The sequence below is a fragment of the Neolamprologus brichardi genome, chromosome 17 (assembly GCF_056152115.1).
Source record: "Neolamprologus brichardi isolate AB-2024 chromosome 17, ASM5615211v1, whole genome shotgun sequence".
NCBI classification, from domain to species: domain Eukaryota; kingdom Metazoa; phylum Chordata; class Actinopteri; order Cichliformes; family Cichlidae; genus Neolamprologus; species Neolamprologus brichardi.
In genome coordinates this window covers 2,271,180-2,537,415 of record NC_142120.1, presented here as the reverse complement: position 1 = coordinate 2,537,415, position 266,236 = coordinate 2,271,180, and the positions used below count along the sequence as shown (strand labels likewise).

The window sequence follows — 266,236 nt, the reverse complement described above, 5'->3', positions numbered from 1 at the left end:
ATTGTCATCGTCCACTGAGTGTTGAAGTCTCCCAGTAATGACAGAGTCCCAAAGTGGAGTGTCCTCAAGCACTCCACTTAGGGACTCCAAGAAGACCGGGTACTCCGAACTGTTGTTTGGCACATAGGCGTAGATGACAGTCAGGACCCGTTCCCTGACCTGAAGACGCAAGGAACAAATCCTCTCATCTACCGGGGAAAATGTACAGCCAGCAAGCCGAGGGGATATTAAGATACCCAGCCCGCTGTCACCAAGGGGAACTCCAGACTGAGACAGAGGCCAGCCCCTCTACAGGAGACTGATTCCAGAGCCCAAGCTTGGCGGTGAGGCCCAACTATATCTAGCCAGTACCTCTCAACCTCATGCACCAGCTAGATTTCTTCCCCACCAGAGAGGTGACATTCCATGTCCCAACTGCTAGCCTCGGTAGCCGGGGAACAGTCTGCCACGGTCTCTGCCCCTGGTTGCTGCCCAGCACATACACTGTACCAGACCCCTAAGATGCCTCCTGCGGGTGGTGGGCCTACAGGAGGGTGGGCTCATGTCCCTTTAGAAGCTGTGCCCGGCCGGGCCCCGTGTACAGCCACCATGCACTCGCCCTTGGGTATCCTCCCCGCGCGATCCAGGGTGGGCCCCCGTTAACCCTATCCCAGGTAGGGTGAACCGCTCCCTTGAACCCTTCTCATGGAGGTTTTTAAAAATCGCTCTTTGTCTGGTCCCTCACCCAGGACCAATTTTCCATGGGAGACCCTACCAGGGAGCAAAAGGCCCCTGGCAAAATAGGCCCTGGGATCCCTGGGACATACAAACCCCCCACCACAATAAGGTAGCGATTCATGGATGGGGTTAAATTTTACTACTGTAAATTTTTTAATTAAGTACATTTAATTTACAAATACAATAAATTTATTGTTGGTCACATTATATTTTTATTATATTACTAATGTGTGATGGACACCAGTCTTGTGAAGCACATTAATTAACTGCTGTTCACCAGCTAATCTTAAAAATTACTGTTGGCTACAGAAATGCAGCCTAACAAACCAGGTGCAAAGTCTCATTGACATTAAAATGTGTTTTTAAAGAGAGGTCTGGCCAAGAGAGCAGCAGAAAATGAAAGAAATATAACATCTCAGTTTTATAAATATATTTAAGGGACCAGAAGGACTGGATTAATGACAATAAGGGCACAATTATAGAGTCATAAAGATACTTCAGGAACAGGTCTTTTTTTTTTCATTCGTTAAATGAACTTGCTATTAGCATTAGCTACAACTCCCAGCTGAAAACAAAGTGCCGTACGTACACTTGACATGACAAACAAAAAATGGGAAGCGCATTAAATTAAATTAAACAATAAAATATCCCTTCAAAGGATGGCTCCCAAAAGCTGTAAATACAAGGGAAATCCAGGGGCCCTAAAATTGAGTCCGGAAGAGCAGCAGAAAATTACTCATACCCTTAAAAAGTTAACACTAAAAGTTATGTCAGACAAATAAGACTCAAACCAATTCAAAGTAGTACCATGAATGCCTGCAAGATGGTGTAAACGAGACAGTTGAGGTCTACAGTGGCAAAAGCAGCTGCTAGGTCAAGGAGGACAAGAACAACATGATTACCAGAATCACAGGTAACAAAGCTATCACTAAATCTCCAAGATACCATTCTCATTTAAAAAAAAAAATCAATCAATTAGGAATATTTTCTCCATAATTTTAGACAGAAAAGGCAGCTTGGAGATAGGCCTGTAGTTAGCCAATACAGTGTGGTCCAGGGCAGGTTTCTGCATGCTAAAAATTAGCAGGCACCATAGCTGGACTGGCCATCGGGCATACCGGGCATTTGCCCGGTGGGCCGCTGGCGATTTTTTGTTTTTATGGGCCGATCGATTTTTTTTTTTATTTTTTATTTTTTTGGAAGGGTATAAATAATGAAAGGTGTTGGATTGGCCAATTGGTCATGATCGACTCTGGGCTGGACCAATTACAGCCGAGGAGGTCGGATGCACCCGCCCCCTTGTTTCGCAATCTTATAGACGAACTAAAGAAAATGGAGAACAAAAAAAAGGAAAGGAGGTGCAGAAAAAAATAGGGCCAAAAAGAAACAAGCCCTTCAGGCAGACGCTGCCAAATGTGTAAAAATAACTGAATTGTTTGGTGGTAGCTATGGCATAGCTTCCACAGATTTAGCAACATCAGCAAGTGGTGGAGGCCTTTCACTTCTGTCCTGTTTTTCAGGGCCCCATATAATTTCTTCAGAAGTAAGTACTGTATATGATGCCAGTATTTTCCCATATTTTCTAGATACTGTATTAGTACTGTGTGTAAAATGCCATCAAAAACTCAATTAAGTGTTATTCTTATTCTTCTTTCTCACCTTTCTTTCTCTGTCTCCTTTCATATTTAAAGGTTGCTGTGTTAAAAAATATATTGTGCTACCATGCTGTTTTGTATTGTTTTGGTAAATAAATAGTTTATGAAAATATCCCTAAATCTGTCATTTATTAATTTTAATATTAATCAATGATCATGTCTCACCTCTAGTGTTCTTGGTCTTAATTTCAGGTTTCTACCATGTGTTGTAGATAGTTCAGGAGGTTAACTCTACCAAGCAGTCTTCTTTGTTTCCGCTATGTACTGTTTAAAATCCAGAATAGGGAGAATGGTGTAGGTTTAAGTTTATTAGATTGATACATATATACCAACAAGGCAGTGTACATCAAAGCAGTAGTTTTCATGCAAAGGCTTTATGGTTTTGACTTTCGTGACTTTCGCGCATTGCATGCCGGGAACTTGTGGCAAAACAATCCAAGTACCGCATCAAATGCAAGCATTTGCAGCACCGCAAAACGTTCATTCTCCGGTTCCTAACCTGCCCTATGCCAGGCAACATCTCCTTAAAAAAATCGTGAGGGGCAGGATCATTTGGTCTCGGATGGCCAACCACATCCTCTAAATAAGAAAGAGTCACAAGGTCAAACTAGTCAAAAACAGCAGAGCAGGGGATGGAGACAGAGGGGTCAGACTCAGGGGCAGAGATGAGAGCTTTTTCAATAAAAAAGAAAAGAAAAAGAAAAACACATAAAACATTAGGTAGTTTATGAGAGGCCTCCAAACAGCCAATTTGTGGAGCAGGGCATCAATCTGTTCATGAAACGCTCCAGGAGCAACAAACGCACGCGCAGCTCTCCCGTCCAGTCGGTGGCAGTCACGTAGCAACTGAGAAAAAGTAGAAGAAGAAAAGCCGGAAGCGCTGCGGATGTTTTGGAAAACAGTCGGCTCTGGGGTAGGGAAACCGAGCTGTGTAGGAATGTGACGTTTGCTCACATTTGACTTACTTTATGTCCCTGAAACAAAGAAAGCGACCTCTTCAGACAGTAAGGACGACATGTAGCGTGTACGGCTGCGGTTTGCTGCTTCTTCTTCGTGTCCGAGATTAAACGAGCTAACGGTAACATTTAACTTTAGACTGCTGTGAGTTACGAGTTTAACACTCGGCTTATCTCGGCAATATTTTATAGTATTAGGACGCGTTTAAGAGATTAAAATGCGTCTTTTAGTTTAGTTTCGTTTTATGTCAGGGTGACGTGTTGGTTTAAATCAAGCTTGATTTTTGTGTTTATATTCACCGAAAACGTTATTTCCTCTTTAATTGCCTTCACAGGAAAATGCCTAAAAAGGCCAAAAAGAGAAAGCACAAGAAATCGTCTTCGTCCTCAAGTGAAGAAGACGAGAGGGTAAGGTTACAGCGTTTGTGTACTGTTGTTGACTTTGCTGCTACATGACATGAATACTGTCCAGTCACAACAATGATTTATTGAACACACGCGTGGGAGATGTATACAGTGTCATCTTCTGCATAGATCTCAACTAGGAAGCACACAGCATAATGTTTTTGTATATCAGGGTTTAGCCCCTTCATAAGCAGATATCATAACACGCATCAGTTGCAGTTAGTGACAGTTAGATACACTTCTTTTATTGACAAGCTTCTGTAAGACTTAAAGAGCTGTCTCAGCTGTCTTACACTGCAGGTGTTTCTCTTCATACTCATCTGTGGCACATCCCGAGTACATACTGTACTAACCTTTGCTGAGCAGGCACATATGCAAGTTACAAGCAGAACGTTTCTTCTAAGGCCCTAAGCTTTGCACTTCAATGGCTTCTAGGTTAATATGTCACTAATAAAAGCCCTGTTATATAAAAATATATTTTCCACAATACGTGTGTGTTAGTGAGAGGGATGTAAGAGTGAAGCTGGATGAGTTTACATGCCTGGGTTAACCATCCAAATTGAGGGATAACGCACAAGAGAGGTGAAGAGAAAGTGCAGAGAGAGTAAGTTAGGAGAGTAAGTTTGAGTAAGAAATAAGATAAATAAAAGTAGTCCAAACTCATTTTGATTTAAAAGCCAAGGAATAAAAGTGGGTTTTTAAAGCGTTTTGAAAGTATCCAATGTTGGGGAGGTCCTGATGTGAGGGGCAGTTTGTTCCACAGTTCAGGAGCAGTCACAGCAAAGGCTCGATCTCCTCTGTGCTTTAATCTGGACCTTGGGACAGCTAGAGCATTTGATCTAACCCTGATGACAGACGCCAGAGTAAAGACTATTACAAAAGTCAAGGTGAGATGAAATGAAGGCATGAATGGCTCTCTCTCAGTCTCTGAAACAGAGGAATGGCTTCACTTTTGTGAGTGGAGATGAGTGTCAGGGATGATTTTTGACAGAAGTATAGCAACAAGACTGAAAGGGAAGGTTTACAAGATGATGAGAGAACTGCTGTGACGTGTGGTTTGGATACAGTGATTGTTTGATTGAGCCGTTTAATTGTCACTAAGAATGTTACACGTACATGCTGTGAAATAGGACCCCTCCTGACCGTACATGCGTTGCACAAACATTAGGTTGGTAAGACAGGTCACAGAGAGGTAGGATGGAATTCACCCAGACTGAGCTCCTGATGGGAGAGCAGTTTGAGAACATGTCTGAGTACATGTGTATGTGTGTGGATCATGTATTCAACTCGAGAAAGAGAGAGTGCCCTTTCACCTAGTTTTAAGCAAAAGTCAACAATCCTGAAGCAGATGCAGGTGACCTTGAGGAAGTAGGACGATGGGGCAGAGCCATCTTGTAATCTGGGAGAATTTGTTGTTCCAACTTTGGCCCTGGAGCTTCCAGCTGGTGAGGGGAGGCAGCATGAAGATAGTGGGTGTTTGGGTTTGGTTTAGGGCAACAAAAACTGCATCCCAATTCCCAGTGGCATTCGGACAAGACAGGAGGCGTGGCTGGAGGTGCCAGAGTTAAAGGTTCCTAAGATTTTCATCGGAAGGGATAAGAATTGGGAAGAGTATATCAGAGAAACGGCTCAGGTTGAGCAGTTTGGAGACAAAATTGGTTTCGACATGTGCGGCATAACTAAGCACTACCATGACAAAAACGTTCAGAATAGGAGTGACAGGGCACTGGAATATTACAAAGTTTTCCTAAAAACAAGAAGTCCCTCATGTAAAAAATATCAAGAAAAAATGCAGTTTTTTAAATTGCTTTTATTTCAGCTGTAGTCTGCCTTAATTGTTGCATTTCACAAAATGTTTCATGTTTTTTATGTTATCAGATATCCAGAGGACAATATGCAAGCAACAGTTACAAAACCGCCAAGAGGAAAGAAGTTTTAAAGAGTCAGAAAAGGTTTGATGGAATTTACATAACCATTTATTTATTTCTGCATTTTTTAACTTGAAATTAATCGTGTTTTTATATTATTTTAAAAAATGTTCTTACAGCATTGTTTCTTTTTATTCTTCAAAATCTAGCTGTAAAAAGGACAAGGAAAAATCCGTTTCTTCTTCTGTTAAAGATGACTCCCAAAGCACCCGGCAGATCAAAAAACCTGTCTACAGATTGGCAAAAACACAAGCAACAGAGCAGAAACCCGTTAATAAGGACAGACAATATGCAAAATCCAAACCAGACTTTGTGGCATTCCATCGGGATCATTGCTCCAGTAAAGCAAAGAATTATGTTTCAGGGAAAGATAAAACTGTCACTGGAAGCGACATTGTGGAAAGAGGATACTCAAAACTCCGAGCAGGTGCAGTCCCTCAGAGAACAGAAACGAAGTCTAAAGGTGGGTTCGATGAAAGGTCTTCCCAGAGGAGCCAGTCCAAATTAAACAAGCCTCGAGTGGGTCCCAGTTTAGTTTCTGCTGAAGTGAAAGAACCAAGGCAGGATGTGCAGAAGAGGAACTGCAGAACTGAGGACCCACCGAGGACTGGAAATCACAGCAGGTATATCAAGACCAGCAAACCTACCTCCTCCACCTCCGCTATAGAGATGTGTCAAAAGCATGAAAAAAAGGAGTTAAAGCCCCAAAGAAGTTTCTATAAAGATGATGCAAACACATCTTCTGCCTCCATCTTAAAGAAGTCTTCCACTTCAGCCAAACACAGTGCCTCGGAAAGCAGCTCAAAGGTAAATTTCACATCAGTGTCCCGTGGTAAAGTTCAGTCATCATCAACTCCAAAGCAAATAAATCCTGGCACATTATCGAGAACCATTAGCATTTTTTATTAGGCTCAGATATAAATACACCAAGACATCATCTGCATATAGGGCCACTTTGTGGTCTTCTCCACTTATATGAATACCTTTAATACTTTGTCTTAACCATTGTGCAAATGGCTCTATATATAAGAAGAGGAGCAGACATTACAAATGCTTATCACTACACTGTTGATCTTCCCTGAGATTACTATATGCCTCCCTTCTTAATAGGCCTCAGAAATGTACTCAAACTGTACTTTTTGTGATGTTAATATCACAACTCCCCTCATCCGCCCATTTTTAGAAGACGAGTAGTATGCCCTTTTGTAACCCATTCTTTTCAGCTTCTTATGTTCTGATGCTGCACGTTTTATTTGCGATAATATCTTACTTCTTTAACCGGACTTGAGGTCCCTTTTACATTAAATGAGACCATCTTAATGTCCTGCATGATCGTATGGTGAAAATGTGCTAAATACTTTTCTTTAAACTTGTGCATGGACAGTTTCTCTCTCTCAGAAAAAATAATGAACTCAAACATTGAATAAAAACAGAGATTAGGAAAAATAAAATAAAAACAAAAATAGTTCTTCCAAGAAGAAACGAGCCCTGCCTGACCTTGTGTTGGCCAGGTCCCAGTAGGGGGTAAGCCTCCCCCTCTTTGCTGAGGGAGGGCCCTAGTAAATGTCTACACCCTAACAAGTTTGTCTAACATCCTGACTCGGGATCTAATTTTTGAACATAGTTATATATTTAAAAAAAAAACTCCACAGTTATTACAAAGAGAGAGAAAAAAGAGAAGTAAGAAACCGAGTTAACGACTCTACTAAGTAATGTGACCATAACCATGATGTAATATCAGATTTGTAAAACAATCTTAACTCTTCAGTCGTCAGCGCGTTGGATGCGTTGGCTTTCTTGTGTATGATCAGGCGTCACTCCGGCTTGGTGACCGCGCCGTGCGCCAAGCGGACGGCAACTGAATCTCTTCCTGCTGTCGGGTTGCTGTGGGTTTTCGCGCGGTGATATTCGTTGCGTCTTTTGAAGACCTCATTAGGGTAGTAGTGGTCCGCAAAAATCGTACCCTTCATAGAGCACCTCCTTCTTCTGCCATGCGCTCCGAAGAACATCTTCTTTCGTGTGGGAGTCCCCAAACGTCACAATGGATCGGGGCTTTTCGCGGTCAAAGCGCAACGTGCTGTCTGGTCACTGGGAAAGCCCAGCGTGTTTTTCAATTAATTGTCCAAAAATGTAATTATGTCGGCCCTTTCTTAATCTTCACATATTCCATATATCCAAAGGTTGTCTCTGCGCGCTGCTTCTAGGCTAGCTTGACGGTCCGTCTCTTATTTAATGACGATGCCGCCTGTAGCGCCGTCTCAGTCTCTTTGATTCGTCCCTCTTCCACTCAAGCATCAACTCCTCTTAACTCACGTTTAATATCCGCCTGTTGTTGGTTGTTGTCTTTTCTGAAGTCGCGTAGCTCTTTCAGGATATTCGGGAGGGTGGGCTCAGCTGTATCCATGCCCTCCGTGGCTAACCTTAGGTCAGGAGAGTAGCTCCAATCCACGTGGCTTTTCTGTTTCCTCATCTGTCGGAGTTGTGACTCTCTTACTTTTTGTGACTACCCCCGTTTCCATATTTAAAAGCAGTCTGCACTATTATAAGAAGATTAGCCTAGGGGTCGTTTAAACCATGCACGGAAAAAACAAAACAAAACAAAGCCTGCCGTTAAGAACCGGAAGTTCTTAACGATTAATTCTAGCTATGCAACGAACCCGAAGTTGTTCAGATCTTAAACCAAGGTTAAAATTTGATGCCAGGCCTTCTGGGTATGGGCAGCTCCTGCAGACACCTGATACCAACGCTGACCAGGTAACATCACTCATTTAATGTTGATCCATGCTCAGTCATCTGGACCTAGCGTCTTCAATGGGAGAAACGTTTCATCACTCATCCAAGTGACTTCTTCAGTCTCAGCTGACTGCAGGTTTTCCCAACCTTATAAACAGTACATTTCCACAATAAACCAGCCCACTGAATGAACAATCGTTCAGTGGGTGGTTTCAGTTCATATTGTCCAGATGAACAGAATCAACCTTTTGGGATCACTCATTTAAAACCGTAAGAAAGAGCTGAAGTATAGATGTTTGTTTTTAAATGGATGGTTTTTCCACAGATGCAAGTGGTTGAAGAGCTTCATCTTGCCCGCTCTGAGAAGAGATTGGAGGTGAATGTCTTGAAGAGCTATGGGGAACTCACCGCTATGGACATAGATTATCCCGAAGAAGGACCTGCAGGTACGTAAGCGTCGTCTCTTTCCTAAAGACGTCCCAATTTTGTACACTCGTCATGTGTTCAATTTTAAATCACACTTTGAGGAGTTTTTGGTTATTGTTTCAAAATTTCAAGTCAAGTATGTCAACTTTCAACTCACTAATTCAAACATCTGTAAGTGACAAAATTGAAATAATGACCCAAACTTTCAACTTGTGGCAGAAGCAATTTAACACATCTAACCCACTCGTAACTTGATCCATAATTTGACTTTTTTTAATTAATCCTTGTGTGACACAATATAAGCATCTGATATATATTTTTTAACCTCTGACTTATGGTTTTAGTTATTAATCTAACAAAATGGATATCTGATAAGACAACTGAGATGCTCAGCTCAAGTTAGTCTCAAGTAGTTTCTGAAATCGAGTTTCCACAAAACAATTATGTGGAAAGTAATATTATTTTTTGTGTTATTTTATTTATTGTTTTGATCATTTAGAAATAAGCAAGAAATTACTGAATTCAATCCAATGTTTTTTTTCTTCACAGGCAAAAAGTCGTCTCAGCAGGACCTGATCCTTGTTCTCGACACAAACATTCTCCTCAGTCACCTGGATTATGTGAAAAAGATCCGCTGTCACGGCCTCGGAGGTGTTTCACGCTATAATTTGCTATTAAAGCAGTAACTAATATTAACGGTGTTTTGTAGAATGATTTATAACATTTCATGTTGTTAAGGTTTTTTCAGTCATGAGTTAAATGCTTAAGTTATCTTCAAGCAGTGTATTTAGCCTTTTATCTTGAAAATCAATACAGTTACAAGAGAACTGAAGATAAATTTTTAATTTAAAAAACCGTTATGATCACTTCCACATTGTCAGATTGTATTTTTATGGATAAACTAATCAGTACTGTCTGCTTGCTCTGTGTTTACTTCATGTTCTGTTAGGCCTGGGCTTCCCCATTATCGTCATCCCCTGGGTGGTGCTTCAGGAGATGGACTCCCTAAAAATGGGAAGAGGCCTGTCAGGCTCCGTGGCCCACCTGGCGACTCCGGCCATCTCTTACATTTACAAGTGTTTGAAGAGCCGGGAACCTCGCCTGTGGGGCCAATCTATGCAGCAGGCCGCAGAGAGCAGCAGTGAGTGGGAACTTTGTCTCTATTACACAACCATTAGCCCATGTGAGAGCTGCCTGATAGGCTGTTGGGTGAATTGTTGACTTGATAAAAAAATAAATGTCACCGTCACCCTCAATAACAGCGAGCACATGTTCTATCCATTACAAAGGAACGTTACCAGGATGACAAGCAGATCCCACCTGAGATGTTTTCCACATGCCCTAATTTCTTCTTGTTGCGTGATGAAACTCCACTTGGAACCTTGTTAACATCCAACCATGCAAAATAGGATTTTTTGCCATTTTTCAAGTGGTCTGAAACTTTTGGTCGGGACTGTATTTTGTCATTGCTTGACTCCTCTGCACAGACACTAGGTGGCACTAACGCTGAACTCTTTCTCAAGAAATTAGTCACCATAATATACAATAAATATCTCAAGGGCACATTGTATCCGTGCATTCATTGCTGTGTTGATATTTTGTTACATTTTAAACAAGATCTGACAAAGTAGATGAGGAAGAAATATTTTGGGTTTATTTTGGAGCCTCTATGCCTTCAATATCTCTTTTAAAACAGGCATGAAATCTCCATCTTGTGTTTTCATTGTTGAGTCTTCCTGGTCTTTAACAGAGGAAAGACACGCTGTGTTCTTTTGTTTTTTGATGTCATGTTCCTGTCTGTCTCCCCTTGTGTGCAGACGGTCTGACTGCTGAGAATAACGATGACAGAGTGCTGCAGTGCTGCCTGCAGTACCAGAGGCTGTTCCCAGAGTGTGCTCTCACCTTATGCACGTGAGTTATCCCTCCTCCCCCCCTACAGTAAACTGCTGCTGCTGCAGAGTGTGTCCTCTGCTGATAATGCACATGCATGTGACTGTGAGTGGGTCCAGCCAGATAGTTCCAGTTGGGATGAGAGAAAGAAAGCGAGGGCCAGACAGCTATTGGCAAAGAATAGATGCGCTGAGCACGGGAATGTGAGTTTAGTTTAGCAACTTATTGGCTCCGATTTTATGACGCAGCTATTTTGTTTTGTTTTCATCATTTTGACCTATTTCACTGAGCTGTTTCCTGCTGTAGTCATCGGTTGTTTTGCTAAATCAAATTAGCGTGCAGACAGCGTTTCAGTGTCGCACAGTGAATTGATGAGTGTGGATGTCTGTGAAAATAAATCGTCTTAATGCTTTATCACTGCCCCCTGATTAAAAACATGCTTCTATTCTGTCGTCAGCAATGATAAGAATCTGTGCAGTAAAGCCCTCCTGAGTGGGGTGAAGGCACTCTGCAAGACTGACTTGGAGGAAGAGGTTGGGAGATCCAGACATGGCCTTCAGATCACTGGAGACATTCAGGCTTCTGTGCCACCGCGCAATAACCCTCAGGTCTTATCGCCAACGCTGAGCACGAGGTGCCCACCGGTTCAGCCACACGGTCAAAAGAAAGCAGACTTTTATGTGGGAGTCCTACACAAAGGTGAGCTGGAGGTTAATGTGCTGCTTCATCATCATGCAGTAGTTAATGGCACATACCATCTATGCACTAGGAATCCCCCGCAACACATGCACTTCCTGTTTTCCTTCCCTCCCTTCCTATATTAACTGTACACAAGAAGTGCACAGAGTTAGTATTACAGATGTTCATTTCTAGTCATTTACTCGTATGTGCTCTGTATCTACTGCCTGAAATCACTCAAACATTTAAAATACTCGTATGTAACTGATCACAGGCAGCAAGCAGCTCAGTGAAGGAGACGAGGAGAGGACAGTGAGGGACCTCAGCGGATGCATTTCTGCATTAGAAGACTGTCTGAGGGAGGTGCTGTCTGAAGTTTTGCAAGTGGAGATGAAGGCTGCTTACGATGACCTCTGGCTTGAGGTAAAATAAATAAATATGGGGAATTTCACATCACTTTTTTTTTTTTAAACATTTATTTATTGGTTTTAACCGGTTTTACATGGTGCACTGTGAGCAAAAATAAATAAATAAATAAAAACCACAACAACAACAGAAACAACATAATAATAGAAACAAAAACAAAGCAAACCATAACAAAAGGGAAGGACAGATATACAAATCAAGTTAGTTTCAGGCTGTTAAGTCCACAGTGTGCACGTTGCAGTTCTCCAGAAAGTTGTAGAATTTTGACCATATAGCCTAAAACTTGTCCAGTTTATTTCTTAATGTATAAGTTATTTTCTCCATAGATAGTATAGATGTCAGTCCATTAAGCCATTGAGATGGTCCACATATTTTTTGATTTTTCCAGCACATAGCAACACAGCGCTTGGCTTCCAAAAGTCCAATCGTTAACAGAGCTCTATTGTTTGCAGCAGGTACAAAATTATTCGGGTATATATTTAAAATACATATTTTAGGATGAAGTGGAATCACATCACCAATAATTTGACTCAACAGATTTAATACCTTTTCCCAAAAGATTTTCACATGTGGACACTCCCATATACAGTGAAATAAAGCGCCCCTGTCCACTCCACACTTAATACAGGTGTCTGGGATGTTTGAGTTAAAATGATGCATTTTTGATGGAGTAATATATTGTCTTGTTAACCATTTATATTGAAGTAGCCGAGATTGCACATTAATTGAATTTCACATCACTGACACTAAAAACAGGTTCATTAGTTAAATGTTAGGTTGTATCAATATGCTGTTATAATATAAGAAGTTACTTTAGATACAAGAGCATGGGTACGGTGATTGATGAGCTCCTCATAAGTGACATGTTCATTCTGTAAATAAAACTGTAATGTAAGTAATTGGTTCATGATATCATTCTTTGCATTAACAGATCGTTTATTTAAAGCCACCGTGGACACTTCAGGATGTCTTACAGTGTATAAAAAAGCACTGGATTGCTGTTTTTGGCCACCTTATCCATCGGAAGAAGGAGCAAACTGTTTTAAAGCTCATCAAATTTTTCAACTCAGGTAAGCACAAATATAGGAAAATATAGAAAATATACTCTTATGTACTCGGTGGTTACAAATAGCGAGTCTGTTATTAGCCTTATTTTGGAGTCTTTGGTGATTTGAAGATTTAACAGGCAGCATCGTTGTGAAGGACATCACGTCTGTTTCTTGGATCTCGCAGGCTTGATAGAGTCAGACGTTCTAGATGAAAGCATGATGACGACAGTTTCCTAGGAGCTTGTGTCCATATTCCCCTGAGAGTAAACAGCAGAATTTAATGTGTATAAAGGCAAATACTGTATAATTTTTGTAGCTCTGTAGTCATTTCAATGTTATAAACTGAAGCTTCTGATAGTCAGTTATGCAGAAAGTTACATTATTAGGCGATAAAATGTCCAATTTCTGATACGCTGAATTATTTGTATAGAAAACGGTGCTTTCCCTGCACCGTGGCAGAGAGCGTTGGTGAAACACTGAGTCATCCCTCGAATGTAAGCCTTCCACCGTGGGGGTGTGATGTTGTCCGCCCTGCACTGTGCTAGAACCCTAAAGAACTGCGTGCAGAATCAGGTCATTTGCTAAAGTAGGAGACAGAAATGTGGGTCAGGAAGACGCTGAGTCGCCCACTGCAGCACGTCTTACTGCTGGATCCCCTTTGTGTATTCTTACAGTGCTGTGTGTGTGTGTGTGTGTGTGTGTCTGTTTCTCATGCTCTGCGTCCACCTGTGTTTAGCTGCCCAATCATTTTTAATCCAGGCAAGAATGTTAATAGATTAAACAGTGTGGTTTTGTCCTTGCTGCGTGTTTTTGTGCGTGTTTGTGTATCCTTGGTTCACATGCTTGATTTCTTGGTACCACGCAGCCTGGCTCTGTGCCAGGAAGCTGAGAGAAAGGCGAGCAGAAGGAGGAAGGGAAGGCTGGATGGACTGTATCTGAGGCTAAGAACAAATCTGGGAGTGGAAAAGTACTGCGTGTGATTTTCTGGTATCCCCTAAGAAGGCTGTGGGGGTGTGTGTGTGCCTGTGAGCGTGTATTCATATCTTTGTGGGGACCAAAAATTGGAAGTTTAGTATACTTGAGGGGACCAACAGCTGTCATGGGGAACAAAATCCTGGTCCCCAAAATGTGGTTTTAGTGTCAGGGTTACAATTGGGTTGTTGTCAGGTTTAGGGTACGAGTTATGGAAAGCATTATGGTGATTAGATGTTTGTTTTTTAAAAATAGCTGTGTTTGTGAGGACAGACTGTCTTCATAGACATCTGTAAGGTAACAATATTCTCACTGTTACAGCTGGAAATGGGAGGATAAGCATCCTGATAGATGTGTAGCTGTTACTGTAAAGAATGCAAATATATGAAAACATACTCTTCAAGATTCAAAGTGTTTATTGTCATACGTACAGAAGAAATAGCATTTCTGTGTGATTGAATTCTTCCTTTGCTGTCCATACACAAATGCCAAGTTAGGTAAAGGATTTTTAAAAGAACAAGATAAATAAAGATAAAAAATAAGGATAAAAAATAATGGAAGATAAATAAATAAGTACAAAATAAGTCAGGGAAGACAAGTGTGGAGATGTTGATGTAGATGGATGTACAAGGAGCTTAATGTGCAAAGTGTCTGACATGCAAATTGCCGTTGAGGTAGGTCAGCTGTTCAGGAGTCTGACAGCAGGGGGGAAGAAGGAGCTGTTGAGCCGGGACGTTCTGGGTTTCAAACCTTCGTCTGGAGGGCAGAAGTGTGAACAGTCCGTGTTGGGGGTGTGTGGGGTCTTTGAGGATGGAGGCGACGCTCTGCAGAGAGGGCAGCCTAGTCTCTGACCTTCATATTTATAGAAAATAATGTGTTTATTGTGTAAAATGTTGATGTGCTGTAAACCTTCATCTATGTGTGGATGTATGTTTTCTTGCACAGTATGTGCACATGCAAGCTCCCTGTCAGTCTGCGCTTCTATAGGTTTCCACCTGACTATAACAGGAGCGCAGCAGCTCTGCAGCAGAGCTCACTTTCATAATAGTTCAGTTTTTGTTACGTGATGTAAAACAGAGTTCATTCAGCTTCATTCATTTAGCACATTTTAGTTAGGTGAGATTAACCTTTATGTGCAGTCAGCTGATGGGCAGACTGACTGCATGTGTGTGTTTTCTCAGGTGAAACGGTGGAGCGTGAAGCCATCTCAGAGGCCGTTCAAGATGCCAAAGAGCTTGTGGACGCTTTTTCGAGTAGATCAAAGCGCGTTCCACGAGCCGTCGCTGTACTGGACGACATTTTGAACAAGCTACGACCTCAGGTCAGCTCGAGTGCATTTGAAGACTTAATGGGTTTTTGTGTATGTTGTATCGTGGTTGTTGTGTCTGTTTGTGTCACGTATATTGTAAGGGAAATATTTTTAAAGTCTGATAACGAGCTAAACATTACCCATTTTCTTATTAAACTTAGCAATTTGAGTTTTTTTGTTTGTTTTGAAACATATTTTTCGTATTGTTTCTCAGCCAAACCTTCCTACGGGGGGAGAATCTCCCACCGGCGACGTTGTCATGAATGACGATGACGATAGCGGAGACTCTCACCAGGAAGTGTGGGCCGTCTTTGAGAGGATCTGGTCTCACGTGTGTCAACTAAGGTGGGCGTGTTTGTTATTGGAGTGTTGGGATTATACTGCAGGTGCCATATTAGGATTACTTACTAGCACATATGCTTGGATTTATTTAAATAACTATGTCAGCATCAGTTCAGAAGTTAGCGTCTTCTGCTGCAGCACCGTACTATGATGATGGTATAAGAGCCAAGTGGTTCCAGTTGTGGAGGAATTACAAAATAGTGACGTGAAATCATTTGCCAGGACAAAAACACGCTTTGGAGTTTATTTTGAAGCGTGTCTTGTTTTTCTTTCCGTTCCGCTGACCCCCTGAAATCTTTTGCTCTGTTTTGTTTTAGCTTGGAGGTGTTCAAAGCTCTGGGCTTTGACCCTCACACCAGGCAGTGCCTTCAGCCAGAGGGAGCTGCTCCACCACCACAGGACGCCTTGGCCTGCTTGCACAAACTGTCCTCCATGGTCTCGCAGCTGCTCCAAGCTTTCAGCAGGTATGTCATGTCAGTTAAAAAAATACCGCTGGAGGCCTCTTCCTGTTGCTTCATTAGATTTTAGGAGTGTGTGCGTCACAGTCGCCGTTTCACAAATCTCATAGGTACATCTGGATCCGTGTCCTTCAGTAACCTCCACAGAGGAGCGTGATCTTGCTTAACCTGTCACGCTTTCCTTATGCTTTCACAGGCGTGTCTCACCTTCGCCTCAACAAGTAGCTTTTCGAAGAAGTCCTTTAAACGGCCATCCCTCCCCTTTCTGTGCGCGTGTGTTTTATGCTGTCATTGCTCTCGGGCTTCATTCGGCACCGTAGCGCAGGCTGTAATCTCCGTGACCTTGTAGCTTCGCCTTATCACCTTTCCCATGACGCAGCAGTCTGTGCTTCAGTGTAGCGGGAAGTTTCTGGTAGGAAAAATGTCTAGAATGCACTTCTTGTGCCTGCATTGTCAGCGTGTGATACGTTCACATGTAAGAAGCGTGTTGTTATCACACTGGGAAAGACCCGAGTCAGTCTTTGGTTCGTTCTCACGTTTACATAACACGAATCATCACAGTCGTCTGCAGCGATGCGGCTGCAGTCACGTGCTTTTCATTTGTTTTCCATTCACTCGGTTTCACTCGGAAAATTCAACAACAGCGCTTTTTCACGTTGTGCAGTAGGAAGAGCTTGCAGACATAACAAAGTTAAGAATCGCCGATTTCCATTTGACCGCTTCCATTTCCCAGAGTTGTGAATCGTAGCTCGGCGTCGACCTCGTTAATCCCACCTCGCTTCTGTGCGCGGGACACAAAAAGTGACAATTATTTGTTATCTATTTCCCGTACAGCATTCAGTGTGACATTTGGGTGTCTTTAAGGGAAGGTAACAATAAACCGCTGCCATCCAAAGGACGAGGCGTCTCCTGATGTTCAGCCTGGTGTCAGATACACTCTGAGTAGGGATGGGTATTGATAAGATTTTCACAATTCTGATTCCGTTTTCGATTCTTTATCGACTCTTTTTAAAAAAGGAGAACACTAAGGTCGATTAGCTTAGAACTTTGTTTTATATCTTCTCTTCGAACAAGATAGAAATTTAGGAGTAACATGGCCTTACAAACCCAACAGTGAGATCTTAAGAGATCCAGCCTACGGCTCTTCAATGGGGTGTCACAGGGTCCCCAGGAAAAAAAATTGTAAATGTAAAATAATAAAATAAATCTTCTTCTGTAGCAATAACAAAGTGTAACATAAATTATTCTGTAGCAATTACACAAGAATATCCAGTAATGTCCCTGCCTACAATTAAACACATTCACTTACTGAAAATCATCTGCTGTGGCAAACGGCTGCAAGCCTTTGACCACAAACTGAGTCACTGCTCGGTGACATTCGTCTATCCTGCCTGAAAGGAGACGCTAACGGTAGACTGCAGCGAGAACTGCCAGCATCTGAGCCAGACTCTGTCTCTCTCATCATGGTCACCTAAACGCACAGTAATGGCAGGTTTGTAATAAGGCAGATCGCGCTAACATAATCTGCACTGTTAGTTGATTATTTACCTGCCGCATTAACAGGAGAGGACGTGCAAACGTTACCGCTGCTGCTGGGTTGAGATTCACGAGTCCGGAGCGGAATTAAAAACACGACATTCATTTAAGGTCATCGCGTGTTTTGTGAGCAAATGCTTTTGCATATTCGTAGTGTTTCCTCCCTTAAATGAAATATCTAGTTTGCAAGTATTGCAAGTTGCCCTGTTGTCATCCGTTCTCGTGAAGTATAACCAAACTTTTGAGCGTTTGAGCGGCTTAGTCGCCGTGTTTCCTGCCAGGTAAATGACGCTCCGCAACGTGGTGACGTCATTCGGGGCGACTGGAATCGATAAGGGAATCGTTTGCAAAAATGGCAAACAATTCCAAGGAATTGAAACAGTGGGAACCGGTTCTCAACAAGAACCTGTTTTCGATACCCATCCCTAACTCTGAGTTACAAAAACAGTGTAGAAAAGCTTTTGCTCTGGTAGTGACACAGCGTTTGTGGTGACATAAAACAATCTGTTGTTGTTTTAAAGTATGTGAAATTTCTCACAGTGTGATATCCTGAAAGCCCCTCAAACCATTTAACCCTCCGAGCTCGTCTGTTTTTATTGTTTTTGAATGGTGGGACTTTGTTACCAGATATTACATCACATCTAACATATGATCTGGTGAAGCTGCAGATAATATTGTCTGTACAAAAGCCTCCTGACACGTTGCGCCACAGCGGCGTCCTTTTCGAAGACTCTGATAATCCTGCTTTCTCTTGAGTTTGCGGCTGCTGCGTCCGTGCGTACCCGTGGGTGTGTGCGAGGCTAATAAGAGCCACTTTAAATAGATAGTAAAGTAAACACACAGTGAATCCATCAGATGGGATACTGTCTGTAAACATCTAAGAAGGACATACCAGAATATGCATAATGGCCGAAAAACACGAGTGCTTTCAGTCAAGCGAAAAGCTGGAAACAAAAATGGGAACTTGTGTCACACTGAGTGATATTGCTGTGAATGCATTTCCACATTAGTGTGAAGCATGTCGAGTCAGGTCACGATTAAAGACTCTGATGTCTGCCAGCATGACAAATATTATAAATGTGAATCACTGCAGGATTTGCATTCTGGTGGATTATTAGCAGGAATCTGTGTGTTTGTAAATCTGCGCCGGTCCGTACGCATGCATGTGTGTATTGGGCTGCACGAACATGGTTGCCTAGGAGACAGCCGGGCTCATTTTCATGTGTTCGAGCAGAGCTATGAGTCATTCCATGCACGCTATCGCGCGTCTTCCTCTTTTTCATTTTTCTCATTCTGCAGACACTAGATATGGATAATTTAGGACGCTGTCATTTCCTATCATTTTCTCCTATTTCCTATCCTTCCATCCTCGTTGCTCTACTGCCATTCCTTCTTCTTCTTTCTTTTCGTGTTTCTCGCTCTGCATTATCCCCATGCATCAGAGTAATGCACTTAATGACAGTGACACACATTTTATGCAGATGCACGGTTGTGGATGAATGCGCGGATAAAACATGGAACTGCAAACGCATTTTGTCTGGCACAGTTTTAATCTGAGCAAATTAGTGCAATTGCAGAAGAACATTACACACCGGTTAAAACCATCTACCAAATATTTGGTGACGAGCGCTGTGTCCGGGCCTTTGGGTTGCGCACACAGTGTGTCTGGGGGGCTCTTTGTGATGGTTCATGAACCCGAGCGTTTGTTTTTCCTTTTGATATTTAGCCTTTATTCAGATATTATATTGTTGAAATCATGTAACACGCTGTACAGGTCCAGGGACTCACTGCTGAGTTTGCTTTATAGGCTGCCATCGTGAAATAGGGGTGCTGTGGTTTCCTTTCACAGCCATGTGAATGCATGGACGCTTAACTCGTGACACTAAATCGTCTGCATGTGTTGATGTGACAGTGCTGCTGCCTCTGTGTTAGAGGACAGACTCCAGGGCCCCAACCCTGAGCTGGCTAATCAAAGCTGAAATGTATCGATCCCAGTGGGACTTTCTTGTAACGGAGATCAGTTCTAACATCGTGCTTTTCTGTTTTCAGTGTCTTGTTATCAGCTCCCGGCTTAGAAGAAGTCCAGACACTGCTCAGCATCATCAACTCCAACAATGTCAGTGGCGTATGACAAATATTGGTACAAAATTAGATGCACTGGACTTTGCCATGCTAAGCTCTTCTTAATGTGCTGTTTGCTTTTAGCTCAGATGAACTGCTTTCTGTTTCAGATAGTAACTGAGACTTCCAGGTTAACCGCCAAAGGCCTGCTCGACTGTTTTTCACAACCGGACTACAGGTAGGGAATATTCATCTATGTAACATAACTGTATTTTTATTGTTAAATCTAAATGGCTGCTTTGGAGCTTGGTAAAAGCGTGATGTGCGTGATACTCAGAGCGTGCCATTAGCTATAACTTCCTTCTTACCAGGTATCGTATTCAAGCATGTTCTCGAAATTCTTGCGCTCTCTGTTGCAGCGTGTCCAGGCGAGTAGCTGTTACAATGACTGTGTCATGCCAACATTTCCAAACAGTCGTGCAACTCATTGTTAATATATTTCCTGTTAGCCATACCTTAGCAACCACTAAGCTGCTAGCTTATAGGTGCAGTTAGCGTGTCCTTGTCAGTTGCAGAGCCATAACTACACGCGTCTCACAGGGTGAAGCCTAAACAGGAGATCAGTGATTAGTAACCCGGCGGCTTTGTTTGAATCTTGGAGATGTAGCAGTGCTGCTGTACAGTCTCGTAAAGTAAAAGAAGGGTCACAAGTGAATTGAGTTTTGTGTCACCTCATTAAGCTGCCTTTGGATTCAAGAGCTTATTTTAACCTGAGCTCTATCTCACTGTTATCTGTTGAGATGTAAATTTGAAGTAGGTCGGACTTTCAAGGAGCCTGATGAAGCGCTGAGCAAAGGGCTGCGCACAGAGCAACCTCTGCCCTCGTTTTATATCGCGTAACGTGACACATGAGCTTTGCATTTACGCATTCAATCTTAAATACCCGTCATAAACTGTTATAAAGGGAACATATTATAGGATATAAATGTCATCATTACGTCACAGATTTTGGACCGTTTTTGTCTGCTTGTAACCTTCAACGTGGTTGAGAGTGTTTAAGCTGTGAGGCCTGTTTGTGTCTTATACACACGTGCATTATTTTATCACTATGTCAGATGGTTTTATTCAACTTCTGCTTGTATTTTTAAAGTTTTAATAAACAGACTTTAATCTTACGTGAAAACTCAGCCACACACACAGAAACGAGCAGAATCACTACACCCGTCAGTCCATTGTGATGTCAGCTGCCATGGAAACAGCCACAGTTTTATGTATTCAACCGTCAGTTTTTTGTCTAACTCTCAAAAGGTTTCTCAGATCGTGACATCACTCCAGCCGTCACTGTTATTAGGATTGATTTTGTTTGTCTTCAGTCGATTGAACATTCATGGATGACTTCATAGATCAGGGGAGGGCCGGTGTCATTACCAGGCCTCTAGAGAACTTCAAGACATGCTGATGAGGTCATTTAGCCATTTAAATCAGCTGTGTTGGATCAAGGACACATCTAAAAGCTGCAGGACACCGGCACCGAGTCCTGGAGTACCCCTCATATAGATAATAATAATAATAACTTTATTTATAAAGCGCTTTCAAACAGTGCTGTACAACTATTTGAAACTAAAGAGATAAATAAAATAAAAGTGATACATGGCAATACAAGTAAAAAACACAATACAAGTTAAAAACAGTAAAAATTTAAAAACTAAAAGCCATAGAATTAAGACGTAGGATAGGGTGAACGAATGTGTCTTCACCTTAGTTTTAAAAACCTCCACAGAGCATCTTGAGGGAGGTTGTTCCATAGAAACGGGCACGAAAAGAAAAAGCTCTCCAATAGTCTTTTTTTCTGGCTCTAGGAACCTTTAGAAGGCCAGAGATCGGAGAGCGAGAGAGGGAGAGGAAGAAGTTTTTATATATAATATATACTTTAGGGGACTGGATGGCTTGGGGATAGAAGCTCCTCTTGAGTCTCTCTGTCTTTGCCCGGATGATGCAGAACCTTCTACCAGATTGCAGGAGTTGGAACAGTTTGTTGCCAGGATGGGACGGGTCCTTCAGTATCTGCGCTGCTCTAGTCCGGCATCTCCCGGTGTAGGTGTCCTGAAGCGGGGGGAGAGCAATCCTGCAGCAGCGTTCAGCTGTACAGATCACTCTCTGAAGAGCTTTTTGGTCCTTCACACAGCTGTTCCCAAACCAGGATGTGATGTTCTGTGTGAGGATGCTCTCCACAGCGCCTGTATAGAAAATCCTGAGGATCTCTGGAGAGACCCTGAACTTCCTCAGTTGTCGTAGGTGATACAGGCGCTGCCTTTTTGGTCTGGACCTGAATGTGGGCAGACCACGTCAGGTCTGAGGAGATGTGGACACCGAGCTACTTGAAGGATTCGTCTGATTCTGGCTGTGTTCCTCAATCTTTGTTATCTCTTTTACATGAGACTCAAAGGAGAGCACCATGTCGAACCACACGCCCGAGTTTTTTACCTCGTCCCTGCAATTTATGACACTATCATCAATTTTCAAGATGAGATTTTGGGACAAGTGCTAAAATTTTTGTGGCCGAGATGCACAGGGGTTTTTTTGTTTGGGTTTTTTTTGTTTTTTTTTTTGTTTTTTTTTTTGTTTTTTGTTTGGGTTTTTTGTTTGTTTGTTTGTTTGTTTGTTTGGTTTTTTTGTTTTGTTTTTTTGTTTGTTTTTTTTGTTTTTTTGTTTGGTTTTTTGTTTTGTTTGTTTTTTGTTTTTTTGTTTGTTTGTTTGGTTTTTTGTTTTGTTTGTTTGTTTGTTTGTTTTGTTTGTTTTGTTTTGTTTTTTTGTTTGGTTTTTTTTCTGTCCCATTTGGTTCTTTATCTGTCAGAATTGTTGTCTGAAGACCAACAAGGAGACCCAATGGATTTACTTTACCAAATGGATCATCACGGCCTTGCCGTATTGATCCATTTGATCGACCTTTGTTGTTATTATTTATTTTATTTTATTTTCAGTTGTTACAGACGGGACAGACATGACTAGGAGACAGGAAAGGGAGAAAGAAAGATGAAGGAACAGAAAAACAGAGGGACAGTGAGAAAGGGCACTTAAAAAAAGAAAAAAACCTCCTGGATCACCTGTTGAGAGAAAAATGACTCGTTTTGTGCTTGATCTTGCTTATTGTGTCATCAGAGCTGAGAGCATTATCAGATGACTTTCCTGTATTTCAGTGACTTTCTTGCCTGGAATAATCACGTGAAGTCAGATGTTTTATTTAGTGTTTAAAGGCAGCATGTGCCGTGTCACTTCCCAGAAGAGCTCTGCGGTCGCATCGTTCTGGCTTTTGTCGCCACAGATCACCGCTGACAGGCTCTTTGTTTTGATCCTAAATGTTTTATTTGTTACATTCGCCGTGAACCAATCTAGGACTTCACTTAGCGAGCGCGTTGCCGGCAGTGTTAAATATTTGATTTCTTTGCTGAGCGCAGTGGTATTATGTCACGAGTTATATAAGGCCTCGGGAGGCGCTGGTTTCAGCTGATAAGATTTTACTGTGTCAGGTTAAATAAAACGTGTTCTGTGTCGCTTATCGTTCTCGATAACATACTTTTTATAATGCTATAAAACAAATTTAAAAATAATCAGCGATAGGTCTATTACTCTGCACATAGAAGCACCTGGTACTGCTTTCTGTTATTTGATATAGGAACGCCATTGTGTGTTTAGTAAGAAAGGATATTGTGCAAATCGAGCACAGAGCTTGTGGGCAGTCACATGTGCTTCTAAAAGACATCTAGATTTTGAACAAAGAGGCATTTTTTTTGCAGATTTTGAGCTGCTGGTACCGTGGGAGGATGCAATAAGGAAGCATTTGAGTGCTAGTTGACTGATGCAGCTGTCTCAGGGCCTTAACACAAACCAGTGACACTCTGATCAACCCTGGCAGGGCCTCCTTGGATGAGGGTGTCTGGTGATAATGGCCGAAACACCCAATGAATCCAAGGTCCACTACTGACGATGTGTCCCACATTTTAATATGATAATCTAGATCAGATCTCTAATCCCTAAAGCTAACCAAGGAAGGTAAAAATGGCAGATTATTTTGGGTAAAAGACCGAAACACCCTGAATGAATGTGATGTCCTGCGACTCAGCTCAGTTTGCCTTCTGTTAAAATCCACTCAGCTCCAAGAAATATTCAAATCCACACAGCCCTGTTTCTGCTTTTGTTTGAAAACATCTGTTTTGTTTTCATGGAGTCATCAGTCTGATGATGACACCACACCACACTCGCAGACGTGCCGTCAGGTTGATGCCCGATGGCTTTAGTGCAGAGCAGCGTGGCTGTTGGTTACCGCAGCCGATAATCGAATGACTCAGTTATCACCGAGTGCTTGTTCACGCATTAGCCACGTCCATGTTTAACTTTCATATCGTTTTTGGCATAACACGCTGACTCACTCGACAGATTTAGCGGCGACTCCTTCTGCCGTCGTCTCATGTCATGAAATTTACACATTAGTTTTCTGTAACTCGGTCACACGGAGCATCCAGAGGGAAACGCCGCTCTGCCGCTTCGTAAGCCTGTGGGGAACAGCACATCGTTCAGCACAAGAAAGCCTCGGGCGTTACGTTAGTTAATTTTCTGTTCATTATACTCGAGTGCTGCTCTGTGTCTGATAAGGCAGATCGGTCTCCTTCAGTAATAGAAGCTTTTATTTCGCCCTCTCGTGCCTAATGTTAGTGAAATATGAATCTTTGTTTTCATGTGTTGCATTAATTTGAATGCACCGCCTTCGCTTGCTCTTTATGTTCATCGGACACTTTAAAAAATCTTCTTATTGATCAGTAATTAGAATTCTTTGTCCACATCACAGTGACAAAGAAAGATTTCTCTGTGCTTATTGGCAGGACCGGTGAGGGAAAAGGGAAACATGAATATAAATTAGGGCTGCCACGATTAGTCGACTAGTCACGATTACGTCGGCTATCAAAATTGTAGACGACTGATTTAATAGTCGACGCGTCGTTTGAAGCTTTGTAAGATCACAAAAGACGCAGGAATAAGTAGTAGGATTTAAGAGTGTAATAACGGACTGAAACAGAAGATGGCAGCACTGCATGTACAAGGATGCCAGCTGCCGTTAAACCTCGAAGAAGAAGAAGCTGTGTCCCAGAATTCATAGCGCAGCCCAGCTCAGTTTCCAACAATGGCGGCAGCTAGTTAGTTTTAATATTACTCTTATTATTCTTTCTGGGTCACAAAATAAACGTTTAACATATTTTCAGGCGAGAATGTAGCTGTGTAAACCTCAAATATCTGCTCAGTTTATCAAGACACCACATATTTTCAAAAGCGCTCCGACGTTTTCGGAGACGTCTGTTAGCCACTAGCTCGATAGCTAGCCGGGGGCTAGGCTAACTAGAGCCGTGAGAACACCGGACTCCAGGCTAATGTTTTCAAACCCACCGCCTCTTTCGCTACTCGGGTTAAACATATATAAGTCACTTAGATAACTTAAACATGTTATTGTTTGGCTTTTTTTTAGTATTTTATTTGTTCCTGAGTAAATCGGTTTGGCTGAGATTAAAGTTATAGTTTTTACACAGCTGAATAAACGTCAAGCAGACAGCTGATTATCAGAAGTGTGAGATGCTCGAGAATTTACTCCGGTGTCCTGTTATATTTTAGATAGCAAGGAGTTTATTAAACTTCACCGAAACAATCTGCAAATTTCATTAAAATTTAATAAACTATCATCTTGTCTTTATTTTTAGTTGGCACATACCTTAAACACTTAAAGCTGTAAGCTAATAATAGTTATATAAGAGCAGATGCTGCTGGTGCAATAAGCTGTACGTTTTGCGTCCAATGGATGATGATCTGATTAGTCAAATAATCGGTGACTAGTCGACTATCAAAATAATCGTTTGTGGCAGCCCTAATATAAATGCAACCATTTTCGTCTTTATTGTTACTGTTGTGATGCTTTTTGCTCAGATGCAAGATTCTAAATGTTCTTGGCGCCATCAGAGGGGAGGGAATACAATCGGAGGCTTTCTGCTCCTGCTAATCACATGATGCTCTGCTTTAGAACATCTCACCATGCAGCACATCATCACGTGGTCCTATTTTCAGTTGAGTGCAAATCATTAGTGTCTCCCGGGGACATGCATTAACTACCTGTCAAACACATGTAGGCTGTTATGTAACACAGAGCAGCAGCACAGCAGCCCTTCCCCGTGTACACACTGTCGATGTGCGTCACTGACACTTGGACACTCTTTTACGTGACAAATGTGTCGCAGTAGTTTGTCAGTGTAAACACTTTGAGGGAAGCTTGTCTGTCCATGGCGCACTCTGGAATGCAAAACCAGCCCAGTTGCCACCAAGCAGCACATCCTGGGAGCAGCCTGTACCCATTTCCACAGGCTCCAAAAACACACAGCTGCACCCTGGGGTGAGGAACGGGAAGTGGATGGATAGCAGTCAGCAGATTCCTCTCCTTCCTGCAGTTGCACAATCATCCAGTGAAAACAAAGAAAAAAGGCCAACGAGCAACAAGCTCCCTCAGCGTCTCCGCTGCTAAGCAGCTGCTGCCAAGATTTCAGCAGCAAGTTTGCATGTCTGTGCATGCCGAACCCTCGTTACGTGCGTTTGCAACTGCCTGGATGTACTGTACTGTAGTAGCGTTACCAAAAAAATTAGCTCAGCTGAGGGAAACGTGCTTAAATAGCTGCCAGTGAAATCCAGAGCTTCTGGAAGCTGCCGTGTACACAGAAGCAGCATTGTCTGTTGTGAGCGCGATCAGCACATCCAAAGTGCAGTTATCAAACTGTTAGTGTAGAAAAGTCTGGATTCATCCACACGGTGCCATGTTCGGTTTCATTTTCAGGCATCAATTCAAGACGACGTGTTGATTATTTCAGGAAAGACTTTCTAACTTCAACTTTCACAGTTTCAAAATTACAAATAGGAAAAAGCCTTAAGCAAACGTTCGGGCAGCTCATGTGGCGAGTGCACGGCACCACTCTGTTAGGTAACTGTCACAGCTTTTAAAGGTTTTGAGTGCCTTCGGGTTATGTGGGGTTATTTAGGGGTTTTTGGGGGGTGGAGGGCTGCAGTGCAAAGACTGAAACTAACCTACTGAATGAGCAACGTGAATGGTACTCATGGCCATTGATCAATGGTTGCTGATCAATGATCATGACAATTTGCATATTAATAATCAAGGAACTGAGCTCCCAGCCCATTGGTCATTCAGTGGTGCTGGTGTCAGTCATTGTGCAAATGTCCTGTTTATACGGTTGGAAACCTGCAGCTGAGACTGAAGACGTCACCTGATGATGATGAAACGTTCTGCTGGTGGACGGCGAGGACGTGTCTAAACCTTTAGCTTTTGTTTCTAGAGATAACACCTTGTGAATTATCAGGTTTGGTAGGATCATCCGTATTGTTGTCATCAGAAGTGTTAAACTATCGTTGTTTACCTACAAACCATTCTTCATCTCACCGCTGAAATGTTCCCTGTGCCACTTGCTGCAACGTCTTTACTCTTAGAAACTCCTGTTGTTTAGTTCATCAGTCCACAGGCTTGTTTCGATGCTCGTTTGCAGACTTGTAGTGCAGATTTTTATGGGGAGGTCACAGGAACAGACTTTTCCCAATGACTCTTCCATGAAGGTCGTATTTATGCCGCAGATAAGAACGGTGCAACGCCATCCCCGACTGTGCTTCCAGGTCTTTTTAAGTGAAACAGGTTTTCATTTCTTGCTGTCCTGTGAGCAGTTCTCTTGAAAAGTGCTGCGATCTTCCAGATCTCAACTTGACCTCCATTCCCATTGACACGATCAGGCTTAAAACATTTCATTAGCCACAGGCTTTTTGGACATTAGATCGGTGTCCACTCTCAACTCCTTGTCGCACACTAAGAGACATTTCTGGAGCGGGGTTCTCAGGGTTTTATGTTTAAGTCGTTTGTTGCTGGTTTTTAGTTTGTTCTTTTGTCTTTTTGAGAGCTGACGCAGTCTCTAAGGCATAGGTGTCAAACTCTGGCCCGCGGGCCAAATTTGGCCCGCAGCCTAATTACATTTGGCCCGCGAAGCCATACTGAATTACTATTGGAGCTGGCCTACTGGTATTATACAGCTAATATATATATTGTTTAGTATTAAGCTTTGTTTGTTCCATATTCAGTTTTTCAGCAAAACTTGTTTGAGTCCATAAGAAAAGATTCATTATATCTAGAGGAAGATTTTTTTTTTTCAATAAATATTAACGTTAGCCCGCGACTTTGTTCCAGTTTTGAATTTTGGCCCACTGTGTATTTGAGTTTGACACCCCTGCTCTAAGGGGATGGGTTTAGCGGGATAACAGGAGGAGGGAAGCTGCAGAGAGGCATTGAAGATGCAACTCTGCTTCCTGCTCCCAGCTCTGGATAGTCACATTTTGGGGGGTTTTAATAAATTTGGCAAGATTTCTAGAAATGAGAGCTGCTCCATCCAAAGTGGGATGGGTGGCAGCTCTCCTGAGAGACAAAGTGTCACACACAAGCTTCCTTCTGTAAAGCTTAGCCCATCTTAAACACTGTGTAGTGGTGGAGTGTGCATTCCTGTGTGAAGTGCCGTACGTTTGACACTTTCTGTTGAAATGTTCAATTCAATTTTATTTATACAGGCGCTTTATATTATAAGGTAGACCCTACAATAATACATACAGAGAAAAACCCAACAATCATATGACCCTCTATGAGCAGCACTTTGGCGACAGTGGGAAGGAAAAACTCCCTTTTAACAGGAAGAAACCTCCAACCAGGTTCAGGGAGGGGCGGGGCCATCTGCTGTGATTGGTTGGTGTGAGAGAAGGAAGACAGGATAAAGGACAGGCTGTGGAAGAGAGACAGAGGTTAATAACAAGTATGATTCAGTGCAGAGAGGTCTGTTAATACATAGTGAGTGAAGAAGAAACACCCAGTGCATCATGGGAATCCCCCAGCAGCCTCCACCTGTTGCAGCATAACTAAGGGAGGATTCAGGGTCGCCTGATCCTGGTGGATGTTCTGCACATCCTCCAGTTTCACAACACTGAACACAAATTCACTCATCAATCTGTTTTTCCATCCCAGCCTTTCAGTCTCCGTGTACTTTGTGTAAAAGCCAAACGACAGGAAAGTTTAGTTAAAGGGTTCATATCTGTAAGACTTTCTTGTGCCTCTGGATTATAAAGTAAACAAGTCCGCTTTAGTGGCTCTATTAGTGGATCTAATTAAACCATACAGGCAAAGCTGTGTGAGAGAGGTTGATGCCACTCCCTTCTGTGTACTCATGTCTTTCTCTGTTTTCTCGTATTCCCAGGGAGAAGCTCAGGGTGGGAGGGACCAAGTTAATGGAGCTTCAAGAGGCCTTGGAACACTGTGTTCAAGCTGCAGGTCAATACACGACGTTCCCCACGTAGCACCGTCGTACCAGTGTCAGGAAAGTTGCTCATCAACCAAACTGATTCCTCGACGTGACGGATTCTTAACTTGAACTCAAAGCTGTCGAGTTAAAGGCGCATCTGCTCGAGCTGTACCCGTTTCTGCCTTTGTTCTCCATAAAGTTCACGTTACAGAGATAACGCTGTTTTCCGAAGGTTTGTTTAATGCTGTAACAGCTGGTTTGTATAATCCAGCAAGTACAGATTTCATTATTCTCTAATAGCTTTGCATTTGTGTCCTGTGGTGAAATTTAGTTTATACATTTTTAAATTTATTTTAAAAAAGCATATTATTGTTTAATTTTTACTTGAAATATTTTTTTAATAAAAATAAAATATGTACCATTTGTTATTTAAAGGCCTGCATTTATTTAGGTTTGTTTTTAAATCATTTCTGGTTACCTGACAGCTTCTTACAGAATCTGTTGACGTTGTTTAACTCACATCGATGTCGCTCTCATTCAGTATGAAGCTGGAGCCCATAAAACACTATTTTTCTTATGAATGCTGAGATTGGGCTCTAAAAAATGCACTGAACATTTTGACATCTAAACTTGTTGTTGGCTAAATTGACAAGTAAATAACATCTTTTATATGCAGTTTGTTTCCTGTTGCTTGGTTTTGAATCACTAAAGAGACGCGTCACGTTTTCTTTACCGAGGTAGCGTTCGCATGTGCAGAGCGCTGCTGTGATCGTCAGCCCGAGCGTGGTCATGCGTGTGTGTGAAGGGTGACTAAGGGGATTATATGCCTGCGATGCCAGCAGACAGGCTTAGAATACACCTGCTGGTAGCGTGACACAAGGAGAGGCTGAAGCATCAGACACCATGCAGGGAGAGGTGGAAGATGGTGAAAGGACGGGTAATGAGGACCCCAACTTCCTGTCTCAGCTTACTCATTTAGAAAAATGTAGAGAGCATTTTAATATACATTTAAACTCGTGTAGCTGTTTAGGGACCTCGCTGTGACCTACAGTGACATAATTAGAAAATGACTGAAAGAAAAACTTTGTATCAAAGTTATTATTGTAATTTTCAGGTAAGAGTTTAAAATGCTTCAACACATGTCGATGCTCTCAGCTCTTTAGTCATGATCCCACTTTACAATGCAAGAGCAAAGTGTACAGCCACACATACTTATGCTAGCCCATTTACCCCACACTGTCAGGTACGGCCACACAGGTTACCAGTGACCAAGTTGTGAATTGAGTGCAGGGCAGGGATTAAACCAGCTCCAGCAGGCAGTGATATGAGGTCACGCAGTCCTCTTTCAACACTTCCACTATCCAGAATGACTGTCGTCATCCCTTCCTGCTGATGTCTGTTAGCCAGCTTAGCATAATCTCCACTAAAAGACACTTGGGAGGGAAAAAAACTGGCTCAGTGTGGTAGTCACTGTGGAAAACGGTGGCAGTGAAAGCTTAGCAGTGAACAGGACGCAGCAATTACTCAGGAGCAGAACTAGAGGAAGAGGAGGTGGCAGCAAAAGTTAGAGCCGAGTCACGACTTAGAAACGATACGATCTGTTATCGAGCGATACTTTGTGTTAATTAGTTGATTAATGTCAGAATTTGCAAACTGATGATTCATCTCAAATCATGACACCACGCCAAAAGAATCTGGTTTAAATGATTTATTAAGAAATGTTACAAATGTGGTCATTTTCTTGCTCTAACAATCCTTCCAGAAGAATCTGCCAATGCCTGACACTTTAAAACCCAAGACGGAAAAAAAAAAAAGATTTTTAGTAAACTGCATGTCTACATACATCAATTTCTTAAGTCACAAAAACAAAAACGTAGTTAGCAGAAGCATGGTTTGTGCGTGTGTGGTGTGTGCACGTGAATGCAACTAAATCTGGCACTGGTTAGATTCAATGACTGAAGCTCTCTGCTACTACTACTATTTTTTTTATTTATTTTTAAACTGGTAAATCAGCAGTGTATAAAAAAATATAAAAAAAGGCCATCGTTTAAGATCCAAAAAGCAATCCAGCTGGTTTAAAATGACACAAAAAGCCATGATAGGTGTTTATCTACTCGCACTTTTGAGTAAGGCTTCAAACTACTGACCTTTAAATGTGTGAGCAAAATTACATTTCCCCCAACAGAAATATTCTTAAATGAAAACATCACCACTCCATACACCTTTTAAGTAACCAAAAGTCGAACGCTTCTGTGAAACCTCAAAGGTGACGAACCTTTGAAATGTAAGGAGGAAAAAGAAGCACTAAATGTGTTGGCATGTGACAGAAATGAGGAAGAAACTAAATATATACAGCACAAAAACCATTGTATGCAATATGCAAAGGCGTCATGTTGCTTTGGGCAACAACCCCCCCCCACCCCCCTACATATAAGTCGATCTTCACTGAAGACCCCTCGCCCAACGTCCCCCCACCCCCACACGTATCCGCTCATACACACAGATCATCACGAAACACGATTACGTCACTAAGCCTGTTAGTTTGGGGAAAAATAAAAAAATAGGTGAAGCACTGAAACTCCGATCCCTGCTCTCCCTCCTCCCGGTCTTCCCTCTTCAGTCGGAGAGGGGAGACGGGGCTTTGGCGCAGTCGTACCACTCGTCCGTCTCGGGGTTGTATACCTCCACCGTGTTAAGGAACTCGTTTCCGTCGAAGCCGCCCACGGCGTAGATGGTGTCGCCCAGCATGGCCACGCCTGCGTTGCTGCGAGACGATGTCATGCTGCCCAGCATCTTCCAATCGTTGCGGGCGGGGTCGTACATCTCCACGCAGCGGAGAGCGTGGGTGCCGTCGAAGCCGCCGACAACAAACAGTTTGCCTATCGAGAGCCAGAGACGCCAACGTCAGCGAAGTCTGACCAAGAGCGCTTCAGTCTGAAAGGTTTTCGTATCTGTGGACTCACCTGCGTGAACGGCAACGGCGGCCCCTCTGCGAGCCACATTCATGGAACCTATCAGAGTCCAGGTGTTGTTCTCGGGGTTGTAGCGCTCCACGGTGTTCAGGCAATTCCACGACTCCGCCCCTCCGATCGCGTACATGAAGCCGTCCAACTCGCACACTGCTGCCTGGTGCCTCCCTGAAATCATATTCGCTCAATGAATACAGCTTTTCGTCTCACCTTAGGCTGCAAAAAAGTCACAAAATCCACGGTGGGTACACACTGATGTTGAGGGAGGCACAGTTGGTCCAGGTTTTGGCCACAGGGTCAAAAGCGTCACAGTTCTTCAGACCCTTCTGCCCGCAGGGATCCGACCCTCCCACAACATAGAGTTTGTTGTTCAAGGAGCAGACGCCTTTAAGAGACGATAGCGATGAGTCAGACATTTTTTCTAGACGTGGAAAAAAATGACATGCATGCACAGTGGACCGACCTGCGTTGCAGCGATTCGTCCTCAGCTCTGGTACTTGAGTCCACTCATCAGTGCGAGGATCGTATTTCTCCCCACAGCTCAGCTCATCAGAATGTCCGTTTGAACCTCCAATCACGTAAAGCTGACCCTGCAACAGGTCATTAGACCCTTTCACACTTCCAATTTTTGCAACATCAAGTGCCAACGAACAGAAATGTAACAAATATATTTGAACAAGAGGAGCAGAGAAATACTTAAACAGGACTAATCCAGTTTGAACAGGTGCAGCTACGCTAAAATCTCACTGTAATCCAGAACAAATAAAGCTGACAAATAAATGCTAAAACTACCATGAGCACAGCCATCTGGAAACGAGCCCTCGGAGTCCGCATGGGTGCGATGAAAGTCCAGCGGTCCTCCTTGGGGTCGTAACACTCGACAGTCCTCAGACACTCCTCTCTGTTGTAGCCGCCTGCAGGAACACAAAGAGGCACCACAGTCAATATAAACTCAAAACATTAATCAGTGCAAAGCCTACATGTCCAGTGAGAACAACGTCTGTCCGTGCTGCACTATAACCTACAAATACACCCCCACCGAAAGAGAAAGCAGTAAGGCTAATGGATGATTTGCCAACCTGCTGCGATGAATTTTCCATTCAAGGCTGCGGTGCCCAGGCCGGAGCGAGCATAATGCATGGGTGAGAGCGGTTGCTCTTCGAGCTCTTCTGGCTGGGCCTCGAAGCTGAGGCTCTTCATCAAGCAGGGAGTGGCAGAGGGAGACGTCTGAGGGCTGTTGCGACCGTGCAAGAAGATCACACACAGCACGCCGTCCAGCACAGCCAGACACAAGTAGTTGTTGTCTAGGAGGAAGATGAGGGATGGTTAGGCAACAAAAAGTTTGGGTGGAATAAACGCCACAAGCAAAGGGAAGTTCTTTCTGATTGCACACTTACTTGCGGTCTTCTCAGAGGCGATGTATTTCCACTCTCTCCTGGCGGTCTGCTTTGGGGCGTTTGCTGCTTGGTTGGAGGGAGACAGGCTTCCTGAAGAGCTGCAGCTCATCTGTCGCTGGTCGCTCTCCCGTACAGGTTTCTTCTGCAAGAGTATATTGCAGCTACAGAAACCAAGCTTGCACCACAGGCCCCAACAGTGGCCAACGCCAACCAATTCCATCCCAGCCTACTCTGTGATCCAGCTGCTCTAACGTAGACGTAGCGTGATCTTGCCGGAGCAAGTACCGAAATCTCACCTCCCCGTATCTGAAGCCAGCTACAGCAGCTACTACAGCAGCGTCAGACCACGGCACAATTTAAAGGAGGCCGATAAAAACCTGAAACGGCAACTGTCCACACTCAGCTGGCTGAGATTAGCTTAATAAACACAATGCGGTTTTAACATGTGCTCAACAGCACTGCCGGGTCATGTTCTACGTTACATTAGCTCTTACATTGTGGCTAAATTATGGTACAAATGAGCCATATAGACTTTTAGCCAGAAAGGGACCATGTAGTTCTTTGATGCATGGTCAGGCACAAGCTGTATGCCGCACGCTGCCAAGCAAAGTGTGGTAGAGGCGGTGAAGCCAGGCACAAGCTGTTGAGTACCTGCACAAACTGAAGGTGGTCCTCCTCGCCACCAAACACCTCACTGTGCCCCTCAATCACCAGCCCTCCATCCACCAGCTTATGGTCAGGTGAGTAGTACAGCGTTTGCACCTGAAAGACAAACAGGAACAACACACCCATGTGGCTGTCTCCATGGCAACACACTGAGAGCCCCTTATAAGGGGGAGGGGGAAAAAAAAAAAAAAGAAGGGGGAGGAGAGGCAGTGCTGTAAAGAGGAGAGGGGGGGGAGGGACAGAGACCTGGATCTTCTGCTGTTTGAATAGAAAGGCTTCCTTTAAAGACACACATACCACCAGCACCAGAGTGTGTTAGGCGTTCAAGCGCAAGAAGATATCGGCCGAATGTGACAGAGCGTCTCCTTAATTTCCATCTATGAACAGAGTTGGTAAAAAAAAGAAATAATAAAATGCGAAGCTCCATCTGGAAAGATCTTCTGTGAAGAATGAAGAAGAGGAGCTGCGTGTGGCACACTTCCCACATCAGCTGCTTCAAAATTCAGCCTCTAGTTGAAGTCGTTACCGTGACAGCAGCCACAACGGGCAGGCAAATCCAGATGCCTAACAACAGTGCAGGTAAAACAACTTTGCTGGGACATAACAGATTAAATCCACCAGGAGACGCGAGCAGTCAGATGTATTCTGTCGGAGCTGCTGGAGTCACTCAGCTGCCCGTGTTTAGGGCGAATAAAAAATAAAAAAGGCAAAGGATTGATGTGTGTGTGTTTTAGGAAAGTTTAACATGAATTTATGTGCAGGAACGGGGTATTCAACTGCATGTATCGCTTGCAAGGGAGATGATGAACCGTGTGTTCTGATAAATGTGGAAATGGGATTCATGTGCATGTATGCCATGGACAGATGGGGACACAGTGTTGTTTGGCTGCAAAGAGAAGCTGCTGAGGGGCAGTTGTGCTCCTCTCCTCCCTCCCTTTTCTCTGACTCATTACCCTGGTGGCTCAGTCCTGGCTCCTCAGTCTGGTCTCCTGCTGCTGCTAATAAACCTACAGGAGATATAAATCAACGGGGAGGAGCGCCTGTTAGTGCTGCAGCAACAAACGTGCACCTGTTCAGATAGCAAAAAGTGAAAAATCAGAATCAAGGCTCAGACCTTTGAGTGTGTGTGTGTTCATAGGAGGAGAGGAGCACCGTAATACTCAGGTGGGGTTGCATGTAATCCAACCACATACCCAAAAGAGAATATTGGAAAAACAAACAAACCAAAAATATAAAGACAAGAGCAGACAGCAGCTCTTTTGGGCTCACCTCTAATTTGTAGTAGGGTTCAGGGGTACAGAGTTTCTTACTGCAAACACTCCAACAAATCAGAGGGAACAAAAAAAGAACAATGCTGATAGAACAGCATGAAAATGGCATGCCATTTCTACTTCAGCCTCCTAATGACGTCTTAATGTCAAAAACAGGAGGAGTTAAGAGGGAGGGGAAGGGGGGAAGGCAAGAATGCAGATTAGTACGAGAGCTGAGACGGCACGCCCGGATACTGACCTCCTCCATCAGTCGTTCCAGATGGTCACCGTTCTCCCACAGGCTACGCTGCACCCAGTTGAGAACCTTCGAGTAGAGCTTGCCATTGCTGGGCAGTGTGAGGTTGTCTTCTAGCATTACCTCCAACTGTAAACACAGAGCGAGGAGGTGAAACGGGAGGCGTGCACGGCAGAAATGAAGCGAGCACGTTACAGGAAATGAATACCACGACCTGCCTGGGTAGCTGGGAACCTCATCTTACTGAATGATTAGCATTTTGCCATTAGTTTGTTTAAAATGCCAATTTCAGCTCTGCTCTCAGCATAATGCAATCCTACAATAAAGGAAATCACCTGCAGGTTTATATTCCAACCTTACAAAAGTGGAGAGGCTCGTTTTGACTCAACCACGGGGTTAATTCAGTCCAGTATGAACAAAAACGTTAGCCTGCTGTGCTTCACGTCCCCCACACTCAACAGGGTTTGAGTGTAATGATTAAAGGGCACACACTCATACTGTAAGTATCGTTAATCTTGCGTTAGAGTCAGAAAGGCATAAATGTAAACCTTAATCCTGAGTTATTTCACTAACTGTAGCTACAGAGACATAAGACTTACAATGTATCACTTCATCGTTACAGAGTAGGGGTGGGGAAAAAATGGATACTGTGTAGCATGGTGATATTTTGTTTGCTAATAATGTATGGATACAGGGACAGCAGAAATCGATATTTTGTTACAAAAAGGTTTTTGTGCTCTGACTTCAGAGCATGTTGATCCTTTTTCTGAGCAAGAATCCTGACATTCCTTCACTGTCCAAATGTGTTTAACTTGTTTTATGGCAGCAATAAACATGACAGTTTACTTATTTTAATTTAAGACATGTTTTATTTTAATTAAGTTTAAAAAAATTTATTTAATGCAAAATTATATTTTGTTTTAATTTACTTTCAAATTCTTCAGTTGCTGAAGGGGCTGCATAGTTTTCATAAACTGCATAGTTCAGAATAGCTATAATTGTACCAGATGGTTGATTCAGTTAAGTTGGACTAGACTGTAATACAAACCGTTCAGTTTGTCAACAATCAAACTGAAATGAGAGAAAGACTGAGTGTGAGACTTTGATATTAGAGAAAATGAATATTGATAAAGTTTACCTTTATGTACAGAATCTGAATATCGCAAAATATTTTAAAAAATTGCAATAATATCGTATCGTGGGATGTATGGTGACTTCCACCTCTATTACAGAATGGCTCAAATGCACTTAAATAAACAGTCAATAAATACTTAAATATTTAACTACATGTGTGATCCTTTATGCCAGTACCTTAAGGCGGGGAAGTTTAAGGAAGTCCTCCTGTTCAGACACTTCCAGTAGATGGTCTTGGATGAAGGCATCTACCTGGGACAAAAATCTAGCATCTCCCATGGAGCTGGCGAAGTTTCGAAAGGAGATGGCATTCTGGGAATCCAACTTAGACAGCAGGTAGTCGCCACAAATCTGAAGTGAGCGGAACATATTGGGATTAATAACTGAGGAAATAACCTTTAAGGATGATGGGGGAGAAAATTGTGACGAATGGGGCCGATGAGGAAAAACATACCTGTTTGACTCGCTCCATTTTAAACCTTTTGGCTGCAGAGTAAACTTCCTTGACCAGCTCCTTGTCTGCCTTGAGTCTATCACACAGAAAATGCAAAGTCGTTAAGGTTAAGAATCATAAAGAGATGGGCGTAAGGGTCAAAGGTCAGAGTTGCTACTGACTGGGCAGTATAGGCGTAGTTTAGCAAGATCTCCACAGCCTCTGGGTCCAAGTCCTCAAAAGTGACATGCGAGACTCCGTGAGACTCGATGTCACTGTTAAAGATCTCAAACAGGTAGGGACTGCAGCAAGCCAGAACTGCACGGTGGGCCATGAGTTCGTGACCACACACCTGGGCAATAAAGAGAAAGAAGGGTCACTCAATCAGGATCGGGGGGGGGAAATGCATAAAAGATCACTAATAAAGTTAAAATGAAAAGCAATTGAGTTTTTTTACAACATGTATTTAAAGGTTAATCGGTGGAGTAAGTGGTCATTTGTCCTCTAGAGACAGAATAACTCGGTGGCTTTTCTGAGAATGTGCAACGGACCATGCAAGTGTTTCTGCAATAAACCATACCTGCAGCCTAACGTCACAGAACTGCCCGTTTTTCCTCAGGGCGTTCATTTTGGCCACGGTAGAGTCCAGGAAACTTTCATCCTCAAAGATCAAATAACCGTTTTGAATCATCTTGGAAAAATTTTGACAAATTATCTAAAGAAAAAAGAAAAGAGAACAAAAAAAAAATATGCATTTAGTCAAGCACTAATGAATATCTTCTGCAGTGTGAGACATGCTTTCAGGTGCAGGATCATAAACGCTGGCTTATTTCATTGACGACTACACGGGATTAGGATTAGGCGTCTGCAACGTGCACTGTCAATTATAATCCTTGCATTAGTGGTTGTCTTACCTAATAGAGAATAATTCAAATCCAGGGAAGCACCACTGCTGAGAGCAGAACAGGAAACAAACGTAGGCACCAGGCAAAGCAGACTAAGATCGCTGTGAGAACTAAGTCTTCTTCACCCAGGGAGAGGGATGGGAAGTTGTCAGAAGAAATGCCAGCTGACCACTGAGCAGAATGGAGAGGGGAAGCAGCCACAAGGACAAACTATCAGGCTTGAAGCGACTGCAATCGAGTCCTTGGTATCCCGTTGGCTATAGAGTAGTACTTATTCTGTGTTTGTTGCACATTATAACCTGCATGGGGGGAAAAAAGGAGAAGGAAAACAGGGAGTTATGTTCTTGCTTAGTTTTTAAATGGATACTGCATGTTCTTGGCATTCAGGCAATGTGAGCATGAGTCAGTTCCACGTGGTAAGAAAGTGAGCGCTGCAGTCCCTTCTCTTTGGAAACAAACAACCATGTAGCAGAGCTCAGTTTTCCTCAATAGTCACAAGACTGCTTACAAAATTCAATAAAAGATCAATCAGACCAGTCAATCCCATCACGTTTAAGAAACTGTTATGCCAATATCCTGTAAAGCATGGAGCCTGCAGCACTGGTAGCCAAGCACCATATACTCCTCCCTTGCAACACTCCCTTTGGCTCTTTAAATCTCCACACCTGCTGATAAGACCAAGCAAGACCATTTAATCCATCTCATGTCTTCAGCTTCATCTCCCCTTCTCTCCGAGGCAAGGCTCCATCAGCTCTATGTTATATGACAGGCCTACTCAGCTAGCTCCTCCCTATAGGAACCTTTATAATCAGGCACTGACCTATAAGAAAAATGCAGGAGGAAACGACTTGTGACATGTGAAGCTTCATATAATAACAACAATAATAATACATTTTATTTAAAAATAGCGCCCTTCAGAACACCCAAGGACACTGTACAGCAAATACAGCATATACATGTAACCCTAGTGCACAACCCCACCTACAAATCACATCACACCTAGTAAATCTCCAAAAGTTGATTCTGTTCACCTGGACGTAGCGTTTTGTGGGAGAAACGTTTCATCATCATCCAAGTGACTTCTTCAGTCTCAGCTGACTGCAGGTTTCAATCTTATAAACAGTACATTTGCATAACGACTAAAACCAGCCCACTGAAGGAACAATGAGCTGGGAGCTCAGTTCCTTAATCTTAATTATGCAAATTCTCATGACCATTGATCAACAACCACTGACCTAGTAAAGATCCTCCCCCTCAGACATTTCGATCCAATACTAAAAAACAAATTTAGACTTCACCAAAAAGTAAAGCAGAGGGATACCTAAACTGACCCCGAAACACAAGATTATCTCAGTTTAACAAAAAGATTTTCACAGAAGTAAACACAGCTGGTCCAATCCTGTGGCTAACCAACTCACCATTGTACCACCTGCAGACTGAAGCTCAGTAAACATAAATAAATCACATGGGGAGAGAGGACAAGACAGACCACGGCAGGTGCACCAAATGGCAAGGCATTTGGTGCACCCTCAGTTTGTACAAGACTCCAACTTGCATGCAGAATGAACTCATTTAAAAAGGTGTCAACCTAACTAAGTGGTACACATGCAGTGCACCTGTCTCAGTTACTACAAACTCCCATAGCAGATTACTGCAGCCCTACTCTCAAAAAAGACACACTCTAGGAAGCATTTTGACCGTGTGCCCTTTTCAGACACCCAGCTAAAATACAGCTGTTCTACGTTTGACTTCACTGCTAACCCGATAAAGACACAGCAAAAGACCAGACTGACAATGAGGCAGACAAACAGCATGGTCTTTGTAAGCCGCTGCTGAAATAACAACCATGTTATCCGCTGTCAGATAGTTCAGAGGAAACAAACACATTCTTTCCAAGCCAAGGTCACGTGTGAATGACACATTTGTAATAAAGGAACAAAAAGGAGAGAAAACGATTCATTTGTACTCTGCTTTTTAAAAACATGTTTTCCAGCTAACTTTGAATAAAGTGCATGTTTGTTTTTACTGCAACATTAGAAAAGGATCAATAAAAACAGTATGAATACATGAATCTTAAACTTCTATCCGATATCATTTACAATCACACTCGCAGAGCAAGTACACACATGTACTGCGCCAGATCAACAAAGTCAAAGTACTCAAATCCAGTGACCTACTAAACTCATAACCATACTGTTAGCAGTTTTATAACCAAGTAATGGAAGGAGGATCTATTCTAAGAAGGGATTACTGTGCTTCAGGCTGTATCAAACAGTTTCTTTACCTCCACTGCAACCCACAAAGGGACATGAATAAATTGGGACAATTCAAGTCTGAGGGACAAAATGATCATGATTTAAAAAAATAATAATGATTAAAAATTAATGCATTTCCCTGAAAAAGCATTACATTACTTGTCAGTCACTACTGGCTTTATTTTTTTGCAAGTGCTGGAGTGATGCTACTTGCGTGCAGTATAAAAATTAAAGCCAGAAAGCATCAAGATGTGCCATGTTGCGCAACTGTTTTGTTTTTGGGAAAGAGCTCATTGGCAAATATGTGAACCTGCCAATAATGTGTGCCAAAGCACACACTGAAAAAAGCAAAGCTCGGTGGCACATTCTAGAAAATAGGCTTTTTACAATGCAATGAACAGCACGCACAGCGAGACTGGCACAGAAAGCTATAATTCAGCACGTCTGCGTGTGGACGGAGGGTACGCTGACCTATTTTTGAGTCGTTACGCAACATCTGGCAGAAGACTCCCCGAGAAGGAACAAATGCTGTGAACTCCTCCACAGGCCTGGGTCCTCCACACTGGCATATTGCCTCGTTTCCCTTCCCTTTTTCCCACCAAGCACTTTACGCAAAACTCTGGCAGCCAAAAACCACACCTTCAACTTTCCAGATAGTTCTTTAACAGAGTTTCCACCTTAAACCCAGCTTTCCTGACACAAGGACCTGGTGTATTTGGATCATTTTAAACCAATGACACAGTTATTCTGGGAACCAGTAAATGTTTATTGTCTCAGGCTTAACAGAATATGTATGAAATTGTTGCCTGTGGCTGTCCTTTGAATCAAAACTTGTATCACATCAGACACTGAGCAAGCAGTAAAATAAGAAGGGGGGGGTCGGGGCGCATGGTTGATGAGCTTCAAATGCTGTTCTACAGGCAGGCTTGAAAGCCACTAAACAAAGGAGGGAGAACAATAGCCTGGAAGAGAAAGAGTGACACTGTTCACAACTTTGTCACAGAGGACAGCTCTGAATGGATCCTCTCTCCGTTTTTCCATCTGATTAGACAGGCACAAAGAATGCTGGTAGGAAAGCTGAACAATTAATGCTTGTTAGGCAGCCCTCTTGTGGTGAAAAGAGGCACTGCTTAATATTACACCCAGTTTTCACCGTGTGGAAATTTACCGCCTGTAACACGTCGCAAGGGGAATCTAATAAGGGTGAACAACAATAACAAAAAGCACTATACACCCAGCTGCCTCTGTAGCTTATTAAAACAGTCCTTCCTACGCTGGAACATGTCTGTAGTTGAAATCCATTCCAATAAGCTACAAGATGAGGAGGCCGTCAAATGCATGTAAGGAGCCAACCAACCCCCTCCCCAAGTCAACTACTGGCCATCTTATTAAAATAACACGTCTGCAAATAAAAGTACTAATGCCTGTGAGCACAACTGATCAGACTGCATATATACGCACACACTCCATTTACCACATACTGGACATACATTAAGGAACCCGTTAAATGTTTATTTTTAGCCCTTTCATTAAATCAGTGTGTTACTAGGGAATTTTCCACGTGACTGTTAGCTTCAGAAACCGATTAACAGCACAGTAGGTCAAATACTACCATGGCGTTAGGCAGCATGCAGCCAATGAATGCCAAATGATCAAGGGTAATCAATAAGCCCCAGTGGCAAAAATGGGGCATCAGTACTGTGGCAAGACTGGTCACAGCCCACACAATGTGGCTAAACTACATGGAGGGTCAGTAAAGGACAGCGTGTCCCACCCTACCATTTCTCGAAGGGTAAATCTTGCAATTTGATTTAAAGTACGTATGTTTGTCTCGTCGCTATTATGCAGTGCCATTCAATAACCCCCTTTCTTCTTCCCTCTAGCGAGAGGAAACCACCACCAGGGCCATGATGTCTGGCGATGATCCAGAAGTCATATAGCCACTCTAAATACAATCCCGCCACCGGAAACTGAGTCAGGAAAGGGACGACCCTCCCCCCCGCCCTAAAGTACCAGATTAGGTTAAATCGATTTTTTTTCTCCAAAGACTACAAAGGCAGATGATACAAATACCTCTGCATTTACGCGACCTAGGCATGGGCATGCAGGTGGAATGAACAGCTAGGAAGTCACGGAGAGATGGATCCGAGGGAAGCGCATGTTAGCCTTTTTTTAAGCTAGCAACCTGCTTCCTAGCTCGGTAACCACGGGGCAGCTACACCAGCAGTAAATTCAGATTCTGTGTTTTATTCAGTAATTACATCTAAAATAACAATACTCTTATGTTACCGGTCAGTGTTAGCTTATTGCAGTCATCAGTAACGCTAACCTGAAAGCTGCAGCTGGGGTAAATTGTCCGCGACTCTCCGCTACGAGGGAGCATTGCGCGGCATTTTCAGCAGTTGTCGAACAATTCCGATAAATGCGAAAATTACCATTTATCTTAAGCTCCAAAATACACATCTAACAGCTGTTTTACGGCCGTGCTAGTGCCCAATAACCCATACAACGGCTTCCCCACGCGTTAACACGTCGAAGCCATCAAGCAACATCAGTTCATCTCTGAATCGTTTTTAAGAGAGAGAACAGTCTTACCTGAGGCGTTTGATAACAAATGATATGAGACATATTTAATGCGAATTCAGACTTGGTGGAGTCGAGCTGGAGAAAAGACGCAAAGCGGCTACAGGCACGGCGTGTGGAGCAAACGGTAGGTCTTTTCTTCCTCAGTAAAGGACCGTCAACACACAGTCAAACTTCGACTGTCTCTGTGCCAGAATGGCCGGGCAGCGCTAAAATGAGAACGCGCGCTCCCGAGAACCGCCACTCCGCCCCCCGCGTCACCGAGAGTGGGCGGTCCTTAACGCCCACTCTGAAAATGATGAAATCCAGGTTGTAGCGAAGCGCGGTGGATTATTAGAAACACTTTGAGAAAGACGGTTTTATTTATTTTTATTTTATTTATTCGTTATTAATTTATTCATGAAAATTTTTCAGTTTAATATTTCTTTAATAACTAGTCCTAAAAACTCTTTTAAAAAGGCTCATTCCTCGATTATAATTAACTGTTGCGTTTAAGGTGTTTCTAAGCAACTTTTCAGAGTGTGGTTGCTATGGAGATGATGACCTTTGTTAATAAAATTTCCTCAAAATTGAATCACCTTACGGTATATACCACTCCTCGTATGATTATCATGGAAATATGAAAATGTGTTCATTTTATTGATTCGCCTGTGGTTTTTCCTACGTTTATCTAAACCTGTTTCATTCATTCATATCAGCAAAATAGAGAAAGTAGTAAAATATCTACAGTGAAACAAGATTAAATTGGCCTTATAGTGTCCTGTTTGAATAGGATAGTCTTTTATCTTCTCTGTCTTTTGAATGCACCTGCCAAAATGTACTTGCTATTACTCACATACTGATCCTATGAGTCATGACAGCAAGCTCTAACAATTACCACAAGTGATGTCCATTAAAAAGGAACATCCAAACTAAACCGTGGCTGCTACTGTAAGAACGTCATTGTAGAAGAGCCCATTCACCTACTGTGACTGAATGGAGCTTAGTACAAACTCAGTGCGTCAGTAATTAGATTAGAGGATAGGAATCACTTCCATAGCCACGTGTCAGTCAGTCAGTCAGTCAGTCAGTATCTGCACTGTGAGCATGTCTATTTGTCTGCAGCACAAGAGCATGTGTTGGTAACCGCAGCGATAAGAGCCGCAGTCAGAGTTTAGCCATCACATATAAAGTATCAACACAGCATAGTCTATTCATAACAGCTCTTGTGCTGGTATTATTACCACAACACGCGGTACTTCCATCCATGTAGGTTAACATTCCTGACAAGGTGAGATAAGTTATTGCTGGCTAATGTTCAAGAAAATAAATGAGTGAATGACAAAGATGGAGCCTGTATAATATTTGACCTCTGTATGTTTTTGCAGTGATGTGTCTCTGGACTGCAGAGGAAGCTTCTCCACAGACAGCTAAGGAAACTAAGCAATTCCAAAATCAAAGCACCGAGGATCTAACAGAACAACCTGACCTTCATGCATCAGTGCTACATTTCTCCCCGTCACTGTTAAAACACTTGTATGAACATTTAAACATGACAATCAAAGTTAAAGTAGCATAAATGTTTGAATTTCTCCCTAACAAAGAGAGACAGTCAACCATTCACGCCTATGGCCAGTTTTCAGTTTCTCCCACTGAGAACGCTCCAGACAAACACAATCAACTTTTTGGGATTACCTGGATGCATTAAGACACAAGATATGCTCACTGTAAGCTTTCTGTTTGGAAAATCACTTTCATGCCCGTGTGGAATAGGGAATGAAGAGCTCTTGGCAGGCACCACAGTGCCTGGAGCTTCAGAGACAGACACAACGATTATAGCTGGAAAGCAGCCAAACAATCCAAACAATCAGTTGGTTTCTTAAGGTGTTTTTAGCAGTCGGCTTGAAAGAAGAGAAATGAGTAGCCAGAGGGATACATTTCCAAAACATCCCCGATATTAAGAAAAACAGCTCAAAACTTTGTATTTCAAATATTCTGTTTTAGCTTAGTTGTGTACAAAAGCTGTAGTCATTTCTGAAGTGTTACTTTGCAGTGTGACTTATATTTTAATTGTCCACGGCACTTTATTATTATAATGCCTTTTATTGGAATGAGCAGAATCAAATCAACGTTAAATTATAAATGATAAAAGCTACAACATCAACCCAAACAAAGCATGAAATGTTAACCAGATGGAAAGCTTAAAATCCCAGCTGTTAGTAGTGCAGCCTCAGGGGCAGACAAGAAACACAGATAAAAGAACATCTTACGAGCACTGCAGAGCGTCCTGTGAAAAACTAAGGGCACCCTTACAGCTTCCAATTAAGAATAAAAGGTTGTAGGTTGCAGCCGGATGCTGCTAATTAAACCATTGATTAACTGATCCTCAGCACGAGTACATCTCTATAAAGGCAGACGTTCTGGCAGCTTGCTGGTCTGGAGCATTCAAGTGTATATTAGCACAGCTGTTCAGAAATAGCAAAAACAGCTAAGAGCTACATCTCTTGGCTGCAGGCCTCAGTTAGCATGTTAAGAGTTCAAGTTCATGACAGCAAAATTAGATAAACCTGAACAAGTATGAGGTGTTTTGTTTTAGAGAGAGAAGAGGCTGAAAAGGGAAGATGGAGGAGTGATGATCTGAGTTTGCTTTGCAGTCACAGGACTGGAGCACCTTGCAGTCACTGACCATGAACTCCTCTGTTTACCAAAGTATGTTAGAGTCTCATGTGAAGCCGTCTGTCTGACAGCTAAAGCTTGGCCTGAATTGGATCAAGCACCGGGACAATGATCTCAAGCACAGCAGCAAATCTAATGATGTGTGTGGGGGGGGGGACCAAGGTGTCAAAGTCCAGATTTTAACTTCATTGAAATGCTGCGGCGAGACCTAGAGAGCTGTACATAAGAGAGGAACGCTGTAAAGTAAAGCGGGCCAAGAGTCCTCTGCAATAATGTGACAGACCGACAAGGTCACATAGTTTTTCACAGGACAGCAAAGAGTCCTGCAAAAGCTTTTTTACATGACAGTAATTACACCAGTTGCAAATGTGTTTGTTTAAAAAATGATGGTATCTTATACATCGCTATGTCCACACGTACACGGGTATTTTTGAAAACGGAGATTTTCCGTTTTCGTTTTAAAAAATAATCCCGTCCACACATAAACGCAGAAATGAAGGAAAACGCTGCTAGGAACATGCCAAAGCAGCAGGTGGCGCTATATTCCTAACCGTGCAGAAATGTTGGCCAATCAGAAGTCTAGAAGCCTCGGCGGGAAATAGTAAACAAAGCTGGGGCATAGAAGCAGAACCCAGTCGTATGTGTGGAGGGACAGTAACTGTGTGTGTATATGTAAGCATTTAAACACTGCAGAGAGAACAATTAACAGTAACAGTATTGTAGAAATTCATTTCACCGAAACAATAACGTGGCGCACAGTGTGACGTCAAAAAAGGCGCACACCTTTGACGCTGCGTTTTCTCGTCCACACGTAAATGCAAAAACGGAGTTTTTAGAAATCTCCGTTTTCAGTGACCGAAAACGCCGTTTACGTGTGGACGAAAGGTGCAAACGCATAGAAAAATCTGCGTTTTCAAAAATACGACGTAGCCCCACTTTCATGAAAGGTCCTTCTGTGGTTGCTTTACTGTAGCAAGCAAGGGTACATTTTCAAAAACAAAGTGAAACAATGATGACATTTTGTAATCCAAATGTATTTATGTGGTTATCTGTCATTGTTCACTGTAAAGCAGATAAAGCTGCATCTCTGTGCTGTATAATTCCTCTCAGCTAATCTCCACATGTCACTGCTCTTCTCTTTTGCACAGTACTTGTTACTAATAGTATTTCTTATTTTGTGTTACTTTGTCTTGTGTATATAACATTTATAAAAAAAAGATTTTACTTTGTCGTGAAGATGGGTTTTATCTCTGACGTGTTGACATTAATTATTGAACCAAGTCCAAAATAATAATTTTAAGTATTTATTGCCTGTTTTACAATGCCAGCACAATGGACGCAGCCCTTAGTTCGCTGAGTCATCTTGGCGCCCGTTCTTTCTACAGAGATTTGTTCACTGGAGCTGCATAAATGTGTTCTGACAAGGACGCTATGAATATTTTAGGTATCTGAGCCCGGCTGTAACACGTGTCTGATCCTTGCGTGTATGAAGTTGAATACAAGCAGGAGGATGAAGTCCTGTCAGGAGTTTAGAGAGGCTCTGCAGTGTTTGGAAACTTTGAAAATTCCACACATGAAAACGTCTTTTGAAAGCAAACCGCTTCGTGCCAGCTGTGGTCTTACCAACCATTTGCAGCTGTCTTATTTTGCAAAATATGATGCGGACTCATTTATTATGGCGAGCTCTCTATTTTTCTTAGGATACCGACTATATCATTCCCCCGGATTTAATGCGCTTCAGTTCTTCTGTCATTGTGGTAAATTGTAGTTGGAGCATCAAACGCGAGCGTGCCTTTCAGAGTCACTAAACTGTGCAAAATGTAGAGTTTTGTTTCTAACGACATCCTAACCCTTCACCCTCTGGGCACGGGAAAAGGAGAACAGTGCCACGTGAGCTGGAGTCACACAGTCCTCTGATAAGGTAGATAAACTTCAAAACTCAACAGTGTAAATTTGATGACGGGCTGAAGATACTGGCAAAATAAACCCTGGGTTTTCAGTGGGTCAAAGGTTAGATTTGGTTGTGTGCATTCTGTGTCCCTCTGTGTGGAGAATCGCCTGTATTCACTTCCTAAAACTCCGCCCTGTGATCTTGTGTTAACGCAGATATTTTGGTTTTCTTTTTTTAAAGCAGTGTTGTTCTCTCAAAGGAGACACTCAGTGTAATGAAATTAAATCCAGTGCATTATTTCTGTGCTTGCTGGATATGTTGCGCTTTCTCCAAATGAAAGAACAAACCCCTCAGATGCCGACGTTGCAGGTAGGTTTTGCTTTGCTGCAGCTGAGGATTGTTTGCATCAGGAAAATGTGAAGGAGGGTGTTTTATAACTTTTCCTGCTGATAAAAACCTCCCCGATGGCCATTCAAGCTACACCAAGGTAAATAAGTAAAAGTAATTTAATGAGAGAAAAGTTTTTTTCACTACTGTGCAAATTTTAAAGGCGAATTAACAAAAGACTTTCTGGGCAAGAAGCTACCAGAACTATTTCTGTAATTTTACACATTTATTTGTTAAAATGTAAGAATTTAACCTCTATGTTACAATTGAAGCTCATTTCTACAGCAGAATTTCTTTGCCACCTAGAAAAAAAGTAGATGTACTATTGTAATTGCAGTTTTTCTTACATTAATTGTGCAGTTAAACATCTTTACACCGACAGATAGGAGTGTTTCCTTAGTCTGGGCCAGTTTGACATCCCTGACAAACATTATGTTAGATGACAAAGCTGAAATTCATTTTAACCCCTAAATTCACCATGAAGTCCTCCCATACTTTTCATGTAATCACAGTGACTATGTGAGTGCACAACTGACCAAAAGTGACCACATTAGAAATATTTAGACACTTATGTATGACTGTGGTATGTTAGCTATATTACAGCGGTCATGAACCTTGAACCTGAGCGGCATCGTCTCCTGCCCTTTGACCTCTATGTTGAAACAGTGGCAAGTGAATCAGTGAGTGTCTCTTCTGCCTCTCATGAAACTACTTCTTCATAATTATCAACAGAAGCTCACAGTCACCATCCAGCTCTTACTTATTAAACGTATTGTTGACTATGACACACGAAGCATTGTTGTAGTAAACGACTTCTTTTACTTTTAACCACTGAACTAAGCCGCTGTTTAAAGGGGGAGGAGTCTCAGGCTTTTTCACCCACGGATATATACAAAACCACTCACATGCTTCAGTGTAGTAACATGACTCTCACTTTTCCACTTCCAACATTTCCCACACAAGGAAGTGAGTCAGTCTTGTGAAATTAGAACCGCATACAAAAACAAACATCCACAAGGAGGATTTGTTGGAATGAAAGACTGTATGGGTTGTAAATAAATATAAGAAGAGCCCGTATTAAGCCTGAAGCAACCGTTTTAGCCCTTTTTTTCTAATCTACTTCATTAAAATCACTCTTATTTCTCTCTGGAGTCACACAAAACATACGTGTCTATCAGAGAGCAACTTGGCATCTTGCTCAAGGATATTTGGAATTGAGACTGGAGCAGCAACCGTCCAATCAAAAGATATCCTACAGCCGATAGAGATGGGCAAGGCAAAGTAGAAAAATGCATGAAAAGGTGCTTCTGCTCACCTTTTTTGTGTGCTTTGTTTTTAAGCCAAGAGGTCATGAAACCAACTACTCAAAACCATCAGTCAGTGGATCCCTTCAAATAGTCGGTGACTTGGGAGAAAATCACATCAGCATCTGAGGTTCGATCGGTGCAGCTGTGGCAGAAATCGGTGTGCAGAGCAATTTGAATGTTACATAAATGACCGAGTCAACATTTGATTGCTTGTAAGGCTCCTGTGAGCTTATATGGTAGCCGTTTAAAACCATGCAAATCTGTAGACTCACATGTGACAGTTTGTTTTCGATCATTCCAAACACTGCCTGCTCTTTTCCCCTCTGTTCCTCCCTTTTTAAAAATCCTCTCCTCTCTCTCTGTGAACAAAGCTCATGCCCAGAGCACAGACACTTAGATCTTCATTTCTTTGAAACACATAAATAACCTCAGTCATCCTTTCTACTCTGTATTCCTCTAGCCAGTATTTTTAATCGGGTGCCGTCTCTCATGTCTATTCCTTAAAATGGGATTACCTCAGCTGAACTCATAAAACATCGCTATTTTATTAAAAATAAATAAAAAACAGAGCTCGGAGCAAGCATGCTATGATTCAGGGAATTTTACAACACGCATCAGTACTGGAGCCACATCATGAAAACCTGTAGTCAATACTGGAGGAGCCAAAAAAAGAGAATAAAATCTGTCTTTAATGTCTATTTATTATGAAATTCACGAAACAAGGCTGCAGTTCTTTGAAGTCCTACATGCACGGTAGTTTCATCCAGGTTTTGTTGTTATTTAAGGACACACAGCAGAGTGAGGTGAGCACACAAATATATAAACATGACAGCTTCATTATGCATTAAAATACAGCAGTCCTCAAAAGCTTCTAAAATCATAAGAAATGAGTCTTTCTTCTTAACACATCTCACACACACTGACAGTGAGAAGTTGCCAGCAAAAGCCAATTAGTTGCATACCAGTGGTCAGCTCATCACACCGTGGTTTACATAATGAGCTAGTTAGCAGCATATCCCCTCTGAGGATGATACACATTAGAGCAGTGATGCCAGTGATGAAGTGTTTCTGAGGCCAAGGTGAACGTTTGAAAAGCCCCTTCGCCTTAGAGCCCTCCCGCTCCCTTCAGCATCATTTATCAGCAGTGTTGGGGAGTAACGGAATACATGTACCGCCGTTACGTATTTAAAATACAAAATATGAGTAACTTTATTCCGTTACAGTTACCGTTTAAAAAGGTGGTATTTAGAATACAGTTACTTTGTTGAAATAAATGGATTACACGGCGGTACTTCCCTGTTTCATATTGTGGCGGGTCAGGACTGTTTGGGTTTTGTTTGACAGCTACGTTCTGTTGTTCCAGGCGGCAGCGTTACGGTTGCCATGGTTACAGGGTGCCGCTCTCTCTTTGCGTGTTTCCTGGGTGAGAGAGCGCCTGTTGTTGTTGTTGTGCTAAGCTAATAGGCAGAATGCTACAGGTATAGCTCTAAAGAATGTAGCATCATGGGCAGTGTAGTCCGTGCTGCAGGGAGAATGGACCGCCATACCCGTTATGTGTCTGTGAGCGAGGGAGGGAGAAAAAGGAAAAGTACGAGCTGTCATCGAGCAAAAACGGGAGCTGGAAGCATGTAAATATAATAATAACCACTGCAGCCAAGAAGAGAGCCTGACGAGCCCAGTTGTAAGTAAGCTATTAAGACTCGACTGTACACCGTGTTCGTGTTTTCCTCCAAAACAATAAGTTCCGTTGGAGCAGCCTTTCAACGCCTCTCTCTGTCTCTGCTAGCAAAGTGACCCAGACAACAAAGTAAAGCTAGTTTTCGGCTACGAGCCCGACACAAACTCGACGTATTAGCCAGAGGTCCCTTTACTACGGTTCGGAGCCGCGGACCTTCAGTAACAGTAATAAATCACAGCAATAGTACATTCATGTAGTTGTAAACAGCATGATAATATATTAAGTAATCCAAAGTATTCAGAATACGTTACTCTCATTGAGTAACGTAACGGAATACGTTACAGAATACATTTTGGGGCATGTATTCTGTATTCTGTAATGGAATACATTTTAAAAGTAACCTTCCCAACACTGCTTATCACTACTTTCTAATCTTGTTCCCTTCAAACATTTCCATACAAACCAACTGCTTAAGTAGCAACACAGAGATATGTTTACCTTGAATCTGAATAACTATGACGATTGAGGGAACCCCCCCACCCCACCACCACCACCACCACCATCAATCTGGGGGCTTAAAGCAGAGCTGCTGATGCTGCAATAAGACGTCTCTGTGTTAGACCTATTGGGGCAATTAGCACTAAAGCAGGCGGACATAAAACGCGACCTACAAATGTCATCGGTCAAACTTCAGCGAGTGGCGAAAGGCGCCGTGCCATGTGGGCAAACATTGAACAAACGCAGACACATCCGAGTACACACAGACGCGCACAGTGGCCGCAGGCTATCAGTGATAATCTTTGTAATCAATCAACTATTAACCAGTCTGCTTCCAGTCATGAGATCTTACATCATCATCCAGTTATAACCGGAGTTTATTTGGCAGCTCAAACGTCCCGTCTCGCAGCACCTGCAGGACTTATTATTTGCTGAAAGGCCCTCATGAGTCCACAAAGCATCCAGCGCAATAAAAGCTCAAGCCTTGTTTGCACGGTTACATTTTACGATCTAATTGCATTCATAAAGTGCTTTTAAGTGCTGTTGCACTTCAGATTGAACCATATATACGCGAGCCAAGCAGCTTAAAGAACCAATAAATAAATGGTTTGGATTCTGCGCGATTAACGTCGAACGAAGAGTTCAAACACGAGTTCAAAACCAACTAAAGTGAGACAGGAAATCTAGTTAGCTTATGTCTCGGAATGTGGATCAAAGTCTTCATCTCGGTGTTTTGTGCAGATGTTTCACTCGATCAGGAAAATGTTGAGTTTCACGTTAACTGACAGGATGAATGAGACTCAGATGTCAAATGGATTTTTGCAGTAAGTGCTTGTAATCTACTTCTTTCACAGTCGTATCTGTTAATATAAATGGGGGATTAACTGAGCAAGTGGATCATATTGAATTACATATCCAGCTGAGGAGAGCTGTAACAAGAGAGGCCGTGGCACATACAGAGCGCGGGCTCGAAAGGGTGAAGTAATGGAGCGAGACTGCGGTGCTAATGCATGGATGTGTGCTCCTTCTTCTCTTTCTGGCATTCACTAATGTGTGCGTTAAAGTAGAGACACAGTCTGCATTCAGCGCTTTATCATCTAGAGCTTTCAGCATTTTCTTGGAAACCAGTTCCTGACTATTTATAGGTAAAAAAGTACCGTTGATCTTTCATGTAATTCATCCGGCCCACACACAACAAGAGGCACCGGTGGAGGTGGTGCGTTTGCGTTTGTCTTACGCATGGAAAGAATGTCCTCATGTAGAGGGAAATTTGCTTGTCACCTTCCTTGTTGTTATGTTTTATCATTGCTGCACGTGATTTGTTTTGTTATGGCGCCAGCAGCAGATGCAAGCAGGCACGTTCTGCCAGGGCAGACCATAATATTTACGTCGAGAAGTGACTCATCACAGTTGCTGTGGATAACATTAAATGTGAAAATAAATACAAATATTGTAATCAAGGATCAAGTGTGAGGGAGATCTTTATTATTGCCCAGGCGCATTATACAGTCTGCAGAGATGAACCAACCAACGAGTAATAAATACAATAAATAGAAAATACAACAGCAACAAAAAGCAAGAGAATAGTGAGAATAATCACAGCATTTTGGCTTAAATAACTACTAAAAATTATTATTATAATGTAAAAACTTTAATTGTAACACTTTCTAAACAAAAGCTGCCTCTTCTAGTTTAACCTCTGTCAAAACATTTCAACATTACATTTCCTAACATCAGCTCTGACCCTTTGTGCAGGTGTGTTAGTAATGTAGCTCTTTCAGTGCCATACTGTGACCCAGTTCTTTGTTTATTGTTGCCAATGTCACATATTAGAAGAACAGCATTTGTATTTTGTCCACGACTTTGTGTTTTGCCCAAAACTCCCGTCACCCACTTCCTAGAATCCTTCCTAAAGGTGTGACCTTGCTCTTTTCATGCTAAATAAATCACACTGTAAATAAAAACACTTTAAGGTTGAGGACGAGTTTTTCGCCTGAGGTCGTTGCCTTCTTTAGTTCAATAATAGGAGGTTTAACTAAATAGTGTTACAGCAGCTTTTCCTTTGTGACCACTTTAGTTAGTATTGAAGAAATAAAGTCACCCCTTGCATTCACTAAACTGAAGTTTTCCTTCTGACTACACTAGCTCTCCTGATGACTGTAGGCCACAGATTATGGGCCTGTACAGGGTAGGCTGTTTTAATATTTAACCCAATAAACACAAACACAAAGAGATAAGGATTTCACATTGAGACAGGTAAGCTCCTGCCCTGTGCCCTCACCCAGCATGTAGATACACAATCTGCACTGCACACATTCAAATGTTAAGACAGCGGGTTTACTATACAATAAAGATAATATACATTTAAGTAGATAAGTCTTAGCTTCATTATTTATTTATTCATAAGCAAATAAATAATTAACATCTCAAAATATCTTTCACTGTAAAAATATAGCCTGCAGGAAACGCTCCACTGCGAGGAGAAGATAAAGATCTTCTGTTAGAAACGTTTGTTTTGTCAAAGCTGCAAACTGTACTGCAAAACTGGTTAGCGGTTACTATAGCAGCCAACTCAAGCAACTGCTGTTGACAGATAAGGTAATAATAGCTCAGTTTGATGTACACACAGAAGTAACGATGCAGTTAGTGTGTGTTTTGCACAGACTGTACATAAAAGACAGATGTTTTTCTGGGTCTGAACAGTTCAGCCGATACAAAAAGGCCTTAAAATTGCATTATTTTCATTGACCAGCAGTAGGCAGCTGCCTTGGCAGGTTTGCTTATCGTAGGGCCTCCTAATGCCGACTGCAAATGTAACCGGTGTGATTCTGCGTTGTGTCTGATCAAAAAAGGTAAAAGAAAGAAAGGCCTCCAAGTAAATAATTTGCCCACTCCAGCTCCTACGACCAAATACAAACAGTGGGGAAGAGGGTTAGCTCAACCCACCACAACTTCCAAGCTAGCAAGAGGTATATATCCATGCTAGCATTTATGGCGCCTAAAACACATTTATGATACACACATACTACACACTTGTAACATCTAACAAAAAACAGGCTTAATAATGACAATAATTGAACTAAAATCACAATCAGAAACATCCAGGTGGCTAAATATGAATTATATGTATAATTATATACAGTGTTGGGAAAGAAATTATACCAACCTCTCCCACAGGGGAATTGTAGAAAAGGGGAGAAGCAAAAGGGGTACACTGTATTTATAGGGTTGCACCAAAGAAGAAGAAGAAAAGAATGAGGAGGGGCTCTAACTGATAATGAACATAACTACAGGCTTGGAGGTCCTAAAAGTCAGGTATAAAAGGAACAGTTTGGGGGTTTAGGACACATTTTGTGTAATTATAACAATGTGATTTATGACCCTGTTACACAAAATTAGTTGTGCTTTCCAAAAAGACCAGGGTCCTGAGTCCAGGTACCATCATATTTTAGTTAAGTCCAGTCACACAGTCCTAGAGACTCCTTGGTCTTCACCGTTTACTGGGGGAAATATTTATTCCTTCATGCCAAACCAAGCAAAAAAAAAATTGAATCGCAGCTGTTTGGTGGTTGTTAGAGGTTGCAAAGATTTTGAGTTGCCAGGACTTTAGCAACCAGCATCTAGGCCTGTGTGTCTGGCGCCTTAATCCATCCATTTTCTTAACCACTTATCCAATATAGGGTAGTGAGGGGGCTCGAGTCTTTCATACCTCATTTGAGAAAACTTCAACTTCAATCGAATGAACGATTCGGTGGATTTTTCCCGTGTCCATGCTGCACCTCTCAGCTGACTTTCATGAAGATTGTCATGGTCGTTTTTGCATAATCCTGCAGTCAGATAAACTGTGAAAACATCATGTCCTTGGGGAAGGCAAATATGTCCTGATAATGGTGTTATAATGAGGAGACATACCCAAAATGTAAATGAGCATAATACACCTTCAGTGCTTCTTGTGTCACATGTCTTACAACCTCGGACACGTGCGACACGCTCAGACATTTCTGTAGTGCCTGCTTGTCTTTCACTGATCACCAAGGTCACCGAGGCGGCTTTGTTGTCAGCGCTTTGCAGGCGATTACATATCTTAAATAAATGTCTTCATTTAGAAAGCAACAAGAAAAGGTCACCTGCTTCACACCACGCGTACAGCAAACACACACTTTCTCTTATACAGGAAAACCTGCAGTGACCTTGTGACCACCTCTGCCCACAGATAAATCTGCCTCAGAAGCCTTCGCTTGGTGTGTTTGTGTTTCCATGGTGAATTATATTAGTAATCTGAAGCCTGTCCACGTGAGTTTTGTTGGTGCCACAGAGGAAGGCAGGGCTGGAACATAAATTTGTTTTTAAAACAGCATGTAGTGGTGAAGATGTGTCCTGAGTTTGTGTGTGTGTGTGATTATGAGTTGTGTATTTTTTGCCTAGTGTGATGGACCGAGTTTCCATTTATTTAACCCCCAAAAATTATATTTACAAGAGTAATAAATGTTGAGCTCATAAAAGAGGTCAAAGAAACAAAACTGAACTCAGGCAAAGACTGCAAACGTAACAAACCAAATGACTGCTACAAACAAACATAACTGACCTCAAACATATATATATATATATATATATATATATATATATATATATATATATATATATATATATATATATATAATGGCTGATCAGACCATTGTGACACATGAGGGGTAACAAACAAAACACAATCATAAATCACAACCGATGCAGTACAATCTAGTTTGTTAATAAACTAAACACCAAAGAAGAAAATCAAAAACCCCATTAAACCCTAAACTCAAATATTTAATTAAATACAAATACTTTGTTTTTAAAGTAAAGAAAACACACATTCTCCCCTTCAGCAGGAAGTGGTGGTGTGGTCCAATTATCTTCCTTTGCATTTAATGGTTTCAAACCCTGGCTACCATCTTTTGTCCAGCAACTCCCAGGGATGGCGGCAGGTAAGAAAGACAAAGGTTAGTCAGAAAGCAAAGAAATGAAGTAGTATGAATACATAAGTAAACTAAATGTGCGCGCTTACAAATAGAACAAATGTATCCAAATCAATCAATAAAGTTATTGGTAACTAAAATGTATTACTATGTTCAAATGAAGAATGAAAATACAAAAGTTACAGACTTTAGTGTGGCCACGTGTTTGGCCATCACACCTAGAAATGATCCAGTTCCTCTGTAGCTGAACATGCATTAAAGACAACCTAAAGGATGGATGTGAAGCAATTATGGGACCAAGATCCAAGTGCATGTGTGTTATAATACTGATGCAAATACCAGCAAAATGGGAGAGACGATGAGTTGTCACCATCATTTTGTTTAGCACAGAGGATCCTTCTGTTCAGAGGAAGTAGGAAACTATGTAGTGAAAACTCACATGACTGGATTTTTCTCAAAGCCTCTAATACATGTGCAGTTGCTGCACGTCGGTCCGTGTTTTGTGTTTTTCTGCGTTTCAAACATGCAGTCTGAGCATTTCGTCCCGTGTTCTTATAAGGCAAACATCCACAATTCAGCTTCCTCAAGGCTATGGGAAGTGAGACTTTCTGCTTGACTGACGCATCCCTGCGCGAAGACAAAACGTCCCTCTTCGCACAAAACACTGCATGCCTGACACAAATATCGACGCCTTCTGTCAAGCATACGTGGGCCGTGAAAGACTTTATTGTCAGAAAGTCGTTTCGCGGTTATAGCAGACATTCTTTCGAGAAAAGAAGTTCGGGGAAATGTTTTGAGAAAATGCTCGTCTGAGAAAAGATGAGGCCTTCTTTCTCACAATATTCCTGCTTGTGTCTTTTCTATGACACACAGGTTTGCGCGTGAAGAAGGGAGGAAAAGACCAGCTGGTTGTGTCTTCATTGCATAAGACATTCATTTCTTAGCCCACATCCTCCTCCCCGCTTCTCTAACGCAGTGCTTACACTTAATCCTCTTTTTAGTGACACATTTTGTTACTGTTGTCCCACCGTCTCTTCGCTTCCACAAAAAAGGTTGTAAGCATTCACGCTCAGCAAAAAAAAAAAGGACAGAAACGGATTAGCGCAGACGACCGTCGACTGGTCCATTTATCAGAGAAGTAGAGAGAAATTGGCAATTACTCAGATCCGACAAGTCATATGACTGACCCAAATCTACACTGCAAAGGCCTAAATGTTACATTAGCTTTTAACACACAGTTTCATATCCTCCTAACAGCTCTAGTGCTGCTGTGCAAAGATTTTGCGCACAATAAGAATCTGTAAAATCTCCCGTCATGTTAGTCATGTGCTAAAACACCTTGCAACAGTTTCCAAACAGCACGACAGGGTGAGTCCCAACAAACGTGGTTTTTTTAGTCCTTTATTTATCCAGGTAAAAAAATCTCATTTCCAAGAGAGACCTGGCATCATGGCAACAAAAGTCACATACCACATAGGTATATAACATTTAAAACAAATACAATATCCCTTACCAACATGTGTAAAATATACAATAACAGATCAAATTAAGAGTACATTAAAAACAATCACACGGAGTAAAAGAGTTGTTCTCTCGTTCCTTTAACCAACTCTGATAATTTCAGTTCCTTCTGCAGATTATTCCAGGAAGCAGGGGCAGCGTATTTAAAAGCCTTTTTCCCCAATTCTGTTCTGATTTTTGGGACAATCAATTGTATGATTTTGTTCGAATGAAGGCTGTATTGGTTGTTGTTTTTACACATATAAACACATAAATAAGATCCAGCCCAAGGAGAGATTTATAGATGAAGATCAACCAATGGGAGTCTGCGAATATGCAAAGATGGATATTTAGCAGCAGCATACAAAGAACAATGATGTACACGATTTCCATAGCCAGTAATAAAAAGTAAAGCACAATGGTGCACAGTATCCAACCTCTTTAGGTAGTGGGCAGGTGCATTCATAAAAAGCAGGTCACCATAATCCAATAAAGGTAAAAAGGTTGCACGAATCAAATGTTTTCTCACTTGGAGGGAGAAACAGGATTGGTTTCTAAAAAAGTACCTAGTTTTAGTTTTAACTTCGACACAAGCCTTTGAATGTGAGTCTTAAATGATAAATTCTGATCTATAATGATCCCTAGATACTTGTGACCATTTCAATTTCAGTTCCTTGAATTGTTTTAATCTTAGGAGACGTAGCTAACAACTCTTTGCCATTTGAGAATAACATGAACTTGGATTTCTCTGGATTTAACACCAACTTAAGTTGAGTTAAATGGGACTGAACGACATCAAAGGCGTTGAGAAGTTCACAGGAAAAAAAGGCAAAAGTTTTGTGACTCATGATGTCAAGCTTGTGCAAAAAGCTGCAAAACTACTGAGGTTTATAGCTGTACCACTGCGTTTTTTTTCATATTATTGGAGGGCTTCTTTCAATGTCACAACTTGCTTGGCCTGTTTCCGGTCCTTTCTGGGGTCTTCAATTGTGTCCATGACAACACAGCGAGAGCCGCAGTGAATTGGGACAAACGCGCACATCTTCCAGTGTAAATAAGAAGTCACTTGACCTTACTAAGTTACAGCTTGTTCCTTTCTTTTTGTTGTTGTTGTGCTCTCTCTTTCACTTTCCGACACGCCCATTTATTCACATGCACGCGCACACGTACGCACGCTGTTCTCGAAGCGTCGCCGAGTTGGCCTGTGAAAAACAAAGCCGAGCATTTAATTATGTAACCAGCTTTTAATGTGGGGTTTTTGTAAGGGAAGGATGCGCAGATCAAATAGTGCCAGAGCCCAGATTCTTGAACAGGGAACAAATGGGATCCAGTTAGATGTGACAGAGGGAGAAACTTCTTCTTTGCTTGTTTGTCTGTTCCAGCACTGCCTGACTTCCCGGATGAAACAATGCAGTGCAGACTGTCTTAAAACAACTATCAGTGTCTTTTGTACTCATGCGTAAAGTCTGTCGTACCTTTAAAAGTGTAACATTTCAGCTAAATTCCTTTATTGCGTCTCATCTCTCCTCATGATTTGAACTGACTTTAATAAAAAATAGCTAACTAGGAAAGAGGAGGATATATTCTTATCACTGCACACTGTAGCCTGCGGTTAGAACTAGGGAATGAGGACAATTGTTTGTGCTCCCAAATGCTTGTACTCGCATGGTTACCCATGTCTATACTGCACACAGTGTATGTTTATGAAAGGGATGAACCCAGAGTGGGGAAAAGAGATAAAAGAGAGAATAGGGACGGATTACAAAGGGTATGTTGTTGTGTGTGCGCGCAAAACCAGTGAGCCTCATTGGCCAGATGAGTTGTGTTCACTACAAAGGGGGGACTTTAGTGGGATGAGAGGGAGTAAGCCCGGGGATTAGGTCTGTTGGGCGACAGAGCACCAGGCCTCAGGGCGGACTTTCTGGTTGGCTTACTGGAATGATGGAGCGCATGTGTCATGCGGAACATGTTGTCCCAGCAGCACTCAGACACAAGCATGTGCAGAGAGACAGAGGCTCAGCTGGTTGTGCGCGCTGAATTTTTCCAATATTATCTAAACTAACATTTACTCGCTTTGACTGATGTCCTCGCAGAGCAATCACAGTCATCCATTCTAGCACCTTCTAGCAGCGCAGGCAGGTATTAGTTATCAGAGAGAAACTGTACGTGCCTTGGCACTGTGCTTTTTTACTTCCTGTCGTTACCTCAGTGCTCAGCAGAAGTTTGTAGTTACTAACAAAGGACTCCATGTGTTACTGTTACCATCATGACTGTATCTTGCTTTTATATACTTTGTTTCATCTAATATATAATTAACAAGCTCACATTTGTTCAGTTTGTTCAGTGATCTTTAAATTTATTAAAGTAAAAAGACGACAAACTCTAATTTTGCAGGACTGCTCGTGGTAAAACGATACATGTGGTTGACAGAAATGGCTCGTGTCAGATATTTTTCCTTCCCTAATCTGGAAGCAATGAAATCCAGATGTAAGATGAGTTGTTTACTGTTCGTAATCAGTGTTGGTCAAGTTACTTGAAAAAAGTAATCAGTAACTAATTACTGATTACTTCCCCCAAAAAGTAATCCCGTTACTTTACTGATTACTTATTTTCAAAAGTAATTAATTACTTAGTTACTTTTTAAAAACACGATTTACAACCTGAATAGGTGATAAAGTGATAGATCTTTCAGCCCAATTCTACTTTTTCTGCATAATCATCATACAAAATGTGATCAAATGGAAAAGTCTCTTTTTAAAACTTGTTTTATTAGTTTTAATCTTTTAACTTTATGCATCAAGCAAACATTTAATTATCTGCAACATTCTCTGACTGGAAGAAATTAGTTTAACATTTAAACCTATTTTCTGCACATTCCAGCACATAAAATAAAAATATTTTTTGTGTGTTTACACTCAGTCTTTCAAATAGATGCAAGTAAAACACAGCAGAAAATAAATAAAGTCAAAGACTAGCGGTCCTGTTGCTCTATTTTCACCTGTAAAGCAGGAGTGGGGTAGGCGGAGGTTTACCCTGGTGCAGGTGTGCAGCGGTCAGTGGAAGAATCCACGAGTTTCTCTGTGAGTTTCCCATTACGTCGTAGCTACTCGGTGCTTGTTCGGAAGTTTAGGGTTTTTTTTCGCTGTAAAAAGAAGTTTTCTTCCCACGCACAACGGACACTAATGTTTTTGTCACTTTTTATGGAATCAAACTCAAAGTAAGGTCAGTACTTCCACGCTTTAAACGCTGCACGCTCATACTCTCTCTGCACTCGATATATGATCCATTGTTGATCTGCACACAGCTGTTGTCACGAACGTCGCACTCGCTTACGTCACTGTCATGAGACATTCTCGCAAAAAAATCACGGTTTTAGTAACGCAGTAACGCAGCGTTCCTACGGGAAAGTAACGGTAATCTAATTACCGTTTTTGCAATAGCAATCCCTTACTTTACTCGTTACTTTAAAAAAGTAATCAGATTACAGTGCCCATCTCTTCGTAATAGAAGAACATTGTGTCTTGTAATGCTCCAAAGGCCTGCTCTCAGCCAGGAAAACGTGACATTGGTATTGTGTGTCCTCTCCACTTACCTGCATGTATGCACATTTACATACCAGTCATACCTCATTGTTTGTCATAAGAAATCTCTTCCCAGCATCATTCTGAAAACAGAAAGCTAGATTTAAAAAAAGATTTTGTACATAATCGTGGGAAACAACAACACAGCACAGTACAAAAACGCTGCAGCTACAAGGTGACTGCACTTTTCTCACTCCCTTTCCCAGGTCTCACTGCTATATTATTTGGAAAGTGCTGGTAGAGTCATTGAAAGCGGTAATATAAAGTCAGTGCGTCTGTTAGCTTTAGATTTCTTGTGAAACTATAAAGGAAGTTGCACAACTTTAACTCAGAGTCCATTGAACTGTTTGGTTTTGGCACGTTTTGTAAATCTCTGCCTCGGGCGTCTGCACTCCTGCCAAACCTCCAACGCTTGACAGAACCTGAAACAAACAAACTGGTTGCCAGCATGAGTCCTGTTAAATTTTAAACAGTGATAAAAGAAGGTGATGTATTGTTTTTCCACCAACGGCTGACAAAGGAGGGAATGCTTCAGTTTTCAGAAGATGTTTAATCATTCGATGAGAGGGTATCGATAAAAGAAACGTATAAATGTGCCACACTTGTGCGCTGAACCCTGTTCAACACAATAAAATAAGCTTTTGCTATCAAGGTGATGTTTAACTCAAAAACCAAAGACGGGACGTGACTGTGAGGCAGGATGTGTGACTGGTCCAATGACAACACGGGCTCCACGCCTGCTGGTTTACAAAGTAAATCATTAATTCTTTGTATTTAGATCAGAGCTGCGGTGGCTGTGTGCTCGGGACAGTTGTTGTACAAACTGACCTACTTCCACTGTTGTGTTTATGAAGTAAATCTGTGCAGCTGTGTCACCGTTAAAACAACAATCACAGAAACAGTTCAGTTCAATCCAGTTTTCTTTGTAAAGCCCATCCTCACATATAGAGCTTCAAAAAGCTTCACGGCATAAAAACACAAGAAACAAGGTCACCTAAATATTAAGCAGACATTTAAATAACAAACCAACCTCTCGGGAATAGAAACACACAGGAACATACAAATGATACATTAGTAAACACTGATGAAGAAGATCTGCTGTGGTTTCTATCTACCTGATTGCTAAATGTCGTTGAGCTCAGTAGGTGTGGCTGTATGGTCGTTTTATTGTTGAGTGGAAGCAAATGTCAGCTTAAAAATGCTTTTAACAGTTTCTTGAAATTCTCAGTAAGGTTTGCTTTGCTGATTTTTTAAGGGAGGCTCTCTGCGGAGCATTCGGTATCTAACATGTTAGCATAACCCTGCAGCAGAATTGGAGAGAAGCTGCACAGTAATGAGGATTTTTGGGGGAAGTCCAGCAAAAAAGGGCACTGCAGTAATCCAGTCTACTGATGCGTGTTTAATCATCCAGGTAAGGAAATGCCAGGAAGTTCATTCTGTTCATCCGAAACATTTTTGAAGAAGTCACCTGGATCAGTGACGCAATGTTTAATGAACAGACTCAACTTCCTGGAAATGCACGATGGAAGTTTTCAGAGTCACGACGGTTCAGGAAGTTTCGTGTCTTGGCATTTCCAGAGATGGAGCAGGACTTTCTTTCTGATGAATTCTTACTCTGTCAGCTTGTGTCCCCACCTGATGGACGAACAGATCTCGTTTGATTTTAAGGTCCAATAAAAGAATTTCAATTTTGTCTTAACTTTTAAAAGGTTTGCAGTCACGTCATCCGGCTCTATAGAAACACATAGCTGTGTAGCATCTGTGTAACTATGGAAACAAATGTCATGCTGTCTGATAAGGTTGCCAAGTGGCAGCATGCATGAGGAGAAAATTGAGGGGCCCAGACGGCTACCCAGTGGAACCCCACAAGAAAAACAATGAGTGGGTGATACCTGATCTCACAGGTGATGAGGAATTTCCTGTGTATACTCAGGTGAAGTCAAATGAGGACAGCAACCTTATTACAGAGATAAGTTAGTCTGAGGTCATTTCGTATATTGGTGAGGTCCGTCTGTGTGCTGTGATTTGCTCCATGGCCAGTATTGAACCTAATTTAACCTTTAAGAAAGCACTGATTTGCATGAATACAGTTTTTGTTCTTATACTTTACTTAAAAGGTTTTATGTTTATCTGTAATATTAAGATTCATTCTTTTCTAACTGCCCCATCTTTTTTAAACATTTACCCTTTTGCAGTGTCAAGGTCAGAAAGGTTCATTTAAACTTCCGCTCGCTGGACTGGACTGTCATGTGGAAACAAGTGTATCGACTTCTACAGAACTTAAACAACGTTCAGCTGTTTGCCCGATGATGAATCAGCTAACCTAATGTGGTGTTTACCTTAAAAGCAAGTCATAGCACATGTCAGTGCTTGCAACACAGCTCTCGTGTGTTAAATAGTAGATACACTTGTTTCCAGGGAATGAAGGAGTGTAAATTCACAGTGTGCCAACACGTTTACTTCTGCAGATTGTTTTGTGATAGGTCGATCATATTGGTAGAAAGCTGTGAAATTGGAATGTGCTAACGATCCCCTTTAAGCCCGGCAAGATGTGATTTATATATACAGAGAAATGTGTTGTGTAATCACTGCCTCGCAGACTCATTTCTCTGTACTTGGTGCATTTTCAAATAGCTTTAACCTCCCTATTTGTTTGCCATGCAAAATGCTCACAGGCAGCTGCTCTCCTCCTACATCGTTTTAGCAAATCTTGGTTAGAGAGGTTTGGATTCTTATTTGAATTTTTCCATGTAACTTTCCACCCACATCCTCCGCTAAAGACCTTTAAAATTATCCTTGGAAAAGACAGGCGATTAATGTTTCCCATCATTTTAAGAGCTACATTTATTTTTGATATATACTATAAACATGTTGTTGTTTGTAATCACTGACCCTGTTTACAGTACTAATCACCCCCTCCCGCCCTTTTTTTGGTTACATTTACAAAAAAGCAAAAAGAAAGAAAAAAGGCAGGACGTCAGTGGCTGACTAGCTCCACCTAGTGGCCAAACAAGGTCATTATTTACTGTTCCCATTGATAAAAAAGTTTCCACTTTTAAAGACATCGTGATCCTTTTACACCCGATATCTCACACAGTTCTGGCGCTTAATGGGCAAAATGGTTTAAAGGTTGTTGGCCTGGGACTGAAGCTAGAAACTAAAATAAAACTTATGAGCATCGCAGTGCTGAGCTTATAAAACTAAAAAATGTAAACCTGTAATGGAGACTCTCAGAGGTCTTTATTTCCAGATAGTAATATCATGAGTGCACCAACTGAAGTTTGATCCATCTGAAAGTCTCAAGGACTTCAACATCAAGAGTAAACAAATGAATTAGTTTCATTTCGATATAAATCAAAACACATTTGACATGTTAGAAAGAAATCAGGTGTGATATTTATTGCTTAAGAGATTTATTTGATCACTTGTCATAAAAAACACAAACATTATTGAAATCTGCCAAAAACTTTTAAAACTTAAAATTAATTATTTATTTATTAACCTTTATTTAACCAGGAAAATCCCATTGAGATTAAAAGGGAGACCTAGCCAAGATAGGCAGCAGCAGGTGTCTCACAGTTACAGAAATGACTCAAACACAGGCAGCAACAACACACATGCAACAATAAGTGAAAGAATACAAATAAAATAAAATAAAATCCAAATAAAAATAAATAAATAAATCAGTTAAAATGACAATCAATCTAATTTAAACAGTTGCATGTTATGAACTTGGCCTCAAGGATTCGTAGTTTAGATTTAAAAGCACTTAATGAAATAAATTCAGTCATTTTCCTTCTGCAGTTTGTTCCAAGCCGACGGTGCTAAATGGACAAAAGCTCTTTTACCAAGTTCAGTTCAGGCAAATGGAGCAGAAAGCAACAAGTAACCATGCGGACGAAGAGAATACCGACCAGCATGTTTCATTACAAGCAGGGAACATAGATAAGAAGGCAGCAACCCAAGTATCGCCTTATATATAAAACTGTATAAATGAGAGTTCCTCCAACTTACCAAAGCAGGTCCTACCTGAGAGTATAGTCACAGTGGTGAGTCTGAAATTTACGGTTAGTGATGAACCTCAGAGAAGCACGATACACAGAATCAACCATTCGAAGACATTGAGCAGAAGCATTCATATATAGAATATATATGAATGCTTCTGCTACTTATCTGAACGCAGATAAGTCATTTATTACATGACTTATCTGACAACTCAGTAATTAATTGAGGATTTTTTTTCTGTTTAAGAATTCAAGTAAATAACTGATGTTTGGCATCTTAATCCAATAATAATAAGTATTGTAAAGACTCACCTTTCAGCATAAGGACTGCACTCACTTACAGCTCACTTTTTCTTCACTGCCACATGGGGCAGCAGCTGAGGTGAGTGTCTGTTTGAGTTTTCTGCGTTCATGCATTATTTTAACTGACTAACTTAAATCACACTTTGTTTCCTTTCAGAGTTAGCAGTCCATGTGTGTCTTTCCTTTAATGCTGATTATTCAATAAAACGAGAAACCTGCAAGTGATTGATGACTGTTCATTCTCATCCTGACCAGATGAGCCCATGATGGTAACTGTCTCCAGCCTCCTCTGAGCCTTCCTTCATAATAATAATAATAATAATGATAATAATGATGATGATAATAATAATAATAATGATAATAATAATAAAAATAATAATAATAATAATAATAATAATAATAATAATAATAATAATAAAAATAAATAATAATAAATAATAATAATAATAATAAATAAATAAAAATAAAATTACTTGGTGAAAAACTGTAATCATCATCAGTGTTAATTTAGGGGGGCTGTGGCATCAATCTTACATCGGGTGGTGGGCTGAAATCTAAACAGTGTATTAAGAGTAATCGTTCTTATTTCAGGGTCTTGATGTTGTACCTCTGCCTCATTGATTGTTTTAATGATTAGAAATATGTGAGCTTTCCCCACTGTGAACGCTCAAAACTGATTAAAGTTTGCAGTAAGGGTCCTGGCTAGTTATGTTTTTACACTGAAGCGCCAAACTCCTCACATTTGTGTTTTCAGATGTACATGAAGAGATCATCACAGTGGCTGACATGGAGGTAGTCGAGGACTAACGGTACCTGGGAGTACACACTGACTGTAAAGTGGACACAGACGCTGTCTTCAAAAAAGGGCAGAGCCAGCTTTTCCTACTGAGGCGGCTCAGGTCTTTCAATGTTTGTAGGAAAATGCTGACCGTGCTCTATCACTCTGTGGTAGAGAGTGCTATGTTCCTTGCAGCTGTGTGCTGGGGCAGTGGGGTGAAGACAGCTGATGCTGAACAAGCTGGTTAAAAAGGCTGGTTCTGTCCTGGGTGTCCGACTGGAGAACCTGGTGGAGGAGAATATTAAAATAGCTTCTCAGCATCATAGACAATCCCTCTCATCCCAGGAGCCATCGGAGCACAAAGACTCATCGCCTCTAAATGCAGAACTGACCGCCACAGGAAATCCTTCCTACCAGTGGCTATAAGACTGTACTACTCTTCATCGTTCTGTAGGTGACTTGATTATATTAATCCTATAGGATTAATATGAATGCCTTTTATTCTCACAGATTGTGCAATATTATTACTCATCTGTATGTTATTGAATGTTTTTTCATTCCCCCATCATATGCTGCTACTCTTTTATTCATTGCACTAACATGTCACTTATCATAATTACTCGCACTGATAATTATGTTATTTTGTTTTTCTGCACAAATTTTTCCTCTTGCTGCATTGAGCATGTTTACGACAAAAGGATAAATAAAGTTCTTCTCATCTTAAATAAGAGCAAATTAAAATTACTTTTGCAGTCATTTTTCTGCCATTAACGTCACAATAAAAACGTCTGATAAATATTTGATTTTCTTTCCATGCAAAACAATCTTCAGTTTTCTTCTATTGATACTGACAATGAGGGTTTTTTTATTATTACTTTTTTTTTTAATAAAATGGGCCTTTTATTAAAAACCTTTAACACAACTGGGTTTACACTAAATTTGTGTAAAAGCCAAGTTGCAGTCGCTAGATGGCAGTAGTGCTCAATATCTCAATACTGCAGACCTTCATTTATTTCAGCTCGTTTCACTTTAGGTGAGCGTCCTGTTCATGCCTCAGCGTCAAATCTTACACCAGTATTTTTTTTAAAAAAATCTGTCAAAAATGAATTATAGCGACAGCTTTTAAGAAATAATCGCACTGTGGTACTTTTGTGTCGTTGCTGAAGTAAAGGAACTCACCCAAAACATCTTGTCCAATCATAGCGCTGCTATTGTGCATGGGAAGTAGTCTGCGCCCTGGAGACTTTCTGGCCAGCTGAGAGGTGGTCTTTGTATGACAGAGCTGAACAGGGGCTCTGACTCTGCAGATCTGAGGGAACAGGGGCCGCCACAGCTGCTGGGAACAGAAGTTAAGCTTGAGCGTTGAGAGGAAACAACAGACTGCAGGAGAACCAAAAAATAGGCGCTCGAAAACTGCACCGGGAGATTTTTGTTTCTTTCGCTGATGCTGGGAATTTGATCAACTCTTATAAATTTTCAAAACTTTTTGTGAGAGCCAGATGTCTCTGCCTCTATCTCGAGACTCACTCTGAGTTTCCCAATGGCGAAAACAAAACATCGTGAAACAATGACAGAGAAGACTCCTGGATCACTGATGTGGCTTCCGCTCGTCCTCTCAGTGGCGCTGGCCGCAGGGCAAGACGCAAACACGGGGGCCGTAAAGGAGGACATCCCGGAGGGCGCATCCACCCTGGCGTTCGTCTTTGACGTGACCGGCTCCATGTACGACGACTTGGTCCAAGTGATAGAGGGCGCATCCAAGATTTTGGAGACATCCCTGAGCAGACCGAAGAGACCTTTGTATAACTTTGCCCTGGTGCCCTTTCACGACCCAGGTAACGTAACAAGAGACAAAGAGATGGTTTGATTAGGTCAATTCTGCTTCTTTTTTCTTGTTTTTCTTCTCTTTAAATGTGATGATTTGGTGCTTACTCTTTGCAGTCTACACAAAAGCAGACAGAGGTGTGACAAATGTGATAGTTTGCTCACAAGCCGCCCTCTGACTGCCTAAACCTCCTCACACCTCCACGGGAGGCACTTCTGGGGCATTTCATCTCGCACAGATGTTCAGCCTGGCGGTCACTGTATCATTAGCATTCCGCCAGGGTTACTGTGTGGCTTTAGGTTTGCAGAGCAGCTTGATGATTATCATCACTCGTGGGTGCTCTCTCATTCTGAAAAGTAATGCCTAGGCTGTATTTTATTGGGCAGTCAAACAGTATCCCTGGCTAGTATTAGTCTTCAGAGGCGCATGGGGGGGGGGGGTCATACAAGATAAAACATTTCCAAATATTCAACACACACATCTGACAAGAACGGAGTCCCTGTGAAGAGTAATGTGAGACTGAGGACATCAGTCTTATTACTCTTATTGAACAACAGCAGATTAAAGTCATCATTTAGGGTTTGAATATTTGGGAGGTAACGTTGACTCACCTTTGTCTCTTTAATTGGAGATTATGTATCGGAATTTCAGGACCACGCCTCCAAACACGCTCCTTACAGTTGTCATCTATATAGGTTCCTTCAGTTCTGCAAGCAGTTCATTCTCGTTTACGTGCCCCACCCTCCCTCCTTGTTCTCAATTCTTTAACTTCACTTCTATTTAGTGCATGAGGATCTGCTAGACTGTCACCAGTCCCCAAACCGCAGCTCAATTCATGTCCAAGCATCACCTTTACCTACTAGAACGCTGTCAAACCTAAAATGAGGACGTGGGCCCAGCGAGTAGAAGCCCCTTTCGTGATTATTTCATTCAAAACAAGGAGGCTCAATGGTTACTTTTCACCAGCATTTAAGTGTACCACAATTCAATTCAACTTTATTTATACAGCGTCAAATCACAGCAACGGTCGCCTCAAGGCACTTTATATTGTAAGGTAGATGCTACAATAATACACACAGAGAAAAACCCAACAATCATATGACCCCCTATGAGCAAGCACTTTGTCGACAGTGGGAAGGAAAAACTCCCTTTTAACAGGAAGAAACCTCCGACAGAACCAGGCTCAGGGAGGGGCGGGGCTATCTGCTGTGATTGGTTGGGTGTGAGGGAATGAAGACAGGATAAAGGCATGCTGTGGAAGAGAGACAGAGATGAATATTAACTAATGATTAAGTGGAGTAAAACAAACGGAATGAGCAGAGATGAAATGCTGAGTGCATGATGGGTAGGCTCAGGGTTGAAATTGAAATGATTCAATTCAACTCAATTCAAGTTTTATTGATGTAGTGCTACAATAATAGATCAAAACCCCCAACAATCACATGACCCCCTATGAGCAGCACTTTGGCGACAGTGGGAAGGAAAAACTCCCTTTTAACAGGAAGAAACCTCCGTCAGAACCAGGCTCAGGGAGGGGCGGGGCCATCTGCTGTGATTGGTTGGGGTGAGAGAAGGAAGACAGGATGAAGACATGCTGTTGCATGCATTTAATGTTTAGTTTCCATACGTAGCATTCTGCAAAATGTGCTTCGTGAATATTACTTCACAAAGTGCATGAAACACAATGCTTTCATATTTTAATGTTGTATGCAGAGTACCTACATTTTTCCTAAATGCACTCGGAGCAACAAACATTCCAGGATCTGAAGGATGGAAAGAAAGAGATGAATAGACGGAGGTGATCTGTGAGGTGAAGACACAGATTCCTATTCCAGATGTTTTTTTCTCTTTTCAGTTTCAGCATGTCACAAATTCTCATGAAGCACATTTCTTCAATCATCGTTTCAATCTGCTCTGTGCCTAGAATAATAATTATATTCAAGGAGGAAAAAATGCACAGTGTACACAAATCGTACAAATGATGAATTCATTAGTGCGTGCCTCTGTGGGGAAAGTAAATCTTAGGTGATTAGCGATGCTCTTGGACAGAGAGACAGTAGTGAAAGAATGCTGCGGTTTTAACCTGTTTGTGTAACTGAAGGGCTTCATTTAGAGGAAATGTTGACTTCATTGAGAAGCGATTATAAGATTATCCTTTGGTAGTGAAACACAACAGCTCGACTGAGCGCTCCAGCGTCGACTCCTCTCTGTGTTTGTGACGTTTGTCTGCTTCTTAAAGTGTTTACGAGGATGTCAGGATGTGTGCTCCGACACCCCCGGGGGAATAGAGGAATGATTACTGCAGCGCACTGCAAGCAGGGGTAGCTGAGCATTTCGCCAAATGTTCTGACCCCGTCTCTCTCCCACTTTCTGTCCTTTTCCAACAAAATCCCGGCTCCTCGGAGAGAGTCGGTTTTGTTTTATTAAGGGTTTGCTTCATCGTGCCGCGGATCCATTTTCTCTGCTTTGCATCCAACGTGGTGCGGTAACGCAGTCCCTCCTGTTTGACTTGGCTGCTTTTAAATCAGAGCTTCCCTTTTTATTTACACTGCAATCCGACACTGTAAACAAGAGAGTGTGTTTGCAATCTTTGTGTCTGTGCGCGCTTGCCTGAACGTGTGTGAAGCTAAAGAGTCAGGAGGATGCCTGGATATTGGGGTCAGGCCTGTGTGGGAAGATCAGTCAGGAAGCCTCCCCCCTTTCCTCCATCCTGCAGGCAGAGAAAGAAAGAAAGGCACAGGATGCTTCACAAGTCATTTTACCACAGTGCAAGTGTGTGTTTACCGCTGAAGTCTGTCTGTGCTCTTAACAATACAATATGTCATTACTCTTGAAATGGGCATTCGTTTATTCGGGGCGAACGTGTCTCAGGGGGTTGGGAAGCGTATCTGTAACCGGAAGGTCGCCGGTTCGATCCCTGGGCTCTCTGTCCTGGTCGTTGTGTCCTTGGGCAAGACACTTTACCCTACCGCCTACTGGTGTTGGCCAGAGGGGCCAATGGCGCGATATGGCAGCCTCGCTTCTGTCAGTCTGTCCCAGGGCAGCTGTGGCTACAACTGTAGCTGCCTCCACCAGTGTGTGAATGAATAGTGGCATTGTAAAGCGCTTTGAGTGCCTTGAAAAGCGCTATATAAATCCAATCCATTATTATTAATGAAAGAAGTGGCTTTACAGAAGAGTCCTGGACAGCTACAAACACGAACATCTCGCTTCTCTAGCTGCAGTCTGACGATCAATCTGTCAATAAGGACTTCAGGCTCATGCAGAGAAGCCAAAGGTGTGTTGCAAACAGACTCGCTGCACTTCTAAAACATTTATTTGAGAGTTTACAGACAATTAAACTCATTTCACGACACTTCCGTTCTTCCCGAGCTACAAAACGTGGCCTCTAGCCCAAGACTAATGCCAGTTTGTGCATTGTTTCAATTAAAGAAACAAACATTGCATGACAATAACAGGAAATAAAATGGTAGACACTTATCTGTCTGCATGGCCCTGTTGGCATCCTTACACACACACACGTCCATGTAGCTACCTCGCTGTGAGAGGATGTGTTTGTGAGTGTCTGACGCTGCTCGTGTTAATGTTTAACCGTCCAAGGTTAAGATGGATCCAACCCCAGCACCTGGGACCCAACGTGCCCAGGAAAGTCAGAGAGCCTTTAAACCTTGACACTATGTTGTAGTGCACACTCCAGCTTAATGGAGGGTGTCTAAGGCGTTTGGGGGGTAGCACCGTCTTCCACTTTAGAGGACTTAAAATAAACTTGCAAACCCTTTGCAGTCAGTGACGTCTATGATCTGTGGTAATGCTCTACCAGTCCTATCTTGCATTGTTGCTGGTTTTGATGGTGTCGACACACTTCCAGTAGGACTGAGGGTATAGTGAAAATGATTAGACTTCCATCGAGTATGGATGAAACACTGTTATCCTTAAAACCGATAGTTAACACCTAAACGTAACGCTTTTTCTATTTTAAAGATAGATGAGCTAGAGTAGGGTTGCCATTGTGACTCAGGGTTCTTTGATCTACTCTGAAAATATATGATAAAGACTTAAAGATCTATGTTAGGCAGAGAGTATCATTAATCACCGTGATGTCTTTTGTCTCCCTACAATGATTGTGTTTGTGGAAGCTCCAAACAGAGAAAGGATGAAAGATGGAGACATTTTACTGACTCATGCCTGCATGACATCAGCGTGAAGGTTTTGAAAATGGAACAAACCACCGACGTGTTTCTTGGAGTTTTGCTTGTTTTATTCTGCACGTTCTTTGTGTTTCCGCTGCGCGATCTCGGGGTTGGTTCCAGTAAGCTGTTGACCTTCCTTGCTAAAAATTTCCTTCCAAGTTGTCTAAGTTAGAAGGAGATCGACTAAAGGAGTGCGGAGTGATGGGAGGAGATGATGGAATAGCTTCTGCCTTCTCTGCAAGATCAAAGGCCGTTATCACAGAGCCCTCTATGCTGGCGTTCGCGTCCTTTTCTACCCCTCGTCCCTTTGTTTCCTTCCTTCCAGAGTAGCTTTTTTTTGTCTGAACTGCCCCGCCCGTGTGAGATTACGCGCAGCCTGCGTTTAGCTGGACAGAGTCAGTAATGATGCTATTAGGCAGGAATGCCAAAAGAGAGAGGTGGAGGTTCGGGAGAAAATATAGGAGGAGAGAAAAGTGTGGCAGACTGAAACTGTGTCTGTGAGTTTTATGTTTTAATGGATGTGGAGTATTAAAATAGGTATTAACTTTTAGGGCTGCACCTCCTGACGTGGCCCAAGGTGCTCGTAGTTCAGTGGGTTCAACTCACGACACACAAGTGGAAGGTTTCCAGTCGTCACTGAGCGACTTTATGTTTAAAAGTTCGACAGCTTTACAGATCCTAAGGTTCAAGGATCTTCTTGCCTTTTAAAAAACAGTCACATCTAGATGACCGTAGGATCCACTGTCCCACATAACCCCATGCGTAGTAAGTGGCCCATTCGTGAAGTATTTGTCAAACATTTTTCTCTCTGCTGTGTGAGGTTTGTTTCAAAAACTTGTTTTCTAATCTCCACTGGAGGCTCATCAACCCGAGGTTCAATGTGCTTGTGACCTTCTACACTCTTTGACATCACTGTCTGGTCTGCCAGTATCCCTTTGACCTTCTGTAGCTGTGCTCTTGGTTGTGTTTTTTGGAAAAGTGTCTGGCTGTCAAGACATGAACCTGAAACAGAAAGCAGTGGTGAAAAAAAAACAGTGAAACTGAGAAACAATTTCATATAAAAGATTTTCCCCACACGTCGTCATCATCTGGGAAGGAGCGGTGCTGGACAGTGAAAAATGTGTGAGCTTGCACTTCTGTATAATTACATTGTTAAGTAAGTTGATTGACTTAGCTTGTGACTAGGGCTGCCACGATTAGTCAACTAGTCATGATTACGTCGACTATTAAAATCGTCGACGACTGATTTAATAGTCGAAGCGTCGTTTGAAGCTTTGTAAGATCACAAAAGACGCAGGAATAAGTAGTAGGATTTAAGAGTGTAATAACGAACTGAAACAGAAGATGGCAGCACTGCATGTACAAGGATGCCAGCTGTCGTTAAACCCCGAAGAAGAAGAAGAAGTTTTATCCCAGAATTCATAGCGCGGCCCAGCTAAGTTTCCAACAATGGCGGCAGCTAGTTAGTTTTAATATTACTCTTATTATTTTTTCTGGGTCACAAAATAAACGTTTAACATATTTTCAGGCGAGAATGTAGCTGTGTAAACCTCAAATATCTGCTCAGTTTATCAAGACACCACATATTTTCAAAAGCGCTCCGACGTTTTCGGAGACGTCTGTTAGCCACTAGCTCGATAGCTAGCCGGGAGCTAGGCTCACTAGAGCCGTGAGAACACCGGACTCCCGCAAATCGTTTTTAAACCCACCGCCGTCTTTCGCTACTCAGGTTAAACATGATATATAAGTCACTTAGATACCTTAAAATGTTATTGTTTGGCTTTTTTCAGTATTTTATTTGTTCCTGAGTAAATCGGTTTGGCTGAGATTAAAGTTATAGTTTTTACACAGCTGAATAAACGTCAAGCAGACAGCTGATTATCAGAAGTGTGAGATGCTCGAGAATTTACTCTGGTGTCCTGTTATATTTTAGATAGCAAGGAGTTTATTAAACTTCACCGAAACAATCTGCAAATTTCATTAAAATTTAATAAACTATCATCTTGTCTTTATTTTTAGTTAGCACATACCTTAAACACTTAAAGCTGTGAGCTAATGATAGTTATATAAGAGCAGATGCTGCTGGTGCAATAAGCAGTACGTTTTAAGTCCAATGGATGATGATCTGATTAGTCGACTAATCGCAAAAATAATCGGTGACTAGTCGACTATCAAAATAATCGTTTGTGGCAGCCCTAGTTGTGACTATCATGACCAGACGTACAATATTGTGTAAAAGTCTTGAGCCATCACTTTTCGTTTTATTTTTCCAGTAAAATCAGAAATAGGCGTTTTACTGAAATGCTCAAACATACATAGAATTACAGCATATAAGGCAAAAGCAGAGTTTGCACAAGTCTAGAAAGCTTGAAAGTCAATATTTGGTATGATCACGTTTATTCTTAAAGACAGTCTGAACACTCTTAGGAAAGCTTTCTTGTCATTTCTTCAAGTAGTCTTTAGGAAAAGTGCTCCAGGCTTCTTGAAGGACAAAGCTCTTCTTTGGCTGTTGGCTGCCTTTTGTTCTGCTCTGTGTCATGATGATCCCACACTGCTTCAGTAATGTTTCGATCTGGGCTCTGGGGAGGACGGATCAGGGGCCGATCGTGTTCCACTATTTTTCTATCCAGGTGTGTTTTTGATGCTGGTTTTGGGATCATTGTCATGCTGAAATATGAAGGTGCTGTCACTCAGATGATATCCAGATTAAAAATCTCACTGCAACCTTTTGACTAAATCCCCAACAGCATGAATGAAGCAGTGCCAAACATGACAGAGCCTCCACCGTGCCTCCATGGCTGAAGACTCTCACTGCGGTGCCTCTTTCGATGTTTCTTTAGTATTGATTTTCAGTCCAGTTCTTGCCTTGTTCTTGGCACATCCCGGCCTTTTTCCCTTCATTAAGAGCGGCTTCTTAAAAGCTAACCTCCTTACTGAAACCATTTCTGATGATGCCTTGGTGGACTGTACATGGAGGAGCTCGAGGCCGCGTTGCATCTCTCAGGACCCAGCAACACACCCAGATACATCAAGTTTTCAGCAAACAGCTTTTGAGAATCCATATGTTGATGTAAAATACTGTTTTATGCTGTCAAACTGTGTGATCTTTAATATTTTTGTAGATTCAACTAAAGAAATGGGAAACAAATTTGTGTCTTTTGTGCGAGGCTGCTGGTTCATCCCCTGAGTTAAGTGTCTTGTGTATGTTTGAATAATTCATAGGTCAGTGGTAAGTGGCTTAACAAACACAAAAAATATTCCTCTGAGAACAGCCAGGTACAAGGAATGAAAATGATTGAAAAAAGCAGCCAAAGAAAGACCTTCAGAAAACCTGAAGAACTATTGCTCCAGACAGCTTTAATTAGCAGAGCGTATGGCTCCTTGAAAGCAAAGCATTAAAAAATGAGGTGTTTCAAGACTTTTGCACATTACTATATATGGATACTGGTATTGGACCACACATTATACCTACGGGAAAAGTGTGTCGTGAAGCTCCTGGTGCAGAGTTATGGTGCTGATATTAATCCCAGAGGAAGCTTAGAGCTGTGCACCATGTGCCTCTGCACACTCTGTAATTTTACATGGTCTGTCACTTCACTTCAAATCAATTTTATTTATACAGCGCCAAATCACAACAACAGTCGCCTCAAGGCGCTTTATATTGTAAGGTAGACCCTATAATAGTAGATACAGAGAAAACCCAACAATCATATGACCCCCTATGAGCACTTGGCGACAGTGGGAAGGAAAAACTCCCTTTTAACAGGAAGAAACCTCCGGCAGAACCAGGCTCAGGGAGGGGCGGGGCCATCTGCTGTGATTAGTTGGGGTGAGAGAAGGAAGACAGGATGAAGACATGCTGTGGAAGAGAGACAGAGATTAATAACAAGTTATCTATACTTGTGTCCAAGTTGTTGCGGTGCCTAAACTTTTCCTGATTGTGAAATATCTAAAATGTGTGGCCAGTACTTTTGTCCATATAGTGTAGCTGACACTTTACCAGCTTGTGGGGTGGCTGTAGCTCAGGTGGCAGAGCAGGTCAGCCACTAACCAGAAGGTCGGTGGTTCGATCCCTGGCTGCTCCAGTCTGCATGCCAAATATCCTTGGGCAAGATACTAACCCCATGTTGCATCCATCGGAGTGTGAATGTGTACGAATGTTAGATACTCAGCACTTAAACTTAGAAGTGCTTGTGTGAATGGGTGTGATTGGGTGAATGAATTAGCTGTATAAAGCGCTTTGAGTACTCGGACAGAGTAGAAAAGCGCTATATAAGAACCAGTCCATTTACCATTTAAAAAGATTAGCAACTGGCTAGCTGTTAATGTCTCTTTCTGTCTTTGTAGTGCACATAATGTTGGTACACAGAGTGCTTATCAAAGCTGGAAACAATGCTGAGGCTGAGATTAGGGAAAGTGACCCCCCCCCCCCCCCCCCCCCCGCTATTAAAAAATGCAGTGAGCTCACCTTTTCTGCTGTTTCTCTCCTGCGAGTTAGAAATACGTTACTGTTGCAAATTAAACACACGAGCGGTTTGGTTTTAAGGATTCAGAGCTATGTAATCACGTATTAAGCTAAATTATACCACTCGTGTCCCAAACATGTTCTCCTGTGCATGTTTGAGAGAACTGTTCAACTGCAGACAATATGGTAGCCTTGATCACTTTGGAGAAGATGCGCATTGCTCTTGTAATATCTCACTTGGTCCACACTGAAATGTTACACATGTTACACCTAAAATGTACTAACACTCAGTAGTACCGTGTACAATTTACACACTAAAGAATAATAAATCACCGCCTTGGAAGTCACAGCCAACATGAGATCATGCCATTGCAAACCATGGGAATGTTCAACTTTGGCGTCACGTCTATGAGAGTAAATCTAACGTGTTCCAAATGAGTCCTCCAGACTCTAAGTGTATGATGCAAAACAATGAAATCAGATGAATTTGTTAGCTAAAACAATCCTTAGAAAAGTAATTTCCTCAATAATGTAGTCTAGACATCAACTGGTTATGCTGTTTTAAAGACAGCCTCAATGAAAGTGCAGAGGCTGGGCTTATTATTATGAGTAATAAAGCAGTAAAAATGCAGAATGGCAAATACTCAATATACAACATCATACATGTGTGCCTGCAGCTGGTATAGCTGGCAACAAGCAGCTGGAAACTATCCATTTGGACTGTGTAGTGGGGCGTTTGAAAGTGTGGTTTGGACCAAGAAACAAATGTAGTCAGAACACGGTAGCTAAAATGAAAGAAGCCTTTAAAAGCCCCCAACCAAGAAAAGACAGCCAGCGGCAGCTGTTATCAAAATCACCTGATATCCTCAAGGACTCGGCTCTCCTAAATGAAGTTAGATGACTTGCTGCTCAGACCCAGAACACATGGTAAGAGTTAGGGACAGGTCAGATAAATATGTCTGACCCAGAACAGGAAAACAGTAACCTTAGACGTGCAGCAAAACCCTCAGTTTGTGGAGCAGAATGGTCAAATTCCTCTGAGATTTTCTTATGAACCACGTTTTGTGCAGCGTTTCATATCAAATTTAATGTTGCATCCCTCTGATGCAGACAGTATACATACAATTAGGGTATAGTGAGGTCTACTTATTATAATACAGACAATCAGGTTATCAGAATAAGTAAATGTAAAGTAAATAAACTCTTTATTTCACAAATTTTCATTTCAGTCCTTGGGCTTGGCCACTTTGTGTGTTTGTTAAGCCACTTAACGCTGACCTCTGAATCACCCAAGCATGAAAATGATGCCTAACTCAAGAAATGAATCTGTCGTCACCAGACATCTTAGCAAAGAACCGATTTTAAATTGTGTCTTCAGGCACTTTGTTACTAGCAGCCTGGTGCACAATCACATCATTTGTTCCAATTTCTTAGTTGAATCTTTCACACACAAAACATCACAGAACAGTCTCGACGGGCGTGAAATCGTCTGCACCAGGAAGTTGAACAAAACCACCTACAATGGATGAACAGTATCGAAAATCATGTCCTTAGGAAATAGGAAAGAAATCCAGCAAAGCCCTGGCACAGGACACAGGAGATAAATCTGGCCGCTCAGTTGATCCATCTACTGTTCACTGAAGCCTCATCAGAAATGGTCTCATTGGATTTGGCTGTCAAGAAGCCTCCCCAGAGCCCAGACCCGAACGTTACACAGGCAGTGGATGGAACAACATCCAAAGATGATGTCCTTCGAGAATCCATCCATCCATCCATCCATCCATCCATCTTCATCCGCTTTATCCGGGGCCGGGTCGCGGGGGCAGCAGCCTAAGCAGAGAGGCCCAGACCTCCCTCTCCCCAGCCACCTCCTCCAGCTTATCCGGGGGAACACCAAAGCGTTCCCAGGCCAGCCGAGAGATATAATCTCTCCAGCGTGTCCTGGGTCTGCCCCGGGGCCTCCTCCCGGTGGGACATGCCCGGAACACCTCACCCAGGAGGCGCCCAGGAGGCATCCTTGTCAGATGCCCGAACCACCTCAGCTGGCTCCTTTCGATGTGGAGCAGCAGCGGCTCTACTCTGAGCCCCTCCCAGATGGCCGAACTTCTCACCCTATCTCTAAGGGAGAGGCCAGCCACCCTTCGGAGGAAGCTCATTTCCGCCGCTTGTATCCGCGATCTCGTTCTTTCGGTCACTACCCACAGCTCGTGGCCATAGGTGAGGGTAGGGACGTAGATCGACCGGTAAATTGAGAGCTTCGCTTTTACACTCAGCTCCCTCTTCACCACGACGGACCGGTGCAGCGTCCGCATCACTGCAGCTGCAGCCCCAATCCGTCTGTCGATCTCCGGCTCCCTTCTCCCATCACTCGCGAACAAGACCCCGAGATACTTGAACTCCTCCACTTGGGGCAGGAACTCATCCCCGACCCGGAGTGGGCACTCCACCCTTTTCCGGCTGAGAACCATGGCCTCAGATTTGGAGGTGCTGATCCTCATTCCCGCTGCTTCACACTCGGCTGCGAAGCGTTCCAGTGCGAGCTGGAGGCTCTCACCCGATGAAGCCAACAGAACCACATCATCCGCAAAAAGCAGAGATGAGATTCTGAGGCCACCAAAGTGAAAGCCTTTGAGAATCCTGGTGAGCTATTCCTGAAGACAGCCCAAAGAAACAACGAGACAGCTTGCCTAAGAGATGTGGTTCGCAGATAACAAAGGTTGCACCAAATACTGACTTTCAAATTCTGCTTTTGCCTTATTTGCTGTATCGTGTGTTTCCATGAATCACTGCACCTACTGTATTTCCCATTTTCTCAGCAAGAGATGAAGAAATGAGGGCTGGCTCAAGACTTTTGCACAGTACTGTGCAAAACACTTCCAGTCTCCAAATGTTCTGTATCTACAGGATGTGTAATTAGAAACAGTAACTCACCACAGCCACTTTATAAAGTGATAATATGTCAGTATTATGTTTATAGCTTGTTAACTTACCTCAGTGGCCAAAAATATGGTCTTCCTGCTTTATTTAAATGTTGTCTACCTTGCCAGATTTAAATTTCCTTAAATAGAGTCTTTACATGCTTGTAAATGTCAGGCGTTGTGTGGAGGCGAGGAAGAAGGAACCCAAACGCAGGACTCACAGGTAGGTGAAGACTGGTGGATGTTTATTATAAGGAGTGGAGGAACAGAGGGTGAACGGACACTGACTGGCTGGAACACTGAATGGCTGACTGACTGAGAGAACACGGGGAGGACAACATCACACGAACATCATCAATGACACGACAAAGAACGAATGGAAACAGAAGACCTAAATACACAGACTGATGAGGATGATAATGAGAGACCGGTGAGTACACAGCTGAACATAATCTGGCTAATGGCACGAGACGAGGTGACAGGAACAAACAGGAAGTGACGAAATAAACTGAACGTGAACAAAACGGAAAGCACTGGGTCACCGACCCAGGAACCCTGACAGTACCCCCCCCTCCAAAGGCCGGCACCCGACGGCCAAAAGAAAGAAAAACCAGAACAGGGAGGGCGGAGGGGGCCCAGGACGGAGGGACGGAGTCCACAGAGAGACAAACAGGTCAGGCGGGCGGCCGCGTGGCCGGCGGCCGAGACGAGACAGGTCAGGCGGGCGGCCGCGTGGCCGGCGGCCGAGACGAGACAGGTCAGGCGGGCGGCCGCGTGGCCGGCGGCCGAGACGAGACAGGTCAGGCGGGCGGCCGCGTGGCCGGCGGCCGAGACGAGACAGTTCAGGCGGGCGGCCGCGTGGCCGGCGGCCGAGACGAGACAGTTCAGGCGGGCGGCCGCGTGGCCGGCGGCCGAGACGAGACCGTTCAGGCGGGCGGCCGCGTGGCCGGCGGCCGAGACGAGACCGTTCAGGCGGGCGGCCGCGTGGCCGGCGGCCGAGGCGAGACCGTTCAGGCGGGCGGCCGCGTGGCCGGCGGCCGAGGCGAGACCGTTCAGGCGGGCGGCCGCGTGGCCGGCGGCCGAGGCGAGACCGTTCAGGCGGGCGGCCGCGAGGAAGGCGGCGGCGGCCGCTGAGCTGGTCCGGCGGGCGGCCGCGCCGGCGATGACGTCCAGAACGTGGCTGGGGCGACGGTGCGGCAGCCGCAGGACCAGGCGAAGCGGAGGCTGGCGACACGGCAGCCGCCGGACCAGGCGAAGCTGAAGCTGAAGCAGAGGCTGAGTCCGGACCAGGCGAAGCAGAAGCAGAGGCTGAGTCCGGACCAGGCGAAGCTGAAGCAGAGGCTGAGTCCGGACCAGGCGAAGCTGACGCTGAAGCAGAGGCTGAGTCCGGACCAGGCGAAGCAGACGCTGAAGCAGAGGCTGAGTCCGGACCAGGCGAAGCAGACGCTGAAGCAGAGGCTGAGTCCGGACCAGGCGAAGCAGACGCTGAAGCAGAGGCTGAGTCCGGACCAGGCGAAGCAGACGCTGACGCTGAAGCTGAGTCTGAGGCTGGCCCAGGCGAAGCAGACGCTGAAGCTGAGTCTGAGGCTGGCCCAGGCGAAGCAGACGCTGAAGCTGAGTCTGAGGCTGGCCCAGGCGAAGCAGACGCTGAAGCTGAGTCTGAGGCTGGCCCAGGCGAAGCAGACGCTGACGCTGAAGCTGAGTCTGAGGCTGGCCCAGGCGAAGCAGACGCAGACGCTGACGCTGAGGCTGGACCAGGTGACGGCACGGGAGCCGGGGGTGACGGAGCCACAGCTTTAGGGCCAGCGGGCGCGGAAGCCCCTGGCTGGAGACAGGCAGGGCCAGCGGGCGCGGAGGCCCCTGGCTGGAGACAGGCAGGGCCAGCGGGCGCGGAGGCCCCTGGCTGGAGACAGGCAGGGCCAGCGGGCGCGGAGGCCCCTGGCTGGAGACAGGCAGGGCCAGCGGGCGCGGAGGCCCCTGGCTGGAGACAGGCAGGGCCAGCGGGCGCGGAGGCCCCTGGCTGGAGACAGGCTGGGCCAGCGGGCGCGGAGGCCCCTGGCTGGAGACAGGCAGGGCCAGCGGGCGCGGAGGCCCCTGGCGGGAGAGCGGCCGGGCCAGCGGGCGCGGAGGCCCCTGGCGGGAGGGAGAGCGGCCGGGCCAGCGGGCGCGGAGGCCCCTGGCGGGAGAGCGGCCGGGCCAGCGGGCGCGGAGGCCCCTGGCTGACAAGCAGGAGGGCTCACAGCTGGCTCTGGGTGCTGTGGCTGCAGGTCCAGGAACTGAACTGACTGGACGGGAGGCGACTGGACTGACTGGACTACAGACTGGACTACAGGGGACTGGAGGACGGGAGGAGACTGGACTACAGACTGGACTACAGGGGACTGGAGGACGGGAGGAGACTGGACTACAGGGGACTGGAGGACGGGAGGAGACTGGACTACAGGGGACTGGAGGACGGGAGGAGACTGGAGTGAAGGCTGAAGAGCAGGTGAGTGAACTGACTGGAGTGAAGGCTGAAGAGCAGGTGAGTGAACTGACTGGAGTGAAGGCTGAAGAGCAGGTGAGTGAACTGACTGGAGTGAAGGCTGAACAGCAGGTGAGGGAACTGACTGGAGTGAAGGCTGAACAGCAGGTGAGGGAACTGACTGGAGTGGGGAAGCTAAGGGATGAACAGAGGTTGGCGATGCTAATGGCTGAGCTAATGACAGAGTTACCGAGGGGGATAAGATTGCGGCCTGGGCTAATAAGGCTGGTGCCTGAGCAGGGGACACCTCAGCTAGCCTAACCAGGGACAGTGCGAGGGCGTGAAAGGTTGGATCAGGAGGTGGATGAAGAGGTGAAGTAGTAGGTGGGCCGGTGAGCTCTTCCAAGCCTCCAGGGAGGTCAGGCTGGGTTGAGGCTGCCCTCAGCCTGGGCGCTGGGACAGGCACGGGAGGTGGCTGGACACCAGTCACCCCCACCCGGGAAACAAGAGTGGATGTGGAGGTAGACTGCGTCGCAGCTGCCTTCCTCCTGGGAGCTGGCACCGGTGTGGGTGTAGGCCGGGCCCTAGACATCTGAGGAGGTGAAATGGCTGAAGAAGAAGGCCAAATCTGGGCTGCCGTGCTGGTGGGGAATGGCTGAGTGACGGGTGTGGAAATGGTGACTGGGTGTGTGCTACTGGCAGGTTTATCAGAGTTCGGTCTGTTTTTTCTGCCACCACGATTTACAGTCTTTGTGGGAGCAGCGCAGAAAAAATCTTCCCAGTCGACATCCTCCAGGAGGGAAACTCCCCATGGATCGGTGGTGGATCTGTTATGTGTTTTATGGGGATAATCAGATGATGGATGTGGAAAACAGTTAGTGGAACTCACCACCGGGAGTTGTTGAAAATAGTCCATATTATGGCGGCGTGTGCGCCGCTTTCTTCGGGAAGAGGAAGCGGCCGGGGTGAACAGCTGAGCCTCTGGCGCGGTAGCCTCCATTGAGTCGAGGTGGGAGGCGTAGCCGCGGTGCCGTGGCGAAGGTGGAGGTCCGGCGAATGAGGCGGCGGGTGTGCGAACGAGGAGCGGAGCGGCGAGAGAGGGAGCGGCCGAAACGCGGCACGAAACGTCTGCTCTCCGCGGCAAATGCTCCGAGGCAGGTGTGGCAGCAGGTGGGGGAACGCGGCGTCTCCGAGGCCCGCCCAGAGCCAGGCGAGTCCCCTCGAAGACGTGCTCTCGCTCCGCGAAGAGCCGCTGTTTTCCCCTGACCACCTCTGCCCAACGGTAAAGCGCTGCCACCTGCCGCTCGTTGAGGTCCGAGTCCGCTGGGTCCCAATCGTGTCTTCGTGGCACGGGTCGTGTCATTCTGTCAGGCGTTGTGTGGAGGCGAGGAAGAAGGAACCCAAACGCAGGACTCACAGGTAGGTGAAGACTGGTGGATGTTTATTATAAGGAGTGGAGGAACAGAGGGTGAACGGACACTGACTGGCTGGAACACTGAATGGCTGACTGACTGAGAGAACACGGGGAGGACAACATCACACGAACATCATCAATGACACGACAAAGAACGAATGGAAACAGAAGACCTAAATACACAGACTGATGAGGATGATAATGAGAGACCGGTGAGTACACAGCTGAACATAATCTGGCTAATGGCACGAGACGAGGTGACAGGAACAAACAGGAAGTGACGAAATAAACTGAACGTGAACAAAACGGAAAGCACTGGGTCACCGACCCAGGAACCCTGACAGTAAAAGGTTGCTGATGGCATAATAGTGGGACCATGAAGCTGTACCTGAGCAAGTTTAGTCAGCGTCAGTATACGAGCATGGACAGAAACACGAGAGCTGAGTTTTGTGGTTTATTTTGCATCAGTGAAGCCTGATCACTGTATAATTGTTCTTTTCCAGAGAACTATGGTGCTAAAGCGTTTCATAATAAGCTCCACGCCTGACGTCTCATTCGCTACAAGAAGAAAAGCCAGAAGATTTTAACTGTGTGGATTTTTGCTGCGTATGTATCACCATCAGCATTTAGGCAGTCTGTGCTGGGGGGAAGTCATATATCACAAAGACCATCTTAGCCATAACTAGCTGTGTTTGTAGACCTCTCCCTTTATAAAGTATGCATCTATGTTACTACCTCACAATTAAGGATTTAGGGTGAAGCCTGAGCTTAATCTGATGGTTTCCACGTATCCTACGTCAAGCTGATGAGAAGCACATGTCGAGCCAGTTTTACATTTTCAGCAACACAGCTGGACAAACCTTTGTGCCATGGCACACCGTTTGGAAATCACCGCTGCAAACATCTGAGTGTGCATCCGTGTGTGGTCGACAGCGCTGATCTGCTGCATCTGAGGTTTCTCTGTCTGCTTCAGCACAATTAGAATTTCCCCCGTTAAACAAAAGAGCCACAGTGAACCGAAAACGCCGCCGGTCTCTTATGAGCAGACGTAATTACAGTCTGTCATAAAATACTTATTCATGAGCTTTGCAGTTCTGTGGTTTTAATATTGAAGTTGATGCCATTTATTCTCAAGCCTTCTACTTTTTGTTTTTTTAAAGAAAATGAATGCAATTACTGCAATTAAGAAGCTGATTTAGCAAAGAGAGAGTAAATTTTAAAAATCAGGCCAACCAGCTGTGAGTGCTTTGACTTTTCTATAGTAGAGACCAAGAAACATCACAAGCAGCAATGTGTTTGAGGCCTGTGCCAGTTTTCTTAAAAGGCATTTGGAGCCTTAACTGTCACAGTGAGACACGTGAAGAAAGACGTTCATTTAAGGCTGGAAAACATTACAAAACAAAAGGCAAAGGTGAAGCTAAACAATAACCTAAACTGGGTGAACTAAGATTAAAACATGAACATGGAGACCTGCCATGGATACACAGAAAAACCTGGAAATATGACATGAATACAGCAGACGACCGGACGAGGAATGAATGAAAACACAAAGACTCTATCCCAATTCAGGGTCTGCAGCCTTAAAGGCCGCATTTTAAGGCCGATTACGTCACAGCGACGCGACGAAGGCTGTCCCAATTCAAAGGCTGCTCGAAATGCAGCCCTCAAATGCGTCCTTCATTTCCCTGAATTTTAAGGACGTGGCGGTGTAGACTTCGTGGCCCAACATATCCCAGAATGCATAGCACGGCGGTGGGTGTGGATAATTTTGCCGGAAAAAAAAACAGCAGATGAGGGGCGCCCGAAGAGTAAACTTTAAGTAAGTACTGAATATTATGTCACTTATTTATGTGCAAATGTTTAATAACGAAGAACATTAAAACATTACTGTTGGCCACATGTCGGCAAAGTTATGTGACATTAGTGACGTTTGTAATAACTTGGTTTTAAAGCCTTTACTTTAAAATATACGCCGTTCAATAGCTGAGCTTGATCAGAGAATGATCAAAGCTCATGTAGAAACAAACAAACAAATGAACAAAAGATTTTCTCCTTCATTTCTGTCAAACAAAGCTGTATGAAACGTTTCCAGCTGTTAGTATCATGGTTGCTAGGCAACCTGGGCAGCAACGGAGGCTAGACCGTCCCATTTCACAAGCCTCGCACTTCCGGCCTTAGCGGTCTTTGAGTACGCGGCCCTTGAGGATTGTTGAGGCTGCGTACTTTAAGGCTGCAGACCCTAAATTGGGACACAGCCACAGACTGAATGCACACAGGAGGTGACCAAGGGAAGTGGAAACACATGGGGACACAGCTGATTCAAATGAGCGTAATGATGTCACAGGGAAAAGTAAAATTAAACACATTGAAGATAGAAACCAAGACTTTCAAAATAAAACAGGAAGTATGGAGAGACGTAGACATGACAACACGAGCTTGACGATATGGAACGCACAGACATAAAACACATGACAGACTAGACAAGAAACAAGACACAAAACTGAAGAGACAGATGATAGTAATGCTAAACTGAAACTCAGCTACGCCCTAAATAAGAAAAACTTATAGGAACTTATAATTAAGCCTCACATAAGAAACTCAAAAATACAGAATAAGCTCAAAGTGCTGGGTCACAGATTGTCCCCGACACTAAACAGAGGCAGACTTGCTGCTCTGGCTCATCAAGTCTGCACCTTTGTCTTCTTTATCCTTCGCACGAACGCTGCTTCTTTCTGTGCTGTCAGAGCAACGTGGTGGTTTTGTAAGATCCCGTTATGACCATAAAAAAGCATCCATGTGAGTCATGACCACAAGTTTTTTAATATCTTCAGTTTTTCATAGGTGAAGCTGATAGAAGGAACATTCATCAGCGCCGGATCCAGAGACTTTTATGTCCGTTACTATTGATCTGATGAAGTCACAGACACTTTGTAAGTGAAAACATACAGAGCACCAACCATTTGATCATAAATCAGACCAGAACTCTGTCAGCAGGAAGTCATGTGTAAAGAAAGGCTTTAGAGGACTCTGTGCAGTCCCACCAAGGCAGCACCTTCATGCTTCTTCAGCCATTCTGTTGTAGCTGGTGTAGATCTTTGTCCTGTTGGACCCCAGGGTCTGACCTTTTCATCCACTCTTTAGAAGATTCACTATTTCAGATCTATTGAAGAAAGCAAAACACCCTACGGCCTGTGAGTCCTGCAGGCATCTGTCTCTCCTAAATGTGGATTTTAAGATTTTGGCAAAAGTACTTGCAACTCGGCTCGAGGCCGTTCTTCTTATTTCACAGGAACAGAATGGATTCATCAGAGGCCGTCAGCTGTTCTTTAGCACTCATACTCTGCTAAACACACTTTTTTGTCCCACGTCTCCTGAGGTGATTATTTCTCTAGATGCAGAAAAGGCTTTGAACGGGTTGAATAGGATTACCTCTTTGCTGTCCTGAGTAGGTGTGAGTCTGGAGAAAGGTTTGTGTCTTGGATCAAACTTCACCAACTCTGTCCCATCTGATTGTTTCCACTATGCTGCTGCATCTCCCCTTCTGTTTGCTTCAGCCATAGACCTTCCCTCTGTTGCGCTGAGATCCCTCTCTTCTTTTCATGGAATTATCCGTGCAGGTGTTGAACTTAAGGTATCCCTGTACGCAGATGACCTTCTTTTGTATGTCGCTGACCCCATATGTAGTCTTCCTCCAATTTTATCTGTCTTGGAAAAATTTAGTTCTTTCTCTGGCTATAAATTAATTTACACAAGAGTGAATGTTAGCCTGTAAACTCTTTAGCGTTAGCACGTAAGCAGTCTGACATTCCTTTTACGCTCAGCCCCTCAACGTTTAGGTACTTGGGAATTAATATTACACAAACTTTGCCTTCACTGGTTTCACCATTTGCATCAGATTTCCCTCCCTCTGTCACTAATAGGCAGGATTAATATTATCAAAGTGCTACCCAGATTTCTCTTTTTATGTCAGTGTATCCCCCTGTTTCTGCCATCTTTTAAAAAAGTTTTTTAAGTCCCTGGACCAGATGGTTTCTTTTTTGTGTGGAGTGGACGTGCCCCTAGACTGACGCTCTCTTTATTGCAGCCGTTTACCTCTAATGGGGGCTTTCCTTACTGGTCTTCGCATATTCATAAGTTGACCTACTGCCTAAATTCACCTAACCTGATTTGGTGTAAACTTAAAATTCAATCATTTTCTCCATATTTTTCACCCGCCTCTCTTATCTCTTCATCACTTCCTATTAAAACATCTTCTGTTGCTTCAAATCCCGTAGTGCTCTCTACGCTTAAGATATGGTTTCAGTTCAGGTCTCATTTTAAATTCATATCCCCCTCGACCAGATTACTGTTGTTAAGAGATCATCATTTCCCTGCCACTACCAACGCCGCCTATTTGATTTCTGGAAGAGGCATAAAAACCATGACAGCCCTTTACAAAGATGATGTCCTTCTTAGTTTCTCAGAATTTCACCTTCCTCCTTCTCACTTGTTTCTCTATTTTCAGATTAGACACCGTGTCTCCTCACTGTTTCCAAATTTCCCATTTCTCCCTGCTGACCCACCGTGGGTTGACCTTCTGCTTGTTAGGCCTAATCAAAAATCACCTCTATCAAATATATATCGTACGCTTATGGCGGCCAAATCTGACTCTTCAGGTGAATTAGGTGCTGAACTGTTTGAATCATGGTGGGATGATGTGAATCTCTTTTCTGTTCCCTTCTTGTTAGACGCTGTATTTGACTTCTTTAGAAATCTCTTACGCCTCCATCTGCATCACTGTGGCTTAATACTGAGGGTGGAGATGATGTCACTCACTGTGATGGGTAGCTCTGAAAAATGTACCCTTTGTGGAATATCTGAAATCTTACCTTCTCAGTATTTAATGCATTTTACCCACAAAGTGACTAAATTGAAAAGATTTGTGACTTACTCTTATTTAATGTAGACATAGGATTTAAGCACCCCCTTTCCCTATTTTATTTTTATTAATTTTTTTTCTAATTTACTTACTTTTTCCTTAACTTTCTGTTCTTGTGTAGGTATGACGTTTTTCCTATTTTACTTTGTTTTTTGTTTAAAAAGAAAAGTTTAAATGTTTGAAAAGATCTAATGTCATATAAGATGATACAATGTATATAAGTTTCTCTCTTTAAAAAAAAGATGTGATCACATTACTGATGATGAATTAATCGAGTGCATTTGAATAGCAGCTAATGAACGAGTGCTACTTACCTTTTTAATTCTTGGGGAGTATTTTTCCTCAAGCCTGTTCTTTCTGCAGAGTTATTCACATGTGTACGATTTGCCTTGAAGTGTGAATGTTTTAAAACCAAACCGGATTCTGAAAACAAAAGAATAAAATTGCGGTCAATCTAAAACACCCCTAAATTGCAGATTTGTGCTTCCACAAAGCATTTCGTCAGATAGTCAGAGGACAGAGAGACAGCAACATTATTTACTGAGTTTAAAAAGTCTGGTATGGTAACATCTGGTTTCAAAAAGCGCTGTGGCACACGTGGCTCGAAATGTCTTTTATATTGCACAGTGAAAAACCAAATTAAATTCCGAAATAGTTCAGAAAGTTAAGGTAAATGCGCTCCAGATGGAGCTTGCTGTTGTTTATGCTTTGCAGACCGTTGTTGAACACAGCTGACAAACTGTAGGGGTCAAAGGTCAGTGTTGAAGACAGGGTCAGGGCAGGCTCTGAGAACATCAGCTTTAAGGAAAGATCCGGATGCTTGCAACTCATCGGAGTACTTCTTAAAAAACACCACACATTCCCATAAATGACAGTGATAAATTTACATAGACGCTCATGCACACGTTTAATTACTGTGAGCCGTACCCTCAGGTCTCATCCTCCTCTGTGCTGCGTCTCCAGCACATGTTATCCTGTCAGATGGATAACTGACTCTGGATCAGGCTTCTCGTGGGTCTGTGCATCTGGGAGGGATTACACAGTGAGCATCAGTTTTTATTTATTTTTATTTGTGCGTAGCGTCGTCTGATCATTCAGTTAATAGATATCTGTGGTGTCGGGGCCCACTGTCCCCAGTCACATTCAATTACAAAGACTAATGATCACCAGGAGAGGCAGGGCCACAACTGCCCGGTGCTTCTTCTCTCTTAGTTTACGTCACAAGTTTGATGTTTGGTGCTTTGAAATCCAGCGTGCTGACAGCTCTGTTGCTTCAGGGTAACGTTCAGTCATTAGATGTAAATTGGGGATGGTATGCAGAATAACAAGATGTAGATTAAGAGATTAGAAAAGAAACAGAAGAGAGCCCAACTATGAACATGTGGATGAACATTACAATGGACATTTACAGAATGGAGAAAATGACAGCAGATGTGAACTACAAGAGGGACCTGTTTGTATCACAATGGAAGAAATGGATGGACTACATTAAAAAACGCAGGCCAGTTTGACTTTGTTAACTACTAGAAGACTAGAGGAAATATTAGTTACATTAATGGAAACAAAAACACACTCCCTACATTTATTTATTTATTTTTCTTTCCTTTTTCTTTTTCCTTATGTATTTTTTATTTATTTTGTTTGTTGTTTCCTGTTTTGCTTCTTTTTCTTTTCTTCTTTTTCTTTCATTCTTATTGTATGGATATTTTAGTTGTTTAAATATAGAAAAAAAAAGAAAAAAATGTATGTACTGACAGATAGCTAAAGTTGATGGTATTGTATAGTGATTCTAAAATGTCAATTAAAAAAAAAAGAAAAAAAAAAAGAAAAGAAACAGAAAGACAGAAAGAACAACTCTGGGCCAACAATGAGCAGTCTTCTGCTCAGTTTCTTCACTTAATGTGTCGTCTTTGGATGTAGAGTGTGTGAAATGGTCTGCAGAAAAACACTGGATTGTGCCAGGTTAATGTTTGCCCTCTGCAAACGTCACAGATGCATGATGGAAATAAAATTGAGCACAGTGAGGCGTCAGAAGGAGACTTTGAGGGAATCACTCAAAGATAGCGGGAGCTGCTTAGAATTGAACTTGACCCTAAAAAACCTAACCAGCCAAATTTACCTGAAGAGGTCTTTCCTTTTTATGGATAGAGTCGTGTCTCCTTTAATTCGGACGTCATATTTTATTTAGTTCTTTTCTATTCTTTTCTTCTTCTACCAAGTAGAAGTGTTAGCGCTTGTGCTTGAAGTGTGGTTATTGCTCTGCAGCAGTGAGGGAAAGAGTCGCGTGACTGTCAACACCAGAAGTAATGAAATGTTATTTGGAATAAATGGACATTATTATCCTGTCAGACTAACTAACCACTTCCTCTCCACAATACTTTCCCCCCATTTAAAACAGACACACATGAAGTTAGTAAAATGTAGGAATTAATCTTTCTCAAGATTACAATTTCCTGTTTGGTCTTTCAGGCTGATATCACGCCTGGTGTCGTAGTCATGCTCGCCAATTTGAGCAACAAAGAAGGAAAACAATTTGGCGCTTCTGTTTTTTTCTTCTTTTTCATTTGTTTTGTCCTGTTTGCACGTGTGCACTAGTGATGCCTATTAGAAGTGATCGGTGCACGTTGGGGTTGTTGCAGAAAACATTGCTGGAACATTATATGCACCATGTACAATGTAAATGATTTGCAAACCTGTTTGCTGTTACGTGTATAGTATATAGTATAATTTCTGGACACTTTCCTCACCGACACACTGTAATTGCCTCATGCTGTGCATTTCCCCGTGGGGCTGATTAGGTGAATTAAACTCCAAACCTGACAATGAAGATGAAGCCACTCTTATTCTGGCAGACTTTGCTTTGAGTCAGCAGAATGACAGATATTTGTGTTTATTTACAGCCTCTGCTGCTGTTAAGTGCTATAACAGCTACATGTTGTGTAACCTGTTGGATTTTTGTTGGATCGGAAAGCCACAGAGTCTCCTGCATGACCATTGTTTAAGAAAATAACCCTCATTTCTCTTTATCCTGCTAGAAAAATGGGAAATAGTTGGGATTTACGTGGAAATACAGTATACAAGGCAAAAATAATTTAGCCTAACAGGTTTTAAAGTCAGGTGGTGTGACCACCTTTATTCTTCAACACAGTCTGAACTCTCTCAGTCAGCTAAGTAGTCTTCATGCTTGCTGAAGGACATCCTAACCTCTTCTTTGTATGTTGTACTCTTCTCTGTCAAGATGATCCCACACTGCCGCAGTATTCGTGACCTCCAGGCTCTGGGGAGGTCATGACTGATGTTTTTCTATCCATGTGTGCTTTCACTGCACTGGAAGTGTGTTTGGGATCATTGTTATGCTGAAAAACAAAGCTGTTACCAGTCAGATGCTTTCCAGATGGCATTGCATGGTGGATCAAAACTTGACTGTACTTTTCTGCATTTATAATTCAGCCGGTTTTGACAAAATCCCCGACATCAGCCAATGCTTTTGGGGATGCTCACTGACAGCAACTGAACCGAACATTTCTAATTTGGATTCATTACTCCATAAGATCTCTTCCCACTGATTTTCATTCCACTTCTTGTATAATTTGGCAAACCTCACTCTCTTTCCCCCCATTTTCCTTCCTTAAAATTGGCTTCTTGACAGCTACCCTTCCATTCAGGCCAATCCTGATGCTGCTTGAGGAAACAGTAGATGGATCAACTGAAGGGCCAGACGCATCTCTCAGGCTGTGCGTCAGGTCTAGCTAATAGCTTTTTGGGAATCACTGTGTTGGTACTATTTTATGCCTGCAATTAAGTCGTTTAGCAAACAAAAACATTTCTGTGAAAATGATTGAAAAAGCAGCCAATGTCCAAAGAAAAACCTGGAGAACTGATGCTCACGACAACTTTAAAAATAAAGAGAAATCTGGCTCCTTGGAAAGAAAATATAAATAAATGAAGGACGGCTCAAGACTTTTGTACAGTACTTTGCATGTACTGCACACTGTGGCTCGCTAATTCATTTTGAAACAATAGGTTCAGTCTAATGAGTTGTTAATATAAATCTTGAAATCTCGAAAGTTCTCCGAGTAAACGTAACCTTCAATGGCATTCCTGAACAGAAGATACACTTTATGTTGTGTCTTTTATTGTTAGGAAACTGCATTTCTAAGGGCTTGGTTGTTAAGCTTTTATTAGCAGTACGATTGTGAGCTAACATCCACTTCTTTGACCTCAGGAGTGGGAAAAAAAACAATGTGGACCGTAAAAGTGCATAAAGCTGCATAAAGTCTCCTCACTGTGGCAAAAAGAGAACTTTAAACCTTTGAACCAAACAATTATATGACATCATGATCATAACTCATCAGCAATTAACTCTAAATTTTACAGTTATGACGATTTTCAATCATATAGCAGCTTTCCTCAGAATTTCTCATGCGCTGGCTTTGAAATTCCTTGTTGCTGCTGGTGTACAGCGAGATAAGCTCACTGCACAGTAAATGCTTCTGTGATTCCTTGCAAATTACTTCAAGCCTGAATGTCAGAGGAGGTAAAAGTGAGTTTGCCTTTGGACAGTTGCCCGTCCCATTAAGACTTCTGTAAGGGTTCGAGCTTGCATGTGGTTTGCAGATGGATGCTTTTTAGAGCAGGCGATACAGGTCAGTGCTCCAAAATGCTCATATGAAGGCTGGAGTGTCTCGTTTTAGTTATTTATCTCTAGTTCCCTTTTGTCAACAGTGAGCAGAACTACCACATTAACGCCACCAAAAAACACCTTTTTGTTTAGTTCTTAGGCGGCCATTTTTGTCAGACTTTCTTTCACTTTGAGCTCATTCGGTTGGCTGCATCCATAGCCTTTATGGGTTCATCACTGAGAAGCTCCTCTGTGGAAACCAAAGGTTAGGTTTCCCTTGCACATGAAGCTATAGAATTGGGATTACTGTGATTCCTTTTGTTGTAGAATTTTATTTAAAATGCTAAAAAAGTAGGAAGTTTCACATATGAAACTATTTCTATGACCCCCCCATGAAAAATGTCTTTTTGAAATAATGGCACTAATAATATGTCTTTTCTTAACTCCTCTTAAGGATGCCCCTGGGTAGGGATGCACCGATACCGATATTGGTATCGGGTATCGGGGCCGATACTGTAAAATGTGTGTGTACTCATACTCGTAAAAGTTAACCGATACCATGAACCAATACTAACTTATTTCATTAATCAGAGGGTGGCTTGTCATTTCTGTTGTAGTTTTTTAGATTGGCCACTAGGGGGCCAATTATTATTTTATTTATTATTTGTTTTATAATAATTATTTTGTTTGTTTGTTTACAATATGGACACTCTGCAATAATTTAAAAGTTAAATTTATTCGCAAACCTAATTTGTATTTATTTTATTGCAAACAGAAGTGTTTATTTATTATTCTGAAAGGTCGAGACAGTGCCAATAGTTCAGTGATATTTTGTAAAATTACAATGTGGAGACTCTGCAATAATTTAACAGAAGTGCTTATTTTTCACTTGAAATTTTTTTGTGGTCATTTTTATTAAGATTTTTTTTTTTTATCAGCAGGGAATATAATAAAACCTGTCTTCCAATTCATTGCATTTGTGTGTGTGTGTGTGTGTGTGTGTGTGGTAGAAGTATTGTTTTTTGTACTCTGTATCGGTAAGTACTCAGATCCAAGTATCGGTATCGTATCGGTTTGAAAAAATTGGTATCGTTGCATCCCTACCCCTGGGTAAAGCACTTGACCCCTAACAGGTGTGCCTTTGCATCAAAGAGGGTATTTGGCTATTTGGTATTGGAAAAGCGCACAGATTCTCTTTCAGGCGTCCAAATGTAGACAAACACACATTTAAAGAGAAAAGTAATGACAAACAGGAGTGGCAGCATCATCCTGACATGTAAAATTCAGAGCTAATTAAACTAGAAGAGCTTGAAGAGTTGAATCTTTTATGTCTCATGTTGCTTAGATGTCACGAGTATTATGGTTTTCTACACTACAGCCACAGCAAAGAGGGCAGCGGTGCTAAAGGGCACCATATTCAATGCTAAAGAATACAGCTACGGGAACTTCTCCCATAAGGAAAGAGATGTCAGCTTTTCCTTCTATGAAAAGTTTGGCTGGAGATCCATGTTCCCATCAGAGCAGCCAGAAACATTTCCATGTTAGTTTTTAAAAAGCGTCTCTGATCACCGCAAATGTTCCTTCGCTCCACCTTCAGGAGTTACAGTGATGCCAAAACCTGAGTCGTTTGGAAAAATTACTTCTTGCTTCTTTGTGAATATTGTTATTGAAATTGAAAGTGCCTGTAGGCTGTGTTTCGGGAAGGAGTGCAAGGTGATGGCAGCTGTAAATACATAATGGATCGTCATCTCAGGCAAAATATGAATATTTAAATTTGAACTCATTTGAGTCTGGAGCAGAACTGAGCAGGGAGTGTGACTCTGCAGAGTTGAGGACTGTTGCAAAACTGTATCTGTTTTCAAACGTCTTTTGTAATTGTCCTCTCTTCAACAAGGGGACCAGTGTGTGCGTGTGTGTGTGTGAGCGTGTCTGTGTTTACATATCTTTGTGGGGCCCAAACATTGGACATTTACTCTACTTGTGGGGACCAAATCCCGGTCCCCACAAGTTTGAAGGTATTTTTGAGACTCAAAATGTGGTTTTAGTGACAGGGTTGCAATTTGGTTATGGTGTGTGTGTGTGTGTGTGTGTGTGTGTGTGTGTGTGTGTGTGTGTGTGTGTGTGTGTGTGTTAGGGATGGGTATCGTTTAGGTTTTATCCGATACCGGTGCCAAACCGGTACTTTTGAAACGGTGCTCAAACTGGTGCTTAAAGAATGGAGAACACAAAATTGGTCCAAAAACCTCTCATGTTCAGCTGTTTTTTTGTAAAAAGATAACAATGTTAGCCTTTTCTGCAGCTATGGGGCATATATGGTATCACTCTTGGCTGGAAGCAGCTTAAACAATGGAAAAAAACACCAACTTTGTCCAAAAACCTCTCATGTTTAACTGTTTTCCACTTTTTCTTTGGTCATTTTAGCCTTTTTGTCCAGGATGAAGGGAGCATCTGCCATCAAACAAGAAGACAGCCGCATGTAGCTATGATGATGTTTGCTAGTTCACCTTACATGCATTAATGTAATAACGTGGTTAGCCTACTCAACGTAAATTATACAGAACAACATTAAGCTACTCACGCAGAGAAGGACGGCTGCTGCTGCATCATCATCCTCATCATTTCTGCTACACTGGCAGGGCTAGGGGCCAGGACTCTCCTCTTCGGGTTTTTGGGGGACGTTGCAAACTCCGGGTCGATAACAGGCACCACACCCGCAGTAGACGTGCTCGGTGTGAGGTCTCGCAGCAAGCTATCAAATACGGCGCATTTCTCGGGTTTTAAAAAAACCGCTATGCGTCGCCAGGTGTTTCATCAGATTTGAGGTGTTACCTCCTTTAACAGTATCACAGTATCAGCTTAAAGCACTTGTTGCAGCTGCTGAGTTTGCATCTTTTGCTGTGAAGTACAGCCAGACTTTTGACCGCTTCGCCTTGGGCGTTTTTAATCTGTAGCTCTGCTCTAAAAGAACGTACGTACCTGGACCCGCCTACTATCCTCGGAAACGTAAAATGATTGGCTAGAATCCAAAATTAGTGACATCTCAGGGAAAAAAAGCACCGAAATGTGCGCTGCTTTTCGGTCTGGTTACTACCGTTTATGCCTGATACTGGTACCCATCCCTAGTGTGTGTGTCTTTTTTGCAGCCCCTCAGTCTCTTTCCACAGCACAGTTGTGATGGCTGAAGTTACACAATTTGACTTGAGAAGATCAAGAAGATGCTTAGCAGCTCATTAATGGACACAACAAAGTAATCTGGTCATGCTGTCACCATGTGGTAAAGCTCCAGCTTTTATGAGACAGGCCTCTTTATGTCATTTAACAGACAAATCTTGTGTGAACAATGACCTAAAAAAACTGGTAAAAACTGCTTCCAGAAGAATTCAGAGGCTAAATAGCAGCCAGGTACATTTTATGCACCAATCATCAGCAATTGTGACCGACTCTGTAAAAGCATGTTTTGGAGTTAACACGGTGCCACAGTCTTTCCAAAAGTGGATGTCCCAGCAAATTCTACCACATGTCAGATCATGCAATGCAAAAAACCAAGGAGCTACATCTCAGACTCTACAGGCCTCAGTTAGCATTTTAAATGTTGATGTTCATGAAAGTACAATTAGAAAAATACTGTATGGCACATCTGGAAGATTTGCCAGGAGAAAGCAACACTGAACAAAGAAAAGCTTATGTTTGCAAAAACAAACCACAAGACTTCTGGAACGATGTCCTTTGGACAGATGAGACCAAACTGGAGATGTTTGGCCATAATCCACAGCAACAAATTTGATGAAAATCAGACAGCATATCAGCACAAACACCTCATGCAAATGTCAAGCATGACGATGGAGAGTGATGATTAGGGCATATTCTGTTACCACAGCACTAAGCAGGTTGCAGTCATTGAGTTGATCATAAACTCTGTATATGACAGTTTACAGGAAGGGTATGCTTTCATATGAAAGTCAAATGTGAGACAATCTGTATGACAGTTTTGCCGAGTTTCTGCGATTTTGTCCATTGAAAGAAAAAAACTCTGATCTCAAGTTGATCACACTTCCCTTCAGATTTGTCTCCTTGTGCATATCTGGCTCTTATTCTTCATTTGTGTAGCTCCCAGGAAGAACCATTTCTGGACAACCTGTCCTTGAAAACTGTTGAAAACTGGTCAGGTCATTTTAAACTAAAATTTTTCTTTCTGCAGATTGTAATTTAACTATATTGATCAGTTTTCAAACTTTCCAGTGTGCAAACATTCCCTTGTTCAGCTTCTGAAATGTGAAAATGTTTGAATGTTGGTTTCACAAAATGATCTTTTTGGTCTGCGACAAGCTGTATGATTAATATAAAACATAATCTTAGATGAATTGAAAATAAAAACAGTTTTGCTTGTTGTGGCTAAATGTAGAATAGTGATAACAGCTCCACTCGGCAAGCAAAAGGTTGCTGGTTCAACTCCAGCTGAAGACATAATTCAATTCAATTCAATTTTATTTATATAGCGCCAAATCACAACAAGGTCAAGGTCAAATTTATTTATATAGCACATTTCAAACAGCCGGTGCTGCACAAAGTGCTTAACAATATAAAAATGGTATTAAAAAGCAACAATGTAATACAATAATAACAATAAAAAACAATAATAGGACAGTAAAAATATTAAAACAATAACTAAACTAATTCAAATAAGACCAAAATGCTTGGGTCATAGTGTGTTAAAAGCCAGGGCATAGAAATGTGTCTTTAGTAATGATTTAAATTGCTCAAGTGTTTGTGGAGATCTAATATTTAAGGGGAAACTATTCCAAAGTCTGGGACCTGCCACAGAGAAGGATCTATCACCACGGGATTTGAGATTAGTCCGTGGGATGGACAGCATTAGTTTTGAGCTAGACCTCGTGGTTTTTCCTGGAGCACAGGCAGAGAGGAGCTCAGACAGGTAAGAAGGGGCTCGGGCATTAAGTGACTTAAAAACAAAAAGTAGAAGTTTAAATTGGATCCTGTAGGAGACAGGAAGCCAGTGTAAAGAAGCTAAAACTGGGGTTATATGCTCTCTCCGTTTGGTACCAGTTTGCAGGCGAGCAGCTGCATTTTGAACCATCTGAAGACGATGGATGGAGGCCTGATCTAGACCATAATACAATGAATTGCAGTAGTCTAATCTGCAAGTAAGAAAAAGGTACAAAAGTCGCCTCAAGGCGCTTCATAACACTTGACATAACACTTTGGGAATGTAAAACTCTGTGAAACAAGACATGTGGAGATGTTCAGGAGAAGGCTCAAGCTTGCCATGAACTAGAAACTGCTGGAACACCAGTGTCATTGTCCACAGTGATTTTAATGTCTCCAGGAAGAAGCCCCTGTTCCACTTTCAAGTTTGAAAGCTTGCTTTATGGTCAGAGAACATGACAAGACGTATGTTTGGAGGACTTCAAACCTAAGAACATTTCACTCCTGCCAAGCATGGTGGTGGCAGCATCATGTTCTTAGGCTGTCAGATAGTTGAAAACAGGACACAGTTTTATGTTCCAGCAGGACAATGATCCCCAACACACATCAACACTGCTTTTGGTTTTGATAAGGCAGGTAAACATTAAGCTTCAGGGATGCCCTTCCCAAGCCCGACCTCAACATTATTGAAAATTTGTCAACCGTGTTTAAAAGCCAGGAAATTAATCAATTTAAATAAATTAATAATTCTGCCCAGAAGAGTCAAATATCCATCCAGAATTACACCAGAATCTTCTCGCTGCCTTTCTAAAGCATTGGGTCGAAGAGAAACTTGTTGAGGGGACATTTAACCAAATCTAACCAAATTTAGTGGTGTGTATGTTTATACATGACCCTGTGTAGAAGCAAAACTTTTTATTTTGTAAAGACATTAAAGATTCATGCTGTACAATCATTTCCTCCTAGAAGAAGAACAGTTCAAAGAAATGTCTTAAAGGATGCTCAATCATTCAGGTTAGTAAATCCCAAAAAGTCGATTCTGTTCATCTGGACGTTTTCCGTGGGAGAAACGTTTCATCACTCATCCAGGTGACTTCTTCAGTCTCAGCTGACTGCAGCTTTCACCAACCTTATAAACAGGACATTTGCAAAATAGCTGAACGTAGCCGACTGAATGAATGATGGGCTGTGAAGTCACTTCCTTGATCATTAATATGCAAACTGACCTCACAGCCCATCGTTCAAAGAAATCATTAAAAATGGTCACGCCCATGATGGATGTTTGTAAACTTCTGACCACAACTGTTAATAGAGTCCAAATATGATGAGCAAGCCTCTTCTTTAACACTTGGTTATTCACAGTATTTTTTGTATAATTTCTCTTTGTTTGCAAACCAAAAATGGTAAAATGAATAAATCCTGTGAAATTGTAACAATGCTGCTTCAACTGTTTTGATTAGAATATCTTCAGTTTTTAAAAACCTTTGTATGAATCTGATCTGTGTTTTGAAACACTGTTCGTTCGATCTTCATTTACCTTTTCTATCATCGATCTGTATCTTCTTCACATTTCCTTCTTTCCCTTCCTCGGTTAGTTAAATAGTTTTTATTTCCCCACTGCGTTTTAAATTGTGACATTTTTATCTGGACATCCGCGAGCTCTTGCCAAAGCTAACATTTGGCCCCAGAGCAGAGTTTACGAAATAAAAATGCCTTCAGTTAATCATCAAACTCGAGCCTGTGGCCCTATTAATCACACAGCTTCTTTTGTGTTTGCAGAGATTGGACCCGTTACAATCACAACAGACCCAAAGAAGTTCCAGTATGAGCTGAGAGAGCTGTACGTTCAGGTGGGTTCAGAGTTCACATCTATCAGTCTAAGGAAACCGAGGCTGAAGCCTGGATGCTCAGGTCATCTGGCTTTGATAAAGGCAGCAGGCTTTGCTCATGTCTGATCTGCTGGTAGAACAACTTGCTGAGCTTATTAAGAAATTTTATCATTCATACAACATCGGATGATGAAAGAGCTTCAATTAGTGTTTTCATCTTAAGCGGATGCCTATCCTTCATGTAACTGGGGCCATGCACCTATTAAATTAAACGATCGTTTGCTGACTTTGATGCACAAAAGCCCCGAAACTTCACCCCATCTTTACCTCCCCTGTCATTACAAAGAAATGCATAAACAAAATTATACAATGGATGGACAGCTAAAGCATTACTGCCAGCTCTGCATATTTCTGTAATTAGTTTGGTACAAAAGGGAAGTTGTACCAGAGGTTTCTGATATATGATTTGAAGCAAAGCAGAGAAGCTGCAAAGCGAGATGCATTCACATGTGATGAAAGCGAGACAGACGAAGATGAGTACCATTCAGAGGCCCTTTGAAGAAAGACTTTGGCGAGTGTCTGTGCATCCTTGGCATGTCCTATTGTTAATCTGGTGTGCGTAGCATGGAAGGGATCCAGTTTCCTCTCTCTTGCTGTTTCATTCCTGAGTCTGTTTTTCTTCCCCTCACCTCTTCACCTGCACAACTCCTGAAGAGGCTTTGGCCAAAGAGCGTGGAAAATAGACTCTTTGGAATTGATATTTTTCTTAAAATTGAAAAATGTCTGTCACGAAGGCAGTTGTGTTTCAGAAGGGAGAAAAAGTCAGGCCACACTTCAAGAACCAACGTGCGTTGGGGGTTGGCTTAGCCTTAGTGTTTGGGACAGTGGGGGAATGTGGGAGTGCAACATTGTCCAGAGGGGAGATGGTGGACTTCAGAGGAGTCCTGTCTCTTTACCTACCACCCAAATCCCCCCACTGTGGCTCACCCCGTTCCAGATGTTACTCTTGGGGGTTATGCATCCTAGCTTGGTACTGAACCCTGCAGACAGACAGACAGACAGTAATGTGTCTGCTGGAATGCAGCAGAGAATATTTATCTTTGACCCCACCGACGAGCCAGAGAGAAGAGTGGAAAGAAAACAATGAGCATTCATACATTTCCCTGCATATTTTCTATTTGATGTGCCTTTCACTATATTCTAGATTGTAGAGCTAGAGTTACTAGATTTTATCAGTGCTTTGGATTTTTTTCAAGACATATATTCCACACAGTGTGGCTAGTGGCCAGTTTCACTGCATATAGAGTAAGGCTGCCACAAACTATTATTTTGATAGTCGACTAGTCACCGATTATTTTTGCGATTAGTGACTAATCAGAACATCATCCATTGGACTTAAAAGTACCGCTTATTGCACCAGCAGCATCTGCTCTTATATAACTATCATTAGCTTACAGCTTGAAGTGTTTAAGGTATGTGCTAACTAAAAATAAAGACAAGATGATAGTTTATTAAATTGTAATGAAATTTGCAGATTGTTTCGGTGAAGTTTAATAAACTCCTTGCTATCTAAAATATAACAGGACACCGGAGAAAATTCTGGAGCATCTCACACTTCTGATGATCAGCTGTCTGCTTGACATTTATTCAGCTGTGTAAAAACTATAACTTTAATCTCAGCCAAACCGATTTACTCAGGAACAAATAAAATACTAAAAAAAAAGCCAAACAATAACATTTTTAAGTTATCTAAGTGACTTATATATCATGTTTAACCTGAGTAGCGAAAGACGGCGGTGGGTTTGAAAATGATTAGCCGGGAGTCCGGTGTTCTCACGGCTCTAGTTAGCCTAGCCCCCGGCTAGCTATCGAGCTAGTGGGTAACAGACGTCTCCGAAAACGTCGGAGCGCTTTTGAAAATATGTGGTGTCTTGATAAACTGAGCAGATATTTGAGGTTTACACAGCTACATTCTCGCCTGAAAACATGTTAAACGTTTATTTTGTGACCCAGAAAGAATAATAAGAGTAATATTAAAACTAACTAGCTGCCGCCATTGTTGACAACTGAGCTGGGCTGCGCTATGAATTCTGGGACACAGCTTCTTCTTCTTCGGGGTTTAACGGCAGCATCCTTGTACATGCAGTGCTGCCATCTTCTGTTTCAGTCCGTTATTACACTCTTAAATCCTACTACTTATTCCTGCGTCTTTTGTGATCTTACAAAGCTTCAAACGTCGCGTCGACTATTAAATCAGTCATCGACGATTTTGATAGTCGACGTAATCGTGACTAGTCGACTAATCGTGGCAGCCCTAGTATAGAGTCCAAATCAACCAAACGTTTTGCCATAAATCTCATTCAAACGCATTTAAAGCTCTGTTTGTGGTTCACTCACTCACACTTAGGATACTTAAACTCATAAACTAGTTTTTGATGGCTGCCTTTTTCCTCTCAGGGAGGAGGAGACTGTCCGGAGATGAGCATCGGTGCCATTAAGATTGCCTTGGAGATCTCCTTGCCCGGATCGTATATCTATGTCTTCACTGACGCGCGCTCTAAAGATTATAAGCTCACCCATGAGGTCCTGCAGCTCATTCAGCAGAAACAGTCACAGGTTTGGATTTTCTTTTTCTTTCTACGCTCAGTAATATCAACAAGCTCAGATTCAAAGTGACCATGTTTTTCTCATCTTGTCTGTAGGTGGTGTTTGTGTTGACCGGAGACTGTGACGACAGGACTCACATTGGTTACAAAGTATACGAGGAGATTGCCTCTACAAGCTCTGGGCAGGTCTTCCATCTAGATAAGAAACAGGTCAATGAGGTGAGAGAAAACTTTCTTCTTTTAGCTTTTTAGCACGTACAAGCATTCAGGTTTCAAACCATTTGTGCTTTCAAGAGGTAATTTGGTCGTAGCGATCGAATCATTTAAACCCATCACAGGTTTTGTTCCTAAGCTGTGTACTGTAAATAAAATGGCAGCAGAAGGTTTTACAGCCTCGCGTATTTTGCTATGCCCACGCTCGAGTCTGGTCTCCAGATCAAGTGTGCAGGAAACATTTAGTTGATTGATGTGTACCGTAGCTCTTTTTAACTTTTCCAAGAAATGTAAATCATCAGTCTTGGATGTAGAAACGACTCGAAGCCTCAGCTTTAAATGGTATTGCTGTTTTACTGCTGTAAGATAAGATCCCCTGCTAGGGAACTGAGACGTATAGATTTAAAGCAGTTTTCTCTGGCAGTTTCAATTTCATATATATCAGAGACTCAGAGGAAGGAGGCAGGTCACGGAGCATCGTTAGAAACTTCCAGATCAAAGCGTTCACGTGTTGGGAAGCTGACCTTGTATGCAGTTTGTGTGTTAGTTTTCTATATCACTTAAGTCTCCATGATATTTTGTCAGGTGTTTGAATACAGATTCAGGGTCCCAAAACTATACACCATATATGTGTAACTTATGCATTCTTCACATTTCCTTTCCATCGCTGTAGGTACTTAAATGGGTGGAGGAGGCAGTGCAGTCCTCAAAGGTCCACCTGTTGTCCACTGATCATTTCACTGGAGTCAGCAACACGTGGCAGATGCCCTTTGACCCCAGTCTCAAGGAAGTCACCGTGGCACTCAGTGGCCCGGCACCTGACATTGAGATCAAGAACCCCCAGGGTATGATGAATGTAAACCACATGTCAACATGTTTCCTAAAAAGCTTTGTTTTTGATGTATTTTTTGCATTCACTAAAATGTGTATAAATTATGTATTCATTCATTTAAAATGATGAATAATGAATAATAGCTAAATTTGTGCAGCATTCAATATTGTGCAACAGTACTGAGTCATTGCTCGTTTCTTATATAAGAGCAAGTGAAATAAGTGCAGAGCTGTTGTAACATGTGCAGCCATATATGCAAATATAATATAGAAAGCAAAACTAGAGTTTGTACAATTCTGATGAACTCTTGTTCTTCACTGGCTGAACTCTCAAGCAAGCGCTCCTGTTTCTTTCAGTAGTCTTCAGGAATAGTTTAGGCTTCTTAAAGCACATTCAGAGTTCTTCTTTTGACTGCCTTTCTTCCTTTGCCTGTCTGATCCCACACGGCTCCAGTTTGTTGAGACCTGGGTTCTGGGGAGACCAGTCCATGACTGTTAGTTTTCCATAGTGTGTGTGTTTTTTTCTCTCTATCCGGGGATGCTTTAACTGCTCTGGTAGTGTGTTTGGGATCACTGTCATGCAGAAAAATGAAGGCAATCAGAAGCTTTCCAGGTGATATTGCATGGTGGATCAAAATTAACGACTCCAACCGTGAAAACAGCAAAGAGGGGAAATACCACAACAAACATGCACAAACATTTGACCCACAGCATGCATTTAAGTCGCGTGAATCTAATTTCTTTACTGCCGGTTAAGGATGGTTGTGATATCAATAAGAAAATCGGAGTCGCTAAATTCTTATCAGTTCTCCATGTTCATAATTGTGTCAATTTTGACAAGATCCCAAAACCACTAGGGGTGGGGGAAAAAATCGATACTTTGTAGTATCGTGATATTTTGTTTGCTAATAATGTATGGATACAGGGACAGCAGAAATCGATATTTTGTTACAAAAAAGGTTTTTGTGCTCTGACTTCAGAGCATGTTGATCCTTTTTCTGAGCAAGAATCCTGACATTCCTTCACTGTCCAAATGTGTTTAACTTGTTTATGGCAGCAATAAACATGACAGTTTACTTATTTTAATTTAAGACATGTTTTATTTTAATTAAGTTTAAAACTTTTTTATTTAATGTAAAATTATATTTTGTTTTAATTTACTTTCAAATTCTTCAGTTGCTGAAGGGGCTGCATAGTTTTCATAAACTGCATAGTTCAGAATAGCTATAATTGTACCAGATGGTTGATTCAGTTAAGTTGGACTAGACTGTAATACAAACCGTTCAGTTTGTCAACAATCAAACTGAAATGAGAGAAAGACTGAGTGTGAGACTTTGATATTAGAGAAAATGAATATTGATAAAGTTTACCTTTATGTACAGAATCTGAATATCGCAAAATATTTTTAAAAATTGCAATAATATCGTATCGTGGGATGTATGGTGATTCCCACCTCTAATAACCACAGTCTGAAATGAAACCATGACAGAGCCTCCAAAATCAGCTTTGTTTCTTTTTTTAGTTTCTCTGGAAGTTAGAGGAGATTTCTCTATGTGCAGTATGTAAAATACACACTTTCTAGCTTTGTGAGAAGCCAGAGAGAACAGTGAAGTGACAGGTGTTGTTGTCCCATGTGGCACGCACACACGGTGCAGATAGCAGAGTCAGCAGAACAGACGAGCGTCAGCTCAGGTTTCACAAGAGTTGTCGTGGCCGAGTGGTTAAGGCGATGGACTAGAAATCCATTGGGGTCTCCCCGCGCAGGTTCGAATCCTGCCGACAACGGCACAATGCTTTTCTCAGCCGTCAGACAGTTAAAGAGCAAACTAACCCTGACAGGCTGTAGTTGCTGATTTTCTGAGAAGACATGAAGGGATAATCACATAAAGAAAAGAGAATACTGCAAATATGAATACTAACTGAGGGACCAACGTCTTAATACATGCTCAATCATCCAGGTAAGGGAATCTCAAAGATTTCTGTTCGTCTGGACGTAACAGTTTCAGTGGCAAAAGTTTCAGGTCCCACTGAGATCTGGGAAGACTACGGCTATGTCCACACGTACACGGGTATTTTTGAAAACGGAGATTTTCCGTTTTTGTTTTAAAAAAATAATCCCGTCCACACGTAAAGGCAGAAATGAAGGAAAACGCTGCTAGGAACATGCCAAAGCAGCAGGTGGCGCTATATTCCTAACCGTGTAGAAATGTTGGCCAATCAGAAGTCTAGGAGCCTCGGTGGGAAGAAGTAAACAAAGCTGGGGCATAGAAGCAGAACCGAGTCGTATGTGTGGAGGGACAGTAACTGTGTGTGTATATGTAAGCATTTAAACACTGCAGAGAGAACAAGTAACAGTAACAGTATTGTAGAAATTCATTTCACCGAAACAATAACGTAGCGCACAGTGTGACGTCAAAAAAGGCGCACACCTTTGACGCTGCGTTTTCTCTGTTTTTCTCATCCACACATAAATGCAAAAAACGGAGTTTTAGAAAATATCCACCCTGGACGGAGTTTTTAGTAATCGCCGTTTTCAGTGACCGAAAACGCCGTTTACGTGTGGACGAAAGGTGCAAACACATAGAAAAATCTGCGTTTTCAAAAATACCCGGGTACACGTGGACATAAACCAGGACTAAAAGCTAGAATAGAGTAAATATAGAAACCAGTCACATGATGCTAAAGTAATACATAGATCAAAACAGAAATCCTAAATTGAAAACAACAATTTTAAAAAAGGACTAATTATCTAAAACAGCAACTAGACGATACTAACATGTAGAAACATATCATATAGTAACTTAACTACAGTGTTTGAAAGCGTCTTCTTTCTGTCTGCCATAGTAAAGACTGCAGCAACATCTGGGATGCATACATTGCGCACATGTTTTAATTACAGTATCTTGGCTAATGTATCAAAGACATCTTGGATGATTTATAAGACGTGCATCCATCCAGCAGCAAGAGTTAAGAATTAGGCTGTATAATTCAAAGCTGTAGAAAAGGTAAATAATTATCTCACGGTCCATGTCGATGTTCCTCCAGGGAAGCTTGTGGGGGAGAGTGATGGCCTCACTGAGCTTTTGCACATTCCCAACTCTGCCAAAGTTGTCAACATCAAGGATCCACAGCCTGGAATGTGGTCTATCAAGGTAAACAATTCATTCTTTAGCAGAAAATGTGTGTAAAATAACAGCCTGCTAACAACTTCCATCGCTGGACTGCAAATAGTTGAGTGGTGTAGCCTTGAAACGAGGTAACAACGTAGATCCCAGGAGGGAGCCGTGGCCTTGAAGAAGGTTCAAAACTTGAATTACTGCAGTAATATATCAGCATGTTGAGATACAACGATATGTAATCAATTTAACATGCTGGTGAAGGCATCTCAGATTCCCAGTGAATCAAAGCATGATCAGAAAAACACACGTGAGCCCTGAGATGGGTTTTAAAGTAACACTGAAGATCGAGACGATGTTTAACATTCAAAGCTCTGCTCCTGTCAAATCTTGGCACCCAGCTGTCACACGTTGTCGCTGCTGCTGTCAAAGACAGATGTTTTGGATTTTGTTAACCTGAGTGATTTGTCGGCGTTGTCTCAGCGTTGCCTCTGAGGCCCCTGGTGGTGCACTCAACTCTGCATAGAGTTTTTGTTGTGTGTGGGAAAAAAAATGTCGACTCAGCGCTTCCTCTAATAAAAAAGTGTGCATCAAACTCTGGGAGGTGCATATGAGCGATGAGAGAGCATTAATGGGTGAAATATTTGTGTATTGCTGTAGCTTTTTCTACATGTTGGTGCGATATTACTCTCTCTGGCTTTTATATTACATGATATTCCACAGTATATACGATGCTTCTATTTTGTAGTTCTTTCTTTTGTTTTTTAGGCAAACTAGAAATTAAAACGAGTCCTTTCCAGCTGTATCTGCTGCTAACCCACAGGTTAAACCACTGCTGGGGTCTGTCTCTTTTCAGATTGTTTCCTTATTCCTCCTGTGTTCAATTCAATTCAATTCAATTTTATTTATATAGCGCCAAATCACAACAAAAGTCGCCTCAAGGCGCTTCATAGATACAGAGAAAAACCCAACAATCATATGACCCCCTATGAGCAGCACTTTGGCGACAGTGGGAAGGAAAAACTCCCTTTTAACAGGAAGAAACCTCCGGCAGAACCAGGCTCAGGGAGGGGCGGGGCCATCTGCTGTGATTGGTTGGGGTGAGAGAAGGAAGACAGGATAAAGACATGCTGTGGAAGAGAGACAGAGATTAATAACAGATATGATTCAATGCAGAGAGGTCTGTTAACACATAGTGAGTGAGAAAGGTGACTGGAAAGGAAAAACTCAATGCATCATGGGAATCCCCGACAGCCTACGTCTATTGCAGCATAACTAAGGGAGGATTCAGGGTCACCTGGTCCAGCCCTAACTATATGCTTTAGCAAAAAGGAAAGTTTGAAGCCTAATCTTAAAAGTAGAGATAGTGTCTGTCTCCTGAATCCAAACTGGAAGCTGGTTCCACAGAAGAGGGGCCTGAAAACTGAAGGCTCTCCCTCCCATTCTACTTTTAAATACTCTAGGAACAACAAGTAGGCCTGCAGAGCGAGAGCGAAGTGCTCTAATAGGGTGATATGGTACTACAAGGTCATTAAGATAAGATGGGGCCTGATTATTTAAGACCTTGTATGTGAGGAGCAGGATTTTGAATTCTGGATTTAACAGGTGTGTGACAGAGAAAACACTCCCTGATACACAGAATTACCTCTCGTGAACCTTTCCAGGTTTTAATATGTTGCTTATATTTGTTTTTCTCTGCTGGGGGTACTGGTAAGTGAAACTCTGAGATTGAAATATGCGCTAAGGTGAATCATCTGTAGAGTTTGTTTTATATCTGCTTAAAAAGCTCTCAGGAAGCTTTGAGTTCTGTGCTGACTTAACTCATCCAATGTGATCTGTGTTTGTAGAAGTGCTGATGGATCTAAACAGACACCAAAAACAGAGACACAGCAACTTTCTGTCTTAATCATGTCATCCAGTCGCCTCTGCTGCTGCCCCCTTCCCAACATTCACTCCCGTTCTGTCACTTACTGAATATTCCTTCCTCTTTCCATTCTTCTCCCCTCCCCAACACATTTAGTCCTCTAATTCTCTCCCTCAGAGACTCAGGGATCCGCTGCTCAGCTTAAACTCCCAAAACATCTTGTTTTTCCTTTCGGAAAGTGGCTTTTCCAGACTCAGTTCCCCACATCACTCTAACAGGCTTTTAGACGTACATATCTCCTTGTCATCTGTAGCTGTATTTCTCAGGGCACCCAAAGAAATGTGAATAAATACTTGAGGGGGATTTAGCTATTCTACCATGCTGGGTTTCTGTAACGCTAATGGCCCATGACATCCCAGTGTAACGCCCAGACCACAGATTTTTGTGTGAAAAGGAATTTGATCCATTTTAATCTGACTTTAATTGGATAAAGTAGTGATGTGTTGAAGCCAGGTTCACCCAATTATCAGCACCTGCTTCTTCACATAATTCTTGCAACATTAATCTCACTTTTGTTTAATTTAATTTAATTATTTCTCTGTAAGGTTAGTTCATGTACACATACCACCTCTGTACGCACATAAGGTAATCAAACTGTGAGGTCGCTGTCATCCACAAGTGGCTAACCCTAAGCTAAAATGCTTTAATTTATATATATCTAGAGATATATCTAAAGCCATCACACCTCTGTTATAAGAATTTATATATTTTACCAGCATTAGAGCTCTGTGGTACAGCTGTCTGTCAGCACCACATATTTACTGCACAAAAAAGGGATCTAGGGATATGAATTACAGTGCAGACTTTCCATATGCTTACTTTGAAGAGTGTGTTTACAGAATGTTGTAACCCATGATAGGAATGAATGAAAAGCGTGTAAAATAACTTAAAGCTTCCCCAGGCACTTTTTTCCTAAATTGGTGCTTCATTAAAGTCATTCTGACTCATTTGCTTGCAGTATATCACAGGACTCGCACAAAGAAAATAAACTGAAATTATAACCAGATGCAGCTACTAACAAATTATAGGATGTAACAAAGGCATTCGCTCAAATTATACTGTTTTTTGTATAGATGCATGCTTAAGGTAAGGAAATCCCAGAAAGTTGGTTCTGTTCATGTGAACGTTGTTTTTAGTGTCACTCACCCAACGACTTCTTCACTTCTGCACATTTGCTTTAGTTTTTCAATGAATTAAAGTCGTAACCAATAAAAAAAACGATTACAGCTCTGCGCACGAATCCAATCAGTGATTCTCCAGAAAGCAAATAAATGTCTCAGCACAGATCTGATTCAGCTGAGCGCTGGTGTATTCAGGCCTGGACAGGTCAGTCTGTATGGGTGGGCGTGAAATTGGGAAATGGGAGTGGTTTTAATTGCAATTCAATTCAATTCAATTCAATTTTATTTATATAGCGCCAAATCACAACAAATGTCGCCTCAAGGCGCTTCATAGATACAGAGAAAAACCCAACAATCATATGACCCCCTATGAGCAAGCACTTTGGCGACAGTGGGAAGGAAAAACTCCCTTTTAACAGGAAGAAACCTCCGGCAATTGCACTCACTGTTCTTTGCCTTTTCTAAAGCAGTGACCTTTGAAGAACCTCTCTCCTAATTATCCCCTCAGTTACAACCAACTAAAGACCGAGTGTAATGCTGTGGCAGCCAGTAGGGTGGGTTTAATGCAGGCATTAGCCTTTGAGGCTGAACCAAATCCCCTCATTATCTGAGCAATTTCACCTATAGTTTAATAATTGCTCATCTTTGCCTGCAGGCTCTGCACTATCCTATTTGGTAGTTTTCTCTTTACTGTACGTCAGATAGAACGTAGTCATTAATAAATGCAGCAAATTCACAAACTCTCTTTCATTTCAGGCAATTGCAAATGACAGTTTAGGTTCGCGTGCCTTGTTTTGCCCTGTGACTCAGTGTCTGTGACACCACCGACGTCTTTCACCTTAGGTGAGGGGTTTCCACCTCTCACCAACATATACTTCATTGTAATTACTCTGTCTCTATTTTTCAAAGCTTCAAATCACCTCCACATGATGAGGACCACATGAGCAATTACCTGCTCTCTGATTATAGTCGTTGTGTTTAAAGTGATTCTTAGACCAAATAGGTCATCTCCCGATTGAGATGTAAGATATTAGGCTGTTAGCAGTGGCTTTGTCAAAGCGGCGTGTCTGTACATGTGGGGGATTGTTGGCATACAAAAGACTCTTCCCAAAGCTGTGTCTGTCATTTACACCACTCAGCGCCACCTTTGATGACCCACGACCTCTTCATTTGTTTGAATCTGAGCTATTATAGTTTCACGAGTTCTGATCAGCTGATCAGGTTTTCCAAATTCAATAATTAGTTTTAGTCGTTTTATATTTTTCAAAAGCCTAAAATGTTTTAGTTTTGTTTTAGTAACTATAACAGCCTTTTGGTGAATCCTATAAATCAGCGCTCCCCAACCTTTTACGCGCCAAGGACCAGTTTATGTCCAATAATATTTTTACGGACCGGCCTTTAAGGCGTCGCGGATAAATACAACAAAATAAAACCAGTACCGGTACCTAGAGCAGGGTGATATGACCAAAAATATTTATCACGATATACATTTGAAAATTTGCGATAAGGATATAACTGACGATATAATTGACACGAGACAAAATACTTTACAACTCCACAACTTTATTAGTGCAAAAAAACCCATCAATGTATTTTCACTTAAACAAGCAGCTGTTTTTTATGTGCATTAAAGTTATATAAAAATGTAACAATGCAAATGCAAATTCCTCGCTGACAGTTTAACCAAAAGGCATTTCCAGTGGAAACTGGCCGACATATCCTCAGCATAACCATGTATAATATCCACAAAATTTTAAAAGAGGTTAAACACACACAGTATGGTAACATTATGTTGAAGCACAGTACGTATCACTCCGCGAGGCTCCGCCTACGATAGCCGTAATGCTCCGACAATCCATCAAGCGGTGCGGCTTCGTAGCTTAGCAAAGTCGTACTAAAACATCTGACAGATTTTCGAGCGCCGTGTCCATAAAATCGTTTCGAGGTCAGTAAACACAACCAGAGTTCATACATAAGGCACACGGGATTATAAGGGGCACTGTCGATTTTCAGAAAAATCAAAGGATTGATTTTAAGTGCGCCGTATTTTCCAAACAACACGGTAATAACGACGGCCCGCTAGCATGCGCTACCAAAAATAGTGCTTTGTTGTGTATCTGACGGACAAAAGCTAAACCAGTTCCACCACTGAAGTTGCAGCATTTTTACAAACCAGTTCAGGTTCATCTGTTTCATTCAACGATCCACTTTCGCTCTTCTCATTCTGCGTCGCCGCCATGTGCGTATGTAAACAAAGGCACTGCGCATGCGCGTTTTACCCATATTCTATCGCGATATTTCATTTTCCTATCGTTGCCCAAAATTACACCGGTATTACCGTGAACAGTATGATATAGCCCAGCCCAGGTACCAATTTTATTCATAACACACAGGAAAAGACCCAGGGAAGCCGAGTTAAAATCCCTGTTAACCATAAATTTCACACCTGAGCTTCAACTCTCGCGGCCCAGTACCAAACGGCTCACGGACCGGTACCGATCCGTGGCCCGGGGGTTGGGGACCGCTGCTATAAATCATATCGCCATTAAGCATCAGCTTGGATCAAACATCTGAAATTTAAGAATAAAGGTTTATCCATTAAGAATTCTTGGTACCTCAAAGACAGTATCTGGTAAAATATGGACCTAAAACACTTCTACCTTTTTTAATACAGACCGCAAGTGAAGGAAGGCACTCAGTCCGTATCTCAGGTCTCAGTACCATTGACTTCCGAGCTGGGTTTTCCAGGAAAGCCACCATGGACTTTAAAAAGACATCCAGTAGGCCAGTTCAAGGTCGGTAAAGGAAACATTTAAAAACTTTGGAAACAACAGGATGCGATGTTTGTTTGTTTTGTACTTGCTGTTTTTTTGCTTCCATCTTTTGAGATGTCAGAATATTCCACATGAGGACACAACACATGTTGATTTTCCAGGTATTCCCACCCATATCCTTCTGAACACCACTGGACTCTCTCCTCCTGCTCGACCTGACAGGCTGGAGCTCCTGTCTATCTCTGGCACAGTGATCAAAACTTTGCCAATCCGGTACTACCCGGACCGTCAACCGTACAACCTCTGGAACATCACAGAGTTCATACCACCCAACGAGGCCTTCTTCCTGCGAGTGACAGGATATGACCGCGACGGTTTCTTGTTCCAGAGAGTCTCGAGTGTTTCCTTCTCCAATATTGTACCTGGTCAGTGATGCATATTATTAATCATATTTAGATGGATATATAAAAGGTTTCCTACCAATTTGCTTATTAATTTTCCTGACTTCATTTGCTTCTTTATCTTCCCGTTAGATGCTCCTAAGGTGCTGATGCCAGCCAAAACTCATGGTTACTACCTCCAGAGAGGGATAATCAAATGCCAGGTAGAGAGTTTCATCCCTTTCACACTGCGCTTCAGCAGGGATGGAGGACGACTTGGGGTGGACCAACTTTTCAGGTGAGCAGCAGCTGTCAAAATATCACAATCCGTATCCATATGCATTTCATCAAAAGTTCAAGTCCTCCATGTCCTATTACTATTAAGTGTTAAGATTAACACATTCTGCTTAGGACCACTGTGATCCAAAGAAGATTCTGTTGTCGTTTATATTTGGAGTCATGCTCTTTTCTGCAACCCATGAAAAAACCCTAAATCTATTCTAATGTTTGCCAGACCATATGCTTACTCAGATCTCAAAACTGGTCATTAAGGGACAGTTGAGCTCTGAAAAGTCATCTTTATTGGGGCAAGCGTTAAAGACCTAAACACCTTCAGGGTGTTTTTATGAATCATTTTGGCTATGTGTGGCTTGTTGGTTATTGTTATTGTCTTTAATTGTTACTACATTTTCAGGCTTTGTAAGAAAATGTATAACGTCCTCAACAGAGTTTTTATTTTGTTTCCATCTCGACATTAAATTCAGTTAAATTTTACAGAGATGAGTTGGTAAAGTACCAAAAGGATTCCTAAAAAGCAAAAAAGAAAGTAAATCTGCTGGTCGTTAACACTTTTTCACAAATTTCCTGTGATTCTTTCATTCTAGTGAGTCTGACAGTGCATTATGGGAAATAGCCGAGGTAACTCTAAAGGACGAGGGTTACTACGAGTGCATTGCCATCAGCAGCGCTGGAACAGGGCGAGCTCGGACGTTTCTGGATGTATCAGGTAAACAAAAGTTTATTGCACAAAAATTATGAAACACCAGTTCCAAAACATTTAACTTTTTCTAGTCGTTTAAATAAGACTTGTGTTTTTAAAAAACTATGATCTGAGTCTCTAGTTCATGTTATGGATTACAAATTATGGAAGTAACATAAATGGGGGCTCGTCCGGGATCTTTTGGACTCACCGTCAGAGATCTCAGGCACAAATCACGGACGAGCCTCCAATTTTCACAAATTTGCTTTAGATGTGTGACAAATAATGAGAACCTACAAGATTTTTGTTTAAACAAAAGAGAATTCACAACACAAACACAAAAGAGAGTCGAACCGAGGTGGAAGCGAGAGATGGTTAATCCGGGCCAGCTTTTATTGCCTGTAAGCTAGTTGTTGTCTAATGCAAGTATAAACAGTGTGGGAGAGGCATGACAATACAACAAAATGATAAACTAAGTTAAAGTAGTTCTCAGAATTTGTGTTGCTGTGTTATTGTTATTGTGATTATTAGTGAGCTACCCTCCATCACTACATTACATGTTGGGGCGATCATGGCTCAAGAGTTGGGAGTTCGCCTTGTAATCGGAAGGTTGCCAGTTCGAGCCCCGGCTTGGACAGTCTCGGTCGTTGTGTCCTTGGGCAGGACACTTCACCCGTTGGTGGGCCTACTGGTGGTGGTCAGAGGGCCCGGTGGCACCAGTGTCCAGCCTCGCCTCTGTCAGTGCGCCCCAGGGTGGCTGTGGCTACAATGTAGCTGCCATCACCAGTGTGTGAATGGGTGAATGACTGGATATGTAAAGCACTTTGGGGTACTTAGGGACTAGTAAAGCGCTATATAAATACAGGCCATTTACTATTTTACATTAAATGAGCCATGGCCAGGAACGCTTACAGGCATCAGACTGTCAACAGATGTAAATGAAGTCTGATCGATCTGCTGGCAGGGCAATGAGCAATTCAAAGAATGATTGCATTTAATGTCCTGTCCTGTTTAGAAAACAACACTTAAAAGATAAAGGTTAAAAAAAGGCTACACACACAGGTTTACACACACACACACACACATTTTGGGTATTCATATCTTGTGGGGACATCTAATTGACATAATGCTTTCCCTAGCCCCATGCCCTAACCCTAACCATGAAAAATGAATGCCTAACCCTTCCCCTAAACCTAACCATAACCTAATTGTAACCCTAACAGAACCACATTTTTAGTCTCAAAAATGCCTTCAAACTGATTAGGACTGGGATTGCCTACAAAGATATGAATGCACACACACACAAACACACTAAAGCTGTGGACCTATGGAATCTATGTCACAGTCAACGTGGGCTAAAGTTTATAGTTTCTCCTGCAGTCGAGCCCATGCAGAGACACTGCACGATGGCAAGATTAATGTAACTTAATGGAGCGTAAAACATGATGCTGTAATCCATGCCTCAGTGCAGGTTTGTAATGGAGCCTATGGTATGGTTTTTGTGAGTCATTTGCAAAGAAATGAGCTGTGGCTACAGTGTAAGATGAGAAAACATAAAGCTGCAATTAAGCTGCGGGATGTTCAAGGAAAAAAACATCCCACTGATGGTTTGGTTGATGGTCACTGACTTGGATGCACAGTTTTGATAAAGCAGCTGAGCTTAACCACAGATACCAGCTGTTCTCCACAACGAGAAAAAAGATCACGTAAATCATTTTTTGGATGATAATTTTATCACTCTAAGCCCTGAGCAAGGACAGAACCAGAAGGGATCATACAGCGATTTATATGTTTAGTCTCACCACCGGGCAAAATAACAATTATGTTTCCAAAATTCTCTGCAGAGTTTTTATTTTTCAGACACAACCTGTCCTGTCGTAAGATACCAGAAACTAACACGAGTCTGAATTCATTCCATCTTTTTTGTCCAGTTTTCCCAAGAAACTTTCGGCTCTGTGGATTTCACAGAGCTTCATCTGCATGATTATTGCCAAGCAAGGTTGAAAGACGCTTTGTGAAACAGAAGAGCAATAGATGAAGCCAGACAGGGTCCTGTGTAATATATGAGCGTAACTCATTGCGCTGACTGACCTGCTGTGTTTACAGTTCAAAGTTGCGGAGGTAGCTCAGTGCGGCTAACTGTTGCCTTTTATGATGTCCCTAAAATTTCATGAAATAAATCCCCTCTCAGCCACAAGTCCAACCTTTGTTAGTGAGCCAGCTATACTCTGAACAGGATGACAGGGCCCTGTTTTTTATACACATGCAAACACATAATACCGCCCCTGCTGCCAAACTTATGTCATCCTAATCCCAGAGAGCTATTCTGAAATCCCCAGCATCCTCCCTTTATCAGAGCCAAAGCTTCCACCGCCACATCTTCCATTTCTTTTCTACTTTTCCTTTTATTACCCTTTTCTCTACTTAGCTATGGTTCCACACTGATTGATGACACGACAGGGCTCACAAGATTCTTGTTTTTGACATGATGCAAGATGCAACAAGCAAGTTTGGTGGATATAAGATCTGACAAATGTTGGACATCATTTGATGTGCGAGCAGAGATGGGCAGTAACGCGCTACTTGTAACAAGTTACAGTAATCTGATTACTTTTTTTTAAGTAACGAGTAAAGTAAGGGATTACTATTGCAAAAACGGTAATTAGATTACCGTTACTTTCCCGTAGGAACGCTGCGTTACTGCGTTACTAAAACCATGATTTTTTTGCGAGAATGTCTCATGACAGTGACGTAAGCGAGTGCGACGTTCGTGACAACAGCTGTGTGCAGATCAACAATGGATCATATATCGAGTGCAGAGAGAGTATGAGCGTGCAGCGTTTAAAGCGTGGAAGTACTGACCTTACTTTGAGTTTGATTCCATAAAAAGTGACAAAAACATTAGTGTCCGTTGTGCGTGGGAAGAAAACTTCTTTTTACAGCGAAAAAAACCCCTAAACTTCCAAACAAGCACCGAGTAGCTACGATGTAATGGGAAACTCACAGAGAAACATGCGGATTCTTCCACTGACCGCGGCACACCTGCACCAGGGTAAACCTCCGCCTACCCCACTCCTGCTTTACAGGTGAAAATAGAGCAACAGGACCGCTAGTCTTTGACTTTATTTATTTTCTGCTGTGTTTTACTTGCATCTATTTGAAAGACTGAGTGTAAACACACGAAAAAAAATTATTTTATGTGCTGGAATGTGCAGAAAATAAGTTTAAATATTAAACAAATTTCTTCCAGTCAGAGAATGTTGCAGATAATTAAATGTTTGCTTGATGCATAAAGTTAAAAGATTAAAACTAATAAAACAAGTTAAAAAAAAGAGACGTTTCCATTTGATTACATTTTGTATGATGATTATGCAGAAAAAGTAGAATTGGGCTGAAAGATCTATCACTTTATCACCTATTCAGGTTGTAAATCGTGTTTTAAAAATGTAACTAAGTAACTAAGTAATTAATTACTTTTTAAAATAGGTAATCAGTAAAGTAACGGGATTACTTTTTTGGGGAAGTAATCAGTAATTAGTTACTGATTACTTTTTTCAAGTAACTTGACCAACACTGTGTGCGAGTGCTTCAAAAGATAACAAAAAACCTTTGCACATCTGTTGCAGAAGAAGAACAGACTGAGCAAATGTTGTAAACAGGCAAACAATAAATTATTGCTCAGGCGTGTGAGGACATCAAGGAATACATTTCCAGAGGCTAAGAACAATACACCCTGTATTATTTGACCGTTAGAAATCTATGAATTTCTGTAGTTTTGGTCTATCTGTCTGATCTGTAACTCATATCTCTTTTGGTTGTTTGCAAACATTTGTGTGTTTCACAGCTTCTGACCAGTCGACCAGTAACTCATAGTTTGTGCACGTGCAGAAAATTTAGGTTAAAAAACTTGACTCCAAAAAAGTCAGGGCAGTTTCCATGATTGGATTCTTTTTGTCGCCACTTACGTAAGTGTCACAAAGAAAGTAACCACTTTGCTCTGAACTGCTGTTTATTCTATGATGTCACGTTTTTTCAATGGCTGCCAACAACCTTCATCCTGCTCTCACACTCACACAGAGCCCCCTCCAGCCGTCACAGTCCAGGGTAACGTAACGGCCTCCCCGGGCTCCCGGGCCGTCCTCACTTGCCACGTCGTTAGCACCGTCAGCTTCAACCTCACCTGGCTGAGAGGAGGCCAAGACGCCCGTCTGGACCCACGCGTGAACATCCTCGCCAACCTTTCGCTGCAGGTGTCCGCCGTAACCCCAGATCATTCTGGCTGGTACGAGTGTCACGCTGTAAATGAGGGAGGGGTGACTGCAGAGCGGCTCTACCTCACTGTACAAGGTGAGCTTATGTGTGTTTATGTCTTTATGTGTTTTAACCTGCTGATGGTCTGTGCGGCTTTGTACCTGCACCTGCAATTCTCAGCGAACAAAACCACTTTTCTAAAATATATGTCTCTTAAGTGCCCCTGCCTCCCTTCCCTCCCGTGCTCCCCATATTTCACTCTTTCGCTTTATGAGATGTGTGAAAATTATTTATGGTTGACTCTCAGGCAACACTGAAGTAGAGTTTTCCATCTCCGGACAGCTCTTATAGTCGTGTTCCTAACGCTTCACTGACACGAGTCGGGAACACTGTTGCATGGATGAAAGAGTGCTGCTATCTATCTGGCCAGCTCCACGGAGCGCCTGCCAGCACCTGGGCAGGAAACAGTGATGAAAATCCACTTATTAGCACAGGATCTCAGCCAGAAACATTTGAGAAAGGAATTGAGGAAGTAGGAATGAGTGAAGAATTTTTATTTTCTTTCCTTAATTCAATCTGTCCACATGAACATCCTGTGTTTGCTTGGCTATACAACCAGAGAAGAAGAAAATTCAAACTCCATATGCTGCACGATGTTAGCCTAAATCTCTCCGCATGCTTTACTTCTTGGGTTTCAGTGGTTTTAAAAAAGGCAAATTGGCGTTCTTCTCTTTTTAAATGAGAAGGAGAGCCGTTTACTCAAAGTGGCTTTTATTTTCCTAAATTTAAAGTGTTCTTGTGATCTTACCTCAGAGCAAATTGTTGTCTTTTTAAGTGAATATTTGAAGCTTCAGGCAGCTTTTGAGAGGAACTCTGTCATTTGACTCGTCTCACTGAGTGACGACTTACACAGTTGACCCAAAAACTGTTTAACTGGATACTTTTTCTCTTTTCTTTAATATCTCCACCTGTTTGTTTTTTTGTCACTAGTTTATTTTAACCTGTTTATTGCTATTTGTTTTACTCCTTTTCCTTCTTTCTTTCTTTTTTTGCACATTATTTTCTCTGTAAAAAAAAAAGCAGCTGTTAGCAGGCCCTGGGGGTTTCCTAATTACTCCCTGTACAGACCCATCCTAGTGATTAGTCTCACTTTGAAGTAAGCCAAGTCTGCTGACAGCTTCCAACACTTGGACGCTGCACAGTGGAACTTGGGAGTGTGTCTGTGCCGTCTGCCTTAATTTAAAATGTCTTTTCTTCTTTTGATTTTTCTGTTGTGTCTCCACAAATTACCTGTTTAAATGGCAACATGTCACACCATCCGAATGTTGTTTTTAAGCCTTATTCAAACGGTTCTTGTCAGACAAAGTTTCCAGCTAAAAATAGGGCTTTTAATGACCTCTTGCCACAGCTGTGTAGCAGTCGTCGCTTTGTGGTTGTTTAGTCGTTGGAGGACAGAGATAAAGAAATATGTGGGCGAAGTGTTTGTGTGTCCAGTTTTGTGAGTTGTGACTTACAATACTACTCTTTGTAAGTTGGATGTCTACAGTTTGGATACTGCCAGTGAGTCATTAGCATGCATGGCCTTTTCAAAATTAGACAGCCACAGATGTAGTCATAGTAGCTGCAGTCTGACAGAGGGGTCAGAGGAAGACGTGTAAAGAGGAGACTCGGGATAAATGAGAGGGAGTGAAGGCAGATGAATGACGCAGAGGTGGGAGAGGATCAAGAGACTGCTGGAGACAAGCCTCCCAGACATATTACATCTGTTGCTGGGTCGGGAGAGGCTTGTTGATATGGTTGTCCTTGTTTCTCTGCTGTCCAATGTCCCCGGTGACATTGTGAGAACTAGAAAAATTTGCATTCCCTGCGAAAATGCTGTGTGGATGCCTTAATGGTGAAGATGTCTGCTGAAAAAGTTGAAAAGTTGCAAAAAGTTGTAAGGTGGTGAAGAAACTGAAAATTCTGCTGAAAACAGGTGAAGAAGCAGAATTTTTTTGCTGAAAAGTGGTGAAATGAAATGTTGCCGTGAGCAGGATTCAAACCTGGCCCTCCTGGTCTCAAGACAGCTACTCATCTCACTAAGCCAAACTCATTCTCAACGAGAATAGGTGGAGAGACTGACAATTGTGCTGAAATGAGCAGAAGCTGCTGAGAATTGTGCTGATAAGAGGTGAAAAGGCTGAAAACTTTGCAGAAAAGAGGTGAATCAGCAGAATTTCTGCTGAAAATAGTTTTTTTTCTGAAAACAGCTGAGATTTGTGCTGAAAAGAGGTGAAAATTCAGAAAATTTTCAGTTTTTTGCTGAAAAGGGGTGAAAAAGCTGAAATTTGTGTTGAAAAAAAGTTAAATAAGTTGAATTGGTAACTGAAAGAAATGTTGCCATAAGCGGGATTTGAACCCGGGCCTCCCAATCTGAGAACGGATGCTCATCTCACTGAGCTAAAACACAGCTCAACCGGGCAAGGAAAACTAGTGACCCCACTGATAATGTGGCAGAAATGGGCAAAAGATATTGCATTAAAAATTCAATATCTCAAAAAGTATAGCAGTTATGAGCACCAAAAGTCATAGCAATAATTAGCAGGATTTTTCAAAGTTTGAACGGTGCAAATAGCATGAAAACTGAGGGAGTAGTTAAGCGGCAAAAAATGTACGGAAGCAACCAGAATAATAAAGAATAAAGAGAAACAGGAACTTAATAGTGTGGATGCCCTCAAAGGGCATCCACACAATAAGAGGCAAGTGAAGACAGAGAAGAGGGGCCTTGTAGTTGTTCTGGCACTCTTTCCTTTGATCTTGTGTGTTTTCCAGTCCTTAAGTCAAATTGTTCTCAAGTCAAAGTTCTAATATGTCGAAACTTGACAGCATTTGGTAAATGTGCTGTATACCTTTTAAAATGTGGTGATTGAAGCACCCAACTCATGTGTGTGTGTGTGTGTGCCTTCATTTTCTTTAAGCGTATTCCCTCAGCTAACCTTTCATAAAGTAATTTATAGATGGCGCACAAGCCAGAGCAGGTTTCTGGCAGGGACGCAGATTTGATGTTTCAGAAAAGTCTCTGCATTAGGAAGAGTCTTAGACGGATTTTCCTGAAGTCGGAAAGGTCGGAGAAACTGGACGTGATTGCAGCAGCGGGAACAGAGTAGAGAAAACACACCCTTAAAGAGAAGAGTTACACATCGTAAATCAGTTGGAAAATCTCTGTATAGCCAGCGTCTCTGGGCCTGGATTCAGTATTCCTTCTTGTGTTACCAATAAAACGAGAATGTGAGGGTGAAAGATGTCCTGTGAAACACTAATGGTTGTCATATCTGCTGTCACTCCTCTCACTACGGTGACAATAAAAGTTTATGCACTGTTACAACGTCTGACTGCAGCTGGACTCGTTCAAAGCACAAATTCCTTGAATCTGTCCACGACTGTGTTTCACTGCAGACCGTGCAGACAGTCGATCTGCAGTAACATGCAGGCGATTCATTTTAGCAACTTGTCTTTTCTTCTAGAGGTGCCCAGAGTGTCAGTAGAGCCGCGCAATCAGACCTTTACGGCAGGAAACGATGTGCAGATCAGCTGCTCGGCTAGCGGCTATCCTCCACCTCGCCTGGTCTGGACCCACAACGGCATGTTCATCACGGCGTCCAGCAGGTATAGATTTCCTCTCACACAAACAGAATCAATCATTTTTCTTTATATTAATTATACAACTCAGATTTTTCAGCGCACAGAATAAATGTTGATCTTTTCAGACACAGGATGACTCCCGGTGGCTCTCTGGTTATAAAAAATATGGAGAAAAAGGATGGAGGAGCGTACGGCTGCCTGGCCAGCAACCAGGCTGGGACCCACTCAGTGACCTCCATCCTCACTTACATTGGTGAGCGCACACGTTCACAGACACTGGAAGCAAACACAACATTTACTAATATGTTTTATGCATCACGTGGACTGTTTTTCTATTTTTTGTGTTTCTAGAGTCTCCTGTAGTGTCTGTGGCATTCAGCGAGATCCTTATTGGTGTTGGAGAAGCCACTGTGATGGCCTGTTCAGCATCTGGAATCCCCCAGCCTGAGATCTGGTGGTACAAAGGTAGCATCTCAGAGGACGGACAGGTTTAGAAAATAAAGAAAAATGGAAACTGTCAACATATTCCCACAATCAGTTTGGATTACGTATAAGTTCAAGTGCGTTTTCCTTTTACGTTCGCACTTCCTCGTCGTTTGCTTTCAGAGGACAGCTGCTTAGTCTGGATAGACTTTTCAATTAACTGCAGCTCATCTGTGTATTATTCTTAGAAGTTAATAGTAACGTCCTTACCAGCAGGATTATTTGGACTCTTAAACCTCTGAAAGCTGCTGTGCTCAGGATTTCACAAAGTAAAAATGAATCCAAATGCATCCTCTAATCTTTTGTGGTTTTATCCAAAGAAAAAAAAAGAAAAAGAAAAATCAGATGTACAGAAAAAAGTATTTCTAATCAGGTAATCAGACAAGTATTATTACGTGTTATGTTATAGTTAATGCATAACTTAGATCAGAAAAAGATTTTTCCATTGTTTGCTCACGCCACACCAAAACACTTATTTTTTGTTACGCTGCTCTGTTTTGTAGGCCACGCAAAGCTCCGCCCATCGTCCCTCTTGGAGGTGGACACATCGGGGGGGACGCTGACCATCAAGGAGACCCAGAATGCCGATGCTGGAGATTACACCTGCTTGGCTGTCAACGCTGCTGGCACCGCATCAGGACGGATCTCTCTGAGCGTTGGAGGTGAGAGCGGGACCGAGTTTTGTTCATTCTCTAAAAAGCTGTTTTAATTACTCCGTTTCCTGTGCTGCATGTTGCTAATGTCGTGCAACTGAGGTTTTCTGTCTTTGCTTCTGTTTTCAGCTTTAATATTTGCTTTAAGGGAGACATGTTTTACCATCCAGTCCTATAGGATAGCCAGTGTTGGGGAGTAACGGAATACATGTGCCGCCGTTACGTATTTAAAATACAAAATATGAGTAACTGTATTCCGTTACAGTTACAGTTTAAAAAGGTGGTATTTAGAATACAGTTACTTTGTTGAAATAAATGGATTACACGGCGGTACTTCCCTGTTTCATATTGTGGCGGGTCAGGACTGTTTGGGTTTTGTTTGACAGCTACGTTCTGTTGTTCCAGGCGGCAGCGTTACGGTTGCCATGGTTACAGGGTGACGTTCTCTCTCTGCGTGTTTCCTGGGTGAGAGAGGCCTTTTTGTTGTTGTTGTGCTAAGCTAACAGGCAGAATGCTACAGGTATAGCTCTAAAGAATGTAGCATCATGGGCAGTGTAGTCCGTGCTGCAGGGAGAATGGACTGCCATACACGTTATGTGTCTGTGAGCGAGGGAGGGAGAAAAAGGAAAAGTACGAGCTGTCATCGAGCAGAAACGGGAGCTGGAAGCATGTAAATATAATAATAACCACTGCAGCCAAGAAGAGAGCCTGACGAGCCCAGCTGTAAGTAAGCTATTAAGACTCGACTGTACACCGTGTTCGTGTTTTCCTCTGAAACAATAAGTTCTGTTGGAGCAGCCTTTCAACGCCTCTCTCTGTCTCTCGCTAGCAAAGTTGACCCAGACAACAAAGTAAAGCTAGTTTTCGGCTACGAGCCGACACAGAACCCGCCGTATTAGCCAGAGGTCCCTTTACTACGGTTCGGAGCCGCGGACCTTCAGTAACAGTAATAAATCACAGCAATAGTACATTCATGTAGTTGTAAACAGCATGATAATATATTAAGTAATCCAAAGTATTCAGAATACGTTACTCTCATTGAGCAACGTAACGGAATACGTTACAGAATACATTTTGGGGCATGTAATCTGTATTCTGTAATGGGATACATTTTAAAAGTAACCTTCCCAACACTGAGGATAGCTACAGCTCTTACTTTCTTTTCAGGAAGACTAACAAATCCTTCCCTGCAGAAGTAAATTGAAATCCAAATCTGTTAAACAGAAGCAAACTCAGAGGAATTGTGGGTAGTTGTCTCTGTTTGGGACTTGATCCCCTCGGTGAACTCGTGCAGAGCTGCGAAACCTTTTTCAGGGGCCAGATGTATAAATGACATAAGCACATGTTCCCTGAAGATGGTGTTGTTAACATACTTGTACCTTCACACATATTTTACACTATACACACGCTTTACTTAGACGACCTGAGTGCGACACATTTTCATGCCAAAGACAACAATAGAAGCACTGATTGAATCCTGGCAACGCTTTATTTGGAGCCTTGAAACATCGTCTTTATGTGCTATATATGAATGCGCTCTTTACCAGACCAAGAACAAAAACAGTTAAGAAGGTCGTACAGAGGTGGATTCACATGTTTGCAAGGTTAATTGTGCAAACTGTCTACAGTAGCTGTACGCGTGAGTCCTAGAATCGGTAACTAACAACCCAAAACGTGCAAAAAGCACGGACAGACTGTCTTTAACGTGGATCATCTTCTACCCTTTTTGGTCTCTTCACCGCTCTAGCTGCACCCAAGTTCACCGTAGAGCCGTCAGATGTGGCTGTGGACATCGGCTTCAACGTGACCCTGCCCTGTTATGCCCAAGGTTACCCTGAACCAGAGATCGCCTGGCGCAGAGAGGACGGCTCGCCACTTTTCAACAGGCCTCGCACGCATGGCACTATCTCACAGAGCAAAGGGCATCTACAGATCACCAGTAAGATTATATATAAGCTGTATATGAATTTACAGATGACTGATACAAACAGTTATTTTATCCCTTAATGTCCCTCTTTCCTTCAGACCTATGGGTGGGGGATGAGGGGGTTTATATTTGTGAGGCCCAGAATCAGTTTGGCAAGATCCAAACCCAGGCCAGCGTCGCTGTGACTGGATTAGGTAAGAAAAGCTTATTAAATGTCTCATTTCTTTGATACTATTATATTTTTCTGGTCTAGCACCGTAACCTCCGAATTGCTCAGTTAGCCCCGTCGCTCTCAAAACACACACGGTTTCCTGGCTGCTGAAGCTTCCTGTGCATCTTGGGAGTTTGTTAGAACCTTGTAAACTCTCTAATTCTGTTTCACAGCTTCTCTTTAGTGGAAAACACACTGAGCTCTTATATGTAGGCCAAAGGTTAGAAGGCAAAGACCCACCCAGATGTTATGCAGCTTCAGCTACTGCAGCTTTTCCCTCCTGACAACATGCCTCACAACATTCATGGGATAAAAGAAAGCACATTTTTAATGCTTCCACAGAATGTGGAGGGATAGGTAGCACTTTATTACCTGATCCTTTAAGTAAGTCTGAGCATATCTATAAAATCAGAAGTCTTGGCAGTTTGCTGCTGCGTTCAGGTGCGTGTTCTTCTGAGGAGTGGACGTCCCAGCAAATTCATCTTGAGGTCAAACTGTGCAAAATTCAGAGAGATTGTAAAAAACCCAGAAGCAACATATCAGACTCTACAGTCTGTATGTCAAAGGTTAAAGTTCATGACAGCACAATTAGAAAATCCTAACCCAGAGAAAGCCTCTTGTCTCTTAGGTTTGCAAAGTTGCATCTAAACAAACCACAAGACTTCTGGATGTCCTCTGGACAGACATGGCCAAAGTGCAGATGGCCATAATGCACAGTGCCATGTTTGATGTAAACCAAGCAGCATATCAGCACAAACGCCTCTTACCAGGTGAAAGCAACAAGACAATGATCCCAAGCACAGCAGCTACAACAGAAGAAAAGAAACAAGGTGTTGCAATGACCTCTGTTTCCTGTTCCTTTAAATTAAGAAAGTTTAAAGCCATCCATGTTTTAACATTATCCAAACAATCTAGTGAACCCCTCAGAGGACTCACAGATTTGCGTTTTAGTGGCAGGTAAATCACGTGTTGCAATGACCGTAAGTCCAGACATCAACCTGGCTGAAATGCTGTTGGATTGTAAAGCAGCTGTGCCTAAACAAATGCCTGAACTGAACACTGCGTGTTCCAGAATTCCTCCACAACCATGTGAGACACTGATAAAGTCGACAGAAAACACTTACTTCAGATTATTGCTGCTAAAAGTGATTCTTTTTTTTCCCTCAAAGATATTTTTATTGATTTAAAGCAACAAAGAAAAACAGATACACACAGAATCGTTAAACAACAGACAAGTAAGTTTCACAGTGACTGTTTGAACTGAAATATTAGAATACAGATTAATGACACACTCACATGTCTTGTAATTGCTTACATCAGTTTACCCCCTACCCATACCACTTAGATCCCCTATCCCTCAGGCCAGGTAGGAAAAAAAATAAAATAAATAAAGCAAAATAAAACAAATAGAATAAAATAAAATAAAATAAAATAAACAAAGCAAAAAGAAAGAAAAAACAAATAACAGAGACAAAAAACAAAAAAACACACACACACATGAAAATAAAAAATACAAAAAAACCATTGCAAATACAACAACAACAAAAATAAGACAAACACTAGAAAAAAATAAAATAAAATAAAATAACATTTTTTTAAAAATAAAAATAAATAAAATAAAATAAAATAACAACATTTTTTAAAAATAAAAAAATAAAATAAAATAACATTTTTTAAAAATAAAAAAATAAAATAAAATAACAACATTTTAAAAAAATAAAATAAAATAAAATAAAATAACAACATTTTTTAAAAATAAAAAAAATAAATAAATAAAATAAAATAACAACATTTAAAAAAAAATAAAAATAATAATAATTTAAAAAAAAGAAGAAGAAGGGGGGAAGGACTTACTGAGTTATGCTGGAAGTCAGGTTCGCAACCTGGAGGCTGGAAAAGTATTTCAGGAATTGCTCCCACTAAAAGTGATTCTTTAAGCTACCGACTGGTGGCGTGCATTCAGTTTTTCTCACAAATGCATACAGTCCTGAAAACCTCATTTTTTGCTCGGCTGTACACCGACTGCAGATGTGCAGCAGTTTCTTTTGGTGTGTCCACTCTTTGCACGCGTTCCCAGGCTCATCAGGGTGGTCGTCAAATTCCCCTCACCAACACCCTGTTGTCCATCTCCTACAGATGACGTCACCACTGATTGTGTTAACACCCCAAACTATTTCCACAAACGTGATGTTACAAGTTTGTGTTTATATACATACAAAGGCGTGTGCGTGTGGTTCGAGCAGCTGTATAAACACTGTACTTACAGTATTGATGATGCAGTTGCAGGAACAGTCACTCCCTGTCCGTCATACTGAACACACTTTATAAACACTTATTGCCATCGGCGTCCTTGATCTTTACTTCTCATAACGTCCGTAAACTTGTCCAAATGGTGTCCACAGTCTCACCCGTCATCGCGATGAGTCCGGCTGTGCTGAGCGTGATCGAGGACCAGCCGATGACTCTTCCTTGCGTGCTGCTCGGTGGGAATCCGCTGCCCGAGAGGCAGTGGCTGCACAACTACGGCCTGGTGAGGACACAGAGAGGAATTTGATTTTGAAATCGTTTTCCACATCTTGCACACCTTGATTCTTGCCCTGGGTTGAATAAAGAGGATTTCATTCAACTTCTGTCAGGTGACCTCGGACCAGTATGTGTCAGTGAGGAGGGATGGCAGTCTGCACATCGAGAGAGTTCGGCTGGATGACGCGGGTGACTACACCTGCCTGGCTGAGAACGCTGTCGGGGCCGCCAACCACACCACCGCTGTCAACGTCTACGGTAGCAAACAAACGCATAAAATCTCTACACGGACAAGTGCATGAGCCCGTTATCCTCCCACTTTTGTGACCTACCCACACTAACACTTTTGTTTGCACACTTACAAGGACGGATATGGATATGTAACGAGAAGAAGAAATGCAACTAACCGAACCAAGCCTGGGCTGATATCATTAAGCACACCTGGGCTGTTTCTGCAGTGATGTCTCTAAATATCATTTCATTTAATGTCTCCTTTCCACTGTGAAGGCTCTTGTGCTCAGGAATAGGAATACCTGAAAGCTGCATTAAACCCAGGAGCTGCTGAAGGAAGCAAAGTGTGTGAGAGAGTGAAACGTGTTCTCCATTTCTACTAAGATCAGATGCTGGTAGATTCTACCGACATAAACAGGAACAGTTTGCAGCATGTATATTAAACCAGCGGCTCCTTTAAATTAGTGGGGTCATTTTCATGTAGGCATGCACAAATCACTTGTATCGATCTTGCAGTAAGTCACGAGAAACTGTTTTAACAGAGATTGCAAACTGTGCAGCCAGAACACCACCATGTTGTGTCTTGTATTGTGTACACGCCACGTGATGCAGTTGTTTAGCTAAATCATGTTTCCAAAAAATGTTACAAGCTTCCGAGTGATGATCTCTTCTGCAGAGTCCCAAAAAAAGAGAGCGAGAGGGGAAAAAAAGCACTAAAGTAAAATAGGAACATCTGTACTGCTGTACTTCTTTCCAGATGCTCGTGAGACACACAGGAAATCAGTGGTGGCACTGATGTGGAGACATCCAGGCACAGATTCAACGCAGAGGACAAAATGCATGGAGTAGATTTATAAATGCCCGATGATGAAATATCTTCTTTTGCTTTCATTTTTGCAGTGATTCCCACCATTCAGCACGGCCCTCAGGTATTCAGCACAATCGAAGGAACGCCCATCTCTCTCCCCTGCCGTGCCGCTGGAGTACCGGCTCCTGATATCACCTGGACAAAGGTGTGCATCTCTTCTCTTGAAACAGCCCAAAAAAAAAAAGCCAGGTCTCTTTAAATGCTGCCAAATAATTTTCAGTGCCACACACTGAAACCATATGACACAGGGACGAGAGACAAATGTCTCACCTGATGATTTGGAAGGAGTAAATAATTCCCCTTTTCCTTAACAGCCATTTTCCCTGATTCCCTCACACTTACAGGATCAGTTGACTCGCGTACCCGTGCACAGATGAACCTCTTTATTCTCCTGTTGCCTGTTTTATGGCTAACACAGAGAGCATTTGTGTTCATGCGATTTGCTTGTGCGGTTTTGAACAGCGATGAGCTCAAGTTGAAACCTTCCAGATGTGGATGCATTGTTTTCCACTGCAAAGGAGCAGGTTCCTGCAATGTTTTGTGTCAGAGGTCAGGATTGCACAGAGTTTCCTTCACTGATAAGCTCTGACGAGACAACAGCGCTCGATTGGAAAACGGCTCTGCGATGTTTGATGTGCTGCATCATGGAATCTACCTGCGTCCATTAGCTTGCACGGTGTCTTCAGCCTTCGAGCGCTCACATTTTGAGCTAGTCTATGCATGTGGACAGTCCCTCCCTCTTTTCAGTCTTTTACACTCGTTCCTCACAGTTGTAAAGGCCTTGCTGTTAAAGTGAACAGGGCTACAGGGACATATGAAACTAGAGCCTACTAAGTTCTGCACCAGCTGTTAAAACGTGATTCCCTCTGATTCCTTTGCTGTTTTCTATAACATCAGTCAGATGATGCATGTTAGTGACTGCAGGGCTGAAATATGACACACTAACATCACACTGGCTTTGTGCTTTGGGTTTATATGATTTGTGCATTTGTAATAATTACTTCACAGCGCTGCTGCGTAAGAAGCGGGCAAAGAATCTGCTTTTATATTGAAGTATTTAGTAGGTCAAACCACACTTCTTTGTCTTGGACAACAAATCAAGCTGATGAGGTAAAATCCAGCCCTGCTGTGATTTGTTTTCTAGGGTGGGGAGCTAGTGAACTTGGGTGGTTCGGCCTTCTCGTTGAATCCCGACGGCAGCCTCCTTATTACTTCCCCTTCTGGAAATGAGACTGGAGAGTTCATCTGTACTGCTGCTAATGCTGCTGGCCATGCTTCCAGGAAGGTCCAGCTCACGGTCTATGGTAAACCTCATCACCAGCTGAAGATGTAGTCTGTAAAGAAACACGGGGGCTAAATGTAGCATTTTACGTCAAGAAATTCTTGCTAAATTAAGGTTTCTGGGATCACACTGATCATTTTTTACCAAGTCTACATTCTGTGCAAACCCTAAAAGATGATAGTAACAAATCACCCACATTCAAAGTCGCTTAAACCTCCTTTCCTCCTCGTGTGATGCTCAGTTTGAACCTCAGCAGGTCAGCTTGACCATATCTACAAGCCTAAATGCTAGCAGTGAGGAATTAAGTGTCTGTGTGTTTGACCGCCCAGTCCGACCGAGGTCCAAAGTTGGCGATGACGGACACTCAGCAGGTCCGACGAAGATGTCGGTGATCGAGGGCGAGGATGCTGTTTTGCCATGTGATGTCCACAGTGTCCCGCCTCCCATCATCAGTTGGGCCAAAGAGAGGCAACTAATCTCTCCGTACTCTCCCAGGTAAACACATACACACAAGCGGAGGTTGCTTACTGATAAGCCCTTTTTATATACTTCTTTCTGTTTTTCGACTGCAGTTAGTCCAGAATGCTGCTGCACGCCTTTTAACTGTCACTCGTAGATACGAGATATCACCCCAGTTTTATATTCACTTCATTGGCTGCCCGTGCGTTTTAGGATCCATTTTAAGCTGCTTTTATTTGTTTTTAAATGTTTGTCCAATGCTGCCCCTCTGTACCTCTCTGAACTTCTTCATCCATACATACAGTGTTGCCAACTTAGCGACTTTGTCGCTATATTTAGCGAGTTTTCAGACCCCCTAGCGACTTTTTTTCTAAAAAAAAAGTCGCTAAAAAAAGACGTGAAAGCGCATATCGCTTTTACTCTCAACAAGCAGCGGGTGCTGTAACGCAGTCAGTTCTTCTTTTACTCTTTTACTCTTATGCTGTTTTGTGGATCACAAGGTTTAAAACTACTTATAAACACACACACACAAAGTAACTCCACCAGAGTGCCTATTTCGGGTCACTTTTGCCGGTCCAAGCCCGGGTAAAGGAGCAGGGTTGGAATTGTGACATAATTATAAACAATAATTGCTAAAAGAAATTTAATTTTTAGTTCTAAATAAATTCTAAATGCATTTAGGACGTTTTTTACTCACTTTATGTCTCTTCCACGATGTTATTTCTCTCTCCAACAACGTAGATTACAATTACATTAGCATGACCAATTATGCAAATTAGGTGATGACGTCACTTAGCGACTTCTAGCGACTTTTAGGACAGCCAATAGCGATTTTCCTTACTGAGGAGTTGGCAACACTGCATACATACCTTCCCGGTCCCTCAGGTCGGCAGACCAGCTCCTCCTGAGCGTGCCCAGGACTAATCGTGAGCTCAGAGGGGATCGGGCGTTTGCTGTGGCAGCACCAAAACTGTGGAATGAGTCGCCTTTACATGTTAGACAGGCACCTTCCTTATCTGTTTTTAAATCACGTCTTAAAACATATTTATTTACCTTGGCTTTTAGCACAGCAGGACTTGTTGATGTCTCTTAATATGTTTCTTATTAATTATATTATTTTTTTTAATTTTAAAATATTTTATATGTAATTTAAACTGTTTCCTCTCTGTTTTATATTTGTAGCACTTTGGTCAACATTGTTGGATGTAAAGTGCATTATAAATAAAGATGCTATGCTATGCTATGCTATGCTATGCTATAAGCCCTTGTACACGACTTTATTCTGCCATTTTCAGTCACACCAGACAAAATCACCTTCTACACTCGTGTCAATGACACATTTGCTTAAGTTTGGCTAAAATCACATTATCTTGGTTTTAACCTCAATGAGAGAGCTTGATTTGTTGTTTAAATGAGAACCTACACATACTGTAATCTACAATGGAGTGCTTTGTCAACCGTTTATGACCTCAGGGCATAGTTTGTGGTTTTCTAAGATGACTGAGTAATCATACTCCTCCCTGTGATCTGTTGCTCCTACTATGCGCCTGGCGAACTGACTGTAATTATGGTTGATGGTGGATTAGTAAGAATTACCAAAGTGTCTTTTTTTATGTAATAACCGAATAAGTCACTGAGTGGAAACTGTAAGTGTGTGAGTGTGTTTGAGGTTTCTTTTCTTAATATTTCGAAATTTGCAGCCATGCGTTTCACCCAGACTGTTTGGTTTTTAAGTATGTTCTTGTTTCTTCCAGACATGCAAAGCTTCCCTCTGGGTCTATGAAGATCTTAGAGACCAGGCTGTCAGACAGTGGACTCTATGTGTGTGTTGCTTCCAATATTGCTGGAAACTTAACGCAATCCATCGAGCTGAGCATTCTGGGTAAGTTTAGAAGATTAAAAATCTATGATGAGTGTAAAAATTCCTGACGTCTAATGTAAAAACTGTGAAATATGCAACCACCTGCATGAAAATAGATAATTGAACATATACAGTTTGTGATATCCATTTCTCAGATTTCAGACAGTCAAACTACTCATTCAGTACTCACAATTACCTAAATGAGAGGTGCAGCTCAGACATAATATCACCTGGGATTACATAGTTCACAGCCACACACATAATCTATAGTAACTCCTGAGCTGAAATTCCTGCACTAAATATCATGCAGCTTCAGGTGAGGCAGAAGAAAAGCTTGGCGAATCATGTCCTTTCTACTGCAGTGCCCCCGAGTATTGATGCTGGCCCCCGGGTAATGAAGGTGCAGGTGGGTCACCCTGTGGAGCTGCCATGTGTGGTGAAGGGATTCCCAAAGCCCGAGCTAATCTGGACCAAGGATGGTAGAAGATACCCGGTGTCACCTGATGGCAGTCTGGCCTTGACCAATGTGGGACTGGATGATGAAGGAACCTACACTTGCACAGCGACCAACACTGCAGGCAGAGATGAGGCTCGGGTTCAGCTTGTAGTTCAAGGTTGGCAACTTACAGTGTTACTCTACCGCTCAATTTTAAGATGCTCCATACTCAAACTGTTCTAGATGCTTTGGAGGGTGTGTGATATGTTTGATTGTGTGTTTGCATCTTTTCAGTGCCCCCCGTTGTTGAAGTACTTGAGCCCCCCTTCAACAGTCCTCTGCAGGAGAGGGTTGCCAATCAGCGTATTGCCTTTCCCTGCCCTGCCAAAGGTGCCGTATTACCATCTCTTAGCTTTCAGTTCGCACACACAAGGATCACAACCAAATGCAAATGAAAGCACGTCTATTCATAATGAAGCAACAAGCAATGCAAGGGGCTAGGGCTGCCACGATTAGTCGACTAGTCACGATTACGTCGACTATTAAAATCGTCGACGACTGATTTAATAGTCGACGCGTTGTTTGAAGCTTTGTAAGATCCCAAAAGACGCAGGAATAAGTAGTAGGATTTAAGAGTGTAATAACGGACTGAAACAGAAGATGGCAGCACTGCATGTACAAGGATGCCAGCTGCCGTTAAACCCCGAAGAAGAAGAAGCTGTGTAGCAGAATTCATAGCGCAGCTTACAACAATGGCGGCAGCTAGTTAGTTTTAATATTACTCTTATTATTCTTTCTGGGTCACAAAATAAACGTTTAACATATTTTCAGGCGAGAATGTAGCTGTGTAAACCTCAAATATCTGCTCAGTTTATCAAGACACCACATATTTTCAAAAGCGCTCCGACGTTTTCGGAGAGGTCTGTTAGCCACTAGCTCGATAGCTAGCCGGGGGCTAGGCTCACTAGAGCCGAGAGAACACCGGACTCCCGCAAATCGTTTTCAAACCCACCGCTGTCTTTCGCTACTCAGGTTAAATATATATAAGTCACTTAGATAACTGAAAGATGTTATTGTTTGGCTTTTTTTAGTATTTTATTTGTTCCTAAGTAAATCGGTTTGGCTGAGATTAAAGTTATAGTTTTTACACAGCTAAATAAACGTCAAGCAGACAGCTGATTAACAGAAGTGTGAGATGCTGGAGAATAAACTCCAGTGTCCCGTTATATTTTAGATAGCAAGGAGTTTATTAAACTTCACCAAAACAATCTGCAAATTTCATTAAAATTTAATAAACTATCATCTTGTCTTTATTTTTAGTTAGCACATACCTTAAACACTTCAAGCTGTAAGCTAATGATAGTTATATAAGAGCAGATGCTGCTGGTGCAATAAGCTGCACGTTTACGTCCAATGGATGATGATCTGATTAGTCGACTAATCGCAAAAATAATCGGTGACTAGTCGACCATCAAAATAATCGTTTGTGGCAGCCCTACAAGGGGCTGTGGTTTAGGTTTCTTCCTGTTAAAAGGACGTTTTGTCTTCCCACTTTCCCCAAGTGATTGTTCATAGGGATTTGTCAACCTTTCTCCCTATTATTGTCGGGTCTTTGACTTACAATATGAAGGTGAAGATTGTTGTGATTTGCTGCTATAAAAATAAGTAAATTGTATTGAACTGAACTGATTTTCTGTTGCAGGAGTGCAAACAAAGAACAACTTTGTTTTTCTGCCTTGGAATTCTTTTGCTAGTGTTCCTGTCTCCATCCCTTCTTCAGGTCTTCCCAAGCCAGTGATTCGCTGGTTGCGTAATGGCCAGGAGCTGACAGGTAATGAGCCTGGCGTGTCCATCCTAGAGGACGGTACACTGCTGATTCTGGCCTCTGTTTCACCGATGGATAATGGAGAGTACGTCTGTACCGCTGCCAACGACGCTGGATCCACTGAGAGGAAGTACCAGCTCAAAGTCAACGGTGACTGACCCGTTCTTTAAGCATTTTGCACCTCTAGTTCAAAAATAAAATTCCTACATTTCATAATATACTCATTACCTTTGGCACCTCCACAGTACCCCCAGATTTCCGTGACAGAGAAACATCCGGCAACCTGTCAGTGGTCCTGAGCCAGCCCACCAGCTTGGTGTGTGACGTCACAGGAACTCCAACGCCTGTCATCACCTGGTACAAGGATGGAGCTCCTGTATGTGAAGTCTAATTGATTATATTGAATGGAAACAAAGACATATATTATTTTGCCATGTGTGTAAAGGTTACACCTTTAAAAGACAGGTACATAAACACATACACACACTGAGCGCTATAAATTGCATAAGCCAAATTTAACCTGTGGTCATGAGACTGTGGTCTCTTTTTACAAGAGAATAAGTAATGAGAAATTATAATGATGGAAGCCTTAAACCTTGAAAGACTTAATGGGCTCTGATCACAGGGTGCGATGTCCAAGAGAACAGACTGTAAATGTGTGTGGAGCCTGTGTGTGCAACAAAGACCTGCCAAAGAAGCCTTGGTTTCAATATGCTCAAAGCTGTAATGACAGAATAATAATGATAAACTGAGGGGAGAACAGAGCATCATCACACACTTTGCTGTAACATCCCAGTTAGTTGGCTGCTTTTTGTTCCCTTGGCTGCTGAATGTTTTTCCCTGTCAGGCACAGATGGTGAAATCAGAACTTTAATCCGCTAATTACGAGTAATCTAAATCTACGCTCTGAATGTTTTCTTGGCTCTAAGCAAGAACTGCACACTTTGTTTTGTATACATTTTAAATTACGTATGTCTCTGTAGACTGCAGCCACTTTTTTTTTTTTTCAAATCTGCTGAGAAACGTATCAGCAGCTCGTTTTTTGTGTTTTTGTTTAGATCCTATTACATCGACGTTACACTGATTTTATTTATGCTGATCGACAGGTAGTTGCAAGTAGCAACATTCAGATTGCTGATATGGGAAAAACTCTGAGACTGCTGAAGGCGGAAACAGCAGATGCAGGCAGCTACAGCTGTGAAGCCATCAACGTCGCAGGAAACGCCGACAGAAGCTTTTTTTTGGATGTGCTCGGTGAGTAAAGACAGTCAGCGGTGACGCACAAAGACTATTCTGTGCTGCAGGTTAATGCAATCCTGTCTCCTAGATTTACCCACAAGTCTCAGTTCGGTACAATTAATTCAGAGCTGCGTTAAAAAAGCATTTAGACCAAAAACGAGAGAACTGATGACATAAATTATATTATATTCACATATACAGCGCTCTCTTCCTGATTGTTACTTCCTGAATTTTAATATACTTAAAAAAATCTTTTTCATCATCATCAACTTTATTTATAAAGCACTTTAAAACAACCACAGCTGACACAAAGTGCTGCACATTGGAACTGCAAAATAAAATTACATGAGATATAAGTAAAAACCAAATAAAAGAAGAGTGAAATCATTAATTAAATAACTACTTCAATTAAAAGAGAAACTAAGTCTCGCTGATGTTAAAAGCCAAGGAATAAAAGTGGGTTTTAAGACGTGATTTAAAAGTGGACAGTGAAGGGGCCTCTCTAACGTGCATGGGCAAATTATTCCATAATTTTGGAGCCACAATAGAGAAGGCCCCGCCCCCTCTGAGCTTCCTCCTGGATCTCGGTACCTCCAGGAGCAGCTGGTCAGCTGACCTGAGAGACCGACAGGGTGTGTGGGGATGAAGAAGCTCAGAGAGGTAAGGCGGGGCAAGACTGTGAAGGCATTTAAAAACAAACATAAGAATTTTAAAATGAACTCTAAAAGACACAGGCAGCCAGTGCAGAGAGGCTAGCACGGGGGTTATATGCTCTCTTTTTCGAGTTCCTGTTAGGAGTCGTGCAGCCGCATTTTGAACCAGCTGCAGACGTGAGAGCAACGACTGACTGACCCCCACATAAAGTGAGTTACAGTCGTCCAGGCGGGAAGAAATAAAAGCATGGATCACTGTTTCAAGGTGCTGCCTCGAAAGAAAAGATTTTACTCTTGCCAGTCGCCTTAAATGATAAAAACTGGACTTTTTTCATAAGTTTGATAAATTTATGGTGTTTTTAAATGTTAAAATAAGAGCTGCTCAGCTTGTGGACGGGCAGAACTTGCAGAATTTGTGAGATATTGGCAACATTGTTGCAGCAGAATGAGAAACTTGTAGTTGTACTATTAAAGCCATTTTTTCTCTCTTGGCTCCTTAGTCCCACCAACAATTATAGGTTCGGGCTCTCCTCAAGATGTTTCAGCAATTATCAAACAAGCGGTCTCTCTTGAGTGCAAGGTGCAGGGAATCCCTTTTCCTGCTATCCAGTGGTCCAAGGACAGGAAGTAAGCGTGCTCTGAAATGAAAAGAAATGAATTTGGCTGAACAATCATTGGTCAGTACTTCCTGTTCTCATTCTTATTCTTAATCCTTTCTAGGCCAGTGTTTCTCGGCGATCCCAATCTGGAGGTCACAAACAGGGGTCAGGTTCTGAGAATAAAAAGTGCCCGTCTTGGAGATCAGGCCCGCTACCAGTGTAGTGCCATGAATACAGCTGGGAAACAGTCCAAGGACTTTAACCTTAGTGTCTATGGTGAGTGTGTAATGTAAATACAGCACCATGTCTTGTCTTGAGCCACCCATCATTTCCAGAGAAATAGAAAATAGATGGATAGATGCAGTTATTTATGGAAAAGTGTGCAAACATACATGGAAGTTTGGTATGTGGGGCCAAAACGAGCTTCAGGAATCACCCTGGCGCTTTAAAAATACAGTTTTATGCTTCAAACTGTGGTATTTTTTTTTAATAGTTTTGTTGCTAAGCTGTCTGTCATGTGTATAAATATGTGTATAATTCAGGGTCACGTACCTTGGTCGTGTACAAGCAAAAATGAGTGAAAAAGCAGCCAAAATTCAGGCAAATCAGGCTCCGCAGCAGCAAAACGTAAAGAAATGAGTGGTGGCTCAAGACTTATGCACACTACTGTATACTGTGCATAAGTCTTTTAGCACAATTAACATGGACAAATGTAGCTGAATTACAAATTTCAGCATGTTTATATGTTTATTTCAGTGCCCCCCTCCATCAAAGGAGGTAACGTCACCACAGAGGTGACGGCACTGCTGGATGCTGCGGTAACTCTGGAGTGTGAGGCACGTGGGGTGCCGCTTCCCTCCATAACCTGGCACCGAAAAGGAGAGATCGTCCCGTCCAGCCGTCAGGCTCAACATGCGGAGCGAGGCCGCTACTTGAAGATCGTTCGTGCACAGGCCTCTGATGCTGGACAGTACACGTGTAAGGTGACCAGCGTGGCTGGGAGCGCTGAGAAAAGCTACACGCTGGACGTCTACTGTAAGAGCCAGAAATGATATCGACGCACATCTTTGTGTTCACTGTGTTTTGTGTCAGCTTAAAGAAACAGCTGTTAAAAATTAATTTAAACGATGTTGTTTACAACAAGTCCTGGAAATGAAAACTGCCATCATCTCTGTGTTTAAAAAACCCTTTATTGGCTCTGAAGCTTAATTTGGTGATTTCGCATAAACCAGATTTAAGTTCTGCCTGATAAAAGCCTGAAATGTGTCAAATTTAAATACGATTTTAAACCTTCGTTCTCTTCTTTCCGTGGCGGACCTCCCCGTGCAGTGCCTCCCACAATCACAGGCGGGGATAAAGGGCCCATCAAACGGAAAGTGGTTCTCAGTAAATCTCTGATCCTGGAGTGTGAGGCTGGAGGACACCCTCCACCCTCTCTTACGTGGCTGAAGGACGGAGTCCCTGTACGCGACGGGGCAAGTGTCCGTGTGCTCGAGCAGGGAAAGAAACTAGAAATCCCCTCGGCCGCCGTCTCGGACTCGGGACACTACATCTGCGTGGCTACGAGCATCGCCGGGGAGAAGGAGGTCAAATATGATGTCAGAGTTTTAGGTATAAACACAGAAAATCGCTGATTTCTGGTTTAACTACATCACTTTCTTCTTAGGGTCCTATCCCAGCTGTCATTATAGTGATTTTTCACAGATCACCCCAAACTACAGCTGATGGGGAAACACCTGGACTATTTCTATCCATCCAGTCATGCACACGATACTGTTTGTAGGAAGTTGACCTGCTCGTTTGCTTGCATGTTATCCCAGGAAGTGTTTGGTCTGGCTTTGTTGTTCGTTCCACACCGATTTCTTTACTGTATCCAAATTAGTGTTTTTGCTTTGAGAAAATTTAGTCTACTTAAGGTTTATTTAATAGAATTCAACATTTAATTCTGCCAAGTAGAAACATCACAGGAAAAAAGGTGTGATCTAAACTGGCCGCTCAGTTGCATGTGTTTCATAACTGGTAAGAACGAGGACTAAGTACAGTCGACTTACCGACGTGATGCTGTCATTTATGGAGTAAATGCCTGTGAGACGGACATTCATCTCCTCTGGGTACCAAACAAGCGTCATTGCACAGCTGTGCCTTTAATAAAAAATGCATTATTTCAAAGATGCTGCTGACAGGAAGTGTATTTTCTGAATTTGTACTTGCTATCAGAAAATCGGCGACTAGCCTGTCAGGTTTGCTCTTTAACTGTCTGACAGCTGAGAAAAGCGTCACGCCGTTGTCGGCAGGATTCGAACCTGCGCGGGGAGACCCCAATGGATTTCTAGTCCATCGCCTTAACCACTCGGCCACGACAACTCATGTTGATCTGAGCCGATGCTCGTGTGTTCTGCTGATTCTTATCTGCAGTGTCCTGTCACTTCACTGTGGGTTTGATTTATCTGGCCTCACATATGCTAGAAATATTTGTCAGAGTTTATTTTATTGGGCATAAACTGAAATGTCAGGAACATGAATAAAAAATATGATGATTTTCATCCTAGTTCCTCCTTTCATCGATGGATCTGATAATGTGACGGTCACCACAGTTATACTTAACACACCTTTGGAGCTCGAGTGTCACAGCGCAGGAACACCTACACCTGTAATCACGTAAGAGCTCGTCTATTGCTCACAGTTAAACAAATACAAATAGGCCTTATTGGAAGTCACTGTAAAGTTAATTCCTTCCCAGGTGGCATAAGGACGGAAAGCTATTGCGACAAGGTGAAGGATTATGGATCGCAGCCGGCGGGCGACGCCTAGTCATCTCTCGCGCTCAGGTCTCTGACACAGCTCTCTTTCAGTGTGTGGCCACCAATGAGGCAGGAAACCATAATAAGGACTTCAGTGTGGTTGTCCAAGGTAAAACAAACAAACTTACTTTAAAATTAAAAAGACCCATCTCAGTATCTTTTAAATGTAAATGGCTTTACTTAAACTCTAGTTGCAAAATCTCGCTTTACCTTTTTTAAATTTCCTTGTTCCCCAGTTTCAGTTGTAAAATGTTTCCAAGGATAAAAACCTGCCCTCTGTACCTCTGCAGTTCCTCCATCCATCCGTACCAATGGACCTACTGAACGTTCAGTGATTCTCCACAAGCCCATGAGTCTGGACTGTATCTCCAGTGGAATTCCTCCTCCAACCATTACCTGGCTTAAAAATGGACGACCAGTCGACGCAACTAGTGAGCACCTGCAGGTTGGTCCCTTAATTGTCTGACATTTTCAAGCTATTCACTTTAAAATCAATCATCACTGAAGTATGAACTTCTTCAGGTGAACCACAGATCCATACATGCTGTATATCTGCAGCCAAACCTAAATTCTCCCTCTCTCCTTGATGCAATTCAAATTATTACTTATTTTTATTTTATTTTATTTTATTTTTTAATTTTTTGTGTACCGTTTGGATCTTTAGCCATCAGAATTGTTGTCTTAAGGCCAAGAAAGATGCCAAGTGGATTTATTTTACCAAGTGGATCATCATGGCCATATTGGTCCGTTTGATTGACCTTTATTATAATTATGTATTTATTTTATTTTCGGTTGCTACAAACGGGACAGACATGACTGGGGGATAGGACAGGGAGAAAGAATGAAAGAAAGAGAGGGAGAGAAAGAAAACCAGAGGGGAGAAGAGACGGTGAGAAAGGGGGGAAGAAAGAAAGAAAAACAAACAAAACACCTGGATCACCTGTATGGAGAAAAAAAAACAGAAGAGAAAACAAACAACAAAGAGCAACATTATAAAAACAGCACCATCACAACAAACTAGCTAACAATAGATAACAGTAGATACTAAATATTAAACGCTATTGTGCAGCACGCAAGATAGACAGCGCACAATGTGCTTTGAGGCAGCAGCCAAGAAAGGTGTAGTCCGCGTCTGTGAACACCCGTGTGTACATTACATTACTTATTTTTATAAACAGTGCTTTCAGTATGGAAACACAGCTCATTCCTCTATATTTTGCTTTTGAGGAGCCAGACTTTCTTGTAATTTTGTATCTATATGTAACAAACAAAGTAGCAAAAAAACACTTTGTAAAATGTATCTTTATAACTTTGTTACACGCAGCCTGAATCTGCAACAAATGTCAGAAACAAGTTTTTGAGTATTTTTGCAAAAAGCAACATCATTACCAAAGAGTTCTAATCTGAGAACTGGACATATCTCAGCATGTTGTGCAGAGTATCCTCAAAAATGTTTGGAAACTAGACAAGAACTGTCAGGCTTCACAACTATCCACAACAGATGAACAGTATCTGAAAGCTTTGTCCTAAGAAACAGGAAGAAATCCCACAAAGAGCTGACACAGGACCTGAGAGATGCATCTGGCTCGTCAGGTGATCCATCTGCCTTCATCTTTTTGGGGGCTGGTGTTGGGGATCTTGTCAAAACTCACATACCTTCTCGAAAACATGTGATTGGCAACATTTTCATCTGAGAATGATGCCGAGCACATTGTCAGTGCAGTAAAAGTAGAGCTGGACAGAAAAACACACAGTGGGAGATTATCAGTCATGGACTGGCCTCCCTGGAACCCAGACCTCAACATTACTGAAGCGGTGTGGGATCATGTTGACAGACAATCCAACAAAAGGCAGCCAACATCCAAAGAAGAGCTTTCAAGAAGCTGGACTATTATTCCTGTTATGTTGAAGAATAAAGCTGGTCATACCAAATACTGACTTTCACACTCATTCGCCTGCTTTTGCTTCATAAACTGCATTTCCATGTATGTTTGCACATTTCAATAAATCACATATTTCCCAAATTTCCTAGCAAAAACAAAGGAGGCGTGGCTTAAGGCTTAAGAGTACTAACAGGTTAGAAGAAGAAGAAGCAGAAGCAGCAGAAAGGGATTCATTCTTATTCTTCACTGCTCAGTAATTACCAATCTGACTTCTCTGTATCTGCCACAGCTGGAGTCAGCAGGCAGGACACTAAAGATTACAGAGGCAAGACTGGAGGATTCTGGGAAATTCACTTGCCTGGCCACTAACGCAGCTGGTGAAGCTCAGCAGCACATAAGACTCAGCGTCCACGGTAACTTACTTATGGATATACAAATCACTCACTCTGCATCGTTGTCTCGCTTATCTTCCTCCTCCTGTATCCAGAGTTGATAATAATAAGCTGTTGTTTCTGGGTGTAATTCTGTTTGTGTCCCTCAGAGCCTCCCAGTATCCCGTCCTCTGGAGAGACCATTAACCAGACCATTCTGTCAGGCTTTTCCACTGAGTTCGAGTGCAAGGCCGCGGGCAGCCCATTACCTGGTAAGACTGTTTGCTAACAACCTCCTCAGTCCCACTGTGCGCACTCAAAGCCTTTACAGTGTCGTTTTCCTACAAACAGCTTCAGCTTCTTCCCACTCCTTCTTTTTCCATTTGGATGATCGAAACACTCAAAGATGTGCTACATATAAATTCACGTGTAACTAGGTTCTTATTGTAAAATGACTTTTTTCATTGTTAGAGCAAGTGTTACAGTACAACAATTTAGTATCTATGTAACCATGATATATGTTATAACTAGGGATGCATCAATACCGATACTGGTATCGGGTATCGGGGCCGATACTGTAAAATGTGTGTGTACTCATACTCGTAAAAGTTAACCGATACCATGAACCGATACCAACTTATTTCATTAGTCAGAGGGTGGCTTCTCATTTCTGTTGTAGTTTTTTAGATTGGCCACTAGGGGGACATCCCGCACTAAACAGGCACAGGGTTAGGCGAGTGAGACTGGCGGCTCCAGATAAAAAAGAGAAACTGGAGGCTGCTGTAGCTAGGCTAAACAAAATGTCAGCAGTGTGGAACAGCCAACTTTAACTCAGGTTTTGGAAAAGCGATGAAAAATGTCAAGAGAAAATCCACGGGCAGTTAAAATAACAGAGGCTCGACTCATTTTATCGCTCTGGATGACCAGCCAATGCCGGTTGTGGAAAACATAGGATTGCACCGTCTTCTCAGCATACTCGAGCTGCGATATGAAATATAATAAATGAACAGAAGTGTTTATTTATTATTCTGAAAGCTCGAGACAGTGCCAATAGTTCAGTGATATTTTGATAAATTACAATGTGGAGACTCTGCAATAATTTAACAGAAGTGCTTATTTTTCACTTGAATTTTTTTTGTGGTCATTTTTATTAAGATTTTATTTTTTATCGGCAGAGAATAAAATAAAACCTGTCTTCCAATTCATTGCATTTGTGTGTGTGTGTGTGTGTGTGTGTGGTAGAAGTATCGGTTTTTGTACTCTGTATCGGCAAGTACTCAGATCCAAGTATCGATATCATATCGGTTTGAAAAAACTGGTATCGTTGCATCCCTAGTTATAACCATAACTCGGCAACGGAAATTCTTTATAAACTTTAAAAATTCTAAAAAAAATTTAAAAATTACAATTCTTTATAATAAACTTTGACTTTAATTCATTTTAGTCCAACATTTATTTTATTTGCCATTGTCTTCAGATTTTAAATAAACTGAAACCCTCATTAATCTCTTTTAAGCCTAGTTTTCTGTTTAATAGTTATTTTGCTGAAAGTATTTTTGACATCCTTCGTGCCTTAGCTATCACTTGGTACAAAGATGGCCGACCTCTGACCAGTGCAGCTGGCGTGACGTTACGGAAGCGTGGCCAGATGCTGGAGATTGAACGAGCACAGCTGTCCGATGCTGGCATATACAGATGTGTCGCTGTCAACCTGGCTGGAGCTGCTGAGATATCTCACAGACTTCAGGTCCTTGGTGGGTGGCTTTTCATTAATTAAGCAGAAGTATGCTAAACTTTTTGGTTGTTCGTGAGTAATACTATCTCTATGAGTTAGAGATTAGTCGCTGACAGATGATGACAATATGCGGATAGCTGAAAAACAAAAACAACTGCAGTGGCGTTGCAGATCGTCACTGACTGAGTGCTTGATCCTCGTGCCTTGCAGTGCCCCCGGTCATCTCCAGCCGAGGCGGCACGGTAACTGTTGTGGTGAATGAAGCCGTCAGGTTGGAGTGTGAGGCTACAGGGGTTCCCGCTCCCAGTATCACATGGCTCAAAGACGGCAGCCCTGTGGCAAGTGTTTCACATGGCATACAGGTGACATCATTACATTCATGCTTAGTACTTTGTGCCGGGCTTGTATAACGATCATTCCAGAGATCTGTTGTGATGCAAAATGCGAGGTGACGTTATCCTCAGGTTATGTTGAACATTGCAGGTGTGCGGAAGCTCTGTGTTAGATAATAATAAAAGTCTTCTGCAGACCTTTTAACGACTGCGTGCCGTGAGTTTGTGTGTGAGCCGAGCACAGTGACGTGACCTCTGCTCTGTTTCCGTCGGCCTGTCAGGTGTTTGCTGGTGGCAGAGTGCTGTCCCTGGATAGCGCACAGGTTAGCGACACAGGCAGGTTCACCTGTGTGGCTGTCAACGCTGGAGGAGAACAGCACAGAGACTATGACCTGAAGGTTTATGGTGAGAACATGAACAGCTGTTGTTGCATACATGTACCTATATACTGCCTCTTGCCATATGGCTCCAGTCCCACCATTAACCTGAATTGGATAAGCAGAAGATAATGCATGATGAATGCATGTTCATTAGGATCAAATAAATGCATATCCATGAAATATGAATCGATTCAAATAACTTATTGTTTATACTAAAGACACAAGTATCAGTATTTTACCATATAAATATAAAATAGAGTTAAAAACAGATTTATCCGTCCATCCATCCAAGGTTTTGACTTTCACCTGTTCATTTGTGGATCACTTTTTAAAAAGCTTTAACATCATAGTGCACTCTCTCGTTACATGCCCTGGTTCTTCTAGAGAGTTTAATCATATCCATGCATGTTACGGCTGCTCCTTCTCAGCTGCTTTGTTTTGCTAACTAATGGTTATGACTGACTGTCAAATGTCTTTCAGCAGAAACCAGACTGAGCACCAGGCTGTGAATTATAATACAGAAACAATATCTGGCAAGAGCCTCGAGCAAAGCATGTGCGTGTAGAGGAAGTGCGGCTTGATTGAGTTTAGCATTTCAATAAACGCTGTCAGCCTCCTGAACAGAGCTGAGCTTGATGGCGACTCAGCTGTTATACAAGTCTAATCAAAGCTAATGTCACTGAGGTAATAGGAAACATGTCATCTTACATACATGGGAGTGTAGAGTCTGTGTTTGGGTCTTTGCTCGTATATGCATGCAGAATGCAAACATCCACATGATGCAAGTTTCCTCGCAGAGATCAAAAAGAAAGGAAAAAGAACTTGTCCGCTGAAATGAAGGCAGATTTGTTGTGGTAATTGGTACCATTCTTCAGCAGCTTCCTGCGTCTGGCCAAATACAAAACTGATAGCCTATTCCCGTCCTTCTCCGATGACTTGTGCTCTATCTGAACAGCGACCACAGTTGAAGGGACATTGGCCTGCTGTCATTTTCTAAATAAGAGCCGACTGTCTTCTGAAAAACTTGTAAACAAAACGCCGTTCATCTCATATATTCTGGGATTTCTGCCTCCTGTTCAAATAATTACATTATTATTCCCAGAGACATGATTTCCTAAGCTACTTCAAAGTCAGTTCATTTCATAGGCGTGTGCTTTCGTTGCACAGATGCTCAGTGGCAAATACACATCCTGTCCAGAACTTCTTGAAATAGCTGGAAATCAAAGCAACGGCCATCCAACGGGTATTTTTTAATCCCTACTCATTTTCCATCTCAGTGCATGTTAGCAATTCCCAGTGACATTAGCTTTCAGAACCTTCTGGGAAACGGAGAAACTCAGATTTATAATGTCACTAAAATATGTTGAAGTGGTTTAATGATGCCGTCATAACCCAGGATGCAATTGGAGCTTAAAGAGCACCAGATGCACAACAAACAGCGCCTGTGCTGCTCAGGAAGCAATTATATTGTTTACCCATGAGGTAATCTAACAAGTTTAGTGTGCTTTGTGGGACAAAGCAGCACTTTCACAACAACGCACCCTTAATACAAAAGATCTACTCAGAATCAGGTCATTTAAATGATTTCATCCCAGAGAGTATTCATTCGATGACAGAAGCCTTGACTTCATGTTCACAGTGCCGCCTAACATCAAGGGCGAGGAGGTGAATGCTACAGTGATGCTTGGTCAACCTGTGGAGCTGCACTGCCAGAGTGATGCAGTCCCTCCACCCACCCTGTCCTGGCTCAAAGATGGCCGCCCTCTCTTTAGGAAGCCTGGTCTGACGGTGTCAGCAGATGGTAGTCTGCTTAAGGTACAGTTCATCATACAACCATAATATAGCTAAAAGACAACTGGAAGGGCTAACTTGAATCTTAAGAGGTCCCTTTTAATGATGACCGTGTCTCCTGCTGTTAGTTTTTGCCTAAACTCTGTTTCTCTGTCTACAAACTGGCAGATCAGCAGGGTGCATGTGCAGGATTCAGGCAGATATACCTGCGAAGCCACAAACATTGCTGGCAAAACAGAGAAGAACTATAACCTCAATGTGTGGGGTAAGTTGATCTTGTGTCACTGTCATGCATTTGGACTAACCTGAAGAGATTCAGAGTGATGTTCGACAAAATAGAAACAAAAAGCTTTTTGTTAGTAGATTTTGATCTTTCTTTGCAGCCCATCATCACTATTTACGCATCACTCATTTACTAGTACTAATGCATGCAGTGTGATCGCCTCCTTTTGGCATCCCTTTGCTATTACAGTGTCTCCCAGTATCCGAGGCTCTGAGGAGGCGTCTCCTCTGACGGTAGTCGAAGGCAGTCTCATCACTCTTATGTGTGAGTCCAGTGGCATACCGCCTCCCAGTCTCGCATGGACGAAGGATGGTAAGCGAGTTTCTGCTCTGATCAAATGTGGGGGCGCAGCCTAACAGCAAAAACTATACATGTGCAGGTGGTGTGCTGGAACGCTGAACCTATCCCGTGTTTTGTTTATATTCCAGGTTCTGAAATGAAATCTGACCAGCGGGTCAGGATTCTGTCAGGAGGTCGACAGCTGCAGATCTCCAGCGCTGAGAAGACAGATGCTGCTTCTTACACCTGCACAGCCTCCAGTGCAGCTGGCACCATCTCCAAGGAGTACAGCCTGCAGGTTTATGGTGTGTAAACACCACGAATTCATCCATTTTTTTTCAATTACCTTTTTTGGGTGTAGTGATGGATGCAGACCTAAACTTAGAAAAACACATTAAGACAATAACAAAATCAGCTTACTATCACCTCAAGAGTATTTCAAGGATAAAAGATCTGATGTCTCAACAGGACCTGGAAAAACTAGTCCATGCATTCATCTTTAGTAGGCTTGATTACTGTAACAGCATCTTTACAGGTCTACCTAAAAAATCAGTCAGACAACTACAGCTCATTCAGAGCTCTGCTGCTCGAGTCCTCACTAAGACCAAAAAACTGGACCACATCAGTCCAGCTCTGAGGTCTTTACACTGGCTGCCTGTCCGTCAGAGGATAGACTTTAAAGTTCTGATGCTGGTCTATAAAGCTCTGAATGGTTTAGGACCAAAATACATCAGTGACCTCCTGACCCAGTATGAACCTTCCAGATCCCTCAGGTCATCTGGATCCGGTCTTTTATCAGTTCCCAGAGTCAGAACCAGACACGGAGAAGCTGCATTCAGCTTTTATGCTCCTTATATCTGGAACAAACTCCCAGAAAGCCTCAGATCAGCTGAAACACTCAGTTTATTTAAATCCAGGTTGAAGACTCACCTGTTCTCAGCTGCATTTAAATAAAGCACCAAATCTGCACTTAAGCTTAAATTTCAAAACTTACATTTTAACTACTGATTTTATCTGTTTTGATTTTGTATACTCTTTTGTTTGTTTGTTTGTTAATTAGTTAGTTTGCTTGTTTTAATCAATTTTAAATCATGCTTTTTATTTGTTTTTGTTTCTAATGTCTCTGTAAAGCACTTTGAATCACCTTGCTGTTGAATTGTGCTATACAAATAAACTTGCCTTGCCTTTTTGCCTATAAAGGATACAGGCTGTACAGGTGTTAGTTAAATGTTGTCTGGGGGGAAAAGTTCTCTTATCTCATCTTTTTAATGACACACCACTCACCCACTTTTCTCACTTCAGTCCGTCCTTCCATCAGACGCACCGAAGGCGACGCTGATGAGGTCACTGTGATAAAGGGAGGCGATGTGACGCTACAGTGTGATGCTGAAGGTGTGCCGCGACCTGCGGTCACGTGGCTGAAAGACGGACGGCCGATCACAGGCCAGCACGGTGCAAAGGTCCTGAGCGAGGGGAGGTTATTGCAGATTAAAGATGCCAAAGTGTCAGACACGGGACGCTACACGTGCATCGCTGTTAACGTGGCGGGACAGGCCGACAGCAAGCATGACATCAGCGTGCATGGTATGAAACAGGAATCGCTTTTTGTGTTTTCATAACGATCGAAGAAATCATCTTTGTGTCCATTTACCTCATTTTCTCTCATCTTCAGTCCCACCAAGTATCATTGGGCAGGTGCAGTTTCCAGAAAATGTGAGTGTTGTCATGAGGAACCCAGTTGCTCTGATCTGCGAGGCGTCCGGCATCCCTCTTCCTACCATCTCCTGGTTGAAGGACGGTCAGCCAATTAAAACGACTAGTTCAGCGCGCATCCTTTCAGGTCTGTTTGACTTTTCGTGACTTTTCGAGCTCTTAGTCTTGATTTTTTAACTTCCCAGCTAGGTTTCAGAGGTTTCAACAGTTGCAATGCACTGCCAATAATAATATTATGGAACGACTGCGACCACGGCCAAATGCAGAAGCCAGTTCTGTGAAAAACCAGCAGAAAAACTCCAGTAAATTGTGTTTTTATTCACATCTCAAGATTTGTTGGGTGCTGAGGGGAAAATGAATTTGGAAGCAAAAGAATGTTGTTATTAATGTGAAAAGTTGGAAATGGAAACTGTAACAAAGTGTCGAGTGAATCCTAATGACACTCATGTTGTCAAACCTGGAGTTGTTTCAATAACACGTCATTATTTTTCACTTATTTTCTCATTAACTGTGGCAAAGCTAAGCTGTTGGGTGTTGAGACATTAGTCTGAAATATCATTAAACTAAATGTTTGAACAGCTGTGGTTCTAAGAGTTCAGCTTCTCTGTGTTGATTGATTTCAGTGCTCAGAAAGGCTAATGTCATTTCAACACGTGTAAAAGCCCGTTTACGTGTTCTTGTCATGTTTTATTTCTGGAAAAAAAAGTTTTAAAGACATTACACGTGGTTATAGAAACATAATAATATTGGACTTGTTTAACTTCTAGGTGGCCGCAGCCTGCGTCTGATGCATGCTGCAGCAGAGGATGCTGGGAGATACACTTGCATCGTGTCTAACAGCGCTGGGGAGGAGAGGAAGACCTTTGACCTTGACATCCTTGGTGAGAAAATAGAAAATTTATTGTATCATGTTTTGTTTATTTGTTTGTTTGTTTTTGTTTTTAGCTTTATGCCATAATATTGTCTAACTAAAGTGACTGTGCATTTACATAAATTGTACCATGCTCGAAAAGGTGGAGGTGGCTGAAGACAGGGAGGCGCAGATTATGGGTGCATGAATGAATGGATGGGTGATGCATGGATGGATGCTTATTTTCCACTTAATGATAAAATGGTCTTTAATAGAAAATAATAACTATTTAACTGATTTCTCCGACAGTTCCCCCGAGCATCGTGGAGGAGGGAACTATGGTGGATACTAAAGTGAAGGAGAAACACAACATCACTCTCACTTGTGAAGCATCAGGTATTTGAGATAATCTGGTAATGTAATGTTTGGACTTACTGTAAGTTCCAGTCAAGATCATTTCTATGCTTTGGAGCAATTTTCTTAAGCCCCCTTTTACAATTTCCCAGGTAATCCTGTACCTGAGATTAAATGGCTGAAGGATGGACAGCTGCTGGTGCCTGACGGGCATTACCAAATTCTGTCTCATGGCCGTTTCCTCCAAATCTCTGGAGCCCAAGTCGCAGACACTGGCAGGTACAGCTGCCTGGCCTCTAACAGTGCAGGAGACCGCAGTCGGCATTACAATCTTAATGTCCTGGGTACAAAGACAACTCTTTTTCCATTTTGGAGACTTTGAGTTCGTTACACGTGGAATGAAATCATATTACTTATTCGTCTGTTTTTTCCCCTCTTTTCTTGACCAGTTTCTCCCACCATTGCTGGGTCAGGCCCTGACATTTCTGCAGAGGAGGTTACAGTAACCCTGAGCAGCCCCACCTCACTGGTGTGTGAAGTCCAGTCTTACCCTCCTGCTCTGATCGTGTGGCTCAAAGACGGCACTCCATTTGAATCCAGTCGCAACGTCAGAGTCCTTCCAGGTTTGCAATGATGTGCACGATGAAAATAAAGAAGCAATAAAGGGACAGAAGAGAAATGTGTTCGAATCATTGCATCGTGACTCTGCGGCTGTTATAGGTGGGCGAACGCTGCAGATTCTCAATGCTAAACAAGAGGATGCTGGGAGGTATACCTGCGTGGCCACTAATGAGGCTGGAGAGACACTGAAGCACTATGAGGTCAAGGTTTATGGTGAGAGCCCTTCAGCTTTGGGAGCATGCTGCAGCATAAAATGTTTTATGTGTGTTCAGTTCTAGCATAATCTATTGCACGTGCTTTCTTGTACAGGTAAATATAATTTACAGCTCCTTGTCAGAAGTTTACATCCACTCATCATGGACATAAATGTCATGGTAATTTGGGTTTCAGTGATTTATTAGAACTGTTAAATTTTCCAGGGAACCATGATTATAAAGCACACATCTTTATTGACTTTAAAAAACAAGAACAGAGTCCACAAGTTTGAAATTATGTTGGATTGTCTCAACATGGTGCTGAATGTTCTACAGTGCCTTTTAACTTGTCAGGATCGATTTAATTTCTCATTTGTGGTCATGATTGACTACAACTGATCGTTCTCAGCATAAAAAGGATTTGTATGACAGTAATCACTGGATTGACCATTGCTCAGAACAATGGGAAAGTCCAAGGAACTCAGTGAAGATTCAAGAAGGAGAACTGTAGAGTTATAGGAGTTGTGAAAGATTTCTAAACAACTGCAAATCCCAGGATCATCAGTTCTAACAACTGTATGTAAATACAACTCATTCGGATGTGTCACCACTTTGCAAAGGTGTCACGGCTGGGGAGCAGTCGTGTGGTGTATTGAAAAAAAGGATCCAAAATGCAGGTACTGGCTGGGGTGCGGGTGAGTGTTTATTTACAGAGGTGATAAGGTGACAAAACCAGGAAGAGCAGAGCGGGGAGTAAACAAACCTAAACTGGGAAAACTAAAGAACTAAACCAAACACTCACGGGAGGAGGAGCAAAATGCACAAAGAAAGATGGTAGAGAGACGCAGAATGACTACCGGGTAACAGAGTAATGCAGACTGACATGGAGTTAAACAGACGACGCGACAGAGAGCACAGGAAAACACAGGGCTAAAATACACGGGGAGTAATCAGGGAATGGGCCACAGGAGGGAGACACAGCTGGGAGAAATTAGGCTAACGAGACAGGGGAGAGGTAAAACTGAACACACTGACATGAGACATGAACTTTCAGAATAAAACAGGAAACTAACAGACACAGAGAACCAGACAGGACACTGAACTTGACAGGCAGACTCAAGAGCAGACACAATAACACCATGGACAGACAGAGGGAACACAGGCAGGCATGAAACAAAAACACTAACACATAGCAAACCTAAACAAAAGACAAAACAGAATAAACGAGAACAAAGAATAATATAAAGAAACACAAAACACCGAGTCCTCAGACTCAGGACCATGACAAAAGGTCTGGAAGAAGATCCAAACTGTTACCCTCAGCTGAGAGAAAATCAGTTAGGATGATCAGGAACAACAGAGGAAAACTAGGCTCAAGTCTGGTATGAAATGGGTTTTGCCTCTTGTACATCGTCTTATTATCTTTTGGGAGACGCCTGCGTCATTTTCCGGTCAAAAAAAAGTTGCTGGTTGAATAAAAGTAACTTTAAGTCAAAATTTGCCGCGAGTATGAATAATTATAGGCTTCACTGTATATATTAGAGCCTGCATGTATCCAAAATAAATTCAAACTTGTGCCCCTAATTCTTGTTTTTGAAGGGCAGTAAAGATGAAGACTGTACAATCCTTCCATCTTGGACAAAAGAAATCATTAGAAGAGATTCATATCAATGATGAGTGGATGTAAACGTCTGTAAATTACTGATAAGAATTACCAGTAATCAGATTTGTTTTTGTCTCCAGTTCCTCCACAGATTAATAAGAATGACATTCCCGGGGAAGGACTGGCCCCTAAAGAGGTCAAAATCAAGGTTAACAGCAGCCTGACTCTGGAATGTGTTGCTCAGGCCTTTCCTACCCCTGCACTGCAGTGGTATAAAGACGGACAGGTAACATCTGGGATATTTTCACTGTTTTTAAAGCTGCGGGATTAAAGGCTTGAAAATAAAGTTTTTTCTCTGCACAGATCCTGCAGTCAGATGACCACGTGTCCATCACAGCCAACGGGCGGATCGTTCAGATCAAACATGCTCAGGTGTCAGACACTGGCCGCTACACCTGTGTAGCCACTAATATAGCTGGAGAGGATGAGAAGGACTTTGATGTAAATATACAAGGTGAACTGGGTTGACTAATGCAGATGTGTGCACTGCAACTATTATTTAATAAAGACACTACATAAACGCACAACCACGCGCCTGATGCATAAAGTAAGGTTTTAACGTCTGTCCTCTTTTTCCCCGCTGCTCAGTTCCACCTAATTTTAACAGGCCTGGTGCAGATGGTGATACCACGTCTTCCTCAGGGTTTGGAGTTGATGCACGAGACGTGATACTCAACAATCCCATCTCCCTGTACTGTGAGACCAACGCCGTCCCCCCTCCGACCCTCACTTGGTACAAAGACGGACATCTGCTGACATCGAATGACAAAGTTCTGATCCTGCCAGGTGAGACAGATGACGAAAACTGTAAGAAAGAGATGAAATGTGAAGGATATTTAGTCCATACACATTTTCTACTGCTTTAATCTCAGGTGGGCGAGTGCTACAGATTCCCAGGGCCCAGATTGAGGACTCAGGCAGGTACACATGTGTGGCTGTCAATGAAGCAGGAGAGGACTCCATCCAGTATGATGTCAGAGTGCTATGTGAGTAAAAACACCCTTATTTTCTGTGGGACAAGTATCGATCAGTTTAACAGAGAACAGTTCACATGTATGTATGTGTTCTGCACTAGTACCTCCGACCATACGCGGAACAGACAGCGACCTGCCTGATGAAGTCACAGTGCTGGTCAATAAAACTGCCCAACTGGAGTGTCATGTGGAGGGAACCCCGGCCCCCAAAATTAGCTGGTTTAAGCACAACCAGCCAATCACCTCCAACAGCTTGCATAGAATTCTGTCCAATGGGCGAGCACTTCAGGTAACAACCAGGAAACACAGACGGATTAAATTTGTATTTTTAATCCTCCCATACCTACGGAAGAGGATTAGGGCCACTGGAAAAAAAAAAAGTGGGCACATCTTTTTTTTCTTCTTTTCCTGAATTCTGACTTTTTCATCAAAAATTTTTTTTTCAGAATTCTGAGAAAAAAGTCAGAATTTTGACTTTTTTCTTAGAATTCTGACTTTTTTCTCAGAATTCTGACTTTTTTCTCAGAATTCTGAGATTAAAGTCAGAATTCTTACTTTTTCATCAAAATTATTTTTTTTTTCAGAATTCAGAATTTGAAATTTCAGAATTTCAAAATAAAAAATAATTTTGAGAAAAAAGTCAGAATTTTGAGAAAAAAGTCAGAATTATGACTTTTTTCTCAGATTTTTTTTCCAGTGGCCCTAATCCTCTTCCGTACATACCCCACACAAGGTACGATATCTTGAAAACAATAAAAATAACTGTAATTGTTCTTTTTACTTCTTTTACTTGTTTATGTAAACATGTCAGTATCAATGCACCTGGAGTAATATTTACAACATTTTTTCTCCATCAGATATTGACGGCTCAGGTATCGGATACAGGGCGTTATGTGTGTGCAGCTGAAAATGTGGCTGGAAGTGCAGAAAAAACATTTAATCTCAATGTTCATGGTGAGTTACTCCCTTTTCCTTTTCAGCTTAAATGTGTCACAACATCAACAAATGTAAAATGTAGTAAAATACTTCATGTGTCATGTGACCTGATTTTTTACTCAGTTGTATAAAGCATTTGTATTCTATTTTTATCTTATTGTATATTTTATTCTATTTTATTCTACTGTATATAGTATTTTATTCTATTCTGTACAGTTGTGTACTGTATTTATTCTTATTGTATTCTAATTTTTGCTTCATAACTTTTGCACTGTCCACTTCCTGCTGTGACAAAACATATTTCCCACATGTGGGACTAATAAAGGTTATCTTATCTTATCACAGCAAATGAAATATTTTTGTCTTCTGCCTGCTTTATTGAATATTCCTCGTCTTTTTTCGTTAAGTGCCTCCCACCATTATCGGCCCGAGTTCTGAGAATGTGACGGTGGTTGTGAACAACTTTGTGGCTCTCTCCTGTGAAGCTACTGGCTTCCCTCCTCCAACACTGGGCTGGCTCAATGGCAGGGGCCCAATTCAAGCTAACACCAATGCACTCATCATGCCGGGTACTGTGAAGGAGTTACTTTCACCTATAGACTCACGATATAAAAATACCTTTATGCAGACGATAAAATGACATGAAAAACACTGTTTCTCTGTGCCTGCAGGTGGACGTACTTTACAAATCCTGAAAGCAAAAGTGTCCGACGGAGGAAAGTACAGCTGTGTGGCCCTGAACGCAGCAGGAGAGGCTCACAAACACATCTACCTCACTGTTTTCGGTCAGCAATGGTTTTATTGCACAGTGTATGCTCCGTGTGTTGCCTTCAATTGACGCTGATTTACCTTCCCCCCCCGCAGTTCCTCCCAGCATCCGAGACAATAGCGGGGACTCTCCTGTGGTGGTGAATGTACTTGTTGGGAAATCTGTAACTCTGGAGTGTGAATCCAATGCTGTCCCTCCTCCCATCATCACTTGGTATAAGAACGGCAGAGTGGTGACAGAATCAGCCAACCTGCGCGTTTTGGCTGAGGGACAGATCCTCGAGATCAAAGGTTCAGAGGTGAGAGACCAATGGAAACCAGCGATGATGTGTTGTGTCCCTTTGCTGGATTAAAAGCACCTAACCAAAGTGTTGAATTAACTATTTAGATGTTTTTATGTGTTTTGCATCTGTCTGTATTTTTCAGGTGTCTGATACAGGACAGTACGTTTGCATGGCCACCAATGTTGCCGGGCAAGTGGACAAGCACTTCCACTTGAACATCTATGGTAGTCTTTCCTTTCCTCCTACATTTTTACAAATCTGAAAATCCACCAGGAAGTTATTTCAACCAGTGTCCACCTGCAGAATATTATTAAAGACATGTCTTTAAATTTCTTCTTTCTTCAGTGCCTCCCAGTATCGATGGCCCAGCAGAGGAGACAGTTGTGGAAACCATCAGTAATCCGGTCATCTTTAACTGTGACGCGAGTGGAATCCCTCCACCCACGCTCACTTGGCTGAAAAACGGGCGCACCATAGGTAAACCTGTGTGCAGGTTTAACCCTTTAAAGCCGGTCAGAGCGGGCACGCTCCATTTTGTGTAACTATTTTAAAATCCCAGCAGCACTGCAACCACGTGAGCTAGCGCAATAATTTTTTTTGCATATAAACCGGAGGAGTTGTACTTACATCTTATGCCATCAGCTTGTCCTCGGTCACAGTTTCCTTCCACATATAGCTTTGCAGAAACTGCATAAAAAGCACTTGCAGCAACAAAAACATAATATTCCAGAAACACGCTTTGTCGATCCGATCAGCTGTTCATAACACTTCCTACGTCCATCAGTGTGAACTATCGCATGTCCGCCATGACCTGCCCGAAACCGAAAGTGACGTCATTTTTGCGGAAATGTAGTTTTTTTTTACCATCAGGGCCTCATGAGCCTATACTGGTGTTTTTAAAAGTTATGTTTGACTTTATGACTTTCTGTGTGGTTTCTGGGATGCTTAGGACTCATATTGCACTGCTGGAAATAGTTTATTTTGATGCATATGCTGCTTTTTTGCAAATTTGCATTATAATATTTATTTTCGTTTTTCCTGCAGTGTATAAAAATTGGTGTATTTCAAAAATAAAACTATGAAGACACTCAAAATAAATTTCCTGTGATGGGAAACTATTTTGTGCAACTTTTTTGTATTTACAGTTTTGAGGGATAAGCCTCTTAAATTTCTCTAACTAGAAATATATGTGAAAAAACAAAAACGATTTTCAATTTTTTTGTAGTTTATTGCACTTTTTTGCAATTTATGTAATTACTATGCACTTAATGCAGACATATTATTAAAATTTGGGCTGTAATGGTTGTATTGATGTATAGCAACTTGAAATGCTCCCAAAAATGGCTCCACAGCATGTAAACATATAATATAAGCTCTGGCGGACTTGGTTCTATGGTAGGTCTTAAAGGGTTAACTGAACCACAAAAAAAGTTTTTCATCTGTTAATGTTATCCGTTTTTTATTAAAAAAACCCACAAACTTCATATTTCCTTTAGAGAGCTCAGAGTCTTTGGAGATGCACATCTTCTCAGGGGGCAGCAAACTGCAGATCGCACGCTCGCAGCTCTCTGACGGCGGCACTTACACGTGTGTGGCCTCCAACGTGGAGGGCAAGGCCTACAAGAGGTACCGCCTAACCATACAAGGTAGATGGACATCTTTATCTTTAAAACCCTGCTAATGCCTTTCTAGATGCACTATATTGCCAAACATATTCGCTCATCTGCCTTTATCAATATGACCTTGAGCGGCATCCCATTCTTAATCCATTGGGTTTAATATGACATTTGCTCACTCTTTGCAGCTATGTTACACACAGCTATGCTAACCCGGGTAATTTGCTCTTAGTTCCTCCCAGTATCTCTGGATCAGAGCTACCCAGTGAGATGGGAGTCCTGCTAAATCAAACCATTCAGTTGGTCTGTCAAGCTCAGGGAACCCCAACGCCGACCATCCAGTGGCTGAAAGACGGGGAAGCCATCAACAGTACGGGAAGCAAGGGGCTCAGGTAAAGAATAGCACAATGTGCAATACACACAAAATACATAAACAAGACATATATTTTACAAATATATGTATGTATGCTCAGGATCAGTGGAAATGGCAGCAAACTCACTGTACTACGAGCTCAGACTGCTGACAGCGGCAAGTACACCTGCGTGGCCACCAACGCTGCAGGAGAAGAGGACAGGATATTTAATCTGAACGTGTATGGTGGGTTTAATTCAGGATTCAAACACAACGCATATCTTTGGTGCAAATATTCCTTTACATAACGGACCCTGCCTCCCGTCTCCCAGTGCCGCCTGTGATCATAGGCAACAGTGGGGCTGTGGAGGAGCTCGCAGCAGTTCTGGACGGTTCTGTGAGCATCGAGTGCGTCGCAACAGGCTCGCCCCTGCCTCAGCTAAACTGGCTGAGGAATGGCCTGCCTCTGCCAGTCTCCTCACACATACGTCTCCTCTCTGCTGGGCAAGTGCTTCGGTACGTCAGCAGACTGCACGGAGGATGAATTTCTTTCTTTTGAATGCAAATATGCGAATGTATTAGTCTGAAACATTCTTATCTCGACTCTGGCTTTAAAATCTTCCAAATCATCAAAACAATGTCGTCATTGAAGATTGAAAAGGTTTGAAAAATGAGGGATTTTACACATTTACACATCGTACAAATTTCCTGTCAGGGTGGCACGCATCCAGGTGTCTGACGGTGGACGATATACCTGCGTCGCATCAAACAGGGCAGGAGTGGACAACAAACATTATAACCTGCAGGTGCATGGTGAGTCTGAAAACTTGCTACGTCAGCAAGAAATTGCAAGCAGCCGCATGTTCTAGAGTTGTATAGCTTTCATGTTTATTCGTACTTTTCAGATATCCTCCAGGCAAACTGAGAAACAAAGGCTAACGAGTTGTTAAATTACCCTCCTCAGTCCCTCCCGGTCTGGATGGAGCAGGGAGCACAGAGGATGTGACTGTGGTCGCAGGAAACTTGGCTTCTCTGCTGTGTGTTGCTGACGGGACCCCGACGCCCACCGTTTCCTGGCTCAAAGACGGAGCAACTCTAGTCCCCGACCGCCACGTCGTTCTCCTAAACTCGAACACCAACCTTCGTATTAGACAGGCTCAGGTTGGCGACACAGGGCGCTACACCTGCGTGGCTAACAACACCGCCGGTGAAGCGAGCCGTCACTTCAACCTGAAAGTTATGGGTGAGTGCAATCAGACTGTAGCGCTCCGTTATCCAGCTTCAGCTGCTGATTCACGGACGACTAAAGAAACGTTACTTGTACTTTCTAAGATCCTCCGCGCGTCGAGGGCTCTGGTGTACCTGCAGAAGTGTCTGTGGTGGTTAATAATGTGCTGGAGCTCCACTGTGAGGCCACAGGTATACCTACGCCCTCTCTGACCTGGCTCAAGGATGGACGCCCGCTCCCACAGACAGACAGCCTGCGCCTCCTCCAGGGAGGAAAGGTGCTCCGTGTGGCCTCAGCACAGGTCAGAGACTCGGGACTGTTAAAGTGAAATTTTGTTGCTCATACAGCATCGTGTGATTTTTATATAAACACTCACTGGAAACTTTATTAGTACACCTAGATGTTTGTATCCCTTCTGCCTTAATAATTCTTCATAAATTCAACAAGGTGATGGAATTATTCCTCAGATTTTGGTCCATATTGACATGATAGCATCGTGCAGTTGCTACACATTTGTCTTTCTTCTTCTTCTTTCTTCTACTTCTCCTTTGCCCCGATGCTCAATGGATATTTTCTCTTTTTCTGACCATTCTCTGTAAACCGCAGACATGGTTGTGTGGAAAAATCCCAGTATTCCCTAATCTGATGCTCAGTTTGAGCTTAACTGCGGCTAAATGCACTGTGCAGCCACGTGATCGGCTAACTAGATATTTGCATTAAATACCAGTTGAACAGGTGTGTCTAAAAGAGGCCAGAGAGTGTACATGAATGATTTTTGTGTGTTTTTTCCACTGTTCTCACACTTTCGACGCTCAGCTGGAGGACACAGGCAGATACACCTGCTTAGCAAACAGTCCAGCGGGAGATGATGACAAGGACTTCCTAGTTCGAGTGCATGGTGGGTAACATAGACGTTTAGCGCAAATTGCCATATGCAAACTGTTTAACTTTATGGAAATTTCAATTAAATTTGTTGCATTGCAAATACAAAAGGGAAGTTACAGTGTTACAGTTATTGAATTGCTTAGAAATGTTTCCCGTTGTCATGCACATGTGTGCACCAGGGTTTTAATAGTTTTGCAATTTTCATTAGTTTTTATTTTTATTTAGTTTTGACTTCAGATTTTCAATTTTATATCAGTTTTAATGAGTTTTTACCAGTTGTTTGCTAGTTTAGTTTAGTTTTTATTTTTTTGAAAATCCTTAGTTTCAGTTTAGTTTTGATTAGTTTCAGTTATAGTTTTAGTTGTGTTTGCAATAATTAAGTGTAACAAAATCCCAGTTTCATCATATCAGTCATTCTGCTCATCCTTGGGTATGTTGCTATTCCAGCTACCATACTGCACCCTGGACAGGTCGCCTGTCTGTCGCAGGGCTAACACGCAGAGACAGACAACTCACATTCCCACCTATGGGTTCTTTAAATAAATAAATAAAGGCAGATGAACAACCATTGATACCAGGCAACTATAAAATGTAAATCTTGGCCCCAATGAGACTATTAACTCTCGCAGCACCGGGTGTTCGTAATTTTGGTTCAAGTGAATTGATAAACTTTTTGAAGGTAATTGACTCACACAGTTGTGTAGATATCCCCGTCCTGTTGTCTCGGGATGCATCACGCTGCCTTGCCTGGGGTTAGCTTCTGTTTTCTGGGGATGAGGGTTGAGTGTGCTCCCTTACCTTCTCAAGCTAAGCTAGGTTAGCCTTCTTGTGTGAGCTTTTCAAGTGCACTTTAAGGTTTGTGGGATTTTTTTCCCTTTAGAAATGTCCCTCATAATTTGTCTGTTTCCACTACAAGACACTTGCTTTATCCAAAACACAGTCATATTCAAAGTAATCCCAAATTGGACTCTGGCTCCCGACTTTTCCTGACATGATTCTGCGCGTGGACGGAGCAGCGACACAGACGACTCGACTAACGTGCTGCCACCTGCTGGCATAATGAGACACAGCAAGAAAAAAATCTGGAAACTAAACTTCATTTTCACCCTTGACTCTTGTATGACACGCACACATCAATGAAAACTAAACACATTTTTGCTATAAATTCAGTTAATTTTAGTTAGTTTTGTGAACACTCATTATAGTTTTAGTTAGTTTTCCTTTTTTGTTTTTATTTTTATTTCCGTTAATGAAAATGGTTTTTCACTTCTAGTTTTCGTTATTTTGTTAACGATAATAACCTTGGTGTGCACAGTTTGATTGATCGTGGGCTACAGATGGTTAGAGCTCTTTTGTCTGCCTTTTCAGTTCCTCCTAACATTGTGGGAGAGAGTACACCTCGGGATATTTCAGTGCTGCAGAACAGACAGGTGACTTTAGAGTGCAAGTCTGATGCTGTTCCACCTCCAACGCTGACCTGGCTCAAAGATGGCCAACAACTGCAGGTCAGAAGTCAAACAAAAGAAGAATAGCAACACGATGATACTTGGTGAGGTAAATAACCTTGTTTGCCCCGTTGCGCAGGCCTCTGCTCGTGTGCGCGTTCTGTCTGGTGGCCGCTACTTGCAGATCAACATGGCAGAGCTCAGCGACAGAGCTCAGTACACCTGCGTGGCTAGTAACATCGCTGGCCAGACCACACGCAAGTTTAACCTGACTGTCAATGGTGCGGTTATGTATTTATAGAAAACAATTCCTCCTTTATTAGTTATGGAGTTAAGTAAAGTTCAAAAACCAATAACACCTGTCCCTTCAGTGGCCCCAGTTATCAAGGACGGACCCCAGTCGGTGTCGGTGCACGTCAACAAGCCAGCGGTGCTTGAATGTGTGGTGAGTGGAGTCCCACCACCTCAGGTCACCTGGAGGAAACATGGAGCAATATTGGCAGGAAACAATCCCAGGTAAGTTCCTCGTCTCAAACTTTTATCATAGTTCTTCTACCTTCACAGATATATTTCACATGGGCAGATGCAGTGTTTCACTTGTGTCGTGAACACGTGTGCAGGTACACGTTTGCAGAGGATGGGTCTTTGCGCATCAACTCCACTCAGGTGACAGACACCGGTCGCTACCTGTGTATGGCAACCAATCAGGCTGGAACTCAACGCAAGAGAGTGGATCTGCAAGTATATGGTGGGTGGCAAACAGTGTTGGGGAGTAACGGAATACATGCACCGCCGAGTAACTGTATTCTGTTACAGTTACAGTTTTAAAAGTGGTATTTAGAATACAGTTACTTTGTTGAAATGAATGGATTACACGGCAGTATTTTCCTGTTTCATAAGGCTATGAACTCTATATTTTGGGTGTCCACGCCGGTGGAAACCCAAACAAAACACGCATTAAGAGGCTCTCATGTCTGTGTCTCAATCTCACGGCCCATGTCACCTCGACTTGCGGCCGCATAATAACGTGAAGAAATAATTTTAAAAATTATTGACAAAAATGATTTAATATGAAGGCAACAGGCAAAGTGTTACAGGCATCGCCCTAAAGAATGTAGCCTCATGGGTAGTGTAGTCCGTACTGCAGGGAGAATGGACTGACATACCCGTGATGTGTCTGTGAGCGAGGGAGAGAGAAAAGGAGTCGAAAAGTAAGAGATGTCACCGACCAGAAACGGGAGATGGAAGCATATATATATATATATATATATATATATATATATATATATTAGGGGTGCAACGAAACGATACTTGTATCGATATTGAACCGTTCGATACAGTGCTTTCGGTTCGGTACGCATATGTATCAACAATACAAAATTTTTAATTTATTTTATCAACTTTTCTTCTGACGATGCTGTCTGTGTTGAGCGCTCAGTGATTCTGTGCTCGACAGTGCAGCCTAGGCGGAGTAGTCGAACGCAGATTCACTGAGCGCAGGGCAAGCTAGCGAGACAGAAGCTAAGCTCCTTGCAACATGGCAAATTGAACCTCCCCCACCCTCATTCAGATCTGGCGTCTGGAACTATTTTGGTTTTCATGTGAAGTATGACCCTGAAGGTAAGCGCGTCATGGACAGTAAAACAGTATGTTGGATGTGCCACGCAATGCTCAATTACATTGGTGGGAACTAGTGCGTTAGCGCAGTTAGCTTGTTAACGTGTTGTAACGTGTATATATATATATATACAAAGTTGACCCGGACAACAAAGTAAAGCTAGTTTTTGACTACGAGCCCGACATGAACCCGACGTATTAGCCAGAGGTCCCTTTACTACGGTTTGGAGCCGCTGACCAGTTTTATATACGCGCGAATAGTTTTCTACACGAGATCACTGCAAAACGTGCAGCCTTACCTAATGTCTACCTACTGTTACTCATTTATATTAAGATTTAAACATCTAGTTGGTGTTGGTATGGTGAGTAACCTTCAGTAACAGTAATAAATCACAGCAATAGTACATTCATGTAGTTGTAAACAGCATGATAATATATTAAGTAATCCAAAGTATTCAGAATACATTACTCTCATTGAGTAACATAACGGAATACGTTACAAAATACATGTTGGGCATGTAATCTGTAATCTGTATTCTGTAGTGGCAAACACTGGTGGCAAATATGTACCATAGATGTATTGAAATGACAGTTACTTTACTACTTCTTCCTTTCTTTAGTGCCTCCTTCCATCGCTGATGGTCGCACCAATGTCACAGTTATAGTCAACGTTCAGACCACTCTGTCTTGTGAGGCTACAGGCATACCCAAACCCACTGTCAGCTGGAGGAAAAATGGCCGACTTATAAACACAGACCAGAACCAGAACATATACAGGTCGGAGTTTTCTCCTTCTCTTTCCTAGTGAAATTTAAGTGTATAGAAACACTAACGTCATCTCTTAATCGTTTCCAGATTACTGTCATCAGGCTCACTGGTGGTTATAGCGCCCACAGTGGAGGACACGGCTGTGTACCAGTGCTTTGCCTCTAATGAGGCAGGTGAAGACACCAGATCCATCGACCTCACTGTGAACGGTGGGTAACACAACAGTTATTTACAGATTCCTTTTGTTTTGTGTTAATTAAGTTAATTTTCTTTCTAATAAGTAATGGATCGTTCATCTGTGACGAGTTTATTCTACATTGTGGATTTTCACATTGCATCTGTTCCTCTAGTTCCTCCGTCAATAGCAGATGAACTCACAGAGTTAGTCGTGACCAGGCTGTCCCCGGTGGTCATTCCGTGCACTGCGTCTGGCATCCCGGAGCCCACAATCCACTGGAGCAAAGCTGGCATGAAGCTGCCCATAGAGGGTCTGGGATATAGCATCCTGGCAACAGGTCAGAATCATATTTTTGTATGTTTTAAATATACCCACTGCTGTTAAACTCACCAAACCAACGTGTCTGTGAAGGTTCTCAGTCATCCAGGTCATCGTAGTCTAAGGAGCTCGGAAAGAAAAGCGTCTGGACTTCTTTAACGCTCATAATATTCTCCCGATTTCCATACACCTGTGGTCCTCAGGGGTCAAACATGTCCCCACTTCATTTGAGTGTTTTTTAAAGTATAAAGTATAAATTGTCAATCAATTCAGTTTTACACCTTAGTTTTACTTAAGACCAACACATTAACACAAAATCTACCCAACATTATACATTTTAGGGCCACCAGACCTTGTTTACATAAAGTACACTCTGTTTTTGAGCAAAAACAAATTGAGAAAATAAAATATTTAATTGTTTAGATAATTTTGACTATCTGACTAACTACAGAGTCCTGTATGTTCAACTTTAGTGAGAAAGGTTTTTTGAAGCATTTATAAATTTTAAATGGCAGCACATAATCACACCTGTGGTCCTCAGGGGTCAAAAATGTCCCCATCTGGTTTGATTGATACTTAATTAATATGAAGTGGATTTTTCGCCCACTTTTAATTAAAACTTAATTCAAACATTTTTAAACATTTTTTTTATTCTATTTCAAATTTAAGTCTGATAAAAACCTCATAAAAATTAACTTTTTCTTTGTTTTTGGGTAAAAAATAAATTAAATCATCAGTTATTGTGATTATTGTTTCACAACCAGAGTCGGCTGCTTTAACAGATGATCACAGACGGGTTTATGTCAAAGTTAATTTAGAAAGCTGTTTTTAAGTTTCTTGAAGACACCTTCTTCAGTTCTGAGAGCAATTGGTGGAGTCCCAGATTTTAAGACCAAAGGGAGTGTCCCCAGGAGGGTCCTGGACCCCCTATTGATCCTTTGCCTAATCACACGAGTCATAGTGTAAAAACGGGTGTGGCCTAGCTCCATCCTATCATGTGATTTACTGAGACAAGACAGAACGAGCTCCACTCACTCAGATTTTGCACTCTGCCTTACCGCCACATATTTTAATCACAACAAGAATTTTTACAGACAAAAACATGGATGTGCAGTGGGCTCCCTGGTGTCACCTATTGTAGCCAAACTTAACATGGAGGAAGTGGGGAAAAAAGCCTCCCACGCAGGTATGTTGATGACACCTGGGTCAAAATCAAAATCCAGGAAGTAGAATGCTTCACTGCTCACATCAGCTCAGTGGATAAAAACATAAGGTTCAGGATCCTACATCACAGGATCGGGCAGAAAATGTTCCCTCTAAGCCAGAAGGGAAACAAAAGGAACACAAGGATGTAAAGAAAGCTCTTAAAACATGTGATTATTTCCTCAAGGCAGCAAAGATGCACAGAAAAGGTCAGAAACTGAAAGAAGTCCAGACGCTTTCCCCCCCGAGCTCCTTAGATCACCAAACCAAAGTTTGATTAAAACGTAAAATTCCCTTTTTAAGGCCTTAAATTTGACTACAAATAACACAAAAATTAAGACAAGAGTCTCCTAAAGGGCACATGTCAGGTTACTTTGTGCGTATTTTAGCTGTAGATCAGATGTCGACGAGGATTTTGATGCCTGTCTTTAAATATTTTATCTGCTGTTTGTGTCGATCTACATTCAGGTCCGATAGAGATCACCTCAGCCGAGCTAGCTCATGCTGGACGCTACTCGTGTACAGCTCAGAATGCTGCAGGCTCCACCCACCGCCACGTGCAGCTCACAGTCCAGGGTAACTTTTATTTTAGAGCTCTTGATTCTGATTGAGAGGCTTGTTTTTTTATTTTATTAGGAGGTTTATTCTTTTGTTCTTGATCATCACTATTTTCCAAACCTTCTCCTCAGAGCTTCCAGTGATCGAGTCCCATCCATCAGCACTGGATGTGATCCTGAATAACCCCGTAAGTCTGCCCTGCAGGGCCACAGGCTCACCCAGACCTACCATTACCTGGCAGAAGGAGGGCATCAACATACCCACTACAGGTAAATGATTTTGTCTGTTTTTGTCAGTTGGTGTGAGCAATCAGTCATGAAATTTTGGCTCTGGCTTCGTGCTAGGTGGTAGGTCCACTATACTCCCGAATGGAAGTCTGCAGATCTCCAAGGCATCACTATCAGACTCTGGGATGTACATATGTGTGGCTCAAAACCCTGCTGGCACAGCGCTCGGCAAGACCAGACTCAGAGTGCAAGGTAGGTACTTTCATGTTGTGTACAAAATGCACCCAAAGTCACTGAAATTCAGGTTTCCCACGATGTCAACAAATATACTAATGTACTGACCCCACACATTTCTCCTTGCTCCTGAAGTCCCTCCAGTGATCAGCTCAGACACTCGGGAATATTTGGCACCCGTGGACTCCTCCGTGATGCTGCGGTGCCAAGCTGACGGCTCCCCTCCCCCCTCGGTCACGTGGCACAAAGACGGGCGCGTGCTGAGTGAAACCGTACGGCTGAGGGTCCTCAGTTCAGGATCTCTGCAGATCGCCTTCATTCAGCCGAGCGATGCCGGGAGATACACTTGCACTGCTGCCAATGCAGCGGGCACTGTCAGCTGGGAAATGAGCCTTACTGTGCAGAGTAGGTTCCCGTCAATACAGTCATTGAAATGACGTGATTTGACACATCACACTACATTTGTGGAGTTTTCTATAAAGATGGATGGGTGATGCATGGATGGTTCCAGTAGTTCTGCTTCTTCAACATAGCATCATTCAGATTTTATACTCACATCTAGACATCCAGTCCCAATCAAAAGTTTAAAATCCTATTTTGCATGGTTGGATTTTAACAAGGTTCCAAGTGGAGCTTCAACATGCAACAAGAAGAAATGGGAGTGAGATAAAACATTTTTTGAGCATGCAATTTACTGAAAACGATGCTTAACCCTTTAAAGCCGGTCGGAGCAGCACGCTCTGTTTTGCGTAACTATTTTTAAATCCCGGTAGCTCTGCAACCATGTGAGCTAGCGCAATAATTTTTTTTGCATATGAAACCGGAGGAGTTGTACTTACATCTTATGCCATCAGCTTGTCCTCGGTCACAGTTTCCTTCCACATATAGTTTTGCAAAAACTGCATAAAAAGCACTTGCAGCAACAAAAACATAATATTCCAGAAACACGCTTTGCTGATCCGATCAGCTGTTCATAACACTTCCTACGTTGGAATAGACGTCAGCGTGAACTATCGCATGTCCGCCATGTCCTGCCCAAAACCGGAAGTGATGTCATTTTGCGGAAATGTAGTTTTTTACCATCAGGGCCTCATGAGCCTATACTGGTGTTTTTAAAGTTCTGTTTGACTTTATGACTTTCTGTGTGGTTTCTGGGATGCTTAGGACTCATATTGCACTGCTGGAAATAGTTTATTTTGATGCATATGCTGCTTTTTTGCAAATTTGCATTATAATATTTATTTTAGTTTTTCCTGCAGTATATAAAAATTGGTGTATTTCAAAAATAAAACTATGAAGACACTCAAAATAAATTTCCTGTGGTGGGAAACTATTTTGTGCAACTTTTTTGTATTTACAGTTTTGAGGGATAAGCCTCTTAAATTTCTCTAACTAGAAATATATGTTAAAAAAACAAAAACGATTTTCAATTTTTTTGTAGTTTATTGCACTTTTTTGCAATTTATGTAATTACTATGCACTTAATGCAGACATATTATTAAAATCTGGGCTGTAATGGTTGTATTGATGTATAGCAACTTGAAATGCTCCCAAAAATGGCTCCACAGCATGTAAACATATAATATAAGCTCTGGCAGACTTGGTTCTATGGTAGGTCTTAAAGGGTTAAACTGGTTTTAAACTTTTAATCGGGAAAGATAAAGATAAAAAGGGTGACTTGTTTTATCCTAATCTCTTGCAGTTCCTCCTTTCATTCGTGGCGGAGAGCAGGAGGTCGTGGCGGTGGAAAACAGTCAGGTCCAGCTTGTGTGTTTGGCAGAGGGCGTCCCTCAGCCAAAACTGTCCTGGGAAAAGGACGGTAGTCCTGTCAGCGAAAGCGCGGGGGAGTATACAATCCTGCCATCTGGTGAGCTGGTTATTGACAGTGCTCAGGTAAAAAATAGAAACACCGAATTGTATTTTGTTTTGATCATATTTAACACACGAGTTTGAAGTTTCCCCTTCACCCTGCCCCCTCCTTTTGGTGAACCAGCCTGAAGATACAGGAAGTTACACCTGTGTTGCCACTAATTCAGTCGGGCAGGACAGTTGGAGCGTCACCCTGTTGGTTCATACTCATCCCATCTTCACTGAGCTTCTTGGGGATGTGGCCCTGAACAAAGGAGAGCGCCTCACGCTGTTCTGTGGAGTCAGTGGCATCCCCCTACCCAGAATCACCTGGGCCTTTAATAACAACATCATCCCAGGTATGAATCGTTGATAAACGGAGAGGTTTCCTTTCGTTATTTCTTCATCTTTTGTTATTCCTTTTCTGCCATTGATGCTTTAGTTCACTACGATCAAACGAACGGTCACAGCGAGCTGGTGATCGAGAGAGTGAGCAAAGACGATGCCGGCACCTACACCTGTGTGGCAGAAAATGATGTGGGAACCATCAAGTCGCTGGCCTTGGTCTACGTCAAAGGTAAAAGCTTGTTTGCATGAACTATTTTGATGCTGTTGCATCTTTCTAAGCTGCTACACTCGACCTGATCTGCCTGTTCTTCAGAGCCTCCGATCATCGATGGGGACCTTCACTCCAACCGCATTGAACCCCTGGGCGGGAATGCAATCCTGAACTGTGAGGTTCGAGGAGACCCCCTGCCAACCATCCAGTGGAGCAAAAATGGAATAAACATCCAGATCAGCAACCGAATCCGTCAACTGGACAACGGCTCCCTCGCCATCTATGGCACAGTGGTAGGAAGACACACGAGACTAAGAGCTCTTTCGTGTAATACAAAGGTCACGGTGATTTCATTTACAATGTGTGTGGCAGAGTGAAGATGCGGGAAACTACATGTGTGTGGCGACAAATGACGCCGGTGTGGTGGAGAGAAGTGTCACGCTTACGTTACACAGTGAGTGTTTAACCGTGTCAGGATGCAGCACTTTTAATTGTAGCGTTTTTGTAGCAGTGATAGAGCTGATAGAAGCACGCTGCTCTTCCAGGTGCGCCTGCAATCATTGTAGAACCCGTGGAGACGGTGGCGGATGCTGGAACCACGGCTGTGCTCAACTGTCAGGCGGAGGGCGAGCCTACGCCCATGATCGAGTGGTCTCGTCAGGGGCGCCCCCTTCTGGGTAACAACCGCTTCTCTGCCTTATCTAATGGCTCGGTCAGGATCATCAGTGCACAAAAGGAGGACACGGCTGAGTACGAATGCGTGGCAAGAAACCTGCTTGGATCAGTGCTGGTCAAGGTCACTCTTACCATACGGGGTGAGCAGTTTGTAGTTTATTCTTACGTCTGCAATCAGAGAATCGGTTCATATGCACGCTTTCAATATTTTGGTGTCTAAAGGGACCTGAAGCCCAAAGTTAATTAATGTTCTTGTCAGTCCATGGCGGCTTCTCGGAGTGGGCAGAGTGGGGTCCTTGCAGTGTGTCATGTGGTGTCGGTAACCAGAAGAGGCTCAGGAAGTGTAACAACCCTTTACCGGCCAACGGAGGGCGCCACTGTGCAGGATCAGACGCAGAGACACGCAGCTGTCAAGGGAAACCCTGCCCAGGTGAGACTGAAACAGGGCCTAGAACCAAGTGTTTACAAAGGAGACCGTGTGCAAATGTCACACGCGGTACCAAATCTCTCGTCCCTCCACAGTGGATGGTAACTGGTCAGAATGGTCTCTCTGGGAGGAATGTTCACGTACGTGTGGTGAGGGCAACAGAACCAGGGTGCGGACCTGCAGCAGTCCTCCACCTCAGCATGGAGGCAGGCCGTGTGAGGGGAAGGCAGCGGACGTGGTCATGTGCAGGGTCAGACCATGTCCAGGTGAGGAAATGCGTTTGCATGCGCAGGCACACGCATGCAGGGAAACATTAAACACTATTTGTAACAGTTAAAAACAAGAGAACCACTGGCATTAAAGAGAACTTTAATTTGAGGGTATTTGCTACAATATAAATATCTTAATATTCTAGTTTTTGATGAAACTCCAGCTCTTTGAGCGTTTGTACACATCTTGACTTGTTGCCTAATTCTACTTATACTTCACGTAGCAGGCTAGCCTGTGTGGACAAACAGATCGAATAATATTCATGAAACAAATATGAATGTTTTTATGTCAAATTTAATTAAACTTTCTTTTCTGATTTCCATGAATTTTTCCTGTTGTTAAACTGCAGATCTGTTGGGGTTTTTATCTAGCAGCACTGTGTTGCTTTATTCTGCTGTATATATACATATATGTATAATGGATTTATGCTCTTATAGTGGGAGGTAACTGGGGTTCTTGGCTACCGTGGAGCCCATGCAGCGAGACCTGCGGTAGGGGCGTGCAGTCCAGGATCCGTCTCTGCAACAACCCTCCTCCAGCGTTCGATGGGTCACAGTGTGTGGGCTCAGACACCCAAACACAAATGTGCAAGGAGAAGCCTTGTCCCGGTAAGGACGCGATTATGCTTCGAGAAAAATCTCCGCTCGGGCCTGGATTTAGGAACTCGTTAAACGAAGCAGATTTCAGTTTTATACACTTTGTGTCCTCCAGTGGATGGGAAGTGGTCGTCCTGGGTGAGCTGGGGAGCCTGCAGTGTTTCCTGTGGGGGCGGTACTAGACAGAGGACACGCCTCTGTGCCAGCCCCGCCCCTCAGCACGGCGGCAGACAGTGTGAGGGCAACGACGTGCAAATGGACTTCTGCAACAGCGACCCCTGCCCCAGTGAGATACCTGAACTGCTACTGACTGCTTAGATACGCACATTTCTACATCTGTGTCTTTTCTTTTGTGAATCGGTCATTTTGCACTACTGTGTGTTAGTCAGTGGTAACTGGGGTCCGTGGAGCAGCTGGGGCAGCTGCAGCAAGACATGTAACGGAGGTCAGATGAGGCGCTACAGGACCTGTGACAACCCCAGACCTGCTTACGGTGGGAGAGCTTGTGCAGGTGCTGATACACAGATACAGAGATGCAGCACCGTCAAGTGCCCCGGTGAGTCAGCCTGCGGCACGGTCAGGCGCGTGGTTCCCTTGTAAGACTAAATTACCCCTACGACTGCTCCATTGCCGTGATTTGTGTGTTGATGTGTACACCTGTACTGTTTGTATTTTGCAGTTGATGGTACCTGGGGTTCATGGCAGCCATGGGGAGAATGTTCTTCTTCCTGCGGAGGAGGACAGAGGACACGTGTTCGGCTCTGTGACGGTCCGTCTCCAAGTGACGGTGGTCGGCCGTGTCCAGGAGACTCTACTCAGCTGTCCAGATGCAACACTCAGGCCTGCCCAGGTAACGGATCTCTTAAGAAAAGCTTCTGTGTTCATTTGCTGTATTTACATTTAAAGACACGTTTCTTTTGATCAGGTGGGCCCCTGAAGGCCCGAGGAAGCATCATAGGGAACATTAACGATATCGAGTTCGGCGTCTCCATCCTCAATGCCACCATCGCCGACAGCAAGTTTGGCAGCAGAATCATCAAAGCCACAATCTCTAATGTACCAAGGACGTTAGGTCAGTTTTTTAGCTCGTTGGTTGTTTCACTTTTCTGCTTTTAGATGTTGTATGATGCACTCTAATTCCTGCCTCCATCTAAACGTCAGCTGTTTTCTTGAACTCCTAATAAATCTAAGACCTTTAAATTGACTCAAGGTCCTGCAATGAGGAAGCTCATCTCCATCCTGAACCCCGTCTACTGGACCACTGCGCATGAAGTAGGAGAGGCGGTCAACGGCTACACGCTGACAGGAGGTATCTTCAGGCGAGAGACACAGGTGGAGTTTGCCACAGGTAGGATTTCATGGGTTCAACACGGAGGCATGAAATCTGTAAACAGCTGTTTATATGTAAAGATATGTGACGCGACTGCGTGTTGGCAGGCGAGATCCTGAGGATGACCCACATTGTCAGGGGTCTGGACTCTGACGGCGCTTTGCTTTTGGACATCGTTGTGAACGGACACATCCTGCAGCTGCCTTCACATGCTCTCATCAGCATCAAGGTACACAAATAGGCAATGGGAATATTATGATGCCAGCTAATTAGGGCTGCCACGATTAGTCGACTAGTCACGATTACGTCGACTATCAAAATCGTCGACGACTGATTTAATAGTCGACGCGTCGTTTGAAGCTTTGTAAGATCACAAAAGACGCAGGAATAAGTAGTAGGATTTAAGAGTGTAATAACGGACTGAAACAGAAGATGGCAGCACTGCATGTACAAGGATGCCAGCTGCCGTTAAACCCCGAAGAAGAAGAAGCTGTGTCCCAGAATTCATAGCGCAGCCCAGCTCAGTTTCCAACAATGGCGGCAGCTAGTTAGTTTTAATATTACTCTTATTATTCTTTCTGGGTCACAAAATAAACGTTTAACATATTTTCAGGCGAGAATGTAGCTGTGTAAACCTCAAATATCTGCTCAGTTTATCAAGACACCACATATTTTCAAAAGTGCTCCGATGTTTTCGGAGACGTCTGTTACCCACTAGCTCGATAGCTAGCCGGGGGCTAGGCTCACTAGAGCCGTGAGAACACCGGACTCCCGGCTAACCGTTTTCAAACCCACCGCCGTCTTTCACTACTCAGGTTAAACATGATATATAAGTCACTTAGATAACTTAAAATGTTATTGTTTGGCTTTTTTTTTTGTATTTTATTTGTTCCTGAGTAAATCGGTTTGAATGAGATTAAAGTTATAGTTTTTACACAGCTGAATAAACGTCAAGCAGACAGCTGATTATCAGAAGTGTGAGATGCTCCAGAATTTACTCCGGTGTCCTGTTATATTTTAGATAGCAAGGAGTTTATTAAACTTCACCGAAACAATCTGCAAATTTCATTAAAATTTAATAAACTATCATCTTGTCTTTATTTTTAGTTAGCACATACCTTAAACACTTAAAGCTGTAAGCTAATGATAGTTATATAAGAGCAGATGCTGCTGGTGCAATAAGCTGTAGGTTTTACGTCCAATGGATGATGATCTGATTAATCGACTAATCGCAAAAATAATCGGTGACTAGTCGACTATCAAAATAATCGTTTGTGGCAGCCCTACAGCTAATAAACTAATATAGGGACTTAAAGAAATATGCACATGCTTATCAGCCTGTTTACAACCAAAACACATCATTTTATGTATATTTACAAAACGGTTTTATTACATTTCTGGAAATTTAAACCATAGAAAAGACTGGAAATCGAATACAGTGAACGCCTCTATTTTAGAAAACATCAATTTATCATTATTTGTTTCTCTCTCTCTTTTTTTTAGCCATATGTCATCTCTAAGCTTCCCACAAACAAATCAAGTCCCCCCGTCTTGTATACCTCATAGATTCTTAGATACGCGCAATAACTCAGTTTAACCCAATAAAAACAATTTAAAGTCTAATGTCACACATCGCAAGGAAACAAACTAAAATTAAGGTCCAGCTGACAGACACCAAACTGAATATTTAATATGCACAATGTTCTGTTGGTTTTTTTCCCAGGACTACACAGAGGACTACATCCAGACGGGACCGGGTCAGCTCTACGCTCTGTCCACTCGCATGTTCAGCATCGACAAGGAAAGTGTGCCCTACACCTGGAACCACACTGTCTCCTATGACCCGTCCAAGGGGAAGATGCCCTACCTGGTGGAAACGCTGAGGGCTGCAGCCATCAGTGCACACTACCACCCACTGGAGGAGGTGTTGGAGTATAGCATACAAGCTAGTATCTCCAAAGGTGAACGCAAAAGATGTTTCAACTTCTATCGTCTTTGTTACTTTGTTGCATTTTCACCAAACATAAGCGAAATTTAAAGTTTGTTAACGTGACTCCAGGTGATCGCAGTAACCAGTGTCCTCGTGGCTTCACTTTGGTGGCTGCTGGGCCTTACTGCGCAGGTAATGCTAATCACAACACACGTATACTTACCCCCAAACCCCGAAAAACTGCACCTAAAAAATGATATATTCATGGATTCATAATTACAACATCTGATCGTTTCTGATTGTTCGTATTCGTGTTTATCTTTGTGCTGCAGATGAGAATGAATGTGAGGTCGGGAATCCGTGTTCACACGCCTGCCACAACACGATGGGCACCTACTACTGCTCCTGTCCCCGAGGCCTCGCCATCTCAGCCGACGGGAGGACGTGTCAGGGTACGAAACTCTCAGCCGCCTACTGACCCAACGCGGCAGCGAATCACCGTTAAGCCTCTTCTCTCCTCTCTCCTAGACGTCGACGAGTGTTCGCTAGGTGGGAACGTGTGCCACGACGCAGAAGACTGCGAGAATACCATCGGCTCTTACAGATGCGTCATGCGCTGCGGGCGTGGCTTCAGGAGAACAGCTGACGGCTACAGCTGTACAGGTTCGACTGTACACGTAAAGGGCATTCCTTTCCTTTTTAATCGATTCGACTTTCTAAAAATAGCGGGACATGTTTGTGTTGTTCAGATGTGAACGAGTGCCTGGAGTCAAATCCGTGTAATCAACGTTGTTTGAATACCATCGGTAGTTACCGCTGCGCCTGTGAGCCAGGATTTCATCTGAGGAACAGGCGCTGCATAGGTGAGAGAGGCGCTGCTCTCCATTAATGTTCTACATAAAATAAGACAATTTATCACCAAATCTGGAGCCACAAACGTCCCTTTTTCCTCTGTTCACCGCAGATATCAACGAGTGCAGGCAGAGGGTTTGCCGCTCCGATCAGCAGTGTAAAAACACTCGCGGTGGTTACATCTGTATTGACCTCTGCCCCAGTGGTATGACCAAGGGTGGCAATGGAACATGTGTGGGTGAGTGCTACTGAAGTACTGTAGAGTAGAAACACATCTATTCTCAGTGGGGGGAAAAAATCATGCAGCATATCTGTACTGATACAGCCTGGGTAATGTGTTAGGAGTGAAAGGATCAACGTAGAGGGCTGAAATCAACCCTGGAAATGAAAAAATTCCACACAAAGTAGCAGTTTCCTGTCCCGCTGATGGGTTAAGGATCTACTGCGGCCCTGTCCAGCTCTCCCAGAGTAACTGTTTGTCTCCTGGATTCTCCTCCATGCTCTTGACTGAGCTGGGAGACTCTGTAAATCTTCTGGCATCTTCTGTGTCGTCCTGGAGGAGCCGGACAACAATGCAGCCTCTGCAGGGTCCAGGTATCACGTCACGCTAACAGCAGTGACACTGACCCTAGCCAAACGCAAAACTAGTGAAAAACAGTCAGGAAATATAAGGAGGGGGAAAGTCAGAGGCCTCCATCTGTGAAATCGTTCCTGTTTGCAGCTCTTGTTAATTTCATTAAGACCAAAGCTGCTGATTAACCCCCTCTGCTGTGTAACTGAGCACATCAATAGCCCAGAAGTTTAACCGACTAGATGCCAGCCTCTAATTAAAAAGTGTTTCTTGTTTCAAATATGTTTTATTAGGAGCAAGTATCGTGGTTGTTACAAATTGATAGAACTTATGTTCCTTTTTTTCTCTAAGCTAACAAAACAGACAAATAAACAACATCAAAAGAAAGAAAAAAAACACCCACTATTTATATTTTCCCAAGGTATGTAAGTAAAGGATGCCAGATTAATTCAAAGTCTTTTACATTATCATTCATGGTATATCTTATTTTTTCAAGATGAAGAGTATTTGTAAATTCTGTAAGCCACGTCTTTAATACAGGAGTCTCTTTGCCTTTCCAAAGCTGCAGGATCACTTTCTTTGCAATAATCAATGCATATGACATAAACCTTTTTTGAGAGTGTTGTAAATTTTGTGTTTCTTTGGAGATCCCAAAGATAATTACTATCGGATCTGGCTCAATCTTACTCTTAAAAATATTAGACAAGTAGGTAAAAATGTCACCAAAAACCCTGAAACCTCGGACGAAGTGCAAAACAATGTAACAGATTTCCATAATGTATCATACATTTTTCACAGAGGGGGGAGCAGTCTGGGTACATTTTGTGAAGTCTTTCCCTTGAGTAGTGTAACCTGTGTATAATTTTGTACTGAATTAAACAGTGACGGGAATTAATAAAAGGCGTGTTTATGTTGCGTAAGACCTCCTGCCTTTTCCCACTCCTCTTTAATTGAGAAAGTTGAAGGTATACTCATCTCCTGTATTGAGTTATAGATAAAAGATATTTGAATAAAAGGTGTTTCTTGCATTTATTTGATTAGCATATTGTGATTAATAAGATGATGCATGTTAGTCTCTTGTGGCCTGTTGCAGACGTTGACGAGTGCAGAGACGGTACCCATCAGTGCAGATACAACCAGATCTGCGAGAACACCAGAGGCAGCTACCACTGCACCTGTCCCCGCGGTTACAGATCCCAGGGAGTAGGACGGCCCTGCGTCGGTACGTGTCTCCGCCTTGAATTGAATCCAGTGCGGTATGACATCAAACCCCCTGCAGGCGATGTTTTCATTGCTGCTGTGTCATTCTGATAACTTTGGGCTACTTAGCCAAGCATGAAACATCCTGAGCAGTAAAATAAAAACGCAGTGCTCTTTCTGATGTTTCCCATCAGCTTGCTTGCTTCTTCTTTCTGATGCTGATTCACTCACTTCTGCAGAAAGCCTAAAAAGCTGCTGTCATCATATCGCGCCACTGCTTGCTCACATGACCAAATGCTTCAGTGAGAACAGCTGATTAACTCTTTCTATTAAACGCAAACAAAAACAAATCTTGCTTTTTGTCAAGAAACAATGCTGCATGATAGCAGAGGCTTTGCCAGCTCGAGATGATGCTACGGTGTTAGACAGCTGTTAGGGAAACAGGAAGGAGGGAAAGGAATACATAAAACACCAACTGTAAAAAGACCAGCACCGTCACAGCTCCGTCTGTCACTTCTTTTCATTTCCTCCCGTTCGGATCTATCAAAGTGTTTCCAGCACCTTTATGTTTGGGTCTGGCTGTTTCCTGGCGTCGCTTTGTGATGGCGTATGTACCCTGATGCTGCTGGGACATTAACACTCTGATGTCTGCTTTATTCAGAGAGTCTAAATGAACTAAGAACGTTTTTTTTAACATAATTCATATCTGATGTACTTCTTCAGATAAAATGTGAAAATCATGATTTTGTTATTTATGAGATGGAGTGATTCTCTCATTCAAATGAAACCTGTAGTTTCAATACATTTCTGTGTCCCTGACATGAAAATGTATTGTTATACAGCGGGGTAACTTGCATATCCCCTTTTCTCCCCTCATCCTTCTCTGTTTTCATGGCCTGCACCTCCTCCTGTGCTCCTCTCATCACTCTGTTCTTTTTTCTTCACATCTGCATCATTTCCAACCTTCTTTCATCCCCCTCTTCTCGGTGCTGGTCTTTCTCTGTGCCGAGGGCAGATGTAAATGAATGTGAGCGGCTTCCGCAGCCTTGCGCCCACCAGTGCATCAACACTCCCGGCAGCTTCAAGTGCGCCTGCCCTCCGGGGCGCCACCTGCTGGGGGACGGCAAGTCCTGCGCTGGGCTTGAGCGGCTGCCCAGCTACGAAAGTTACTCGTACACTTACCGCACGTCTCAGTCCGCCCCCGGCGGCGGCTCCAGCCAGACGCTCTACCACAACTTGGCCTCCCAGAGCTACCACTCCTACGCCGCCCCCGCGTGGGGGCGCTACAGGAGTCGGAGCCGCAGGGAGACGCATGCGCTTTCCTCACATCAGGGCGTCCTCGCTTGTCAGCAGGGGTTTGAGCCCAGGGGTCACCGCTGCTTAGGTAACTATGGAGAAGAGGCAGGGTTGAGATGAGGGAGAGGAAAGTTCAGCATTTCATTACTGCTGAGAATTTGCAGTGAGGTCTTGAAAACTTCTGTGTATCTTTCTGTGGCTGTTTTTGTGCGTGCGTGACATCGAAAAGACATCAACGAGTGTGAAGTGAGGGACACCTGTCAGCACGAGTGCACGAACACACCAGGAAGCTACAGGTGTCTCTGTCCTGCTGGTTACCGCCTCATGACCAATGGCAAGACTTGTCAAGGTGAGAACCTCGGTCTGCTCGCTTTGTCTACCCGGCAACCCACCTGTTCACTGTCACATGCAGTTTACCCTCAAGCAAGGTGTGACCTGTGCTTACTGTAGCTGTTTGCTGTATCTGCCGCAGACACAGACGAGTGCCTGGAACAGAACATCCAGTGTGGAGTGAATCGAATGTGCTTCAACACGAGAGGAAGTTACCAGTGTATTGACACCCCCTGTCCCCCAAACTACCAGAGGGACCCAGTCACAGGGTAAACCTGCACACAAACATAAAACCTGATCATTCTGAACTTTGAGACAAAGTGATCATATTTTATCAAATCCTACAGATATAAGTACGGGCGGTGGATTGTTTTCTCTTCAAATTGTAGCAGATTTCTGTGTAAAACCTTCTTCTTTGGGCTTCTCACATCGCCTTTACACCAAACCTTTGTTTTCTGCCTCCTGGGCCCACCAGCACCATATTCAACCAAAATTATTTTTCTTTTGTAGGTTCTGTCTGAGAAACTGTCAGCCAAATGACCTGGAGTGCGCACTGAGCCCGTACGCCTTGGAGTACAAGCTGCTGTCGCTTCCCTTTGGCATCGCAGCCAACCAGGACCTCATCAGGCTGGTGGCCTACACACAGGATGGAGTGATGCACCCCAGGACCAGCTTCCTGGTGGTGGACGAGGATTTCGCGTTGCCGTTCGCTCTGCGAGACGAGAACCTAAAGGGAGTGCTGTTCACCACGCGGCCGCTACGACAGCCCCACACGTACCGCATGAAGGTCCGAGCCCTGTCCTACAGTGAAGACGGAGGCATCGAGTACCAGACGACCTTCATCGTCTACATCGCTGTGTCTGCCTACCCCTACTGAAAACACTTTAAATGACCCGAGTGGCTACGTCCTCTGAGTGCAGTGCCGCAAAAAGTGGCACGGTGAGAGTTAGTGGATGCGACCGCATCAGTAAACAGACTGGAAAACGATTATCGAGTGTGTGAGAGAGGCCAGCGGGTGCATACGGCCCCGAAGGTGTAAGGAAGTAGGACGCTGGATGTTTACATGAGGAAACTTACCAACTATCTATCAGCTCTAATCCCTGGAAACCTCCCAAACCTCTCAGTCAGTCATCTCCTGACTCTTCAGGCTTATTTATAAGACACGTTAGATTCGACTCTTCCAAAGTGAAACGCCGCCGGTACAACATACTAGCTTCTCTTTCATTTACATCAACCTATTATTAACTTCTTTGGGAAGGGCTCGAACACGAAAAATGGAAGATGGGTCCCACTTTTGCGCCATCAGTTGCCAAAGCGGAGGCGTCACTGTTCGGGTTTGGTGCTCAGGTGCTGGCGCACGAACGCCTCAGGCAGAAACTCACGTCAGCAGCGCGACGATCCAACAGCTGGTGTCAAGATGTATTTTTTTACGATTTGTACATATGTTCTTCTCATAATGTAATGCCACACTTGTACGTACCGTATCCGTTTTGTAATAAAAATCGAATATGAATAGATAAACGCTGATTTTACAAAGTATATATGCGTGCACAGCACTGCTGCACAAAACATCCCCGATTTTGACAGAGCGTGCCACGCGTGGACCCGAGCGCCGCGTGCAAAGCTTCTGATCACAGATACACTCGAACGCCATTCAGAGATAAGTTTTCTCCGTCTGCCGTGAAGTCTTTAGATTCTTCGTCTCCTTATCAGTTAAAGAAGATTAATGATAATCATGTGCAATATCAAATAAAAGTAATTATTACATCCAAATCATTACATTTACAAATGTTTGATAGTGTAAATCATTTTGAAGCTATGCTGTTGTTGATCATACACCCACACCTTGTTGATAATAGGTTGGACCTGCTTTTGCTTTCATAACTGTCTGAATTCTTCATGACACAGATTCAGGAGTGTCCTGGAAATCTTCCACAGAGGTTTTGGTTCAATTCAATTCAATTCAATTTTATTTATATAGCGCCAAATCACAACAAAGGCGCTTTATACTGTACTTTATACTGTACAGTAGATACAGAGAAAAACCCAACAATCATATGACCCCCTATGAGCAGCACTTTGGCGACAGTGGGAAGGAAAAACTCCCTTTTAACAGGAAGAAACCTCCAGCAGAACCAGGCTCAGGGAGGGGCGGGGCCATCTGCTGTGATTGGTTGGGGTGAGAGAAGGAAGACAGGATAAAGACATGCTGTGGAAGAGAGACAGAGATTAATAACAGATATGATTCAATGCAGAGAGGTCTGTTAACACATAGTGAGTGAGAAAGGTGACTGGAAAGGAAAAACTCAATGCATCATGGGAATCCCCGGCAGCCTACATCTATTGCAGCATAACTAAGGGAGGATTCAGGGTCACCTGGTCCAGCCCTAACTATATGCTTTAGCAAAAAGGAAAGTTTGAAGCCTAATCTTAAAAGTAGAGATAGTGTCTGTCTCCTGAATCCAAACTGGAAGCTGGTTCCACAGAAGAGGGGCCTGAAAACTGAAGGCTCTGCCTCCCATTCTACTTTTAAATACTCTAGGAACAACAAGTAGGCCTGCAGAGCGAGAGCGAAGTGCTCTAATAGGGTGATATGGTACTACAAGGTCATTAAGATAAGATGGGGCCTGATTATTTATGACCTTGTATGTGAGGAGCAGGACTTTGAATTCTTTGAAAGCCAATGAAGGGAAGCCAAAACAGGAGAAATCTGCTCTCTTTCTAGTCCCTGTCAGCACTTTGATGTCAGGTTGACATGACATCATCATACAGTTGCTAAATTGTTGACACTGGGCTGTTACAATGTGATAAAGTGTATATTCTGCTGTAAAGCATCATCTATCATGTTGTACAGTCACTCCAAAGTGTCTCTCAGACGTTGCGCGCTCTGTACGGTTCAACCGTCGTCTTTGACTCAAAAATTGAACTTTTGGCTCTTAGTTGTGACACAAAACAAAATAATCACGACACAGTTAAGACTCAGCATTCACACATTTTAATTTATTATTGTTTTTTTTTCTTCCAAAAGCACAAACATAAAAAAGGAACATTTGAATAAGGCAGTTTGTACATCAGTTTGGTGCACTCCGTCATCTTCTCACCCAGAAAAGCATCGCCGACTAGAAATACATGAAGCTCGTGAATCTAGTCATTAGAGAAGGTGTCTGATGTCACTGATGACAGTATTCAAACATGACGACCCATGTCTAAATATCAACCGGTGATGAAAAAAAACAACTGTAGTGACTTGTGTTTTATATTTAAAAAAATGAACAAATAAATAAAAATCTCTGAGTAACTTTAACTCCGTGTTTGAAAACGAGCAGAAAGGAACCGAACGCTGGAACTTTCATCACGTCTGCACTCGGAGCAAAACTCGCCGCAACACGCGTTTCTTTCATGCTCATATATACTGCATGGTTTCAAAATAAAATGTAATAAAATCCACCATTTACTCTCTAAACACACGAGGTCTGAAAAGCGAAAATAAAACATTTGGCAACATGTCATCTACCCAATAAGGCGGATGAAAATTATGTAAAATGTGTTGGAAAAGTCTTATTATTATTAGACAAACTCTCAGGATAAACTCAGGATAAATAGAAAAAAAAAACAACGAGGGGGGCGGAGCCCGGCTTTTAACCCATCAGGAAGTCTGATGATGGAAACCAAACACTCAGTTTCCTCACAGACAAAATTCCTGAAATCTTGGAAAAAACAAATGTCAGGTATGAAATGCTAAAATGAATACTGAAAATACATCATCTATTTTTAAACTATTAATTCCCCGTCAGTTCACAAAAAAGAAGAAGAAGAAAACGCATCATCGTACCGATCGGCGCGTCAGGCCTGCGAACAGTGTTTTTAACTGAGTGGAGGCGAAAATAACGTCACTCAAAACAATAAGAAAACAAAGCGGATGTTTGATCCTAGATTAATAATTTTCTGTTAAATAGTGAAAACGTTTTTTAAAAAAACAAAAACAAATCCGTGTGAGCGCACGTTCTCTGGGTGGCGCGTTTTCCAGAGAACAGCTGCTCCGATGAACAGTACCAGCAGAGCCGCATTAATGCCCTGTTCAGTAGCAGAGGGGTCACGAGCAAAGTGGGATTAATAAAGAGTGGCGATGGAGATGCATCGTGGGTCATATAATCCTTAACTGGGGCAGCACGAGGGGATAGACGGATGAATCCCCCCCGGCCCCTCCTCCAGTGCAAATCCACCACCCTCTGTGTGTGACTGCGCTTTTCGAGCAGCTCTCGCTGCTCAAGTGTTACAGCAAGAGGGGCGGAGCCCGGCTTTTATTCCATCTGGAAGTCTCTGACGATGGAAACCAAACACTCAGAGTTTCCTCACAGATAAAATTCCTGAAACATTCGGCGGACGATGGAAAAACATGTTTGTTCCTATGAACGTGTGCGCGCAGCGGTGGCGCCCGACCTTTCTGACCAGCAGGGAGCGCTCTGGTTTCTACTGGTTTTGACCAACAGCCCTGCTTTATGCAATTCAATCATGAGCAGTTTTACTAGCATTTACCTCTGTAAGTTGGGAACCGCTGGGGGCACAGTGCACAGGAATGACGTCGACATAAAGGTTAACAGGTCGGGAATCAGCACAGACACATGGGTGCAAAATGATCTGTAGCACCCTGTGAGGAGTACGATTTAAGCTATGACCATGCACGGGACTCCACAGGAAAACCCATTTTTAACTTAATACGAGCCAGACTGTACGTTATTTCCTTTTTTTATTTTTTTAAAGTCTTGGCTTGAAAACATCTCATTGGGTTAAAAATCTGGTTTTCCTGTTAGTCCCTATGCCATCTGTTACATAAACAGAGCAGTGAGCTGCTCGTCTTCTACACAGTCTTCCTCGCCGTCAGTACCCTGACGATGCTTCCCACTCCTCCAGCTGCCAGAGCCTGAGAACACAGAAAGAGAAAAACTGTTTTTGATGATCATAATAAACCAACTAAAATAGTTTTCTTACACTTAACAAACTGTTGATTTGTTCGATTGTTCTGTGCTGCTTTCACTGCATTGTAAACCTCTACAGTTTGTCTTCTGAACACTGAGTTTCAATGTAACGAAACGTGCGATATAAACAAAATTATTATTGCCACCTAGGGCTCCCACAAACGATTATTTTGATAGTCGACTAGTCACCGATTATTTTTGCGATTAGTCGACTAATCAGATCATCATCCATTGGACGTAAAACGTACAGCTTATTGCACCAGCAGCATCTGCTCTTATATAACTATCATTAGCTTACAGCTTTAAGTGTTTAAGGTATGTGCTAACTAAAAATAAAGACAAGATGATAGTTTATTAAATTTTAATGAAGTTTGCAGATTGTTTCAGTGAAGTTTAATAAACTCCTTGCTATCTAAAATATAACAGGACACCGGAGTAAATTCTCAAGCATCTCTTTAATCTCAGCCAAACCGATTTACTCAGGAACAAATAAAATACTAAAAAAAAGCCAAACAATAACATTTTAAAGTTATCCAAGTGACTTATATATCATGTTTAACCTGAGTAGTGAAAGACGGCGGTGGGTTTGAATATGATTTGCCGGGAGTCCCGTGTTCTCACGGCTCTAGTGAGCCTAGCCCCCGGCTAGCTATCGAGCTAGTGGCTAACAGACGTCTCCGAAAACGTCGGAGCGCTTTTGAAAATATGTGGTGTCTTGATAAACTGAGCAGATATTTGAGGTTTACACAGCTACATTCTCGCCTAAAAATATGTTAAACGTTTATTTTGGGACCCAGAAAGAATAATAAGAGTAATATTAAAACTAACTAGCTGCCGCCATTGTTGACAACTGAGCTGGGCTGCGCTATGAATTCTGGGACACAGCTTCTTCTTCTTCGGGGTTTAACGGCAGCTGGCATCCTTGTACATGCAGTGCTGCCATCTTCTGTTTCAGTCCGTTATTACACTCTTAAATCCTACTACTTATTCCTGCGTCTTTTGTGATCTTACAAAGCTTCAAACGACGCCTCGACTATTAAATCAGTCGTCGACGATTTTGATAGTCGACGTAATCGTGACTAGTCGACTAATCGTGGCAGCCCTATTGCCACCACATCCAGGCTGTAGCGCATGTGTGAAAATGACTTGGATGGCTTGGACCATTTATTAACCCCTAATTTATGTGCACATGAATCTGCTCTATCAGACAGAATAATGATTAAGAACATGAAGTTTAATGATTGATTTTCATACGCTGGTTTAGCACAACAATATTTAACATTGAAAAAGGTGGTGGTGGAAGTTTGATTAAGAAGCTGAGAAACACAGTTATGTCAGGACCCTTTGGGTGTTTTCAAAGTGGAACGAGTATCATTGCGGGAAAAGTTGAACTTGTCTATTGTTTTGGCTCAAGAAGACGCTGGAGATCCCACAGTGAGGTGGGAATATTTACCTTTTCGTGCCACTGCAGCAGGACCGCGCTGCTGTTCTCTGACGGCCTCTCGAAGCCTTTGTAGATGTATTTCATCAGCAGGTCCACGCCGTTTTTGTCCAGAGACTGCACGCCTTTCTCTATGTCACCGCTCTTGAAGGAGCTGAGCACCTTCAGCACCAGACCCTCCGCACGGTCCTGGCCAGGAGAGAGCAGACGGCTGAAGGCCAGAGTCGCTACACAGTCCAGTCAGTTCGTATACCTGGCTGTAAAATCATCGACCACTGGACCTTGAGCTGCACACAGCCTGAAAGGACCTCAGCTGTAAGGTGCTGAAGATCTGCTACTTTCTGCTGTATCGTTTAAGTTTGGAGAGCTTAAGAAGAACCAAATATCACTGCTATACTACAAATCAAGAATCTGAAGTTTCTCAAAGTGATGCATTAAAATGTGCAGCGCTTGAAGCTTTACTGAGGTAAACCGAGCTCACCTTGACGTTCTGGTTCTTTGTGTTGATTGGTGGGTTCTTCAGTACTGCGTGTAAAGCCTCCGTGAGATTTCCTGTGCAGGAAAGGTTAAGGAAGCAGCACAGCAAAGACTCCCCCCTCCATTACAACGGATGTAAAGAAAATTATAAACTAGCCTTTGCCTTCGTCTCTCATAAAGAACAACAAGCTGCACAATCAGTGCAGTCCATTTTTAAAAGCACAAAGTCTTTCAGTTAAATCAGCTTTATGAGCAGGTTACTGCCTAAATAATACAAATGCATTCATGCCCCGCAGCTCCTGTTAATCATCAAAAATGTATTAAACACCTTCCACAGCTCCATTTCCCTCCTGTTTGCAGTATTGCTTCGTCTCCTGATTAGTGGTTTTCTACACTAAGTATGCTTCATAAAGACGCTCGACCTTACTGCAGTCCATGGTAGCAAAACCTGCTCAGGCACAGGGGAAACAGCACTTGTACGAATAAGTAAATAAAGCCTGAGTGCTTACACAGTGACGCTGTTCAGGTTCCAGTCATTTACTTGAATGTGGATATTGATCCCTACAGACACAGACGGGGAGATTTCTCGCGTGACTAAATAAAGAGCTACCGTACCGGCAAAACTCTGTTATACAGCGATTGCTCGATTGGGTTTTGCTTTGATGTTTTGAGTTTTCTCTGTTGTAACACGCGCTGGGAGGAGTTGCTCAATGGGGAAGTGGAGCGTCTTCGAGCCCTATATGGCGAGATGCCGGGTTCACCACACCCTAAAATGTACTTGCAGCATCAGGGAGAAAGCAGACCTTGGCAGGAGGGTGAACTCAGTAAAAGTGATGCACACCCGCTTGTTCAATCTTGGAGCGCAATCCCTGGAATGTGACTGTCAGGCAAGTCGGGGCAGTGACTGGCCTGCTAGCTAAACGCCCATCCATGCAGCTAGCATCCCCGAAAGCTAATTGAAGTGTGCGGATGAATCTGAGCCTTACGGGCACACTGCACAGGCCACCGCGGCACTTTCATTCAGCACGCCGTGTAGGCTAACGGGCGGGCTAGCTAATCTCGTAAAGGATATTGTCTGATGAGCGAGTCCACCTCTGCCTCGTCAGGACCCAGCTGATTTTCTCCTCCGTCCTCCTCGTCCACAAATTTGTTCTCGTCGTATTCGTCCACGTCCACTCGCCTGAAGCGGGCGGACACGGTATTCTTCGACATGTCTGCGGCGATTCGGGTGATTTATATTAAAACGAAAATCAGAAGCGTTCGCGCGCAAATCCTTTTTTAAAAGAATTATTTCTGCAGTGCTTTTTTCTGATGTGGGCTGTCACTGGCAGACAGGCGGCTTCCGGGCCTCCCCCTTCTTTCCTCCCTCGCCGTTACTTTGACTTCCGCTGACTCAATGCCGCCCCGTGGCTGCAGTTTCTGTTCTCACCGCCAGAGGGAACTCAAACCAAAGAAATAGTACCGCGGTCAATAAAACTAAGCAGGCTATGTTAGATAAGATTTTCAATTTTAGTATTTAATTAATTTGCATCAGTTTTTGTCACAATGTATTATGACACTGCAAAATAAAATGAAATTCTGCAGCTATTTATTTTATTTTGAGCAGTGGAATAGTCATAATTTCTAAGTCAGTAAGCTGCAAAGTCATCACTATCATCATTAATATTCTACGTTTGGACTAAACCAAACTCATTTTGATAGATGAAACACATTTGTCTGACAGCCAAAGATAAATACATCTGATATCAGGTACTTTTTTTGAATAAAAGAATTGTAGTTGACACAACCCCGGGGACAGTTGTAACCGTCCCTCGTTGCAGCTGTCCCCAGTCTCCCCTATAAACTTATCCACAGTTTACCAGTGTTTACAGCCCTGATTTTATTGTGTTTATTTTTATTCAAGGGCGTAGATTTGGCATGGACGGAAGGGACGTGTCCCCACCAATAATTTGATCTCTTCGAGTAAAGAAAAACAAACCTGATAGTAAGAAAAAACGACCTGTCAGCGTCTCATTCAGCGAGCGGAGCAGAAAGAGTTAAATTACGTTCTCTACTGGAGTCCTACGTCATGTGACAAATATGGCCAATGTGATTGGCTGAGCCTTTCAGGGAGCTCTGTTTAGTTTTAGCAGCGGCAAACCTGCGCTGCGAGGAGGAGAGGAGGATGGCAGCGCAAAGGAAGAACCTGGATATAAGAAATTGTTTTTCAAAGAAACCTGTAAGTCACTTAAAGTCAAGTTCACTCATATAACGTGTCCGTCACAATAACGTTACAGGCTATGCTAGGCCATACATGCCAACACTCACGATTTTTCCGGGGAATCCCGAATTTCAGTGCCCCTCCCGAAAATCTCCCGGGACGACCATTCTCCCCCCCAATTTCTCCCGATTTTCCACCCGGACAACAAAACTGAAAACCATATCCCAGACTGGCCCAGCCAATTCCAGTTTCCAACGATGGCTACTATTACTGCAGCTACTTAGTTTTAATATTACTCTTATTACTCTTTCTGGGTCGCAAAATAAACTTTTAACACATTTTCAGGCGAGAATGTAGCTGCGTAAACGTCAAATAACTTAAACATGTTATTGTTTGGCCTTTTTCGGTGCCTTAGTTGTGTTTTATTTGGTGAGTAAATCGGTTTGGCTGAGATTAAAGTTATTAGATTAAATAAAACTTTATTAATCCCTCGGGAGGATTCATCCGGGTTCTCACACAGCTGAATAAACTGCTGTGTGAAAACACAGCTTATTCGACCATCTACGCCAGCGTCCGGTTAGGTTTTAGACAGCCAGGAGCAGACGGCAGGTGACGTAATTCTGAAGACTAGACCGTCCAATTTCACAGTCGCTCATTTCCGGTGTACCCGGCTTTCGGAGGACCCGGCCCACTTAGACCACAAAGGCCGGGTCCTCAGGTGGAAGCAGCCTCTAAATTTGGACACCCCCGGCCTGTTTCCGGCTGGACAATAATAACGGTGACATTTAACTTATTTTATCCGATAAATAAACACTGTAAGATTCAAGTTTTTTGTATATATATGTACATGTATATCCCCCCAGCCCCTTTGTCTCCCTAATTCTGAAGTCTCAAGGTTGGCAAGTAGGTGCTAGGCTTGGCCCACATCAGTCTAAAATTGTATGTAACCATGAATAATGTGATGCCATGTCCACCAGGAGAGGCTGGACAGTATAGATGTAAAACAAATATATATGACAAATATGCCAGCAGTTCATTTCAGCTAATGAGAGGAGCAGGCATGTTTGTTGTGTGGGGCATGTAGTCCATGTCTGTTGCTGTAACAGTAGTTCATGTTTAGAATAAAACATCCCAGCCCCCTATCTGATAGAGGGCAGTAGTGCCTAAAATGTTGCATAATGTTGCTGAGAGATCTGTTACTTTGTGGTAATCTTAGACGAGTAGTTTTATGGACAAAACCCAGCAGGTCATTCAGTGTTCTTAGTGCTAATGTGTCAGAAATGTTGGTGTAACTGAAGTAATGTTGTCAAGTCCTTAAAGTCATATTCTTTTATTGTCATGACTGTATTTGAAGCTATTTTTTTACTTTTGTATGATACCTGATTTATATGGAATATGGCTGAAGTAAACTAAAGCCTGAAATACTTAGTCAGTCATTTGTTTAATAGTAATTTATATTTATATTTATTTATATAATTTACATATAAAACTTTGAATTGTAATTTTAAACGGTTTAAAAGCATGTAGAATAGCATATGTAGGCAAGTATATTTCTCCTTTTTTTTTATCAAGAAGCAAAAACAAAAAGGAAAAAATAAGAAACGGGGCAGGGTTCGATGGTTGAATCATCCGTCCCCACCAATGCCACAACCAAATCTACGCCCTTGTTTTTATTATTCTCTCTTTTTAATCTTATCTCATATCTGGAAAAAATTATGATGAAGAAAGAAAGAAAGAAGTTGAACGTTCAAAAAAGTAACATGTATGCAAAACAAAGTGAACAAAAACAGGTGTACCTAAAAAGCCACTTTTTAGGTACACCTGTTCAATGGTTTGTTATCACAAATATCTAATCAGTCAGCAACTCAGGGCATTTGGGCATGAAGACAGCTGACATGTACCTGAAGTTTGAACTGAGCATCAGAATGGTCATTTAAGGGACTCTGAATGTAGCATGGTTGTTGGTGCCAGACAGGCTGTATTTAAAAAACCCAAAACTGCTGATCTACTGGGATTTTTCTGCACAACCATCTGCAAGATTTACATGGTCAGAAAAACAGAAAAAAAATCCAGTGAACAGCAATTATCTGACCTACGTTTCATCACAGGTCAGAGGAGGCTGGTCAGAGTGCTTTGAGTTGACAGGAAGGCAAATAAAGTTTGTCTGGATACACAACATATCAAACCTTTAAGCAAATGGGCTTCAGCTGGGCAAGGTTGGTAGCATCGAGCGTGAATATAATGTTTTGAAGATACGCATAAATGAACTAAAAACCTTCTTGAAAACATGTTACATCTTTATGCTAATGTGATACATTTGAATCAGTGAATCGATACATGAAAATTCTGGATTGCCGCAGAATTCAGATACCTGTGTGACACCTTTATGATTGCACAGGTTTATTCTGAATATTCTGCTACAATGCGGAAACGCGGGAGTCTGGTGAGCCCAGTACTGTGTGCGATGAGTCAGAAGAATGGAGTCTGAATGGATTTGTAATCAGGTTTGCGATCCAGGATGTGCATTTTTTCAGTATAGGAAGTAAGACCAAATTTCCCATGTTACACTCGTCTCTGTTTGCATCACAGAAACAGAAATAAACCCAAACTGAAGTATCTATTTGTCAAACTGCATGGCACCTTGGGGGTGGAGGAGTGTGGCTTTGTTGCCTTTTGAAAACCACATGAGCTCATATTAAATTTTGGCTTATCGTCCCGTGATGTTTCCAGGCATAATGGGCAGGCATTTTCACTGCGAACCAAAAGAACGTAGTTCATAACACACAGATCTTTTCTGGGAAAGCAAGTAACTAGGACACACCTATGTTTCCTCAATGCCTTTTTTCCCTGTAGAAGTGGGATCTTTTTATTTCCTTATCTGGCCTGTCTAGACTGCCCCAAGAGTAAAAAAAGATAAAGTATATCACTGCCTTTTTCCTTACATGCCAACCTACACACTTGGAGTATTAGAAAACTGATGACTGCACCAAAAAAAGTCAAACGATTGCAAAACATTGAACCCTCCCTCTGAGAGGCTCCTCACTCACACATTCGTCCATGAAAAACATACAGAGATGTTTTCTTTTCCTGTGATTCTCCCTCTCCCTCTTATTGCTGCACATATACACACAATCTGGCCGCATTGGTCACAAGTGGCCTCATTGCAGGCTTTCTGCGGTGCCCCAACCTGTCCGTGCTACGTTGCTATGTGAATGACTCAGCACACAGAGGGTAAAATGGCCTGTACTTGTATAGCTTTACTAGTCCCTAAGGACCCCAAAGCGCTTTATTCTACATTCAGTCATTCACACACTGGTGATGGCAGCTACATTGTAGCCACAGCCGCCCTGGGGCGCACTGACAGAGGCGAGGGTGAGGATACAGCCTCATAGAGGGCATTTCTGTTCATCTGCCAATTAACAAACCTGTGAAAAAGTTCCACATGGAGTCCCTTTTGTGCTGTGCAGGCTCTAAGGAAGAGGTGAAACTTGAAACGTTCTCTGAAAAGATGCCGATACAGAGCTTTTAGAATCTGGGCAAATCTGTTGGGAATCTGGCCAGGTGCTTCCGTGCCAGAGAAAAGGACTAACAGAATAGCAAACTATCCTAAGCACTTAATTAGTACTCTCACACAAGGGGAATATTGCTCTTGGATCATGATTTAATTGAGGAATGTAATAATTTAGCGGGGGCTTTGTTGGAGCAGGTCTCCAAGGTTTAGAGGCTCTGTGTGGTTTTCTTTATCATGTAGGTCAAAGGGAATCAGTTTTGTCATGTTTTGTAACATCACTACTTTGACATTTATTGGTTAACATCATTCGATATTTGGTACGGGTCCTCAAATCACATTTTCAAATCAAAACAGTCCTGACTGAAAAACTGAGATTTAAAGGAAATCGCTGCATCTGTGTGTATTCCCCTCTTCCTGGAACCAAATATTCCCATTGCATTAGGTAATTCTTTCACATAGACGATTTCTTTAGTAAAAGGAAGTCGTGAGCGATCAAGGAAGTCTGGGACTGGCCACTGGTTTATTTACTTCCACCGAAAATGATTAATCTCAATAGATAAACTGGCCATGGTGCAATCCCCCAATAGTTGAAGCACATCCTCCAGTTACCGATCTTTATATGGAAAATAATACAAATGCATTCCTTTTGGTTTCTACGTTGAACTGTTTAACATGTGCGTCTGTTTCATTAGGATTTGGGGTTTCTTGTGCCAGTCAATACAAGCTGATTTTCAGGTATTTACATACCCGAGGGCAAAATTTTGTAAGTTCCTTGAAATCAACATGGTGGTATAATAGCTACACATTTTCATTACACTCTTTGTATATGAGCACTTTCAGAGGAACGCAGCCCGTTCTCATTCCCGAGGCGTAATATAATGACGATTTGTCAAGTCCTCCGGCGTTCCTGAGGAACACAAAAGGTGACCGTCCCCATTCTTATGCTACGCACCGGGTTATGGATGGAATCAAGTAGAATGATGCTTAATGATGGACACAGATTCCAGCCCTAACCCTCACCTCAACCAGCACTTTAATGACGTTAGATAGTGTTTTCCAAGCGATTTAAGTCAAATGAATGTACATGTATAGATTCATTCCAAACGGTTCTCATGCTTCCTCATTTTTTCCCCAATCTCTTAATCTAGGGACGTGTTGGGTGCCCGGAAGCGTAATATATCGATGCTTTGGGGGTGAGAACATGTTGGTATCCGAAGCCAAAGTTAATGGCACTGTGTGGGATCATGTTGACAGAGGAAATAAACGACAGCCAACATCCAAAGAAGAGCTCTGAACATCCTTCAAGATGCCTGGAGAAATATTCCTGAAGACTACTCAAAGAAATGACAAGTCCTCTACCTCAGAGAATTCTGTCTGTGTTGAAGAATAAGGCGGTCATATCAAATACTGTATTTCAATGTAATAAACTGCTGAACCCATTTTTAATTTGCCTGGCAACAAATAAAGAAATGAGACACTCCCACATCCACACTCATTAATACTCTGGCTTGTATTCAAAAAGAACTGCGTCAAACTAAAGCAGCTCAGGGTTGAACCTGAACTTTGACCTCAGCTGCTGTGTTTTCAGGAGGGGGCTCACAGATGAGGAAAGGGTCTCAAGTATTTAAACAGAAAAGATTACACATGAGATAAATTCTCCTTTAATCTCATTTAACAATGCACATAAACATTATGTATGTTATGTTATGCCAGTCATAATACAGTTATTAATCACAGAAATGTTTTATACACTTCAAGTCCCTACAGCTGACCATTTAGGATCTTGTAACATGTAAACATGGTCATAGGTGGCCGAATATATATAGTAAAATATGAGAGGGGGGGAAGAAATAATCAAAGTTAAACTAGAACAATATATAAAATATGATTAATGGCAGAACTCGACAGGATGTCTTCATAAGATAGTCAATGCTATTTGAACATTTATGGGGAAACACAATCACTCACTTTCTTAAAAGTAGCCCTGATACAATGACACCGCATCCACCCTATGGTTATAGCCAGCAGCAGGTTAGCTTCGCTTAAATTTGACATTATTACAAATCTGCAAAAAAACAAAAAAACAAAACCCAAACCACTAAACAAGTTTTATGCAAGGCTTTCGAACAAACAACTCTTATCTTGTGGCTCACTCTCACAGCTACTTGCAGTCATCTCTGCTCTTACCAAGTAGCTCTTTTTTAGCAACAACAACAAGAGATAAGAACTCATTAAAAACAGGAACAGCCGAGTGATAAGTGACAAGAGGAACAGGCTTTTTAACACATGCAGAGAACATTTAGCAGCCGGAAATTTCTCTCAGGAGTTGGTAAAGGCACAATGATGGTGGTTGAATCCACAGTACCCTGGCTCAGCAGTTCAGTAGTCATTTGGACTACTGAATAAATGAAATGAGTTGAATGAGTTAGACCAAACCCACTTTTAGAAGTTGGCCTTAATTTTCATTCAAGTGTTGGGACTAAATCATAGCTGTGAAGGTAACACAATGACAAAGTGTCCACAGGCAGACACGCTTTGCAATAGTTTCTTCTACAGTAGGGACCACCAGAACCAGACTTAGCCTTGATGTGACGCACTGCCGTGTCAATGGACTCTGTGCTGAGGCAAGAAAAGCCATCCAGCAATTACTAAAAGCTCAACAGTTAAGTAACTTTTTAGCCTATTTTCTGTCTTTGTACTGTGTCGTACCTGACTGCTAATTATTCACGTATAAGCCATTACAGTACATAAATATAATGCTGTCATTCTCGTCTGATTCAACAAGAGAAAGTAAAAAACTGCTGCTATCCAAAACCATTTTTTTCTAAAAGAAAAACAGAAATGAGGAAATGCTTACAGCTATTTAAAAAAAACAAACAACTACAGACAAACAGGAAAAAAAAAAAATCAGCTAAAAATAAAAAAGTTGCAAAGGTTTCATCATGCAGCAAAACTGCAAACGACTGTTTTGTTTTCTCGGTTTCTTTCCAACAACCTCGGCTGAAACGTAAGAGCGTGAGGGCCGGAAGTGTTGGGTGTAAAATCCCCCTGCTCCGCGTGCAGCCTCTGGGCCCCTGCAGGTGTAGGTGTAGTGTGTCTGATTTCAGGCCTCCACTGCTGCAGGTGTAGGTGTAGTGTGTAAAATTCCACTGTGTGCTGCCACCAGGGAACACCTTTCAGCTGTGGGCAGGTCTCATGATCGCGCCCTCACTTTGACCTGAGCTGCAGCTCACTGTTGAAAGGATCCGGCAGCAAGCTGGGTTTGTTGGGAGGCGGGGGGACAAACACTTTAAAAAGAAAACGCACCCTGAAACCATGAAGTCAGGACACAGAACCGGATGAGAGAAGGAGCAGGGCCGTTTCCATGGCATCCAGTTTTGTTTTCCAAAATGGAGGCTTTAATACGAGGCACTCCCTAGAGGGGAGCAGGGAGTGCTCATACGCTGTAGGTGGGTAAACATCACTGGGATGTTTGAGGTATCCAGAGGGGGGGGGGGTGCACTTGGAGTGTTTAGAAGTTGCCATCAAACAAAACCAATGGTTACCGATAATATCCCCATCCGCGTTTTCAAACAAGCTTGCATGTTTAGACAAGCCATCCAATAATAAAAAGAAGAGGTGATTTGCATGCTCTGTTGTCACACGTTCAGTGTGGAAAGAGCTCAGCTCACAAAAAGACGCAGTGCAGGAACGGCTCAGTATTTAGAAACCGCACAGCTGTGCGTCCACACACGGCTCTGAGATGCAGTCTCCTCACCGACATTTGGGAATGTTGCAAGAAAATGGAAGTGAAGTGAAGTGAATGAGCATGTGAGTTTAAAACAGACAACAAAATTGTAGTTTGGGTTGCTCAGTGGATATGGAACCAATTCACCCACATTGCACTGTTTGGTTCACTTTCTCTCACAGCCTGCAGGGAAAGCACCTATCAGCTGTTTGTAATCAGCAGTCACTATAGTGCACGTAAGCCCAGGTGAAAGCTTGGCTGTATATGAATGAAATAATATCATGTAACATCCAGCTTCCTTGCAGTAGCCCTTTATCAGAAATCATATCAAACCCAGAGAAAAACAAAACCATCTATTACACAAAGAAAAGATCAGCATGAGAGCATTTTCCAAAAAGAAAATGCTCCGTTCTAAGGTGAAAACATAATCCCCCAAAAGCCCTGAAGTCTTAGACCGAAGCTACTGGCTAGTATTCCCAAGGTGATTCACAGGCTTTCCTTGATGATCTCGTTTGAGAATCTTCTTTTTTGGGATCTCACTGAGGGCGAAAGGACGAGAGGCGCTCGAGGGATTGTCCTTACGAGACGTGATGCAGTCCTTGATGGCTTCTTTAATAACCTGCAGGGAGGGGGACAAAGTCCATATTGTAATCTCATATGGAACAAATGCTGCTACATTAAATTAAGAGCGATATTTAAAAAAGGTTAAAAAGTTCAGATAAATATAATGTTGGATGAGTTTTGAATAACATCATGCTGGAAGGTAGATTTCCATATATTTGTATGGCTACCGTACTGTCCTGAAATCTAATACACATTGAGTCATTCAGAAAAAAAGCTGCTCTTCAACACAGCAGCACTTTGAATTAAAGGGTCATTATTTAAATGGTCGAGTAAGCTCTCGTAAAACATTTAACCTCAGCTCCACACTGCAACCAAGTGACGTGGAAGGTACAACATGAAGATATGTGAGCCACATAAGAATAAAACCCAAATAGCTGAGGGAGTAAGGGATGATGAGCCAGTAAGGAGTACAAAATATAGTACAGTAAAAACAGCATGACACGGAAATACTTGAAAGATGTAAAAGTACATTAAAATTCAGCAAAGTTCAATAGCGGTGGGGGGAAATCATATTTTGGGGCTGGTGCCACCCCATGCCCACCTTCTGGATACGCCCCTGACAAGTGTATAGTTAGTATTTAACCCAATTATTTAGGAAACATCATTTAGTAATTAATTAATATTTGTCAATTATAAATTATCCAAAGTTAGTGGATTACATAGGCTTAGGTTTATTACCGATTTATGTTCACTAATCATTTCATCCCCCCCAACTGTGTAAACCTGTATGAGGTTCTCACTACACATCCCCAGAGCTCAGCTGGTGACACTTTAATGATGTAAAAACAAGTCCAGGAAATTTCTGTCTTGCACTTTCATATGAATCAGTGTCGGTGGGCAGATTTGTTTTATATTAACCATGAATGACAGATGTTTTATCAGTACATTTCCAAATATCAGCATTGCTGACTGACTGGGCTCAAAATGCTGGAGCCAAGCATCGGAAAATCTCTTTAGTGGCAGCGTAAGTCTGTCTGCATCACCTGACCACCCAGTGAAATCAAAGAGGCTGAACCCTTACTCAACATAGTTACTCAGAAGTTGGCAAGTGAAAGTCAGCCTGACCTCACATAAATGACACACCTTCAGAGAATTCGTTTAGGCCTGTACCATCCGGTTTTGACTGCGATGAAATTTTTAATGTTGCACAATCAAAATATGAGTAGACGCAAGCCAAAATTTCCCCTCTGACAACACTAAGAATGAAAAGCTGAGGAAATGAAGGAACAGCAGTTGGCCAATAACAAACCGGTTCATGAATCACTTAATCTACCGATGCCTGCAAGCCTTATGAAAACATCCACAGTGATAGGCTCAACAGGTAACACTGTGCTACACCAGTTTTGCAGCAGCGCTAAACTGACCTCCAGGTTGTTGAGAGTGTTGAACTCCATCAGGTCATGAAGCTGGATAAAAGCTTCATTGGAGTATTGGAAGTTGAAGGTGGAGTACGGTGTCTCAGTGTCGTCAAAAATGTCAAAATCGGCCAGCTCCTTCTCCTTCTCAGTCTCCCTGGGAACGCCTGATATTTAACAACAAAAACAACAACAAGAGTTGGGGCACTTTTCAGTTCAACTATGTATGTAATACTGTTCATTGCTGAACTGATACCGGATGTAATAGTTATGGTATACTGCGATTCTTCTCCGTTTGAGTGCAAAACCATAAACAGACTCTGTTTATCTGAATGGATGACCTATTTAATGTAAAGGGCGTGCAGTGCAGATGTGGTGATAGTGTTTGTTTGCATGGCTTCTGATATATGACCTGTTTATACACATGGTCCGCCTACTGAGGCGAGAGATTTCCTTCTAGTACCCGACTCCCCCAGGAACCACATTTCACTTGGGTCATAAAAAACACGGAATTTGTAGTTTAATGTAAGCACACATATACTCAAAGGGAGGATGGGAAGATGGTTTCTATTGGGGTCACTCAGAGGAGGTGCCTAGCATCTGGCTGCTGACTGAATATGGTCAATTTCCCCCAGTCCAGCTTTGACGAAGAGATGCCTCAAGTGCCACAACAGTGAAATTTTACCCCTCATAACCTCCACATACAGTCATACTTACCAGGCGCTTTGAATTTCCTGAAGTTGATGTTGACGAGGACGAAGTGGATGACCGTCGGGCAGTTCTTTTCACCGCTCTTTGGTTTGAAGACGTAGCATTCCTTCAGACCTTCACGGTCAAAGACTTTGGGGTCGATCTTGGGGAATGGCAGCTTGTTCATTCTAGCCCATTTCTCAGCGAGGAGAAGCTCCTGTGAGATGCAAATCCTGTTAGACTTGCTGTTTACATTAATCATTTATGACCACAAAAAAGTCCCGTTTTACCTTGAACGGAGGGCTTGAGTCACTCGGTCGAGCTGAAAAGTCAAAGGAGATGATGAGGTCGACGCCGCGCTGCGAGCGCAGGATAAGGGGGTAGGGAAGGTTGTAGGTCAGGCCGCTGTCCACTACATGGATCTTCTTGCTCTTCACATCCAGAGGCTCGTAGATTCGGTCAAACTCATCGGGATCTGAGCAATGATAAATTTTATTCTTCCTGACTCACCGAGCAAATTGTTTAGTTTGGTACTTGTCCTTTACTGGAAGTAGGACCGCATATTTGTTTTCATACATTTACAAATGCAAATATTATTTGAATTTAACAACTTAAATTCAATTTTATTTATATAGCGCCAAATCACAACAAAAGTCGCCTCAAGGCGCTTCATAGATACAGAGAAAAACCCAACAATCATATGACCCCCTATGAGCAGCACTTTGGCGACAGTGGGAAGGAAAAACTCCCTTTTAACAGGAAGAAACCTCCGGCAGAGCCAGGCTCAGGGAGGGGCGGGGCCATCTGCTGCTACTGGTTGGGGCGAGAGAAGGAAGACAGGATAAAGACATGCTGTGCAAGAGAGACAGAGATTAATAACAGATATGATTCAATGCAGAGAAGTCTGTTAACACATAGTGAGTGAGAAAGGTGACTGGAAAGGAAAAACTCAATGCATCATGGGAATCCCCGGCAGCCTACGTCTATTGCAGCATAACTAAGGGAGGATTCAGGGTCACCTGGTCCAGCCCTAACTATATGCTTTAGCAAAAAGGAAAGTTTGAAGCCTAATCTTGAAAGTAGAGATAGTGTCTGTCTCCTGAATCCAAACTGGAAGCTGGTTCCACAGAAGAGGGGCCTGAAAACTGAAGGCTCTGCCTCCCATTCTACTTTTAAATACTCTAGGAACAACAAGTAGGCCTGCAGAGCGAGAGCGAAGTGCTCTAATAGGGTGATATGGTACTACAAGGTCATTAAGATAAGATGGGGCCTGATTATTTAAGACCTTGTATGTGAGGAGCAGGATTTTGAATTCAAAAGAGATCATGTAAGCCACGACTTCCATCAGCTGTGAACTGTGAAGCTTTCATTAAATTTATTTCTATAGACAGATGTGATATTTTCAGCAACCAAAAATATTTGTGCAGTTTTCCAAAATAGTTTTCCAAAAGTCGTGATGGAGATTGGGTGAAGTTGGTCCGATTGAGTCAGCAGAGAAAGTATACTAAGGTTATGTTTGATTACAGCCCTCACTGCATTAACATACACATTTATTAAACTGATTAATGTATTATTCTTGCCTGTGACAGCATCCACCTCCTCTTCAGGTGTCATAGCGTGTGTTTTCTCAAGTAACGGAGAGAATGGCATGTTGGTGTTCAGGTTCAGGCCCAACATGAAGTTATGCACCTGGTAAATGATGACAAGGGGGGGGGGGATTAGGACAGCGCGCAATGCAAGGCTGTTGTAAATACTAACGCAGGAAGACTCGACTCACGCATACGTGTATGCATAATGCATTGAATATATTCGTGTACCTTTCCAGCACGGCCCTCCCTTGTGTTGAACAAAGCAGAGTCGCCCAAGACTGACGTGAACATACGCTGAACCCAGCTGGCCTGAGCGGTGCGATGAAACTCCTCCTCTGCCTCCTGGTTTTCTGTCCCACCTAAAAACCAAAGTAACCCCAGGTGGAATACGCAAAGGTGGTTAATCTAATGCATAATGTACACAAAATTAAAAACGGATACATTTCAACAAAATACATGATTTTGCATTGTTGCATAAATGTGCTAAAACTATGTTAACATGTTGCACGAAAAGTACAAAAACTTTATGGGTATCGATTCATTCCAAATCTCCAATTGTTTTAAATGTTCTTGTACGCACGACCTCAATCAATTTATTGATGCAGTGCCAATCAAGGTGCTTTTCACTGTAACGTAAAGACCCTACAATTTTAGAGAGAACCCCAACAATCAGCACTGTCCGCTTGGCGACAGTGGGAAGGAAGAACTCCATTTTACAGAAGCTCCTCCCTGAGCTTGGTTCTGACGTGCTCAGAGAGGGGCAGCCGTTTGTGTGAGCGGGAAAGATTTCAGACCTGTTTTTCTTTTGTATTGTTAAACCCAAGACTGACAGCATGACAAGCATTCTTTCCACCATTCAAAAGAAAATTAAACCCAGTAGAAAAATACGCCATTAATGTGTCAGCAGTGAAATGCAAATATTCAATAAGCTGAAATATGTAAAGGAATATGGACACTTAAGATGCTTGTAGACATTTGTAGAGTGCAATTTAAAAAAAAACAACCTATCACATCTTTCTTATCTAGTTTTATTTAATCTTCAGTGTCACTTGAAACAAACACTGTTGTTGGTTTTGTTTGTACCTTTATAATCCACCCACTCATTCTCTCTCCGTCTCTTCCTCTTTGTCTATATATAGCTGTTTCTAAAAATTCACTCAGGGCGTAGTGCAAACACTTCTTCAAGAAGGAAGAAAAGGCATCTACGTGAATATTTACATAAATGTTTGGCTTCAATCATCAAAGTCAGACCATGAATAAAAACAAAATAAATAAAAACAATGCAAACTCTGGCAGTTGGATAGCGGCAGAAGTGAAAGCACGCCGATCAGCACTTTATCGTGATCTGACCTCGGCAGCTGCGAAACAGACGAAATTTACACCATTACCACAAACTTTCACAACGTCTCAAGGGGCTCAACTTTTGCTCAAACATTTCAATGTGTCAACCAGTGTGCTGAACCTCATTTTTACTCCATCAAAAGGAACGCCGAGTTCACCTTTGCGTGGCTCGTCGTCGTCTGGGGCGTCTTCTCCAACGATGTGCTGTGGTTTGATCTGCTCTGTAGGACACGAGGCAACATTTGTTAATTTGAGTCACATACACGGCAAATCTGCATCTAAACTTTTGTTTAATTATGCAACTTTACAGAACTTAAGTCAAACAAAGAAAGACCTGACACAAGCGAGCACCTGTTACTAATGCATTCTTTAGTAAGGTGGGGACGCTTTTGCACAACCAACACATTGTGAGAGTGCGTCTCAATGTAAAAGGTCACCCTAACATGCGCATTCAAGCAAACCGAGTCATCTCACCAGGCAAAAGAACCTGATGCCTTTCTGCTGTTGCGTTAACATAAACACTCAAAGAGTCCCACGATAAATAGTGAGAAAAAAAATGAGGTTGGAAATACCTAGGTGTGAGAAAATAATTCTAAACAAAACAAATTCAAGTGTGACACATGACTGTGACAATAGTCTCTCAGACATGACTGAATGCCTGTGTCAATGGGAGGCTGCGCTGTGGAAGTTATTTCAGCAGCAGATGCTCATACCAAAACAAAGAGATTATCTAAAAAATGAAAACATAAACTAATGCAAAGTAGCCAGCTAATCATGGCTAAAAGCACCAATCAGTAAATCTGTACAAAATAATCTGTATAAAATAAGTAGCGTGTTTTCCGCACTTTTAGGCTCACTTAAAATCCTTTAATTTTCTCAAAAATCGACAGTGCTTATAATCCGCTACGAAGCCGCACCACTTGACAGATTGTCGGAGCATCACGGCTGCCGTAGTCAGTAGCCTCAAGGTGTAATCTGGGTCCTAAACTCCATCTGCTTCAGGTCCCAAAGTCAAACGAACACTGCGGCATCACTGGGAGTTAAAAACTGTCTAAATTCTTTCATCTTTAATAAAACGATCAGCGTTGCTGCTTTACCAGATGCAATAATTAAGTTTAACATCCGGGCATCCATGAAAACAACATTTATTACATTTAACAGAGTTAGAAGTTAGCAGGAAGTTAGCTCGCTAGCTTCCACCTAAACATGATATAGCATGTTCTGACTGAGAGATTTCTGAAAAATTCAAACGTACAGCTCTGCTGTCACTTCCAACATAAATGAAGACAGAAAACTAAACAGCAGTGACGTTTGTAGGGTTACTGAAGTTGGGCTAGCTGGTATATAATGATGTGCTACGTGATCGCTAGCGACACAGCTATGTTAGCATAATATTAGCACAGTGAAGCTGGAGGATGAACGCTAACTTTTTTCCGCTCGATAAAAGTTAACATGAGGGTTCCCGATGGTTAGAGACAAATACAATCGCATGGCAGGATGCTGTAAACGGACCGAACGTCAGTCAGGAGAACAACTGAGATAATCCATCCACAATACGAGGTTAGTCATTAATATACTGCAACAACATGGGAATAGAGCAGCTGTAATAGAATACAGCATTAATGAATCAATTGTATGGAAGTGGAGGAAGCAAGAAGAATGAGTTGAGTAAAGTTTGACTTATCTGACTGTTATGTTTTGATTAATGCGCCTTCTGGTCCGAAAAATACGGTACTGTCACATATACTGTGTGGACGATCTGTATTTCATTTCCACATGGAAGCGTATGCTTTTAAAATAAGAAATAACATTTCGATTCTTATCGTTTCTCAAGTACTCCAATTTTTACTTCTTTTATAATACTTGATTTAAAATAATTAAATGTGCATTTAACTGAAAAAAAGTGCTTGGAATGTGCACATCTACAATTAAAATTCTGTCTGCTGACTAAAACCATTTGACGCCCTCTGATCGGCGGCTGAATCCACCTTGCAGCAAAATTATCGGGTCACTTTCTGGGTTATTTAGCACTTGTATTGTTCAGTCCAAACAAACAAAATGAAAAATATTACCTAACTCCTCCTCCATGGTGCTGCCACCAGCTGTGTCCTTGACCCCTAGCACTCTGTTGAACAGAATTGAGAAGGCACTTCCCCACACACCTAAAAAAACAAAAACAAAAAACATGTCAGGTTTGAATCTTGTATCTACTTGTATCTGTTGCTCCTGGACGCTTCAGATCAGAAAACTTCCGAAATGTCTGCTTTTATAGATGTGCTCACATTCGTTGACCCTTTTATTTCCTCGGGAAGCAATAAGGGAAGCTTGTAAGTCCTGTGGAAAACCTTTTTTGTATGACTGCAGATGAAAACATGTTTCTCACCCATCAGAAAATGAAGAGGGTTTTCCTCGTACTTCTTCACAACAGTTCCCATGAAGAACTTGCTTCCAAATAGGTCAGGGGTCATGAAGGTGCCATACTTTGCCATCCCAATTTCATACGGGCTAAACTCCACCCAGTCTGCAGGTTGAAATCCCAGTGTTATGGTCACAAAAAGGAACAATAGTAATACTGCATTGCATGATTGCATTGTGCACTCTGACACAGGCTACATTGTTGGATAAAAATATCATGCATGGAAAGAAATCTTACATATACTTGACAATGCTAAACAATTAATACTGTCCCTGCGTCACGCTGCCAACACACCGGATGGGAATTTGAAACAGTTTACACAATTTGCTGGCCTTTAAGAGATGTCCACCTTTGAGTCATCGCTCAGAGATAACACTTCCCAACGTCCACAGGAAAAAAAAACAAAAAAAAAAACATGTTTGACAATAAACAGTACTTCGCATGTCTGCACATGTCAATGTTGCACGCTCGCCCACACACCATCTCTCTCACAAAAAGACGTCGTCAAAGATTAACACACAGTTCTCATTTTGAGCTACTGGTCATCAACAGTAGGCGCAACTTCCCTTTCCTGTCAAAACACTCAGTTTATTATATCTCTGACTTCACATTATATTGGAACATTCCTGTCAGAATCTGGTCCATGTTGGTGAGACTGCAAGAGATGATTTCCAAGGTTTTACAGAAATGATGCCACCGTTCTCCTTTTCTACTCAAAGATGCCTGAACATGGGGACGTTCTGGCCGTAAAGGGATGTGCACGGTCTGGATGAATACTCCAAGAGTGATTCTCCGTATTACAATAATCTTTCTGAGCTTGAACCTGTCTGGGCATTCTGCTCTGAACTCGCTCATCAACAGGATGCTTCTATCTGCATTTACTGGATGGGTGTTGTTTTCCTATTGCTTTTTGGAGCCAAAACGAAAACTAATTTTGTGCCCCGGGGCCCACAAGCCCCGCTTTGAAACAGACTCTGGAGAGGAGAGACTCTTCGTGGCGTGTTTATACACCAACCTGATGTAACATGTCGTTATGAAATATTGTTAACTGCTTTTACAGACACGTATTCGCCCATAAATAGCCGCTGAAGGGAACACAGACATACAAACGGACGCATACTCTCACAGTGACACTACTCAGACCTCGGAAACCTCAACAATCGCAGCTTATTTCACATCTCGCTTCAGGAATTTTCTACTGAAATTGTCATTGGAGATTTTAGACAAGCAGATAACAGAAAAAACAAGTTTTATCTTACTTTCAAAGATCTGATAAACAACTGATGATGGAAAACACGTAAATCTAGACTGGCAGCAGGTTTGGCCTTGCCCTTATGCGTATCAAAGTGCCATGAACAATATATTCATTTTTTAGAAACCTGCTGTAACAAACGACTGTGTGGACCGCTGAATGTATTTATTGAAATAGCTGAAAGGCAGTTTGTAATCCAAAACTCAACTGCCCACGACAATTTAGATTCGTGAACAGAAGCACAAACATTTCCTCGATAAACAGTTTGGCGGCGTGATGGAATTTGGTGAACGCGGATAGGAAGAGTTTATTCTTGATAAGCATCAGAAAAGTCTAAACTTGAAAGCGAAACATGATCAGAATATTTATTTTCACAGATTTAGAAGAATTTCAGTGTTTCAGGAAGTTTTTCTGTAATACTAGTGGAGAGTGTATGAGTCTAAGATTGCGTGGGAACTATATTAGAATTTAGGAAGTACTGTACAACTTAGGACTAACTAAAACTCCCACGTCACTGACCACAGGGCTTTCATTAGATGACAGCCAACCACATCTTGCCACATGTTCTTTATGGTAGCAGATAGGGATTATATGGAAATGTACCGCTCACTTATTTTGCATGTGGCTTCAGTCATCGTATCATGATATGCAAAATATTGTTTTGAAGGATTTAGGACACATACGACACAAAATGTAACATATGACACCTGCAGGTGCTCTTAAAAAACACAAGAGACATATTTACCTGCAAACATGAGCTCAGAAACATCCGGTTTGACATGCAGACATGTGAAAAGAGGAAGCGGACACTGGGCTTGGTTTATTTTCTCCTGGATGTCGCTTAGCTTGATGCCCATTCTCTTGTAGGAGAGAACACTCAGTGTTAATCATCTGAACACCAAGTTTTACACGTCAGTCATAAGATTCAGATTTCTATCTCAATATGACTGCACAGTTATGTGACAGTAAAGAACGATGAACTCCGATGGCACGTCAGTTCGAAGAAACGAGAAGAAGTGGCAGATGGATTTAAAGGGAAGGAACTGACTAACTTACTGGTTAAAAAAAAAAAAAAAAAAAAAAATCAGACGGGAATATGGAGTGTTGTCAACATTAAAACAAAGAGCACATACGAGGTTCTTACCGAGGGTATAAGTGTCTCTCCTATGAGCATACCAAAGATATCTGCAAACGTAACCGGCTGTCCTGAGGCCTTTTTGGTCCACAGGGCCTGGATATAGTGGGTGATGTGCTGGGGCATCAACAGCCTAAGTGGGTTACTGCTAACTCTCTTCATCAACTCACTGTTGATGTCCTTCGGGCCCTTATTTGGAAAGTCAGGGTTGGAGTAGAGAGTTGACATGTACCTGCAGGAGTAAACAGGGAGGAAGTTAACAGATGCCATGTCAGTTAATACATGTTTTAACAATATACCTCTTTATGAGGTTTATGCAGGTACTTTACTTGTAAGGAAGTTAAATCCACTAAGTCGTGGAGACAGAAATAAGCCAGAGGTGCCTGCTTGAAGACTTCATACCAGCAGGGGAAGGGTGGAAAGTTTACCAGAGCAGGGAGGAGCAACACCGAGGAAGAATTAGGAAATAAAACGAGAGAGAAACGTAGCAGTGGCAAAAAATGTAAAAATGAAAAGGTGTCTTTAGAAATAGGTCAGACAGAGGCAGGGTGCAAAGGAAACAAAGAGGAGGTGAAATAAAAACAGACCATGTGGATCCAGAGAGGCCAGCAATATATGTGGTACAGTCGAGGACCCCAGACTCAAACAGGGCCTTCATAACGCCCGAAAACCCCACCATGGCGCGGAAACCGCCTCCTGACCCGGCTATGGCTATCACTGGCACCTGTAAAATACACACACACACACACACACACACACACACACACACACACACACACACACACACACACACAGTAACAGTCATAAAAGGAAGAAGACAGGGCCATGCTTACTCACATCTTTGTTACAGAATGACAGCGGCTACGAGTCTCAACTTCATTCTTTCATCTTGAGTAATTTCCCTTTGCCGTCTCTATGGGCAGCAGCTTGCTAATTGCATCATGGCTTTGCAGCGTTTTCTGACTGGTAGATTTTCAGCTTTTTCAAAACTGCAATTGTGCAACATTGCTTCTTTTTGCAGTCTGCATGGTCATTTCTGAATTACAAAGTCACTGTGGAGGAATTGTTGTGGCACGGTGGAAGGCATGGAACTGGATATCTCATTCCTGTGGAGCTTCCGTCACATGTTAGAAACATGAACAAACATGGCCCTAAGGCATTGAGCCAAAACCACACCACTGGGAAAGCTAGTGCAGCTCAGAGTACTGGAGCTGTGTGACGCTTGTCTTTTACTTCCTGGTGTGAGAATTGTTGGTGTTATTTTAAATCTGAGAATGCAGCGTGTCAAAAGCTGCACCACAGTCATGAATTTAGAAAGTCAGCAGCTCTGAAAGTCAGCACCAAGCACGAATACCCTCCCTAAAGTCAGCACACTCACCACGCTTTGCGCTACGTGGGATTAATGAAACAGACCATAAGGGAGGTAACAATTGCACAATGAGTCCAGATTTCACATCCATCATTCCTATCAGCCAAAAATATACAATTGGAAATAGATTAGAATAATTCTTTAACTGTCCCACAAGGGAAAATTTGGTTGTGTCAGCAGCAAAAACACATAAACAGAGCAGGACACAGAACAGAAACACAATTTTTACATATTTACATAATGGACAATAGTTACCAAAGCAGAGTACAGATAAGTGTCAAACCCAGGTTGTAGTGTGCAAACAGAGCAGGATACTGAAAGATGTTTAAATAGTTAAAAATATTTAAAATAATTGGAAATGTGCAGATTGTGTATTGTACCTGTGCATTAAGTAGACATGTAACTTCCAATAAGTTAGTGTATATATATGAACTGAGAAAAGTAATGTGCAAGTTATGACAGTAGAACTTGTTACAGCATTGATGTAAACATCTGTGTTTGTTGGGAGCAGTTTTGATTGTACAGTCTGACAGCTGCAGGGAGGAAATGTCATCTTACAGCAGAACACTGTAGAGTAGGGCTGTGCGATATGACCAAAATCTCATATCCCGATATAAGAATTCTATCGTCCTGATAACGATATAAATCACAAAAAGTAACATTTTCTGTAAATTCAGTGAATCTCGGGCAGCTCGACTTGCGTGAAGCGTTTCCAGCTGCGCGTCATGTAGCTGGAGTCGAGTGTTTTAACCGATGTATGAAACGACACATTTTTAGACATAAGTTGTAACAGCCGCCATTTTCTTTGTGAGTATTTATTACACGGCGTGCTGCGGGGAAAAGCCTGTTCTAACGTTTGAGTCTAAGGTTTATTTTTTAGCACCTGGCGGCTCTTTTTTACATCTCATCTGTAAATAATCTGCTCTTTTACGTGATTCAGTTTATTTTGAAAAGTCTCAACAGGATCTTGAGCTTTATTGTGAAAGGTTTATGTGGAACATAAACAAGCAGACACGAGATGGTGTTACCGTCGTTGTTGCTAACCAAAACGCATAAAAACAGGCGCTTGTCCGTCCATAGTGTGGTTATATTAAATATAAGAGAAAGAGAACTTTAAGAAATTAATATAGTCACTACAGTGACCATCAAAACGATGAAAAAATATTGCCGTAAACAGTTTATTTTGCAACACCACGAAACAAACAATGGCGTAAAATGAAACGATAGATGTTTTTATATCGTCATCCGATACATACGTTATATCGAACAGCCCTACTGTAGAGATCCCTTGAACGGCAGTTCTGAGCCAAAATGACTGGTCGGATTGCTTTGAGTTGATGGGAAGCCAACAGTAACTCAATAACCAGTCGTTACAACCAGTATGCACAGAAGAGCATCTGCGTATAGACAACACGTGAAATCTTGAAGCAGATGGGGTACAACAGCAGAAGACCACACTGAGTGCCACTTCTGTCAGATAAGAACCGAAAACTGAAGCTACAATTCAAATGGGATTATCACAATTGGCCAATAGCAGATTGGAAAAATGTTGTCTGGTCTGATGAGTCCAGATTTCTACTCTGTTAGTTGGATGGTAGGGTTTAATTTGACATAAACAAAATGAAAAACTGATCCATCCTGCCTTGTATCAGTGATTCGGGTTGGAATGACCTGCACCTTTGATGCCAACACCTGGTTGGCATCATCACTGGATTGGCTTCGCTCATATTTGAGTGGCAGAATTTTTAGTGTTAAAGTTGAAAATTTTGAGTCCACCTCAGCCCCCCTTCCTTGTGGGGTGCCCCAGGTGGCCCTCTTCTTTCTCCATTATACCTGCTCCCTTTGTGGTCTATTTTTAGAAAACACAAAATATCCTTTCACTGCTACGCAGACGACTGCCAAATTTATTTGTCTTTAGCACCAAATGGCCCAGGCTCCATCCAAATCCTTTTGAACTGCCTTGAAGATGTCAAAGCTTGGATGGCTCTGAACTTTTTGAGTTTCAATGAGAGTAAAACGAAGGTGATTGTATTTAGACCTAATAATATTTCATGCAACCCGCTCGTAAATTGTGGTTGGCTAGGGTCTTATATGAAGCAGCATGTGACAAACTTTGGAGTCATTATGGACTCCGATTTTAAATTGAACAAACATATCAGTTCGGTGTTGCAAAAAAGCTTTTTCCAGCTGAGGCAAATAGCAAAGCTGAAGCCAGTTTTGTCAAGACGTGACATGGAGAAGGTAATACATGCCTGTATTTCAACTTGGCTTGACTACTGTGATGCACTTTATGTTGGAGTCAGCCAAGGGTCTCTTGCTCGCCTTCAGCTCGTTCAAAATGCTGCTGCCCGCCTCTTGACTGGTACCCACAGGCATGAACATGTAACACCTATGATGTTTTCTCTTTATTGGCTTCCTGTTCATGACAGAATTACAAAGTCCTAACACTGGTTTATAAATGCCTTAATGGTCTTGCTCCCCCATATCTTTCCGAGTTACTTCAGCCTTCTATTCCTTCACGGACCCTCAGATCAGCTGACCAGCTGCTGTTGGTTGTCCCAAAATCAAGGCTCAAACGTAGAGGAGAACGAGCATTTTCAATTAAACAAAACCTTGTGTTTTTAAATGTGCTATATAAAATAATTAGATTTGGATTTGTTGGTGTCAGGATGTGGGGGCTATTTTCTTGGCACACCAGAGCATACCACAGTATTGACTCTGACCACATCCGCCCCTTTATGACTACATTGTATCCATCTTCGGATGGCTGCTTCTAGCAAGATAACACTCCCACATTTGAAACTGGTTTCTTGAACATAACAGGAAGTTCACTGCACCCAATGGCCTCCAAAGTCACCAGATGTCAGTCCAGTAGATCACCAACCAGTTCAGGTTGCTGGTGGTGGTGGTGGTGGTATGATGTGGGTAGAATTTTCATGACACACTTTGGCCCCTTAACACCAAGAGGGCATCATTTAAATGCCACAATCCATCTGAGCATTGTAACCAACCATGTCCCCCCCCCTTTATTAGCACAGTGCAGCAAAGGGGTGTTCACTACACCCAAATAGCTTCCACAGTCAACAGGTGTCAATCCAATAGAGCATGTTTGATGCTGGTGGTGTGGAAGATGCGCAGCCAACAGCAGCAACTGTGTTACTCTGTCATGTCCATATGGACCAAAATCACTAAATTATGTTTCCAGCACGTTGTTGAACCTCTGAGAGCAAAGGGGTGTCGAACCCAGAGTATAATGTTAATAATTTCCATTTATGTTTTGAGCTTGCCCCTCCCCATAAGACACTCAGTATAGCAATGTCTTTATGCAGCTCAATCATCCAGGTAAGTAAATCCCAAAAGGTTGATTCTGTTCATCTGGACGTAGCATTTTCAGTGGGAGAAACGTTTTGTCATCCAAGTGTCTCAGAAGCGAAAACGCTTGTGATCCTGCATGTGACAGGAGTATCGAAACAGTTGAGACACATTTCGAAACACTGTGTCTGTGGCTTTTAAACCGCAAAACACACTGCACCAAAAATTGGTTCACCTGACACAAACAGAGTAATGCAGTGTACACTGTTAAGTACCAGGCATGATTTATACATTGAGGAAACCAAGGAGGCCATTTAGGTGAAAAGGGAAAGACCATCTCTGAATCGAGGAGGGGGCCTAAGGGTACATTTCACCATTGTACAGTGCTGTGATTGCAGCCATTTCTCAACTCTGAATGGTACTCAAGGCCATTGATCAGTGGTTGTTGGTCAATGGTGATGACAATTTGCATATTAATGATCAAGAAATTGACCTCCCAGCCCATTGTTCCTTCAGTGGGTGGTTTCAGTCATTATGCAAATGTACCGTTTACAAGGTTGAGGAAACCTGCAGTCAGCTGAGACTGAAGGAGTCACTTGCAGTGTTGGTCAAGTTACTTGAAAAAAGTAATCAGTAACTAATTACTGATTACTTCCCCAAAAAAGTAATCCTGTTACTTTACTTATTTTCAAAAGTAATTTATTACTTAGTTACTTTTTAAAAACACAATTTTCAACCGGAATAGGTGATAAAGTGATAGATCTTTCAGCCCAATTCTACTTTTTCTGCATAATCATCATACAAAATGTAATCAAATGGAAAAGTCTCTTTTTAAAACTTGTTTTAATCTTTTAACTTTATGCATCAAGCAAAAAATTTAATTATATGCAACCTTCTCTGACTGGAAGAAATTAGTTTAATATTTAAACCTATTTTCTGCACATTCCAGCACATAAAATAATATTTTGTGTGTTTACACTCAGTCTTTCAAATAGATGCAAGTAAAACACAGCAGAAAATAAATAAAGTCAAAGACTAGCGGTCCTGTTGCTCTATTTTCACCTGTAAAGCAGGAGTGGTGTAGGCGGAGGTTTACCCTGGTGCAGGTGTGCCGCAGCGGTCAGTGGAAGAATCCGCGAGTTTCTCTGAATTTCCCATCACTTCGTTGCGCACTCTGTGTTTGTTTAGGTTATTTTTCGCTGTAAAAAGAAGTTTTCTTCCCACGCACAACGGACACTAATGTTTTTGTCACCTTTTTATGGAATCAAACTCAAAGTAAGGTCAGTACTTCCACGCTTTAAACGCTGCACGCTCATACTCTCTCTGCACTCGATATATGATCCATTGTTGATCTGCACACAGCTGTTGTCACGAACGTCACACTCGCTTACGTCACTGTCACGAGACATTCTCGCAAAAAAAAAAACAAAACAAAAAAAACCCCAACAACACTGTTTTAGTAACGCAGTGTTCCTACGGGAAAGTAAAGGTAATCTAATTACTGTTTTTGCAATAGTAATCCCTTACTTTACTTGAAAAAGTAATCGGATTACAGTAACGCGTTACTGCCCATCTCTGGTCACTTGGATGAGTGACGAAACATTTCTCCCACTGAAAACGTCCAGATGAACAGAATCACCTTTTGGGACTCAGTATAGCATTTACACAGTGCTGAAAGTAAACCAGAGCACTCAGACTGACACAGACTGTGGTGGGTGCAGATTTTGAAGCATCATTAAGCTCCAAACAATTCACTGCCATAATGAAAAATATGATCAAAGTAACTATATAACAGCTTCACTTCCTTCCAAAAGGCTTTTTTGCACACAAATGATCGAGACTAAACATCAGGTTATTCCACAGTTCAGCACCGACACAGTTTTACTTTCAGCAAAAGTTTGCATGTAAAATGTGTGTTAAAAGGACTTTGATCCACACCTCTTCTGGATGACAAGGATCCTCAGTGCGTAGCAGCTTCTTGATGCCGAGCATCACCTTTTCTCGACGGGCTTCTCTAAATTGCTTCTCCTTGTCACAAAGGGTGTGGCTGAACCGCAGGTCCAGGTTTGTACTGCAGATAAAAGCAACAAGAGGGAAGATTACCAAAGCAGTACCAGTCCCAGGGAAGCAGCACCGGAAACACGCGTTTCACAGTTTGTATTTAGAGGCCGATATAGGCTGTGATCTCTTAACACTACTGATAATGCTGAAACTGATGGTGATGTGATTTGGGGGATATCTGATGGAGAACACAACCGCAAATAGTCACGGCCTCAAGGAATTCATTACACACCCTTTTTTTCACTAATTACCTCTCAAACATTCAAATTTTTTTTTGAAATCCTCCCACAATTGTGCGATCAAAATTCTCATTAATCTTATTGTTAGAATGACTCAGCTCACATTTGCTGAATCGTGCTGCACCTACTTTCTAGTTTTAAGCTATGGTATGCTTCAGGGGAGTTTCTGCAGTTTCAAATCTGCAATAATTCTGAAGAGCTTAGATTTTAGGTTAAACAGTAAATGTTGCTGTGAAACAAAATAAAACTATTTGATTTTGAAGGTATTACATACCAGATCTCCAGTGACATCTCTAAGTGCACTTTGGTTGCCTGTCAAAATAATTAAATATGTGGTTATTACACATTATTTAATTGTGGTTGAGGGCAAGAAATAAACACAGAAACACAACTGATCCCTTTAAAGTCTCTTGGAAATACATATTGTACTTTTCTATTGTGATGTGTAACAATAAAACCTTACAAGGTTACTTTGCTGATACTTTGTAGCCTCCATACTCATTTAATGCGAAATCTGCCTCTGTGGCCATACACTGACACTTTTAGGACATTAACAAAATATCAAATTAAAATATTAGGTCCTTATCTTCTTTAAGCAGCTTTTTTTCAGTTAAAGGGCTGATATGCTCTTCAAGGCAGTCTTTCTGTGGATCTCTGGACCACTTCCAGCCAGTGTTGCCAACTCCTCAGTAAGGAAAATCGCTATTGGCTGTCCTAAAAGTTGCTAGAAGTCGCTAAATGACGTCATCACCTAATTTGCATAATTGGTCATGCTAATGTAATTGTAACCTACACTGCTGGAGAGAGAAATAACATCGTGGACGAGACAAAGTGAGCAAAAAACGTCCTAAATGCATTTAGAATTTATTTAGAACTACAAATTAAATTTCTTTTAGCAATTATTATTTTTGTAATGTCTTTCACGTCTTTTTTTAGAAAAAAAAGTTGCTAGGGGGTCTGAAAACTCGCTAAATATAGTGACAAAGTCGCTAAGTTGGCAACACTGCTTCCAGCACTCACGCTGCTTGTAAATTACTCTATGGAAATTTAGCTATGTCTATATTCATGTGAAGAACTGCAAATCCAGAATAGAGTTCAAAGTTGGCCAGTAAGCGAACGTGAAGTCCTGCATCAAACTTTGTTTTCAAGCAGTTTAAGCTCAAAGAATCCAACTTTTTCGAGGTGCACAGAAGAAACTTGTCTTTAGCTGTGCGCACAATTAAATTAGATTCGTGTAACAATGAAAGCTTTTAGTGCAAACTTCTGAGGCATGAGGAGAAAATTGAGCCAAACTATGTTTTTTTGCTCTACTTGCCACTTCATCCACTTCCATGTGGTCAGAACAAGACTTCCATAAAGTAATCTAGACATAGCAGCCGTGCTGAAAAAGATCTTGAGGCGCACAAGAAGATGCCCCTAATTCAGATTGGATGAACCTCTTACATGATTGCTTATAACATAATGACGATAAATAATAAAAGTCAGACAAATTAACTTTCTTACTTTGCCAATGAGGAACGCCTCCATCTTTGTCTGGCCCACGTTGAGTTTGGAGATTTCAAAGGATGCTGTCCCAAGCGTCTCATCCATCACGTAGTTGGCATCCATTAATGTTAACTGTTGGGCATAAACAACAGCAGTTTATACTCAAATAGAAATTGTAGCCGGTGTTCACGTCTTCCAACTGGCTAGTTTTGTCGACTAGTTAAACTGATTATGACTTAAACGTTATATGCCGATTGCCTTCACAAACATGGAAGGACCTCACCGAATTAGAGCGTAGTGCTGTAACAGCGTCGGACCAAATTGCGTCAACTGTAAACGGCGTTGTTAGAAAGTAGAAACATTTAGAAACTATGGAAACTCAGCCTTGATGTGGCAGACCGCATAAAGTCACCGACCTTAGCAGTCGACTTTAAAAGTCACCTCATGACATGATTTTCCATTAGTCATGGATGTAAATATGTAGGCAGCTTGAGTAGCCAACCCCAAACTAACACTTGAGTCAGTCAAAGGCTAGATTTTAGGTTAACATTAACACATCACCTCATGGCGAGCTACAAGTGTTAGGCTGTGTTTATGTGGGATTGCGCTCCATGACATCACTTCTTGTCATCCTGTGCTGCGCTCTGTTACAGTAAATGCAGGTCTAACCTCCAGGACGTTGTGCTGGTTGGGGTCTAATATGAAATGAAAGGTCTCGTTCCATTTTGGATTGATGTCGTTGTCTATGTGCTTGGTCCTCCTTCTGCTTTCAGGAGCCGTTGGGATGAAAATCTCCACATACGGGTCTGGAGTGTCCACTGGGCGCACAAACAAGTTCAACAGGGTTACTACACAGCCGAAAACCAACCTCAAAATAACCATCAAGTGCTTTTGTATTTCTTTTGCTGTAAATGTACATGGATTAGATTCCAACAATATGAAGGAAAGCATGGTAATATGTTACTGTAAGGCAAAAATTATTTGAGCACTTACGCAGGTCGCCCAGCGCTCCCTTGGTGACGTTCTGAGCTCGAACTACAGTCACTGTGAATTTGTGAGAAAACTGCTGCTCCACCTGCAATTTGGACATTCAGAGTTCAGTCTCACGTCATTGCTTCATGAGAAGAAAAATCACATCAGCCATGCTGAGAATGAAAAATGAACACATCCAGATGACACAGCCAATGATTGCAGCATGACGTACACTGGTTCAGTGAAGTCTGGCGTGCCCCAAGTGAGAGCATCATTGAGAACATCTGGATTTTTTGGAACTCTCCAGTTAAGAATGCACTTCCCAGCTGTGTTCACACTGTGCTACGACAGCTTTCTCCTTATATTTTGACAGTACTGCTAAATTTGTAGCCATTTCCCAAATACTGTGACTCTAATAAATACTGATGAGCATTTAATGTGACCGTACTGTAAACCCTTTATCTCTTTTACTGCAACCCTTTCACCTCAGTTTCCCTTTTGCTACATTGTCGTATCCCTGAAAGTTTGGTCGCACACTGAAATGAAAGTTAAAGTATTGGATTCTGTTCAATACGACTACTTGAAGGTCCCGACAGTGTTCCCTTTGTCACTTCTAGATATCAGATATCTCCAATCTCACAGAATAGATTTTGTTTTGAATTTCTGTGTGTTGCAGTGCAGTTTGATATTGTGACTATTTAAGATTTCCGGTTTCTGGCAGCCTTTTACACACTTTAAAATTATTTTTAAAAACCCAAAAGACGAGTAGTTTTCAACGACATTTGCAAATCTCTAAAACAGGAAGTGCTGAGAGACTTTTGTGCTTTTAAAATAGCTCCCCTCTCACCCCTTCTTGTTAAAAGGGCTGCTTGTTCAGTTTTTCCTCTACGACACTGTGAGCTTTATTATTTTATGATTATGGTACTATGAAATTTAACTGGAATTACGTGATAAAAACTCAGACGTCACACTGATCAAATATTATGCATATTTTCCTTTAAACCAACCCTTTCAAACTTGTCTTCCACCAAAATGGAAATGGCCTTGACGTTGACACACTCATTGTTATACTTACACCGAAGTCTGTGGTTTGCGATAAGAGGGAATTTTTTTAATACCAGTGAACTAAGAACTTCCACAGAATTATTTGTGTCAGTTGATCCCAAAGGAATCTGTTCACTTTTGTTTTGGCCTCATTCTTATTTACAGTTATGTAAACACGCACTGTGTCGACACTCACAATTATATTGGAAGCCATTGTCATGTGAGGTGAGCAACTTGCAGGAAAGCCTTCGTCAAGATGTGAACTTTAGGTCAAGAGAACATATCTGTCACAAACTGCAGCACAGAGAGCCTGAAATATGAAACAAAGAAGTGCAAACACAGGGTTAGAGCTTGAACAGGCTGAAGAAAACATATTTAAACTGTGATGCAAACGACAACAAAATACTGGCATAATTAGAGCTTTACTTTTAGCCAGAGATGCAGCAAATGGACATATTATATGGCGTTATTTTGTGCCACTATTCTGAGCGAACATAAAAAAAAAATGAGCGCACGTAAAAAGTTTGCAGGTGCAAGTGTTGCATTTTGAGGAGAAAATTATTTTGAGCGAAGAAAAGCTGAATTTGAGTGAACAAAATTCATTGCTGCGTGCAAAAAATGTATTTCAGTGTTTGCTGTTATCCACACACACGCAGCCCCTCTCGCTCAGTTTTTGCATGTGTTGCTCGCGCTCTCAACATTTCTGCACGTGCGCGCTCAATTCTTTCTGTACACCGTTATAGTTGTGCCACAAAACCAGCCAATCACAGACTTGGATGCAAAAATATCTGATTGGCTGTTCTGGTCTCCAATCAGCTCGAAATGACGAAATGCAATATCCCAGAATCCATTTCGTCCAAAACCCAAACGAGGCATTGGCGGAGGAACACAGAGTGGCGGAGTTTGAAATATTACTGTCTGGGTCACAAAATAAACTTCTAAGATATTTTCATGCGAGAATGTTTCTGTGTAAACTTCAAATATCTGCTCGGTTCATCAAGACATCACATATTTCCAAAAGTGCTCTAACGGAGATGCCTGTTACCCACCAACTGACCGCATAGCTGGACTGGCCATTGGGCCAAAGAAAATACATTTTACAGAGCTTATTTATCAGATAAAATACGTTAAATGTCACCGTGATTATTGGCCGGCCTGGAAACAGGGGGGGGTGTCTGTTTTGGAGGAAGGAAGTTTCAGGGTTTAAGTAGTCATCATCATGGGCTCATCCGATTAGAATGAGAATAAGCAGTCATCAATCATTTGCAGGTTTTGTCTTTTTATTGGATAACGGGTAAAGGAAAGACACACATGGACTGCTATCTCTAAAAAGGACAAAGTATGATTTAAGTAGCTCAAAATAATGCATGAACTCAGGAGACTCAAAGAGAAACTCACCTCAGCTGCCGCCCAGTGTGGGAGTGAAGAAAGAGTAAGGGGTAGGTGAGTGCAGTCCTTATATAACGAGTGACAGGTGAGCGCAATTAAGGCCAAGCACCACCCCCAATCAAAGGTGAGGACAAGAAACAAGGCGCATCCTGAATGTGCTGAAAGGTGAGTCTTTACAACAGTGTCCAAATTCAGACTGCTTCCACCTGAGGACCCCGTCTAAAGAAAGCCGGGTAGTGCATCACGAGCCCCCTCGGTGGAGTGAAACTGCCGTCTGCTCCTCGCTATCTAATATATAACCGGGCCTGACATAAACTCTTCTGTTTAATTATTTTCTGTTTGACGTTTATTCAGCTGTGTGAAAGGAGGAACCCTCCCGGCAGATTAATAAAGTTAAATTTAATTTGATCTAATCTAATAACTTTAATCTCAGCCAAACCGATTTAGTCACGAACAAATAAAACTCTGAAAAAGCCAAACAATAACATTTTTAAGTTATCAGAGTGACTTATATATCATGTTTAACCCCAGTAGTGAAAGACCGCGGGGGTTTGAAGACGACGTTTGGATCGGCTCAGATATTTGAAGTTTAAGCAGCTACATTCTCACCTGAAAATATGTTAAAAGTTTTTTTTGCGACCCAGAAAGAGAAATAAGAGTAATATTAAAACTAATCAGCTGCCGCCATTGTTGGAAACTGGAATTGGCTGGGCCGCGCTATGAATTCTGGGATATGGTTTTTCAATTTTGTTGTCCGGGTGGAAAAGCGGGAAAAATTCGGGAGAATGGTGGGTCCGGGAGATTTTCGGGAGGGGCACTGAAATTCGGGATTCTCCCGGAAAAATCGGGAGGGTTGGCATGTATGGTTGCGGCAACATCACTAACCTTGTCAAACACCTCAGAGTAAATCATATCACAGAATATGACGAGCGTATGTTGAGGCGAACTAAAGAGGAGGACAGGGACAGGGTTTTAATAGTTTTGCAATTTTCATTAGTTTTTATTTTTATTTAGTTTTGACTTCAGATTTTCAATTTTATATCGTTTTAATTAGTTTTTACCAATTGTTTGCTAGTTTAGTTTTTATTTTTTTGAAAATCCTTAGTTTCAGTTTAGTTTTGATTAGTTTCAGTTATAGTTTTAGTTGTGTTTGCAATAATTAAGTGTAACAAAATCCCAGTTTCATCATATCAGTCATTCTGCTCATCCTTGGGTATGTTGCTATTCCAGCTACCATACTGCACCCTGGACAGGTCGCCTGTCTGTCGCAGGGCTAACACGCAGAGACAGACAACTCACGTTCCCACCTATGGGTTCTTTAAATAAATAAATAAAGGCAGATGAACAACCATTGATACCAGGCAACTATAAAATGTATATCTTGGCCCCAATGAGACTATTAACTCTCGCAGGGTGTTCGTAATTTTGGTTCAAGTGAATCGATAAACTTTTTGAAGGTAATTGACTCACACAGTTGTGTAGATATCCCCGTCCTGTTGTCTCGGGATGCATCACGCTGCCTTGCCTGGGGTTAGCTTCTGTTTCTGGGGATGAGGGTTGAGTGTGCTCCCTTACCTTCTCAAGCTAAGCTAGGTTAGCCTTCTTGTGTGAGCTTTTCAAGTGCACTTTAAGGTTTGTGGGATTTTTTCCCTTTAGAAATGTCCCTCATAATTTGTCTCTTTCCACTACAAGACACTTGCTTTATCCAAAACACAGTCATATTCAAAGTAATCCCAAATTGGACTCTGACTCCCGACTTTTCCTGACATGATTCTGCGCGTGGACGGAGCAGCAACACAGACGACTCGACTAACGTGCTGCCACCTGCTGGCATAATGAGACACAGCAAGAAAAAAATCTGGAAACTAAACTTTATTTTCACCCTTGACTCTTGTATGACACGCACACATCAATGAAAACTAAACACATTTTTGCTATAAATTCAGTTACTTTTAGTTCGTTTTGTGAACACTCCTTATAGTTTTAGTTAGTTTTCCTTTTTTTGTTTTTATTTTTATTTCCGTTAACGAAAATGTTTTTTCACTTCTAGTTTTCGTTATTTCGTTAGTTTTCGTTAACGATAATAACCTTGGACAGGGACAGGTTCTGCTAGGGCGAGACAGACGTCTCTCATGGAGTCCTTTAGTGCTGCAGGCAGGCAACGTGTTCAAATAGCACAACTTCAGTTTTTTATTTCTATATGATAATTCTGCATTGTTAAGTGATAAGAACAAGTAATCTGATGTCCTGTAATCATTATGATGCTATAATTTGAGATACAATAAATAAATTAAGTTTTTGTACAAAGTATCGGTATCGGATCAGTATCGTCGATACCACCCTGAATATTACTTGGTATCGGATCGGAAAGAAAATCAGTGGTATCGCACATCACTAGATTCTGGGATATTGCATTTCGTCATTTCGAGCTGATTGGAGACCAAAACAGCCAATCAGATTTTTTTGCACCCAAGTCTGTGATTGGCTGGTTTTGTGGCACAAATATAAAGGTGTAGAGAAAGAGTTGAGCGCGCACGGGCAGGAATGTTGAGAGCGCGAGCAACACATGAGCGAGAGGGGCTGCTAATGTCTGTGTGTGCGTGTGTGTAATAGCAAACACTGAAATACATTTTTTGCACGCAGCAATTAATTTTGTTCACTCAAATTCAGCTTTTCTTCGCTCAAAATAAATTTCTCCTCAAAATGCAACACTTACACCTGCATTTTTTTTTACGTGCGCTCAGAATAGTGGCACAAAATAACGCCATAATATTACAGTATCTCTTAAAAGGGTGCCTTTCCTAAACAAAACACTTTTTTTTATAGTGCACTGGAATTTTTAAAAACAAGTAGCTTCGCAAATAGCAGTGAAGTCTTTTACATTTTGGCAGGGGTAAAGGGAAGTGTGCTGAGCCACAAAACCCCGATAAGAGGACTGACTGGGCCAATAGAAATGGTGTGTGTGTGTGTGTGTGTGTGTGTGTGTGTGTGTGTGTGTGTGTGTGTGTGTTCACCACAAGTGTATGTTAAGAGTGCGAGAAAATATGACGGTAAAGGGAGGAGGGTCTTCCCTGAATAAATGCGGTTCGTTCAACATGCTGGACGACAAAATGTAAAGCTTAGTGCGCATTTGCAGAATAGGTGGCAAGGTGGCTATTTTTAGCAACCCGAACGCTTTCTCTTTGTGATGTCTGAAAACCATATCTTGATAAGAAATTTGCATAGATATGCGCATGTCTATGTGTGTGAGTGCGAGTGATAGCATATGAAGGTCACCAGTCTTTTCTCTGCTGCTCACCAAAGTGTGTAATTACTGAGAGGACTGAGAGCACGTAGAGCGTCTGTGTGTTCACAGAAGCGGTCACGTACTTTGCATCAGTGGTCCAACTTCTGACGGTGCCAGTTCACTCTGCCCTTGTTCCGCTGCTGCATACAATGGGCGCATGCAGGCTACATACTGAGCCCTGCAAGTGTGCCAGCTTCAGCAAAGCGCCGCGTGGCTGCAAATTTTCATATGAGGATGCAGAACGTAAGAGAGACTTGCAGCAACGGACTATAATGCAAAGCAGCTGCCGCAACTGTGGCTTTCAGCGGAGCACAGTCAGGATCCTCCTGAGGGAGTGTGCTCCCACCTGAGCCACACAAGGAGCAGGTCGAAGACTCACTTCTGTGAATCACTGTGCGTGTCTCCAGAGAAAGATTACGTCGAGGAGTCACTGCAATTGAATTCTTATACGGCTTAGAGGCTTCACGCAAAACTTATCATTAGGCACTGCTAAGAGGCTTTACATTATTCTTATTAGCCCGGCAGATTAAGGGCAGATCAAACAAGGATTGATGATGTTATGTGTGCGCTACATGCGATGCTGAGTAATGTTAGTCCTACTAAGGCAGTAAAGATGTGGTGGATACTATGAATTTGCACTTATATAAACATGACACATGATATAAAATATATATGAGGGTAGTTCATAATAAACATAATAATAATAATTAAGTTCAGTTTTATTCAGTTTTACTTGTGTATCCCTGCAGTGATCGGTCCTATTTAAACTGGCCTGTGAGTTTCCTCGTCTTCGGCGTTGCGTAAATTGTAAGCCTTTGCTTTTTAACCCATTCGGAGCAAAGGCTCAGACCTCCCCCTCTAAACTGCGCTCAAACCCGTTTGTTAAAACACAACAATGTGTCTAAAAAAGGAAAGGAAATATCCACGTACCTTAGCAGGCGCATGCTATCAGCTCACAGTAAATGTCTCATATTGTAACGCCAAAAGCTCAGGAGGTGGAGAGGAGGTGCTTCGGTACCCGGCAGTGAGCGCTGGCGTAGCTTATTACGTTCGCATCGAGAGACAAAAAACTACCGGAAGACAATAAAAATACTGCGGGGTTCAAATGACCGCTGGTTTTAAAGAGTGATGGTCAGGATTCTTTTAATAGGAAATTTCCGAGCAGCAGTCAGACTGTGACTCAGATTTTGAGACTTGATCCAGAGCTCTCCAAGTGTGCACGATGAGCAACCGCAAGGTGGCATCTGTGGTTGAAGCTCAAGAAAGTTTCTGAAAGAGACCAACTTTAATTTTTCTGTCTTTTACATTTATCCGAAGATGTGCTTTGAGCCACGTGACTATTTACTGATTTAGGTGATGATTCGTTTAATTCAGTGAAATTCAATTCAAGGAAAAAAAGAGTTTTATATGTTCACTTTTTAAATTTTTTTTTTTACAATTTTGTAAATCTCTCTGGAGATGATTCACAAACTTGTAATTTTTTATCAATCAAAGAATACTCGAGTATTTGTACTTATCATTTCTCCATGTTTGTTCATACATTTATAGAGGCTATAGATATTAACACCCCCCCCCCCCTCCCGTCGTGCTAATACGTTGTGTAAACCAGTAAATATTATTAGACATGAATTAAAAATAATTTCTGGTATTTCCTTTTTTAAAAAAAGATTGTCTACTTGTTACTTGTTGTCCTATAACCTGTGAAACAGGCGTCAAACTTAACTCATGAAGGATATAAAGTTATTTTGACGCAAAAATAATGTTTTCTGCAATCACTTTGATCCGGCTAAAACGTCTCATTGACATTAAAAACGTATTTTAAAGAGTGATGTGGCCAAGAGTGCATCAGAAATTACAACACGTATAACATATTGGCTTTATAAAGATATTTTAAGTGGCCAAAAAGGACGGAAACGATTATAATGTAGGTAGAGTTACCCGGAGTCATAAAGACACTCGCAAAGCAGGTGATTCATAAAAACTGCTCACTTTGTCACAGGGTGGGTGGGAGTAGTGAGGGTGATAGGAGCGGAAGGAGGAAGCACCGCCCCCCCCACCCCACCTCCACACAAATAAAAGCTCAACCTCGCTGTGGACTTTATTAATTTCAGCGTCGTCGTGCGCCAGAGGGAGTTGCAGACATGAAACAAACGTGGATCTCACAAAGTCTCCGGAGCATGAACAAACTCGCCGTGCCGCTTTTCCTGTTGGCCCTGTGCTTTCTCGTCGGGGAAACTGGTAAGCTGAGAAAACTGGAGATTATTTCTTACAGTTTTTCCATTTTATTTTATTGATACAGCACAAATCACAGCAACAGTTTAGAAGTCGTGATTTCTTTCTATTATTATTATGATGATGATGATGCCTAATAAGATGTCTTCTTGAGAACTGAATAATTATTTTTTATTAAACAGATAGTAAGTGTCCAACCTTATCTGTTACAGTTAACCCATGTTGCTCAGAGCCGTGCCAGAACAGGGGTGTCTGCACACCACTGGCCTCAGAAAAATACGAGTGTGACTGCACACGCACGGGGTACTACGGGCAAAACTGCACAACACGTAAGCGTGAACATGGAGTGAAACGAAAATGAAGGTGCATCTCTGGTGGTGACTTGATGGCTTGATTCACGTGCTCTCTTGGTCTCTTACAGCTGAGTTCTTCACCTGGATCAAAGTGTCTCTGAAGCCAACACCCAACACAGTCCACTACATCCTGACCCACTTCAAGGGTTTCTGGAACATCGTCAACAGCATCTCATTCCTCCGGGATGTCATCATGAGATATGTGCTGACATGTAAGTCTCGCTGCTCGAAGGCAAAAATGAAAAAGTGGATTGGAAAGTTTTTCACAGTACATTAAAACAATTTGCGCAGGAACTTGTTGTAGTGTTTATACTAAATGAAGGACTAATATGGGCTTTCCTTTCTCTAGCCCGATCCAACATGGTTGACAGTCCTCCAACTTATAATGCTGATTACGGCTATAAGAGCTGGGAAGCCTACTCCAACCTTTCCTACTATACGCGCTCCCTCCCGCCTGTGCCGCAGGATTGCCCAACCCCTATGGGAGTAGTAGGTGAGTACACTCTCTACCTTTGGAGAACCAGTTTTCTTAGATTCTTAATATACTGAACAAAACCGTCTTTGTCGAATTACATCATAGGAAGCGCGCACATTGGCATTAGCTTTCCTCTTAGATCAATTATAAAGTGGCTCAGGCAACTTGGAAAAACCTCCCCCTACAAGCCCAAACCAAAGAGATTAAGTTATTTTTTGCGTCAGAAGTATGAAACAGACCCAAAGAGCTGTGATTTTCCTATCATGCTGTTATGTGCTCATTGAAGTCTTCTTGTTCTTCCAGGCAAAAAGGAGCTACCTGATGTTAAAGTTCTGGCTGAGAAGCTCTTAATGAGGAGACAGTTTATACCAGACCCGCAGGGCACCAGTTTGATGTTCGCCTTCTTCGCACAGCACTTCAGCCACCAGTTCTTCAAATCTGACATGAAGAGAGGACCTGCTTTCACTGTTGCTAAGGGTCATGGGGTAAGTAGAGCTGAAGATCTCGGTTTTTGAAAAGCAAACTCATTTTAATGTGACCCGGTTTTAATTGGCGCGTCTTGTGCTGTCAGGTGGACCTCAACCACATCTACGGTGACAACCTGGAAAAGCAGCACAAGCTGAGACTCTTCGAGGATGGCAAGCTGAAATATCAGGTATGGGGGGGGAAAGATAGCTGTACTCGAGGCAGCCAAAGAGACCAGCTCATGTGCGTTTCTCACAGCAGTTTCCTCTTTTGCGTAACTCCGCAGATGCTCGATGGAGAGATGTACCCCCCTACAGTTAAGGAAGTGGGCGTCACGATGCATTACCCCCCTCACGTCCCAGATTCTCACCGCTTTGCCGTCGGCCACGAGGCATTTGGCCTGGTCCCTGGTCTGATGATGTACGCCACCATATGGCTCCGCGAACACAACCGTGTGTGCGATGTGCTGAAAGAGGTCCACCCACACTGGGATGACGAAAGACTCTTCCAGACCGCACGGCTCATCCTAATCGGTACGACAAAAGAAGTCCAGATACCAGCTGTGACGTAGTTGGGATTTTTTATTAAAAAGCTAATAATCATATTGTTAACAGAAGTCACACTACTTATTCACCTCCCAGTGACCCTGTCACAGTGGAGCATTTCATTTCAGGAACCTGATTTACTGAAAGACTTGAGAATTTCTTGTAAACATCAGAAAGAGGAAATGTGTTTTCCTCTCATTTTGTGCTTACCCACACTCCAGACATGCAAATGAAGCATCAATGAGCATGATTTATTTTAAAGCAGAGAGTGTCTTCATTATATAAACCGTCACATTTGTCATCTAACAGGTGAGACCATCAAAATCGTGATCGAGGACTACGTGCAGCATCTGAGTGGCTATCACTTCAAACTCAAGTTTGACCCCGAGCTGCTCTTTAACCAGCGCTTCCAGTACCAGAACCGCATCGCGTCTGAGTTCAACACCCTTTACCACTGGCACCCTCTGATGCCCGATAGTTTCCACATCGAGGAGACCGATTACAGCTACAAGCAGTTTGTCTTCAACACCTCCGTCGTGACCGAGCACGGCATCAGCAACCTGGTGGAGTCGTTCACCAATCAGATTGCGGGACGGGTAAGAACTCTTTAAGCTCCGCAGCAGCAGTTAGACTGAAACATACAAGACCAGTGCTGCTCTAAGGATGCAGAATTGAAATTTATTTGTTTTGTAATTTAGGTTGCTGGTGGTCGAAATGTCCCCGGACCCATCCTGTATGTGGCCATTAAATCCATAGAGAACAGCAGACAAATGCGTTACCAGTCCCTCAACGCCTACAGGAAACGATTCTCCATGAAGCCCTACACGTCTTTCGAAGACCTGACAGGTGAGACAAATTCAGCACTTCTTGAAAATACCTGTTTGCTGAAAATGTGACAAAAACAGGTTCTTATAATTGCTGTCTCAGGCTTAGCTATTGCTAGATTAATATCTTTGCAATACGCTGATTCTTATTTTCACAAAGTGTGACTGAAAAACCCGCAGCTGCACAATACGGTTTATGCATTAGTTTACCTGATATTGAGGAAATGCCTCAGAGTCCCTAAGCAGCTGCTGGCAGTTTTGAAGGTTAGGTATTTATTTCCATGACTCTGAGAGCCAGATGGCCATTTCATCTTAAGGTAGAGTAAGCAGACTGTCATGACTGCAGGCGAGATATAAACAGACACGGGGAGTCCCGCTACTTTAAAGAGGAAGATTTAAACTTTTCAAGAGGTGAATGTCGATTAAAAACTAACTTTGACTTGCTGTATAAGTGAAATGGCGTGCATGCTAGTGGAAAGATAAAAATCAGGAAGTAAAGGCATAGGAAATCTGTCAAATCGCAGTGAGCGAGCCAGTGGGAAGGACGCCAGATTGTGTTACTGACCAAAACCATTTCCTTGTTTGCGTTATTCAGGGGAGAAAGAAATGGCTGCGGTGCTGGAGGAGCTGTACGGGCACGTGGATGCTGTGGAGTTCTACCCGGGCCTGCTGGTGGAGAAGCCCAGACATAACGGCATCTTTGGGGAAACAATGGTGGAGATGGGGGCTCCTTTCTCCCTCAAGGGCCTAATGGGAAATCCCATCTGCTCCCCGGAGTACTGGAAGCCCAGCACCTTCGGAGGCACGGTCGGCTTCGACATGGTCAACACCGCCTCGCTCCAGAAGCTGGTGTGCGATAACGTGCGGGGTCCCTGCCCCGTGGCGTCCTTTCATGTGCCCGATGTTAAAGAGACCGGGCCCATGATCATCAACTCAAGCACGTCGCAGTCGCAGGGCAGCGACATCAACCCCACCATTATTTTGAAAGAAAGGACTACTGAGCTCTAATTTTATTTAAGCATGTTGTTGTTGTTTTTAAAAAACACAAGAAATGGTAAATGGCCTGTATTTGTATAGCGCTTTACTCAGTCCCTAAGGACCCCAAAGCGCTTTACACTACATTCAGTCATTCACCCATTCACACACACATTCACACACTGGCAATGGCAGCTACATTGTAGCCACAGCCACCCTGGGGCGCACTGACAGAGGTGAGGCTGCCGAACACTGGCGCCACCGGGCCCTCTGACCACCAACCCTCTGGCAACCTTCTGATTACAAGGTGAACTCCCAACTCTTGAGCCACGATCGCCCTTTATTTGAGTTTATTTATTTATTTATTTATTTGTATATTTATTTTATATATTTATACAGTAAAATTAAACCAGAACAAGTGGAACAAATTTTTATATTTGTGATTGAAATCAGAGTCAGTAATTTGTATTTGTACACTGTCTTCTTATACTGACAACCTCAGGCACTGCAACTTAATACTTGAAGGTCAGTTTACAGTTTTATTAAAACAATAAGCTACTGTTAAATGTTTCCGTGGATTACCTGCTGCCTCTCCGTTTATGTTCCCATAGTTGTATCCCAGTAATAAACAGTGATGAGAGTTTTAAAGGGCAGTGCTCCGGTGCAGTGGTGACAAAGACTGATTGTGACTATCTTTTTTTTTTTTCTTTTTCTTTTTTTTAATTTGTGAAGCATTTTGATCAAAACTGTTGTTTTTAAATGTGCTATATAAAAATTTTTTGATTGATTGATTGATCTTCAGTTCACATTGTTTTAGTGATTTTATTTCAACCAATCTTTGTAGTAGTCAGAATAATATGAAATGACAAGTGTATGTTGAATCCGCACTATTTTTTTTTATTTGTATTTTTAAGAAACAAACAAATATTCTGATTGTAAAGGCTTAAAATAGTGTGTGCCTATGGTCCTCAGAGTATTCAACTGAATAAATGATGAAAGTCATACTTCAGAAATCAACTGTCTGTGTTGCTGTTTTCATGACGTCACTTTGTGTTCTTGTATAAACTCTGAACTGGCTGTGACAGCAGGATAAGATGCTGTTATCTGAACATAAAGCGCACACATAAGTTGTTTCTTTCTACACACTCAGCGGCTTTTTCTAAGTAGGCTTTGCTAGGGCCGGGTTGGACTTTCCTTCCTTCCTACAAGATACAAAACTAACAAATGTGTTCAAATGGCTGGAGACCTATTGGCATTTAAATGATGCTCTGTTGGTGTTAACGGGGCCAAAGTGTGTCAAGAAAACATCTCCCACATCATTACGCTGCCACCATTAGCCCGAACTGTTGATAGAGGGCAGGTTCTCTGCTGGACTGAGACCGGATGACTGATAAATCACACAAATATATAAACAAAGAACAAAACTCTGAGATAATGAACGCACAAAAACAACCAAGATGCAGAGACCTGAACTGAAACTGTCCGTTATAATAATCGTTACAATGTAACGATTTACAGGATACATTCCTGTAAATCAGCTGGACACAGAGGTAAAAAGATCCCTGTCTGTGAATAAACTAGAAAGGATAAAGTTTAGGTATATAACGTCTCAGTCTAATTAACAAACCAAATCTCACATCAAGCCTTTTCTATACAATTTAATTTGTACAGCACCAAATCACATAATAGTCTCCTCAAGGTGCTTTATATTGTAGGGTCTACCTTACATACATACAGAAAAAAACCCAACAATCATATGACCCCCTATGAGCAGCACTTTGGCGACAGTGGGAATGAAAAACTCCCTTTTAACAGGAAGAAACCTCCAGCAGAACCAGGCTCGGGGAGGGGCGGGGCCATCTGCTACGAGTTGGGATGTTCTTTGAGCAAAGAAAGCGAGAGCGTGACCTTGAGTTAAGTATCAACTTCACATTCAAACTTGACAGCAGCAGTCCCATTCTCTCGCTGTGTGTGTAAACACTCTTATCTGCAGGTCTGAAAGCGCAACGTAGCAACAGTTTACATTTCACATACTACTGATGTAATAAAGTCTGAGCTTTAATCGAGATTCCCTGCGCGACTGCTATTCTCTCGAGTGCACTTTGTAGCTGAAGAGTTTTCACTTTTGTAGAATAAAACAAGTCTCTACTTGTGTGCTGTGAGGGAGCCTGGCGAGATCTCGTGCTTCGTGTGAGATCGCTTTGGAACTGAAACGATCCGTTTTGCATTAAAAGAATACAGTTTCACCAGCGCATGTAAGGGTGTCTTTGGGTAACACAAATCTTTTCCAGGTGACAGTTTCTATGTGCTGTCTCAGTTTTTGTATTATTTTAAGCTACAACTCCACAGGCTGCATGACTAGTAGTAAAAAGAAAGTGAGAAGATGACTGTATGCTGAGGCATTATGCATATCCCTAAAACTTTCCAATGGTTGTTACACACATGCCAGGAATCGATTCAGAGGGCAAAAAAGGTCGTTTTACTGTATGTGGTGCGTGGACTAGCACTCAGTTCAAAAGCATACAGTAAACCTAGCCGCAGTCCTACAGACTGGCAGTATTACAGTGGAACAAAAGGGTTTTTTTAGGTTATCCAGTCCAAAACAAACATAGTGGAAGGAATGTTGACGTGACTGGCAGCATGGAGCGGTGAGTCAGACCGCCGGGCAGCATCCTCTCTAAACACAGACAATGACAAGCTAAACTTTCTCATCCATTCACGTATTTCGCACAAATGACAACGAAATCACATTTGCTCTCTCCCCTCACACCGGGTGATTAAAGTTTTAAAAAAACAAAAACTTCTTGTGCATCAGCTGTCACCTTAACTGAATGTCATGAGCAGTTAGTCCTCCATCGCACAGTCTTTGTCCCGCACTTCAAAGCGAGAGGCGTAGGAGTCCCCTGTCAGAGGGACTTGGAGCATCACTGCATGAAAATGACATGATTGTGTGTGCATATTAGTCGTTTCCCCCATATTGTCAGGGGGAGTTTTATCACTTTATTGTGCAACAATGTGTGGCATGGTCAGGTCTCGATCTGCGACATCGAGCAGGGGAACGCATCTTGCTTTGTGTGAGTTTAATGAGAACGAGCGGGCCGTGGGCCCTGATTCGGGAGAAGATTAGGAGAGTGCTTTCTCTCTGACCGATTCTGGACCTCTCTGGAATCGGACCCTGCGTGGAGACTGTGACCAGGACCCGAGTTACGTGATGCTCTGCAGGTGGCAGTGACTGGGGTCAAATGGGAGCTGGCGCAGGCCGCCTCGGCCCGTGAGGCGCTGGCACTGAAACCAAATGACTTGACCGAAATGATTAATCCCTGATCAGATTATCTAATGGTTTATATTCTTTATCCGTTTTATAGTTTTCACTGCCAATGTGTTGTAAGAAAAAAGTGTGTTACTACAACAAAGTCTAAAACAATGTGGCAATTGTTCTTAATGACCTGAGAACGATGTGTGAGGAAAACAAGTGAAGCAAAACTATTAATCACAGTCTGCGTGACTGCAGCTGAAGCTTTGCCTAACCCGGCTCACGTAGATGCTGGTACGAGGAAGTTATTTCCTTCCATCTAATGCTGAGTCTCCGCGATGACAAACACAAAACTTTTCTTGTTGTTAAGGCAACTTTGCTGTCACAAGGAAGATTTAAATGGTTATCTTTTCATCTGACAATTGGCATGCGCACCACCTCACACTTGGATGAACGAACTGCAGTTGCGACACACTTTCGTATGAACAGACCTGTGAAAGGCTGCTAACGCACGACACCTGATCACATTCACAGAGAATGCTTTGTTTGGTTTATTAGGATTGACCAATTACTGCTACAATTTTGAAAAAAACAATAATAATAATTTAACTAGCAAAATAAATGATTGAGGAACTTGATGCGTCCAATATGGAAAGAAGTTGATCTTTTATACTTTTTAGTTTTCTTTATTCTGGTAACACGAGCCGATACTTGGACCCTATGGAGGTTGCATGGGTAGTCCCGTTCCTCAGGAGGGCACATCAATAGGTGCCATTGCAGGAAGACTGTGTCTCCCAGCACAGTCTCAAGGGCATGGAGGAGATTCCAGGATATAGACAGTTACTCTAGGAGAGCGTGATGGGGCGTAGACGTTCTTTAAACCAGCAGTCTCCAACCTTTTTTGGAGACGGACCGGCCTTTAAGGTGTCGCGGATAAATACAACAAAATAAAACTAGTACTGGTACCGAAAAAAAGAAAATTTACACGTGAAAAGACCCAGGAAAACCGAGTTAACGATAAAAACGATAATGTCAATATAAAATTGTACTTAGTAGTCAGTATAATCTTTTTGTGATATATAAGTTTGCATATTATAGAATACTGCATGATGACCCTTTTATGACTGTTGTTGGAATCAAGACTTCCATCCATCCATCCATTCGCTTCCGCTTATCCTTTTCAGGGTCGCGGGGGGCGCTGGAGCCTATCCCAGCTGTCATAGGGCGAGAGGCGGGGTACACCCTGGACAGGTCGCCAGTCTGTCGCAGGGCCAACACACAGGGACAGACAACCATTCACGCTCACATTTACTCGCACTTTCACACCTAGTGACAATTTGGATTATCCAATTAACCTATCCCCACAAGCTGTATGTCTTTGGACGGTGGGAGGAAGCCGGAGTACCCGGAGGGAACCCACGCAAACACGGGGAGAACATGCAAACTCCACACAGAAAGACCCCTGATGGTGGAATTGAACTCAGGACCTTGCTGTGCGGCAACAGTGCTAACCACCGTGCCACCGTGCTGCCTGGAATCAAGACTTGCTTTATAAAGTCTTTCTCACAGTGATAATAGCTGAGCAAGCTGTTATCATTTCACTCCTGCCAGGAAGAGGGGAGCTGGATGCTTTTATCTTCAAGAAGAGGGGCCACGTCCTTCAGAATAACCTACACACACACATACACCTGAACCACTTTTATCTTCACTCCCTACATACTAACATTCCTCTGTTAATGAATAGACGTATTCACTGTTGTATTACTTTTGTATATAAAAGGCAAGTGCAGGTACAAAGCGCACATCACAGGGCCCCCGCTCTGGTGTGAGCGTTCTGTGATCATGCCCTTGCAAGTAAAAACTGCAGCGTCTGTGTGTTTCTACCTTTAGATTCTTAGCTGAAGAAGTGTCTTTAGAATAAATCTCTTGACAGATAACAAAATAACGCTGAAAACCGATAAAAACCCTGAAAACTATACATTTCACACCTGAGCTTCAACTCTCGCGGCCAGGTACCAAACGACTCACGGACCGGTACCGGTCCGAGGCCCGGGGGTTGGGGACCACTGCTTTATTCCATCAGCAGGACCGGTATCTGCTCTTGCATGCAAAAAAAGAAACAGGACGAGCACTACTGGAGTTGCAAAATGACCTCCAGTAGGCCAATGGTGTGAATGGGCCATTGTCCACTGCAGGCCCAGTGTCCTCTAGTGGATCCTGTGCTCACTACCTAGCGCTGTGGAGCGTGATTGGCATTTGCCAAAGAATACCTGAATTGGCAGGTCCACCACTATTACACTGTGCTTTTCACAGATGAGCGCAGGTTCACCCTGAGCACATTAAGAGATTTGAAAGGGTCTGGAGAAGCCATGGAGAACATTCTGCTTCCTGTAACATCATTTAGCATGAGTGGATTGGTGGTCGGTCAGCGATGGGCTGATCTGATATGCAGAACTCCAGAGACTAGGCAACGGCACCCTATCTGCCATTAGGTATTGGGATGAAATCCTTGGACAGATGCAGGCTCAACCTATAACTGTATAGGATTAAAAGGAAGGAAGGACAATATGAGGTTTCACCCAAATCTGCATATAATGAAAGATGATGCAGTAAGAGAGGCAGACAGGAAGGACAGCCCTGATGACTCATCTTCATCAGTTGACTGTATGTGTGTGTATACCAATTTGCATCTGGATTACTCACTGTGACGTTCCTGAGAGATAAGATAAATGTTATTTCAACTGTGGTAAATCATGAAAATACACCTTAATAATTAAGCTTAAAGCTGTCACTGTTTACACAGAGGCCATCCATGCCGCTCCGCTGCTGCTCTTAATGAGAAAGAGGCCACTGGATTACTTTAATATTTGTGTTTGCTGTTGTTTCCCTACTGGCAAATGCTCCGTTTGTTGTAGTGACTCTCAGCGTGGAGGAATGCACGGTATCTGACTGTTTCCATTTCCGATCAAACTTTGAGTTTCAGTGGATGTGTACGTTACAGGAGTGTCTCTTACACAGAAACTCCCCACTGCGTATAACAGAGCCTTTTAAGGCTTCTCATCGACAACACGACAGTATGCTGCAGGATGAGAAAACATCAAAATAAAACACAAAACAGCTGTTAATACACTTTATATCACACAGATATGCAGTCATATCATGTCATCAGTGCATACTCACTGGTTTCACCGTCCTTACTCATCTATGAGACATTCATTGCTTGTATGTAAAATCATCTGAGTAAATGCAGTGCATGACACCACCCCCATCGCTGTTTATAAAGTTCCACTAACAGATTTTGCACTGATAAGAATCACTCTGTGAAACCCGAAACACAAGAATTTCAGGTATGTTTATGCAAGCCTGGGCATGGTTTTCTGAGAGGATACACACTCAGACACAGACACTAACGTGATCTTATTGATGTGCATTATCACACTGCAGGTTGGCCTTGTATGTAAAATGGATATGGGTCAATCAGCGGCCATTATTTGTTCCACAACACAACAAAATCATTTTACGTCTTTTAGACATCGGTGTCAAAATTGGCTTCCTCAGTACAAAACTGGCAAAACACATACGACACACTTATATTATGTATAACATGGCACTGAAGTATAACTAAATAGCGATGTATACTGTGACAAACAGCAGGGCTAGTGCTCCACAGCCTGTATATAAAAGATCATCACCCATTGGTTTATTTGTCATTCTTTTGTTTCAGTTTGTCTGTTTATTCACAAAAATGAGGCCATTGTTTTTTTTAAAAATAAGAGCAGATATGGGCAGTAACGCGTTAAAAGTAATCTGATTACTTTTTTCAAGTAACGAGTAAAGTAAGGGATTACTATTGCAAAAACGGTAATTAGATTACCGTTACTTTCCCGTAGGAACGCTGCGTTACCGCGTTACTAAAACTGTGATTTTATTGCGAGAGTGTCTCATGACAGTGACGTAAGCGAGTGCGACGTTCGTGACAACAGCTGTGTGCAGATCAACAATGGATCATATATCGAGTGCAGAGAGAGTATGAGCGTGCAGCGTTTAAAGCGTGGAAGTACTGACCTTACTTTGAGTTTGATTCCATAAAAAGTGACAAAAACATTAGTGTCCGTTGTGCGTGGGAAGAAAACTTCTTTTTACAGCGAAAAAACCCCTAAACTTCCAAACAAGCACCGAGTAGCTACGACGTAATGGGAAACTCACAGAGAAACTCGCGGATTCTTCCACTGACCGCTGCACACCTGCACCAGGGTAAACCTCCGCCTACCCCACTCCTGCTTTACAGGTGAAAATAGAGCAACAGGACCGCTAGTCTGTGACTTTATTTATTTTCTGCTGTGTTTTACTTGCATCTATTTGAAAGACTGAGTGTAAACACACAAAATATTTTATTTTATGAGCTGGAATGTGCAGAAAATAGGTTTAAATGTTAAACTAATTTCTTCCAGTCAGAGAATGTTGCATATAATTAAATTTTTACTTGATGCATAAAGTTAAAAGATTAAAACTAATAAAACAAGTTTTAAAAAGAGACTTTTCCATTTGATCACATTTTGTATGATGATTATGCAGAAAAAGTAGAATTGGGCTGAAAGATCTATCACTTTATCACCTATTCAGGTTGTAAATTGTGTTTTTAAAAAGTAACTAAGTAATTAATTACTTTTGAAAATAAGTAATCAGTAAAGTAACGGGATTACTTTTTGGGGGAAGTAATCAGTAATTAGTTACTGATTACTTTTTTCAAGTAACTTGACCAACACTGAATAAGAGTGAGAGTCACTTTTGGAACTGCTACATGTTCTAGACCCAGAAGCCTCATTCACCTTTTATATAAAGGGCATGTTAGAGACAGCTACACAGACATGAAGGTAAGGTTCTTATGTTTGGTGAGCTTTAAATAGCAGCACTACATTCTCTATTGATCAGCCAGTCACCCCCCGACCCCGATCGTGCTACAAAGAAGCTTCCTACTTTTACTTCCTTGTGGCTTTTAGTAAATATTCTGGTGAAATGGCTTCATTTAAAATGAGCAAATGTAGTTACTTTGTAACCAGCAAATAGCTTATTTGCTTCTTTCTTCTTCTATCTATCATCTTCTCATAACTTCCAGCGAGGAAGTATAATGCTATATTTCTCAAAATGTTTAACTAATGTTTGACCCTGTGAAACAATGAGGAAGTGATGACTGGTAGGGAGTCTATTTGTGACCATTGTGACTGTAGATTGTGGCCTGTATTTGAAGCGGTAACAGTTTGTTTTTGCACTTTACTAAAATGTAACTATTTAGCAAATACTCTTAACTAAGTTAACATGAAGTTACCTCAGGAAGGAGGCAGGTATGGACTAACACAACATTTAAACATAACAGCTAACAGTTGTGACATAATGTATGACTTGTACACTTCTATACGTCGTACATGAGTAATTGTGGCTCTGAAGACTGTTGTGGGAGGCAGGAAACCTCGAGATATACAATAAAGATAAAAAACGAGGAACTACCTCAGACTCTTAAAAGGAAATCATGTTACACATGTTGGTTGTGTAACATGCAAGACAACAGTTTGTGTTTGCTGAGGGGTTAATGTGCGCTTTCTTTACAAACCCCTTTTTACAGGTTTGTTGGCAATGCTTTTTTATGGTGGTGAACATTTTGAGCTAGGAAAGCTGTTCAATAATAAGAATAATAAGAATAAGGATAAGAATAAGAATAAGAATCAGAATAAGAATAACTTTATTTATCCAGAGGGAAATTCTTTTGTCATGTACATGCTCAAAGCAGCAGGAGAGACAGAGGAACAGATGAATAAGATATAAGATATACAATATATACAATAAGAATAGTAGTGTACAGTAATATACAGTAGGATAGTGCAAGACATAGATAACTCTAACGAAGTAATATATATAACTATATCCTGGTGAATAAATAACTTAACTATCAGTGCAGGCGATTCTAGAAAGTGACAAAGTATTGTGCAACAGAATAAAGGGAGAAAAGGGAGAAAAAAACTAATAATGTTAAATATAAATAAAAAAAAGTCTTGTATTTGAAAGGCTTGGACACAATTTACTTTGCGCAATAAGGTGGTGAAGATGGCGTGATGCCACGTCCAGACGCCTTCCTGACCGCGCCGCTCCGACTATCCACTTTTCTCGTTTTTTACTTATTTTTTGCTCTGGTTTACGTTCCAAAATCCTCTAGTTTTATAGTATAAAAATAATAATAATTTGGTTACATTTCACTGTGTGTTATTGATTGATTGGTAATTTATTTCAACATGTGAACAATATACAAGTACATTTAGAAAAGAAAATAAGAAAAAAATACTATACAAATTACATACAAAAAAACCGTTCTGATTAATTTACATGTTGAAAGGGAAGAAGTAAACACTTATTTAATCCCACCCCTTTGCCATAAATTATCAGTTAATATTTAGTCAGCTTCCTTACTGATATAATTTGTAATAACAGATTTCTGATATACTATAATATCACATCATGAGTTTTTTTTGTTGTTTGTTTGTTTTTTAAATAGAGACATTCACTTAATTTAAATATTTTCCTTTTCTTTATAGTTCGAGAAGATCATATTTTTATAACTCTTTTTGAACAGTTTTATGTTTGGACGTTGCTTTAATTCCATATTCAGACTGTTCCATAGTTTCACTCCATGAACAGAAACACAAAAGCCTTTTCTTGTCGTACGGACCTTCATTGTTTTGAAGTTACAAAAACACCTTAAATTATAACTTCCTTCTTTCAAAACAAACATACTCTGAATATTACCTGGCAGTTCTTTATTTTTTGCTTTGAATAGAATTTGTGTAGAATTTATACTTGTATAACTATGCATGTGACAAATAAAGAACCTTGAACCCTTAAAGGTGTTTCTGTATGAAATATGAAGACGATGTCATCATTATGCTTTTCCCATGTTCAAATACAAAATGAATTACTGCTGCCACACTGTGTCATTCGCTGTTTTGTCACCTGTTCTCAGTCTCTTTCTCAGACATCATCTGTAATGACTAAGGGTCTAAAGTTGTAGGACGTCAGTTATGTGACATGCTGTGTTTTCCATGTTAGTAACGGCGTCTGACACGCCTTGAATCTGTCACATCTACGTGTTCTGCCCTTTCATGGACTCTTCCATCTATACAGGATATAGTCATTTGCTTATGTAAACATTACTCTAATTTCAAGCAAAGAAAAAAAGCTGTTACACTAAATAAACTTTAAGTGAGGTGGAAGCTGACAAAAATGATGACAATGAACCAAATGAGGAAGCATTAAGTTATAGAAATAAGAACACCGCAAGATTTTTTCTGGTTAGAAGGCCAATCAGTACATTTTCACATAAACAAATGCAAAGTATTTCTTTTTTAATCTCGCTCTGGTCATCTAAATGAAATTATCTTTTTGTCTTTGTTGGAAAGCTCAATGAAAAGACGTCACAGGGGTTCAAGATTTGGCAGGACATTTGCAGAACACCCAGAGTTTATTTGGAAGCATATTCAGCAACTCAATCCCTAATTAGTGTCCAGATTCCAACTCTGATGAATGTGTGTGTGTGTGTTAATTAAGATGCCACCTCTACATCAAACTAAAAGTGAGTTCAGGAAAATCCCAGAAGCTTTTAATAATCTTATTATTGTAAATAATCGCTCTGCTTGTTGTATTTCTGCTGTATTTCCTTCAACGACCTGCTTTCTGGTGTTTCTGCTCTGATAAAAAGGCAACAAAAAAATGAATAAGAATTTAAATGAACTCTTGAATTAGTTGTACAGGAAATTACAGACAGATTTCAAGTGTGTGTTTGCTGGGAAATTCTGAATTTACATGGTGCCTTTCTAAGATATTGCTCAAATGCAGTCTAGTCATAACCAGAGATGGGCAGTAACACGTTAAAAGTTACTGTAATACGATTACTTTTTTCAAGTAAGAAGTAAAGTAAGGGATAATTGTTGCAAAAAAGTAATTAGATTACTGTTACTTTCCTGTAAGCACGCTGCATTACTGTGTTACTAAACCATGATTCTGTTTGAGTCTCATGACAGTGACGTAACCACGTGCGACGTCCGTGGCAGCAACAGACGTGCGCAGATCAACAATGGATAATATGGCGTGATGCAGCGTTTAAAGCTTGGCAGTACTCACATTACTCTGAGTTTGATTCTGTACAAAGTGACAAAAACATTAGTGTCCACTGTTCACTCTGCGTGGGAAGAAAACTTCTTTCTACAGCGAAAAATTAAACTTAAACTCTGAGCGAGCAGCGAGCACGCTGCCACGGGAACGTGACATTCACAGGGAAACCCCGGATCCCCCCACTGACATGACCGCTGTGGACAAACCTCCACCCGCCCCACTCCTGCTAAACAGGTGACAATAGACCTAAGAGCGACAGGACTCAGTGCTGCTGAGTCTGTGATTTTATTCATTTTTACTGTGTTTTACACATATATGCTGGAATATGGAGAAAATAGGTTTAAATGTTAAACACATTTCTTCCAGTCAGAGAATGTTGCATATAATTAAATTTTTGCTTGATGCATAAAGTAAAAAAAAATTTAAACTAATAAAACAAGTTTTAAAAAGAGACTTTTTCATTTGATTCAATTTTACATGATAAAATATGCAGAAAAATAGAATTGGGCTGAAAGTTCTATTGTTTTATTACATATTCAGGTTGTGTATCACTTTTTTTAAGTAACTAAGTAATAAAGTAACTAATTACTTTCAAAAATATGTCATCAGTAAAGTAACTGGATTACTTTCTTGGACAAGTAATCAGTAATTACTGATTACTAGTGACCAACACTAGTCATGGATGAAGGTTTGGTGTTGTGTCCTCAGATACTTTCAGAGGAAATGTTCACACAACTAGTTTGAAATATTCTTGAAGGACTTCTTGTCAGGAGAGGGTTTTTTTAAACACCGTATCACAGCAGGTAAAAGCGACTTACTGCAAAAAAACTGGATTGTGGCAGTCACAGCAACCCTGCAGCCGATTTTGGAAACAATAGGTGCATACGAACAAAAGGTCTTCTAGAAGTTTCCATGACATGTAATCTGTGCACTGTTGTCACAACACGTTAGTTGACAGGTAACAAAGTAGAGAACGCTCTGCTCAAACCATGTCATTACTGCAAAAATAGCACAGTGGTTTTGGTTTGCAGTACAAAGAAGATGTAATATCATACAATTTTTTTTGACGTTTTGAATGTAGCACACAGTGGAAGGAAGCAAACAAAAAACAGTCATTATTTTCTCAGAGTCACAAGTGTTAAATGGAGGGAATGCGTCAAACTTTTGCTTTTCAAAGGAAACGGTGCCTTTCAACATCAAACATAGGTTTTCTTTTTGGCCCACGGTTGACCTCGCAGCCAGGTTTCGCTAAAGATCAAGATTGGTGTCACGGTCCTGGGTCATTTTGACCCAGCATTTTCAGTTCTTACATTCCTTTTGTTGTGCTTTGTTTATTAGTGTTATTCTATGTTCTTTGTGGGGGGTTAGTTCTTGGGTTGTGTCTCGTGTTTAGTATAGGTTCAGTTCAGTGTCAAGTCTGTTTTTTGTTTCCTGTTTTATTGTGAAAGGTTGTGCCTCATGTCAGTGTGTCTAGCTTTGCTCCCCGCGTCTCGTTAGCCCAAACCCTCTCAGCTGGGTTCCTCCCTCAGTGTATTTAAGCCCAGTGTGTCTTTGTGTCTTTGTGTCAGTGTCGCGTCGTTAACGGTCACCCATACCTCCCTGTGTGTTCTGCTTGCCAATTTAGTTATTTTCCAGTGTAGTTAGTTTTCTGTTCAGTCACCCCTGCAATAAAGCTGTTTATTCTGAACTCACTTTCGCTTCCGCGAGTCCTGCATTTTGGGTCCTTCCTCTCTGCACACAGCCATGACAATTGGGCAGAGTGTGAATAATAACCACATTTCCCATCATGCACTCAGCTTTTCATCTCTGCTCATTCCCTGTTTGTTTTACTCCACTTAATCATTAGTTATTATTAACCTCTGTCTCTCTTCCACAGCGTGCCTTTATCCTGTCTTCATTCCCTCACACCCAACCAATCACAGCAGATGGCTCCGCCCCTCCCTGAGCCTGGTTCTGTCAGAGGTTTCTTCCTGTTAAAAGGGAGTTTTTCCTTCCAGCTGTCGCCAAAGTGCTGCTCATAGGAGGTCATATGATTGTTGGGTTTTTTGATCTATTATTGTAGCACTACATCAATAAAACTTGAATTGAGTTGAATTTAATTATTTCAATTTCAACTCTGAGCCCACCTGAGCCTGTACCACATCAGGTTATCATCCTAAAGCTTCTGTTTCTTTCATCATCACATATTAGGTCTTTAATGAAGTCTGACTTTTCAGTCACACTGCCAATAAGGGTTGCATTGACTCCAGTACGCCAGCATTCCAGGTTCATTTAACATTCACGTGAAGGATTTCCTAATAACATATTTGTGGACTGTGCAGTGATTTTTCTTAACTAGGCTAAATGGTTATTTGTTCATTATTGGTTTGTTCCCTTCATGTAATTTCTTGACAGTAGGTAAAATAATATTATTTATTTATTTATTTATTTTACCACTGTGAATTTGATCTTCATACAAAAACTAATTATAACATAATGAGCTTATTAAACTGTGAAAGTTCTGCTTCCACTCATTCATCTCAGGATTGTGCTGTGGCTGGGGCCTATCCCAGATGGTGTCATAGGCTTTGTCAATTCATTAACTCCATCCATTCATCTATCCATCAATTTTCTTCCACTTATCCAATTCAGGGTTGTGGTGGGCAGAGATGGGCAGTAACGCGTTACAAGTAACGTAATCCGATTACTTTTATCATAGAAACGAGTAAAGTAAGGGATTACTATTGCAAAAACGGTAATTAGATTACCGTTACTTTCCCGTAGGAACGCTGCGTTACTGCGTTACTAAAACTGTGATTTTTTTGCGAGAATGTCTCATGACAGTGACGTAAGCGAGTGCGACGTTCGTGACAACAGCTGTGTGCAGATCAACAATGGATCATATATCGAGTGCAGAGAGAGTATGAGCGTGCAGCGTTTAAAGCGTGGAAGTACTGACCTTACTTTGAGTTTGATTCCATAAAAAGTGACAAAAACATTAGTGTCCGTTGTGCGTGGGAAGAAAACTTCTTTTTACAGCAAAAAAAACCCTAAACTTCCAAACAAGCACCGAGTAGCTACGACGTAATGGGAAACTCACAGAGAAACTCGCGGATTCTTCCACTGACCGCTGCACACCTGCACCAGGGTAACCCTCCGCCTACCCAACTCCTGCTTTACAGGTGAAAATAGAGCAACAGGACCGCTAGTCTTTGACTTTATTTATTTTCTGCTGTGTTTTACTTGCATCTATTTGAAAGACTGAGTGTAAACACACAAAAAAATATATTTTATGTGCTGGAATGTGCAGAAAATAGGTTTAAATGTTAAACTAATTTCTTCCAGTCAGAGAAGGTTGCAGATAATTAAATGTTTGCTTGATGCATAAAGTTAAAAGATTAAAACTAATAAAACAAGTTTTAAAAAGAGACTTTTCCATTTGATTACATTTTGTATGATGATTATGTAGAAAAAGTAGAATTGGGCTGAAAGATCTATCACTTTATCACCTATTCAGGTTGTAAATCGTGTTTTTAAAAATTAACTAAGTAATTAAGTAATTAATTACTTTTGAAAATAAGTAATCAGTAAAGTAACGGGATTACTTTTTGGGGGAAGTAATCAGTAATTAGTTACTGATTACTTTTTTCAAGTAACTTGACCAACACTGGTGGTGGGGCTGGAGCCTATCCCAGATGTTGTCATAGGGTGGGTGCAGCTCTTAAATAGTGTTATTAAAGTCCAAAATAATAATAATACTAATAATATGGTTTTTTGAATCGAGGCAACTGACTCAGTAGCTTTTTGAGTTTTCTCAGCTTTTGTCTGCAGTTTTCACAATTCAAACGTTCATGTTTACCTAATTAAAATACACATGTGAGGTTAATGATGCCGTTCTAGCTTCAGTTACATGTACCGCTACCTTCAAAAACACACCACAAATTCCTGTTGAGTAAACAAAAAAAAACATTGTAGCGCCAGTAATTTAAAACTTCACCTTTGCAACTTTCAGCTGATCCCTGCAACCCTAATTATGTGGGCTTGGGTATACAGTTACAGGACCACGGCAGTGTTGGTGTATGTGCTTACGAAAGCAACCTAGAGCCGGTAATTTGTGTATTTATAGCGGATGAATCACTGTCGGTCAGCGATTACATGTAAATACTACTGAAGAAGCATGAGACAACAGGAAGGGTGGAGATATTGATGTGTGCACGTGGATGAAATCCACCTGGGAGATGTACCTGGAAAATAACAAAAGCCTTTATTCCAGGAAACTACTGACTTATTACCTACAAACTGCAATATTACTATATAAATATTCACTATATTAGCTTTTTTCATTCTTTGGCTCAAATGACATTTGACGGTTTATAAATCATCATTTTTAAGTAGAAATCTTTCAGTTGAAGTTTTAAGTTTCATGATTTCATCGTGCAAGTCGTCACATGCCGAATCGTTTCCAGATACAAATTTTCCAAAGCACTTGAGCAAATGCATGATTATGAATAGATTAATTAATAAATTAATTTGAATAGTATTCATCATTTTCTAATTTAATAACTGTCTTTTCCTGCATGTTTTACTGACAGTAAATGCCTCTTGTGCCAGACTTTAATTGTCTTCTGGGGATAACGACTCTCTTGTAACACAGAGATCTGCAGTTACAAAAAGAAAAGTGCAATCCTATACTACAGTTATAAATAGCGCTGGGATATCCTGTCGCTCCTGTTCTGTTATTGGCACAGATTCTAAATCAGACTCACGGTTAACCTTCTTCCTCGTAAACAGTGAAAGAGAAGGCTCTCCTCAGCAAACTTCCACACGTCTGTTGTTGTTTCCTTGTTGCATATATAAACAAACGTTGCTCAAATTGAAAACGACTGTTCCTGGTCATTTGCCTCCGTTTTACGTATCTTTATTATATGTCTTCCTGTATCATGACAACTTTCAGCGATTCCATTTAAGAATCAAATCAAATCTAGGAAAAGCTGAAAAAGAACAGAGAAGACGAGTGAGGGTTATGAAGAATTCAGCTAAATTTAAAGCTTTTATTACGCTTTAAAACCGAGCGTCTAAGCAAACTTCGCTCTTGTATGTGGCTAATAATGGTATAGAGATTGTATGCAGATAATCTACTCTGGGAATTTTTTGCAGTGGTTTCTGAGATTCTTATTATTGGAGTCGTGCGTCACACAAACGGGTTGTGGCTGAGGAGCGGCCTTTGTTGTCTGTGATTGGCACGTTTTAAAACCATGAACGCACTTAGAGCTAATACTTAGAGTATTTATTTATCCATTGTAACACATTGCCTTCATCGTAGCACATGCCATTGTTTCAAGTATTGACATTTGCTTTTTTATGTTTTTTGTTCTTGTTTTTATCTAATTATGGAAATCAAATTACTTTTGCTTTCATGCTAATGCTATGCAGGTTGAATATCGTTCAGCTTTTCCTTTCAGGACTGAATTTCATCCAACTTTTCACTTCCAAAGTCAGACAAGAATATGCTTATACTTATCCCATCTTCACAGAGTAGCCTCTTTAAAAATTTAAACACTTCTGTGGATGTGCCATCTACTTGCTGGACACTTGCTAGTACTGGGCTGGATCTCCATTCCTCAGAGGTTCTGGTCCATAGTCATATGATAGCATCGCATAATTGCTGCAGCTGTGCATCCATGACAAGAATATTCCTGTGTCACCGTATCTCAAAGGTGTAAACTTATTGTCATCTTCAAAAAAAACCATTTGAACTTTAGCAGATTGCCTTGGCGGTGTCTACCTGCTGAAATGAACTGAGCTGATGTCTTGTGATTGGCTGATTACAGCCAGTAAGTCTGTAATTCAATGACAATTTTTTTTAAATGGGTTCTGACCCTGTATGGTTATTTCGTTTTATCTAACATATATGTATATATATACATACATATATATATATATATATTAGGGGTGCAACGACACTCGTATCAGTATTGAACCGTTCGATACAGTGCTTTCGGTTCCGTACGCATATGTATCGAACAATACAACATTTTTTTATTTATTTTATCAACTTTTCTTCTGACGATGCTGTCTGTGTTGAGAGCTCAGTGGATCTGCGTTCGACTACTCCGCCTAGGCTGCACTGTCGAGTGCAGATTCACTGAGCGCAGCGCAAGCTAGCAAGACAGAAGCTAAGCTCGTTGCAACATGGCAAATTGAACCTCCCCCACCCTCATTCAGATCTGGCGTTTGGAACTATTTTGGTCTTCATGTGACGTATGACCCTGAAGGTAAGCGCGTCATAGACAAAAGTAAAACAGTATGTCGGATGTGCCACGCAATGCTCAATTTGTGGGAACTAGTGCGTTAGCGCAGTTAGCTCGTTAACGTGTTGACGCCGTCCAGCCCCACGCACGGGGCGATCCGCGGTAGCTCGTTAAGGGAGATTTGCCGTGTTGTGGCGTTAACGTCATTTCAGATTAACGCTGACAGCACTAGTGGGAACACAACGAATATGACTGCACATTTACTCCGACATCATCCTAGTGCAAAGACAAGTGGAAGCAGACAAAAACAACAAGCACGCATGCTACAAACTTTACCCGAGTCATTTAGACAGCCGTTAGCACATGATTCTCCTTATGGGGACCTGATATGTTTAATATGCTGCTGAGAATATAGCCCAGAAGAAGCGTATAGTAGAGCTTTTATTTTGGAAAGAGACATTTCTCTGTAATAAACTCTCTTTTCCAAAGATGAGTGATTTCTCCATCAGATAGATTTATTATTTTTTTACTTTGTTGTTTCAGCAACATTAAATTTAAAAACTGTACTTTTGAGTTAAAATATATATTTATAATTTTAATAAATGACAAATTAAAAGCATGAACATTTTTTTGTATTGAAAAAATATTGAACCGTGACACCAAAGTATCGAACCGAACCGTGAATTTTGTGTATCGTTGCACCCCTAATATATATATATATATATATATATATATATATATATATATATATATATATATATATATATATATTAACTGGCCAACGCTGACATATCAAGTCTTTCTTTTCCGTGTGCTCTGTGAGCTCCTCCCAGCAGCAGGTTAAAACACACTTAACGCTGCTCAATGTTTTTAAAATGTGTGTCACTTTTTCCCACTGAAGTCGAACAAGCGAAGTGCAGCTAATCGGATGAAAACAGCATAGCTTTGTGATGAGTAAGTTTGTAGTAGATATGAATGTAGTAGTAGCAACAGCGATAGACACAAGAGTCACTCCCTTTCTTCCTCTCTTACGCAAATGATTTCACAATACTTCAACACACACTCTGCATGCACGTGAATCAGAGGGCTTCAATCACGTCTTCTATCCAGCAGATTAAAAACAAAGCTTCGTGTGCTATAATACTTTGCCTTTTTTCAGGTATAACACTGACAACGAAAGTGAATATAAAAACTAAAACGTGGGAAAATACTGTCCACTTCCACAGTCTGAGCTTAGATTAACACAAAGACAAACAGTGGCTCCTGCAAAGCCAAATTCCACTCTCAGGATCGGGTGTGAAGGTTTCTTACCCTGGATTTCGTGTTACATAGAAAGGTTTCACCCACACTTGAAAAGCTGAGTTGGCTAGAAAGTGTCAAAGCTAAGCAGAGATCATATCTGACATCATATGAATTTATTTAAGGGTGTTGAATGGTCTGAAACAAACAAGGCTTTTGATTCTCCAGCAACACTGTTTCAGGTATTCACCTGGTGGTTATGACAGCACATTATTATCTTTATTATTCATTAGAATAGAATAGAATAGAATAGAATAGAAAACTCCCGCTTGGTGCATCATTGTCAACGTTATTAATTTATCTGTCTATGAAAAAATAACACACAAGTGTCCAAAATTAGAGTCTGGAAAGCTTTGTGAACTAATTTTTACAAACTGAGCTGACATTAATGACACATAGACTTCAAAGATATTTCAAATATCAGCGGCCGAAGCAGAGAAGCCCGGCCTCCCTCTCACCGGCCACCTCCTCCAGCTTGTTCAGGGGAAACGCTAAGGCGTTCCCAGGACCAGGCGACAGACATAATCTCTCCGGCGTGTCCTGGGTCTGCCCTGTGGCCTCTTCCCTGTCATGGCCTGGGTCTCAGGAACCCGGGATCCTGCGCTGGAGGCAGCCACACCTGCCGCTCTGGTCGGCGCTGGATCCTTGAGTCTCACTCGTTAGTACAGCTGTGGATTTTGTAAGACGAAAACCTCGCTATTGTGGATGATCCTGCTGTGTGTGTGTTGCCAGGAATCAGGGAGCAGAGCATGTTTTTGGAGTTGGGACTTTTTCACATTCATGGACACTTGCACTGTACTTCTTTGTTCACTGTAAATAAATCCACTGTCCTTCATCATTAGAGTTCTTCACTTTTTGTCCTCCTTTTTCTGCAACTCTACGATCTGCCATCGAATACCGCGACCTCCTCCTGGTGGGACATACCCAGAACACCTCACCCAGGAGGCATCCTTGTCAGATGCTCAAACCACTTCAACTCAATTGGCTCCTTTCGATGCAGAGGAATAGCAGCTCTACTCTGAGCCCCTCCCAGATGGCCGAACTCCTCACCCTATCTCTAAGGGAGAGGCCAGCCAACCTTCGGAGGAAACCCATTTCTGCCGCTTGTATCCGCGATGTCGTTCTTTCGGTCACTGCCCACAGCTCATGACCACAGGTGAGGTCAAATCATTTTATATAAATACTGTTTATATTTGACACAAACAAACAATTTGAATGAACATTTTTGGTTAAATTAATTGTCGATGTAAACGACCCGGTGCACGATGGTGGAAGTTTTCATGAGTCCAAAGGCTTTTTAAAAGAAAAAAGGAAATATGTCCTCTTTGGTTTCAAGCCAAGGAAAAGTTTATTTCTATACCTTAGTTCTGCACAGGCTATACAAAATATACGCTAACTAACAAACTAACAGTAAAAATACACTAAAAATCCTCTAAAACAAAGTGATGAGACTGTGCTCGCACACTAAAAGCCAGCGTGTCCAGGACACTGAGCAGCTCTCATGTAACAAGTTTCATTTTTTTGAATAAATATTTGTGTTGTTGTGGTTGTTTTGTCATGTGTGCCATGATCATTCTTTAATTTCACACACAGAAAAACATTTTGCTCACAACGAATCACTGACTCAACAAAGTTTATTTTCAAACTTTCTCCGTAAGATCAGACGACTGACTCCCACATTCCCAGTGAGATTCCTCGTGAGATTCCCTGTGAGATTCCCTGTGCTCACATGCAGACTGTGGGAGACTCATTCAGACATAACCTTCAAACCAAAGTCTTTCTGGACTTGATCAGACTTTCCGTCCCTCTTTAACGTAGATTCGGTGTAACTTACTGTAAGTGAGAGCAGTGGAAACAAGTGTGGTAAGAAGACGTCGGGTTCATCCAGTTCATTCGAGCTTTAAGGGGTTCGTTCAAAGCAGATTTTCTATTTTCCCCCGTAGTGAGGAGACATAACTCTAATTTTCAGAGCTATTTCCCAGCATCTCTGTGCAACTGAGCTGATACCAGTACCATGTGTGCTCAGTCAAATTATATATATATATTTTTTAAGTGTAAGGAGTCAGTTAACCAGAGGCAGTGCAGTCTCCGAGGCCTTTGTGTGGAGTTTGCTCTCCCTGTGTTTGTGTGGTTTCTACTCCAGCTTCCTCTCACAGTTAATTGCAGATTCTAAACTGCCCATCAGTGTGAATGTGAGTGCGAAAGGTTGGCTGTCTCTATGTGTTTACCATTCGACAGACTAACAACCTGTCTAGGGTGCATCCTGTCTTTTGCCCTATGGAGCTGGGATAGGCTCCATCTTCCCGTGACCCTGGCGAGGATAAGGAGAAGAGGATGAATGGATTTGTATTGTAGTTACTTTGGATAATCTTCACTGACAAACTGATATAATGTTTGTTTGTTTATTTTATTATAACAGCCTCCCTCAGTTTATAATTTATTGATCAGTTACTCTTGTCAAGGTTTTGCAATTCAGCAGGTCTTTGAATCAAAACTACGGCCAAATTCATTTGAATTTAAGATTCCTTATGTAAGTTACAGTAAATGATTTGGGGTTTTTTATATTACTTTGGTTTATAGGGTAGGAGAGAGTCTTATTTAACTATATAATGGCACGAGTTCCTGACCCAAGTGGAGTATCTCGGGGTCTTGACAGTAGTGACAGTAGAAGAGAGATCGACAGACGGATTGGTGCTATGGCTGCAGGGATGTGGACGCTGTACCGGACCGTCGTGGTGAAGCTGAGTGTGAGACCTTTAAATTTATCGGTCCCTACCCTCGCCTCACCTGTGAGTAGTGACCGAAAGAACGAGATCACAGATACAGGCGACAGGAAAGGGGTTTCCTCTGAAGGGTGGCTGACCTCTCCCTTAGAGATAGGGTGAGGAGTTCAGCCATCTGGGAGGGGCTCAGAGTAGAGCTGCTATTCCTCTGCACCGAAAGCAATTGAAGTGGTTTGGGCATCTGACAAGGATGCCTCCTGGGCGCCTCCTGGGTGACGTGTTCTGGGCATGTGCAACAGGCACGACCCCCTCTGCTAGGCGACAGGGGAGGAGTAACATACACAAGCCCCCACACAAAAACTGAGTAAAATAAAAGGTTTTATTTCAAACTTTAAACAGAAAACCGACAGGGCTGTTCAGCAGACCACTGGGAAACCAACTAACACACGTAAAGCAAAACACAAGTAAACGTAAAAGCTAAGGGATAACTAAAGCAAGCTAGCAGCTCAAAACTCTAATCAGGCTAAGTTCAAGCATGCACCAAGGTTTGACAAAGTTCAGCATTATGAACAAGTTCAACAAAGGTCGAAGAGGGAGGCACGAAGGGCAAACTGCATGTTCAGTCCTAAGCAGCAGCCACTGAGTGAAGGACCTCCAGCCTTTTGTAGCCACAGGTGGACACGATCAGCTACTGATTGCCTCTTGGAGCATCACGGGATCCCGGGGCAGCCAATCGTCCGTGTGGTCTGGCACACTTCATTCTGCGTAAAAGAGGGCTGGCACGGGTCTCCCAGTAACCAATCACCCACAAGTCTCAATCCCTCCAAGGCCCAGGGCCGTAACAGTCCCACTGGAAGGAGGCCCGGGGCGGACCCAGCACATTACATCTCTCAGCTGGCCTGGGAACGCCTTGGTGTTCCCCCGGACGAGCTGGAGGAGGGGCCTGGGGAGAGGGAGGTGTGGGCTTCTTCTCTGCCTAGGCTGCTGTCCCCGCAACCTGGCCCCAGATAAGCTGAATAAGATGGATGGATGTATAGCTATACATAGTTACAACTATATGTCCTGTAAGGTTCAACTAATTAGGCAGAAAGCAGCATTAGTTCTTTACAAATAAAAAAAAATGTAATACAAATATTTATTGGATTTAATCAAAGAAGCTATTTATTTGTCAAAGCCTGCAGTGAAGAAGAGAATGAAGCGAAGAAAATATTTAGTTTGTGAAAAGGAGATCATCATTCACAGCAAAGCTAAGCTTCTGACCTCGGTTTGGAAAATGGGGAAAAACCTCTGGACTATGAGCAAACAAAACCTAGTTTAGAATCGCCTGACGCACGTTCAGTGTCTCATCTTTTTTGTTTTTTTTTACTCACCATCGTGGAGCCAGATGAGCCAGCCGGTAACAGCCAGTTTGTGATAACTCCTCAACTGGAAATGAAAGTTCCTGAGTCAGCGGAGTGGATTTTTTTTGTAAAGCAACGCTGGACTTTCAGACTTTCTCCTAACTACGTAATAGCCCACAGTTGTCATAATATTGGAACACTGCTAGGAATGACCGCTTCACACCAAGAACACAAACCAGGTCTAATCGCGGTCAGGGAAAACTTACAGAACCACAAATGTTTTTTACAGACCAAAAGACCGAGCAATAAAACACCCAAAGGTTTGCTATTGTGGAGCTCAGTAAAATATATACTTTTTAATAGATTACTTTTAAATATAATAAATGGTAAATGGCCTGCATTTGTATAATAATAATGGATTGGATTTATATAGTGCTTTTCAAGGCACCCAAAGCACTTTACAATGCCACTATTCATTCATTCTCGCATTCACACACTGGTGGAGGCAGCTACAGTTGTAGCCACAGCTGCCCTGGGGCAGACTGACAGAAGCGAGGCTGCCATATCGCGCCATCGGCCCCTCTGGGTTACAGATACGCTTCCCAACCCCCTGAGCCACGGTCGCCCCGCTTTACTCAGTCCCTAAGGACCCCAAAGCGCTTTACACCAGCCGTCTCCAACCTTTTTTGCGCCACGGACCGGTTTATGCCGACAATATTTTCATGGACCGGCCTTTAAAGTGTCGCGGAAATACAACAAAATAAAACTAGTATAGGTACCGAAAAAAAGAAAATTTATTCATAACACACGTGAAAAGACCCAGGAAAACCGAGTAAACGATAAAAACGATAACAAAATAACTCTGAAAACCGATAAAAATCCTGAAAACTATACATTTCACACCTGAGCCTCAACTCTCACGGCCCGGTACCAAACGACTCACGGACCGGTACTGGTCCGAGGCCCGGGGGTTGGGGACCGCTGCTTTACACCACATCCAGTCATTCACCTACACATTCACACACACTAGTGATGGCAGCTACATTGTAGCCACAGCTGCCCTCTGACACCACCAGTAGGCAAACATGGGGTTAGTATCTTGCCCGAGGATATTTGGCATGCAGTCAGGAGGCAGCCTGTGATTGAACTACTGACCTTCTGATTAGTGGCTGACCTGCTCTGCCACCTGAGCTACAGCCACCCAATATAATATCAACATTTGTCATGAGCTAAAATGTTTTAGATTATGAAAGTTGTTAGCAATGGCAGCAGGCACTCGACTTAAACTTATGTCAAGAGCTAAAAACAGCAGAGTAAATCAAACTTCTCTTTCAAGAACAAATCTGTCATTGTCGCCCCTCCAGCTGATGAAAACATCATTTTTGCTTCTAACATATAAATGGCCGATAGCCTCGGGAAAAGCCGTTGCTTCCTTCCTATCGCAGGAATGCAAACGTGACTGAGTAACCTGAGTAATATGCAGGTAGAGGGACTCCTTTATCCCACAGCACCGGACACAAGAGAGATCTCTTTCATCTATTACATAAAACCAGCAACACTCCACGCCTTCATGTTGCTCTTCATGCCTCAGTGATACGTAAAGACCATGTTACTGGGAAACCGCAGCATAGAGGTATGTAAAGCATTAGCTGAAACCATACTGCGGTGGGAGAGGCAAGATGACGCATACGATCGTTTTGTTTACTCCTGGTCTCTATTTTATTATTTCCCCACCTGCCACTGAAACCTAAAAACATCAATCTGATGTACCTTTTAAATGACCCTGCACCTGGCATGCTGGTAGATGTAAATGCGTATTTATAAACCAAACAAAAGCATGGCGGCTTTGGCGCGTCATGAAGAAATAAGGAGCCAGGATGTTTCTGGAATTGAACTGTGAAGAATTTGGGTTTGTTGTTACATTTTTCAACAATTTCATTGTTATTTTACCAAAGCGCAATATCACAAAATACAAAATGCGAGAGGACTGGGCAAAAATAAGTCGATAAAATGTTATTCTGCATTAAATGCAAAAGAAATGATGTAAGGTTGCAAGGCAAAGAAAATCTATGTTAAATAAGTGGGTGCATATGCAACTTTATGTGCAGCTGTATATGCAACCTATGGAAACCTTATTTTTAGTTCTCAGAAAAGTACGTTATTTACTCTTCTAAGACTACGTGGTGAAAGAGAACCAGCTGTGCTTAATGATTTGCCTGTGTGTTAAATACAAATTTCAAATATCGACAGAAACAGAAATATTCTTCCTGTTGGTCGCAAGTAAGAAATGCTGTGAGGAATTAAACTGTGAAAAAAGCTAATGAGAGAAACTGTCGCCATCCTTACAGGCTTTGAAAGTCAAATGAATTAGGATGAAGGCTGACCTCTAGTGTTCAAGGGCTGTCTCGACTCGTCTTGACCTTTTACAGCCAAGGGAAGCGATCGAATTACCGATGATATAACAGAGCCACGTGCACAGTTAGATCCCTGGTAGTGTTCAATCACCTGCTCTTTTAACCTCCCATTTGATAAGTGAATTTTTTTATTTGTATTTCAGTATTTCATATTTAAATTTTATATTTAGACCATGGCATCAGATCCCAATTAAGTGGAGTAGACAGTGGAGGAAATTTCAGTGGTACAAGCACGATGAAAGAATACATCGTAGCTTCCTGCTCAGTGATCGTATCTACTTCCTTTTCTATCCCTTTGAAGAAGTGAGGCTCTATAAATATTAAAGAGGTAAGTATTACTTCTCAGCTGCAGTGAATAGATAGAAGAAAATAAACTGTAGGAAACTAAACAGAAGAAAGAAGAAGAGAAATAACAATTTTAACACAAACCAGTGACACACTCTGGGGCCTGATCAACCCTGGCAGGGCCTCCTTGGATGAGGGTGTCTGGTGATAATGGCCGAAACATCCAATCAATCCAAGGTCCACTACTGACGATGTGTCCCAAATTTTAATATGAATAGCTTGATCACATCTCTAATCCCTAAACCTAACCAAGGAAGAAAAATGGCAGATTAGCTTGGGTGAAAGACCGAAAGTTGGTAAAGCAGCTGGTAAAGTTTCTGGGCTGCTTTTCCTCATAACAGCCGTCCCTCAAGAGTCTCTCCATCTAAAGCAATGCATTATCAGGGACTGTAACATCTAGTCCCTTTACTGCATCTGATTCACTAACTGTCCTCCATCTGTGCCCATCTTCTCAACACGCTCTCGTCACTCGTTAGCACATTTCCATCTCTATCCTCAATCCTTAATCAGTACAGTTGTTTTCTCCTTCATCAGTATCCACCCTCACATCACTTTCAGCCTTGGTCACTTCTTACTTTGCTGTGCATCTAGCCTCCCAACACCTACTTTAATCATGTCCCTGATGATCCCACTTTTTCTTCACTAACCTCTTCCTTTGAATCATTTCCTATACTTCCTCATTCATCTGGTAACTCTTACCACCCAGAGCCTGTCTTGGCATCATGCTTAACTCAACTTTGGGGCGATCGTGGCTCAAAGAGTTGGCAGTTTCTCTTGTAACCGGAAGGTCGCCGGTTCGAGCCTCGGCTCGGACAGTCTTGGTCATTTTGTCCTTGGGCAAGACACTTCACCTACCGCCTACTGGTGATGGCCAGAGGGGCCGATGGCGCGATATGGCAGCCTCGCTTCTGTCAGTCTGTCCCAGGGCAGCTGTGGCTACAACTGTAGCTGCCTCCACCAGTGTGTGAATGCGATAGTGAATGAATAGTGGAATTGTACAGTGCTTTGAGGGCCCCGAAAAGCGCTATATAAATGTAATCCATTATTATTATAACTTTCCTCCTTCTTCTGCCTCCAACATTTAATCCTTGCCCCCACCTTCGCTTGCTGCCTTTTCTCGACTTCCAGAGCTGCTATCCGATGCTGCCTAACGTTATTCTCCCCGGACAGCAACCTGCTCTCTCCTGTCGCTTTCAGTTTTCACCTTCTGCCTAAGTTGTGTGCGCCTCCCTACACTCCTCTGTCACCCGATCTCAGCTATTGCTTTGGTTTTTGCAAAATCCACGACCACCATTTCTCTCCCAAGCAACAGCCCCTAATCACCCCTGTTCCCTTCACCTACACGTTCATCTTCTGATCCAATCTACCAGTCAACCATGATCCAGTCCAACACTCTTCAGTTACACGACTTTATTCATGTACCGTTCCTTTAACGTTACCCCTACTCCAATTTTACATCTCTGCCATGATGAACAACTTGACTCCACCTCCAGAGCTCCCACCCTTGCTCCTCTTCCACCTGGTCTCCTGCACACACACCTTATCTACCTTCCATTTCTCCATCATATCAGCCAACGCTCATAGTCCCTACATTTAAAGCCTCTAGTCTAACCTCCACACTCCCGCTTTTCTTTCTCTTTCTGTCTCTGAATCTTCTTCCATTACTCTTATTTTGTCTTCAGCCAACAGTAACACAGTTTACACCTTCTAATGTGGGCCAACAACATCAGATGCAGTCATTGTTAACTCTTCCCCAGCCGATCCAGTCTTCCACGTCGTAGTTGGCAAAGATTTTCCACCAGATGCCCTTCCTGACAAAACCCTGCACACTAGCAGCTAGCAGTACACTGGCAGTATGCTATTATGTTAGCCATTACACAATGATAAGATCCATTTGGGTAATTTGTATTTTTCATTATTAAAATGAGAAAAAACACTAATACATATAAGGTTTGCAGTGGGCTGTTTGACCTTGTGCTCATTACAAGAATTCAACTGAAAGCACATTTTCTCACAAAAGTTACTAAAAAAACCACATTAAAAACAGTTGTTGACGTTAATAATAGTCGCTGCTCTTTTTTTAGAACCTAAAAAAAGATCAATCCAAGGTCCACTACTGACGATGTGTCCCAAATTTTAATATGAATAGCTTGATCACATCTCTAATCCCTAAACCTAACCAAGGAAGAAAAATGGCAGATTAGCTTGGGTGAAAGACCGAAAGTTGGTAAAGCAGCTGGTAAAGTTTCTGGGCTGCTTTTCCTCATAACAGCCGTCCCTCAAGAATCTCTCCATCTAAAGCAATGCATTATCAGGGACTGTAACATCTAGTCCTTTTACTGCATCTGATTCACTAACTGTCCTCCATCTGTGCCCATCTTCTCAACACGCTCTCGTCACTCGTTAGCACATTTCCATCTCTATCCTCAATCCTTAATCAGTACAGTTGTTTTCTCCTTCATCAGTATCCACCCTCACATCACTTTCAGCCTTGGTCACTTCTTACTTTGCTGTGCATCTAGCCTCCCAACACCTACTTTAATCATGTCCCTGATGATCCCACTTTTTCTTCACTAACCTCTTCCTTTGAATCATTTCCTATACTTCCTCATTCATCTGGTAACTCTTACCACCCAGATCCTGTCTCGGCATCATGCTTAACTCACCTTTGGGGCGATCGTGGCTCAAAGAGTTGGCAGTTTCTCTTGTAACCGGAAGGTCGCTGGTTCGAGCCTCGGCTCGGACAGTCTTGGTCATTTTGTCCTTGGGCAAGACACTTCACCTACCGCCTACTGGTGTTGGCCAGAGGGGCCGATGGCGCGATATGGCAGCCTCGCTTCTGTCAGTCTGTCCCAGGGCAGCTGTGGCTACAACTGTAGCTGCCTCCACCAGTGTGTGAATGTGAGAGTGAATGAATAGTGGAATTGTACAGCGCTTTGAGGGCCCCGAAAAGCGCTATATAAATGTAATCCATTATTATTATAACTTTCCTCCTTCTTCTGCCTCCAACATTTAATCCTTGCCCCCACCTTCGCTTGCTGCCTTTTCTCGACTTCCAGAGCTGCTATCCGATGCTGCCTAACGTTATTCTCCCCGGACAGCAACCTGCTCTCTCCTGTCGCTTTCAGTTTGCACCTTCTGCCTAAGTTGTGTGCTCCTCCCTACACTCCTCTGTCACCCGATCTCAGCTATTGCTTTGGTTTTTGCAAAATCCACGACCACCATTTCTCTCCCAAGCAACAGCCCCTAATCACCCCTGTTCCCTTCACCTACACGTTCATCTTCTGATCCAATCTACCAGTCAACCATGATCCAGTCCAACACTCTTCAGTTACGCAACTTTATTCATCTACCGTTCCTTTAACGTTACCCCTACTCCAATTCTACATCTCTGCCATGATGAACAACTTGACTCCATCTCCAGAGCTCCCACCCTTGCTCCTCTTCCACCTGGTCTCCTGCACACACACCTTATCTACCTTCCATTTCTCCATCATATCAGCCAACGCTCATAGTCCCTACATTTAAAGCCTCTAGTCTAACCTCCACACTCCCGCTTTTCTTTCTCTTTCTGTCTCTGAATCTTCTTCCATTACTTTTATTTTGTCTTCAGCCAACAGTAACACAGTTTACACCTTCTAATGTGGGCCAACAACATCAGATGCAGTCATTGTTAACTCTTCCCCAGCCGATCCAGTATGGAAATCCTAATCTTCCACGTTGTAGTTGGCAAAGATTTTCCACCAGATGCCCTTCCTGACAAAACCCTCCACACTAGCAGCTAGCAGTACACTGGCAGTATGCTATTATGTTAGCCATTACGCAATGATAAGATCCATTTGGGTAATTTGTATTTTTCATTATTAAAATGAGAAAAAACACTAATACATATAAGGTTTGTAGTGGGCTGTTTGACCTTGTGCTCATTACAAGAATTCAACTGAAAGCACATTTTCTCACAAAAGTTACTAAAAACCACATTAAAAACAGTTGTTGACGTTAATAATAGTCGCTGCTCTTTTTTTAGAACCTTCAGATAGATAGATAGCTGCTGCTGACAGACAGTTTTAGCACAAAAGGTGCAAAATAATCAGCCGAATTCCACTGTAAGCAACCCGGGCTTTACGAGTGACTGAGAATAATGGAGCCCCACCTGACATGCATGCTCTGTGTGCCGAAATAAAAAAGTCCAGTAATCCCTTAAGCCAATAAAGACAGGAAACAGACGCAGAGACGAAGGACAAAAGTCAAACACGGTTGCAGAAAATATCGTGTGGGTGTGGCGAGCATTTGCCCTTCCTAAATGCGCTGCAGTGATTCAGCACTCAGGGAACGGAAAGCTTACAGTGATGCATGAAGGCCAAGAGTGCAAAGAGGTGATTCCTTCGCGCACGTAAACTTGCGAAATTATAAAAACTTGAAAGGTGCAGTTCCTGCATTTATGTTGCTCTGAAGGGAAACAAATACCTGCTGTGAAGATAATGATATTCAGATGCAAAGTTCAGCTGCAATGGAAAGTAAAATACTTTTTCCACTTAAAGTGTTTAACATTTTTACGTCACCAGTTTACTGCGTAATGTTGTTGTTTAAGGATCAGTAACAAGCACTCGTATTTGGGAAAATATAAAAACAGGAAGTGATAAAATTTGCTTTTTTATCCATATAAACGTCCTTCTGATTAGTAATATTAGTTAGTTATATTTTAATATTGAGGAACAGATGTATACATCTTAAAGCAAAGGAAATCATGTCTTCCTCTTTTGTCGCTTAAAAGCGGAAATTCTTGAGTTGTGGAGACATGCGAGGAGACAACACGCATCACATGACAAAACTATAACAAGAATTTAGGTTTTATAAGCTCGTACTGAACTCTGTCGTAACTTGAACTTAATTACCTAACCACACACAACTTTCACAGTTGTCTCTGCTTTGTTCTTACTACTTGTGTTTCTTAATATTCTCAGTATGTCTTACTTGGTTATAACCAGTGAATAAAACAGGATCACATGTTGACATTGTTTTGTTTTAGTTTTTTACCTCAAAATAAAATTTTACATAATTCTGAAACGTAACTACCAATCTACATGTGAGGGAAATCTGGGTGTTAGAAATGAGTGAGTGGGATTTTTGTGTGGAAAACAGTCGGGAAGCACATGACAAAGCGTATCACTAGATATTCCCCACCCTTAGCTAGCGGTGTTTTGTGTTTTGAAAGATTCCCGTCATGTGTTTCGTGTGAAGCTCTATGCCTGGAAGAACTTTGAATTCCAGACAGGATCACTTTATTTGAAAGTTCATCTTGGGGATATGGTGCTTTTCCTCGAGTTAACTCTTAATGCGCTGTTCATAAAAAATGCAACACAGTGGCTCTTGTGTACTGCTCTTGAATGGGAATGGCTCTTATCAGCTGCCTGATCAAGTGATGCATTAAATGTGCGATATGGTGGAAAAAAGAAAAGAAGCTTTTTTAAAAAAGACACTTTTTTCTTTCAGTTTTTTGTCATTCTCTCTCTTTCTTCATCGAGTGTAGTCAGGCCTTTATCAAGTCGAGTCTTCTAATTGCTGAGGTGAAATCCTCTTAGGATCTGCGCTCTATTTCTGTTCGGTGTACAGGGTTGCTTTTGAAATCTCCATTAGGCCAATTTCATTGGCTGGAATAGACACACACATGCACGCAAAAACACACACCACCCAGCAACAGATAGCTCAGTGAAGTGACTGAGTGGAGATCAGTGCAAGGTTATCTGCTGCTACAAAGGGAGGACCTCACTGTGACCGTGGGAGGTAAGACAACCTTTGTTAATAATGCGGTAAAAAGTCACACAGGCGGGTTTAGAAATGTGAAGCTGAGTTTTGAACGAAATCATTTAAAGTATACGAGCTATTTGATCAGTGTGTTTTGCTTACATACACAGACTTTGGGGACGTTTTTATGTTTCATGTGTATAATTTACATTATGTTGCCACGTTATGTATCCGAGGGGCTGTTTTTGTTTATTCTCGTTTAGTTTCTTTGATGACTTAAAGTAAAAGCTTCTGTGCAGAACACAAACAAAGAGTTCATTCTGATGTGCTGAGTTTAGTCACGGGTCTGTGACTAATTGGAAGTCAGATGGTTACGAGACGTCTATTTCTCACCAAAACACAAAGAAACAGACCTACAATAATAATAATAAAAACAAGTATAGGCTGTTTACCTTGCTCCATCTGCTAATGCTAGAGCTAATCACAGAAAATTACGTCTTGCTGTGACCTTAGAGGAACTTAGACCTGCCGTCTTAAAGATCATTACCCCAGATGAGCATTGTGACTGCATACAGGAAGCAGGGCTGCACTACCTGGAACCCTGGGAACAGATCATTTAATCCAATCAGATATTGGCTACAGCATAGAGGTGGATGTAGGCCAACCTACCTGTGCAAACAGCAGCATCACAGAGACATTAGGAAGCAGTGCGAAGGTCAAAAGTTTAGCAAGATGGTAATTTTACCAGTATTTGCAATAAGAATATGCTAATGCATCTAAATGTGTAGTTCCTGTTGCATTCACACATCTGTTTTAATCACTAAATTTGCAGCATCATTGTGATTGTGTAATCTTGTGTTTATGATTGTGTTTCATCATTTTAGTGACCACATTCATCAGCTCATTCTTCAAGCAGTAGCTTTAAGGACTTACAGCAAGCACGCAAGTCTGCCGCAGGTCAGTAATCCTCTTAGACTGCATTAATTTAATTAAAAATCGTGGAAGTCACCGGATATCCAGTAGCAGTGACTCTAAATCTGTTGCAGTGACAACCCAAAGATTATCTAAATCATTAATGGCGCCATGTCGGCATTTTCTCGATTGTCGTCCTCCAGCTAACCAACCAGGAAAATGTCTGAGCGACTGATTGACTTGGAAGAGTCCGCGACCCAAACAGGTGAGGCGACATGGCGTTTAAAACCTCACACAGGAACTGACACTTTGTGTTTATGGTGTTTTCACAAACACTATGAGATTGTTCATCAAGAAAATAGTTTTTAGAGTAAAAAAGCAGAGCGAAGTGTAAATCTGCAGAGTCTGGGCACTTCAACCTCACGTCCACCTCTTCATCAGCAACCTGACAAAGATTAGGGTCGGGCTGTGGCTCAAACACAACCTAACGCAACCTGACATGTGTTAGGATGTGTTGGAGTCACATGGTAAACAAGCATATCTTAAGAAATTAGGACATGCTACTGTTCAAATTAAATCTCAAGCATGAATTTTGGCATCACAGTTCTCCGGTCACAAACATTTCCAATCTACCACACGGACGTGTGTGTGTGTTAAACTGAAGTGTAGAAATAGAAGAGTTTGCTGACACTCTTGCACATCTTTTTAAATCAAATTCTCTGTGGATGTTTTTTTATTGTTTGACAATCAAAGCTTTAAACAAGCCATCAGTACGGTGGCCCTGAGAGGCCAAACGGACTGGAACTTAAGAAAACACCAGCAATAAGAAAAACGCTGCAAAAGCACACAAAACACAAGAGGTTTAGGAAAAAAGAAAACAAAAATAGGGAAAAAAACATTTCCAAAAGGACAAGGGAAGTGTTTCTGTGTTTCTGGGGAGACAATAACCCGACGGACCAGTTGATAAGAACTGCGCTGAGAGACTCTTAAAAGAAGTGGAGGATCTGTCGGTTTTGTGAGGAAAGAAAAGATGAGAAGTGTGTTAGCTTAGCTATTAGCCTAAAAATCCGTCATCAGTATTATATGAATGATGAGATTAAAACACACTTACCTAACATGTTTTGGTTCCTGCAACTGGTCCGTCGGGTTATTGTCTCCCCACAAACACTTCCCTTGTGCTTTTTGAAATCTGTTTTTTCCTATTTCCATTTTTGTTTTTTCTATTTCTGTTTTCCTTTTTCCTGTTTCCGTTGTGTTTTGTGTGCTTTTGCAGCATTTCTTTTATTGCTGGTGTTTTCTTAAGTTGCAGACCGTTTGGCCTCTCAGGGCCACCGTACATCAGTGACCTGGATAATTGTAAGAGGTTAACAGATGCTCTAATCTTCTTTTTATTATGCAACACTGAGGTAACTGGTACACTTCCTGTAAAAAGACACGCCTTATCCATAAGCGTGACCAGTGGTTTCAAACATAAATATACACGACATCACTGTTAAAACCAAGATTTGTATGACTGCTGCTTTATAAAACCACAGCTCCCACACGCATGAATTAAATCCTGTCTGTTGAAGCATCCTGGAGCACTCCTGTTTCGTTCTCGCCACTCTGCGTTCATAAATAGTTTAGCAGAGACATTAGTAATTTCCCTGAACACAAACAACTATCTGCTTTCTCCGTAGGCCCCAAAGGGGTGATCAATGACTGGAGGAGGTTTAAGTTGGAAAGCATGGAACAAGAAAACTTGAATCCTGCAAAAAAGGAACTGCTGAGACAAATGTCATCCCCCAGCAAAGCAAAAGATGCCTCCAGAGGAAACCTTAACCGCAAGGTATGACACAACCCAGTTCCCACAGCGCTCCCACAGTTCTTAACTCTGATTCAGGAAATTGCAGAAATTCTCAGTTATTTTTGAAAACTTTAGCCTCGAGCAGCAAATGTTTGCCATTCCAAACGCTGCACATAAATATCAACCCAAAAATGTAACTACTGTTTTAATACACTTCCTTCAGATGAGTGTCCAAGAGTATGAACTACTTAAGGAGGAGGATGAAGGATGTCTAAAGAGCTACAGAAAGCGGTGCATGCAAGAGATGCATGACAAGCTCAGCTTTGGGCCAAGGTTTGAAGGCGTGTACGACCTGGACAGTGGAGAGGCTTTCCTAGAAGTTATTGAAAAGGAGCATCACAGCACGGTTGTGGTTGTGCACATCTACAAGGATGGGATTAAAGGCTGCGAGGCACTCAACAGCTGCCTTGACTGCCTGGCCACTGAGTATCCCACCGTAAAGTTCTGCAGGATTGACGCCGTCGCCTCCGGTGCCGCCGAGCGCTTCTCGGATGAATATTTACCCACGCTGCTCGTGTACAAAGCCGGAGAGCTACTGGGAAACTTCCTGGCCTGCACACAGCATCTAAATGAGGAATTCTTTGCTACTGACGTGGAGGGTTTCCTCAACAGCTACGGCCTGTTGCCAGAGAAAGAGCTGCCTCAGATGGAAGACGACGAAGAGAACGACATCGAGTAAACGAAGAGTTTGGCTGCTGATGAAGAACCAAAGGAAGAAAGATCTAAGAAAGACAGTTACATTAAAATATGAAAATATTGAGCTGGGTTTCAATAAATAGGCAAGTGTAACATCTCCACCAGCGCTCTAGTGTTTTGGGATTGTTGTCTAAAGGAAAAGATGACGAAACATCAGTGACCCAGATAAGGGTGCTTCAGAATATGGGCGAGACAGTTACAGTAATGTGAGGAGAGCAGCTTTTATTAATACAATATATATAAATATATATATTTAGAGAGAGAGCACAACTCCCCTCACCACTACTCCGATACAAGCCAAAACTGTAACACTGACTCCAACACTGTATCTACTTGTAAAAATAATGATTAATAGGGTTTTTTTGTAGTTTTTATATTCGACTCGATTGAGGTTTACACAGGCTGCTTGTAAAAAATCAGGGTTTGTACAAACAGACATCCCCAAATGTGTTACACGTGTATGTTTGATGTATCCCTGGTGCTCTGACAACATTTAAAAACAGAGGAAGTAAGAAAAAGATCAACTTTTCATCACTGTGATCATAGATGGGTTCATTCATGTCTGCGCAGGTCATACTGTGAACTGGAAACGAATGGAGGAAGTCACAAATAAGGAAATGGTTAATGTTGGGGTTCCTGTGTGTAATCTTACCCCACAAGTCATGACTCAGCACAGTGTCAACATCATCACATCAGGTTTCCCTTTAACCTTTGTATTAGTATTTAAGTAAACGTGTCAGTCATAATAACAATAATAATAAAAAATCGAATGTTTGCCATTGCATTTCATTCATACACGATATAGATTTGGGTTTTAATGGCAGGGTGAGAATGCTCACCACTGTTTCCAGGAAGTCGCTGATGGAGTCCACAACATCTTGCATTAGTAGTTCCTGTTCAGGTGGTTATAAAGTAGTGAGTTTGGGCTTTTTTGAATTGTAGAAATTGCACGTTTCATTTGCGGCTCAAAGAGGAAGTAAAATTAGGATTTCAAATGTGTTTAAGCCTTCGGACAGAGCGAGGTTTTTCTCCATTTTCCATTCATACTTAGTAAAACTAAAATACAGTGAAATTTCACACAATTTCACACATATTTTAAGTCTTTATTGAACCTAAGCAGCAGAGGATCGCTTCAGAATTTGCCAGGAGATGAAGCCAAGAATTTTACTCTGTCATCTGACGAGTTTTTCCTTCACTCCCACCACCTCTGTCTACACTCGAGACACTTAAACCCTTTAGTTTAAGTGTGTGTACTTTGCGTAGATTAAAAGGCCTGGTGTAAATACTCTCGAGTTTAGTAACTCATCTTGAAGTGAAGTAAAATTTTCAAAAAGAGATCAGAAAAAGAAAGTTTTCAAAGGTTTGCATAAGAAAATTAGTGTGCAGACGGATGCTGGCACATGTATGATAACTTCATCTGTATCGAAGCACAGACTTGACTCACCCGTGACCCCCTGAACTCCTGGCATGCTGAAACCACAACTTGATTTTTTGTTTTCCCTTTCAGTGATGACTTGCAATAACCCACAATTTAATTTGCAGTGAGCTAAATCAAACAGCCTGTAGGAAACAAGGTTTGTCATGAAGTAGATAACAGGATCATATGAATTCTTATGGAAGGTAAGTGTTTTTGTGTATTTTCGAGACGCAGTTCGCCTCTTAAAGCTCAGACAGCCTCCAGACAGGTTTCCTCCATCTCATCGTAAATTTATCATAACTATATTATCATACTTACTTTGTTTAACTTATAATCAAATCATTAAAACCCCATTTTGGGAACAGCACTTGAGAAAATAGAGAAGCTTTATAGAAATAAGACACATTTACCGTTCATGCTTCCTTCTTCTCAAAAGGCCGTCCTTAGTTTACTGCTTTTCTTACATTTATCGTTTTCATTTATCAGACTTGTTTTTTAATCTTCTGTCCACCAATGTTTCAACAATCTTCAGCTTGACTGAAAAGCAGGAGCGTCGGACATTATTGCTCAGTACATGATTGGCGTGCGTGTATCTGAAAAGGCGGCAGTTTTATGTGTTTCCAGGAAAGTTCATCCGTGTGTTATCATCGGTCCGTGAGTCGTTTGGTCGCGAGAGTTGAGGCTCAGGTGTGAAATGTATAGTTTTCAGGGCTTTTATCGGTTTTCAGCGTTATTTTGTTATCGTTTTTATAGTTTACTCGGTTTTCCTGGGTCTTTTCACGTGTGTTATGAACAGTGTTGGGGAGTAACGGAATACATGTACCGCCGTTACGTATTTAAAATACAAAATATGAGTAACTGTATTCCGTTACAGTTACCGTTTAAAAAGGTGGTATTTAGAATACAGTTACTTTGTTGAAATAAATGGATTACACGGCGGTACTTCCCTGTTTCATATTGTGGCGGGTCAGGACTGTTTGGGTTTTGTTTGACAGCTACGTTCTGTTGTTCCAGGTGGCAGCGTTACGGTTGCCATGGTTACAGGGTGACGCTCTCTCTCTGCGTGTTTCCTGGGTGAGAGAGCGCCTGTTGTTGTTGTTGTTGTGCTAAGCTAATAGGCAGAATGCTACCGGTATAGCTCTAAAGAATGTAGCATCATGGGCAGTGTAGTCCGTGCTGCAGGGAGAATGGACTGCCATACCCGTTATGTGTCTGTGAGCGAGGGAGGGAGAAAAAGGAAAAGTACGAGCTGTCATCGAGCAGAAACGGGAGCTGGAAGCATGTAAATATAATAATAACCACTGCAGCCAAGAAGAGAGCCTGACGAGCCCAGCTGTAAGTAAGCTATTAAGACTCGACTGTACACCGTGTTCGTGTTTTCCCCCAAAAACAATAAGTTCCGTTGGAGCAGCCTTTCAACGCCTCTCTCTGTCTCTGCTAGCAAAGTTGACCCAGACAACAAAGTAAAGCTAGTTTTCGGCTACGAGCCGACACAGAACCCACCGTATTAGCCAGAGGTCCCTTTACTACGGTTCAGAGCCGCGGACCTTCAGTAACAGTAATAAATCACAGCAATAGTACATTCATGTAGTTGTAAACAGCATGATAATATATTAAGTAATCCAAAGTATTCAGAATACGTTACTCTCATTGAGTAACGTAACGGAATACGTTACAGAATACATTTTGGGGCATGTAATCTGTAATCTGTAATGGGATACATTTTAAAAGTAACCTTCCCAACACTGGTTATGAATAAATCTTCTTTTTTTCGGTACCAGTACTAGTTTTATTTTGTTGTATTTATCCGTGACACCTTAAAGGCCGGTCCGTGAAAATATTGTTGGGCATAAACCGGTCCGTGGCGCAAAAAAGGTTGGAGACCGCTGATTTAATGCGATGCTTCGACTCCATAACAGTTTGAGAAAAAGTTGAAGAGGTCCCCTGGAGGACTTACCCAGGTCGTCAGAGTTGTGCACTGACTCGGAGGCACAGTTTACCTTCGGACTATGAAGCTCTAATATCCTCACCAAGTGACACCACCGGTCCCAGTTACTGGAGTATCGCACCAAATTGTCGTGAATGCACTCAAACACTAAAATGGTTTAACAGCAAACACCTTCTATTCCCCCCCCCCCTGTATTTTACTGATTTTATTGTTTTTAAAGGATGAGAGTCATCTATGGAAGAAACACTTCCTGCTAACTCTCAAGCATGGCGGCGCAGGGGTGATGAGTCGGGTTTGATTTACAGCCACAGGACTTGGGCACCTTGGAGTCACTGAATCATGTATGAAATCCTTTGTCCAATTTCAGATACAAAATTTAGCTGAAACTGGATCACGTGACAGGACAAATGACCACGAGCACAGCAGTGATGACCATTTCAGACTCCAGACTTCTTGCTGGTAAAGATGGTCCCACAACCTAACGTATCATGGACGTATCAGGTTAATTCAGGGGTGTCAAACTCCAGGCCTCGAGGGCCGGTGTCCTGCAAGTTTTAGATCTCACCCTGGCTCAGCACACCTGAATCAAGTGATCAGTTCATTATCAGGCCTCTGGAGAACCTCAGGACATGTTGAGGAGGTAATTTAGCCTTTAAATCAGCTGTGTTGGATCAAGGAAACATCTAAAACCTGCAGGACACCGGCCCTCGAGGCCTGGAGTTCGACACCTGTGGGTTAATTGAACTGGCAGGTTTCATGCTGTAAGGCAGGGCTGGGCAACTCCAGACCTCGTGGGCCGGTGTCCTGCAAGTTTTAGATCTCACCCTGGGTCAACACACCTGAATGACAAGATTGCAACTTCAAGACGTGTTGATGAGGTAATTAAGCCATTTAAATCAGCTGTGTTGGTTCAAGGAAACATCTAAACGCTGCAGGACATCGGCCCTCGAGGCCTGGAGTTCCCCAGCCCTGCTGTAAGGCAAAAAAAGGGTTAAATTTGACTAATAGGGGGTAACACTTTATTTGTTGTAGGTTTTGTAGCTTTAGTGATTTAGAAATTTGGAAAAGAACGTCCAAGCTTGTTTCAAACTTTCTGAGGTGAGGGGGGGTTGTGGCTTCCTTGGAGGGAAATTACATTAGTCTCTTATATAATTGCCTGTAAGAAGGATTTCTAATGAATATTGAAGCCAGAGCTGCCAAACTGTTACGCTCTTATAAATATTCCTCTAAGGATCTACATGTGTTTGCCACAGTAGCGTGGCGATCGTGGCTCAAGAGTTGGGAGTTCACCTTGTAATCAGAAGGTTGCCGGTTCGAGCCCTGGCTCGGACAGTCTCGGTCGTTGTGTCCTTGGGCAAGACACTTCACCCGTTGCCTACTGGTGGTGGTCAGAGGGCCCGGTGGTGCCAGTGTCCAGCAGCCTCGCCTCTGTCAGTGCGCCCCAGGGTGGCTGTGGCTACAATGTAGCTGCCATCACCAGTGTGTGAATGGGTGGATGACGGGTGGTGATATGTTTTTTATTGATTAGCATTCAAATATCTCAGTGAAGACAGAACAAAGATCTACCACAAAGCAAGAAAGCATGAGACAAGGCTAATCAAAAGGTATTGGCTGAAGCATTTGCTTATTACGCCAACCCTTTTAACAAAAGATCTTTTAGCATGCAGCTCCTGTACACAGGGCTCGAAGCAAATAATAAAACAAAGCAAAAACAAAACAAACAAACAAACAAACAAGAAAAAAACAAAAAAACAAAAAACTTTCCACCTTAGTAAGTAACTACATCAAAGCAAAAGAATCAAGAGGTTTTTTTTGTTTTTTGTTTTTGTTTTTTTTTTGCTCTTTTCATTCTTGATATATATATTTTTCTAATACTCTATTTTTAAACATATTTTTAAACAAGGAAAATGAACTACACCTTTTTAAATCACTGTCATAACTATTCCACAGGTTAACTCCTCTAACAGAAACACATCTCTGCTTTATATTTGTCCTTATCTTGTTTTTTTTAAAGAAATCTGTTCCCCTTAAGTCATATTGACTCTCTGACTTTGAACAGCTTCTGAGTACTGGGGCAAAGCAAGTTATTTTGTGCTTTATACATTATCTGTGCCATTTTATATTCAACTAAATCATAAAATTTCAGGGTATTCAGATTAATAAACAAAATGTTAGTTGGTTCTATATAGTTTGATTGGTTTATAATTCTTATAGCTCTTTTTTGCAACTTGAAAATAGGAAGAGTGTTCGTTTTATATGCATTACCCCATATCTCCAGACAGTAAGTCATATATGGAAGCAACAGAGTACAATAGAGTGTGTATAATGATTTTTTGTTCAGGACATGCTTTGTTTTATAGAGAATAGCAATGGTTTTTGACATTTTTGTTTTCACATGGTTTATATGAGACTTCCAACTCAGCTTATCATCAATTATCACTCCAAGAAATTTATTTTCGTACACTCTTTCAATTTCAATTC

General features: G+C 42.1%; 7 protein-coding genes and 2 non-coding genes across 13 annotated transcripts; 5 read left to right on the top strand and 4 right to left on the bottom strand.

Annotated features, from left to right (window-relative positions):
* The first annotated feature begins 3,214 nt into the window (after positions 1-3,214).
* swt1 (SWT1 RNA endoribonuclease homolog) lies at positions 3,215-29,495 on the top strand. Of its 4 annotated transcripts, none has more exons than XM_087830741.1 (17): positions 3,215-3,285; positions 3,664-3,736; positions 5,612-5,685; positions 5,811-6,468; positions 8,720-8,840; positions 9,370-9,471; positions 9,770-9,961; positions 10,638-10,731; positions 11,168-11,409; positions 11,663-11,811; positions 12,746-12,884; positions 15,017-15,156; positions 15,359-15,489; positions 15,804-15,950; positions 19,530-19,596; positions 19,712-19,779; positions 28,862-29,495. In XM_087830741.1, the coding sequence occupies exons 2-17, from the start codon at positions 3,668-3,670 to the stop codon at positions 28,959-28,961; spliced, it is 2,493 nt and encodes an 830-aa protein (XP_087686867.1). In that variant the 5' UTR covers positions 3,215-3,285; positions 3,664-3,667; the 3' UTR covers positions 28,962-29,495. The 4 variants fall into 4 exon arrangements, with proteins under 4 accessions (XP_087686867.1, XP_087686865.1, XP_087686866.1 ...); XM_087830739.1 differs by having other exon boundaries at positions 3,251-3,396; XM_087830740.1 differs by having other exon boundaries at positions 3,253-3,450.
* A 1,106-nt stretch (positions 29,496-30,601) lies between these two features.
* On the bottom strand, positions 30,602-42,963 carry ivns1abpa (influenza virus NS1A binding protein a). The gene is made up of 15 exons (XM_006799700.2): positions 42,767-42,963; positions 37,926-38,215; positions 37,592-37,726; positions 37,194-37,363; positions 37,033-37,108; positions 36,756-36,929; positions 35,448-35,573; positions 33,924-34,034; positions 33,273-33,414; positions 32,955-33,179; positions 32,668-32,789; positions 32,339-32,465; positions 32,129-32,260; positions 31,870-32,043; positions 30,602-31,785 (listed from the first exon to the last, which is right to left on the bottom strand). Exons 3-15 carry the CDS (start codon positions 37,700-37,702, stop codon positions 31,523-31,525), a joined length of 1,953 nt encoding a protein of 650 aa, XP_006799763.1. The 5' UTR covers positions 37,703-37,726; positions 37,926-38,215; positions 42,767-42,963; the 3' UTR covers positions 30,602-31,522.
* A 24,611-nt stretch (positions 42,964-67,574) lies between these two features.
* Positions 67,575-179,501, top strand: hmcn1 (hemicentin 1). The gene is made up of 107 exons (XM_087830945.1): positions 67,575-68,126; positions 99,830-99,900; positions 102,337-102,495; positions 102,582-102,704; positions 103,372-103,543; positions 106,575-106,681; positions 112,365-112,485; positions 112,626-112,889; positions 112,998-113,142; positions 113,729-113,850; positions 117,901-118,170; positions 121,578-121,719; positions 121,821-121,948; positions 122,047-122,160; positions 122,682-122,840; positions 124,579-124,770; positions 124,857-124,952; positions 127,372-127,499; positions 127,606-127,750; positions 128,624-128,736; positions 129,736-129,895; positions 130,203-130,368; positions 132,087-132,214; positions 132,556-132,807; positions 132,924-133,019; positions 134,410-134,604; positions 134,700-134,830; positions 135,561-135,708; positions 136,847-136,973; positions 137,067-137,221; positions 137,702-137,980; positions 138,275-138,556; positions 139,495-139,603; positions 139,686-139,855; positions 140,037-140,191; positions 141,919-142,042; positions 142,171-142,272; positions 143,578-143,754; positions 143,946-144,097; positions 144,349-144,472; positions 146,087-146,262; positions 146,407-146,503; positions 146,711-146,833; positions 146,950-147,105; positions 148,103-148,384; positions 148,473-148,640; positions 149,281-149,394; positions 149,673-149,759; positions 149,870-150,061; positions 150,167-150,340; positions 150,438-150,551; positions 152,276-152,421; positions 152,499-152,649; positions 152,784-152,981; positions 153,068-153,181; positions 153,271-153,458; positions 154,027-154,123; positions 154,513-154,674; positions 154,777-154,890; positions 154,970-155,172; positions 155,300-155,381; positions 155,503-155,634; positions 156,654-156,803; positions 157,006-157,165; positions 157,247-157,371; positions 157,458-157,641; positions 157,841-157,938; positions 158,090-158,368; positions 158,458-158,654; positions 159,170-159,251; positions 160,607-160,743; positions 160,823-160,964; positions 161,055-161,199; positions 161,304-161,431; positions 162,921-163,077; positions 163,156-163,277; positions 163,419-163,583; positions 165,236-165,343; positions 165,457-165,594; positions 165,670-165,804; positions 165,922-166,191; positions 167,489-167,679; positions 167,780-167,993; positions 168,077-168,211; positions 168,296-168,486; positions 168,566-168,647; positions 168,739-169,008; positions 169,128-169,298; positions 169,391-169,561; positions 170,003-170,173; positions 170,277-170,447; positions 170,547-170,717; positions 170,841-171,011; positions 171,087-171,233; positions 171,372-171,509; positions 171,599-171,720; positions 173,215-173,452; positions 173,551-173,613; positions 173,754-173,873; positions 173,950-174,084; positions 174,171-174,284; positions 174,386-174,511; positions 175,938-176,066; positions 177,060-177,428; positions 177,570-177,689; positions 177,813-177,939; positions 178,181-179,501. Exons 1-107 carry the CDS (start codon positions 67,832-67,834, stop codon positions 178,545-178,547), a joined length of 16,914 nt encoding a protein of 5,637 aa, XP_087687071.1. The 5' UTR covers positions 67,575-67,831; the 3' UTR covers positions 178,548-179,501.
* trnas-aga (transfer RNA serine (anticodon AGA)) lies at positions 105,233-105,314 on the top strand. Its single transcript has one exon. It is a non-coding gene; the product is annotated as a tRNA-Ser (tRNA).
* trnas-aga (transfer RNA serine (anticodon AGA)) lies at positions 139,228-139,309 on the bottom strand. The gene has a single exon. It is a non-coding gene; the product is annotated as a tRNA-Ser (tRNA).
* A 1,130-nt stretch (positions 179,502-180,631) lies between the features above and the next one.
* On the bottom strand, positions 180,632-185,948 carry arpc5b (actin related protein 2/3 complex, subunit 5B). Its single transcript, XM_087830776.1, has 4 exons — positions 185,637-185,948; positions 184,569-184,641; positions 184,100-184,276; positions 180,632-182,591 (listed from the first exon to the last, which is right to left on the bottom strand). The coding sequence occupies exons 1-4, from the start codon at positions 185,774-185,776 to the stop codon at positions 182,529-182,531; spliced, it is 453 nt and encodes a 150-aa protein (XP_087686902.1). The 5' UTR covers positions 185,777-185,948; the 3' UTR covers positions 180,632-182,528.
* Positions 185,949-191,936: 5,988 nt separating this feature from the next.
* On the bottom strand, positions 191,937-220,567 carry pla2g4ab (phospholipase A2, group IVAb (cytosolic, calcium-dependent)). Of its 2 annotated transcripts, none has more exons than XM_006799702.3 (19): positions 220,492-220,567; positions 215,083-215,196; positions 213,864-213,945; positions 213,540-213,688; positions 212,889-213,002; positions 211,660-211,697; positions 211,024-211,156; positions 204,992-205,128; positions 204,414-204,636; positions 204,015-204,129; positions 201,985-202,122; positions 201,674-201,763; positions 199,760-199,822; positions 198,489-198,619; positions 198,252-198,360; positions 196,962-197,146; positions 196,699-196,888; positions 195,991-196,148; positions 191,937-194,621 (listed from the first exon to the last, which is right to left on the bottom strand). In XM_006799702.3, the coding sequence occupies exons 2-19, from the start codon at positions 215,104-215,106 to the stop codon at positions 194,463-194,465; spliced, it is 2,238 nt and encodes a 745-aa protein (XP_006799765.2). In that variant the 5' UTR covers positions 215,107-215,196; positions 220,492-220,567; the 3' UTR covers positions 191,937-194,462. The 2 variants fall into 2 exon arrangements, with proteins under 2 accessions (XP_006799765.2, XP_087687307.1); XM_087831181.1 differs by lacking the exon at positions 220,492-220,567 and adding an exon at positions 217,746-217,882.
* A 1,111-nt stretch (positions 220,568-221,678) lies between these two features.
* ptgs2b (prostaglandin-endoperoxide synthase 2b) lies at positions 221,679-226,153 on the top strand. The gene is made up of 10 exons (XM_006799703.3): positions 221,679-221,799; positions 222,006-222,122; positions 222,215-222,358; positions 222,496-222,639; positions 222,925-223,106; positions 223,193-223,276; positions 223,373-223,619; positions 223,941-224,227; positions 224,330-224,477; positions 225,051-226,153. The coding sequence occupies exons 1-10, from the start codon at positions 221,703-221,705 to the stop codon at positions 225,461-225,463; spliced, it is 1,863 nt and encodes a 620-aa protein (XP_006799766.1). The 5' UTR covers positions 221,679-221,702; the 3' UTR covers positions 225,464-226,153.
* A 30,705-nt stretch (positions 226,154-256,858) lies between these two features.
* Positions 256,859-261,164, top strand: pdcb (phosducin b). The gene is made up of 5 exons (XM_006799704.2): positions 256,859-256,975; positions 257,821-257,893; positions 258,052-258,113; positions 259,528-259,676; positions 259,858-261,164. The coding sequence occupies exons 3-5, from the start codon at positions 258,068-258,070 to the stop codon at positions 260,371-260,373; spliced, it is 711 nt and encodes a 236-aa protein (XP_006799767.1). The 5' UTR covers positions 256,859-256,975; positions 257,821-257,893; positions 258,052-258,067; the 3' UTR covers positions 260,374-261,164.
* Positions 261,165-266,236: the final 5,072 nt, after the last annotated feature.

What these genes read in the sequence shown, in the direction of transcription:
- swt1 (XM_087830739.1), top strand. Translation starts at nt 3,341, where the DNA reads ATGTCCCTGAAACAAAGAAAGCGACCTCTTCAGACAGTAAGGACGACA. An exon ending in CCTCGGAAAGCAGCTCAAAG is followed by an intron (nt 6,469 to 8,719) that starts GTAAATTTCACA and finishes GTTTTTCCACAG; the next exon opens with ATGCAAGTGGTTGAAGAGCT. An exon ending in GCAGGCCGCAGAGAGCAGCA is followed by an intron (nt 9,962 to 10,637) that starts GTGAGTGGGAAC and finishes CCTTGTGTGCAG; the next exon opens with ACGGTCTGACTGCTGAGAAT.
- ivns1abpa (XM_006799700.2), bottom strand. Translation starts at nt 37,702, where the DNA reads ATGATTCAAAACGGTTATTTGATCTTTGAGGATGAAAGTTTCCTGGAC. An exon ending in TTAAACTTCCCCGCCTTAAG is followed by an intron (nt 35,574 to 36,755) that starts GTACTGGCATAA and finishes CTGTGTTTACAG; the next exon opens with TTGGAGGTAATGCTAGAAGA. An exon ending in CGCCGTTGCCGTTCACGCAG is followed by an intron (nt 31,786 to 31,869) that starts GTGAGTCCACAG and finishes GGCTCTCGATAG; the next exon opens with GCAAACTGTTTGTTGTCGGC.
- hmcn1 (XM_087830945.1), top strand. Translation starts at nt 67,832, where the DNA reads ATGGCGAAAACAAAACATCGTGAAACAATGACAGAGAAGACTCCTGGA. An exon ending in GCTCTACCTCACTGTACAAG is followed by an intron (nt 118,171 to 121,577) that starts GTGAGCTTATGT and finishes CTTTTCTTCTAG; the next exon opens with AGGTGCCCAGAGTGTCAGTA. An exon ending in ATTTAATCTCAATGTTCATG is followed by an intron (nt 154,124 to 154,512) that starts GTGAGTTACTCC and finishes TTTTTCGTTAAG; the next exon opens with TGCCTCCCACCATTATCGGC.
- arpc5b (XM_087830776.1), bottom strand. Translation starts at nt 185,776, where the DNA reads ATGTCGAAGAATACCGTGTCCGCCCGCTTCAGGCGAGTGGACGTGGAC. An exon ending in CAAAGAACCAGAACGTCAAG is followed by an intron (nt 184,277 to 184,568) that starts GTGAGCTCGGTT and finishes TCTCCTGGCCAG; the next exon opens with GACCGTGCGGAGGGTCTGGT. An exon ending in TGCTGCAGTGGCACGAAAAG is followed by an intron (nt 182,592 to 184,099) that starts GTAAATATTCCC and finishes CTGTGTTCTCAG; the next exon opens with GCTCTGGCAGCTGGAGGAGT.
- pla2g4ab (XM_006799702.3), bottom strand. Translation starts at nt 215,106, where the DNA reads ATGACAATGGCTTCCAATATAATT. An exon ending in CAATGGCTTCCAATATAATT is followed by an intron (nt 213,946 to 215,082) that starts GTGAGTGTCGAC and finishes TCCAAATTGCAG; the next exon opens with GTGGAGCAGCAGTTTTCTCA. An exon ending in AGGCGTTCCTCATTGGCAAA is followed by an intron (nt 211,698 to 212,888) that starts GTAAGAAAGTTA and finishes TTATTTTGACAG; the next exon opens with GCAACCAAAGTGCACTTAGA.
- ptgs2b (XM_006799703.3), top strand. Translation starts at nt 221,703, where the DNA reads ATGAAACAAACGTGGATCTCACAAAGTCTCCGGAGCATGAACAAACTC. An exon ending in CGGGCAAAACTGCACAACAC is followed by an intron (nt 222,123 to 222,214) that starts GTAAGCGTGAAC and finishes GGTCTCTTACAG; the next exon opens with CTGAGTTCTTCACCTGGATC. An exon ending in ATGGCAAGCTGAAATATCAG is followed by an intron (nt 223,277 to 223,372) that starts GTATGGGGGGGG and finishes GTAACTCCGCAG; the next exon opens with ATGCTCGATGGAGAGATGTA.
- pdcb (XM_006799704.2), top strand. Translation starts at nt 258,068, where the DNA reads ATGTCTGAGCGACTGATTGACTTGGAAGAGTCCGCGACCCAAACAG. An exon ending in AGAGTCCGCGACCCAAACAG is followed by an intron (nt 258,114 to 259,527) that starts GTGAGGCGACAT and finishes CTTTCTCCGTAG; the next exon opens with GCCCCAAAGGGGTGATCAAT. An exon ending in GAGGAAACCTTAACCGCAAG is followed by an intron (nt 259,677 to 259,857) that starts GTATGACACAAC and finishes CACTTCCTTCAG; the next exon opens with ATGAGTGTCCAAGAGTATGA.